Source organism: Tiliqua scincoides, chromosome 8 (genome assembly GCF_035046505.1).
Source record: "Tiliqua scincoides isolate rTilSci1 chromosome 8, rTilSci1.hap2, whole genome shotgun sequence".
Taxonomy (NCBI): Eukaryota; Metazoa; Chordata; class Lepidosauria; order Squamata; family Scincidae; genus Tiliqua; species Tiliqua scincoides.
The window spans coordinates 59,481,635-59,761,074 of NC_089828.1; the positions used below are offsets into that span (position 1 = coordinate 59,481,635).

The window sequence follows — 279,440 nt, forward strand, 5'->3', positions numbered from 1 at the left end:
TCTTTGGAAGTCTCACCCAAAGCAGAAAACCCTCAGCAGGGACTCTCGGAGAGCCAGGCAACCAGCCTTCCTTGCCATTGCCGGCTGGTTGACAGGAGGGAAAATGAGGCAGGCAAAGCTTCGCTGTTGCTTCCTCTCCATGCCAGGAAAAAGGCACCCCTGCCAGATTCCTAAGATCTTTCACAACCTTGAAAGGCACAGGAGCCCCAAGAAGAATATCGAGGCATTTTAAGAGAGGTCTTTCCTCTTCTCCATTGTTATCAAACAGCAGGGCTTACTCACCTGCTGTACCACCCGATGTGGAGATACGGACTGTGGACCCGGGCCCTCTGGTGTCTCTGCGCAAGCAGGGGCCTCCTTCTGACCCACTCCCTGATGGTGCCCAGATTGCCACCACCACCTTTGCCACCCAGGAGGCCTTGAAGTGCTTCTCCTGCCATCGGTAGCTTCCCCAACTGCCTGCCCTCCCTGCAAATGGCCAGGAGGCAGAGTGGCCCTTCTCCTCACTCCCTCCCTCCCTCTTGCCAGGACAGCAGGCCGTGAGGAGAAGAGCAGCAATCTGCTCACCAAGATGTCCTCCTCCGCCCCACCCACCTGGCAGCTAAGCAGGGCACTGTCTGGAGGGAAAGGGGACCAAGGGGTGAGGCAAGACCAGAGCAGAGCCTCAGGCAGAGAACTGAGCTTTGGACAGCGACACCTGCATTTTGTGAAAATAGACTTTAATGTAATAAATTAGTTCTTTTAAAATAAAAACATAGTTTATCCAAACTCCAGCACACACCCCCCCCCCCCGTGGCCCAGAGTGAAAGGAACAGCTCCCCCTCCCCACAAACATGCAGAGGAACATGAGATGAAGGAATGGGGGTGGGTGGGCCTGGGGGCGGTGCAACCCAGAACGCTCCCCGCTGCCACCACTCACTCCGTGGGCAGTCTCTCCAGGGGCAGAAGTGCAGGACTTCCACACTCGACACGTAAAGGGGCCGTTTGGAGGAGCTCCTTCGGTCGGGCGATGCCTGTCAATCAAACTGACAGTTGAGGATGCCGTGTGAAGAGCCTGGAAAGGTGGCCAGCGATATGCTTTGTGCTCATTTTCAGTGAGCAGAAGGACCGGCGTGGGCTGCATCTGCGGCAGGCTGGAAGTGCTGGCGGCAGACTTGGGGGTGAGATTAAGCCCCTCCTGCAACCTGCCACTGATGCAGCCTGCGTCACCTGGCCTGATGGCCGCTCTGGGACAAGTCACAAAAGGCTCCTTGCCTGGAGACCAGGAGCAGTGCCTGGCGCTGTTTCCACTGAGGAGCCCTCAACAGCCAGAAAGGGCAAGTGAGGCAGGACTGAGCAGAGTCACGGGGGCTGCCAGAATGGTGTGCGACTTTGGCGCTGCGGTAGGGAGAGACGCAGGCCACCCTCCCCCAAAACGTGTCTCGGTCTTTAGCCAAATTATTTCTCTCGGCCCCTAAAAATCTCTCCAGATGTTCTTCTGGAGCAGACAGTTGATTCAAAATGGGACTTGGGAGAGATCTGAAAGCACCTCTAGGTTTCCCGTTGTCCAGCATATGGAGACCCTGCCCCAGCTGCTGACCCCCAAGAGAGCACCTGGTGCTGCTCTCAGGCAGATGACTCCCAAACACAGGGCCTGGCTGGCAACCTGCATTCCATGGGCCTCAAGTACGGACATGTGGGAACCCTCCCTGAAAACACAGGAGAAACTGGAGTACTTTTAGGCAAAGCTGGACAGCAAATCTGGCCAAAATTAGCAGGGAGCTTTGGGGACAGAAGGACGGCCAACCTGACTTCCTATCTCTGATCTGCGACTTCAGAATCCTTTCAGATTCCGAGGGCCAGTGGTTCTAGCCTTGGAACGCCACCCAACACCTGGATCGGCCCAGCACAGCTATCCCGTGTGGGTCAGAGTGCTGCAAGTCCAAGTGGGCAACTGTTGAACACACAGGAAGAAGATCACGACCAAAGTTTGGTTAATGCGACATTCAGAGGCAAATTTGGATTTGGGCAAAACGCTTGCAGCACTTCAAGGACAGAAGAAAGGGTTTCAAGAAGACGTGTCACATTCCCAGGGTGGTTTCCACAAATCCCTGCAGATGATCAATGACAAAGCAGCGGCTGGCTACGAGTATGCCTAGCCACGTGGTAAACTGAGACACCATCTGCAAAAGGAACGCCCGACCAAGTGGGGAAGAGAATCTGGTGGCTCTTCTCCATCTCCAGGTCTGATTGGGTGCAGAAGGGCGGCAAAAGGAGGAGGAAGGAAAGCCTTTGAGGCAGCCACTGAGAAATACCTAGATACCTCCAGATCACCAATCACCTGTCCAAAAAAACAAATGGATGAAGACAGGCTCCAGGTGAGTGCCCTACCGAAGGCCCTGGGCAAGATCTGTTTCTCCACCTTTCAGAAGAAGTGACACCCCCCCCCCCCGCAGCAGGATCCTTGCTCTTTCCCCTCTGGGGAGAATCACCCAGAGAGAGAGAAAGAGAGATCTGCAGCAGGCTGATTTGAGGCAGTCAATGAGGGAGATCCGGGTGCAAGAAGATGGAGGGGGGAGTGTGGATGGAGGGGCAGGAGTGCGCTTTTGACCCTGCCCCTCCCCACCATCCTTGGGTGCAGAAGAGACGCCTCAGGAAAGAACTCTGGTTTCCATTCAAGGGAACTTTTCGTGGGGGGGCGGGCAGAGTCTGGGAACATCCATTGAACTATATCACAGCCAAAACATGCCCTGGAGAGCATACAACACATCCTGAGCAGCATTTTCCTAGTGGGAAACTCAGGCTGCTCTCTGGAACTCCAGGGCTGACTCCCTTCACAGCACTATTCACACATCTTGCAGTCCTCGGGAGCAAAAGGCCAGCGAGTCTTAAGCTGCAGGTCATTTGAATCCATCTTTCCTCTGTGCCAGGCCCCTTCTGTAAAGGCTCTGCTCCCAGCTTGTCTGGCATCTCCCCTGCCTCCCTGGGGCCTGTCGACAAGGCCCAGCCAGAGAAAACCTTCCCCTTCTTCTTCCCCTATGAAGGGGACGTGTCCCAGGACTGAGAGATCCCAAAGGAGGTTTGCTTTCAGTGGTCCGAGGGGGTGCAGGAGACTATCAAAGTTTCTAGCTGCTGAACACAGGGGAAGTGTGTTCCTGTTGTTCTGCAGGTGATGCTGGAGAGGGAAAGGAAACAAAGGTGAGAGCATCAAGGAAGAGATAGTCTCTCATCAGACTTGCAGCCCAGCCCAGTTCTCGTAGGGCAGCAGAGCTACAAGTACGCTGCTGCAATGACTGTCCTACCCAAGCAGAAAGCTGGCTGCCTGCAGATGCACCCTGGACTCTGGGACAGCATCAGCAAAAACACTCACAACTGTTGTTCCTCACAACAGTTTGTTTATTCTGGCCTCTGCAGAATTCTTATTGCAGGGACTCTGCCCCAGGAGGGCTCCACAGACAGAGAGCCTGGTGTGACCAGCAAGGGAAGCAAGGTCAATGCACCCCACATAGGTAAGCAAAGGTGGGAGGGAATCTGATGCTGCACCTCTCTCGGTTCTCTACCCCCACACCCCAGGCCCAGCTTCCTGACCCTTCAGGATTATGAAATGTGTCTCTGCGGTTGACTGGGTTGCTCAACCACTCCTTCCTTCTGCAACACTGAAGAGCGGGGGTGTGGCTGCTCCCTTTCAAGGCATGCCAGGGGCAGCAGCTTTCAGATGGAACTGAAACTGGACTGCTGACCCCAGGGACCAAACGGGGGCCTTCCTGTGATCCAGTGAGGCTGTTGTCCCATCTGTCAAGAGCCAGCCTGACAGAGCAATCAGACTGCTAGACTAGGCTCTGGGGAGATCCGGGTTCAGGACCCTGTGGAGTGGGGGAATCTCACACTGGATGTCACCAGGCCAGCCACTCCCTCGACACCTTCAAGGACAAGAAGAAACAACAGGCTTGCCAAATTCCTGGTCCAGGCTTCGCCCATTTTAAGCTAATTAGTTCCCCTTTGCTCCCCAACAATGGCCCTAGTTTTGCATTGCAGGACTCCGCCACCTGGGTAGCTCGCCTGTTCAACCCACAGAGGTCCTCCTTCCCCCCCTCTCCTGCCAGCAACTTCTCCAGTCTCCACAGCAACACCTTCATCTTCAGCCAGTCTTGGGCGCCGCAGCCACACACCAGTCTCCAGTGTCTCCAATAGTCTCTGTTCCAGCAGTCCTCAGAAGTCCGTTCACCCATCTGTCCACTGGTCAGTCAACAGGTCCAGTAGTCCATTAGCCAGTCCATTAGTTCCTCAGTCCATTAATCCACCAGTTTAACTTTCGATTTTGCACACATGTTCACTCTCTCCCCCCCTCCTTCTCCAAGCTTTCCTCCTTTCACCCACATCCCTTTTCTTTCTTGCAGGTGCTACATTTAACCCTGAGGGCCTTTTTGCCTCCAAGTGGCTGCAGCTGTGCAGCACACTCACTGCCATCTAAGGCCCAGGTGTTAACCCCATGCTTGCCTGCCAGAGCAAGGGGCTGCTGTTGACACTACACCCTGTCTCCTCGAGGGATCTGCATTTGGAAGGGGGAGGGGGTGCTTTCTAGGCCTCAGCTCTGGTGGGCGAGGAGTCTGTGGGTGGCAATGACACTGGCAGCCCGCCTGCCCTTGTTCTGAGAGACCAGTGGCCAACCAAGGCTGCAAAACACCTGGGGAAGGCCCAGCATGGGACTTACCCAATTTCTCTCCATCATTCTTCTTCTTGCTCTTTCCCATCTCACGCCTGTCACTGGACCCTCCTCTCCCTCATTTTCTGAAAGAGGGTCACAGATTTGGTCAGGAATGTGCAATAAAAGGAGCCTACCAGAGGTCAGCAAGCACCACTCCCTAAACTGCACCCTGGAGTGGCTCTGTCTCCAAATGACTTCCTCTGCAGCTGCAGAGGAAGTGGAGATAGAGCCACTTCTTTCCATTGTTTGATGTTTTGAAAGTCCCCTTGAGGAGGGCAATGGATACACCCACATGCATCCTGCTAGTCCAGCGTTTTTTTCTTCACAAAAAACCCAACCTTCTAGTCCTTAAGGCTGTGGAGAAACTTTGGAAAATGGATGAGCAGTGATGGCAAAATGAGTGGCTTTGGTCCTGAGTTGGCACCCCATGTGGGTCATGAAACTCACAGGGTGATTCTGCTTCCCCACAAGGATGCCCACCCCCTGAAGCTCTGAGATCTTGCTCAAAAGCCCACACAGCTGGACACTGATCTAGCAAGCCAGGCACACCTCACCTGCCTCCCGAGGCTTGGCTCACCAGGTGGTGCTCCATCCAAGGGCACAGCTTCCAGGAAGTCGGATGGTGCAAGGCCCTTCTGTCCATTGGCCTCCCCCTGCAGGTGGAGAAGAGACAGACTTTATGGGCAGTGAGGAAGGAAGGAGCCGCACAGAGGTGTGCTCCGGAAAGGCTCCTCAGCACGTCACAATTGTGTGTGATGCGGAAATACAGCCACTTGTGCTTTTCCCTGGCAAAGAAGGATGGAGGTGGCAAAGGCTCTTCGCCTCTTGGAAGTCTGCCTGTGCCAGGCAGTTGTTACAGGAACCTTGCAGGGGAAAAGGGGACCATTGCATTTTCAAAATGGACCTGTTGTCTCCTTCTGCTTTGCTGAAAACAGAAACGTGGACATTTTTTATGCCAACATGAGACACGAGGTTCAGGGCAGATGAAAGAAAGTGCCACTTCACTCAACACATAATTAACTTGTGGAACTCAATGCTCCAGGATGGCTACTCCCTTACACAGCTTCAAAATAAGATCTGAGAGATTCAAGCTGCAGGCCTATGAACACTGACCTGCGAGTACATCTCTGGGATTCACCCCCCCCCCTTTTCCTTTTTTTGACACTTCACAAGTTCCTCTTCTGTGCTGGTTCAGCAGGACAAAAGCTGCAGGAACATCTTCCTGCAGCAGCCCTTTTCCTTTGCTTGAAATACCAGCTGAAGGTACATTTGGTCCCTTTCTTTGCCTGGACGAGCCAAGCCTTCTCCTGTCATTGGCATGCACCCACTGCCTGGGCAGCCAAGATTGCCTGTCTAGGTAAAGGAACAGGACGAAATGGCCAGGTGAGTGCCACTTGTCCAGTCAGGTTGTTGTTGGCAACCTTCAGGCTCGAAAGACTCTGGTATCGCGCTCTGAAAGGTGGTTCTGGCACAGCGTCTAGTGTGGCTGAAAAGGCCAATTCGGGAGTGACAATCCCTTCCACACCGGGAGCAAGTGCAGTCTGTTCCTGGTCTGTCTCCCTGGCTATGGGCCTTCCTTCTTTGCCTCTTTGCCTCAGACTGCTGGCCAAGTATCTCTTCAAACTGGGAAAGGCCATGCTGCACAGCCTGCCTCCAAGCGGGCTGCTCAGAGGCTAGGGTTTCCCACTTGTTGAGGTCCACTCCTAAGGCCTTCAGATCCCTCTTGCAGATGTTCTTGTATCGCAGCTGTGGTCTACTTGTAGGGTGCTTTCCTTGCACAAGTTCTCCATAGAGGAGATCCTTTGGGATCCGCCCATCATCCATTCTCACGACAAACACAGGCGTCTCTGTTTCAGTAGTGCTAACATGCTAGGGATTCCAGCACGTTCCAGGACTGTGTTGTTTGGAACTTTGTCCTGCCAGGTGATGCCGAGAATGCGTCGGAGGCAGCGCATGTGGAAAGCATTCAGTTTCCTCTCCTGTTGTGAGTGAAGACTCCATGACTCGCTGCAGTACAGAAGTGTACTCAGGACGCAAGCTCTGTAGACATGGATCTTGGTATGTTCCGTCAGCTTCTTGTTGGACCAGACTCTCTTTGTGAGTCTGGAAAATGTGGTAGCTGCTTTACCAATGCGTTTGTTTAGCTCGGTATCAAGAGAAAGAGTGTCGGAGATCGTTGAGCCAAGGTACACAAAGTCATGGACAACCTCCAGTTCATGTGCAGACTGTAATGCAGGGAGGTAAGTCCACATCCTGAACCATGACCTGTGTTTTCTTCAGGCTGATCGTCAGTCCAAAATCTTGGCAGGCCTTGCTAAAACGATCCATGAGGTGCTGGAGATCTTTGGCAGAGTGGGTAGTGACAGCTGCATTGTCGGCAAAGAGGAAGTCACGCAGACATTTCAGCTGGACTTTGGACTTTGCTCTCAGTCTGGAGAGGTTGAAGAGCTTTCCATCTGATCTGGTCCGGAGATAGATGCCTTCTGTTGCAGTTCCAAAGGCATGCTTCAGCAGTCAGTCAGGTAACCTGACAACATCATCAGCCTGAGATTTCTTAAGCATGGGGATGCTGTGGGGGGGGGGCGTGTTCTGTTGGGTCTGCTGCTGGGATCAGCTGCCAGTTTGCAGAAGGCTCACTCACTCACTGTCCAGGAACTGCAAGGACTAGAATCCTGGGGTGATGTAAGTAGCTAGCAGTAGGGACTGTGTTTCCAGCTGGATGTGTTTAGGGCAGTGGTTCTCAAATGTTTTAGCACCAGGACCCATGACAATCTGTTGGAACCTACTAGAAGTGATATCATTAACTTGGAAGTGATGTCATGGCAGGTGGTTACATCTTCAAGCAGGAAAAATTTTTAACACCCCCATATGACAAAATCAAATTTAAGTAAGTAAATTAAAAGTTTAAAATAAATATGTTTAAAAATTTATTTAAAATAAAGACCCCTCCGAACCCTCCAATCAGTTCCTGTTCTGTTTTAAAAAATTCCCCAAATATTTCAAAGGCTGCAATCCTATCCACACTTACCAGTGAGTAAGACCCTGCAACAACTGCCAATGCAGTCACATACCATGGCAGCATCAAGTCTAATGTATTAAAAATAAAATACACCTGAAATGAATGGGGACCCACCTGAAATTGGCTCACGACCCACCCAGTGGGTTCCGACCCACAATTTGAGAAACACTAAGGAATCAAGGCTGCAATCCTATACACACTGTCTGCCCTTTGGGGACAGGGAACCATTTTATTTGTTTTATATAGCTATAGAAACCGCTTTGTGAGCTACTCTGTTGAAAAGCAGCATATAAATATTCTTACTCTTAATAATAATAACAATTGAACACAGTGGGACTTACACCTGAGTAGACATGCCCAGGACGCTTGTTTCAGTTGCTCTTTCATTCCAAGTCAGCCTCCAACTTTGGGGTTTAGTGTTGGGGGTTTTGTGTTTTGATCTTGAGCAGCATCCTGGCTCCCCCTGCTGACCATTACCAGGTACTGCACCTCATTTGCCTGAGCGTCTTTTGTGTCCACCCAGCAAAATGCAGGCATTTTTCATCAGCCTCCATGTTAAACTTTTCTAGTCCCCCTTTCAATTCTACTGTGACTCGATTTTAAATAACCCACCCCCCGGATTCTGTGCTTTCCTGGGAGTGATGGTTTTTCCAGGTAGCCCCCTCTGCCTGGTCTATTTAGCAATGTTAGTGGGCTAGATCTCCTAGTCCTACCAGTTCAGTTGCTGACCCAGTAAAAAGGCACAGAGCAGGAAGGGGTACATAAGCACTAACCACTAGCTGCTACTCCTTTCAGTGCCTCCTCCAGCTCCTTCTCTGACAGCCCCACTGACTATGAGCACAAGCCTAACCGATTTTCTAGTGCTGGTGCAATTGCGCCAGTGGGGTGTGCACTGCATCCTGTGGGGGAGGGGCAGTCACTGGGGCCTTCTTAAGGTATGGGAATATTTGTTCCCTTTCCATGGGACTGTATTGTGCTACACCAGAGCTAGAAAGTTGGATAGGATTGGGCCCTATGACTACTACTTTAGAACTAAAGTGTTATGGAGATTGGCCTATCAATGGTTCTTAGACACTATTGCTAAGTGAAACCTCTGTATAAAGTGAAAGTAGCAGATCTTGGGGCCCACAATCAGTTTCATGCTCTTCATGTTAGCTTCTCTTGCTCCTCTGCCTGGTCTCTTGCTCCTCTGGCTGCTGGACTCAAAAGACCTTTGCTTGACCTGATATAGGTACCAAATTGCTCTGTTCCGTTTGTAAATTCTTTGTTTTTTCAACAGCTTGTCAAGGAGTTCACTTTGCAAAGTCTGGTTGCAGGTCTTAAGAGGCAGGCTTCTGCTCTGCTCAGTTGTCCTGCAAAGTGCATCGTTCCAACCTGGTCACCTCAGCTCTTGCAAAGCTTACTCTAATCACCAACAATTCTGTAGGAAAACTGCAATGAAGGTGAAAACCACCAGTTTCCAAAGTTGCGGAGGGGGGATCGGTTGTGGGTGTTGCCTGCTTAAAAATGGAATTGCCAGTGATCCCGCAGTCTGTACTGATGTGGATCCTGGACTCAGCCAGACTTTACCCCCCCTGAACAGTCTGGGGCAAAAGGGAGGTCTGTACTTACATAATAGAATGCATCGCTCTCCCTGGAACGCAGCACTGTCATGATATCCCCAGCACCAAGTTTTAGTTCCACCTGGGAAAAGACACAAAAGCCAAGGGACAGATCAGTTGAGAGTCCAGAGTCTCAGTTTTAATTTTGTGGTTGAAACTAACCATTTTGGTGTGATGCTGAACATTTCTCGCCTAAAGCAAGTTGACTCTGCCAATAGTCACCTATTTTGATACTATTTGAGCCCACTGTTTCTCCTCGCCTGCATTTCCCCCCCTTTCTTGGTCAGGTGGTCCCACACCATCACGGATCACGCAGTCTAGATAGGGCAATGTCTGGATGCTATGCAGCCTACTATGTTTGATGTCACTGAGGGCAAGTGCAAGTCACTTAAGCCGGGAGCGTTTCAGCTCAGGGCCTCCAAACATCAAGGTGGAGTGACAGGGAGAAGGCAGGTTCTGGAGTGCCTGGGGTCCTGGAGGTCGCTGTTGAGGTCAAGATCCAGCAGAACCCCCTGATGGTCACAAGCAAGCTCTTGTGCCTTCTGAGTGCAGCAAGGGGACGAGGAGCCTCACTCACCTCTGGGTTGAGCGTGGGGCTGTAGTCAAAGATGGCCAGCACCGTCCTAGGCACGTCCTCCTCAGAGCTCAGATCCTGGCCTTCACACTCCCCTGGCAAAGAAGAGAAATGAGCAGCCACATCAGGAAGGGCTGCCCTCCACGGTCAGCGCATGCCAGGCAGAACAGACCCCTGGCAGCTGCGGTTCCCACAGAGTCAATTGCATGTCCCTCCAAGTTCATTAGATGAAACAGGAGCATGCAGGATCCAGCCCAGCGCTTCCCAAATTACCCTTCTACTTGGCAATGTGCAGGACTACAGTGCCCTCAATTCACAGTAGTGCCAAAGGACAGGTCCTGGCCCCAAGGGGCTTACAATCTACAGTTTGACACATGGGAGATCACAGAGGAGGGGGGAGGGAAAGAACATGCACAAGTTTCAGCGACATATTTGGCAGCCCAGTAAGAGTGGGAGATGAGAACAAAGCAGCTGTGCCAAGGGCTGAGTGGCAAGGCGTCCTAGTGGCACATGGTTACAAGCAGAGATTGTGTCTCTCTTTCCAACTGTCTTGCAAAAGAGAGAACAGGCCTCCTTCCTCAAGCTGCACACTGGCTCCGTCCACCCTGCCTGCCAACTCACATCTCTGCTCAGCGCTTTCTGGGGAAGGAGGATGTTTCTTGGGTGTCTCCTTACTCTCAACACCACTGCCTGTTCATTGGTAGGGCAGAGGGGTGGGGGTGGATCATTCCCTACCCTGAGAGCACTGGATGCATCAAGCCTGCCCTTTCTGCAGCACACTGATGTACCCCCCACACACATACGGTGGGAATCGCTAGTGTAGCCAATATCAAAACCAGAAAGAATTCTCACCAAAATGGGAATTCTCATCTTCCTCTTTGTCCCGCTGCTCCACTGTGAAAGAAAAGACGCTCGATGTGTATCAAGTTTGTCTGTTGGGTAAGAAGACCAGCCTCCCACTTTCAGGTGCCCAGAAAAGGGCAGGACTGAGTAAGAGGGATCTGCGCAGAATAAGCAGCTGGAGGCAGACCCTTGGTTCAGTGAGCTGAGGACTGCCTACAGAGCTCTCCAGGGTCCAGCCAGGAGTCTCTGGGGGATGAGCCAGCACACAGGGTGTGCGCAATCCCTCCTCCTTCATGTGTCTTGGCAACTGCTCTTGGATCTGCTGCTCTTTGAGGGCGGGGAGGGTGAGGAAACTGTAGGGTGTGGTAAAAGACTGCAAGGAGTCACCAGTCTGGAAATATCACAGACCTTTCTTGGACCGCTGGGGCTTTGGAGGATGAGCTGTGGGGCGTTGCGGAGGTGGAGAAAATGCACCGTTGCCTTCAGAGGAAAAACCCAAAGAAAAGAACAAATCAACCAGCAGTCTAAAGTCACAGACTGGTTATCAAGCAGGTCTAAAGGCCTTTTCTTAAAGCCTGGAATTTCTCCCCAGCCTTTGGAAGTGTTGCCCCCAGCAAGCCAGAGGCAGAGGAACTGTTGGGATCAAGCCTGAACTGGGAATGCTGACATTGCGTTTGGTTAGACTGGGGGTGACCTGAGGGGCACATGAGGATCCCCACTGCCACACGGGAGCTGAAGGCAGGACCAGCCATTTCTCGACCTGCTGGGGGTCTGACTGTTTCTGCCCTGCTCTGCCGGGGCATTTGTCAAGAAAACACCCCACGTGTCCCCAGGAAATGGAAACACAGAATGCTGCCTTAGGCCTTCCCACCTACAGCTGGTGAAGCGGAATGCACTAAACAAGGCCGACTCCATGACCTTTGAGGTCAGAACCAAGAGGCATTGTCAAGGGCCTTCCAAGCAAGACCCAGACAGGAAAAGGAACTGTTGGCAGAGCACCTAGACTTTCCGCCAGCATCTCGGGGGGAATGTGGCCGTCTTGCAAGAGCTGCTGCCTCGCACAGGAACTGTCCACCTGGACCTCGGAGACCATGTTGCAGGGGATGAAACCCGTCCGCCCTGCACATTCTCCCCTGTAGAAGCCATCTGCATCCTTGTGGCCGTAGACCTGAGGAAGGAGACAGAAAATGGAGGTGGCCAGGGGGGGTTCTCGTCCCAGTGGCTCTGGTCAAATAGGTTCAGCAGGTTTGGGGAACAACCATAAGGTTTTGGAGAGGTGAAGGTCAATCGACCACACTCACACTAGCAGCAGCTGTTCTTGTTTCAAACAAGATGTAGCAAGATGAGAAAAGGTCAAAGATCTACAGAATCCAGCATTTTGCTTCCTGCAGTGGCCAGCCTCTGAGAAGCTCACAGGCAGAGCATCAAGGCAAGAGCCCGCCATACTGTTGCTCCCCAGCAACAGAGGTAGGCTGCCTCTGAACCTGGAGGTTCCATTTAGCCACCGTTACTAGTTGCTCTCTTCTTCCATGAACGGTCTACCCCCCTTAAAAGCTGTCTAACAGCCCAATCCTATCCACACTTTCCTGGGAGTAAGCCCCATTGACTCTAATGGGGATTACTTCTGAGTAGACATGCATAGGATTGGGCTGTGTGTCAGTAGCCATCAGCGCAGTTTCCGGCAAGGAAGAGCTCCAGCTTCTGATAGAGGGATCTTGGTGGGCAGCCCAATGAAAGTATCTCCTCAGTGTGCTGTGGCTGTGACAGTGGAAACACCATTTTATTTAAGATTACTTACTTAAATTGTAGGCTGTTTTTCAAGAGACCAACACAGCTCACAAAAAATGGGTGATTTTATCAGGAAGGGGATGCAAAATCAAGCGTCCCTAAAATAAGGCCTTCCTTTAAATCTGTGGTGTGGCCATGTGGGGAATCCCATGTGCAGCTCTTGTTGCCTTATCTCAAAAAAGATATTGTGGAGCCAAAGCAAGTGCCAAAGAGAGCCAGAAAAACCACAAGAGGACTGGAAGATCTTCCCTAAAAGGGAAGAGTGACAATATTGGGTCTTGAGTTTAGGATGTTATGCAAAATTTTGTTTATAATTGTGAATATCATTCTGAGTTTACAACAGAGAGGAGTGAAGGTGGGGCTGTGAGGGACAGAGAAGGCAGGAACATGATGCACCAGCCGAGAGGACCAGAGAGTGGCCCAGCCTGGCTTCTCGCCAGCGCTGCACCTACCTTTAGAATCTGGCCTTCTTGAAAGGGGAGTTCTTCCTCTGCAGCGTCTGGGTTGGGAGACATTGAAACTGGGTCGTAGTCAAAGAGGGCTACAAAAAGCCGCACCGAGTCCCCGTCATCCACACTTTGGGAGGGTGGGCTTCCCCAAGGACCTGTCAGAGATGCAAAAGAGACTATCCCAGTCGCCCCAAATTCATTTTCAGCCTGTCCTAAAAGCATCAGCTGGAGGCAACATGTCAGTGTGGAATCAGATTGATCCTTTCATCCTCTCTGCTCCCCCCCCCCCCAAAATAGGACATTCCGGAATCAGCGCCACCCCAGGACATTTTGGTGACGCAGCAAAAACTCCAAATGACATGCCACATCTGAGGGAGTGCTCCAGCCCACAGTCATCCTACAGCCATTTCAAGTTTGAGGACGGGTAAGGCAGAGGAGTGCCTGCAGTATTCGCAAGGTGCTTGGGCGATCAGCTCCCTGGAATTCTCACCACCATCCTCTGAAGTGTTATTTCATATGAACATACGAACAGCCCCACTGGATCAGGCCATAGGCCCATCTAGTCCAGCTTTCTGTATCTCACAGTGGCCCACCAAATGCCCCAGGGAGCACACCTGAAAAGAAGAGACCTCCAAGGCATTCTGGGAATTGTAGTTAAGAACATAAGAACAGCCCCACTGGATCAGGCCATAGGCCCATCTAGTCCAGCTTCCTGTATCTCACAGTGGCCCACCAAATGCCCCAGGGAGCACACAAGACAACCAGAGACCTGCATCCTGGTGCCCTCCCTTGCATCTGGCATTCTGACATAAATTTCCATTTTGCAGACAGGGAAACGGTGGGTCAGTGGGGCTTGAACCCCTATTACAGAAAATGCTTGAGGTTGGGGTCGGCTCCCTTCACTTGGCAGCCTTTGCCAGAAACTCTAACTCACCAGAATTTGCCCGGGCAGCTGCCACTTCTGGACTGCTCCGCAGGGACTGCCGGCCTCTTCGGCCTGGGGCCTGCCAATCCAACAGCTGAGGATCTCTGCTGCCCGCCACCTGAAGCAGAAACAGCGACAGGGTTAGTCTCAAGGTCTTCCTCAGAGGTTCGCCCACTGAAATAACTGCAGCCCACAGCAAGAACACAGAAAGCAAAGCATTCCAATGCAGAATTCCTCTTCGGGAAACTTCTAGAATCAGACTTCCAGGAGACTGTGGGGAGCCAGGTTTGCCCAGAGGAAGGGGACAAAGATGGATCTGCCCTGCTGGACCCCCCCCCCCCAGTGAGCCCTCAAAGCACTGCGACACACGCCAGGGCGGGGCGGGGATTTTGTGCAGGAACTGTGGTTGCTCTCCCTCAGATTTCCTGCACATGCAGCCTTGTTCAGACCCTCCAAATCCAGCTCAGATTTCACTTTGGTGGGAATCCAACTGCCAGACTGCCACAGCCTCTCCAGAGGGAGTTTCCCCACCTGGCTGAAGTGCTTCCCTCACAAACAGGATTTGGGAATTCTGATATTTTTGTCTTTCGAAATCCCTCATGAATGGGGGGATTGGGTGAGTTGCTGTTCTTCTGGGCTGGCCTCCCCACCCCATGAATTTCTAGAGCTGGAGAATGAATGCATCTTGCCTTGAGCACACACACTGTATGCGCCAGAAAAGCAGGCACACAACTGCTGCGGAGGCACACGGGCTCCCTGAGCATGGACTGAATGCAAAGAACCAGCACTTCCTTGGCTTCTCAAACTGCACAGTGGAGGTGATTGCAGAGCAGGGCTGTGCTGCGGGAAGCAGAGCCCCCTACTGGAGTCCTTAAAAAGCACTGCCGCCTCAAGCGGGGAGGCCTTTGGAAGGACTCAGGGGAGGGGGCTCTGCCTCATCTGGCTCCTCACTGAGCCTCATGTGCGGAGCCCAAGCAGAGCACGTGGGTTGCGAGTGCTTGTGCAGCGGGGGAGGCCCTGCCTCCCCCACCAGCAGGGAGACTGGAATGCCGGGCAGACCTGCGGGGGGCGCCCTGGCAGGCAGAAGACGGGGTGGCGGGGTCCCGATTCTGCCTGTGGCGAGCGCACCGCGGAGGTCTCCCTGCGGGGGCGGCGGGGAAGAGGAATCCTGCAGGAGGCCCGGCCGGAGCCGGGCACAGCCAAGCCAAGCCAAGCCAGCAGCAGCAGCAGCAGCAGCACAGACGCGGCACGGCTCACGGACCCAGGCGGGCGCAGGGGCTGGCGCGGGCGGCGGCGTCCCGCCCCGGGGGGCGCTGCAGAGCGCGGGGCTGCGCTCGAGGCTCCTGCTGCGCTCCTCGCCGCTGCGGCTGCGGGCACGGCCCGGGGAGGCGCTCCGCTCGGCGCCCTCGTCCTCCCAGCTGCTGCAGCGCCGCAGCGCCCGCGCCGCGCCCGAGCCCGAGGCCTCCTCCTCGCCGTCGGAGCTGGAGGCGGAGGCGGAGGGCGAGGTCCAGCCCGGCTCCGAGTCGTACTCCACGTCGATCTCCAGCAGCGCCTCGCCCAGGCTGCTGATCACGTCCAGGTCCTCCTGCAGGCTGTGCGCGCGGTACAGGCCCCCGCAGGCCTCCTTCCCCGGCCAGCTCCCGGCCGGCGCCGCGCCTCTGCTGCGCCCCCGAGGGCGCGGGCGGCGCCGGGGACGCGCCTCCGCCCGGCGCCGCGCCCAGCCTTCCTCCTCCTCCTCCTCCTCCTCGGCCTCCTCCGGGATGCTGAAGAGGGCCTGGCCGCAGGGGCGCTGCAGGGGCGCCTCCAGGATCCGCTCCAGGAGCTCCTCGTCGCTGTCGCTGTCGCCGCCCGCGTCCTGCTGCTGTCCGGCCGGCCCGGCCCGCCGGGAGGGAGGGAGCGGGAGAGAGAGGAGAGAGGCGTTAAGGGGGCCGCGGGCGCTGCCCTCCACCCTGCTGGTGGGCACCGGCAGGACTGCCCCGAGACCCGCCTCGGCCTGCTGAGGTCTGAACCACCGCGCAGCCCTTGGCAACGGCCCAGGGAGAGGAGCGCTGCAGCCCCCAGTCCGGACTCAGCAGCATTCCAGGGCCCCTTTCCGCATGACCCCCGCCTGCCCCACTTTGGGATCGCCAGGGTTGGCAGCACCCAGTTTCGTGGCCCCCAAGCCAATGGCAGCTCTCCTGTTTGCCCTGCCTCGACAGGGCCGCCCTCACCAGTTCAAAGCAGAGGGGCAGGTTCCTGCATCTTTCACTTGACACACAAAGAACTCCAGGCAAAGTCCCACCTGTGTGGAAGCCTGGCGCTTTCACTGGCCCCCTGGGTCCCTGCCTGACGCAGGTTAATGAAATGTGTTTGATGAATCAGGGTCCTCTGTGGGTGGTAGTGTTGGAAAACACAACCAGTCCTTCACTAGTGACTGGAACACGGACAGAAGAAGGGGCTCCCTACAGTCTTGGGACTGGCATCACCAGGAATGATGATAGCGGCTGATGGGGTTGAAAGGCGATGCGGCACTTGTTTCTTTTGGGTTGAGATGCAGAGCGGCCCTGCTCCTTCCAGAGGCCTTGCAAAACTCTCTACTACAACCTGGACAGATCCTGCAGAAATGCTTTTTTCTGGTTGCACAGCACAATAACTCGCGGTGGGAATCATTGCTCAAGGCCCAGGTCAAACTCTGGAAAGTAGGATTTCAAGCTCAAGAAAGGAGAGTATTTTCTGGACATGTGCAGAGTGCCTTTCTCCTTCAACACAGAGCACCCATGATCAGTCCCAGAAGCAATTCCCTGACACCTGTGATTATTAGAATGACTCTCCAGCAGCACCCTGGACAAGGAAAGTGGGAAGTGGACCACAGCATCTTGCAACCTGTTGCAGAAGAGGAAACTGAGGCGCGCAAGGCACCATGTAACTGCGCAGGTGGTGGCCCAGCGCCCACTCTGCATGCAGAAGGCTCCAGGCTCAGTCCCTGGAAAGACCCTTCCTTGCTTGAAATCTGGGTGAGCTGCTGCCAGTCTGTGTAGACAAGACTGACCTGGGGGACCAGTGGTCTGACTTGCTAGGGGGCAGCTTCCTATGTTGGCACTGCTGCTTTGAGAAGATGGCATACCGTTCCAGAGGCTGTGTCTTTTCCAGAAGGATATCCTAGAGTGTGGGAAGTGCAGACAGAATTCAGATGACTGGGAGGGTAGAGCACCTTCCCACTGGTGAAAGGCAAATGAGGGGGCTGGGTTGGTGTCCTTGCTTTTGTTTTAAAGAAAAAAGGTGAACAGCCAAGAAAGGAGGGGGTGCCGGAGGTCTGGAGTGGAGAGATGGCAGGGATGGTGGTGACGCAGTGATGCAGCTGCCAGGCTGAAGCCAAGCAGGGCCAGGGCACAGTCAGTGCCTGGATGGGAAGAAACCAGTCCATGGCCTCTGGAACTCTGTCAGGGCTCACAGTGTCATTCTTTCCTAAGCTGGAAGGTTCGAGGACCTGGTCGGACCATTGAATTGGCAACCTGGCCCTAACTGCATCTTCTGCCCCTTTGCCTCAGCATCCATTTCCCACCCCCTTCTGTAGCTTCTTTGTGGCAAGTTGCCACAGCTTCCATTGACAAGTGCGCTTCCTGCACACTGACGGCACTGCATTAATAAACAGGCCTGAGTCATCATTAAGCACCCCATTAAGGCAGCCTCCCCAGACGTACCTTCTCTCCATTTTCTCTGCTGTGGTACTCCCGTGGATTCCACTTGGAGTCCCCCTGCCTGCCAGAATGCTGGCTGTCTCCTTCTTCATCTTCCTCCTCCTCCTCTTCCTCCTCCATAATGTCGGAGAGGTCGGACCCACGACTGTGGTCAGCGAGGAGAGTCAAAGGGCGGTTTCCGGGGTCAGACCTTTTCTCTCCCTTCTGGAGGAAAGATAGAAAAGGTGAAGAACGCAGCCCCCTACAGCAGGACCAGAGCCAGAAGGAACACTTGCAAATTTAACACTTGCCCAGATTTTGCTGTTCAAACCTTTAATACAATATTTCTAATGCTAATTTTCATTTTTGACCATGAAGTGATGCCTTAAAAACAGGAAATTCAAAAGCCTTTTAGCATCTGACTGTTTTGGTTTGGGGCAGATGTTAAATATGAAACCTCACAAGCTGTCAGTGGTCAGATTCTGCCATTGCATGCCATCTGTTAAATGTAGTCAAAGACTGACCAGCACTGCATGTCCTTTATCAAGACAATTGCCTGTCCAACACTGACATAAAACTATCAGATGTCAGACGCAGGGACAACCCAGATGGACTACTCTGGGAGCACATTTGTTCCAGCTCAACTGTGTTGTGTGGTTGCAGTTTGTGTGAACCAACCCTCAGGTTTACCCAGTTGGCAGAGAACAAGAAAGACCAACCTCTCTCCGGACCCTCGGGACTGGGATGGCAGAGTCGTCTCTCGAGGTCTCTTTCAGCAGCTTCCTCCCCGAAGTCCCAGCCAAAGGTCCTGGGGCTCCCTTCTCACTCCTGCCCGAGTTGCCCTGCACCGCCAGGGGGCCGAAGTCCGGGGTCTTTGCTCCCAGGCAGACCTGATCACTGTGGCCCCCTCCTTCAGGCTGCAACCCTTCCAGCCCCGGTTCCGCGGAGCTGGCTTCACATGTCTTCGGTTTGCCAGCTCTGCTACCTGCGCTCTCCAGCTCTGGCTCTTTGGCTGCCTGGAGCGGCTCCTGGGAAATGGAACCCACACTCTAGTTCAGGGCAAGTGTTATGGGCAGCCCTCACTCAAAACACCTCCCGTTTCCAAAACAACTGATCATGCAAGCGATGACTTTTGCAATCACTGACAGATTGCAGTCTCTCACTGAATGTGCTTTTGGGAGATCCTGAATGAAGGCTGCGACAATGGTGATTATTAAAAGGGAGTGACTTTTGCGTATACTGTACATTCGTCAGAATCAAAAGGTGCCTTTCCACCTTCCATGGATCACTAGGGAGAGGCCGAGAGGGTCTGCCAGTAGTCACCCTCTGAGCTTCCTGGCTCTTTGAAGGCAGGTCTGCCCCCATCTAAGTTCAGCCTTCTGCTTCTCTTGGCCACTCCACCACACTGTCACCATGAATACATTTCAGCCTTTAATTTCTGACTTTTCCCCTCACCAGGTTTCCCCAAAAGGAAAGCCAGAGTGCCCAAATACATCGTCGTCGTCATCATGCATACCTGGGGGTCTTCTTTGGACTCTTCCAGGGCTGCCGTCCTGGTTGTATCCAGATACGTGGTTGCCGGACAACCAGGGGGTGGCACAAAGGACTCCCGTTCCTCTCTTGTTACAGTCCCCAATTCCGGTGGCGGCAGTGCCTGTGGTGGGTCTGTCAACAGCGCCCTGGTAGGAGAGGAGCACCCACTTGGGGATGCCTCCTCAGGCAGAGTCTTTGGGGAGTTTTCAGAGGTGATCTTGGCAACTGCTTTGTCCGGGGCAGAAGAGAGCGCTGAGCCCCGTTCCTCTCCACATGAAGGCCCAGTTGAAGAGGAATGACCCGCATCTCCAAGGAAGGCTGGGGGGACCTGAGCCGGCACCGAATCCACCGACTCGCCATAAAGAGACACGGTCCGCACGGACACCTCCTGACAAACCTGGAGGATCTGCAGCTGAGAAACCTCAACAAGGACACTGCCTGCAGTTGGGGAGGTCACTTCCATCACCTGCAGCAAAGAAGCAGGGAATGAGTATGACGTGGAGCCTGGAGCGCCCATGCGTAGACTCACAGGCTGTGGCACAGGGGATTCCCTTGGATCCAGGGGGTGAGCAACGAAAGACTCAAACTGCAGAACATCCCACCACCTAAAGATGTTGTCAGTCTGGGTCCTTGCATGCAAAACTTTGACCCCGTCTCTGACCTGTGGCTCCTCCCCCCAAAGGATGGTGCCACTCGAGTAAGGGGAAGACCACAGCACCCAGAGATACCCTGCCCTGCAGCACTGCCCTTCTGCCACGGGGGCGACACTGCCCACAGACGGTGCCCCGCAAGAGCACTGTACCTTTTGTCCATCAGCATACACCGCATAGCCAGTGACCCGCACCCCGTTGGAGGAGCCCTCTGCATCGATGGTGACCGGCAGCCAGCTGATGACCAGGATGCCTGCAGAAGGGCCGTGCTCCACTCGGACGTCCAGAGGGGCGTCTGGAGAGCCTGATAAAAGAGTCAGACCAGCCCCCCTTCGTTGGTCCCTTCAAGATCACTGCTCAAGTGCTTTCTCGGAGGAAGAGCTCTAGAAAGCCTGGTGTCATATGGAGGGAGAGACTGCTTGGACCTGCCCCCTGCCTGTCCCCAGTGAGCCGGGCAACGGGGCTCCTGGAGCAAAGAATTCTCTAGCAGGTGACACGGGTGAAAAGGCCCCACATCCCTTCCTCTTTGAACTTCAGCAGGCAGAGCAGTGTGGAGTGTAGTCTGCCCCAGTGATCCTGGACGCACCCCTCACCCTCCCACACACAAACCATTACAGACACTGCAGCAGGATCCAGAACCCCTTGGGTTTTTGGCCGTGTGTCTGGCTCACCGCTTAGCACTGAGCAACAGCTTGGGAGCAATAACTGGTCTCAGCCATTATTAATAATAGTCTCCTGTCAAGCAGAGCCGTGCAAGGACCCTCCTGAGCACAGACAGAGCCCGCCGTCTTCTGGAGTGAAGACTCTGCCCCTCCCCACTGACAGCAATCGGAAAGCCGGCCAAATGCCCCTGGGCACTCACCTGCGGACGCCGTCAGGAAGTGGGTCTCGGCCAGCAACAGTGCCTGTTCTCGCCTGTCCTGGGATGGGTCCCAGACTGCCTGTGAAGGCTGGGCTTCCACGGTTGCCACGTAGGAGGTGTTTGGACTCAGGTTGCAGAAGGTGTACCAGTAGACCCCAGCCTTGGTCGTGTCACGCGCCTCCCTGTTGAGGTACAGGGTGTGTGGGAAGTTGCTGTTACTGGGGAGCCAGGAGATCCCTGCGGACGTGGCTGTGATGCTGTGCACCCTGAGCTGGGTGGGAGCCAAGGCTGCCTCGTGCCCCACCAGGAAGGTGCACCGCAGCCTGTCTGAGCTGCCCCTCTCCAGCACTGCTTGCACAGAAATGCGGTAGGCCTTGGCCTTCAAGTCTAGCTTCTCGATCACGGCCTTTGTTGGGGAGCCGGCCTTCACTGTTTGCCGAAGTTCCGTCTCCACATAGACGTTGTAGCTCTGGACCTCGGAGTGACCAGTGGGCAGGAGAGGGGGCTCCCACCCCACCAGGACGCTGCTGCCAAACTGTTTGAGAAGTGCCACCTTCCTGGGGTAAGGCACTGCTGTGGGATCCCCAGCCGCTTCCTGGTCCCCTCCCACCCTAGATGGTGCTGTGCTGGTGCTGAGTTCCTCCGCTGAGTAATCACTTCTTTCTGCGCTGCTGGGGCTGGAGCTCAGGAAGCTCCTCTCCAGGGGAGAGCTCTGGGAGAGCTCAAGGAGCTCCTGAGGCAAGAAAGTCACAAGATCGTCATCTGAAACCCGCTCCACGAAGTTGGAGGGGACCAGGCCTCTGCGGCCGTCCATCAGCTCCCCTGCAGAGGAAGACAAGAGCAGGCTCAATCTGCACCTGTTCCCCACCAACAGGCCTCCCTCCCCTCTCCTGCAGGAACTTGTTTCAGCCTCCTTCAAGGTGACCTGGGCCAGTGGCTATCACCGCCCACACCCACCAGTTGTGAGAGTATTCCGTGCACAGATTCTGCCCCGAGTGAGGAAATCCTTCCTCGGGCTTGTCCTGTATCCCTTATCAGCCACCTTCATTGTATATCGTGTTCCAGTATTATGAGAAGGGGTAAAGCAGCTTCCTCTGTCTGGTCTCTCCAGGCCGTCTCTTTAGCAGGCATTCAACCCTCCAGAAACCCAGAGGCCCCAACTTTGCAGGGGGGCAACCCACACATGATGTGTATGACACATCTGGCTTGTGGCCATTTCCTGTGTTTGGGCTCAAGGAAATCATTGTGTGTCCCAGAACGTCCCATCAGCAGCACCCAGTTTCTCTGAAGATCCCTCATAGACCAGACTGGGGGAGGGGGGGGGCTGTTCCTTTTTCAAACCAAGCGGTTTCTTCTGATGCGTGGCCCATCAGTACCTTCAAAGAAGCCGTCGTCGTCCATTTCTCCGTAAATGTAGATGTACTCGCCAGCCGTCAGTGGGAGTTCAGCTTCGGGATTCTCATTGGGACCATCAAACGGGTTATAACTGAAAGGGCAGCGATGGTCAAAAGAGCCATTTTTGACACCAAGATGTCAGAGGATTCGGGGGGGGGGGAATCTCCTGCAGGCTCTGGAACCTGCTTCTGAAGCCAGGGGAAGCTGGATGGGGTGGCAGCAGAGACAGGGAGAGCCCACGGTCTCTGCACAGCTGCCAATGCAACCAACCTCCCAAGAAAATCAGGGCAGTTCACGCATGATCAGTTCACACATGATCTGTGCACCTTTCACAGGTGCACAGGTGTTTCATTCCTTGATTGCCAATGCACATATGTGCACTGCCCCCCCCCCCGACAATGGCCACTGTGCTTTTACCTGTATCGAGCTAAGAAGACCCGGAGCTTCACTGGGCTTTGGCTCTCTGGCTCTGGGATCAAGGAGAAACTGTCAGCATCCAATTCCTCCATCTCGCTGGCCGTGTCCACCTAAGGAAAGGCAAAAGAAGATGACAGAATGGTGGAAGGAACCAGGGAACCCTCCCAAGTGCCCTGGCCGGCCAGCACAGATCTTCTCAGGCCTTCTCTGGGCGCCTCCCACTTCAGAGTGGTTCTGTTGTCGCATCCTGACCCACACTTTGAAAACTGATCAGAATATGTTTATTCAGTTAGTGGCCACATCCTGTTTGGATGCCAGCGCAACATCCATCCATCCTGGCAATGCAACCCGACAACACAACAAGAGCCAAATGCTGGCCAAGCAACAGCCCTCCCCAGTAACACACCCTCAGCACCAGCAGGAACATCCTTTTCGCGACTGTGGACTTTAAAACAGTGGTTCTTCTGGGATCTCTGACTCACATCCATTGCTTTGAAACAGAAACTGGTATCTTTGACTAAGAAAAACCCTGCACGTGTGCTCTGCATCAATGTATCTGAAGTCCTTTTCTCCGGAAGTCCTGTATTTTGTTCCCCTCGGCACTCTGCTCACGTCTGGAGGCAGCCCACGTTTTTGAAATCGAGGCCACTTGGCCATCCCACCCCACATCCCCAGGCCTCACCTCCGGGGTGGGGCAGCATTTGGGGCTGTTGTGCAGGGACTCGGATCGCGACGAGCTGGACTGCGACTCCAGTCTCCTAAGCGCTTTCTTGCAGGCAAGCGGAGGAGTGCTGGTCTCCAAACCGATGTCCATGGCAGGCACCGCGGGGTCCAGGAGGCCAGGCGTGGCAGGCGGGAGGCCTTCCCCTCCTCCATCTTTTCCACTCAACCAAGGAGACACAGGCACAATGGCTGAACCTGCAACCAAACACGAGGTGTTACTGCTGGCAGGGTGGCAGCAGGGCTGGCTGGAACTAGGAGGTGCCCTCTCACCTTCCCCCATCCACCGAAACTGGCCAAGGCAGCGGACCGGCAGGAAGAGTCAGCCTCTGCTGTGGCTGCGGCTCCCCCCCTCCCTGCATGTTCCAGCCCACCCCTTCCCCTCTTCGACACTTCCTCTTCCTCCTCTAGCACCGGGTGCATCGCAAGGCAAGGGGAGGCAGCTCTGGGCCAGTCCTGGCTTTGGGCCACAACTCGGAAGCGCCACTGAAGGATTTCGGTTGATCTGCTACTTCATTTCTTATGAATGGCCCAGTCCTCCCTGGGACTTGTGCTGGCAGAACTCGCATTCGAGGCCCAGGCTGCTGGCACAGCAACCTCAGCAACAGCACACAGCTCAGGGTCACCCATGCCAAGGTCTGGCAGCCCCAGGCATACACCAAGGGGGGCATTCCACAGGAGGATCAGGGTAGGGATCGGGGTCTGCTGGGGGTGGGCATATTCAGGGCAGGCTTGGGGCAGCTTTAGAAGCAGCAGCACTGCCAATATCCTCTGCCCCCAGCCTGGCCCGCTGGGATTTACACCAGCCAAAGAACTGGCACCGGTGCGAGTAGCCCACTGGGAACCATGGTGTGGAGGAGTAGGTAAGAAAAAACTTTTTTGCCTACTTCTCCATGGCTGCCTGGCCCCAGCGGCCCATAGCATGCACTGGAGGCTGTGCCCGCCGCTGCACATTCTGGGCTGGACCAGGAGAGGACCAGGCTGTAAAGCAAATACACTGGATTTTTTAACTGCGGGGGGGGGGGGACGAAAGGGCAGATTTTTATTTCCAGCCCCTAGAATAGGATGCTATGCTCCAAATAACACTGCAGAGTCCCAAATGCCGTTGCCCGGAAGGCCTGATGGCAGAGAAGCACAGAGTCTGCACCCAGGAGCACAGAGCGGGCTCCAAGGCCCCGGCCCCCACTCACCTTTCTCCTTGGGGACGTCCAGGAGCTGCAGGGAAGGCTGGCAGGGAGTGACGGTAGCCTCAGACGTCCCCAGGGAGGAGGGCAACGGAGGACCCCTCTTCCCAGCTTGCAGGCGAAACCACTGGAGCTCTTGCTCCAGGAAGCGGAACTGCTCAGTGTGGCTACGGCACTGATCCTCCAGCTCTTGAACATGCGCCTGCATGGGGGGGGGAAGGGGGTTGCAGGTGAAGGAGGTTTTGAGAACAGGCAGGAGAACACTGCTGGGCCAGGCCAAGCTGGCTCTATGGGGCCCCTCCTGCTGCATCTCACAGTGGCCAGCCAGATACCATCAGGAAGCCCACAAGCCACAGGGCATCAAAGCCCCACCTGCCAGCTCTACTCAGCAGCGGTCTGCCTCTGAAAACAAAGGTCCCACCTCGCTTTCCTAGCAAAAGGCCCTCAGTTGACCTCTTCTCCTCCATCTAATGGTCTCATCTTGTTTTATAGCCATCTGAAGCAGTGGCCACCACCTTATCTTGTGGCAGTGAGTTCCATAGATTGATAGTATTGTCCAGGGTGGTGCTGCTGCCCCCACCCTGAAACCCAGCAAAGTGATCCTGGGAGTTACATGGGAGAGGAGCCCACCCCCAGCCTTGATCAGGGGCACCGGACCCCCACAGCAACATCTGGAAACAAAGGGCTGGATGCACCTTTAAAGGGGGGCAGGAAATGGGGGCTGCAACATTATGACCGCCAAGTTGCAAAGAAGTCTTGGAGACTGCTGAGTAGGTAGACCTGTAGGCCGGCAGGCTGACAGTCTACAAGCCGCGGTAAAGTGAAAGGATTGCGACAAGGCATGAACGAAGATGGGGGAATGTACATTTGTCAGCAAAAATGGTCGATACAGTGAAAGGATGTGGAAGGAAGGGGAATGCCTCTCTTCTGTGAAGGACTGCTTTGTCTTCTTGGAAGTGCAGCACAGACACAGAAGACACAGGCTACTAGTGGTAAAGGAAGGGTCATGCTATCACAACACAAATCCTTCCTATCCTATCTTATCACAAATCTTTCCATGTATCATCACATCCACAACACATCCTACAGAACAACAAACACACAAGTCATCTGTGTTTCTGCATGCCACAAACAGCAAGAGCAAGGAAGACTCCCTTCGGCAGAGGTGCTTGGTCAATTTAAGGACACATACAGTGATATGGGCAACTCAAGAAAGTAAGCCAATTCACATGTTGGAATATATTTTAATTGTTTTTTCCATTTTCTAGTTGTTTTGAAAGCTTTCTTTCTGTGAGCTGCTAAGGTATGGAATCGAGAGTCAAATAAACCCACAATACATTTCCATTTCGCTCCAATTCTTTCTCTCCCTCTCCACCTTCAATATTTCTGGAAACTTGACATTTCTCTATTCCAAACCCTCCTTCTGAAGAATGCCAGGATTTGGATGAATGGGAAAAGCGGCCACACTCCCCGCATAATGAGATGGCAATACCTGCATGCAGTCCAACGTATTCTGTCAGAGAAGAACCAAGCAGAGACAAGATGGTTAAGTAGGCACAGACATGGGTATGAATCCCAAATCCCAACACCTGCTCTGTGGACAGGAAGTAACAGAGACAAAGACATTCCCAAGCAGGATTCTAAGAACATAAGAACAGCCCCGCTGGATCAGGCCATAGGCCCATCTAGTCCAGCTTCCTGTAAGAACATAAGAACAGCCCCACTGGATCAGGCCATAGGCCCACCTAGTCCAGCTTCCTGTATCTCACAGCGGCCCACCAAATGCCCCGGGGAGCACACCAGATAACAAGAGACCTCATCCTGGTGCCCTATATCTCGCAGCGGTGAGGTGCATTTTTTCAGGGTTTGTTGTGAGCCTGTTCAATGTGCAAGAGAGATGGACTCCCCCCCCCCTGCCCATTGTCTTGCTTTGTTGTTTCTCTGGTCCTCCCTGTCCTGTGATCCAGGGTTCTGGAATTTCAGGTAAACTAAGATGATGTCTCAAATCAGTCTCAGAACCGGAGTACGTGCAGTTGATGCAACTTTCAGTTACTTCACAGTCAGATTTTCCCTTCTTGTTACCGATGCATATGTGCGTACTGATAAAACACTGCAAAAAAGCAATGTAGGTATACATATAATTTCATCCAGATTCTTTTGGTGCACTGTTTTACTGATGAGCACATGCACTCCTGAGCATTGGTGAAACACCACCCAAAAAGAACCCTGCTACAGTACAATCGCATCCACATTGATTTTATTGCAGTGTTTTAATGATGAGCACATGTTCGTTGTTTATGAGGAAAGACACAAATGAACTGAAGCAACACATCTGCAGACAAATTGCATGCACGCACACAGAGGGATCTGTGCAATATTTGGAAAACAGAATGACAGATTCCTAGTGCACCAGTTCCACTTTGGAAATAAGCCCCAGTCATTTGGAAGTCCGAAATCTGGGGAGGAATCTAGCTCAGAAGAATTCCAGGATCACCCCTCCTCCTGCAGCCGGTTAATTAATTTAGCTCTTGGTCCGCTGGTTGGCAGGCCTTCCCACCTCACCTCTAATAGCTGCACTGCTCCTTCATGTTCCTTCCTTGCTTCCGCCTGGGCCTGCATCCAAGAGAAAAGCACCAGCTCAGAGCAGGCCACTTCCACCTGTCTTCATTTCAGGTCATTCTATTTGTCTTCCATTGTGCTTATTTGAGGCAGCTCAGAGTGGCTGTGCCTGGTGCTGTATGGAGCATGTATGCAGTGATGCACATGTAGGCAATGAGCGGTCATCACAGGGCTGCTGCCTTTCCCCCAGTGGAGTCACACATGTGGCTGTGGGTCTCTAGATGATGGAAGAATCAGGTCTGTGTGAAGAACCCCCAAAGGAGGCCAGCTCCTGCCCCTGCTTTCTCACCTTCTGGAGTTGTCTGACTTCGTCTTGTTTCTTCTGCAGGGCCTGCAGGGCTTTCTCGTGCTCCAACTCCAGCTGCTGCCTTCGTCCTGCAACATCTTTCATGTGCTGGAAGTTAAGAAACATGCCCTCACATGTGTACCATGCCCCAACACGAGTGTCTGAACTGGGAGCGAGAGCCAGCCTGGTCCCAGAGTCTTTTGTTCTCCATCCCCACTCTCTAGGACCAGCCACCCAGGTGGAGGCTCCTTGGAATGATGCCTTTCCAAACATGCTGGATATCGGTACCCACCTTCAGTGCCTGCCCAAGACTCTCCAGCCTGGTTTGGAGTTCCTGGCTTTTCTGGAGAGCAGAATCCCGTTCCTTGGTCACCACAGCCACCTGCAGCCTCAAGTCAGTATTTTCAGATTCGACCTGTGGAGGCAGGGGGGGTCACTCCACAGTCCAGGGCTGCCATTCTCCTTCCCTCCATCACTGAGGCTCCAACTCTGGTTCCTGTCCCCGTCCCCCCCCCGTGACTGCTGCAGCCTTTGTCTCTTCCCATCTCTTCCCCAGACTCTGCTACCAACATTTAAGGTGAGAGAACTCCCCTCCAGCTCCTCTTCCACTTGCTCTGCTGTGCATTCCACTGCTCTTGAGTTCTAGTTGCGCTAGGAAAGCATGTACAACTCATTCCAAAGCTTGATCTGTTTGCCCCTGCCTCAAGCTCCGCCCATTTGTTTCTCCCCAGGCATTACCGATACATGCACACTGATAAAACACTGCAAAAAAAAAAAAAAAAGATTCCAATGGGATGGTGTGTGATGAGATGTTGCTGATATGCAAGTGCCATGCGCACTGGTGCAAAACCACACTAAACAAATTAGATACAATTGTACATATGATCACATCATATCTGGGTTCCAGCAGTGTTTGTGTGATCCATACAGAAGTTCTGGAGTTGGACTTAGACCTGGAAGATTCAGGTTCAAATCCCCACTCAACCATGAAGCTTCCTGGTGACCTGGGGCCAGTTTCTTCCCAGGATTGTTGTGAGGATAAAAAGAGGGAAAGAGCCACGTACATCACACTGAGCTCCTTGGGGAGGGGAGGTATGCGAATGTGGAAAACAGAAAGTCTTTGTGTGGGCAGAGCTGTATTAACCCATGGGCGGGCCCCTAAGCTTTCAGGCCCCTAGGCTGGCGCTGCAGGGAGCACTGGTTGGCCAGGGAGGAAGGGGTGTGCCTGCGGGCAGCTCGTGCCACGGGTCTAGCAGGTGCTGTGGGGTGCCCCGGTCAACTGGGAAGTTGCATCACCTGTTTCCGGAGCTGGGCTGGTGGGTAGCTGAGTGTGCAGGTGCCACTCAGTTCCAGCACGCTGGACCCTGCGACGACCGCTCTGCCTGTCCCCAGAGGCAGTGCTAGGCATCTGGCCATGCAGGGGCTGCTTGCAACTGCCCCTGATGCTGCAGGCTGGGCCCTCGCTGGTGCTTCGCATCACCATGGCTTGGTTACCTGCAGCTGGGGTGGACTGCTCATGGCTGTCTGCCTGAGCAACAGGACCTGGCTCAGGTCTTGTGCCCCAACACTGGGGTGGGTAAATTGATGGGCCTTGTCCCCGGGGGGCCCCTAGGCTTCAGTCTAGTCCAGGGGTGTCCAAAGTTTTTGGCAGGAGGGCCACATCAGCTCTCTGAAACTATGTCGGGGGCCAGGGAAAAAAAGAATTAATTTACATTTAAAATTTGAATAAACTTACATAAATGAATATATTAAAGATGAACATATGCATGAATGAAGGTCTTGCAATAGCTCAAGGCCTATAAAAGGCCTTGCACAAAGCAAGGCTGGCCTTTTCTTTGCTGCCGCTGCTGCATCACAGACATGAAAAAGCAAGCAACGGAGGGAGCCATCATCCCACAGCTCACGCGAGAGGTCAAACAGTCGCCCTCACACTGAGAGCAGTTGCGTCGGGCCAGTGCGGGCTCCAACAAATTTCCAGAGGGCCAGAGGCTCATTGGGGTTCCCTGAGGGCTGCATTGAGAGGCCTCGAGGGCCGTAAGTGGCCCCAGGGCCGGGGTTTGGGCACCCCTGGTCTAGTCAGCCGAATGGATAATATACTCCTGAATAAGGGAGGTGAAAGCTGGGGTAAGCCAAGCAGTGTCCAGCACCCTGTCCAAGGGGCAGTGGAAGATTCCTAACGCAACAGTTCCACAGCAGTTCAAGAACAAGACCACAGAAATGGTGAAACGAAAATTTGAGGAAAAGTTGGAACAAGGAGAATTTCAGCAGCATCCTTAGAACAAAGACACTCACTACTCGTGTGACTCCGTGCTATCTGCATGTGTCCTCAAATCTCGACACAGACTTGCAACATACTACAAAATGAAGTCCTTTTTCACGCACCAGATGTTTTCAGGGCCGTTACATGACTGGTCTTCTTCACACAGCTCTGTGTACACGCTTTGTTGATGGAAGAGAGAGGAAAGAAGGCTGCTACCCACCTTTTCTGTCCATGCCACTTGCCCTTGAAGCAAAGTGTTCTCCTCCAAGAGACGGTCATGGTCACTCTGTATCTCCTGGAGCTGAATTTCCTGCACAGAGACAAAAAAATCACTGGGAGGCATGCTGGAATAAAGAGTTCCTCCCTTTGACGGAGGGATTGGGTCTTTATGGGGGAGGACAGAGGGGAGGGAAAGGTTCAAAAGGCTTCAGTTCCATATGCTGTGCTCTCGTGTTCACAAGAGATGACCAGCTCAGCTCCACTCTGCATGGCTGTTGTGACCAGCTTCCTCTCAACTTGTGGACAGGAAATGGGTGAGGTCAGAAGCAGCCTGTCCAGTGGGGAGGGAGGGGGGAGACACACCACTGTTCAGTGGTAGAGCTCTGCTTTGCATGCAAATGTCTCAGCTTCAGTCTCTGGCCTCCTATCATTAAATAACGGGATGTCTTATATTAAATACAGACTTGGGAAGTTGCAGTCTAGGAATACATATGAAACTGTTTCTCAAACTGTGGGTCAGGACCCACTAAGTGGGTCACAAGCCAATTTCAGGTGGGTCCCCATTCATTTCAATATTTTATTTTAATATATTAGGCTTGATGCTACCGTGGTATGTGGCTGCATTTGGGGAAATGTTACAGACCTGCACCTTGAACAAGCTACTCAGTATGTTCTTTTAACAATGATAGTAAATGGGACTTACTCCTGAGTAAGTGGGTAGGATTTCAGCCTAGGATTGTAAAAAATTTTCCTGCTTGATAATGTCACTTCTGGTCATTACATCACTTCCGGTGGGTCCCGACAGATTCTCATTCTAAAAAGTGGTTCCCAGTGCGAAATGTGTGAGAACCACTGCTCTAGAAATCAGGGGGTTGGAGCAGGGAGCCCCAGGGGACAGCTCCAAAGGGCTGTGCAAGAGAATCACTCACGAGCTCCGTGTATCTTTTGTGTTTCTTTCTCACTTCATGTTCAAGGTTCTCACATTGCTTCCTCTTCTTTCTGAGCTCAGATTCCTATCAACAAGGAAAAGAAGCCAGCGGTCAGAGGAGGCTAGGACAGCAATAGACCTCCACCTCTTCCTGCCACAGGATGGGCTTTGATGACTTTAAAGGGGGATAAAAAAAGATCCATGGAGGTGGACACATGACGGCAACATGGAACCTCCATGTTCAGAGACGGTCTACATCAGAGGACCAGCTGTTGGGAACAAACAATACGGGAGGCCTGTTGCTTTCCTGCTCTGCTTGGAGGCTTCCTAGAGGCAGCTGCTGGCCACAATGAGGAAGAGGAAGGAAGCAAGATACTGCGCTAGATGGATCCCCTTGGCCAGGGCTCTTCCTATATGAGAGATTCAGGCTGTGAATTCCAGAGTGAGGGAGCTTCAGTCCCTATTTCCAATTCCCAGGGCCCTTTCACACCACTGTGTTCGCTCAGCACATGAGAGGCTCAGCCACATCTTTCCTCTGAGGCCTTGGAATGCTGAGGATGCTCAGGAACCCCAATTAGTTCAAGGCAGTGCACCTGCCGAGTAGCAGGAGTGAGCCAACAACCATTTGGGGGCTAAAACAGCAGGTCTGCTTTGAGAAGGAACACCCCAAAAGTGAGGTTAAAATGTGTGTTAATCTAAAAACACAAAACACCTCACCAGCTGCTGGATTTGCTGCTTGATCTCCGGGGTCACTGCTTCGGCCTTCTTGGCGGGGAGGGCAGTGTCTTCATCACGGCTGTGTACCAGAGGAGGTGCTTGTGGGCCTGTCTGGAAATGAGAGAAATCTCAGCCAGGCACAAGGGAGAGGAAGAGCAGTCAGCACCGTCCCCATGCCTGCTGGAAGTTTGCCCCTTTGCCTGCCATTCCTGTGAGGCACAGCGGGACCAGCACCTGGGTGGGTGAGCTTCTCCTGTGAGCACCTGCCAGTTCTCTAGAACACAGTCTGAGGGTCTGCTCTGGCCGGAAGTTGGTGAGGAGAGTGCCCACTGTGGCAGCCCACTTGCCTCCATTACTCCTCCTCCCACTCCCTAGACCAGAAGGTAAGTGCACTTTCCAGCCCACCCCTCTTCACTCCACCCCTCTCTTCCTTTCCCAGTCCTGGGACTGGGAAGAGCAGAGGGTGGGGCATCACCAGGAAAAGGGTGGGAGTGGGCAGCATGCGGCCTTAATCCAGGGTGCCCCCACCCTCTGAAGTCAGGCAAGTTGTGACTGAGATCAGGAACCTCTCTGTGATGACACCTAATTAACAAAAATTATTATTATTTTTTATTATTATTTTATTAATTTATACCCTGCCTTTTTGCCCAACAGGCACACACTTGCACCTACGGACAAAACTTCCACCTACAGGGTCCATCTGGTTGAGGGCTGCCTCCCCCTGACTGGCAGCAGTTCTGCTCCAGCCTTCCCATCCACTGGAGACCTGAAACTGGGATCTCCCACACAGTGGCCCTGCCTCAGCCGCTCTGTCCACGTCGGCAGGCAGAAATTCCAGGGTTTTCAGTCCGCGTCTTCCTCACCATCTCTGCTGCGGAGAAGCGACTGACACACTTGTGCAGGCAAAGCTCTGCTCCACCCCCCGGGCCCCTTCCGCTCTCAGGTGTGCAACGCTGCACATGAGGCTGCCGTGGGTCAGCCCATCCGTCCACTGCACTCTGATTGGTTGCTGCTCTCCGGTTAGCACTCACTCCCCCCTCCCTCCCAAAATGGAGACGGGGCCTGGGACACCTTCGACAAGCGAAGCGCCTTCCCTGGTATCCGCGAAGGACTGGCTCCCTTCCTGTCTGAACGCACAAAGCTGCTCCAGCCGGCCCGCCACTGGCCCCTCTCGCCCCCAGCCGGAGGTCCTTTCAAGCCGAAATGCCCGCAGCAGGGACTGGCCCTGGTCTCGTCCACACGCAAAGCGGGCTCGGCCCCTGCGCTGGTTTTCCCACCAAGGCCACACGCCCTCCTTTGCTGGACAGCTGGCATCCCCCCCTCCCCAGCAGGAGGCTGCGTGCAGGCTGTGGGGGGCCTGGGTTGGGCTGGGGGGAAGGTTCGGCCCTTCCTGGCTGTGGGGAAGGAAACTGGAGGCCGGGCGCCTGGGCAGGGCCCCGCCGGAGGCACGGCTGCCAGGGGCCCGGCCCGCGCTCTCGCCTGCCTGCCTGCCTGCCCCCTACCTGCTGGCCGGCGGCGCCTCCGCTTCAGCACCAAGGACAGCTCCGGGGCGGATTGACGAGCAGGAGGCGGGACCGGGGAGGTGGGCCGGGCTCGTCCCCTCCGCTGCAGCGCCTGGGACCTGCCGGGCCCTCCAGCCCGCCCCAGAGGCGCCTCGTCCCCCGGACGAGAGAAGGCGCCCCGCCCACGACCTGCGCCGCTCTGCGGGTCCCGCAGTTCTGCAGGGAAAAGGCTCCTGGCACGTAGCTAGAGGGGCAGAGCACGAAGTTTCGCAGGGAGCTCCCCCGCGGCGTGCAAGCGCCCCCTCCCCTCTGGGGCCATGCTGGGAGGGGCAGCCAAAGCCAGAATGGCTCCGAAGGACGGGGGAGGGGCTCTTTGCACGCTGGGGAAGGCTCCCTGCAAAACTTCGTGCTTTGCACCCCCTCTAGCTATGCCACTGTTTCCCATTAGTCAATAAGATCAGGATTAGTCCTGTGATTGTTCCTTGAAGTAATAATCACATCCGTATTATAATGTCACACACAGTAGTGTCTGTAATGAGAAACTCCCCCCCCCCCCCGTCTCTCCTGGCTTTTAGATTGTGAGCCCCTCAGAGCAAGGACTGGCGCCCTGCAAAGTGCCAGGCGCAGGGATGGGGGAATCACAGCTGCAATTCTGGGGAGAAGTCACACTGCAGCCTCAACATCCATGCACCCATGAGCGAGTCTTGGTGCCCCCCGGCAGTCTGCGCCCGAGCCTTGCGCAGGAACGGTGCAGACTTGAAGGCCTTTGCTGCCAGTTTCGCAGGCCACGCATTCCTGCAGAGAGGTGCCAGCTGAGGCCTCCTGACAAAGCAGGCTTTTGTCCTCAGAAGCTTTTGCCAGCCTTTGCGGTGCCCAAAGTCTTTTTGTTCTTTTCACCTTAACACAGGACGTGCAACACCACTCCTGCAGAACGGGCCTGTGTGGTGGATAAGAGGCAAAGGGCGAGAGCCACTGAGAGGCAGGCAGGCCTGATCCACCAAGGCAGGGAGTGCGCAAGGCAGAACACAGAAAGAAGAGAATGTGCTTAATGGCAGCAAATGGGAAGGCCCCGGAACCTGAGAGCAAGCAGTTACCTGGCTGGTGGCCTCCCTGGTCGAGGACAGCTCTTCTTGCTGCCTTGGGGCCCTTGATGGAGGAAGGCCATTGGAGTAGGTGGGTCTGGTTGGCACAGGTGACCCCAAGCTTGTGGAAGCCGAGGCAGCACCTGCAGGCCCTTGGCCGCCCAGGGACGCCTTGAAATTCTTCAGTGCAATCTGCCTCTGGAGACGCAGCACCTCCTTCTGGGACTCTCGCAGCAGGTGACGGAAGTCCATGAGAGGCAGGCAAGGAGGACCTTCCTGAGAAGAGGCACCTGGTGGTTGTTATTGTTGTTAATAATAATGACTCTTTCAAATAATTCAGTTAGTCAGGTAATTGAATCAATGAATAAAATCTGCATAAAATTACACACGAGAAAAGCAGTTGCCAAGGAAGAAAGCAGACCGTCTTTGTCAGCATTTCCTCTGCAGCCCAAAGCAGTTGGAGAGTTTGCGAACATTCTGTAACATCACATAAGCACAGCCAATGGTTGGCAGGCTCTCAGGTGGCAACCTTCAAAGCAACAGGAGTCCTGGACCACCTTGAAGACAAACCAATTTTTTTCCAGCAGACACTTTCAAGGACTGCAGTCTTCTCCATCAGATGCTTGACATGAAATCCTCAGTGGGCAGCAGGTGTGTATATGTGCATAACGGGGAGAGAAAGGAGAAAAACACTCTAAAGGGGGGTCAGCCGCCCTGGGAGACCAAAGGTGCAGCCAGCGATCAGGACTACGTACTGGACAGGCATGATTTGCAACAGCAGGAAGAGTTCAAGCAGATGCTGCAGCAAAAGGATGATGGTCTGTTAGGCCCCCGCCTAGGAACGAAAAGACCGAACGGCCCCAGGATGTGGGAAATGTGGCGAGTGACTGTTCTTGTGTGAAGACAGGCAAGGAGATCCAGTGCACTTGGCTATTCTGCCTTGTAGGGAGACAGCAAAGCTTCATCATGCCAAATGGAATAGCACCAAATTACTTGGCACAGTAAATTCTAATTCGGCAGCTTCTTGCTGGAGTCTCCCTTGGTTGTAAAACGGTGACTTGGGTTAGCAACAGAATGTCCTGGGAGGCCCAAATTTTCTCCTGCTGGTTGCTGGGTGTTGCCCTGTTTTAAGTCCAATCTGGGGCATTGATCCTTTTGCACAGTGAGTGACCCATTTGTCCCACGTGGGCAGCAGAAGGACATCGTGTGCCAGTGACCGCATGTCACTCACTGGTGGATGAGCCCCTGCTGGGACGGCTGTGATCATGTGGTCAGACTAGGGATGGAGACAGAGCTGACTTCAGCTGAAAGTCTGGTCCCTCTGCCCAAGTCTCTGTCATGCAGCCTGCTGTAGGCTGAGAGTCTGCATGAATGCAAGAACAGGTCGCCCAGGAGGAAGCCCCACGGCCATTGGCCTGAGGACACACTGCAGAGCTGTCGGTGACAAGCAGTGGGGCACTGTTGCTTCCATCTTGGATCTGTCTGACAGAAAGGCTGTGCTTGACCTTGTCAATCTGCCACCTCACTGCTCTGGTGAGTGTTGTCATTGTGGGAAATCCCCTTGTAAAGTCTGCAGGTAGGAATCCCTGTCGGAGCAAATGAAGTTGCATTGTAAAACTTGGCTGTAGAACATGACAGATGGTATGCCATGTTCTGGGTGGAAGCTGGAAGCCTGAAGGTGCAGGCCACCGTTGGTGGGGTTCTGGTGTAAAGTGGGGCTTAGAAGTCCCTCCTAGAGTTGCACTGCGGCATCCAGAATGTAAGCCTGCCCACTGGCTCATCCAGGCTCAGACTGATGACGGGTGGGGGGAGTTGTGGAAGGGCCTGGTGGAATTTCTCAGGGGTCTGCTGTCCACAGGCACCAACGACACTGCTCCAAATCATCACTGCACATTTCACTGCACTGCACTGCACTGCACTGGGTAACTGGCCTCTTCCACCCCATGGCTCCTTGATTCCACCTCGCACCACAGGAGGTGTGTCTAGATCTCGTATTTGCGCACTGAGGATTCCACTTCATGCACCTGATGAAGTAAACTGCACCCCATGCAACCTTCTGCCGAATGCACTGATTAGTCTTGAAGGTGCTGCAAAGTTTTCTGTTGCATCTGCTGCTACAGAATCCCATGGCTGCTCCTCTCTGGAAGTGGGAACCATTCAAAAATGGAGCTTTTCATTTTCCCTGAGATAAAAGGATGGGGGGGAGTCCACATGCTACTTTTTGTTCCATTCTCAGAAGTGCAGGATGAAGGCCAGGGAAAAAAATATGAGAACTAGGATGGATACGCTTAGATTCAAAGTCAGAAACAGTAGGAGATCTGTGTCTGGACTACACCACTTCAGGTGGCAGGTGATGGCTTGTATTATGAAATGCCCCGCTCACCAAAAAGACCCCCGACGTTCCCCACACAAAGAAAATGAGGGTGTCAGAAAGAAGACTCTGTGCTGGAGCCCTTTCCCCCCTAAGGTGCTTGCTTTGTGTGCAGAAAGAATGTGCCTGTATGGTGGAGCTGCCAGCCTGGAGTGGTGCAGCCCAGACAAGAGTCTGCAACTTTGCCTACTGTGTATGAGAATGCGGCTCCAAGGCCCACCTTCCCAGCCATGACTTTGGCTTGCAGCTCATGGCACTCCTGCTGCAGGCTGCTGATCTGCTTGTCCTTCTCCAGGAGCACGCTGGCCTGCTCCTGCAAGTCTGTTGCCCGTTGGCGAGCCAATGCCTTCTTGCAGAGTCCTGCACAGGAGCCCTTCACTGCGACTGGTGCATTGACCTGCATTGGAGAGAGAACAACCCATGAGCCACATCCCACGTCTGGCTGTCAAGACAGTCAGACCACCTGCATGAGATTCCTGGCAGGGAGGGTGGAAGAGGCCAGGCCACACCCCTCTCTCCCTTGCTAGTGCCACACTCACCACTTTCAGGTTGGCCTCCTGGAGTTTCCGGGCTCTCTCCTCCAGGCGCTTGGCAATGACAGCCAGTTCCGCATTTTTCCTTTTCAAATGCCTGACCTTCTCTTGGGTCTCTGGGAAGCAGCTTTTGCGCTGAGGAACCAAAAAAAGGGGAAGAGGTTTGTGTTCCTCTTAAGGACATTTTTTGCTTTGGAGACTGATTGTGAGAACCACAAAGGTAGACAGGCAGAAAGCTCCTTTGTCTTTCCTTGGGCAGGGGGAGCAAGGCGGTGTTGGCAGAAGGATCAGGATTGTTGGCAGACAAGTGTCACTAGCAGACAGGAGCCACCAGAGCTCTGCAACCTGTTCAGACGTCAGCTCCCCCAAACACGGCTGGCATGGCTGAGCACCAGCTGAAACAGCTTTTTGAAAGGGAGTCAGGCAGTCATGGCAGAGGTGAGCTCTGTCAGCGGCTTGGGCTCAGAGACAGACTGGGCACCTCCTGGCCCTGAAGGAAGAAATCAATGTTTTCATGGGCATGTTCCAGCCCATATTTGGGTCAAAACCAAGGCCTGGAGTCGATCCAATGGCTACTAACCAGAATGATTGGAAGGAACCTCCACGTTCAGAGGCAGTCTACCCCAGGTATCAGTTGCTGGGGAACAGCCACAGGCAAGGGCTACTCCTGCCTGTGGACTACCTGCAAACATATGGCTGGCCACTGTTGGAGTCAGCATGCTGGAGTAGAGGGACCTTCGTTCTGATCCAGCACGGCCCTTGTTATGGTATTTCCTTACAATGATGTTTGCTTACAGAGTGGCAACATTCACCCACCCAGGGGTGGCTTTACAATGAAAAGCAGGCCCTGTTGCTGCTTAGGGGGCAATAGCTTGAGGGTGGCAGAGCACCAGACAACCCTGAGCCATGGGGCACTAACCATTGGAAAGTTCTCCCACAAAAAAGAACAGGAGAAGTGAGAAAACAAAGCAGAGAGGCGATACAGTGGCTGTGAAGTGGAAGAAAAAGAGCTGTTTGGATTATCTACCAAAAGACTTGAGGTCAGCAGTCCCCCGTCCCCCCAACGCCTTGGCATTTAAAGCCTCCATCAGCCTCTGTGGGGGCTCAGAGCTTGGACAGGTTCTGTTTGGTTTCTCCTACACTCTGAGCCAGCTCAGGAAAATTCACGAACCCCAAACTGCAGCCCAGCGTTCCTTGTGACACTGCAAATCACCTCATGGCCCCCTTTCTGACTATGCGCTGCTTTGTTGGAATCCAGTGCACCACTTGGTGACTGGGGAGTGTGTGCAGCCAGTGCAGTTCCCCCCATAGCTCCTCACCAGCAGGCTGTTCTCCTTCTTGAGGCCAGCACAGCGTGACTGCAGCTCCTCCAGGGCCGTGAGCAGGACTTGGTTCTGCCGCAGGAGACACTGGTAGCTCACGTTGTACTGAAATGCATATGACGTCATACAGCAGCAAAAAACATAATCTAAACAGGAAAGCCTAATCCACCAAGACTGGAGCTAACAGCACAATCCCAGGCAGGCCTACTTGAAAGTAAGTCCTATTGAGTTCAATGGAACACACACTCAGAGAAGCAACCTCAGGCTTCAATCTTCTACACACTGGCCTGGAAATAAGTTCTACTGAACTCAGTGGGGCTTACTTTGGAGTAATCATGCTGTCTGTCAAGGGGACAGTTCAGCTGAAGGTCTGTCAAAACAAGAAGGTCTTGACTTGTTTCTTAAAACTTGAAAGGGATCAGGAGCCAGGCAGCCCTCCCGAAAAAGGAAGGTCCAGATCTTAGGCCCTGCAGAAGAGGAGACCTGATCAAATTAAAGTGCTGTTGGGGAGGGGCAATGGGGGACATGATGTAAGTTTGCAAAGTTTGCAGTGAAAACTGTGGGCCATTCAGCGGCTCTGAGGCAGAAAAAAGAAGGGCCTCTGCTCCTTTCAGCAGGTATGATTGATGTATGGAATTTGCTGCCACAGGAACGGCTTTTGAAAGAAAGGAGATCAGTTCGTGGAGGGGTCCAGGAGCCGGCTCTGCTGTGATGGAGACTAAATGGAGTAAATGGACCTCTAGCGCCAGGGATGGTGTGCCACAACACCAGTTGCTGGGGAAGCAGCAGCATCACACCCCATGTGTGGGTGCCCAGAAGCCCCAGGCCAGTTTGTGGGCTGCACAAACCCAGCAGGGCGACTGCTGGGCTCCAGCAGTACGTGAGAAATAGCCAATAGGGCTCCCATCACAGACGGGGATCTCACACACCCACCCCTTCCCAGCTGCAGCAAAAGCCTCCGGCAACCTCACAAAGGGAGGGACCCGCCACAGCGTTCCTGGAGAGGATGTTGCGATGCCATTTGCACCTTCACTGCCTGTCTCTGATCTGCCTGCTTGAGTTTTAGTCAAAAGCAGCCAGAGTCGGCCTCTTGGAAGTGACAAGCACTTTAAATGCTCCTCCAAGGTCACGGCTCATAGAAGAAGAGCTAATTGAGGCCGGCTGCTCTGACAGGGTGGGCCATTCATTGCCGGAAAGCGGTGACGGAAAGAAGCATTAGGAGGACACTGACTCAACGCGACACGTTCAGACTACAGATCTGGGACAAGCATCTAGCAAGGAGGGCACTGTGCCCTTCAGAGGTGGGAGCGTCGCTGTCGTCACAAGGGCGGGAGCAACAAGCCACAGCACAACCCACAACCTATGGAACTCGTGGTCACAAAGCATTGAAATGACCACTGGCACTGATGGTGTTAAAAAGATGATTTGCAGATAAATTACTGGAGAGGCCTGTTCGGTGTTAGGTACCATCTCTTCAACAGACAAGCCCAGAAGGCCTCAGGCCACGGGAAAGAATGGGGGGGGGTCTAGAAAAACAGAACGAAAGTCAGTTGGGCTACTGCCGGTGACCATGTCCTATGGCAGAGAATTCCATGCCTTCATTTTGACCAGGAGATGCAAGTGACTGGAACTGAGAGCACATGTGGCTTTTTTGGGCTCTGGAGGCCACAGAACATCAACACAGCTTAATCAATGAGGAACCGGAGACTAGACTTGAGGGACACACTCAGCTCCATTCTAAACTGCAGGGGTCTTTTTTACTTGTTGCTCTGAACGGCCTGGAGCTCACCAGAGAAGCTGAGCCGCCACATCACCCCCACCTGGCGGAAACAAGGCTAAGAGCCAAATCCTATGCAGAACTGGGCTGCCACGCAGAAGAAGGTAGCTGTTCCAAAATGGCCATTGACAGCTGGCAAAGCACTGTCCCGTAGGAGGCCATGTTGGGGGCACAGCAGCAGCCCTTCACTGAAGCATTTAAGGCAGTGGCAGAGGTGGGGAGGGAGCAAAACTGGGCGGGAAGTGGGGGGAGGAACGGGGGTGGGGGGAGACTGCAAGAGGAGGTGGATCTGGATCTGAAGGTGATTGTGCATGCCGGATCCTATCCCCTCTGGCAGCAGCCTCCCTGCCCCCTTTCTCTCCTCGGACTTGCACCAGCTAAACAGCAGGCACAGGTCTGAGGAGACCTATTACAGAGTGGGAGGCTTATGGAGAGGTAAGGGGTTTTAAACCTCAGCCACTCCCCCACCTCTTGTTGGGTACGGCACACTCTTTTTTGTTGTGGCTGCACCAGCGGGGGGGAGGGTAAGATTGGGCTCTCAATCAAGTGTTATGGGGCTGGATGAGCAGAAGAAATCCTGGGAACTGTTATTTAGTGGGGATGTTAAGGCTCCCATAGTAGGGATCCCTGTCAAGGAAGCCAGTCTTCAGGGGAGGCAGTTTAAGACCTCGGTCCCAAGTCTGACGCTGATGCTGTAGAAGTGCACCCTTGCAGGGCTAGCAGCAGTAGCTCTTTGCGAGGGAAAAGGATTGGGGTGGTTCCATGCATTCCAAAACCTGAGGCAAGGACTGGGGATGTCATAAGACAGCCACCCATGGGATGGGGGGAACTGTCGCTCCCCCCCAAACAGCCTGAGATTCAACTTTGCTGCTGCCTGCCTGAGCAAGCTGGAGAAGAGGGTCGCTGTGGGGGCAGCGGGCCCCACAGATCATGGCCTGCCTCTGAACACAAAGGCAAACAAACTGGGCCGGGGGTGGGCCTTGCAGTCCCTCTGGAGACACCAGAAAGGCTCCTCTCTTCCTGTCCTGCCATCTCTCTCCTTCCGTGGCCAAATTGTCCCTCCTCCCCTCCCTCTGCACTTCGCCTCTCAGAGCTGGAAGCGCACAGGAAATCAGCTGCTCCTCATCTCCTTGAGGTGAGCTCCCCCTTCCTCCTGCCATTGAGGTCTGCATTATATAAGAGAGGCTCAGAACCTTCAGAGGCTGCTGGCTGCAAGATGCACCCTGAGATTATGCAAGTTAATAGTAAATGAACAGGGGAGACCTCCCCTGATTTAACCCCCTCAGAACATGGCCTGCCACAAGCAGAGGTCTCTGGCAAAACACAGCTGCGGGTAGAGGACTCCAAAGACACACCCCAGGGGAGGGCTCTTGCCTTCCTGCCTTGCTTGTGGGTTTCTCAGCAGTCCACTGTTGGGAATAGGACGCTGGGTTAGATGACCCTCTGGTCTGATCCAAAAGGGCTCCTTAGTGATGATCATTAGGAATGGAACCTCCATGTTCAAGGGCAACATACCCGAAAGGACTAGATGCCTGGGAGCAAACCATGGGGGAGGGCTGTTGCCTTCCTGCCTTGCTTGTGGGCCTCCCACTGGGACAGCTGCTTGACTACTGTCTGAAATGTAAAGAGGCTGGACTGTGCAGTCTCTTGGCTCACCCAGCAAAGCTCTGATGCTGTCACATGGAATCTATTGTCTCCAGGTGTGGCAACGGTCCCTGCCCACTTCAGCAGTTGAGTCGGCCTTTGGCCAAACCACTGCACTCGTGGTCACTGCTGCTGGACAGAAGCAGCTGTAGCCAGGGTTGGCCCATTCATGTGACCAACTGAGGAGGCTGCCTCAGGCAGCTGACTGGTATAGGGCACCCTCCTCCCTCCCCCGTGTGGAAAAGTAAGCGGGTGGGGGAACAACTGAAGTGTGGAAGAGAGGGAGCGCTGGCTGAGCCACAGTGTCAGGGTTGCATCATTAGGTAAGGGGGTCGGCTTTGGCACACCGTCTCAGGCACTGGATGTCTCGGGTTAGCTCTAGCAGCATCTGTGGGCCACAATCAAATGTTCTATGTGAACCCCCCCCTCCAATGTCCTTCAGAAGCAGGGGTGTGAGAATCCCAGCAGCCAAGTGCTATGAACACCTAAAAACACCCGGTCCCTGGCTCTGGGGCTGCTGAGAAGGGCAGGAAGCAGGAGGCTCCCCCCTCCATTGCTGCTACGGTGGAGGGGAAGTCCAGCCCCCAGTCCTTATCCCTAACCCCAACCACAAGCCACACAGGAAGGAATAGCCCCTGCCCCAAGGAGCAGGCAGGCTCTTCTCCTGCAGGCACTCCACGGAAGGCATGAAAAGTGGGTGGTAGGTGGAAAGAGACAGGCTAGGAGGGCCTGAGGGGCATCAAGATCAGCCAGGTCAAGCACTGGTTGAGGGTCTGTGCCCGTCAGAGGGCCCCCTGGACTGGGACAGCCTCACAGCCTCGTAGCACCCAATGCACCACAGGGGCTCAGCAGGTGGTCCAATGGGAGCCAGCAGCAGCCTGGCGCCAGGCACGTGGGGCTGTCATCTTCCTTCCTGGCCAGCTGTTGTCTGGACATGGCACCCCAAGGTGAGGAAAAGCCTTCCCCCCAGTGCCTGCTGGGTCTGGGAGAGCTGGCTGCATGCTGTGGGGAGGGGAGTCTCTGCAGCCGATCTGTGGCTTCCATTCCTTTCAAAGATCTTCACTCCCCTGTTCAAAGCCTGGTCCCCGAGACTGGCAACAGATTCGGTGTTAAACACTGGAGAGGAAGCCCAGCGGCACCAAGTCTTTTCCAAGATGGGTGATGCTCTCATTGGGGAGGGGCTGTTTTTCATGCAGTTGAAAAATAATTCTTTTCCTTGGATTTTCTTAACGGAATGAGAATTGCATCTTGGGGGGGGGGCACCCTCCAAGACGAGGGACTTTGATGCAGTGCAGTTTATAACACCCACTCCCCTTGGAAGATGAGCTCCCTTCTCTTGTCCTCACCCCAACCCCAGGTTTGGGGGCACCCTCCACTCTGGACAATCCTGCCCAGGCCCTGCCTCTGCTGGTTGCAATGGCAAGGAGGGGCCAGCAGCACAGGTGTCCGCCCCTCCCCCCACCTACCAGAGAGCCCCCAGCTGGCAGGGCCGGAGCAGACAGCGGTGCCCCAGCTCTGAGAAGGGTGCGAGGGCTTTGCGGAACAGGCAGCCCCTGGCAAGAAGGGAGGGCGCAGAAGACCCCCATCTTGAATGGAGGCCCCGGCGTTGCCTGAGAAGCTCCCGGGTGCAGGGCGGAGTGGGGGCCTTCCTCAGCTGGGATCCCGGGGAGCCCCGCAGGCTCGGGCTCAGCAGGAAGGTTCCCTCTCCAGCGCAAAGGGGAAGGGCCCCGGAGAGCCACTGCCAGCCTGAGCTGCTCGCGCAGACCCAGACCCCGGCCAAGGGCCTCCGCCCGCCCGCCCCCGAGCCGGGCACGGAGGCAAGAGCCGGCACTGCCCCAGCCTGTCGGCCCGGAGCCCTCGCCACCAGCCTGGGAGCCCAGCCGCCCGGGCAGCCCACCAGCAGGACCCCTCTGAGCCGGGAGCCCCGCCAGCCCCCGGCCCCTTCTCCGCAGCGGGGGGGGGGCGCGCCGGTGCCTCCCCGGGCAGACGTGCCGCAGCGCTGCTCTCCCGGCCAGCCAGCAGGGTGCTCGGAGCGGACCCCGCAGGGGCAGGACTGCGCCCCCTCGCCCGGCTTGGCGTTCCCGACGGCAGGGGCTTACCTGGGGCGCGCGGTCCAGCTGGCCGCGGGCGGCGCCCTCCATGCCGCTCTCGGCAGAGGCTCCCCCGCGGGGCGCGGGCTCAGCCTCCGGGCCGTCCCGCCTCCTCATGCCTGGCCGAGGGCTCGGGGCGCTCCTCTCGCCGGCGCGGCCGCATCACCGCCCGGGCTGCGGCATCCCCGCTTCGCTGCGGGGCGCGCCGGCACTTCCCCGCCGCCGATCCGCGGCTGCCTGCCTGGCTGGCTGGCTGGCTGGCTGCTGGGGCGGTCCTCCTCCTCCTCCCCCCTCCCCCGCGCCACAAAAGGCTCCGCGCCCCCGCTCTGCTCTGCGGCTCCCCCAGCGCGGAGCTGCCCGGGCGCCTCGGGGGCTCCCTGCCCTGGGCCTGGCCGCGCAGCCCGCCCAGCCGGCGCAGAGCAGCAGCAGCAGCAGCAGCAGCCCGGCGTTTCCATGGAAATGGACCAGGGACGGCGCGCGGGCTGCAGCCGCGAGGCTGGGCGCTGCAGCACCCCGGCGCCCCCCCCGCCCCGCCCCGCCAGCACCCGAGAGCCCCGGGGCACCTCCCTGGCTGGGGGCGCGAGGAAGTGGCCCGCGGCAGCCGGAGCACCACGTGCAGTGCCTGGGCTGCCGCCCCCGGGCTCCTGCCTCCGGGGAAAGGGGTGCGATGCTCAGCCCCTGCTGAAGCCAAGGCCCGGGACTCCAGCCTGCTTCAGGGCACTCGAGGAGGAGGCGACGCCCCGCGACCCAGCTCAGCACAGAAGCTGGGGCTGGAGGGGGTGGGCCGGTGTCTTTTGTGCAACTCCAGCTCCACACACCTTTTTCTAGAATGCACCAGCCCCTGACAGCTCTGCTGCTGAGCCCCAGTCTCTGCCGGAAGCACAGCATCCATGTTGGCCTTCTCCTTCATCAACTGTACCATCATTTGCCCTTAGAGCACATAATCTTCTCCTTCATCCTTCATGGAGGGGTAGGCTGCCGCTGCTGCAACACCAGGGGCGTGAAAATGCATTCTGCACATGCTCAGGAACATATTCATTATTTCAAAACTGCACTGGCACCCGTCCCTACTTGGCACATTGTTCTGCCAAATCTCCCAACTCCCTTCTAATGCCCACTTTTTGGCTAATTAACACCCCCCTTTTCCAAGAAGCACTGCTGTGGTGTGCAAAGGAATAAACACAAAACTTCTTATCTATAGCAATTAACAAGAATTTATTGCTACAAACACATACACTCCCTGCAAGTCCTCTTGTCCAGAGGCTTTCCCTCCCCCAAACTCCACTTAACTTAGTGGATAGAGGTCTGAAGCCTTCAGTCGAAGTCCAATCCATTCTCCAAAGCACAGTCCAGTCTTCCCAGTCCAGTATTCCCAGTCCAATCTTCTGCAGTAGAGTTCCTCCTCTTCAGCAGTGTTCTCTCCAGCAGAGTGTCTCCTCCAGCAGGGTCCTGGCAGTCCTCTCTTCTGTGTCCTCCAGCAGAGTTCTGGCAGTCCCCTTCTCCCAGTGTGGGTCCATCCGGGTTTCCCTCTGGGTCAGCGTCCTGCTTCCTCTCTCTGGGTCAGGGTCAGGGTCCAGCTTCCGGCTGGGTCAGCGTCCCGCTCTTGGTCCTGGGTCAGGGTAGCTCTGTCTCCTTCCAAAGCTGCCTTTTATCCTTGGATGTCTCATGATCCAAATGCAGCTCAGCTGTGAGCTACCTCATTAGCTCCAAATTAGGCTCAGGTGAGCCATCCCTTCAGTCCATGTCCATTCAAAGTCCCATCAAGGTCAAATGAAGCTCAGGTGTCCATCCAGGTCTCCACTGGCCTTGATTGATTACAGCTGTGGAGCCAGTCCTGCCCTTCCCAGAGCTGTCAAAACAGGGAATTGCTGTCAACACCACATCATCCACCTGATGATCTTCTGATCTTCCATTACACACATATTCAGGGATAGTCTACTACTGAACAGGATACGACACAAGAGACAACTGCCCTACTATCTGAGGTCTCACTAGCATGTGCAAAGGCAAGTTTCGTGGCCCTGTCATGTTCATGCATTGGACTGCATCCATTTCCCACTTGGACGCCACCTCTGGAGGTTGTCCAAAGAAGGCCCAGATCCTGAAGAACTAGGATACAAGCAAAAGTGCTGATGGTGATGGCCAGTTTCCCTGGGCTAGAGGCCACAGCCGCTGCCCCCCCCCCTAAACTTGCTCAGTGAGCTCATACCCAGCCTTCTCATAATTAGGGTGGCTACTTTCTTTTTCCATCTATGCTCTTGTGCCTTTAAGAGCTGCCTGACACACTGAAATTCAACAGGGGAAGCTTTCCCCCCTGTTTCTCACCCGCCATGAAAAGCTTCTCCTGCACCTAATGGCCAGGCTGAAGATAGTGGAAGAACAGTTGTAAACTCTCCCCATAAAGGGGGGGGCATGTGCGCATGTATGCACAGTGACAATGTCTCCTCCCACATGCATTGAAATTGGTTGTGGTTTGTTGGCCAGGGAGAAGCAGCTGCACATGCTCAGAGACAGTTGAATTGAGCCCCAAGGACAGCTCCGCAGTTCTCCCACCTCAGGAAACTCACAAGACAGAAGGCATGAAGACAACCAGGCAGAGGGAGGGAGGGAGGGAAGGAACCTGCAGTTCTACACCGCAGTAAAATAGGTCATAGCTCTGCTTCAAGTGCCAAGCACACGGGGTGCACATTTGCTTGTCTTTCCCCTCCCTCGCTCTTGTTCAACACTGCAAAACAAAGAAATACATCTTCATTTCATTCCACACCCAACATTCAAAGGAGCAAATATCACCACATAATGCAATTAATGGCAAGGGGACATCTTGGGTCGTGCCAAAGAATAACTCTCTTAAAACGCATCATCACAGCTTGGACACAATATTTTGACCAGAGAGGAACCTGAGTGACAGAACACAAGCAGCCGTCTGGAACACCCTCTTTTTAAAAAGAGGGTCTGTTGACCTGCAAAGAGCCAAGAGCTTCTTAGCCATGCTAGAGTCAAAAATTCAAGGTTTGCATCAGACAGTCCAGGTACTATGGCTTAAAAGGAGGAGAGCCCTGCTGGGTCATGCCAAAATGGGACCCTCTAGTTCAGCACCCCATGCCTAGCAGAGGCCAGCCCCCCCCCCCACCAGAAGTCTACAAGCAGGGCATGACAACATCAGCCATTTCCTGCACTATTTTGTCTATAGTGACTGGTATTCAAGATATACTTCCCCTAAACTGTTCCCAACTATCATGGTTAATCAGGGAATCAGATGAGCCCTGCAGGATCAAGCCAAAGTGGGTCCAGGAAGCTCACAAGTGGAGTACATGATAGCAATGCCCTTCCCCCTCCATTTATCTCCAGAAAGTAGTATTCAGTTGATAGAGTCTCATTGAGCTGTCAAAGCTAATAGTCCTTGGAGCAGCACATAGTGAACAGAAAAAGAATACAGTAGTCATGTTCTAAAGCAAGAAAGGCACAGGGCCCTTATTTTGCACGCTCTCTCTCTCACACACACACACACCCCTCTCTCATTAAGAGGGAATGATTTTTCCAGGTCAAGTTAGTACCCGAAGGGCCTCTGAGAATTCAGATCTGCTTGAAAGACAGGAAAATTGGAAGTGACACGAGTGAAGCTCAAACTGGTACAGCGTGAAAATGCTGACATGACAACCCCCCCAGGCAGGCCTCAGCAGAGAGACAGGAGTTCAACCCACGGCAGCTTATACAGAGCCAGACCCCTCATTCAGGTGTATGAAGCACATGATAAGCACACAGAGCCAGGCCTGGGCAGAGAGTGCATCCAGTCATTACCATTTTCCGTCTCAACTTGAAGGCAAAGTCATCCCTGGGAGTCAGGAAGGAACAGCAAGGCCCATTGTGAGCAAATGAGAATAGAGTAGCAGTTACACACAGGGCAGACACCCCCACTTTGAGGAAATGGCTGGGGTCAGAGTCTTTTTAGTGGGAGCAGTGCAAGAAAATGGAAGCAGAGAACATTTGTGGAGATCACTGATCAGGACTAAGGACTAGCATGAATTCCTGGGCACACATCTGACGAGGCCTGCCTCAGGTTGCAGACAGTGTCACTGGAGATGCAAGCCAGTGGCAGACGCACCCAGCAGGATGGGAAGGAAAGTTCATGGACTGCCCCAGGAAGACACGGAAGGGGCAATACAGAACAGGCCTTCCACACAGGCAACAGAGAGTGGCAAATGAACCCAAGTGTCTGTTGGTACACGTGCTTTGTCTTTCAACATCTTTCTCAAGAGGGTCTATTGCAGGGGTGCTCAATAGGTGGATAGTGATCTACCGGTAGATCGTGAGGCAAAATGAGTAGATCGCGGAGTGCAGACCCCCCCCCCTTTCAGGTGCCTCTGGGAGGAAACGCCGGGAGTAAGGCCCATTGTACTCAATGGGGCATACTCCCAGGTAAGTGTGGCTAGGATTGCAGCCTCACAGCCTAATCCTAGGCATGTCTACTCAGGAGTAAGTCCTGTTATACTCAGTGGGGCTCAAGGTACACCAACATACATTGTACACATAAATGTTATATGTTATGATGGCGCGAACATTGTAAAAAAAACTCTGGTAGATCTCTGGGCCTTGCTGGGTTTCAAAGTAGCTCTCGAGCCAAAAAAGTGTGAGCACCCCTGGTCTATTGGGAACAATTCAGCCCCAATGCCCTTTCTCACATGTCTTCTTTTTAAACCAGAGCTCCGTATCTTAACCTATTTCAATGACAGCTGACCAGTCCAGTTAATAAAATACAATGGGGCAGAGAAGGACTTTGGGGGTTGAATGTGTGTGGGAACAGAATACACAGACCGGTACTGCAAGACTGGGTTGGTCAGGATGCGGCTACCGCAGTCTGCTAGGGTTTTGGCCGAGTCACTTGCAAATCAGAAATTATGTATAAATAGCTGTAAGTGAATGGTGCCCATTGCCTTAGTGAGAACTGATCCCTGGGGGAAGGCCGACAGGAGCCGAGGGGCATCCGGTTCGGGACTCCTCATCCCTATGGGATGAGGATGGGGAGGTTAGAGAACAAGACAAAGGCAGAGTAGGAGAAGAAATTGGGAAAGGTAGGGAGATGGGATGTGATAGACGGTTTGGCACAATGAGAGGATGTGGGGACAAAGGAGTAAATAAGCAGCCCATCCTAGGGCATTCCGTGTATAAATGCTTTTATGCGAATGCCCGAAGTCTACGAGCAAAGGTGGGAGAACTGGAATGTCTGGTGACAAGGGAGAATATTGACATAGTGGGCATAACGGAAACCTGGTGGAATGCAGAGAATCAGTGGGATACCGCAATCCCGGGCTATAAACTCTACAGGAGGGACAGGCAGGGGCGTGTTGGAGGTGGGGTAGCCGTTTATGTTAAGGAAGGGATAGAATCCAGCAAAGTAGAGATTGAAGGTGGGTCCGACTCCACCGTAGAATCTGTGGGTTAAATTACCAGGCTTGTGCAGCGATGTAATACTGGGGGCGTGCTATCGTCCTCCAGACCAGAAATCGGATGGGGACCTTGAAATGAGGAAACAGATCAGGGAGGTGACAAGGAGGGACAGGGTTGTAATCATGGGGGACTTCAATTATCCTCATATTGACTGGGTCAATTTGTGTTCTGGTCACGATAAGGAAACCGGATTTCTTGACGTGCTAAATGACTGTGGCTTAGATCAGCTAGTCACGGAGCCCACCAGAGGACAGGTGACTCTGGATTTAATATTGTGCGGTACGCAGGACCTGGTTAGAGATGTAAACATTACTGAGCCATTGGGGAACAGTGATCATGCTGCGATCCGTTTTGACGTGTACGTTGGGGGAAGAATACCAGGCAAATCTCTAACAAAAACCCTTGACTTCCGACGGGGGGACTTCCCTCAAATGAGGAGGCTGGTTAGAAGGAGGTTGAAAGGGAGGGTAAAAAGAGTCCAATCTCTCCAGAGTGCATGGAGGCTGCTTAAAACAACAGTAATAGAGGCCCAGCAGAGGTGTATACCGCAAAGAAAGAAGGTGTTCCACTAAATCCAGGAGGGTGCCCGCATGGCTAACCAGCCAAGTTAGAGAGGCTGTGAAGGGCAAGGAAGCTTCCTTCCGTAAATGGAAGTCTTGCCCTAATGAGGAGAATAAAAAGGAACATAAACTGTGGCAAAAGAAATGTAAGAAGGTGATACTGGAGGCCAAGCGAGACTATGAGGAACGCATGGCCGGCAACATTAAGGGGAATAATAAAAGCTTCTTCAAATATGTTAGAAGCAGGAAACCCGCCAGAGAAGCGGTTGGCCCTCTGGGTGGTGAGGGAGGGAAAGGGGAGATAAAAGGAGACTTAGAGATGGCAGAGAAATTAAATGAGTTCTTTGCATCTGTCTTCACGGCAGAAGACCTCGGGCAGATACCGCTGCCCGAACGGCCCCTCCTGACCGAGGAGTTAAGTCAGATAGAGGTTAAAAGAGAAGATGTTTCAGACCTCATTGATCAATTAAAGATCAATAAGTCACTGGGCCCTGATGGCATCCACCCAAGGGTTATTAAGGAATTGAAGAATGAAGTTGCAGATCTCTTGACTAAGGTATGCAACTTGTCCCTCAAAACGGCCATGGTGCCAGAAGATTGGAGGATAGCAAATGTCACGCCTATTTTTAAAAAGGGAAAGAGGGGGGACCCGGGAAACTATAGGCCGGTCAGCCTAACATCCATACCGGGTAAGATGGTGGAATGCCTCATCAAAGATAGGATCTCAAAACACATAGACGAACAGGCCTTGCTGAGGGAGAGTCAGCATGGCTTCTGTAAGGGTAAGTCTTGCCTCATGAACCTTATAGACCTTTTCTTTGAAAAGGTCAACAGGCATGTGGATGCGGGAGAACCCGTGGACATTATATATCTGGACTTTCAGAAGGCGTTTGACACGGTCCCTCACCAAAGACTACTGAAAAAAATCCACAGTCAGGGAATTAGAGGTCCTCTTGTGGATTGAGAACTGGTTGGAGGCCAGGAAGCAGAGAGTGGGTGTCAATGGGCAATTTTCACAATGAACAGAAGTGAAAAGCGGTGTGCCCCAAGGATCTGTTCTGGGACCAGTGCTTTTCAACCTCTTCATAAATGACCACGTTTTCCAGACTCACAAAGAGAGTCTGGTCCAACAAGAAGCTGACGGAACATACCAAGATCCAGGTCTACAGAGCTTGCGTCCTGAGTACACTTCTGCACTGCAGCGAGTCATGGACTCTTCGCTCACAACAGGAGAGGAAACTGAGCGCTTTCCACATGCGCTGCCTCCGACGCATCCTCGGCATCACCTGGCAGGACAAAGTTCCAAACAACACAGTCCTGGAACGTGCTGGAATCCCTAGCATGTATTCACTGCTGAAACAGAGACGCCTGCGTTGGCTTGGTCATGTCGTGAGAATGGATGATGGCCGGATCCCAAAGGATCTCCTCTATGGAGAACTCATGCAAGGAAAGCGCCCTACAGGTAGACCACAGCTGCGATACAAGGACATCTGCAAGAAGGATCTGAAGGCCTTAGGGATGGACCTCAACAAGTGGGAAACCCTGGCCTCTGAGCGGCCCGCTTGGAGGCAGGCTGTGCAGCATGGCCTTTCCCAGTTTGAAGAGACACTTTGCCAACAGTCTGAGGCTAAGAGGCAAAGAAGGAAGGCCCATAGCCAGGGAGACAGACCAGGGACAGACTGCACTTGCTCCCGGTGTGGAAGGGATTGTCACTCCCGGATTGGCCTTTTCAGCCACACTAGACGCTGTGCCAGAACCACCTTTCAGAGCGTGATACCATAGTCTTTCGAGACTGAAGGTTGCCAATACATAAATGACCTGGAGACAGGGTTGAGCAGTGAAGTGGCAAAGTTTGCAGACGACATCAAACTTTTCCGAGTGGTGAAGACCAGAAGTGATTGTGAGGAGCTCCAGAAGGATCTCTCCAGACTGGCAGAATGGGCAGCAAAATGGCAGATGCGCTTCAATGTCGGTAAGTGTAAAGTCATGCACATTGGGGCAAAAAATCAAAACTTTAGATATAGGCTGATGGGTTTTGAGCTGTCTGTGACAGATCAGGAGAGAGATCTTGGGGTGGTGGTGGACAGGTCGATGAAAGTGTCGACCCAATGTGCAGCAGCAGTGAAGAAGGCCAATTCTATGCTTGGGATCATTAGGAAGGGTATTGAGAACAAAACAGCTAGTATTATAATGCCGTTGTACAAATCGATGGTAAGGCCACACCTGGAGTATTGTGTCCAGTTCTGGTCGCCGCATCTCAAAAAAGACATAGTGGAAATGGAAAAGGTGCAAAAGAGAGCGACTAAGATGATTACGGGGCAGGGGCACCTTCCTTATGAGGAAAGGCTACGGCGTTTGGGCCTCTTCAGCCTAGAAAAGAGACGCTTGAGGGGGGACATGATTGAGACATACAAAATTATGCAGGGAATGGACAAAGTGGATAGGGAGATGCTCTTTACACTCTCACATAATACCAGAACCAGGGGACATCCACTAAAATTGAGTGTTGGGTGGGTTAGGACAGACAAAAGAAAATATTTCTTTACTCAGCATGTGGTCAGTCTGTGGAACTCCTTGCCACAGGATATGGTGCTGGCGTCTACCCTAGACGCCTTTAAAAGGGGATTGGACAAGTTTCTGGAGGAAAAATCCATTATGGGGTACAAGCCATGATGTGTATGCGCAACCTCCTGATTTTAGGAATGGGTTAAGTCAGAATGCCAGATGTAGGGGAGAGCACCAGGACGAGGTCTCTTGTTATCTGGTGTGCTCCCTGGGGCATTTGGTGGGCCGCTGTGAGATACAGGAAGCTGGACTAGATGGGCCTATGGCCTGATCCAGTGGGGCTGTTCTTATGTTCTAACTGGAACAAATCTCCAGAGTTCTGGCACATGCTGAAAGGTAAACAGGACTTCCGCCTCCTGCCAGAACAGAAGAACCATGCTGCAGGATGGCACACTGAGAAACAGGCCTGCAGTGCCCCCATGTGGCAGTTCGGAATAAGCCCCCAAAGTCCCTCATTTCAATGGGTTCTCGTTGTTGATCTACCTCTCTTGCTGTCTAACCTGAGGAGCCCCGAAAATTCTGAGCAGCCTCTACTCTCACAGCAGGGCAGCCTCCTCCTACGGGTATCTATCACATGAAGAAATCAAGACCACAGAACAGGCAGACTGTCAGGGATCCCCTGGCTGTGGAATGCCCATCCTCAGGAAGTCTGACATCACTTCAAGCCCCGAACAACTTTAGGCTGCAATCCTAAACACTTACCTGGGTATTAAGCACCATTGAACAAAATGGGGCTTACACCTGAGTAAACACGTATAGGGTTGTACCATTCATGTGCAAGGAAAAGCAGGGAAGTCTTATCATTTTGCTATCCTTTGCACAGAAGATAAGGAAACTCATAACAGCAAGAGCCAGAGTGCAAGATTCTGATCCCATAACACAATTTATTAAAAATATTTACAGAAACCACAAACCCCTCCCCCTCAGGTTGCCGACACTCCTGCTTACAGCCTCCAAAAGGCTGCCAATCTGCTCGGTTCTCATGGCTAGGATGTAGGGACCTGTTTATGAGCAGCCTCCCCTTAAGATTCAGTCAAAGCCCCCACCCCCATGTCCCTTACTCCCAGCCGTTTAGGGGAGTCTCTGCACAAGAAGGGCCTGTGGGGTGGAGGACTTGGGGGCGAAGAGCTCCTCATGTCTTTATGGCTGTGTCACGAGACTTGTAGGCCACTCCGCGGCTCTTCAGCTCTCGCACAATCCCTGCAGCAAAGAGAAGGATGTGTTGGGAATGGGAGGCGGGGCACCTGCAGCTCTGACAGCCAGACAAGCCGGAATTGTTTTCTGATGTTCGCTAGACAGACCTTCCACCTTTCATCACCCTGGCCTGTGGTACCAACCCACGACAGAAGAGTTCTGCAGGGCCCATCAAGTTCAGAAGGCAGTTCTGCTAGTGGGTAGCCAGGTGCTGCCAGCAGACCCATGAGAAGCACCAGAGCAGCGGCCTCCCTGATCCATCTCCCAGGAAATGGTACACAGAAGCCCAATCAAGGAGGTTCTGCTGAGTGGTCATGGTTGACAGGCACTAACTGCAAATGTACCTAATCCCCTTACAAAGCCACCCCAGCCAGTGGCCAGTACAGCACCTGGTAGCCACTTCTGCAGACAGATGTAAAGTTGCTCACTGCTGCCTCGGACCCATGTTCCTGCTCCTCCCCAACTCCAGCATGCACAAGCTCTTCCTCCAGACATGCATCAACCCAGCAGCCAGCAGCACACCAATGCCAGAGGCTGCAGCTGCCCCTCGCGGGCAAGGAAGTTTCCAGCGGATTACCTTGGGGGAGACGGCCAGTCACGGATACCGCATACACGCCTGGCTTGAAGTTACCTGAGCAAAGATAAGGGGTCAGGTTGAGTGAGCCCTGGAGAAGATTGTGCTTCTGCAGGAAAACAGGAGACCCAGACCACCCTGCAATCCCATGGGGGGACCTGGACAAGATGTAGCCCCCAGACGGAGCTGCCTCCCAGGACCATTGGGAGGTCACCACAGAATCAGCAGCATTACAAGAGTTAGTCCACCCACCCCCAAGCTGCTGTAACAACAGAGGAAGGCACAAAAAGTCTGCTCCAACACCCAGGTTGAGATAAAGAAGAGGTCAGCAGGACTAAGATGGGGGGAGGCTTTGGGGTGGTCCCAATATAGGTGTCAGAAGTCAGAATGTGACTTCTTATAGTCCACCACAGCTGCCTAGAATTTTCATAGAGAGTCTCTAGTAAGACAGTAACTCACCTGTCTTAAGTGATGTACAGAACACCACACATGCACGCATTCTTTTCTTATAAAGGATCTACACCTGACTTTTCTGACCAAAATCACATCAGGATGGTGTATTTATAGCTGAAGAGTTGAAAGAGGCTGGCTTACCGACATCCAAACTGTCCAGAGTAGCTAGAGTTGCTAGGTTAACCTTTCAGGTTAACAAACCTCTCCTGATTTATAGGAGATTTACCACTTCTGCTGATTTATAGGCTAGCTCCTTTTAAAAAAAACACTAGTGCAGTTTTTGTGATTTTGTATGTTTTCAGTATTGCCGTTGAGACATTTAGCTGAAATGGAGTGTCATAAGCAACAACCCTTCCCCTGAGAAAACTCTCCTTTCCCCCCCTCAAAGACAACCTTCTACATCCACTGAGGCTGGCTTGGGCTCCAATCTGACCAAAGCTCTCAAGTCACCATCACACACAACCTCCCTCATTCAGATGTCACCTGGAGTCCCATCACTACCTGGTGACAGCAGAGGCCTGAACCCAAGCTCCAGTCATTTACCTACCTTAGGAGCAGGAAATGTGAGTGTTGAGTGAATTTAAAGCTAGCCTATCAGAACATTTTAGGGAGGGGAAAGGTGCCTTAACATGGGAGGAAAGAGAACAGCCCAGTGGGGTTGAAAGATGGAGCAAGATGAGAGCTGGGCTTGGCAAGAAGCCCGCAACCCAAAGGTACAAGTCATGATGCTGTCCAACAAGGAGGGAATTAACTCCCAGGAAGACCTTTCCCTCAGGGGCGGAAGTGCTGACTTGTAAGCTGATTCTTTAAGGTAGGGAAGTCTTAGTTACATATTTAAATGATAAAATAAGCCCCACCCCTCCAACTCCCCACAGTAAGAGGCACTTATTGGCTGAGGCCTTGGAAGTCTCAGAAGCAAGGTTTTCTGACTAGACAGATTCCCAATGGAAAGAGACAGCAACGCGGAACATAATTAAGTGGGGGGAGGGAAAATGGAAGAAAAGACTTACTGATGCGCTGCCACTTGGAGACCCAGCTGTCCTCAGGGCTCATCATTGCAATGATGCTGGACAAAGAGAATGTGTGTCAGTGGGGAGTGGTTGTGCGCAAATCAGTGCGCCTTTACGCTTCCACCTGAGTGGGTGCTCGCTTACACATCTTATGGAGACAATAGCAGAATCACCTTCAGTACTATACTGGCCCCTGTGATAGACCCATTTGATTTATGTATCTAAATTATTTATATCCTGCCTTTCCATCCAAATAAACTGATGGTGCCTTGAGCATTCGAACACAGGGGAAAAAACAGCCACATGCACACACAGGAATGAAATACAGATTGCAGCAGTTATAAATCATAAATAACACTGCAATAAAACACATTAAAAAGCAACTAGTTTAAAAGGGAAGGTTGGGTAGAAAAGGAAATCGGCCTTCACTAGAAGGCTAACAGGGAGAGGACAGTTTTCAATCTCACTTCGAGGGAGTTCCATAATAAAGGCGTCACCACAGACAAGCCCCTGCTCTTCACTGCCATTGAACTGGTCTCTTCCAGAGGTGGCATATGCAGCAGGGTCCCTTCTGCTGACCAGAAGGGTCATATGGGAGAAGGCAGTTCCTCAAATATCCTGGTCCTAAGCACAGAGGGCTTTCAAGCAGAAAACCTGACCTAGCCTGGAAAGAGATAGGCAGCGTTGGCAACCCATCACAGCTGGTACACCAGCCAAAGCTGGACAAAGCCCCCCTACCCCCAGCCACTGTCTGGGCATCCAGGACCAGTGGAGAGTCAAGGATGACCCAGAAGCTGCAGACCTGTTCCTGCAGAGGGAGCGCAACCCCATTCAAAACAGGCCAACATTCCAACACCTGCACTGTAAATTTCCAAACCAAGAAGATCCTTTTGGTCTGGATTTAATCTTGCTTTGTTAGCCCATATCCAGATCACTGCCATCTCAGACAGCGCTGCAGGATTTCAACCACTTTCCCAGCATTCGATGACAAAGAAAGGTAGAGCTGAGTATTAGTAGCATACTGATAACACCCAACTCGGAGAACTCTCCCAGGCATTTCATGTAGATACTGAACATGGAGGGTAAGGTGGAACCCTGCAGGAAATATTTCTTTATCCAGCATACTATTAATCTATAGCACATCCTCCTTGCTACAGGATGTGATTAAAGCGTCTGGCCTAGATACCTTTTCAAAGGGGCCTGGACAGATTTATGGAGGAAAAGACCATCACAGGTTACAAGCTGTGATGGGTATGTGCAACCTCCTGGTTTTAGGAGTAGGCTACCTCAGAATGCCAGATGCAAGGGAGTGGCAACAGGATGCACCTGTCTTGTTGTCTCCTGGGGCCACCAGAACAGTCCTGCAACCAGACTGCAAAGGATTCAGATAATCTGTTTCACCCATAGCCCTCAGGAGCAGAGCTACTGTCACCCACTAAACTGCCTTGCCCAAAAACAGGGACTGGCCTATAATTCTCCACACAGTGAGATCCAGGAAGGGCTTCTTTAGGAAGGAGCCTGTCACAGCCTATTTAATGCCACTGGCAACACCTTTTCCATCTGAGATGCATTAAGAACTCTCCCTGTCCAATACCTGCCACCCCCAGTAGATCCAATGCACCATGCTGGGCAAGGGTCAAGCAGGCTGGTGAACTGCCTTCACACTCTAGGATCCTGTCCACACCCTCATGCTGTATGAGCTAAAAATTATACAAAAAAAATCCAAAGCAACAAGACCAGGGCACTACAGGGATATCAATGAACACAGTCAGTGTGAAGTCCTGGCAGACATGAACAATTTTATCTGCACAGGTTATCAGCAAACTGATCACAACCAAGCTGTTGTCCTCTCTTCCCCAGAGAACTAGGTGGGAATCAGAGACCTGTGGTTAGGAGAGGCATGTGAGGCTGAGCCCCACCTGAGCTCCTGGATGTGACCAGAGATGTTCTCCAATCATGTCTGGGAGCCTTTCTGAGACCTGCAGAGGCAGAACACAGCCTCTACCGGCCTAAGACAGCCCCCCCAAAGGTGTTTAACGAGTACGTTCAGTTTTCATCGAAAACTGGAAGTGCTCATTAAACACCTGAGGACAGAAAGACTCCGGACACAGAAGAGGTTCGGGGACGAGGTTCAGATCACATTCTGATCGTGGGGTTCTGAAGGGTTGTCACTCAGGACCACTAGGTTTCGTGTCATCCTGTGCTTCACCAGCACAGAACGTCACAGCATGTTCCCAATGGGAATTCTGGACAGCCTGAAACTGCTCCTCAGGGAATTCTCTGTAGAAAGCAGAGAAAACGCTCTTCCACTACCCTTGGGTCACAAAAAGGCACGAACTTCAGCCTGCGTTCAGACATCACAACAGTTTGGCCACTGTTGGGGTGTGGGTGAGTAGCAGGCAGGCGAGGCAGAGCCTCCCCAACAAGGCTTTTGGAAGGCACCCTCAACCATGTGCAGAGCCCCCAGGAAGTGGCCCGCCCGTGACAGAGGGTGACCTCAACCCTCCACGCCCAGATCACCACCCGGGTCCAGGCGCTGCAGGGAGAGCAGAGGATTGCCTCCTGCACAGGTGACGGAGGGCCGCAGCACGCCCAGGCGCTCCGGCGTGCGAACCGCACTGGCAGGTCCGCAGCTGCCATGAGGCTGTGTTGGGGTCCTGGGCGAGGCCCCCAGGCCACCAGGGAGCCCGCCACGCTCACCCGTCGAAGGAGGAGCTGGTGCAGTCGTAGACCATCTCACGGTTCCCCTTCATCTGCAGGTAGGAGTCACAGTTGTCGCAGCCATCAAACTCGAACTGGTCGATGGTCTGAGGAGGAAAGAGGCTCAGGAGGGGGCTGGACACCCCCCGGGGACTGCGGAAAGTCCTCTGGACTGCCAGGCAGTGGCGTAGCTGGAGGGGGGCGGAGCACTCGGCCTGGCAGGGAGCCTCAGTGCAGAGGAAAGCGGTCCCTCCCTTCGGAGCCATTTCCGGCGGGGGGGAAACGGAGCCGTTCGGCTGGTCGATGGTCTCCGTTGGGCTCCGTTTTGCTCCCCCCGCCGGGAATGGTTCCGAAGGGAGGGGCCGCTTGCCCGCCGCGCTGAGGCTCCCTGCCAGGCTCAGTGCTCCGCCCCCCAAGCTACGCCACCACTGCCAGGCCAGGCCAGGCCAGGCCAGGCCAGGCCAGTCCTCCCCCCCCCCGCGGGACCCTCTCCCAGGGCCCTCCACCGAAGGCGCGCCGCACCTTGACGAGAGAGCAGAGCAGGCACGCCCGCAGGTGCCGCAGGTCCTTCGGCACCGTCTCCAGCGCCATGGCAACCTCCGACCGGAAGGTGCCGCAGGAAGTGGCAGTAGGGAAGCGCTTCCGGCCACGCCCGCCGCGACGTGACGGCGCTTCCGGAAACTCCGCGGAAGCTGGGGGGGTCCGCTCTGTCCGGGGCGAGCTCTATGGTTTCCCACAGCCGCCCACTTCTGGCGCATGCGCTCTCGCCCGCCCCTGAGGCCGCCCGAACCCGCCTTTTTTTTGAAACGGGCGGCCGTTGGGGTGGCAGGGGGATGGGGTGGCACTGAGGCGCTTCGCCTCCGCTCTGGCTCTGAGGGAAGACGAAGCTCCAGCAGGCCTTGGCCCAGTGGCGTAGCCAGAGGGGTGCGCAGCAGTGAGCGTGGCACCAAGCCTCCCACAGTGCCTACCGTGGTGCACCCCAAGTTTTGCACGACGCCTCACTACGCTGTGCACCAAGTGTCGCACAGAGCCTCACAAGAGCGTGCACTAAGTTTCGCACAACACCACTGCAGTGTGCACTGTTGCAGGGTGCCTCACAATGGCACGCGCTAAGTTTTCCGCGGTGCCTCACAGTGGTGTTCAATAAGTTTTGTGCAACATCTCACCAGTGGTGTAGCTGGAGGGGGGCGGCGTGCTCAGGGTGGCAGGGAGCGGGTGAGCGGCCCCTCCCCCTCAGAGCCATTCCTGGCGGGGGGAGCAAAACGGAGCCATGCGGATGAACTGCAGGGCTACAAAGTGTTAAGAGGTTTCTTGATCCACCATTACCCACTCGTGAGCCGCTGAGATAACGGAGCGGTTCTGCATTCAGCAGGATGAGGGAGCCTCAGCTTCCTTCCAGGCCAAACAGTCTGTGCTTCTGGTCAAGGAAATAATATATTTCCCTTCTGACCTGCCGACTCAGGGCCCAATCCTATTCCACTTTTCAGCACCGGTGCAGCTGCAAATGCAACAAATGTTCCCATACCTTGAGGAGGACTCTGTGACTGCCTCCCCACTACAGGATGCAGTGCGCATCCCATTGGCATGGCTACACCGGCACTAGAAAATTGGATAGGATTGGGCCCTCAGCCTCTGCCACCTAAGAGCAGCACCGGTGCCAGGCTGCTGGGGGCTCCCCATGGCATTGCAAGCTATGCATGGGGCTTCCCGTGGCGCTCACCTGCCCCCCCATGGCACTCTGGGAACTCCCACTGTCACCAGGACTCAGAAGTCCGCCTGGTCAGGTGATCCCTCTGCTGGGTGTGGGTCAGACCTTGCTCAGCGTTGCCCTTAATTTCTTTTAAATCCCTCACACTCTTCTGTTTTCAAGATGGGGTGAGTTTACCTATCAGTGAGTCCTTCCAGGAACTCCAGACTCCACCAAGAAAAAGAGGATTTGGGGCATCCGTGGCATCAGGCGTGAGAAAAACAGACCTGGCCCAGACAGGTAATGCACCACAAAGTTCTCCTGCATGACCCCCCTGCACAACATGCCCTGGGATGTGCAGTGGCTTCAATCTCATGCATCCTCCCTCATTGTCTCTGAGCTTTAAGAGCCTGAGACTGACTGAGGTTGGGGCTGTCCACAGCTGCCCTCATCTCTCCTTTCTTGCACTCTTTCTCATGCCCGTTACAAGCCAACGCACAGAGATGAAAAATAATTTATTTCTGCGGAATGAGGAAGAGGCATCTCTTAAACATGGGGATCCAATGACTTTATACAGGATAAACACATGGATAAATATATTATCAAAATAAATAGGTCTGAGCATGTCTCCATATTCAAAAAAAACCTCTGTCTCTTAGACATAAATATAGTTTTGCATCTGTACAAACATAAACATAATTTTCTTTCTTTTTGGTTTACAAAAGTACCCAAGTGCCTGTAAAGTAGACTTAGAAAATTAAGAAGTACAAAAATAAAATCCTCATTCACATTTCCAAGGGTCTGAGGTTGCCAGGAGGAGGAGCAGAGACAGACAGACGGACAGAGGCAGATCACTGTAGGGTCTCAGCCGATCTCTGGCCACTGACACGGCAGCTGAAGGAGATGGAGCAAAAGGCAGAAGAGCCACATGTGCTGTCATGAATGTCCAGTCCCTCTGGCAATTAACGTCTCCTCTGGGAATAACTTTGACTTGAGTTCCAAAATGAAGATGGGGTTTGCAGACGTTTCCCTTTATAAGATTCTGCATTTTGGCACCAGCTGAAATGACATGACAGCAGCCAAACTCCTCTCACCCAGGCCTTAAATGTTCTTTGGGAGAATATATCAAAACATCTAAATGAGCATTTTTATAGTGCTGCATTTGTGACCTGAAATATTGTCCAACATCAGAAAACACTAAAACAGAGGAAGGAAACTTCACCATTTTCCCTCTTGCCTCAGGCTGCCCTGTGTCTACAACTCCATTGGCCAGATCCTCCCAGTAGAGCAGAAAAAGAAGACACCCCACAGACGACCCCACTAAGAAGGCAATGGTTGTTCTGCAGGACATGCGCTCCATAGCTTTAGAGTGTCCTTTGTTTTGAAATGTTGATCTGACCACTGTAGCCAAGAGGGTTGAAAGCCTCTGTCAAAAACCATCCAAGGCCTTAGCCCAAGATGCAGTGCTTCAAGGCACATCTCAAGACAATATCTGAAAAGGGTTGGAAGACATTTCTCCTGAAACTGGCCAAAGGCGCGTTGACCTTATGTTTGCATCTTCCAAAGCAAGACGTCGCCTGCACATACCACAGACAGTCAACCATTGTGAGCCAGTTGACACCATTTCCTCCAAGCACTCGTGGCTATAGAGGCACTTCCTTGCTTAGGAGCGTGTTGGTGATCTTATGGGACAAATAAGTGGGCTGTGCACAGACAAAGCCAGCAGCAGCTTTCACAGCCACACTTTTGCCAGCTGCTATATCTGTGTCCAGCCCAGCTCACACCATTTCCCCATGTTTCTTTGTAACACTTGAAAGACATGAATGCAAAAGGCAAACATTCCAGAGGCCCTACACCTGACATTTTAATGCACCTTTGGACAGAAAATATTTTTGCCCTTTCTGGAAGGGCTGAACGATGTCGCTAGATCCTCCCCTGTGCATCGAGACCAAGAAGAGCAAGGACACTCCTTCCCCGTGCAAGCAACCACCTTCAAGAGGACAACTCCTGAAAACAGGCAGGCAACCACTTCAGCGTTGGTTTGGCACACAAATGAGAAGTTGGATGCAGAGGGGGTTGCACAATGCTGCAGCCCAGTGAGGATGAGGGTAGGGTTGTCTGGGCAAGGACTGGCTGCCACCTGCATGAAACAAGACACACTGAGAGTGGGCAAGGAAGGCTGCTCTCCTTGGCTTGCTGAGTGTCAAGCTGTACTCTGCCTGTCCACGCAGACAAGCTCATCTCCGGTCAAACCGAATGTTCATAGATGTCTGGGATGTTTTCTTTCGCTCCTGCAATTAGAGAAGGCAAATTCAGCAGGCATTCTTTTTTATGTAGAGAAGCAGCTCCTTTGTATTCTATGCTGCTAGATGCTGCTATTCATCTCTGGTGAGTCGCTTTTTAAGGGGCAATGTGATTAGACTGATTTAATTGAATTTGCCCTCATACAAACCCACAAGGTCAGGCTGCTGTTGTGCACTGATGGCAACAGATTTTGACTCATAATATTGTTCCCATTTTATAGATGGAGAACTGGGGCTGTTGTGAATTGCCAGAGGACAGACTACAGGTTCATGGCATAGGCATGATTTCAAATCAGGTGTCTCAGATCCAAAACCAGCTTTCTATCCATTGGACCACACTGCCTCCTCCCAAATCATATTTGCATGGAAGCCCCAGGAGTTGGACAGAGCAACTCTATGCTCAGAAGCATGAGATTCTAGGACCTTCTCTGCAGTTGATGAATCTGCTCACTTTAGTCTGTGGGAAAACTGTTGGAAGTGACCTCAATTCATCAGGACCAGTTTATGTTTACAGCAGCAACAGTGTGTTCCTCCTGCAGACTGATCATATATTTTTGAATGGCATTTCCCTGTTTGAAAATACCCAGTGAACCTGCTCCCTGGGTTCTGCTTTCCAACACGTGAAGGGCTTTGCACACACTCTCACAGTTTCCACACTCACAGTGGAAATGCAGGGAGCTGGCTTCAGTGTGCCAACATGACCCAAGCGTTAGATCGAGCACAAGGGGCAAAACTCAGCAACCAAAATACAGTTTTCCACATTCCAGAGGGGAAGCCAGGAATATAAAACTGCTAGAAGTTTGCATTGTAGATATGCCTTAAGTCTCCCTAAAAGGACATTTAACAGCACAATCTTACACATGTCTGCTCTGAAGTAAGTTTTATTGCATTCAATAGGACTTACTTTCAGCTAAGTATGAATTGGAGTGTAGCCTTACAGCCCAATCCAGCCTAAATCCCCCCTACTAATGCAGGCATGCCAAGGAGGCATGCGCTGCATCCTGGGGTGGGGAGACAGTTGGAGACGTCACCTCAGGGTAGGTTCAAATGCCCTGGGGAAAGCTCCCATACTATTTCTGGGACCCCTTATTCCTGTGCCAGCTATTTTGCTGGTGCAGGACTGTGGTGTGTTAAGGTGTGCGGGGGGGGGGTATATTCAGCTGCGTGCTTGTACCACCAAACCCAACTTCTCCTTCCTTTGTTCCACCCCCTTCCTGCCCCCCTCCCCATCCAGAAGCTCCCCCATTTCTCCTACTACCTTCCCTCTGAACCATCTTACCTTTTGCCTATGGCCTGGCCGCCTGTGTATGTGGCCACCAGTAGCTGCACTGACCAGCAGCTCTGAAGTGTGACACCATTGTGTGACTTCCAGCAGGATCCGGGCACTGCTACCTGGATCCTGCTGGCTCTGCTGGTGGGGCATGTGCTCCGCCAGTGGAGAATTTAAGTAGGACTGGGTTTCTCACCTACTTTACCCTGACATCTAGCAGGAGACGGCCACAAAGATTGTTTAAATTCCAGTTCTGTGAATATGGTTGGAAAATGAATGTTCTATTTGCAGATGGTCAAAGAAGGGGCGTACCCTGAAGGTGTTGCAGAATTTGGCAGTTGAGGTAAACGCTGCTGTGGCTTCCCAAGGGGTCCTTCCCAGAATGCTGCCCTGGAAACACAGGCCTGTCACAGTCCAGTTCCCCTCGCGTGTCCACCTGCTCCTGAAGTTCCATCATGCCAGGCTGCAGAGCTGAGTGTTGTGGAGCACAAACAAAATGATGTGCGGAGGGACCAGTGGGCACCAGAAGAGGCTGCGTCTCTGGGAAGCAGCAGTTTCCAGAGGTAGGATCAGAGTGGGCAGGGGTATGGCAGCTGGGGGCTGCGTGGGTGTCTTCTGGGAGAGGGGACTGGGATGCACCCAGGGTGCCTTTCCATTTCCCCCTACTGGGATGGATTTGCAAATAGTGTTTCTGAGGAGTCCGTGGCCCAATGCCTCCTGTTTGCGCCCTGGCTGTCAAAGTGAGGTCCGATGTAGCTGCCAAAAATGGCTCGAGTCCCTGAGGCAGGCAAGAGGGTGGCCTGACCAGAGAGGTGTCCTGGGAGGAATAGCTGCCTCCCTGTGCATGCACCTTTTCCGCCCTTTTCTGCACCAGGGCGCTCTGCGATCCTGCCTTGGCTCGGGCATATTTGGCCTTGAGCTGACCAGGCTCCTGGCTTGACCTCTCACTTGGGCAGTCCGGAGGGCTCCGCCCATAATGGTGGTGCCGGTGGTGGTGGTGATGGTAGTGGACATGGCTGCTGGCCAGCTGGGCTCTGCCTGGCATCACCGCGTCCAGCACAGGAGGCCGCAGATCCCTCTGAGACGCAGGTGGGTTTGGGTGGCTTTCCGTGGCCACCTTCTCGGAGCCGCAGAAGGCAAACGGGTCGTAGTCACTGCTCAGGGAGCTGTGGAAAGTGGAGCAGCTCCCATGGAGGGCCTGGAGGCTGACGTCAGTGCAATTCAACACGGAGTCACTGGAGGAGCCGTGGCAGGGCCCTGAACTGGAGTCACTGCCGGGGCCATCGGGAAGGTACCCGCTTGGTTCAGTGAAGTAGCTCTCCCCAGAGCCGCTGCTGTGGTGGGGATGCCTTCCATGACGGAAGCCTCGCTGGAGGGGAACAGCACGACTCAGCTTGGCAGTCAAGGGAACCCCGAGTCCTCGGCAGGAAGGCTGGTGCCGAAGCAGGCAGGGCCTGCGAGGGGCCCAGGCCTGCTCACCCCGTGGAGATTCCTGGCGCTGGGTAGCCAACAGGTTGCGGGTGGGAGGCGGCTGGTGGCCATGCGGAGGATCTAAACCTGCTGACCTAGAGGGCAAGTACCGCATGGTTCCAAAATCCAGCTGGGTGAGCTCTGGGGAGTGGAAGAAGGGGTGGCTGTGGGGGAGCATGGAAGGGCAGTTCCTTGGGAGCCTCTGAGGGAGAGTCCGTGGGAAGTGGTACAAGGTGCGCCCAGGATGCTGTCGGAAGAAATGCCTCTGCCTCCGCCCAGGTCCCAGGCTGTGGGGGTCCTCACGGGAGCGAGCAGGTACTGCAGAGCGGTTTTGGTCTGGAAGGAAAAAGAGGCACTCAGAGCAGCAGAGACTGTCCCATGAGCCACCTGAAGCCCTCTGTGGGGGATACAGCAAAAATAAAATCCTAAAAATAAAAGAGGTGCCAGCAACTAGCCAGACCTGAGGTTTAGGTGGTGCTGCCTGTGCTCTTGGGGTCAAATCTTGGGGCTGGGTGGAGCGCTGTGCAGCTGCGCTAGTGGCTCTGGCAGGCTGTGGCTTTGGCTGATCCATCCCCACTCCCGCCACTCCCCTGGGCAGGAGACCCTCCTCCACCGGCAGAGAGAGTCTGCCCTGGACACGGGCTGCTTCCTGCGGAGCGAGAGCAGGACAGGGCTTGCTGCTCCTCGTGAGCTTGCTGTGGGGAACAGCAAGCCAGAATTCATGCTCCCCTGGCCTGACCGGGGCTCTTGCACACTGAGATGCCAGCCCCAGAAACGGCCCTCTCATCTGCTTACTCTTACCGACGATGTTGAACATGCACAGGGGGCAGGTCTGGTGCTGCTGCAGCCAGGGGTCCACACACTGCCGGTGGAATTCATGGAAGCAGGTGATGATGCGTAGCTCCTGTCAAGGAGAGGAAGGAGGTGAGGCCAACCCAAAAGGCAGAGGGGCCCAAGCTGGGCAGATGCTTCCTTTCCAGTGTGTTAGTTCCATCACAGGACAGTAAGTGTGGGACTTCCAGTTTCATGTAAAAGGAGCTCCTCTGTTCCCACGGTCCCTTTAAATTACACGGGAAACCCCCCCCCCCACATCCTGGCTTGTTAAAACCATGCAACCAAACACAGTAAGCTGCACAACACACCACTGAAGAGGCTACAGTGGCAAACCCAGGGTGGGGTGGTGCTGGGCGGCGCCCCTGGTCCCTGGTGTGCCATCCCTTAGCTGAGGCACACCAGGGCTCCTTCCCCTGGGCACGTGCAGAAATCATAGAGAGTCAATGGCTTGCCTTCTGGTTGCCCCCACATTATCCTGGTGCTGTTGGAGCTGCTGTGACAGCCGCTCTTCCCACCTTGTCAGGGTAATTTGAGAAGAAGAATAATAAACTTTAATAATAAACTTTATTTATATCCCGCCCTTCTCCCTAAAGGGACCCATAGGTAAGTGAAACATAGGTAAGTGGGTAGATAAACATGTGAAGCATGTGGCGGTATGTGTGACGCTCCACATTTTGCTCATATGAATTGCTGTGATTTAACTTATGGAAAAATTGACCAGTCCACTTGATGTCAAAACCTGGGAAGAAGCTGAAGCAAGTCATTAAGCAGGTTGTCTGTTAGACTTTAAAAAGGAGAGTGGTGATTGCCAAGAGCCAGCATGGTTTTCTCAAGGCCAAGCTTTGCCAGACAAATCTGACCTCCTTCTAGGACAGAGTGACCAGTTTGGAAGATTGGGGGGACAGGGGAATGCAGTGGACATAATATATCTGGATTTCAGCAAGGCTTTTGACCAGGTTCCCCACAACATCTCAGTAGACGAGTTGGTGGGATGTGGGCTAGATGATGCCACTGTTGAGGGCATCCACCGCTGGCTGGCACACAGTACTCAGTACTTGTCAATGGCTCCTTGTTGGCCTGGAGGAAAGTGACAAGTGGGGAGACTCAGGGCTACATCTTGCGCCTGGTGTGTTCAGTATCTCGGAGGAGGGACTGCTCATCACAATGGGAGGGGTCACTAATACCTAGAAGACCAGAACAAGATCTGGCATCATTATCATGGCAGGATGGAAACAAAATGCACTTCATTGGGGATAAATGTAAAGTATTTGGGAAGGGAAAACCAGAAACACCTACATAAGATTTTGAATACTTGCCCAAGCAGAACACATAAAAAAGACCTGGGCATTTTCAAGGACGATAAGCTAAACATGAGCTGCAGCAAAGGCGGCACAAGCGATTTAAGGTTGCATCAACAGATATAGTACTGAGACTGAGAGACGTAATGGCATCACTGTACCCTGCCCTACTCAGACCCCACCTGGGAATACCATGCCCAGTTCTGCATGCCGCAGATTGAGAGGGATGTTGACAAACTGGGGCAGGTCCAGAGGAGGGTGACTAGGAGGGTGAAGGGGCTGGAGACTGTTATGTGAGGACCGGTTGAAGGAGCTGGGAGTGTTCCGTTTGGAGAAGAGACAGTTAAGGGGGCGTGATCAGGATGCGATGATATCCGAGGGGCTGTCATGGTTTGGATTTGTTCTCAGTTGCAACCCAGGACAAGTGGGTTTAAATTATATTGAGGGAGATTGCGATTAAATGCTCAGAAGAACTATGTGACACTACCAGCCGTCTGGCTGCCTCAGATCTCTCCATCGTGGGAGGTCTTTAAGCAGAGGCCAGGTTGCTACCTGTCAGGAATGCTGTAACTGTGGACAGCCTCGGTGGAGGGGTGGATCTGATGATCTTGTAGGCCCCTCCCAACTCTATGATTCTGTAATGTTATGACTGCGCCTGTGCCCGGCAGAGCCAAAGGAGGCCACTAGGTGGTGTTTATCTGTCCACAGAATTGCTGGCATCCGTTTTGTCACTGAATGAGACCTTTGGGGCCTCCCCTTTTGTCCCCTGCTGTGCACTGCAATAGGACGGTGCCACAGGCAGTGTGCCTAAGGGGGCCCATGCCAGACCAGCCAGGGGTCCTGCCTGGTCATTCCAGAGGCACTGCTCTCACCTGGCCCTCATTGAATTCCTCCAGGCAGATTGCACAGACGGGAGCAGAACTGCATGTGCTCACGGCATCTCCTGGGGGGGCTTGACGGCAGTGGGCCTGGTACCTCCGTGTGGCCAGTTGGCTGATGGCTTGTAGGGTCTCCTCCTGCACATTCGTCTGGGTGAAGAGGAGAAAGTCACCAGGTGAGGAATGGAGGCAGATTCTCCAGGGCTGCACCTCTGACACCTGTCAAGTCTACATTTCTTACCAGTTTGGATTCCCTGAGTTGGAAGCAGCAAGTGCAGCCCCAGTGTCTAGTTTGGCCCCAAAAATGTGACACATGTGTCTGGCAGCGTGCAGGTCTGGTCAGACAGTTGACAATACAGCTCTGTGCCCAATCCCAAAGAAATTCCATTTATTGTGGGAGACAGAGAGCCATAAACAGAGGGCACAATACAAAAGGTGGAGACAACAACAGATCCCTACACAGAAGGAAAACCTGCAACTGTCAGTTGGCTCCCTCCTCCCCAGAACTATCTCCACCAGCAACCCTTCCACCTGGCTGCATCCCAGGACCGAGACCAAGGTCATTTGCCCCCCTCCCCCAGAATGACCTTCATCAGTGGCTTTTCTACTTGGTCATTAAGGAACTTCATTATGTAACAGCATGAAAGAGTCAGAACCAATGCTGTTTTAGCATTCCTAATTGCACCTTAACTTAATTAAAAGTTGAGACATCACTGTGTCAACAAAGATCCATATAGTCAAAGCTATGGATTTCCCAGTTTTCATGTATGGCTGTGAGAGCTGGACCATAAGGAGGGCTGAGTGCCAAAGAATAAACGCTTTTGAATTATGGTGTTGGAGAAGAATTTTGAAAGTCCCCTGGACTGCAAGGAGATCAAATCAGTCAATCCTACGAGAAATCAACCCTGACCGTTCATTGGAAGGACGGATGCTGAAGCTGAAAACTCTGATAATCTCACGAGAAGGGAGGACTCTAGAAAAGACCCTGATGCTGGGAAAAACTGAAGACAAAATTTTTGCCTTCTGCCAAATTTGAGATGGCAGAGGATGAGATGGTTAGATAGTGTCATAGAGGCAATGAACATGAATTTGGACAAACTCTGGAAGTTAGTGGTAGGCAGGGGGGCCTGGCGTGCTATGGTCAATGGGGTCACAAAGAGTCGGACATGACTTAATGACTGAACAACAACAATTGCACCTTGGAGGCCTCTGTGAGCCTTAGAACATCTCCAGATGCAACTTCCAGTTGCATCCAGAGGTCCTCTGAGGGCCCTCCCACAAATCTCAATATCCATAGGTTTGGAGGGGGGTCTGGAAACAGATCCCCTGTGACTACCAAGGTCCAACCTTTATTATATTTTATTATATTTTATATTGTAAACTGCTTTGAGGATTTATACTGCTACCGAAAAAGCTGTATAGAAATCTTTTAAGTTAATAAATAAACAAACAAACAAACCTGAATGTACTTATTTTCATCTTCCCACCCTGTTCTTTAGCTTTGTGCCATGTCTCTAAGATTAGTAATTATCAATGTCTTCTCCTTATGGCATAGACCTCTTTGCCTCTTGTGATGTCAGTTCCGGCTTCCAAGAGATTCTTCCAGGATCTGTGGCTCTATTTCTAGAGCAACTGTCTGCAGTAACAAATTGTCTCTGCCCTAGAAACAGAGCCACAGACCTCCAAGGGGATTTGCAGTGATTTCCTACCACTGTGCTGCAGACCAGCACACCTGCAGACTGTTTGCAGCACCCCATGTGCCAAGGCACAGCAGTTGAAAATGGCTTCCTTAGATTGGGCACCACTCTTTTGAACTGCCAGCTCCCTTGAATGCTTTAAAAGAGAGAATATAAATGCAGTAAAGAAAAATGCAAGGATCTTAACAAAAAAAGCAGGCTCTGGAGCCAAGTGCTCTCCACCAAAGTGTTCTTACCTGAGTTCTGCTGCTGTGACACCGTGTGCGGATCACAAAAATTGTGATAATGACTAGCACGGTGCTCATCACAGTGAGGAGAATCCAAAGATCATAGTCCGGCTGTCAGAGAGAGGCAATAGGTTAGAAGGCACCCCTTACTGTTCCAGACTCCTGAGAACATTCTTGGAAGAGGGGTTTAAAACCACCTATTTATTTATTTCTACTCTTTCTGTCCTGCCTTTCTGCCACTACTGAGGGCACCTCATACATATATACACTTATCTACATAGTAGATAAATTAAAACCACTGTACATAATGATTGAATGCCCTGTAACTCCACAATGATATTATTCCAATATATTAGGCATGTCCGCATGCTAACATTTGTATTCATAGTTATTCATTAGATTTAGCAATATAATTTATCTGAGCAGAAATCAAATAATCAAGTATCAAGGAGTATGAAATAATACCACGTCTAAATACAGAAGACGAGGAAGAAAGAAAGAAAGAAAGAAAGAAAGAAAGAAAGAAAGAAAGAAAGAAAGAAAGAAAGAAAGAAAGAAAGAAGTTAAGTTAACTTAAGTTAAGTTAAGTTAACTTAAGTTAAGTTAAGTTAAGTTAAGTTAAGTTAAGTTGAACAGCTTGAAATTTCACCATAGATTATTCAGTTACAGGTGACAACTAGGCAGCCATGTGTGAAAATAGATGAAAGAGCATCAGGAATGTGTGCAAATACTTCATAAAAATAGGTAACAGAAGGTAGAACTAGCTATAACTAGCATAAAAATGATAGCTGAAATTAAAGGGTTGAATAAAACTACCAAGAGAAGAAGAAACACAGGAAGACTCAGAGTGGAACCATGAGAGATACCAGCAGAGCATGGAAAGAAGGAAAACCATGGACAGAAACCCCAAAATCAGTGCAATCAGGAGGAAATAAGGAGTAGTGTAAGTGCCCCTGCCTCAGCCGGCATGAGAAACAAGCTCTGTGCGAGTACTTGAAAGATGTTATGAATCCTGACCCTTTTTGAGAAAAGATTCTTCCTCTGAGCACTGCCCTGTCATTTTGCCACCCCAAATGCAAAGCACAGGGCCCTGCAAGAGGCATTTCTTGAAACACATCAGGCCTGTCCATATTTCTAGTGCCCCAGTGTAATTTCAGCACAAGGGCCTTCCCACCTGCTTTCCTCCCAGAACCCCAAACTAGGAAGAGATTCAGTAAGAAAAGAACAACTGGCAGCATCACCACTTGAGACAAATGAAGAAAAACTAGAACAGGGTAGTGGCCTCTCTTTTTTAGCAAAGAAAAGCTCATGAGAGACGAGTTAGAATAGTTTTTGTAGAGCAATAAGGATGAATGGATAAGAATCTGGAAGGAAATGAGACAAAGCAAGAGTAGATAGCACAGCCAAAAAGCTTCCAGCAAAAGGGAAGGAGAGAAATAAGGCAATAACTGGTGGAATCGGGATCAAGGTCTGATTTTTTCCCCCCCTGGAATAGATGTCATAGTCACCTGTTTGAAAGAAGGAGGAAAAGAACCAGTGGAAAGGGAAAGGTTAACAATGCAAGAGCCGGGGAAGTACGAATGCAAGAGAAGGAAAGAGCCTGGTGGAAACGGCCCAGAGCACAAGTCACAGGGTGAGAGGACAGCACAAAGAGCACAGGAAGGCTGAGCATTAGATGACTTGCATGGTTTAGGTGAACCATGAATCAAGAGCATTCCAGAGGGAAAAAGCCTGCATGGCAGCGATCTAGGAGACAAAAGGCCCAATCCTATTCAACTTTCTAGTGCAGGTGCAGCCACAATGCAACCTTGAAGAAAGGGAACAAACATTGTCTTACTTGGAGGAGGCCTCCATGATTGCCCCCTCACTGCAGGATGCAGTCCCTGCCCCATTGGCAAGGCTTCACTGGTGCTGGAAAATTGGATAGGATTTGGCCCAAAGGCATCAGGAGAGAGTGAAGATGGACCAGGAGAGGAATATGTCCAAACCAGAGAATGGAGGACAGTCCGTGCATGCTTTGGAGAATCAGCATCACAGGAGAGAAAGGAGACTGTGTAGCTGGGAGCAAGTGCAGAAGAACGGGAGGGAGGCAGCAAATGTATAACGAAGATAATCCAGGCAGGAACAAGACCTGCACTTTTGTCTCTCAGTGGCCTGGAGCAAGAGCAAGGATGCTTTTCATGGGGGGTAAACTCAGGTTGCAGATGCCAAGAGAGGCCAAAAGATGACATTGGATGTAGCACTGAACACCTGGACCGAGCAGATGCAGCCAGACCCAGCCATAGGGAAGAACTGAAGCGTGCCTGTCAAGATCCACAGAACGAAATAAGGAACAGGCCTGAGCAGAGGGGAAGGAAAACCAGCGGTGGAAGGCTGGACAAAGTCACCACCAACGGATGTGAGTAGCTTTGGGTCCAACATGACAGACCAGGGAACAAGTATCTAGAATCTATTTCGCGTGTCGCAGGCCTGATCCCAGCAACTAGCCTTTGCACTGAAGAAATTCCAAGCAGTGCCAAGTGAGGGACAGCAACGCATCAGTCACAGTCACACAAGCTGGACTCTGGCTTGCCACGATGGTCCAGGAGAGGGGACGGGCTCCGGCGCTGCACTCACCCACTCCGGCGCTTCTTTCACCTCGATCTTCACGTGGGCCTCCCGGTTGTTGTTCACCACCCCCATGAGACGCTCGGCATCCTGACCCCAGATCAGAATGACTGGGTGGCTCAGTCCCCGGGGTGTCTTCAGCTGTGGAGAGACGGCCTCGGAAGTGAGATTAGCTCAGCAATGGGGCAAGGCTGGGGGCCTCAGGGGTCTTGCTGGGCTGCAACTTCCACTCTAGGAGGACAGGACCTGAGCGCCGTCCAGGGGACCCTGAGTTTAAGTTCCGTATCTGCAAGACATCCTTAGGTGAGCACCTTGCTGGGAAGCAAACAAGGGTCGGAAGTCCAACACCGAAGAGGGGAAGGGAATGAATTGAATGCATCCTTTAAAATGCTAAAGGAAGATCGACCTCAGGAAAAAAAGGGGTCTCCTCACCTGGTCAGCCGCCGCCTGGTCATCTGTGATGTCAAAGAGCACAGCCCGGGCTCCCCTCTCCCCAGCCAGCTTGGCCTGTCCAACAAGAGGAAGAGGAAGGCATCAAAAGGTGTGGGGTGTGTTTGTGTGTCCGTCCCCCTGGGACTGATTCTGCCCATCAGGCGAGGGTGTCTTGACCTCGGCAGGCTCTGGTCCTTCTTGCTCTTTGCACCAACTGAAGCTGCTAGTCCTGCGGTGCAAGTGTCTTCACTTCTCCCCTTCCCCTGGAAGTGGGAGGAGGAAGGAGAAGGCCTTCATTCTCTCCTTGTAAGGTTCCCTGATTGCACCCTGTGGGTCAGGGCTGTGCCACACTCGGTTTGGCCACACTCAAGGCCCACTGCAGTGGGACTAGATTTGCTTAACAGACACCTCCTGCTGGAGAAGAAGGGGCCGCAGCTTTGTGGGACTGGGCGCCTGCTTAGCATATGGGAAGGTCCCACCTGCAGCCTCTGGCAGCATCTCCCATGTGGAGGACCTCCGGGGGCCAGACTGGGAGCAGCTGCTGTTCCCTTTTCATGCAATAGGAGGGGGCACCCTGAGTCTGCTTGGGGAGGGCACGTGTGTAGCAGGCCCCCAGGTTTAGTGGCCAACCTCTGCACCCAACTGGACTTGGGTGGCCAGGCTGGAAGAGACTGAGGCTGTGGCGAGCTATTGGACAGTTCTGACCCGGATGGACTCAGGATCTGACTATGAGCGGACCAGAGCATTGCCGCCACCAGCTCCCCTGGCCTGGGGCGAGTGGCTAACTGGCATGTTGCAAGAGAAGCAGGGGAAAAGCCTAATTCCTCTGCCGCCGTCCCTGTGAAGTCCTTGGCCCGAAGAAAAGGGATTTTCTGTTTCCTCACACCCCTGCTTTGGGGGTTTTGGCTCTGGCTGGGCCATTGTAGTCAGAAAGGTGCAGTTCTGCCTCTCTCTCTCTCGCAGAAGGCCCAGACGGAGCCAGCCAGCCAGCACTGGGGCCTTGCATCGCCCTCCAATCCAGGCAGGAGAGCCCAGCCCAGCCCTGCCCTGCCCTGCCTTCTGGAACAAAGCCCTGCTCTGTGCTCCCTCCGCAGTCCTGTCACCACAGTGCCCTCGCGCAGGCCTGCTGGTCCCGGCTCCTGGGTCCACCTTCAGCTCCCCCCCAGCCTGCTGGCTCACCTGCCTCCCTCTTCCACATCCTATTGGCACTGGAGCACTGCCAGGGCCAGGCCCCAAAACCACCCGCTGCTGGCTCCCCTTCAAAGCCCTGGCTGGGAGCTGCAGCCCAACCCGCCACTGCCTGGGGCGGCCTGAGCTGCTGAGCTGGAGCCTCTCGCCAGCTCGGAGGAGCCATTGCAGCCTGGATGGGTCTGGGCAGCCTCCAGACAGGGGCGCGGGCTCAAGCCAGGAGGCCGTGGCCAGCGGGGGGCCCAGCTGAGATCCCAATACGCTCCAGGGCCACACATGTGTCTGGAGGCTGCCCAGCTCCACTGAGGCTGCTGCTGAGACCTGCTGAGACCTATTCTTGTCGTGGTTACAGGGACTCAGCAGAATGCCAGAGATGCTCTCTGTATGTTCAGAGGCACTGTGTTCTATTACCCACCTTCAGATCCAAGGCCAAGCCTTCAGACTGAAAGAAGGTTCTGGGGCCAAGCAAAGCAAGACTGTGATCAGGGCACCTTTTGCACATGCTCAGAGGCATAAAAATAAGACACATGCTTGAGGCCTAAAGGGCATGCTTTTGAAGGAGGCTGCATGTGCGTCGCTGCATATAGGGAAAGGCACACACCTATCCTGCTTGGGGGCATTAAGGAGATTAACACACTCTGCACATGCTTCAAGGAGGCAGGCACATACATGCTCAGATGCATAAACAGAGAGGTATACTCTGCTCCTGCTCAGGGACATAAGTGGGGCTCCCTGTTATGTGGTGAGTGCTACTTCTTCATCACTGAGGAACTATTTGACATCCAGGTGCCCACTGGGGGATTAGAGAGCAGGGATTGCCAGTCAGGAGTGTCACTTCCAGCCTGGACCATTGATGGTTGGAAGGAGTCCTTCTTCCTTGGACATGGGGTGGCAGTTCCTCCCCCCCCCATTCCCCTCTTTCTACCCTGACAGGGACATTTAAGGCAAGGGCAGTCCACAATTGACATTCTTCTTTGGACCATGGTCGGGGGGGGGGGTAGGAAGAGGGGCCTGAACAGTCCATTCAGCTTCTCTGCTGAGCAATGTTGGCAGGAGTGCCAGCCTCACTTGTGCCACCCCCCCTTGGCCCAAACCTTGCTCACTGGCGTTGCTTGCTTTCACCTCTTCCTGATCTACAAATCTGCACCTCCCCCCTTCACAGCCACCCACACTGACTGTGAGACTGGCTTCTTCCAGGCTCTCTGGAGTCTGGACAGGTCTTGAGCATTGCCAGACATGCACTCCCTCCATCAGCCCTCAGCCTTGGTTCTTCTCCCTCTGTTCCCCCGACCGACACTCCTCTGCTATGTCTGATGGATTCTTCAAGCTGGAAAGCCAACATTTTAGGGGTGCTACAGATGTGGCATGGAATCACAGGAGCAGGGTGACCAGATGTCGTCACCACAAAAGAGGACCAGGCATCCAAAATGTAGAACATGACAAAATAAAAGCCAAAAACACCCATATATTGCTTTAATGTGGTTAATTTAAACATTATATTACTTATTATTAAATTTAAAACTATATTATGTGTATTTTGTTACATATAATTTATTAATTACAAGAAGGCTCTGTGCTGCCTGTTCACAGGATAAAGGAGGACGCTTAAGCTCTTTTCCAGGACATAAGGCTAAAAAGAGGGCTTGTCCTAGAAAAAGAGGACATCTGGTCATCCTGCACAAGTGTGTCCCAGAACCCTTTGCAAAGTTGCAGAGTACTCCGGGCTCAGCCCTTGGACTCCCAAGTGGTGAAACATCCCTGGAGTCCCTAACAACCCCTTACACTCCTTCCCTGAAACCCGTTTCTCCTGCAAGCCCACAACTGAGCCATGCCTGGAAGAACCTTTCCATCTCCTCCTCTGAGACTTTTCATCTTCCCCTTCCCTCTAGGGTGGCCTGCTGGTGAACTTCCTCGGAAACTGAAGGCTGGGCTTGATGGCACCCTCCCTAAATGCCTCGGCTAAAAGGTCCCAAGAAAAGCCTTGCAGGACCAGGCCAAAGGCCCAGCTGGCTGCTTCCAGCACTAGCAAACCTGATGTTCTGTGGAGCCCACCAAAAGTTTGGGGTTGGGGTCCTAGCTCTGCCTAGCTCTGGATACAGGAGGCCCCAGCCAGGTCCAGTCCTTGGTGTCTTCAGGGAGGAGTGGGGGAAATCCCTGCCTGCAAAGCTGTTGCCAGTTGGCACAGCACACAGGGGCTTCCCAAGCAGGGGCCAGGATCCGAATGCAAGTCCCAGGAAATGGAATGCTCTGCAAGCTCTGCGTCCAGAATTGAAGCCCCCTGGCAGTTTCCCTCTCTGCATATACCCTCTTTATGGCATTTTTATTATACAGGCTGAATATCCCTGTATTCAGTCCCTGTATTATCCGGACTGCTTGGGATGGAAGGTACCTGGATTTCGGATTTGTCTGGATTTTGGAATAATTGCAGCAAAGATCATGAGAAAAGGCTCTTCTCGCTCTTTTCACTATTACCCAGGAGGGTGCCTGCTGGCCTCCTTGACAGGTTTCAACAATGTCTGTACACCACAGAACAGAACACACAGCTTGTACGTATACATGGGAATGAGCACAAGACCTTCTAGTATCACACTACAGAAGCAAGTTGGGACAAAAATGGCTGGATTTCAGAATAGTCTGGGTTCTGGATGTTCGAATAAGGGATATCCTACCTGTAATTAATATTCTCATCATGGACCAAGTCTATGGGTCGCCGGACTGAGAGAGAAACAGTGTTTGGCACTGTGATACAACAGGTGTGAAAAACTCTGGAGTCGGAGCTGACGTCCCCCAAGTGAGTCCCTCTCCCCTTTTCCACCCCCATTTCCCCTTCTAATGCAGGTTGTCTTCTGAGGGGCCACCCCCAAGTGCTCTCCGTCTGCCCAGCGCAAAGTGGCAGCCAACAAACACTGAAGATTTGCCCTGGTAGGCAATTCCGGCAGGGAAGCAGTTAACACCTGCCACTTGAGGGAGGGAGGAAGGAAGGAAAAGAGGAAGTCTGATGAGCCAAGTGCTGCTGGACGGTCTTACTCATGCCTGCCGCTGCCTTTGATCTGGGCGTCCTTGGGGAGCGTGTGCAAGCAGGTATCTGCTAGGAGTGCTCCAGCAGGCTGGCTCCGCAATTACAGAGGCTGCCTCGAGCAGAGGGTTCAGAGGTCAGTGGCAGAGTTTCCCAGCTGGGAGATCAAAGGCAGTGGTGCTCTCAGGCTCCAGGGCTGCCCTGAGAGAAGCGTCACTGCAGGCAGGAGGTGGCCATAGAGCAGCCCTTGGTCGGCCCAGCAGACCGGCCATTTCTCTCTGCCAGCACTCCTCTCTGGACCCCTCTTCCCCACATGGATCAAACACTGCAACAAAGCAATCTTGCAGTGATGGCATCCAGATTTTTTTCGTGTGGCATCCTTCTAATGCAGACCATGCTCCTTCCCTCTGGCAAAGCATCAGGCAACACATTCTTGAACCAATGCTAATATCAATTTTCTGCATTGTTTAATCAACATGTGCGCCGACTGACAGCACACCTTGAAAAAGCATTGTATATACATGCATTGCTTTTATGTGGTGTTTAGCCATGAGCAGGAGCACATGAGTGCATCAGCAAAACACCACATAAAAGAACAGCTGCAATCATACACACACTCACATGAAAACAGCTTCTATGTCTCATTTGCCAGTTCACAGGGAGGCTTGTTAGTCAATGCAGGGGAGGAAATTGTGCAAATGCACAAAAGTGGCTGGAAGACTTTGCATGTTTCAGTCTCAGAATGAATGAATTCATGTGTTTTTTTCCAAACGCTTCTATTCAGCCCCTTATATCTTCTTAAAAAGTATTATGCCCACGTGGCTTAGAATCTTGGAGTTTTAGAAATCCTCCTAGTTCAACTGGAATTTGGGAGGCGTGGAACACTGGAAAGGGCGAAGTTTTTGGTTCGCCTCCTATGGGCTGCGCTTGCAAGGCCGACAATCTGAGCGATGGAGCCGCAACTCTGCTTTACCAGAATTCAACCACTTGGGTTTCACAAGACTTATTCTGATCTGAGAGACGAGCTGACTAAAGAAGGCACAGAATTGCTGCTTGCCTCTTCTCAAGCATGATGGTGTCTGTTAGTGAGCAAAACGGATTGTTCGCAGCTTCCTTTCCTGAACACAATGTCTAAACAGTGGTATAGCTAGAGGGGGTGCAAAACACTATGTTTTGCAGGGAGCCTCCCCATGGCGTGCAAGTGGCCCCCTCCCCCTTTCGGAGCCATTCTGGGCAGTGGGTGCAAAACCGAGGCGTAAGCAGGGAATCATGGTGAGGGTCTAAAGAAGAGGCTACTGGATCTAAAGGTTTCCAAGTGTATGTGCATATTCGCTATCACAGAAGGTGTATCCGCCTGCTAGTTTGGGCAAGGGGAGGAGGCTGGACAAACTGCTGAGGCTAAGTGGCAATGTCCTTTGATCTGCCAAGCTCAGCTTTTGGTTCTAGTCTTCTGAGTCAATTCTGGTCTGGTTTGGGGACTGAGGGCCCAATCCTGCCCAACTTTCCAGCTCCGGTATAACCACAATGCAGTCCCATGGTAAGGGAACAAATGCTCCCATACCTTAAGAAGGCCCCAGTGACTGACTGCCCCTCCACCACAGGGTGCAGCGCACACCCCACTTGCACAACTGCACCAGCACTGGAAAACTGGCTAGGACTGGGCCTTCTACCTGGGTCATTCTGGTGGGTGATCTATGCTGGGAGCTGGAGAGGGGGACTGGGTTCCTGCTGGTTCTGCTGGGCTGCCTGGCTGGGCTGAACAACCTTTGGCCCAGGTGGTCCTCAGAGCACAATCTGGCCTCTGATGCTGTTCAAGAGCTACGTGAAATTGCTGAGAGAGACTGTCTGATTTTGGACTAAGATGGCATCCATGTGCTGATGACACCCAACTCTGCCTCCCTTCTTCATCCGAATGAGTGGCTGAGCTCAGTGATGGACTGAATGTGGAGCAATCAGCTAAGTCTGAATCTAGACAAGACAGAAGGGCGGGAGACCAACCTGGACTGAGGTGTTCTGAAAGTGTTCCGTCTGAAAGGCCACGTTCACAGTTTGAGGAAGGCTCCTGGCAAGGCCTTCCTCCTGGTTCACAGTGGCCAAGGGCACCTTTGCAAAGTTTCAGCTGGTGCTCCAAGTGCTCCTCATTTAGAGGGGTGCTGATTCTGGCAGAGTGACACCTGCCCCAGTTGCAGCTGGATTAGATTTTTGCAATGCAGTTTGCCTGTACAGTGGCTACCCTTGAAGAACCCTCGGAAACTTCGGCTGCTACAAAATGAGACAGCTCAAGTTCTGGTGGGGACTCCAGCTTAGGTGCACAGAACGCCCACTCTGTGCCACCCCTGCATGTCTGAGCTCAGTGTGCATTTTTAAAGCCCTGGATTGCAGTTTACATAGTAAAATAAACAAAATGATTCCCTGTCTAAAAAGAAATACTTACAGAAACCTGAATGTCACAGTCTAAACAGTTACCTACAGAACCCTGTGTGAATCTACCTGCCCGCTTGGCACCGCAGCAGAGGCCTTGCTCCATGTTCACCTCCTTCAGAATGGGGAAGGGGGAATGTGTGGCAGGGCCTTCTTAGTCTCAGCCCCCAGGTTATGAAATTCCCTCCACACCCCCATGGACTGGGCCCATTTGTCCCTCTTGGTGTCACTCTTCTTTTGCTTGGTCAATGCATTCAAGCAGGCACTTTTTTTAAGCTGAAGGCCCCCACCACATATTGCTTTTTCCTGTTGTTGTTCTCAGTTGATTTCTTTGTGGTTTATTGCTAGGGTTTCTGTTTTTTTAATTGTTCAGATTTTTATTATTGTATACTGTATACTTTTAAAAGATTTCATTGATTTTTATATTTTTTATGTGATGTATGTATGCCACCTTGAGGGCCCCTTCTAGGACAGAAAGGTGGGTGAAAATTTCTGGATAAAATAAATTTTGGGTGCAAAGTGTGCAAAAAGCAACAGAAGAGCAGCCCAGATTTATGCTTAGGTAGACCTGTAGGCCTTTGAGCATGATTTTGGACAAACTCTGGAAGTTAGTGGTAGGCAGGGGGCCTGGCTGCTGCGGTCCAAGGGGTCACGAAGAGTCAGGCACAACTTAACAACAACAAGACCTGTGGGCAGCGAGCCCTTCTCGTCAAGCAGATTCAACATCCCTTCAAATCTGCTCAGACATTATGCAGAACATCTTGGAGATCTGAGTGCCATGGCAGGAAGGGAAACCACTTTTCCGCCCCCGAACCTTGAAGTGGAGCCTGAATCAGGGATTCCACCAGGGATTTGGCACAGGCTTTGCCACCTTTCCCTGGGGCAAATCCTAGAGAAATCAAAGGGTATGAGCTTGCAGAGCTTAACTGCCAATCTAATTGTTAGAAAAATTGACCAGGCGGTTCTCCAGAGTGGAAGGAAAGGACTGTGAGTTTGCCCGCAGAGGCTGCACACGTACCTTGTTGGCCAGCGAGAGGCAAGGGTGGAGGTTCCGCTCAGGCCGTTCCAGTTTGACGATGGAGACAAATCCAGGGACTGTGTGTTCGTCCTCGCTGGTGTTGCACAGAGACAGAGGGTGGAACTGCAGAGAGGAAGGAAGAGAAGTTGGTTCAGAGATGCACGGGCTTATTGTGCTAAGGCCGAGAACACTGCCACATTTGGGGGGCAACCAGACTTGCAGCGTATAGGGATTATGCTGGAGCTTTGTCAGCTTCAGGCCTCACTATACAACTCAATGGGCTCTGTGCTCAGTGAGGCAAGGACTGAACCTCTGGCCTCCCCTTCAGCACAAGTTTAAGAAACACACCAGACTGTCCTGCCGAACCAACCCACAAAGTCCACCTAGCTCAGCCTTCAGACGACCTAGAGGAAGGCTCAAAAAGTGGGGCAGCCCCAGCTTTCGGAAGAGCTTTCGGAAGGAACAGCAAGGAAGACATTCTGTTCCCTGGCTCTTCACGGGATAGGTGGTAAGCAGCGCTTGGGACTCTCCAAGCTCAGTTATGCCCACTGTCAGTTAGATTCTGGGCTCAACACAAGGGGTCACTTGGAAAAGATCTTATCAATCAATCAATCAGTCACTTCTTCATTGAGGGAACTGGGTGATGAAAGAAGAAAAAACTGTAGGTTTCAGAGCGGGGGAGGGGAGAGGAGCCATGCCGTTCTGTCTCAATAAAATGCCCCAACCACCTGCCTGCCAGACACCTGCACTCCCCTGTGCAGCCTCGGGCTTGTCAGCCGCCGTGCCCGTTAGACCAAAGGTGAGCTCGCACACCTGCCATGAAGGACCATGCCAGATCATCTCAGGAAGCTCAGCAGCATCTCCCCCAAGCCTCCCTCACACCCTCAATGCAGATTAAGAGAACAAGGGCAGCTCCTTGTAGATGTGGGAGAGGCAGCACTCTGGAGTGGCCTGGAAGACCCCTTCCAGCTCAGGAACTCTACGACACACACACACAGCAGTGTGGAGCTTCCAACCCCCAGTCACTCATGGGCAAGGCTTCGCTTTCTTTTCCACTCTCTGCTCAGAACTAACAAGAATGCAGGCTACAATATGGAGACCCGCAAGCAGACATGTTCCTGTCTAGCACCCCAGAACTCCTACCTCTTCAGCACTGATGTTCTCTTCTAGCGATCCTGGAACCAGGTTCACCCAGTGAAGCCGAATGGCAAGCGATTCAGGACAGACATAAGGAGAGACTACGCAGTGCATCCTTATGCTATAGAACCGGCTGCCGCAAGGCTTAGGGCACAATCTGACCCTCCTTCAGTCCAGAGCATGCGGCATACCTGACGGAGCTTGTGCTGCATGCTGTGGATGGGTCGGTTAGAGCACCAGACAGCCCAGGAGAGGCAAATAAAGAATCATTTTATTTACCTCTCTGTAGGCCACCAAATCTTCAATGGGCCTCCTTGGACCTGCACCAGCTCTTTTGCTGGCATAAGGAGACTCCTGAGGGCAGGTCTGGGCCAGGAACATGGTGTAGGATATTTGGTATGGACAGCTACTGCTGAGATTCTCCCCCTCCCAGCCCCAAACTGCACCTGGTCTGACCCACTCCCTGCCCTGAGCTGCCCACAATCCTCCCCTTATCCTCCCTCACTGCTGATTTGCTGGTGATGACTGGGGATGGAGGAACTTCAGAGAGCTGCCACCACCCATGCAGGGCCTCCAGCCACTTGCCTTGGTGGCTGCAGCCTTCCAAAGGGTAGAGCAGCTTTCCTGCCATCAGCCTGGGATTTGTGTTGGTGGATCACAAGTTCTGTCCGCATAAGGCTCTGAGAGGACTCGGCTGTGAAACATGCAATTCCTAACCATCAGGGAGTAAGCGGGCAGGCCTTCCTGTGGATTAGGAACTGGTTCAAGAACAATAAACAGAGAACAAGAGGAATTATAAAGCAGAATTTGCACAATGGAGAGCAGTGACAATTGGTGTGGCCCAAGGCTCTGTCCTGGGACTGGTGCTCTTCAGCATGTTCATAGATGGTCGGGAGTTGGAGATGAGCAGCGAGGTGATGCAGTTGAGCATCTGTTCCACTGCAGTGAGGAAAAGGCTCCTCCAGATGGCTGCAGGTCTGTGCAGGTCTTCCCCATCACTCTTCCCTGTTGAAACTCTTTGCATTGGCCATGGTGGGTACTGAAGCTGAGACCTCCCTGTTGAGCTCCAGCCCTTTTCTTGTCATCTGAAGCTGCTGCCAACTCAGTCAGACCCTTGGTCTTCTGGACAGTGACAGGCAAGAGCCTGACTTAGTTCTACCTGAAGAGGCTGGCAGGGTTGGACCTGGAACTTTCTGGGACTGAGCCACAATCCTGGAAACGATGCCCAACTTGACTCTCAGCTGTTCTGATCCAGCCCTGCACCTGGAAAGGCCGAGGTGGCCACCATCCCTGCTGGCTGCTCTCGCCAACTTTCCTGGGGCTCAACCAGGTGCAGAACAAAAGGGCCCTCATGACTGAGTTTCCCGTTCCGGCGCTGCAAGTTTGAAGGTCAGCCATTCACCCAGCTGAGCTCCTTTGTCTGCCCAGCCTGCAGGCCCTCCGCACCAATCCTTGCCGCTGCCACAGCAGCAGGGCGCAAGGACTGGGAAGGCAGCCCTGGAAGCGGGGAGATGAAACGCAGGCAGCGCATGTAATAACTGATGGCCTCCCCAGTGCCGTTTGAACTGTTTACAGACCAAGTTAACGATTACAGGCGCTGTGTGTCTTGGCCGCCTGCCCGGAATTCCTCCCCGCCCGTCAGATATTATCAAAGGGCCCTTCGTTGCTTGCCTGGAGTCCTTCCAGCACACCTCAGAGAGATGCCGACATGGAGGAGGAGCTGGCCTGGCAGCTGCCACTCTGGCTGCGGAGGCCCAGCGAGAGTCTGGGAAGAGAGACCCAGCAGGGGCTGGGGGCTGAGGCTGGAGGGGCGCCAGCGGCCACAAAGGGCCTCTGGGGGACTCTCAAGATGGAGGCACTGGTGAGAGTGTCGAGACCCTTGGGACTGGGGGGCGGAGAACCAGGCCTCTTTCCAGCTCCAGTCCTTGTCACTGCAACAGGACTGACCTCTCCTGCCTTCAGACCCCAACATGTCCCTGGGCAGCTGAGTGCCAGGATTGACTCCCTGGGCCAGGCCATTGTGCTGGAATGGCTGAGACAAACACAGCTGACTGCTGACCGAGGCAGTGGCAGCTTGAGGTGAACATGGATAGCAACACGGTGGGCCATGTGCAGAAGAACCAGACAGGCTGTGTCTTGGCCGTTCAGAAAGGACCAGTGCATGCCCAGCGCCCTCCTCTGTCACCTGTGGTGATGTGTCCTGATGACAGGTTTGCCCCACTCTCCAGCACACCCCGGCGTGTTCCCACTCAGCAGAGCTCACCCGGGCAGGTCTGGAGGGGTGCTCTCTGCTGTCCTGCCAGGCAGAAAAGAGAACCGGGGAAGACATGATCAGGATATGGGCCCAATCCTGTCCAGGTCTTATTTTGTGGTGAATCTTGCAACCTGCCACTGTAAGGCCGGTGCAGGAAGCTCTCGGCCGTTCTGCTGGCTGCTGCAGCCAGCATGAAGTCCCTGGAGTCCAAATGCAGACAACACCAGCCCTCTGCTGTTGCCACTAAGTCTGCAGTGGATGGAGGGAGGATCAGGGCAGGGAATGGGCTGGACCGGGGCGGGAGGAGTGGATCTTGGAGGCAGCCACGCACACCAGATCCTGTCCCCCCTCCTGGCCCAGACTCACCCCTGAGTCTGCTCAGACATTAAAGAGCTGGTGTAGGGCTGAGGAGACCCATTGGAGACCAGGTAGCCTACAGAAAGGGGAGTAGAAATGTTCTTTGCTTGCCTGTCCTGGGTTGTCTGGATTCCTGCTGGTGCGCAGCATGCAACATGCACAAGCCCAGTGATGCTGCACACCCTGGGCCAGAGGGGAACGGGACTCGGCCGCAAGTGGACCCAGGGCTGGATTCACTCCCAGAAATAATACTGGGTGCTTGTTGCTGGAGTGAAAGAGGAGCCGGCTCACAGCTCCCCCGTCCATGGCTATAAAATGCCAGTTCTGGGGCCTGTTTCTGGCCCAGCTGCTGAACCTGCTTCAGAACCACTCCACGCCTGAACTCCAGAAGACGCAAAGTAAAAATACGCCAACTTTGAGAGTGCGCAACCTGCGTTCTCAAGGTTGGTGTCTTTCTCAAAGCAGCCCTTCCCACTCGGGGGAGGAAAACATCCAGGGCAAACAGGGCACCTTCCCACCAATACTTTATATTTTAAAACTAGATGGAATCAGTTCAAGCCTCCCTGCACTTAGTACAGGAGCTGGTTGCAATTATTGCTCAGGTGTGAAGGAAAGGCTCTCTGCATATCCTCAGAGGCACTCTTTTTGTTTTGTCTCACCAGTCCCAGGACCTGAGCCTTGGGACAGGACACAGCTGACAGGTTGGCCCAAATGAAGTCCTGCTGGTGCATTTTGGCTGTCAACTGATGTGCAAGCGTAGAACTGCGTGTGCATCACCACACAGTCTGCAACCTCTTCTTCAGATGAAAAGTTGCCCTTGATGTGGCCCCCAGGGTGCGATCCGCACACAAGAGTGCCCCTGTCGGCACAAGTGAAAGGGTGGTGGGTTTGCAGATGTGTCCAACCTCACAGAGGGTGCTGCTGGGTGCCATGCAACAGCTGCATCCACTGTCCTCCTTAGCTTAGCAAAGCCAGCATGGTGCACTGGTTAGAGGGTTGGACCCGGGTTCAAATCCACATGCCCATAGAAGTTTCCCTGGGTCAGTCAACATCTCAGCCTCACCTGACTAAAGGGTTGTGGAGAGGAGGAGGCAGCCCATGTAAACTGCCCTGCACTCTTTGAAGGAAGAGTGAGACCGGAAAGAGAGCGGCGAGGTTGAGAGTGTGCACCCTCTGCTTTCTGGGTGACTTGGAGCGTTCTTTGCTTTCCCCCTCACACAACTGAAGTAAACATCTCCCATTCACAGCCAGCTAAGCCTGGATGGTGGTCGACAAAGGCCCAGCCCAGGCAGGCTGGGAGAGGGGGTCTCTCCCCACCGGACTGTGAGCTTGGCCCTGGCAAGTGCTGCACCCCCAGGCATACACGCCATACGGAGCTGGCAGCGCACTCTCGCTGGAAAACCCTGGGAGCCTGCTCCTGGCAGCCAGCACCTCCTGCGCGGTGTCCCTGTGGGCCCATGCGCAGTTCCTCCAGCTTCCCAGCTTGTACAGACAGGCCTGCCCAGCTCAGAGGGAGGAATCCGATTCTCACCCCCAGGGGCTTGCTAAGTAACTCACCCGCACTTCAAAGGAGCTCTTTATTTTGCTTTGGTGATCACACCCTGCAAAAATTTCCCACCAACAAAAGAAATCGTTTTATAGGCAACTGGGGGATTGGAATGTCTCTCCTGAACTCGGATGAAGGAAGAAGGGGCCAACACACACCCAGGAGGAGCTGGGGAATGCGAAGTCCTTGGCCTCGACAGACAGCACCAGGTCCTGGGGCACAAGGCGACCGCGGAATAAAAGAGCCAGGCTAGATCAGGCTCAACAGCCAGATGCCCCAATGGGAAGTCCACAAGCAAGGCATGGATGCAATAACTCCCTCCATGGTTTGCCCCCAGAATCCGGTTCTCTGGTAGAGTGCTTCAGGACAGGGAGGTTCCATTCCTAATTATTGTGGTTAAGAAGAACATAAGAAGAACCTTGATGGATCAAACAAATAGCACATGAAGATAACAATCCCTACGTAACTATTGACATCCCAGCACAGCGGTTTCCAAACTGTGGGTCTGTGGCCCACCTGTGGGGTCACTACCCAATTGCTGGTGGTTCATGAAACTGGCAAGGCGGGTTAGGCTCTATGCATCAAGGGTTAAACAACCGGCTACTGGGGGGAGCCCTGCTACCCAATCCCCACGTTAGCCACAGAGGCTGAGTAGCTGATAAGTAAAACTTTTTTTTAGGAGGGTCCCAATGCTCAAAAGTATGGGAACCACTGCAGGCCCAGCATATTGTACTTGGAGGCCATATTCAGCTTTCAGGGCTGGCAGCTGCTGATAGGCCCACCTGAGAACGCACCTTGCAGGCTCTAGCCAAAGATCCATCTAGTTTAGCATCTTGTTTCCAAGAGTGGCCCATCCAATGCCCCAGTAGGGTGAGCGCAACGGACCCCTGTCCCCAGCACACCCCACCTTCCTGGCTCTGATGAAGCAGGCTCTGGCCCTACAACATGAGGTTCTCTCTTCACCAAAGCGCCACTTGCATAAGCCTCAGGAAATGCCATGGAGTTGTCTTCCGTCTAAACATACATGGTCCCAAAAGGCTGGCAACGGACCCCCATAACTTCTTAAACCTGATCGTGTTTACTTCCTTGCTGATCTTGGGATCTCCTGAACACGTTCCTAGGCTGGGGGCATTTTTCCTTCCTTCAGAAAGAACTGGAAATCTGACTGTGAGCCCCACTGCTTACAGAAATAATTGTTAGGGGGAGAAGAAAAAATGTGAGAAATATTTGTGCAGGCCGGGTCATGTTCCCGCAGCAGCAGCGCCAGCAACGGTGTCCTTTTAAAACTGGCTGGAACGTTCTGTCACTCAGGATGCCTCGAAAACTCTTCCTCCGAATGTCTGACTGCATTCTGGAGTTCTGAATTGCTGGGCCTGATTTCCAAAGCGGAACCAGCGCCTTAGGAATCCTCCCTGGTTCTAGCTAGAATTTCCAATACTGCTCATGCATATTTTGCTACAGACAGTGGCATAGCTAGAGGGGTGCAAAGCACTAAGTTTTGCAGGGAGCCTCACCGGGGCGAGCAAGCAGCTCCTCCCCCTCCCCCTTGGAGCCATTGGCAGGTGCCTCTGTTTTGTGCCCACCACCCAGAATGGCTCCAAAGGGGAGGGGGAGGCTCCCTGCAAAACTTAGTATGGCACCCCCTCTAGCTATGCCACTGGCTACAAGTCTCAGTCCCACCACATCTTTTCCTCCCTCTTCATTCCCAGTGCACGTGCACATACTGCTAAAACACTGGGGGGGTGGGGAAACAACCACCAGGATGAGTCCTGCAAGATGCTTTTTTGCATCTGGTGGTGTTTTAATGCACCAGAGCCAAAAATTGCGAGTTACAGCCCAATCCTACGCACTCAGAAGTAAACTCCATCATGTTCACTGGGACTTACTTTCCGGGAAGTGTGTAGTCTAGGACTGCAGCTGCAATCGGACATAATCATCAGGGTTGTTTTCTGGCAGTGCTTTATGTGCGCCCATTGGCAGCTCACGGGGGGGGGAACATTGCAAAGCCCAAAGAACTGAGAGTTGTGGCAGCCTGCGCATGGCTTGATTCCTGGAGTAATGCAAGAATTGCTCCCGGTTGCAGAAGTGGAGTGCAGAATCAAGCTGCAAAAGTGGGACGTGGAAGTGACAGGGCAGGGAAATCCTCACTGCCCCAGCAATGGCAGCTGCCAGCAGCGATTCACTCAGTGCCTCTTCTGCCTGGCTGTTTTTTTATGGCAGGCAGCATAAAGGCCAAGTGTTCCTGCAGGTTTGTTTAGGATGTTTTTGTGTGTGCGAATGGAACTGAGGCCGAGGGCGGAAGCAGCCCAGGCACCAGGCAGCCGCTCCAGCAGCACGAGGAAGGCAAGCCCTTGAGCAGAGCTCCGTGTTGACCCTCTTGGTATTGTTTGGAAAACCAAGATAAGAGCCCTTTTTGCAGGGGTGTATCACTCACCTGCAGCATGTGTGTGTGTGTGTGTGTGTGTGTGTGGTTTTTATAATGTGGGTGGGGGGAGGAAGGCATTCAGTGCTGGCCCAGGAACATGTGGTGGGAGAATCTGCATGGCCCCCCACTCTACTAATTAGGACGGAGTACAATCCAGCAGGAAGTTCTCCTGTACAAGCCCCACTGAAATGAACAGAAGCTGTGAAAGAGCAGGATAGTCACGGATGCTGCCACAGGTGCTCCCAGGATGGTGATCTTGTACATGGCCCCAGTCACGTTGGAGCCGTCAGAAACCCATAACTGCATTAATGGACTGATGTCCCTTTGGCCAAGGCATTCTGATTGCACCCCCTGTGATGAGAAGTTCCTCTTTCCCCTCATAAGAACATCAGAAGAGCCCCGCTGGATCAGGCCCAAGGCCCATCTAGTTCAACTTCCTGGATCTCAGTGGCCCACCAGATGCCTCAGGGAGCACAGAAGACAACAAGAGACCTGCATCCTGATGCCCTCCCTTGCATCTGGCATTCTGAGGTAGCCTACTTCGAAAACCAGGAGGATGCACATATCCATCATAGCTTGTAACCCATGAGGAACTTCCCTCCAGAAAACTGTCCAATCCCCTTTTAAAGGCATCCAGGCCAAGTGCTATCACCACATCCTGTGGCAAGAAGTTCCACAGAATGATTATCCTCTGAGTAAAGAGATATTTCCTTTGGTCTATTCTAACTCTCCTGCCACTTTATTTTAGTGGATATCCCCTGGTTCTGGTGTTGCATGAGAGGGAAAAGAGCATCCTGCTGTCCACTCTAACTATTCCCGGCATGATTTTTTCTAACCAGTATCAGAAGCTGGTTTGTCGGCATCAGTCAGTGTTACCAGTGACAAAAGACCACCTGCCCAAGGGTTCTGAATGAGATGCCTCTACCACTATTAAGAAGAACAGAGAGGCCAGACCTGTGCCCACACACAGGTTGTTTCCCCAAATCAACAGGCCAGTGAACTGTGCAGTGGGAATTCTTGCCATTGAAAGCAGCCCAAATGGCTGCATCATGAACCCTCCATTTGATGGACCTCATGTTGACGGACAGGTTCTGCATCACTCAAAACGAGTCATAGACATTTTGCACACATGTATCGCCACTAATTTAAATGCAGATTTAACGGACTCTCAGCATTAACAGACACCCCCCCCCCCATTAAATTAAAGGTTACCTGTAAAGAATTGAGACAGTATCTTTAAGCTGGATGAGGCTGGGCTCAAATGCACACCCAACACCAAAGCTCATTAAGTGGTAGGGGTGTGTGTCAATCATCACCCCGCAGTCTCAGCTACATCATAGGGTTGTTGTGGGGATAAAGGAGGAGAGGAAAAGCACCAAGCATGGCGTGAAAGGAGGCACAGGAGGAAAGTGTCATGCAAAACTACACGAAGGCCTTGAATCTGCAGCTGTGTTCATGAGCACCTCTGCTTTCATTTCAAACCGGGTCGGATGATGGTCTCACCTGATGCCAGGTCTGAGCAAAAGCGCGGGAGGAGGTGTGGTGTGCGTATGACCCCCCCGCCCCCCCAAGAAGTGGGCGTGTGGGATGGATTCAGAACAGAGCCAAATTCCACCTCCTCCCGCTTTTTAATTTAGCCAGTGCTGATGCCCTTGTGATCAGACGTGGCTGCGGATGAAGAGCACTTTGCACCTCACAGGCCGACAGAGGTGGACACTAGAGCAGCCACAGGGGCCCCCTGTATATTTTTATTCATTTACAAGCACCGTGTGGCTTCTCTGAGTGCAGCAAAGGGGCTGCATCACATCTGCAGACCAACATTTTCCTGCCGACTTCTAGTCCTCACATTCCACCTGCACCCCCTGCTTCCCATCCCCCTGGAAGACGGTGGGCCTGTCTGGTCTCCCATCTCTCTGTCCTCTCCCCTGAGATGCTTGCCCAGGGCCTCTGGACTGCTGCAGGTCTGGGCTCCCAGTCACCCCTTTTCCTTCCGGTCTGCTCCACTTCCGGAGTCTCCTCTTCCCTCTCTCGGACTTTTGCTCGTCCAGCAATTCACACACTTGAGGCACGAGGCCTGGGAAGCAAAGGGGGCTTGCTAAGCTTCCCAAAGGGCTGGGAAAACCGACTCTGTGTCGTGCATCTGGGGAGAGAACCCCCAGCGCTTCCCCAATCCGATCCCAACCTGTGAGGCCGCAGTTGTTTTCACGAGGAAGAGGGCTGGACCAGCACGTGTAGAAATGCTCTCAGAGGGATTATAAGCGAGGCAGTGGGCTGCGTTCACTACGGACCTGCACAGCTCATGTTGTGCAAGCCTGATATAGTCAAACGGCTCTATCTTTAGGATATTTGTTCCAAACTAACCACCATTTTGTTTTCTAATGAAGAAAGATGTAAAGCCTCACCAGGACTCATATTCTTTCAAAACCACTGGGTAGAGGCACGAGGAAGCCAGAGCAGGCTCAGTGTCCTTGAATTCCTTGCTAAACAGTTTCTCACTTTGAAAATGGCAAACTTACGTGATTGGATAGCGCCAAGTTTGATTAGGTGGTACAATCTCCATGTGGGGACTGTACCACCTCAAATGTTTCCCCCACATTTCAACTTCTTCTCTTTCGGACACGGTAGTTATTTTGAAACCGCTGTCTAGAGACATTTACATCAAGAATGACTGTGAATGTGTGTATACATTGTTAGGTGTTTCTGAGGGCATGGTCTCTGTGGGAGGCCCACAGTGAGGTCCACAAGACCCAAACAGCCTTCTCCCTGAGTCAAGCTACTACCTCTGAACATGAAGGTTCCACACAGCCATCATGACTAATAACCAGTGATAGACATCTCCTTCTCCATGAAGGTGTGGAGAGATACAGAACACCAACCTACATCCCCTGATTTTATTGCATCCTCCAGTTGATCACTGTCTGAGATGAGACAATGAGGAGTCTGCATTTTATCACCTCTCTCTCTCTCTCTCTCTCTCTCTCTCTCTTTGTATAGCATCTGGAGAATTATTACCTTGGATACTCTGTGTTGGGAGCACTGAAGTTCACCCTGCCTGATAAGATCATCCCTGGTTGGCTGTTCATTTCTTAACTTGTAAGCAGATGGGCTAAGCAGTAAGCATTTAGCAGGAAAAACTGCCATTCGAGGTGCTGAATTCCAGTAAAGAGTCCTGCCAGAAGCAGGCCCTTGTCAATCAAAGGCTCTCCAGGAGTGAGGATGTCACACTCCCGACAAATGATGAGAGCTTCCCAGAGGCTGAAAACAGACATTAACATGGGGGAGGCGTTATCCAGGAGAATCTCCAGGGGCACAGCGTAGCCCCCTGATAACACCTCCTACAAGCAACAGCCTGATAGGTGGTCATGCAGCTGGTTCAAGATGGAGCTGAAGGTCCCTTGAGTGCACCCAGGAACACCTGCTTGTCATGAGTACCAAACCAGCATTGCTGTGCACCTGAGAGTTGAAGGGAAGGTGCAGAGGTGCACTCTACTTGGGCAACCACCAGGCAAGATCACTGAACAGGCTCATCAAATCAGGTCCATGCAAGTCTTAAATCCCCCCAAGAAGGTTCAATCACCACGTACTAGAGATGCTGCCAGGAACTGAACCCAGGCTGTCCATAGGCAAAGCAGGTGCTCCAGCCACTGGGACGTGAGGTAATAATAATAATAATAAAACTTTATTTTTATCCCGCCCTTCTCCCAAAAAGGGACCCAGGGCGGCTAACAACATATAAAACAAATTAAAACATAATTTCACAGATAAAAACATATTAAAAAACACATTAGCAGAACCCATAAAAACAGTAGTCAGAAGAGTCAGAATAAAAGAGCATAAAACAGCAGTTCTTAGAGGAATCGGGCCTGTAAAAAAGCAACTAAAAGATATATAAAAGATGTTAAAAAGGCCAGAACGTCAGAAGGCTTGGTTAAACAACAAGGTCTTCAGGCCTCGCCGAAAGGACTCAAGAGAGGGAGCCATTCTCAAGTCAAGGGGAAGGGAGTTCCACAACGTTGGTGCCACTACTGAGAAGGCCCTATTTCTTGCCGCCGCCCCACGTACCTCCTTAGGCGGCAGCACTTGTAAAAAGGCCTTCTCTGATGACCTGAGAGGACGAGCCGGATTGTACGGGAGTAGGCGATCTCTAAGATAACCTGGCCCAGAGCAGTATAGGGCTTTAAAGGTCAAAACCAGCACCTTGAATTGGGCCCGGAAACGAATGGGCAGCCAATGTAGCCCCCGGAGAAGCGGGCTGACAGAGTCAAACCGCCTAGCTCCAGTGACCACACGGGCCGCCGCATTCTGCACTAATTGCAGTTTCCGAACCGTCTTCAGAGGCAGCCCCACGTAAAGCGCGTTACAATAATCTAACCTCGATGTCACCATAGCTAAAGGCAAAAGAGCATCACTGTCGATTGTTGCTCATCAACATACAAAGCTGGCTGTTTTGCTGCTGAGTCAGAACTTTGGTCCACCTAGGCTGGTACCGTCTATTCAGACTGGCTCCTCAGAGCTCTTGGTCAGAGGCTTTTTCAGCACTGCTACCTGTATACAGAGCAGGTGCTTTACCACTGCTCTGTGGTTCCTTCTGATGCTGCAGAGGCCTTCTGGGCATCCCAGGCGACACAGAAGCATATCTCCTTCCCTGGGGACCAACCATCATTGATGACCCCACAACATGACTACAGCTTATGGTGACACCAGAAATAAGCACTGCGGTTTGCTGGTGAATGCAAGACCTGCCCTGTTCCAGGTCTGGGCCTTATCCACACTCACAGGGATGCCTGATAACAGGTAGTTATCACAGGTACCACCATCGAAGGAGGATGTGGTGGATATTCTCCATGCAGCTTTAGCCACCCTTGGGAAAGTCAGATGGTTTGGGTAAGAATACTGTACGCCCATCCATTTCTTTAAGAAAACTACAGAGTCCATGACTCAGAAGAACCTCTTCTTTTTGCTTTTGCTTTTGAGTTTTGATCTGACCACTGTGGTGGAGGTCCTGCCATTCTGCTGGTTTTCAGAATGTTGCCTTTCAAGATGCTGCTATTGAGATTCTTTGGCAAAGGAGCCCAGATATCCACAAGACCACTGATGCTCCAGGCCACTTCTTTCTACATTCATCATAGCAGCCACATCCCGTGGAGAAGCTGACCTCTGCATCGGTGGAAATTTCACTTGACCTGAATCTCTCCTGATTGTCCTGAACCGAACATGGGTCATGAATTTTTTAATGGGTATCTTTTAACTTCCCTTGTCCATTGTCTGCATTTCCTTGCTGCTGATTTGTATAATTATTAACCAATAAGTGGGCTTTGCTGGCACAAAGTACAATTGGCCCACAGAAACCCTTTGAAATGGATACGGTGAAGGCCGACTCTCTGGTCTCAGACTTGCTTCCAGATACAGATGTATACATCCATCAGAGGCGTCAAACTGGCAAAAACCAGTTGTGCAAAGACCAGAACACAGGAAACAGCGTCTAGAGACTGACTGCTACATTCACACGGGAATGCAGAAAAATGTTTTTCAATAGTAAAGGTGTGAGTAATGGCCTCTTTGAATGGGAGTCATGGGAGGAAAGGACCTCCTTGGTTTCATGAAGGATACATTTATGAAAAGACATGTAATTTTGCTGCTGCTACAGGAAATCACACTATTGTACTTTGCCGTGCCCCTATCAGAGTCAGCTCCCCAACCCCATTTTAGCATCTCCCCCCCCCCAGGACAAGGGACTCTTAGAAGTAGTTGCACCCCAGTAAAATGACCATGGAGACAGTTCAGTGCATGGAATCAGGGTCTGGAAGGAGGTGGGAATCCTCCTTCCTTCCAACCCTGCCCACGCAGATTGGTTGGCTTGTGAGAGCTGGACATCTCCAAGGTCTGCGAAGATGCCTGCAGCTTCTTGCCTGAAAGACGGCCTTCCCTCTCTGCCAGTGGCCTGGATCGTGTTGACAGGCCTGCGGTTAGCTCCTGGTCTCACAGCAAAGCTGAGAGCAAGGGAGACTTCTACCCTTTTCTGATGGAAAAAGAAATGGGACCAGCTCCCACTACTGTGGCTAATTCAAAAGTGGCCTAGGGGAAGGAATGTTCTGTTCCATGGAGGTGGCCTGTCATCCTTCTGACTGCACAGACCAAGGCTTACAGAAGTCCCAGCTCCTCTGTAACAGATCAAATGCTGATCAGTGCCCGGTCAGGTGGCCACCCTGCCAAGCCCTCTCAAAATGGATGTTGACCATCTTACTGGAATACTAAGAACATAAGAACAACCCCACTGGATCAGGCCCAAGGCCCATCTAGTCCAGCTTCCTGTATCTCACAGCGGCCCACCAAATGCCCCAGGGAGCACACCAGATAACAAGAGACCTGCATCCTGGTGCCCTCCCTTTCATCTGTCATAGCCCATTTCTAAAATCAGGAGGTTGCACATACACATCATGGCTTGTACCCCGTAATGGATTTTTCCTCCAGAAACTTGTCCAATCCCCTTTTAAAGGCGTCCAGGCCAGATGCCATCACCACATCCTGTGGCAAGGAGCTCCACAGACAATACTCACTGGCTGTACCCCAAATCCACTGCAGGTGACAGGGAAATGTCTGTTGATCCCAATGGGGGGATTGGACCACAACCACTATTGACCACGAAGCTAAGGCAGCCCCCTGCTACAGACCAATCCTGTGCTTGGCTACTCAGAAGTCAGTCCCATTGAGTGTGCGCTGAGGATGTTCTACCCTAGAAACATCTTATTCAGCTCTGTCAGGTAAGACCAGATTTAAAGACCCATTTTGCATTTTGGGAAGAGAATGAAAGTGGTTTTCCCAAAGCTACTTGGATTTTCTGAACAAGAATTTGAACTGAGGGTCATCACTATAGAGCAGGGAGGTCAAACATAAGGCTCACAGGCCAAATGAACCCCCCCCCAAGCAATTATTCACTCCTGTTATAATTGGGTTCTCCCAGCTTGTTAATTGGGCTTCCTCATCATTTTCTGTGCTTGTGTACCCTTTTGTCACAGATCATGCAACATATGAAGCAGTATTCTATGAGAGGGTCCTTATAGTTCCAGATAGTTCTCCCTGGCTGGAGGTGGCTCTCCAGGGCCTTACACAGGGGTTACTCCCAATTTTGCTACTCACATTCCATTCAAGTGGAGATGCCAGAAAACAGAAACTGGGACTTCTTGCAGAATTGCTGCTGAGCTGTGGTTGCCCACAACAGATGAAGCTGTCTGAGGTGGAGTTCCTGGCCCATCTAATCCACAACTGCTTGCAGCTGTCTAAGTCCTCAGGCAGAGACATTCTCGTGACCTGAGACCCTTTCAACTGGAAGTGCTGAGGATGGAAACTGGGATCTTCTACTCTGTCCCTGAGCTAGGGCCCTTCTGGAAAGGGAAAGCTCTCAAACACATTGTCTGTGATGCCATGTCCAACTCATGATCCAAGCTAAGGCTTCATGAGGATTCCAACAGAAGACACCCACTTTTCCATGTCCCTGGCTAGCTGCATTCGCAAACTCATAGTTCAGAATATAGACCCACTAGGTCAGGTTGGCAAGTCACATCTCAATAAGACTGGCAAATCATTCTCTCTCTCTCTCTCTCTCTCTCTCTCTCTCTCTCTCTCTCTCTCTCTCTCTCAAACACTTGCTCTCCAAAGGAACTCTAAACCTAGTTCTGTTCAGCCAAAAGCTCCTGCTCAGTTCCTAGTTCCATTTCAGTCCAGCTGGCACAGCCCTTGTTGGTCATTTGCAATGTGGTCAGGGTTTCAAGCAGATCTGTGAAATGCAGCATTGGTTGGCTTTCTATTACTCAGCTGGAGAACAATGAACTCCAGTCAGGTGAGGACCCTTCGGGGTGAGTCACAGGTTGCAAGGCAAGATGGCACTTGAAATCAAACCAGCAGCTGTGCATCATCACAATAGATTGATCTCCACATCAGAGGAGGAGGGCTCCTGACTGCCTGCATGGCCTGTGGGCAACTCCTTGGAGCAACTTTCTCCCTCTGTGATCCAAATAAGAGCATCTGTGACTGAAGTTTCTGTGTCATCAGGGCTAGCAGGTGCTTGACTCTCTCCTAGGAATGTGGCTGTCTGTTGGGTGTAGAAGGGGGAGAGCACCAACATTTGCAAAGGAGAATTTGGATTCAAAGAGGAAGGAGGAGACCAAGATGGAGTGTCCCAGAGGATTGGGGGGCTTTGGGGACTGTGATGCTTTTGTACTTCATTCACAAGAGCAATGGAAGCTCTTTGCAATGGGAGCAACTTAACTTCCCTGCCCCCACCCTAAATTTATGCTCACTTAGCTGATTAGAAGCCATAAGAGGAGTAATTTAAAACGTAAATGCGTATATGTTTAAAATGCACTTTGGAAAGCTTCCAGGTGCCACCTCTATGAGGAAGAACATTTCTGTGACTTGAGTTATACTAAAGAAGGCAAGAGCATAGCAGGCAGCAGGTCAGGGGGGGTGTGTGTGGATGGAGGTCCTCTTACCTGCAGCAGCTTCCCTTCTGCTGGAGTGACTTCTGCCACGCTTGCAAAAACGCCTTCCAGCATGAGGGGCTCCATCTTCAAGGGGACCACCCGGATGACTGCCTTCTGGGCTGAGGCTCGCTCGGCTGCCACCAGCGCCAGTCCCGAGTAGCCCAGTCGGATCTGCAGTGTAGCCATCAGCAGCCAAGGCCAGAGGACTGCCAGCTGTAGCTGGGGGCCAACACTCATGCTCCCAGCTGCAGCTGTGCGCTCTGGCCACACATACTGCGCTGGAACGTGTCCTCCTGGCCAGCAGGTTCCAACAACAGGCAAAAATGGCCGAGGATGAAAAGCCCTCCTCGCAACTGCTGGGAACCGAGCCGCTGAGAAGCCAGGGAGAGGTCCCTGGAGCTGGTCCTCCTCCAGATGGGTGCTCCTCGCTTCTCCTCCCTGTGCGGGTTTCTTGGTGCCACGTGTGTAAAGGCCTCAACCTTCACGAGACTGCAAACACCCCAGATCAGGTCCTTCTCCGCCTCCACCTCCAGATGAATTCAGGCATTGTGAGCAGGACGCGGCAGGCAGGCACCACGCAGGGCACAAACAACTCCTCGATCCTTTGGGGAAGAGTGTCAAAGCTGATCCAAGGGAGACAGTCCCCCATGGGAGACGCTTCACGCACACATATGTGTGTGTGTGTTGTATGTCTATTATGCTAATAAAGGGAGACACTTCCTCCCAAAGCTTTATGGGCTGCAAGATCCTTGGATGGACAAGAGGGCCAATATCCGATGGCCTCAGCAACCCTGGTTGATGTCTGACCTGTGAGTGGCTTTTCCCAGATATTCTGCTCCCCAAAGTACAAGCTTTTCTGATAATGTGAACTACGGTGGTCTTTTTTGATGCCACAGGACTGTGAAGAGACTCACATTTAGAAATTATGAACAGAAGGCCAGTTATGGAAGTGAGATCATTATCTTCTGTTTCTATTTTTAAAAATTATCTTGGCCTCTAACAACAACACCTCACTCACCTGCTTATTGAGATTAAAATTAATTTCCTATGTTGGAATTTTCCATTGGCTTGTCAGTTTCAGTGCAGATGGTGCAGTCTGCAGCTCCCAGAATTCATGAAAGAAAGAAGACATCTCCCAAAGGTTTTTTTTTTTTTTTGGTCCTCAGAAGTTAAAAAGGCCCCAAACAGGAAAAACAACTACAGCCAGACACCTGTGTGTTTTATTCCATTCTTGTGCAAACTTCGGAATTAATATATCCGCTTTTAGAGGTGCTTTGTTGAAACATAAGTGAAGGCATCCTGAACAGCAGCAAGAAATATGCTTCATAAAAAGTCTTCACAACTGTAGAAAAACCAGACTTCTTGCTTGTAAAGTGTTGTTCACTCAAGGAAAAAAAACAATTTACAGTGGAATGCAAACCTGTAGGTCTTCGCGGCGCTAAGTAACAGCTGGAAGTTTTGACTACCAATCCTGGACAAAAAAAGTCACACAGTGAAAACGTGCACTAAACCTTACCTACAGATTTCGGGGGGGGGGGGAGTAGACTCACAGAACTGCTCTGTACAGGTAAATGTGAAATTCCACAGTCTGAATCAGATGGAAAAATTTACTCCAGGCTGAAGGCTTGTGAGTCAGGCATGGCTGAAATCTGTTTCCCAAAAGCAACCTAAAAATAAGCTTGCCAAGACTCCAGGCGCAGTCCTGAAACCCCCTTTTGAGCTGGAGCAGGACAGTCTCCCCTTCTTTCAGCAGATACAAGAAGCAAACCTGAGCAGGGAAAGGGAAGGCAGTTGGTCGAAACAGCCCATTCTCAGTAGCAAACCCCAGAAGACTGCTGGAGGAGAGGATGCAATCATTCTTCAGGGACCAGGATGGTGGAGGGCACTTGGAAAGTTCTGCAGATGCCGTGAGATGGCTTCTCTCCAGGAAAAGCACTTCTGGATCAGCTCTCTGGAGGCAATCCGCCACAGTAGCTTGTGCTCTCTGCCTCCCTCCCCCGGGACTGCCAGCCCTTTCTACCTGCTGACACAAAGTAAGGGTGGAGCAGCCAAAGGCAACAACCCCACCCCCTGAATCTGGTTCTCAGAGCTCCTGGACTCCCTCTCCTGATCCACTGCTAAACTGCATTCAAGCCAGCCTCACACCCAGCACATCTCGGTCAGGGTCACTCTCTGCTCCTCCCAAGCAATTGGGTACAGCCCAGCAAAGATGGGAATGAAAAGTAAAATGAGTTCAGTCAAATGAAAGTGCGAGGATGTCTGTGATTGCAAACTTGGACCTCTTCCCAGCTCCACTGTGGCACTTCAGTGGCTCTGAGCCAGGAGCTAAAAGTGTCTTCCCCTACCGAGCAGGGCTTGAGTCAGGACGTGCTCTGTCTCTGGCCCTTGAAAGGACTGGACTCGGCATGTGTCTGTGGGTCTCTGCGTGCACACGCAGCTTCAGCTTCTGCTAATCGAGACTTAGCAGGTGGTTTATTTTATTTTATTTTGGTGGTTGACATGCAAGGCAAATTTCAGGTCAGGCTGATGTCAGAGACCTGGAATTCCACTGTTATTCTCTCTGACATCACTGGGAAGTGAGCAATTTCATAGGCCAGACAGACAACATCCAACTGTGGCTGCAATCCTATGCACATGTTCCCGAGAGTCTGTCCCATTGAAGACAATGGGACTTACTTCTGAGTAGACAAGCATAGGCTTGTGCCCTAAGTTTGTGTTGGATCTGTGCTGGGAAAGCCCTTTCCTGAGATCAAAGCCAATTTCTAAATCAATTCATGCACAGAAAGGAACTGCTTCATCTTGGATAAGGGTAGGAAACAGCACTCAAACTAATGCTCCTCCAATCATGAAGGGTAATTTCACCCCGTGGGCACAATTCTGGGTATTTGTACCACAGTTTTTGCTAAGTTCTTTTGTAAATTCTTTCATGAGACAGATTGCAAATGAAACTATAATATATATTGTGAGATTTTTTTTTATTCCTATTTTGAACATTGCTTTGTGCTCTTCTTGCTGGAGCAGAAAAGCAACTGATAAATAAATAAAATAAATCAAGTTAGACCCATTCTTTCATTCAGAGCAGATGATTCTGTAATTCACTACTCAACTGAAACCAAACTCTTGAGTCAAGTCTTGCAATTAACAAACCAGCAAAACAGGGGGAGGAGGGCTTAGCTGGAGCAGTCACTTTATTGTTTATTGACTTACGTACATTTAGGCTAAAAACTGTGAAAACACTGAGAAAGCTGTTCAAGAGAATCCCTCCCCAGCAAGAATTTTTTTTTTCATGCCATACTGTGCAGATTTCTCCAGCCAGTGTGACTGTCTGGTGAATGTCCTTTCTCCTTTGTCATCTTACAAATGCCTGAGAGTCAGAAAAATCAAACAACTTAGGCCATAAATATGGCAAGAGATCCAGCTCCTTGGCCTCTCTCTCTCTTATCCCCCCCTCCCAGATTTGTTTAGAGACAGGTGGAAGGATAATAAATACTGCCACATCCTAATTAAGCTTGAAAACTGCAGGGCCATGTCAAAGTTCGTGCTTCACTGACCGCAGTAGAAAGGACTATGGATCCAATTTTTTGGTGCAATTCTGTTTAGAGGTGACAAAGGACAAGCTTTGATTGCATTTCAGTTAGCAAAGTCTAGAATCTAAACTTTGAAGTCTAGAATTTTAGTCTGCACCAGTCTAGAATCAAAGCCAGTTGCTAACTGATTTGAAGTCACTTCTCTTACCACTCAATGTGAGACTCCACAGACCTTGCCAGATTCCACTGTCCCTAATTCGGGCAACATTTTTTCCTGTATATGACTACTTTTCTTAAAAACAATACTGAATTTCTGGATGGACAAACAGGGCCTGGAAGACTGATTGAGGGTCATCCCAAAATATTCACAATACTGGGTAATCTACCTACACAATGGTAACTCTGAAGGAAATTGTACAATATTAGAGTTCTGAGATCTCTCCCTGACACAAGGCTTGGGCAAGGTTTGAACTTCTGACCTTAGTTCATCTTACCATTCACAAGGCTACTGGAGAATTGTGACTTCAGTATAGCTGTTGACTGGGGTAACTGATCAGTCTGTTCTCTTTGCCTTTTCAGTATTCTCTTATGCATTTTTCACAGTTGCAGAAATCTGACTCTAAAAATATGAGTGAACAAGCCTGAAGCACATTCTCACATGTGCTTTGTCATTCACACGTATTCTAGTGCAATATATATCCTTACCACAGAAATAAATAGGAGCATGAAGGTGTGGCTCTGTAAAATCATTTGTCAATAAATAGTTACATTGAACGAGTTAAATTAGTTGTGAAGACATATTTAAACTAAGCTATAGAGAAAAACAACAGACGTCTTAACAATTTGTTATAAAGTGCCTCTAGAATGAGGAAATTATTAAAAACACAAGAATGCTCCATAAACATAAATATCCAGCAGCTGTTCTAATAAATGGGCTATATGGGCCTTTGAAGGAAACTCATACAAGAAAGAAAAACATTTTCATTGTAATCACCTAGAAATTAGCTCATTTTTCCCAGGTTGTCTTTCTTAGGATGAATGATCCATTCAGACCTGAGAGCTTGTGGGTCTCCAAATGCCTTTGGTGTTGCTGCTGTTTTTTAAAAAAACTTCCTGCTTAAATGGTCCCAAAATGAACTGCAAACGATCCTTTTGGGTGGATTGATCACTGCTAGTGCAGACAGTTCCACGCCATGCAAGAAATACTCCACATCAGGGGCATCATCTAGAGGGGTGTTAAGCTTTCTTGTTTACTACAGGATCAATTTCCCCACTTTTAAGTAATTTGGGCAAATAAATTATTACATACTGTGAAACTGACCAGAGAAATAATTTAAATATAAAGCAGTAAAATAATTTAAATATACAGCAAAAACAATGGTGAGCCTATTTACCTGTCAAACAAAAATGAGCAGAGAAGAAGAGAGTTTTGTTAATAGCACAGGGAAAGTGCCCCCCCCCAAAAGTCCTCCTGAAGGAAAGGCACTGCTCTTCCCCAGCTGGCCACAGCTCAGCCTTTGCAGACTTTCCACCAAGTTCTCACTCCCTTAATTCTTCTTCCTTTGGAAAATGCTCTTGTTTGCAAGCCACGTCTACTAGCAGATGTAGATCTGGGGAGAACAGAAAAAGGGCAATCAGCATTTGCCTTTTTCAGGGATACTAAAGATGCAAACGGCTTCATCAGAAGCAAGAAGGAAGGAGTGCTTAGCCAGTCACTTTCCCTGCATGCACTCCTGTCATGGGGACCAACCCATCTTTGCTAGTTAAACTCTGGCAGCTTGGATGCAGGGAAAGGTTAAGCACTTAGAGCCCAATCCTATCCACACTTTCCTGGGAGTAAGACTAATTGACCATAAAGGGATTTACTACTGAATAGACATGCATAGGATTGGGCTATTACTTCCCACCCATCTCTCATCCAATGCAAACCACTCCTCCAAGGAGCGCTTTACAATTTACCAGAATATAAGAAGAGACCGACTGGATCAGCCCAATGGCCCATTAAGTCCAGCTTCCAGTATCTCACAGTGGTCCACCAGATGCCCCTGGGAGCATTCCGCTCAATAAGATATCTGTATCCTATTGCCACTCCATTGAATGTGGCATTCAGAGACAGGCTACCTCTAAAACCTGGAAGCTGCACACAGTCATCTTGACTCATCTGTGATGGACATTTGCTCCATAAACCTGCTCAATCCCCTTTTCAAGGCATCCAGGCCAGACGCCATCACCGCATCCTGTGACAAAGAGTTCCACAGATTAATTACAGGTGGGCTAAGAAAGATTTTCTTTTGTCTGTTCTTGACTCTCCCACCACTCAGTTTTAGTGCATGTCTCTGGTTCTGGTGCTGTTTGAGAAGAAAAGAACTTCTTTCTATCCATCCTATGCATAATTTTCTGTGTCTCAGGGCCCAATCCTAACCATGTGCTATGCCAGTGGAACACTTTGCTGCTGTCACAAACCTGACTCTGCTAGAGAATGCAGTCTGGCCACTGCCAGAATTGGTGAACAGCTGGGTCTGTGCGGTGCTGGATGCTGCCCCCTCAGGTAAGGTTGTGTAAGGACTGGAAGAGAGGCAGGGAGGTGGCCAAACGGGATGGTGATGGAGGCAGGGAGGAGGGTGGATTGGGACCAGGAACGGGTTGGGTTCATCGGCAGTGGTGTCCACACCTTCCTGGACCTGATCTGCCTTCATAGGTCAATGTGGATTTGCGTCAGCGACATTGTGGGTGCAGGTCCAAGCTGACCCACTGGGTCTGCAGGCTTACCCCGAGGAAGCCTTCCGATGCTAAAACCCCCTTGCAGGAGTCAACGGATGCTATGGTGGTACTGCTGCATCACCGCGTGGGCAGCTGTGCTGGATTGGACTGTCACTTGTGCCCCCCAGGCACCTTCTTTCTAGACTGAAGAGCCCCAACCATAGCAGTCATAAGGGTGGTGCCCCAGCCCACTAGTCATTTTGGTTGCTCTCTTCTGCACCTTTTCCAGTTCTGCTATATTCTTTTTGAGATTCGGTCACCAGAACTGGATGCAGTACTGCAAATGTGACCTTAACATTGATTTGTACAATAGCACAAAAATATTGGCAATATTGTCATAATTATACATTATACTGCAGGGTAATGCATAGTTTGCTTCTTACCCAAGGAATGCCTTAAGTTTATTTTCATTATGACTGACAGGGTCACCACGGATGCAATGCTGTCTGTCTCTCCCTTGATTTTGGTCAAGAGATCAGCAGTGGATCATGGGATCCTGTACTTCTTGCAGCCCCTTGTGCTCAAATCATACTTAAGGGTTATATTAGAACCAAGGTTAACCATGGTTCATTTCAATTTGTACCCAGCTTCAAACTCTGCTTTTCAAACCTTGAGAGGAGTAAACTCTGGTTAATTTTAACCAGTATTAACCTTGGCGCCTGACAAGCCAATAACTCCAGCCAATTTATGGAAGTGAGGAAAGCTCACAGTGTGTCCAGTATCAATAAATTGGCATACGCAGGGTCAATTTGATAGCAAATTGACCCTGCGTTTGCCTGATCTTGTCTGATCTTGGAAGCTAAGCAGGGTTAGGCCTGGCTAGTACTTGGATGGGAGACCACCAAGGAATACCAGGTGCTATAGGCTTATACCATAGTCTTTCGAGACTGAAGGTTGCCAACCAACCAGTCTTTGCAGGCTCCAAAACCTGCCACTCTTACCAGGAGATTTGCCCTTCTGCGAACTGCTCCTTCTTTCTCTGCATTTGGTTTGAATGGATGAAATCGAATCCTTGGCACATTTGCTGAGGGGACCCACCTCCGAAAGGAGGAATCCAAGCTGCTCTGAAGCTGCAACCGCATCTGATGAATTCGTTGGACACTTGATGTTGGAGTCCTCCTTGAAAAGAAAGAAAACCAAAACTTCATTTTAATGCAGTACAGAATTTTTATTTCACACACTCTTCACAGATGGTCCTTCCAACATTCCCTGGAAGACTTGGCTACCCAAGTAGGAATGGATCTCAGCTGAACCCAGACAGGGATCTAATATTCTTCTGATGTATGACATGTGCTGTGAAGAAGAGTATTTGCAGTAGTGTGAGTACTATTGGAAATGGTGGAAAGTGCTCAAGTGTAAGTTATTTTTTTATTCTAATTTGAATATTGGCTCACTGCAAAATAACATCTAGGTGAGGTTACTGTTGCCCACACCTGCTGCTGGCTGAATGGAAGTTCCTCCTGCACAAACACCATAGACGGCTGTGCTGAAGAGGAGTTCATCTGGTCTTTCAGCTTGGCTTGTGTTTGCTGTATGGCCGCAGGTTGTGGTGCTATCTGTGCTGTAGTAGTCTCCAAAGGTTCAGTGGTGTGGATAGTGTAAATAAACTCTGGAGACTGGGGCAGAGAGCATGCAATTGCTTGATCTGATTCAACCACGAATGATGTAATATCTGAGCCTACAGGTGTCAGAGGTTCTAGATGGCTGGCTTGACTTGAAGGTGCATCACAGTTCCCTGGATTCACTAGTAACTGTTGGCTTCGATTGGGCTGTGAGGTTGGACACTGGTTCTCCACTGGTTCCACCTTAACCATTTCCAGCTTGGGGGATGAATGCATCTCATCTACAATCTGGAAGACTGCCTCCAAGTTGACTTCTGTTTTCTTGTTTTCATCGGAAGTGTTGCACGACCAATTGGATGGCAAAAATTCAACTGGGTATGAAGACTGCATTGGTGGATTCTGGGGAGGCAAAGACATGGGGGGGGGTGAGGAAGAAGAAAACTAGTTCAGTTCTTTGAAATATTAAGCCTTCTGCTTATTTTTCTGTTCAGCAGGTAAGTTATTTCTAATGTATTGTAATGAGGTTGAAATAGTTCATTAGAATTTGCTTGGGTGAATTTAAGTGGGATTGTGGAGGAGAAGAGGTCTATCCCTGGTTATTAGTCATGAAGGATATGTGCTGCCCTCCAGTTCAGTGCAGCTGAATGCCTACTGCAGGGGGGCAATGGCAGGAGAAGGACTCATGCCTTCATCTTCTGCTGGTGGGCTTTGGTGGGCCACAGTGGGAAACAGGACACTGGAGTGGGTGGGCTCTTCTGATGTTCTTATGTTAACAAAGCTTAAGCTGCTTGATGTATGAATCACAATCAGAAGAAATTTCATGTGACCTGGGAGATTTTAGTCTTGTGTTTCTTAAAATGTACTCCCCTCCGCCCCGCAACGGCATAGGTAAATTACTTTTAAAACTGAGGGGAGTGGTGTGACTTGCCAGAAGACTCAGAGGTCACACTGGGCATTCCTTAGAGTGGTTTTTTGGATCTGGTCTCTTATTGCACTTACTTCCTAGACTCACCTGAAAATAGCTGCAGTGGGTATAAGTTGAGGCTGTAGAACTAGCACAGCCAATTAGGGGATCCATATGGGTAGGTGGAGAGCAACACTGTAATACAGCTGGAAAGAAAAGCAAAAAGTAAAATCTTCCCAGAGAGTAACAAACCTCTAGATTTTATCTCTAGCACATATTATCACATTGTACACAGTCCAGGTCAATATTCTATCTGCACATCATGGAATAGAGGCATCCTGCAAAGACCTAAACGAAGGGCAAAGACATAAACATTCCCACAGTACTTGCTGATTGATACCTGATTTTGATGCTTAAAAACACTTAAGGCCAAACTAGACATGACGCCGTTCACATTGCTTAGCCCTGCATGTTCGTCTGTCTAATGTAAACAGTAGGAGGAAGAACCCCTCAATCTGAACTGGAACCACAGGGTGGGGGAAGGGGGCCCTGCTTCATTGTCCCTCCCATGGTCCCAATCCAGATCCAGCCTTCCTAGGGCTGCTGTTCCTGCTTCACTACTGGGTAAATAGCTATGGGTCGGAAGACCCACTCTGAGGGAGTGCAAATGCTTTATTTTGTATTGCTATATTTTAAAACATGTTTGATAGTAATATATGCAAATAATTTTGAAAAATTCACATGACAGCATCCTCGTTGAACTAAAAACATTTCACTGCCAGCCCTGACTGATGCAATATGCACAAAAGAAAAAACAACAAGCTCTGTGCCTGCGGTGCCTACAAGACAAGGAACAGGTCTCATAAATCTAACCTCGGTAGCCCAAGAGCAAGCCAGATGCTATGGTTCTGGTTACTAGCCAATCTGACCTGAGGGAAATTTCTGCCCAATCCCAAACAGGGTGATCCACTAAACTCCAGGCACTACAAAATTCCTACAAGGTTTGATTTGCAACTCAGTAACCATAGTTGCACCCGAGGCTCACCGCCTGAGGTGGACGCCTCATGTGGCCTGTTGGGAAGCTTGCTGAGCAGGGGAAGCACAAGAGCAGAAGGCTGGGTGTCCACCAGCGGCTGGCTGAGCGGCTGGCTGAGCTAAGGTTTGAAATCAGGCCTGACTCCAGGGGCCAAAACATATTTTTCAACTACAAAGGGAGGGGTACAGAACCAGGCCTGTTCCTCCATGGGAGGAGGGCTTCCTTGAGAATTGCTCAGTGTTTCCATCCCTGGCCTGGAAGTGGTTTCTTTTCTCAGGCTCACACATGTTTTCACTGCCCAGTTAAATGTAAAGTATCCTACTGAATATGCACTACATTATCCATGCAGTGCCCTCTGTATACATTAGACAAGCTTCACTGTACTCTGCATATTTGTTCTTTTGAATCTGGCTCCATTCTGTTCCGGTGTGATCTGAAAATATATCCAGGAGTATTTCTCATCTAAAGCTCTGCCCCTGGGAAGTAACACCAGCACAAAAATGGCATAACTGCATTGTGGAGTGAGCTGAACATACAGTACATTGCCTTCTGACAGCTACTCACTCCTCCAGTGTCTGAGATCATTTAGCACATTTAGCACATGTTACCTGTTGGGTAGTAAGCTTGGGAGTATGGTGCTGAAGCTGCATAGCTGCCATATTTCTGAGAAGATGTGGCCATTGTCTGTGGGCCTTGCTGAATATGCACAGATGTGGCGCTGGGCTGCAGGGTGTACGTCACCTCTGTCGGAAACCGCTGGAGGACAGGAAATGGAACCCCTTTCTCTGAAAAAGTTGACGTCTCCACCTGCCCTGGGAGCATTCCAAGGGAGTTCTGCCATGTTCTGGGAGGAAGAGGAGTCCGATCTGAACTTTTCAGTGGGAAGGTGTTTTGGTTGTGAGATGACGGTGACAGGTAGGAATATGGAGATAAAGTATCACGCCGGAAAGATCGGTGAAACTGTCCTAAAGTCAGTGGAACTGCAGAGGGGAAGAAGGGCGAAGAGAGAGTCATCAGGTTATGAAACGCAAAGTAAGGGCAACAAAACCTGCCATGTCTCAAATCTTTGACACACACTTAAGACTCAGATTTTATAGTAAGTAACCTTCAAAAATTTATTACTCAAAATACAATTAGCTGTGGACAGTGAATGGAAAGTACCCCTGAATCTTAATCTCTGGTCCAGAATGTCCTTCACTGCCAGCTGCTTGTGCTTTTGGCCATAAGCTATGCCCCTGACATCATCCCAAACCTAAGAAAAGTCTTGCCTAGAATGACCATTGCCTGTGTGTACAGTTCAGGATGACTCCAAGATGCTTTGGGGACAGCAGGACCATGATGCAAATATGGAGACTCATGCACAATCTGTGTCTCTGAACTGGTGGAGCAAGTGCTCTGCCAGCACAGGCTGTCACAAACGTGCTGGAAAGCATGCTGTGATAGTGCAAAAGAGTGGCGCCAGCAGGAAGGTCGGTGCTGTCCCACCGGTGGCAGATCCAGATGGAACGCATGCCAGAGCAGGAAAGGGCTGCTCTGATCAGCACAGGGTTGTGGGAAGGGTGGAGAGGGGGTGTAATGGGACAGGGAAGAGTGGCAATGGGGCAGGGGTTGGCAGATTGGGCCCAAGAGGGGGTGGGATTGGCAGCAGCAGTGCGTGCTCTATCCTAACCCCCTTCCCAGGCCAAATACACAGACATGAGGCTATGTGGACTTGCACCAGCTATTTAACAGGTGCAGGTCTGCGTTGCCACATTGAAGCAGCTGGGGGTTACCCTGGGGCAAGGGGACAAATGTCTCCTTACTCCGAGGAGACCTCTAGCATTGCAACTTCTCCCGTCAGAGGCAGTGTGGCCTCCACTGGCACTGCTGCAAAGGTGTGGGGAGGTTGGATAGGACTGGGCAGTCACTCAGTTACCAGTCTCTAAGGCTCAAGCCTTCCTAAGTGTCAATGTTCAAATGGACACTGCAACAGCCCAAACAGATGACACTGTATGTTGTGGGCAGAGAGCCTAAAAGACTGCTAGAGAGAATTCCCAAGAGGCTAGGAAGATGGAAGAGAAAAAATGACTTTCTCATTTCATTTCTTGACCATTTGATTCACTTTGTCTTCACTCATGTTTTACATTCCACACTATCTTCTGATGGTTATAACGTTGCCATTTGCCAACCAAATTGTACAACGTTTTCAGGGTTTGTACCACTCTCTTAGGACATCATATGTGTGGAATTTCAGAAAGATGGGTAAAACGAACCCATTTTGCACACTCATTTTTGGTTTACGTTGAGTTCAAAGGCGACCTGTCCTGTGTTTTGATGCTTGTGACTTTGGTGCTTTCTGCTCGCATTGCATGAATTTTTCAGATACTGCGCCACTCCATTGAGGCATTATACCAGAAGAAATCTCATAGGAATTTGATACAACGCATAAATTTTATCAGCAGTTTAAAAAGGCATAGAGGGTGCATTGATTTGACAGACAGAAACCGAGCAGCTCCTCCGGCTGCTTCCAACTTCTGTGTTTCCCATTCAGCTGGGATGAAATGTTCAGCATCGTCTATCACTCTCTTCTGGCGTCACATATGTGGGCAACATCAAATGGGAGGCACACAACTAATGCAAGCATGACACTGCTTTTGGAGGCAAAGACTCCATCAGCAAGAGAGATCAAGGGAATATATACTGCCAGATTAAGAAGGACCATAATACAAAAGTAGCTAGAGAAATACAGTCGTTAAGGCTCAATCCTATGCAACTTTCCAGGGTGCCTTGCCCAGGGGTAAGGGGAAAAGTTTCTGAGCCGATTCTGGCCCCTATCCTGCATGGGGTACAGCACAAGCCTCTTGGCTTGCCTGTTCCAGTGCAGGACAGAATTGCGCCCTAAGGTGTGTAGGCTCAGTTTAGGCTAGGCTTAAAGGATATGCAGTTAGCTGAAACTGTAGGCTTAGATCTCCATTCAGTAAAAAAAAAAGGCACAGGTTTCCACAAGATGATAATTTCAGACAGGTTAAACGTAAGCCGGGCCATGGCAAGCTTTGGGGACTGGGACTGCCTAATCTTCCTTTAATTACCTAGTCCACTCTTCCTTTAATCCACTGTCACTTCCCACCAGAAACTCCCTGATCTCTGTTAAATTACCACTCTTTGTGTCACTCTGGTGCAGCCTGCCCAGTCAATCTCCCTCCTTTAAACAAGGATCACTGAATCCTTGTGGTTGTGTGCCCCTAAACTGAAACAGTTTTATTGGTTTGAAATGCCTGTTGCCTTCCCCCCACAAACCCAGTCTACCTCTAAATATAAGGAACTCAGGGTAGGGCAGGGCAGTCGAGTCAATCTGTACCCCTTTGCAAAGATGGAGAAATGTTCTGTGTTTTTAAGAGTGGCTATTTTATTCTGCTCCTTGCTTATAGCATCTGACAAACAAACCTTCCACATATGATATGTTCTTATATGCTTTTGGTAAAATAAAATGCCTACCAACTCTTAAGACTTGCAGCAAAACCGCAAGAATAACTGACTTGGGGCGCAATCCTAATCAACTTTCCAGCACTGACATAGCTGTGCCATAGCTGTTCCCTTTCCTTGAAGTTGCATTGCTCTTACCTCGCTGCTGGAAAGTTGGTTAGGATTGCGCCCATAAGAGCCTAAGAGGAGCCCTGCTATATCAGACCAAGGGCCCATCTAGTCCAGCTTCCTGTACTTCACAGTGACCCACCAGATGCCTCTGGAAGCACAAGACAACAAGATCCCTGCACCCTGTTGCTGTTCCCTTGCATCTGGTATTCAGGGACAGGCTACTTCTCAAACCTGGAGGCTGCATACATTTATCATGGTCTGTAAACTGTGGTGGACTTTTGCTCTGTTCAATCCCCTTTTAAAGTCATCCAAGCCAGGTGCCATCACAACATCCTGGGCAAGGAGCTCCATAAATTAATTACATGCAGGGTACAGAATACTTCCTTTTGTCTGTTCTGAGTTGCACGCCAGTCAATGTTAGTGGATGTCCCCTGATTCTGGTGTTGAGTGAGTGGGAAAAGAACATTCTTCTATTCATACCATGCATAATTTTATGACACACAACCCAATCCTATTACCAGACCTTCTTCCTCTGCCTCCTCCATGGAGATGTTGTTGTTGTTGTTGTTGTTGTTGTGCTAGGTAAAGCAGAAGAGAAACAGTGGGACACTGGCTGGACTGAGAAATGCTCCCATTTGTGTATCCAGAAATGGTTGTCATTGGGCTGTTGTGGGACAGTTGGGGCTTCTCTAAGAAAGCATTAAACTTTCTCTTTAAAAATTACAACGCTGTGCAGATCAGAGAAAATTGGTGATAGGAGACAGTAGAAATGGCCTCAACTGTTTGTTGAGGAGAAGGCATATTCTGAAAGATGGAGCAGGCTACGTGTTTGTGGACAGCCAATTTTAGCTGGTTAACCACTTATGTCTCTTCAGGGAACTTTGTGAACAGTCAGCCTGGATGGATGTTCAGATTCTTCACAAAACTTCTTTCTAGTGTTCTTTGAAGAAGATAAGACAGGTATATTGGAGTAAATATACTAGGTAGAAATATTTGAAGTAATTAGGAGAGGTCAATTGAGATGGAGGGGAAGGAAGTTGGAAATTGAGAGAAATGAATCTTGCCCCTCATTTCCAGTGCAATGATGGTAACAGCGGCTTAGATAAATGGACTGAGGCATCTGTCAACAAAATCTCTGCAGAACTCATACCAGGTGAGTAGGAATTGAGGGAATCTTGTCACCCTAATTTTCTGATGTTTTAGGAGTACATCAGTACTAAAAGAATTTGCTAATGTATTCTCAAAACTTCTGACAATTATCTTCAAGAAATCCTGGAACAGGGGAGGTGCCACAAGCCTGGAAATGGGCAAATGTCTTAATCCTCAAAAAGAGGGGGAAAGGAAAACCCAAGAAATTACAGATCCATCAGTCTGACTTAAATACCAGGAACGTTGCTATAATAAATGATAAAACTGTCAGTCTGTACACATCTGGATAGTGACAACTGATTACTAGAAACCAACATGGATTGTCAGAAATAAAGCTTGCCAGACAAATTGCATCTCCTTTTTGATTGGGTGCTTAGCGGACGGTGGGAATGCTGAGGATGCAATTTAGTTGGATTTCAGGAAGGCATTCCCCACGACATCTTGATTAGCAAGCTAATAAAATGTGGGCCGACCGTTAGATGGATTCCCCATTGGTTGGACAACCGAGCACAAAGAGTACTCCCCAATGGCTCCTCGTCAACCAGGAGGACAAATTTCAAATGGAGCACCCAGGGCTCTGTCTTGGGTCCAGCTTCTCTTCAAACCTTTATCAATGACTTGGATGAGAGGATAAAGGGAAGCCTTATCAAATCTGCAGATGACACTAAGCTGGGAGGGATACCATCACAGCAGAAGGCAGCAGAAGCATTCAGGAGAACTTGACAGAAGAGAATTCTGGGCTGGAACAAGCAACATGATGCTCGCCAGGGACAAAGGCCAGGTCTGCCCTTTGGCAGAAAAGATTGTCAGAGGCACAGGAACAGAACAGGCACTCTGTGGCTTGGCAGTGCAGCCTGTGAAAGGGATCCTGGTTTGCAGGCAATCACAAGCTGAGCAGGAGTCAGCAGGTGTGCAGCCACAAAGACCAATGTGGCTCAGGAGAAGCATGGCTTCCAAGTTGCCAGAAGCAGGGGATCTGCGTAACTCCAGGCTGAGCAGACCCCACCGGGAGTGCTGCGTCCCGTTCTGGGAGCCATGTGTTGAGGGGGAGGCGGCCAAACTGGAACAGGTTCTGAAAAGGGCAGCAAGGCTGCTCAGGGGCCTGAAAGGCCAGCCCTACCAGGAACAGTGGAGGGAATGATGTGTGTTTTGCTTGGAGAAGGCTGAGGGGGACACGGTGGTGCTCCTCAAACACCCGAAGGGTGCAACATGGAAGAGGGCACAGAATTGCACAGGAGTTAGTGGAACGGGAAAAGGTGCAGAAGAAGGTTCAAAATGATCCATGCACTGAGGCACCTCCCTTTCAAGGAAAGCATACAATGTTTGGGGCTTTTCAGTCTAGAACAGGGATGTCAAACATAAGGCCCGCAGGCCAGATAGGGCCCAGGGAAGCTCTTTGCTCAGCCCCTGAGCTAACTGGGCTCTCCCAGCACCACCGTCATCTGCTGTCAGCCCTGAGCTGCAAACTGATGCCTCAGCAGAAGAGGCACTGTTGATAGGGTGGGGCTGGAAGAGCCCACATCAGGTGGCCACCCTTACAGCAGCCCCGCTTCTGCTGAGGTGTCACTTTGCAGAGCACCCCCTCAGCTGCTGAGCTGCAAAATGATGCCCTGGCAGAAGTGGCAGTGTTGAAAGAGTGGCCTGCTTGATAAGGGGGCTCTCTCACAATTTTTTCTTTCGTCATTTGTAGCTAATGATTTCCTAGAGAAGAAGAAATGTCATATTTCTGGTCATCATTTGCATAATAATGTCAGTTCCTGCTTAATGACAGGAATCATTTCTGACCCTCTGCAGGTGCCACGAATGCTATTTGGCCTGCTCTATAAAACATGTTTGACACCCATGCTCTAGAACGGGGGGGGGGGGGGGGAGGCCAAACCCTGGCCATTGGGCCACATGTGGCCCTCAAGGCCTCTCAATGCAGCCCTCAAGGATACCCCAGTCTCCAATGAGTCTCTGCACGCTGGAGATTTGCTGGAGCCCGCATTGGCCCGACACAACTGCTCTCAGCGTGAGGGCGACTGTTTGACCTCTCACAAGAGCTGTGGGATGAAGGCTTCCTCCACTGCTTGCTGTTTCATGTCTGTGATGCAGTAGCAGCAGCAAAGGAAAGGCCAGCCTTGCTTTGTGCAAGGCCTTTTATAGGCCTTGAGCTACTGCAAGACCTTCATTCATTCATATAAGTTCATCTTTAATATATTCATTTATGTATACTTATGTAAATATATTCAAATTTTAAATGTAAATTAATTCTTTTTCCCCGGCCCAGTGTCAGTGAGACAGTGTCAAAGAGATGATGTGGCCCTCCTGTCAAAAACTTTGGACACCCCTGGTCTAGGAGGTACTGGGGGGGGGCATGATTGAGGGCCCAACCCTAATGGGATGCCACACTGCCAGAACTTGCATTCCAGTGGTGCAACATGCTTTACGGTTGTCGCAAAAAGCAACAAGCTATTCAATGTGGGCAGCAGGCTGCCACCACACGCCAATGGTCAAGCAGCCCTAGTGCTGGTCAGTCAGCACAGCATAGGGTAGGAGGTGACAGGTGGACAGGAATGGGGGAAGAGGGTGGATCAATGCCAGGAAGGGGCAGTATCAGTGGCAGTGGTGCAACTGCTATCTTCCTCTTCCCAGCCTTGATTAGCCTTCTTGGGTGCACTCCAAGTTGCACCAGCAAAATCACTTGCACAGGTCTGAGTAGACCCGTTTGGGCACTGAAGGCTTACCCCTAGGTAAGAGAATAAATACAATCTTACCCAGAAACCTCAGGGGCTCCCTCCCACTGCAGGATGTAGCATGTGCTCCCTTGGCACAGCTGCATTGGTGGAAAGGGATTTAGTTGTTTGGGTTGCTTGACGCAAAATAATGCATAGGATGGAGAAGAGACTTTTCCCCCCTCTCACACAACACCAGGACCAGGGGACAGCCGCTAATGTTGCCTGAAGAGCAAGTTAGAAAAGCCAAAGGAAATATTCTGTACCCAGCCTGTGGTTGTCTGTGTGCTCCCAGAGGCATCTGGTAGGCCACTACGAGATACAGGAAACTGAACTAGATGGGCCATTGGCCTGATTCAGCAGAGCTCTTATATTCCTGTGATCAGATTACCCAGGCAGGTGCTCCCTGGCTGGAGTGCTTCAAGCATAGGTTAAGAGGCACCTTCTGGAGATTTTCTAGGGAGGATTTTCTTTCTTCAAGGAGGAGTTGGACACGATGGCCTTAAAGACCCCTTCCAACTGTAGGATTCTATGATTTCAGCAAGCTTGTCTGAAATATATCTTTGCAAACATATTGTGAGATCTGCTTTTTTTTAAGGTGCATGCTTAGGATTTCTTAACATGAATTAGATCCCCTTGGAGATGCTTGAACTCTCCTGTGTACTCATGCGCAGGTTGGCTCAAGGATGAGCAAGGACTGAGTTTCCTTCTACCCTTTAGGTACTTGCTGATGGATGCCATGGAAATTCAGACTTGTGTTATGGTGGCAACAAGATTGAGTGGTTATTTTGGGTTAATTCAGAGAAAAACTGGGACTGTGGAAATGGTCAGGAATGCCTCAGTTCTGTACCTGAAAAGAAGTGAAGTGCCTGCTTTCAAACTGCAGCTAGCAAACAGGGGAGAGAAGGGAAGTGCGTGAGCAGGTTGTGTTCACATAGTACCAGGTGCTTAAGACTTTCTCCAAAATCACACCAAAAGGGGTCTTGCGTGTGGCAGTGGAAGGACTCAGTCTGAATGCCAGATCGTGGCATGTACCTTTTACATCAGCACCTGAGTAACCGCAGCCTGTGTGCGGCGCATGCTTGGAGGCCCCTTATCTGGGATGGGAGGGCAAGGCTCGTTCCGACCCCCTGCTAACACCGCCCTTTGCCTGACTCCCAAAGCGTGTGCGTGTTTGTGGCACGTGAGGAGGGTCCCAGGCTCGCGGCACCAACTGGGCAGGTTTGCCAAGGAGCCGCTGCCCCTTGTGCATGCAGGAGGCTGCCTGGGGCGCAGCAAGGGCCGAAGCCGCTGTCGGGGCTGAGCGCCCAAGGCGCCTGGCCCGGGGCCCTTGGGTGCTGGCGCCACACAGGCTGCGGTTGCTCAGGTTCCTCAGGGCGGCCTGCTGTGCCCTGCTGCGCTCACCAGGCTTGCCGTCGCTGCTCTTGGGGGCCGGGGCGGAGGCGGCCTGTGCGGGGGCGCCCTGCGGGGGCTGCTGCTGGGCCAGGAGGGCCTCCCCGCCGTGCAGCGAGGTGCTGAGCAGGCGCTGGAAGCGGTTGGGCGGGCGGCTGGTGACCTCCAGGCCGGCGGCCAGCTTGGCCTTGTTGGCGCTGGTGAGGCGCTTGAGGTGCACCAGCAGGTCGGGCCGGTCGCGGCGGAAGTGGGGGCTGTGGAAGTGGTGCAGGGCGCCGCCGGGGGCGCAGGCGGGGGCCGGGCCGGGGCCGGGGCCGGGGGGCGGCCCCGCGGAGCCCCCGGCCGGCCCCAGCACCACCTTGCGGAAGCCGTAGAGGTTGAGCTGGCGGATGAAGCTGGTGAAGTTGGTGGTCTTGAAGAGCTCGGGCGGCGCGCCGGGGGGCGGCGGGGCGGGCGCGGCGCCGTCGCCCGCGGGGCCCGCGGCGCCCCCCGCCGGCCCGGGCGCGCCCAGCAGCTCGGCCTCGAAGAGCGGCTGGTCGATGAGCAGCCCCTCGCCGCGCGCGTCCCAGCGGATGGAGCGGAAGCGCGGGCTGTTCACCAGGCGCCACAGCTTCGCCGGGAAGTTGTTCGGGTTGATGGGCGCGGCCGCCAGCAGCGGCTCCTCCATCGCGCCGCCGCCGCCGCCGCCAACGGGCGCTCCGCGCGCCCAACCGCCGCCGCTGTCACTCACCCGCGGCAGCCCGGCCTGCGCCCCCGCCCCCCGCGCCGGGACCCACTGCCCGGGGCGGGACCCACCGGGAGCGGCGTCCCCGGGCAGGGAAGCTTCTCGCACCCCCAGGCTCAGCCCCAGCCCTGGCCAGTGGAAGCGAGAGGCTGACCCGAGCGGGGACCCACCGGAACTGGCTCACCACCCGCCTAGCGGGTCCCGACCCAGCCTGAGCATCGCTTCCGCATTAAAACCGCATCTTACAGTTCTGAATTTCCGGCGTGTCTCTTGCAGCGCAAAATCCTCCCGCTGCACCACTTTCCGTGGGCGGCCGAGCCGGGAGGGCAGACTCCCCGCCAGGCGGCTCCCTGGGTGAAGGGGTCAGGCCGGCTCGAAAGCCAACTCGGCACCACTCGGCTCTGGGAGACACTCCTGTTCGCCCACCAGAGCAGTGCTTTTCAGCCTTTTCTGTCTCAGGGCACACTGAAAAGGCACTAACCTTGTCCAGGCACACCGCCAGTCCTTGGAAAACTGATAGGGCACACCGTGCTGTTGGGGGGAGGCTCATATCCCCAAGGTCCTAGTAAAAATGACCTTCCACCACACTCCCGCGGTACACCTGGCAGCACACCAGTGTGCCACGGCCCAATGGTTGAAAATGGCTGCACCAGAGGAATGGAGGGAGGAGGAGATGTGGCCTCTTCAGAAGAAGGTTAAGACTGAGATTTGAGGCCCAAAAACCACCCTGGGCAGGAAGACACAAACACCATCATACTAGGCCCCACTTGAATGTAGAGGAAACAAGACAATGTCCAGAACCAGTGTTTACAACATAGCATGTGTGCATGTACATGTGTGTGCCTATGAGTTGCTTACACTCCCCTGGAGAGGCAGGATAAGGACACCAGTCAAAACAAAGTAATATGGTCCAACAAAGCAGCACTAATATAGAGATTTTATTCAACTGTATTGAAGTTTGTACAGCACATGGTTTGTCACAAAGCTGTTGAACTGATTTTGGAGGTTATTTTCATGTTTTATTTTTGCCTGAAGACAGTGACACAGGCTGATGAGAGCTAAAAGCAGTTTTGATTAATGGTGGCTGACTTGAAGAAGGGCCTTGTTCTCTTCATTTTTGGATTTCTTTTGTTTTACATCTGTGCAAATGAGCTGAAAATGAAACCACCAAATCTGAACTCTCCCCTATGACTTGCACCACTTTGTACAGACAAAGTTCAGAGCATGGCAAAAATCAGATCTCAGCTTTCACCAATATGTGGTGATCTGCTTCCCTGAAAGGGGCTGCAGGGCAACTTGGAGAGATTCCGTGTCGGAGGAGGAGGATGGCTTTTAGGCTTATGACCAAAAGCTGTCTGAGATGTGGCAAGTCACAAGTGCTAGACAGGAACACTGAATCCATGGGAAATTTAAAAACCAGCCCAGAGGTGCTTGCTGGCGAGCACTGAGCCTGGTATGCAGAGAACAGCACTTCCAAAGTCTTCTTGAGATGAGGTCCTGGCATGTTCTTCCTAGTGGGGAGTTCAAGGCCCAAGATTGGCTGAAAAAGTCCCTTACCGTTTTCTTTGTTGCACAACCCTCTCTCTCTATTTCAGGACAAAGCAGTCGTGAACACTGCTCCCAAAGCTCTGTGAAAAACATAAGCAGCAGCAGCAGCAGCAGCACCTCGCTCCCCCCTTCTAAAACTTAGTGCTTGTTGGGATGGAAGTGAAAACACTGGAGAAAGGTTGCACAGTGGGGCAACCATAAGTCATGAGTCCAAAGGGGGATTTCATGGTGCTGAATGGAGAGAGTTTGCGCAAAGATGAGGGTGATTGTGGTTGTTTGCTAAATGCCCCTTGCACCTTCTTGAACAGCAGAAGGAAAAGAGCCCATTAACCAGTGTTCGCTGTGCAACTAGCATGCCCTCTTTTTTTGTTCTCCAGACTACAGTTCTTAAGTGCAGAGAAATAACATTAGCAGCATTTTGGACTGAAACCCTCAAGCACACTAAAACAGCACATTCCAGGAGGTCAAGAAAACCCATACCGTCGGCCCTCCAGGCATCGGGTTTTCAGATACAGAGCAACCATAATAGAGAGACACAAGTGCATGAGGGAGAAGGTAATTCACACTGGCATGGACTGGGGAGGCTCAAAGTGTCTCTCCTGGAAATACACCAGGCTGGGACTGGCTGCCCAACACCCACAGGGGGGCTGGAAAGGCAGCAAGCAAAGCAAAACTTGGGTCTGCTTTCCACATACAACAGCCCAGCTGCTGGGACAAGAGTCTGTTTCCTGAAAGGACACAGGGAGGGTGCGGAGCTGGGTTTGGATCCATAAGGGAGCCCCCCACCCCCGCTCTTGGTACCAGAGCCAGCCTCACACCACCCAAAGAAGGGGCTGGCCAGCCAAATACGGTGACCAACAGGCGACTCCTGCAGCCAGAGCAAGCTCCTGCAGAGACCCCACCACTCTGGCTGGGGGTTGCAGCCTCCTTCCTTCCTTGCATAAGTCAACCTGCCTGTCTTTGTGAGGTGGGGAGGAGGGGATCTGACTCTTGCCCTTCCATGGCCTCCCATTGCTTTGGGGCACAAAACAACGGTCTGCGCTGCCTCGCTCGCCAGCCATCCTTGGAAGAAAAGAGACTCCAGCGGAGCTGCAGGTCTTTGGACCACAAACAGCACCACGACGTGGGCCATAGTCACACTCTTTAATCCAATTTCCTCATCTCCAATACATGGGGCACCAAGTGGGGGAAATTGTTGCCAGCAGCGCACACAAGGCTCGGTGGTCAAGCACTGCCTACGAAGGCAGCCCTTCCCTTCCAGGCTGCAGGTTAAAAAGACCAGGCTCAGACAGGTCTCCTCCACTGATGCTCAGCTCGAAGCGGTGGCAATGGGCTTCTTCAGGTGCTGGCTCATGAGTTCCCGGGCACGGGAGACCTGGATGTGGTCGTAGCAGGAGTTGCAAACGAGAACTGGGTCGTAGAGCTGCTGGTCAGGAATGGGCAGCTTCAGGTGGCAGCAGCCAGCACAGAACACATTCCCACAGTTTCTGGGCAGAGAGAAAAGAACAAAGAGGATGGCAGTGCCACCGGAGCCAAAGTGGGCTGGTGTGAGGAGGCCTGACCTGCAGAGAGGGGCTGGCCTGGCTCCCTGATCAATGCCACCCACGGACCCTGCTGTGCTGCAGGTCCCCAGGCCTTTAAACATGGGGAGCACAGCACAAACTGACACTTCGCACTGCAATGCCCTGCCTTTGCTTGTGATGGGAATGGAAGGACAACGTCTTCCACGGGGCCCATGACTCAATGGCAGTGCTCTGCATGCAAAATGGACAGGCCCAGCCCCAGCTGCAGAGCTGGGTAAGAGTCTGCCTGGGACTCTACAGAGAAGACAGTGCAGGAGAAGCGGGCTGGTGGCTTGGCAGCACTGCGTGCCCAGTGGCAGGGCCTGCACAACTTAGCTAGCTCCCACTCAAGGCCTTCCTTCCACTCTACCCCACAGCTCCTGTCTTGTCTCCCCAACCATTCATTGCAACCCCACAATTCCTTCCTCCCAGAAATAAGACGATAAAATCCTATGCACACCTGCCAGCAACTAACAGCCCAATCCTAACTAAATCCTTCCAAGGCGATGCAATGGAGCTGGCACGGGCTACGCCACATCCCACAGGGGATTTCCGCCTGCAGGGGATTACCTTGGGCTAAGGGGACATTTGTCCCCTTGCCCTGGGATAAGCCGCAGCAGCTGCCCCAATATTGTTGGGGCAAGTCCAAGCTGATCCATTAGGGAGACTGGGCCAGGGAAGGAGGTTAAGATTCAGCTGCAGAACTTGCCTTCCCTAGGCCTCGTTCGCCCACCTCAGCCCTGTTCCACGCCCCCCCCCCACATCCATCAGGTTTATCTGCTCCAGCAGACTTCCGTCACTCCACCAGCACATGTTGAAAGGCTCTGGCCTTCCTGCTGGCTCTCTGCAGTGCTGCAAACTGCTTTATGGTGCTTTTACAGCAGTCTGCACTGGTGGAATGTGTGTTCTGTCTGCACAGGTTGGACAAAATTGGGCCGTAAGTCCCACTGAAGTTAAAGGGATTTATTTCTTCGTAGACATGCATAGGATTGAGCTGTAACATTACTTGCTACCCACAAGGCCATTCTCCCTCCCCACACAAGGTGTACTCTCATTGGCTTCTCTTGAACAGAGGTTGTCATTTTGTTCCCCATCTTTAAAAGTCATGCTTCCTACCCTGTGGGCCACCAAGCACAGTCAGGTAAGTTGCATGTTCCACAGAAAACAAGCAAATAGTGGCTTGTTAAGCAGTGAAGTTTAAGTACTGCTCTTCCAGGGATCTTCATTGCCCCTTCCCCCCATGAGAAACCCACAATTCCTTTGTCAATGAATAGCATCAGGACAGCTGTATTTGTATACTATTTCTAAGCGCAAAGGATAAGACCTTCATGTCTTTGAATGTCTTTGCCTGTCTTCCAAGAGAGAAACCAGACACTTGCACCAAGCACCCAAGCAAATGCCGGGCAATCATATCAGCTATGGCTGTGGAATGAACCTGGGCCAATGTCATTGCGATTAATGATCCCCTCCTATCTCTAGAGGAAACACCCGTCTCTCCCTCTGACTGTGGCAGCCTCACCCATTCTTTTTGGCCTCCCAGATATTTTATTTGGCCTAAATCCTTAGGCCATGGTTATCGAGTGCACACGCATGTGTAAGAGTACATTGGGGACAACTTATAGCAGTTGGCCAGTGTTACCTGCAGTGGTGCCTGCGTTTGGCGAGCCAAAATTCACAATCACAGTTAAAGCAGTGCGAGGCCATATGGTCTGGAACCCAGCGTGTGACCTGCAGATAAATCACAGTGTGTTACGGCTGGTCCTGCCACTCACAGGGAGCCTCAGATTCCACCCTTGGGGAGCAACGTCTACAAGCTAGGACACTGGTGCTCTGGGTTCTGAGCCCTTCCTTTTCAGAAAGATGACTGACAAGCAGAGAGAATGTAGAGGGGAACTACGGGGACAGGGAGAGGTGAAAGAATGCAAGAGATGCTTCGCCTGGAGAAAGGGAGGATCTGGGGAAAGGGTTCAATGACCGGTCTTTGGACTGGCGGGGAAAAGGGCTTCTTAGTGCACGGTGGTCTTAATGAAACCCTTGATGTATCCACACTGGACTACTGTTAGCGATCACGGGGGCTGGGCAGGGGTGAGGTGCAGAAGAAATACAAGAAAACAAAGAAACTGAAAGATGGAGTTGGGTCTCATCCTACTGCCAGATACTGCAACCCAGCCCAGCTGACTGGCCCCAGCTGCTCCCCAACCAAGAAGCTGCAACATACCTCTGTTTCCCTTTTATCCACAGGCTCCCAGCTTGCTTCTGACAGGCAGTCCTCACTGTGATCAGAGTAGAAGTCCTCGTTTTCACTGCCATCAGATTCCTTGAGGCAGGTCTGCAAGGGAGGCGAAGACAGCCATGAACCCCGTCCCATTCCACATGCACTTCCACTACTCTGAAGCCTCCACTTCCCTGACCCCAAACAGGGGGTGGGGGGGATGCTGGGGTGCCTCTGTGGGAAAATGGGGACGCAGCAGAAAGAGGGACAGGGTCTACAAAGCACAGGAGGGGGCGGGTCTGGCAAAGCCAGAACACTAGAGCCTATCCACATGCCTGTCTCTGTGGCCAGTTCCCTGTGCTGCTGCTGTACCCTGCCTCAAACCCAGCGCCTTCTGATCTGCAAGGGTGAAAGGCTGGCAGCTGGCACACAGACTTTGGGACACGTGTGCCTTTCCCGGGGGCGGGCTGGGAAAACCACTGGCGGGGGCCTCCACGGACTGCCACTTACAAAGTCATCCTCGTAGTCCATTGGTGGCTCAGCCGGAGGAGCGTAACAATGGCGGATGTCCAGCCTCAGCTGCAACTCGCGCACCTGCCTGCGCAGCTGCTCCACCTCCTGCTTGTAGGTAGCTTCGATCTGCCGCAACCTGTGCTGGATCACGTCTGTGGGGAAAGGTAGGCCGTCGTCGTCCAGATAGGGAGGAGGCACTGGGGAAGGGCTGCTTGCTGACACGTGTTTGGGGCCAAGTGCCTGCTTCAAGTGGCAGGGGAGCCACAGCCTGCTGGTCTTCCCGGCAAGGCCTGCAAAGTGCGCGCCGGAGTGGCCAGAGCAGCCTGGGAGCCTCGCACCTTCTTTCAAAGGCCACTGGCTGCTGAGGCACAGTCCAGAGGCCCAGAAGGGCCGGCAGCTCAGCCGCTTGTTGCAACAACCATAGGACAGGAGTCGCCGTGGACCCACATCACCCCCCGGAAGTGACGTCCCCATTCCCTGAAAGCTGTCCCAGTTGGCTCCCAGGAGAGAGAATTCGCTTGTCTGGCTCTGAGAAACTCCTTTGCGGCACAGTTCCTGCGGAGCTCTCCCCATCGGGCTGCCCTCCTCTCTGGGCCTGGCACTGCCACCCCTCCTGCTGTCCTCCTCATCCTGCCTTGGGACCCTGGGAGCGGGTGGGTTCCAGATGGGAGGGCCTGCTGGAGGCTGGAGGGAGGAGTCTGGCCCACAGGTGGTGCCAAGGTCCCAGGCACCACTGGATTCCAGGCCAGCCTTCACATGGTCAAGGGGAAATTTTTCGAGCAGCTCCTCTGCTCTGGTCGAGTCCATGGGTTGCTTCTTTTGCCCAGGAGCCGGAGAAGTGCCTGCTGCTGTCTCCGGACAAGCTCCACTCGCCAGCTCCACCTCAGAAGAGAGACCGTTCAACTGCAGAGATGCCCCGACGTCCTGCAGTGGCGGTTGCCAATCCACGTTCGGTGTCCTGCTGCTGGCAGCTTGTAGGGGAGGGCGTTCCTGCTGCTGCTGCTCAGGCACCTGAGGCGAGTCCTTGGTGGTGCTCTCGCTGCCTGCCGTTGCCTCCTCAGCACTGGGGTGCCGGGGCTCCAGGCCCACCCTGACATCTGGACAGTGGTTGTTCAGATTCGGGTCGCTGGACGTGCGAGTCAGCAGGCTGCCAGGATCACAGCCCGAGAGCAAGTCATCCATGGACCGGGTCTTTGGTAACCTGAAATCACAAGGGGCCATTTTGGAGTTGAAGAACACATTTGCTGCTGAGGAACGGCCTCTGGGAGCCGAACTGGGCAACAGCTCGCTCCTCACCTGCACACCGAAGGAGTCAGAGCGAGTCCTCTCCACTCCGAGGCCCCTCAGTTGACCCCCAGCCTCACACTGCACCTTTCTTGTCAGCAGAGCAAAACCAGCTACTCTTTCAGGACTGCACCTGCTTACTGCTTCTAGTGACCTCTTTCCCAGAGGCAGATATCTGCCATCCTCATTATGCACAGCAACAAACCCTGTTTCCTGGGGCCACGGGATAAGAGGCACTCAGTCCATATACTGCACTTGGCATTTCCAAATCTACTTTACAAGACCATTCACTCCTGGCTTTTAAGAAGCCCATAAGGAATTATTGGCATGTTAAGAGTAAAATGCTAGGTCTTCAGTAAGTGATCCATTTGCTGATAATTCTTTTCAGAGCAACAGGACATGTCAGAACAGTCAACAGTGGATACACTAATAAATACAATTTATGTACTGGCCCAACCCACTAAAATCTGTCTTGCACAATCTACACTGAAGCAGTCCGAAAAGCACGGAAAGAGTGGGGTGCGCATAAGCACAAGTCCTTAGGGAACCCTGCCATCAAGCAGGCGGAGAGGCTCTGGCTTCCAGGTCTTGAGACTCCTACCTGTCAAGAGACCTGCTGCTGAACTCCTGGCTTTGCGACCCAGAAGGCAGGTACAGGTCCAGGCCTTCTTCTCCTAGCGGGCACGGGGATGATGCTGGGAGATACACAGCCGTCCAGAGGTGCAGCGCTCGCACATGGCACACTGGGTGCAGCACCTGCCGTGGAAGGGGGAGGAAAGCAGACTTCAGAGGAGGGCCGAGAACCCCTTGTTCATCCAGATCCGGCACTGGAACGGGAGCTGCACCCACCTGCTCGCTCCCCGGCATATAGAGCAGGTTGTGGAAGTGCTTGTTGCCCGCTCTCAGGAGAGACCACACTGAGCAGGTACGCTTGGCAATGTTGTGCATTTCTCGCTCACAAGGGCTGTTTCCGAGGAAGGTTCCATAAAGGCAGGAGTACGTGTGCTGCACCAACTTCACCTGTGACACCAGGAAAACACATCAGGCCAGGCTTTGGGTCAACTCTCACAGGAGCCTGACTCGCAAAAGGCTTCTTTTTAGGCTTCTGGCAGCAATTAAGTCTCTGGATGTGGCTGCCAGAAACCCAAAATAAAAGCAAGCAAAAGAGCAACTAAAACTTCTCTCTGATTTTCTGTGGTCTTATCTGTTGCTCCTCCACCATTTATCTCACACCCAGCTTTGATCACCTAATGCTGCTCCTTGAATCTCTACCACGGTTTCCTGTCCACTTCCAGTTTCAGCACCAGAGCTTCACCCTTCTTCAACGTCTCCATGGCTTTGTTCTCCTCCCCCTCTACTCTCACTGTCCAACACGACCCTTGATGGTCCAGCATCACCTTTCTCAGCCACCTGAGGATCTCCCACTCTCTAGAAGGGTCCTGTCACTCTGGGTGCCCCTCACTGCCCAAAATGGTGCCCCAGAATGTCTGTGACGCAACTTTCTCACTTCCTCCAAGCCCTCCTTGGAGTAAAGCCCCACTTTCCTCCTGAAGGCTGTAGCCCAAGCCCTGGAAAACCTTTAGCACAGGCTCCACAGCCAACTATCACAGAGCATAAAGAGATGTGGCTGAAGGAGACATACTTCGGAACACAACTTCTGTGGTCCACTAACTGCTTGCAAGTGTGGACCATATCCACTGTTCTTGATGCTGCGCTGCTCCATATTTGCCACTGGTGAACAAGAGATGTGCACACTGTACTGCCCAGCTCTCTCGCTCTTCAGCCTGAGGCAGTTTTCTTGCAGGAAGATTCTGCCCCTGATGCTTCTCTCAGACCAAATCATTTTGCTGCAAACATCTTTCACAGAGAGTGGAATGTGTGCCTCTAAAAATAAGGCCATCAAGGGTATCTTGCTCAACGAACAAACCCACCAGAGAGCCTCAGGCACAGGCTGCAAGGAGAGTAAAAGCTGGGCTCAGCTGAAGCAGCCCAATCAAAAGCAAACAGCAACGCAGTATGAGCCAAAAACAGGACTCGTTCTTCCAACACAGCCAGAACACGCCACCCACGTCCTCTGCCAGAACAAAACCATCTGTGTGGAATGGGGTCTCTCCTGCTTCTGCCCAGCCACCTCTCTTCGCTGGCTCTTACCAAGAACGCTTCGTTGAACTCAAACAGGCAGGGGAACTGTTGGAGCAGCTGGTGGACAGAATCCAGCCACTGCAGGAACACCGGGCACTGCTCGTTCTGGTCCTCCGCCTTCTCCTGATGGCCACAGCGGTCTCCAAACTTATGGCCAAAATCCAGCCAGTCCGATTCCACCAACACCTGGAAGCCCTGCCAAAAGAGAAGCAAGTCAGATGCAGCATACCACCTCCCGAGCCAAGACCACTCGCCCCTCCCAGCGCCTCAGGGCACAAGACCTGAGTGCCCCTTTAGCGCCCCCTCTGGGTCCTTCCCTGCTACACTCTCCACAGATGGACCTCCCAGGTGGCTGTTGTTGCCTAGGAGGCTTCTTCTTCTTTGGTAGGAATTCCTCCTCTCCAACCTCCCTGCCTGGACACACCTGTGGTGCCACCTCTCTGTCTCTCACAGCCCTCCTCCAAACTCCAGCTTTTCTGCAAAACCTGCCACTTAACCCCCTTTGTCTCTTTTTCAGACAAGCTGAAGTGCAAGGGGCTGCATTTGTATCTCCATCCCTTCGAATCCTTGCCTCTTTCTTTGCTCTTTCAAGCCTATAACATCCTTAAAGGGGGGGGGGTTACTTTTGCTTAAGAAACTCTAGAAGGTGCTGCTGCCTAAATCAGCGCTTAGTCAGTCAACCAAGCGTGGCAACATCGTTTAGCGCTAAATTTGATGCAAAAGATGTTTGCTCATTTTAAAGACACTGAAGGACATTTCCTATGGAAATCTGTTCACTCAGCCAGCACAAGGGCCAAGACAGCCAGAGGAATCACTGTAGTCTGAGTGTTTTGGGCAGCTCTGCCAAGCTCTGCCACCCCAACCCCAGGCTGGATTCTCTGGAAATGGCCCTTTATCCTAAAGGCTACACTCAAAGGGGTGTAGAGATACAGAGGCCCAATACCTCCATGGTCCGGTAGTAGGGGTCCAGCAGAATCTTTGCCAGAGCCACAATCTGCGGGGTTCTGTCCCAGCCATCCGAGCAGTGCACAAGCACAGGGCGCCCCTCCCGGTCCACAGCATTGGAGACCAGCACAGCTGCCTTCAGCATGACCGAGAGGTGCTGCAGCCACTTGGTGCTCTCCAGAGCCGACAACCAGCTGGAAGGGACACACACAGGGGGAAGTGTTACATGAGGACTCCTTCCAGGCCTCTGAGTTGCAAGTAAAGGATCCAACTCCAGCTCCTGGGGGAACAGAAAACACTGGCAAGGGCTCCTTCCAAGAACCCAAGAAGATGCTGCCCTCCTCCTTTGCCAAAGGCAGGCAAGGGAGCGTCTTGCCAGAAAACAAGCCAAGGAGACACAGGAGCCCCAGTGCAACAGGAACAGCTCTCTTCTGTGCTTTGTTCTACTAGCCCTCAATGAGAAAAAAGAAACACTTCCATGGCAACAGACAAAAATGGGAGAAGCCTGACCTAGAACAGCATGGCAGAAAGAGACAAAAGCAGAGAGGACATGATCACTACTTGAGCCACCTCCCTGGGGGATGAAAAGGCAGACCCATGGGCAAAGCACCCATGGAAAGAGTGGCCTGGTCAGCACACGCACCCCTTCTCCATTTGAGAAGCATTTTGATGGAGAGGACGGGAGTCAGGCTCAAGCGGGGACTACCTGGGCTCTCACTTCTGCTCATCGCAAAGCTCAACAGGGGACCTCAAGGGTCAGAGAACAAAAGGGAGCCAAGGTAACATCCCGCATGCTACCTTGAGCGCTATCATGGTAAAAAGGGGAAGATCCACCCCAGGGGTCTAATATGCAGGACCTGTTGCAGGGGCCGTGCTGAAAGAAGAGCAAGTGGACAAGTGTGCGTCATGCCTAGTGGTTAGTGATGCTCCCTTGTCTCTCACAGTTTTCACTGGTGAGACTACATAACCATCTGCCCAAGCCTGGGAAGCCCACACAAGGGAAACTACCCAGGGACATGATGCAAGGAATAATAATAATAATAATAATAATAATAATAATAATAATAATAATAATAATAATAATAATAAAATTAAAAAAACAACACTAACAACAACAACAATAGGCAAGGAGAAATGCTCTGGCCCACTATACTGGGCGAGCGCTGATTGGCACTCACTTGCTGGGGTCTGGCATCTGACTGCAGACTGCCCGCAGGTACTGGAAGCTGTTTCGGATGGAGTGGATGTTGGCCATTCCCATGAACACCACTTCACAGTTTGGATAATACTCTGAAACACAATGAGGAAGACTGGGAGCGTCAGTTCAGGTGCTGAGGCTGGCTGTCAGAGACAACGGCACGGCAGAATTCTAGCAACACGAATGGACAAAACTTCACCCTAACCACATTAACACAGACCCAGACCTGAGAAACAATACGGGGCGTGATGCGTGAATGTGGGGGAAAGAGATGCAGAGCTCCATGCAGGGAGTGGCACACAAGTTTCTGCAAAGAATGCTTTGTGACTGTTTTTAGTCCAACAATTCAATATGGCCTCCTGGAATGGCATCTCCCCTGAACCAGGATTCCCCTCCCCCAGTGAGACCCTGTGTGGGCTGTCACCTTCTCCATCAGCCACCTTCTGGAGAGGAGAGCCCTGAATCTGGACCAGTCACCCACTGTCGGGGGGGGGGGGGGGCAGGCATACAGCATGTAACCCGAGTGCCTCCTAATCTATTGTGTCTTTTTGATGGGCTGTAATTGTTGTGAGTCAATCTCGGTTGAAAAGTAGTGTGTAGATACAATAGCATAAAGATCTTCCTTGGGAGAACTCAAAGGACAGGCTCTCTGTGCACCTGAGGGGCTTAATGGGGGCAATGGTGGTCAAGAAAGAACTCAGCCTGGACCTTCACACTCGCAGCCTCCTCCTTTGGCTCTGTTGGCAACGGCTGCCGTGTAGGAACGGGCATCCAAGATCAGCAGCTTCTGAGGGGTTGCTGAATTCTCCACACTCGAACATGCGGTCAGGGAGGAATCTGCAAAGAGAACAGTTGGAATTCTGCTGCCCCTTGAGCAAGTACTTACACTAGCGACATGGAAAGGGGAAGGAAGTAGAAGCAAACCAATGTGCTGCGTGGCCAGCCTGAGCCCTCACATTTACTGAATCAGGAAAGCAGCACCCATTGTCACAGTCCTAGGGAATGAAACAACAGTGCTGCTGCTGACTGGGTCTCAGCAGCTGGACCAAAGAGAGACCTCTCTCCCTTCTGCTGCTGCATTCCAGATGTGGTCTCATGAATGCACAGGGTGCCCTCAGTACCCACAGGAGATCTGTTCTAGGACCAGTGGCATCACTAGGATTTGCGTCACCTGCTGCGGAAGGCCTGCACATCACCCCACGCAGTGGGTGTGGTGATGTGCCATTGCCCCCCCCCACTGGTTTTTAGTCTGTACCTTTTGTTAGAACACAGATATTTCAATGTGGTTTGTTTCGTTGCATTCTGCATGAAATTACGCGCTAATTGATATATAACATGATGGGATTATTCCTCCAAACTCTGATTTTAGTGATTTTGAAAATTTGCAGTGTCTGACACACACACTAGTGTCACCAACACCTTATTGCAGCAGTTCTCAAACTTTTAGCACTGGGACCCACTTTTTAGAATGACAATCTGTCCAGGACCCACTGGAAGTGATGTCATGGCCAGAAGTGACATCATCAAGCAAATTAAAATAAATAATTATAAATAATTAAATTAAAATAAAAGAAATAATAAGGGGGAGCCAGTCCTGTTCCACTAAGTGAACCTACTCTGAAGTAAGTCCCATAGTGGTTAATGGGGCTTACTCTCAGAAAAGTGTGGGCAGGATTGCAGCCTGTGAGCCCAATCCTATGCATGTCTACTCAGAAGTAAGCCCCATAGTGGTCAATGGAGCTTACTCTGTAGTCTGCCTGCAATAACAACCACCCAAAAAACGAATCAGTGAGATTTCCAGACCTCCCCAGTGCCCAGTTTAAAGTTCTTCTACTTCAAGCATATCATTACAAAGACCCACCTGGCTTTGCAAGTGCAAAATAGAAAACTTCCCCTTACCAGTTGAAGCCTCTTTTTGGTCCTTTTTAGGGGTGGGGGGGTGGGGAGGCTGCCTTCTGGAGCAGTTCCATCGGATTGGGACCATTCAGGTAAACTCACATTCCCCTTTGCCTGGCCTGACTACCAGCCAAGGCTCGTCTGCCTACTCATGAGTAAACGCGACCGTGAGGCTGCTTTGCTTCCATAGAGCTCAATAGGGCAGCTGGGAGGCATGGACCTTCTTCTCGGGTGTTTTTGGGGGCTGCATTCATTGGATCAGGACCATTCTGACATTGTTAGAGTCCTCTCAGCCTGCCCTTTCCAATGGACTAAGGCAAGTTCGCCTACTCGCGAGTAAACGCGCGATACGGCTCACTTTCACTTTCCATAGGGATCCATTCATTTTTTCTTTCCGGTTTTTTGGCCGTAACTTTTGAACAAAAGGAGCTATTTCAATTCTGTTTTTTACATTGCACTCCACTGGGAATTCCACATCCAATGATGTATGGCATGACACAGTAGCTCCTAAAGCCATGATTTTAGCATGTCACCCCCCCGGGGCGCGTCACCTCCCTGGTGCATCACCTGGTGCGGCCCGCACCCCCCTAGCGACGCCACTGCCTAGGAGCCCCCATGGATACCTAATTCTGAGGATAATGGAATCCACAGGAGGGGGGAGGGGGACATGGGACCAGAAGTGCCTTTCAGAAGGCCTCTTGGATGCGACTGGAACGCACTTCCAGTCACGTCTGGGAGGTCTCTGAGGCCTTACAGCTACTGGCCTCTATTGCCCCTGCCCACTTCAACTTCTCCTTGAATATCTGTTCACAAGGCCAAAATGTGAAAGTGATTATTTTATGCATAGCAGTCATCCAAGTCCTGTGGGCACCTGCGTAGAGTCAAATCTGCGGGTGCCAGGCCCACAGATAAGCAGGGCCCACAGAACCCGGATGACTGCTACGCATAAAATAATCAGTGTTACATTTTGGCCTGGTGAACAGATATTCAAGGAGAAGTCGAAGTGGCCAGAGGCAATAGAGGACAACAATGGGAAAGACAACAGGAGCGATGCAGGGGGTCAGGCTGCAGATAATCAGAGGAGCAACACCAGGTGAACGGCTTCGTTAAACCATAATGGCCAGAATCAAACGACTAGCAATTTCCTTCAGGAAAGCAGTGGCTGTCCTGTCCTGGCTTTCATACAACTGTTCTCATTTCAGTGGGAACACAGAGGGTTTCTCACAATCTTGCCATGATTTTCAGCAGATTCCAAAAGTTTTCCACTCTAGTACAATGAAGGCCTGCCTTTCCTTTCCTTGGGGGCATCTGGAACCTTTGGGCAGTGCACCAGTACCACCCTGCTTGTGTAACACGGTGGTCTGGAACAGACATGTTGACCCTGAGGGATGGAGCGAAGGATTCTGCAGTCTTTCAGTTTGACAATTTGAGCCACATCCCCCACCCCACTGCTCTGGGGAAGGGACCAAAATACTGCCAAGGGCCATGTCGCATGTAAGCAGTGAGAGAAATAAGGGACAGGAGGAAGCAGGCGCTGCTCACTCACCAAATCCTGCATCGCAAGCCTCATTTCCATCGCCGAGACCAGAATGCAGAGTCCCCCCAGCCGTCCTCTGACCAGGGTTCAAGGCACAGGCTTTGGCAATGGAAGTCACGAGGTACTCATCGTCCGCATTGCGCCAGCCCCACCAGCTGATCTCAGGCTGACTGCAGCGTGCAATCACGGCCCCATTGCGCAAGTGTCTGAAAGAGAAGGCCAGGCCCTGTTTCAAAAAGCCAGGGGCCAGGAAGACCGCCTCGAATGGGCACACGCAGTTGGCAGGGGCTTCACAACTATTTGGTCCACCTCAGATCAGCAAGGGAAGGGTTTCAATGTGATGTCAGTCTTACAATCCCCTGGATATAAACTGGAAGAAGGGAAAATGGCTTGGGGCTGGATGGGGGAGGAGGAGCAGGAAACAGCCCCGTGTGTCCGAGGATCTTGTGGCAGGAGGTGGAATCTTTCGTGGCAATGTCTTCCTGGCGAGGACCGTACCACGAACACGGAAAATGCAAAGTGGCCTGATAAGAACAATTCTCTGGAAGGCTCAACTCCGAGCGGCAGGTGATGGAACACACTACTGACCATTGCCTCCCTTTCCACAACAGCTCTGCACATCTGGGGCTACATCTACGTGTGGCAGGAAAAGGCAACTCAAGAGCAAAATCTAGAGCTGGCCATGGCCAGTGAATTCTCTACATATAGAGCAGCACTGCCTTGAGGGTCTGATTTGGCTCAAAATGTAGATGAATATGGAAAAATAAAACCTCAGAGAGATACCTACTTAAATCTTACCTAAGAAAGAAGAGCCCTAATCTCACTTGAAGCCATTGTTTCTTGAACTACCTATGGTGTGCACAGGGACCTCACTCCTGAACACCTCCAAAGCACTTGGCTGTATTCTTTAAAAAGCCAAGAAAAACTGGAAGGACGAGTGCACGAAGACCAGACAGTAGTGTCCCAACCTTCCACTGACAGGCACATGCGGGGCCTGGCCTGCAACTTTCAACACCTGAAGTCCCCATCATGAGCTGACACAAGACAAGGGCTTCTCTGGTACCTGTACACAACGACCGGAATCCTCTTCCAAGATCGAAAGGAAGCCACGTTCTCCAGTTCCTTGTCAGTGATCCAAACTGGAACCAGAAGTTTCTGGGGGTAGCTGGTGCACAACCTAGAAGGGAGAGACAAGGGAAGGTGTTGTGACAACCTGGCCTCAGGACAGGCACCAGCCAACGCCACCAAACCCCAGGCCTGGCATATGGGAAAACTACTGATAAGCTCTGAACTATGTGTAGCTGGGAACAGCAGGAGGAGAGTCTGGTATCCTGGCCTCATCCATCACTGGGGACCACAAGGAAGCAACGGAACACTGCATCTAAAAAAATGGAAAGCCACTGCACACAGATGGCTCTGTCATAGCAATGGTGTCAGGTGCTGCCGCATGCCAAAGGCTGCAGTGGTCCTGCAGTTCTAGGCTGCACCGCGTTGCTTGTCCTTTGCTGCCCCTGGTGCCCTAGACGCTGGCTCTAGCCAGAGCTACGGAGCTTGGTCCCCCTTCTCCCAGGATGGTCAGGCAAATGGATGACTCACTTGTAGTTGCTGTTGATGTCGGAAACCCTCCACACGTTCTGCAGGTCAAAGCCCATCCGGGCCAGCTCCATCTCGCACCGATACTTCACGTGGTCTCCTGCAAAGGCACCAGCAGTCAGTGCAGCCGTTCCGATGGCACTCCTCACACACCCTGGTGCTAGAGCCAGTAGCAAGGCTCAGCAACATGAGCCCTGCCAAGCGGCTGCCAAACACCTGGGAACATACCTGGGCGGCACAGATGGGCATGCTGGTCCTCCTCGTCAGCACACACTCCCAGACACCAGGCATGGTAAGCAAATGCAAACAGGTCCTCAGGCTTGGTAGGGCGAGCAATGGCGCGGTTCAGCCGCTTCAGCCACTCCTGGCATTGCTTGAACGTAGAGAAATGGCACCTGCGAGACACAGGCACGTCCGTAAGTGCAGGCCCCACACGCGGTTAAGGCCTAGGAAGGGAAGACCAGCGGGGAGCCTTCCACTGGCCCCGGGACAGGAAGGGGGGATTTAAACATCCACAGAAAATGGCAGGTGCAAGCAGGGAAGGGGTGTCTGATGTACAGTTGCTCTTAGAGTCACTTAAAAAAACTGCAAGTAGACAAACTCATGGCTTGCTGTCAGCTCTGGGGCCACGGCAGCACTGCCTAAGCAAGGGACACTTCTGGGGGGGGGGGTGTCGAAATGCGTGTCACAGGCAAGGGGGACAAGCTTCCCGGTCCTCAGTGGGCCATTCCAGTCTCCTACCCGCCTGTCTTCTCCCTTCCTTGGCCTCTCAGTACCACGCACACACTGCTGCCGGGCTGCTCTCTGCCCCTCCTCAGCCTTCATTTCCAGGCCAACAGAGAGGGCCAAATGACCCAGCAACCATGCATGCCGATGGGCCACCACTGGGCAAGGAGTGAAGAGGAGCCAGGCCACTTGCTTGCCACAGGGCCCTTGCAGGTAGGTTCTGTGTGGTGTGCTGTGTGTTGAGAGACAGAGCCCAGAAGATCCATGGTCTACTCCACTGGCCTGCCAGGGTCCAAGTGCCATTTGCCCCCCACCAAGTGCCACTTAACCCCAGAATGGCTTCCCTCAGTGGCCACTCCTCTGGCCATGTTAACAACTGTGTAACAGTTGGCAACTAACTGTGCTAACTGTGTCCTTTTGCAGCAAGTCTCCTGGGCTGCGCCATTCTTTTTAACAGCAGGGCATGAGTGCACTGGCAGAACATATAAACATGACACGCAAACAAACCACAACAGTTCAAGTGGGCCTTCCTGTACCAAGGCAGTCTACCTTCAAGCACCAGGTCCTGGGTGGGTGAACAGAGATAGCCACACTCCTCTTAGCTTCCCAGGACACCTGGCCAGGCACTGCTATAAGCAGGAAGGTGGGCCTGAGATCCCTGTTTGGATCCCCTCGGCCAATCCTAGGTTCTGATAAGTGGGTCAAGCGCCACAGTGTTAAGAGGGGTGGGGCACAGCAGGATCCCCCAGTGCACCCAGGATGCCACCAGGTAGCCACTACCTGACTACTTTGGAGTCCTTGCAGACAATGTGAAGCTGGAACATGTCCCGGCTCTCCACGCTTTCCATCATCCTCAAAGGCACCTGAAACCAGAGACAGGACAGAAGTGAAGAGGCAGACACTGCACTGGACTCCTGGTCTGCCGGACCTCTTGCAACCTGGCTCTGAAGCACAACCTAGACACCTAAAGACTGCCTGGTAACAACTGTCCCTGCAGGGTATTGGCTGTGTGAGTCAAAGCTCCACCGAGTTGCATTCAGCACCAGCTCAGCAACCCACAAAAGCCTGGAAGTTCAGGAAGGAGGTCCGGCAACCACAAACGCCACAAGATGTGAAGGGTCTGACTTTACTGGGCCAGGCCTGCTGCTCAAAGCTCTCCTCTTGGCCACTCATGTGTGAGGCAGGAGAAAGGTGGAGGCAGCAAGGGGCTTCCCCCTCCCCCTCGGAGGAGAGGCTGCTGAAGCCAAAGACAAGTCCGTTGGAGGGGATCCCCTGGCCTGCACTCTCAGACAGCCTAAAGATCTGCTCCACACCTGAAACGCACCAGTCAGTGCACAGCCAAGATAGAAGTGAGTTTGAATGTGTGCAAACTGACCCAGGAAACGGGGGGCGCAGCAGTGTCAGGCTCTGTGGCTCAGTACGCTGATCCTGGCTTTGCAGCGTCAACTACTGCACAAGGCGTGAGGGAGTCACACAGCAAGCAGCTGAGCAGACAGAGAGTCCTGGCTTCACAGGGGCAACTCAAGCCTTTTAGAGGGACAGCTCAGGGATGATCTTGGGAACAGGGGGGGGGGGCTTTTTTGTCTCCCCAACTCTGGAGCTATCTGTTCTGCAAACAGCCTGGGTTGAGCGGGGTGAGGGTGGGCAAGGGAGTGGCAAGTGCCCAGAGGGGTCTCATTTGCAGCAAAGGTGGAAAGGCAGAGTTAAGTGACCTGCTGGCCCTTTCACGTCCGTTCTAAGCACAACCTGAGAACACCACAGATCTTGGCCAAAACAAACTGCAACAGACACGGAGCCAAAGCTTACATTGATCACAGAGTCCTTAAACTTGATATGGAGACGATAGTTAGAGATGGCAATGATGGCATCGCTGGCAAGGCCCAGATATTCCACCCCTTCTCCCTGCAGCACAGTGAACGGAACCTAGAGGGAAGAAACCAGCACAGTTCAAGCTGTTGCCGCTTGGTCAGTCAAACTCCAAGGGGGGGTGTCACACAGTGCAAACCACAGGGTCACCAGCACCCCCTCATTCTCCCCACCCTCATTCTGCAGCAGAAGGGCGATGCAAGAGACAGAGAAGCATGAAAAGCTGCTACTGCACAGCGCTGGCACTTGGGCTTCACCTGCAGAGAACTGAGAGCAACCCAAGTCTAATTCCAGAACCTGACGCAGTGAAAACAACAATGTCCAGGCTCTGTAGAGGTCACTGAACCTGCCCTCTGCCCAGTTGACATCCAGCACGACGCCTGGTGCCTACGGGGTGAACAACAGCCACCTAGGCCCAGGAGCAACAGCCCAAGTGACACCTGCTTCCCAGAGGGCAGCCTGCTCCTTCCACTGCCCCACTCACAGTGGCCAACGTGACTTCCACAACGAGGGTCTCCCATCTGCCAACAGGGAGAGGCTGCCCTCTTTTTCTGCTCTCACAAGTGACGCCCGAGTCCCTGACTGGGAGTTTTCCTCCACGCCTGCCACAGTCTTGCAGAGACACACAGCAGAGCCAAGCAGGAGCAGAGGCCTGAGAGTCTGGGAGGTTCCAGAGCCCGACAACCTGCTCTCAGACAAGCAGCCAATGAGCATGGTCAAATCCAAGTACTAGAGTGCTTTTGTTGGTCATCTCCCAGCTGCCCGTTTCTTGAAGATGTGAACACACATTCACGTGCGCGTCACCTTTTCAGCTGCTGCACTTAACTGTGAAGCAGGAACTACAATATCAGCTGCTGCCAAACTTGGCATCACCACTTGAAAAACAATTATTCACCCTTTGCCAAGTGGTGTTTCTGCAACTTTAAATCCATACCTGCAAAGCCTTAGAGCGAGGGGAAGGGACTCCAAGGGGATCGACAGCTGGTCCTCTGAAAGGACAAAACCATCACTTGGTCCTACATGGAGGCTGACATGCAAATGCCTGAGCTTTCTCCCTGCTGAAACGTGGGGCATCTCCCCTTGCAGGGTAAAAATAGATCTAATTTCTTGCTGGTAACTGCAAAGTGCAACATTTTCCAGCTCTGTGTGAAATTCCAACAGGGCTGCGAAATCAGGTGTGTGGAGGACGGTGTCACTGCTGGTGCCAGGAGGAATGCCTGGCAGCACCGCGGTGAGCCTTAATGTTCGGGGGACTGCAGAAGCTTCAGAACTGGCTGCTCACATCTTTGAAACAGAACAGATAATTTGGAAAATGTAGTTTTATTCCCTCAGGGAATAGAGGAGAAGACAGAAGTTGTGCAGCAGGAAGCCCAAGAGGGCTTATTGCAGGTCTTTGTGGTGACAGCGACACAGCAAGACTGAAGGCAGCTCAGAGGCACGTCTCAAGAGGAAGAAAGGGCACAGACCTGTGAGCCAGCGCACACACATGTCCACCCAAGGGAGGGAGGGAGGGAACCAACTGGCCGGACAGTCAGCTAGCCCCAGATCAGAGGCAAGTCACTACTAGACTAGTTTGTTTCAGCTTCATGTTGTGAGAAACAGAGTGATTTTACAAGGTCTAATCACACACACACACACACACACACACACACACACACACTTTGGTGTGCCATTTTTAAGAGTGAAAAATCAAGCCCAACAAACGAGTGGCTAAGAAGTCATTCTCCAAGCCAAAGCGAGCTCTAGTATGGTGCTCTTATACACCTTCTGAGAGATAATTTGGTGAGCTCTGGAGGAATGAAGGCCCAAAGGCACTCCATATAAATTTATAATGCCTCCCATCTCTTTCTCTGAGTCTTGCTTCCCTAGGGCTCTTAGCAGGGTTTGTAGGATCTTAAAAATAGCACACCAAAGCATTTTTGTATCCTGCCGTTCTTCCCATAGCAATCTCCCAACCAGGCACTGACCAGATACAGAAGTGCTTCATGCCAGCAAGGTGGCTGCACTAGATGCCTTCCAAATGTGCTCTGGGGTGATCACTGGAGGATTGTGTTTAAGAGAGAGAACTCATAACTCTGTGCTTGGCCAGCGCAAGTCTCTTATGCCAGCCTGGGAGTGTCACAAATGTGCTGTAAAGCACGTTCATGAATACTCTGAAGTCGAGGAGGCTGCTGCAAGGACACATGCTGGTCTCCCCGCACCAGATTCAGGCCCTGGGTTGATAAATTTGCACCAGCCAAGAACAGCTGTCACTGGGGTTGCAGAGGTAGCAGGAAAGTGGAATTTTCTGGAGGTGCAGGAGGTGTGGAGGTGGGTGGGCCAGGCCCAGAAGGAAGGAAGGACCTCCTTCCGGCACTTAGGTAGGATCATACCCCTCTCCCAGCCAGTCCAGCATTACACCAGGCTGTGATTTTGTTGGTGCAGATCCGAGTAGACCTGCACGAATGGCTGCCGCACAACATGTGGTAAGGGGAAATATATCCTTATACTCTGAATTGCACAGCAGCCACTTCCTAACCTGCATTGGATTTGGCACAGGCCAACTGGCCTACGTATTCCAGCGCAGGTTAGGATTGAACTGCAAGTCTGCATGGAGTGCAGCAGATGAAATGTTCTGCTGACATTCCAGTCCTTAAGGGTCCTTGCTTAAACATGGGGTGGGTATGGGGGGGGGGAGTTAATTTGGTCCTGAAGCAGTCTCTCTACCCACTTGCTTCTGCTCAGATGACACAGTCAGAGTTCTCTCTTCCAAGGTGCTCAACTTCCTAGCTTCTAAAAGTTCAATAAATGAATTAATGTGGGTCAGTGTGAGAATTTCAAAAATATATTGAAGAACACAGGAAATCAGGATACACTGACTGTGAAAACTGAACCGTTGCTTTAAGAAAGGGCTAATTAAAGTTCTGAAGCAAGAAACCAGTCTCATCTGAATATTATTATTACATTTTTGCTCAGTCGGGTAGGGTTATTGACTGATTTGTTTTATCCAGACATCCTTCCTAAGGACCTGAGATCCTAAAAATACCATCGCAAAATGCAAGCTGTACTCACTGACAGCCTTTTGCAATTGATTGATGGTAATTTCTGTGGTCCCTACGCTGTTCAGGTGCTCTTCAAACACCTTAAATACCATCAGTCAATTGCAAAAAAGCAGCATTACTGGGAATACATTACATTTTGAAAAGTGGTATTATTATTATTATTATTATTATTATTAAACTTCATCATCATCACCAGCTGCAGCCTGCTGACTGCATAATTTAAAAGGCTTCTTCTCCTGCCTGTTCATTGTCCCAGTTCATTGCCCCAACTGACTCAGAAAGGCACAGAGAAATAAAACCCCTGGGATCCAAAAGAACCCTCTGACTTTTCAGTTCCTGCTTCTGTACTTGAAGTCTTTTTTCCTTCACTCTCAGAGCAACAGTGAAGTCAGCACTGTTGCAGGAGATCCAGGTTCCTCCAGGTGGGAGAGCCACGGTGCAACAGTTTAAGAGAGGCACCACTCAGATCTGAAGAGTCAAAATGGCCCCTGAATGACAACACCATGTCCTTGGGACTGCTGTTGGAGAAGCACAGGCTGGAATTCGCAGCTTTCCAGTGCCTGGAAGGAGATGCACTTTACAGCTGTGGTCCACCCACTTCCAAGGAGGCCCTTTGTGACTTACCTGTAAAGACTCTTCTTCCTTGACCAGCTCTTTGTGGGGGAACAAGTCCTTTGCCTGGATGTACTCCAGACTGGGTGGGCCTTCCTCACCCTGCACACCAAACACAAGAACACACACTCAGAAAGACATCAACCAACATGGCTCCTCATATAGAGTCAGTTCACTGGTTTAATGAGACCCTCAAAAAATTATTTATAATTTACCTATACCTGACTTTCTATACATTTATAATCATCTATACAGCAGCGATTTTGTAGTGCACAAAGCACTTTACGTGTACCATGTTACAACTCTGTAAAGCAAGCAACAGAACTATCCTACGTATGTCTGCTCAAAAGCAAGTCCGGCTGGATTGAATGGGACTTACTCCCAGGTAAATTTGTGCAGCTCTCCAGTCTTTGATATCATCCTCTCCACACTGTAGACAGGAAAGACTGAGAGGAAGCAGCTTGCCTGGGCCACCTTCAGAGTTCAGGGCAGATGCGAAATTGGAAGGGAGGAAGTTGCAGCTCATTCTCTAGGCCATTCCACTACTCTTGGGTTAGGTGTACCAGTACAACTCTCCTGCAACTCCCCAGGGAGGCCTCTGCTTTCAGGTTTACCATCCTGAGACTGGGGAAGGCCCTTCTCTGCCTAGGGCACGGCAGAGCTGCTGCCCCCCAGTGTTGTGGACCCAGTGCTGAACCCAAATGGATTCAGCATGAAAATCCGAGGTTTGGCTCAATCCGAGGTGGTTTCTTATGCTCCTGTAGCATAAGGATGGCTTCACGCATACATATAATATAATCAGTTTTAAAAGATAAATGCAAGATTGAGCAAAATCATTTTTATTAAGAACAGTGGATGCTCACTGCTCACTGGGTAAGGGGCACTTTTTCTCGTGGGTGCTCCTCTTTTATTTAGCAGGGGGAAAGTAACTGGCCCACCTCACCCCAGCAGTCTTTTCTAGTGGCTGTCTGCTGGTGTTCTTTTGCATCTTTTTAGATTGTGAGCCCTTTTGGGACAGGGAGCCATTTGTTGTTTGATTTTTCTTTGTAAACAGTATATAAATACTGTTGTTGTTGTGTTGTTGTTGTTGATAACAATAACAATAACAATAATAATAATGCTTCTTAGATTAGACTGGGAAGACCAAATGCTAATTAGGCAAAGAGGCCCCTTTTCAAGTGGTGTCCTCTTCTATTTAGCAGGGAAAGAGCAACTGTCCCTCTTCACCCCAGCATGGCATTTTTTCCAATGGCTGCTGCTGGTGTCTTTTCTGCATTTTCATTTTTTTTGGATTGTGAGTCCTTTGGGCACTGGTTCCAAAAATTTTTCAACTGGCAGCTCGCTTGACCTACTGGGTCCCGTGGCCATGGCTCCCCAACTGGTTGGCAACCTTCAGTCTGGAAAGACTCTGGCATCGCGCTCTGAATGGTGGTTCTGGAACAGGGTCTAGTGTGGCTGAAAAGGCCGATTCGGGAGTGACAATCCCTTCTACATCAGGGCTACAATTCTATACGCTGCATAAGATGGTGGGTTTTTTGCAAGGTTTCTGCAGCTCCCCTGGCTGGTTTGGGAACGGGGAACCATTTATTGATTTTACTATGTAATCCACTTTGTGAACTACTCTTGTTGAAAACTGCTATATAAATCTTCTTCTTCTTCTTCTTCTTCATCGTTCTCATCTTATTAATGCATCTTGTTCAGCTGCCCTATTCAGGTTTTTTTTACCCAGATCCCCAAACTGTTCTCACCACACAACCAAAGTAAAAGTGCCCATTTTAAGCCAAGATAAAAATCAATTTCTGATGCCTGACATCTGACTCAAGTAGGGGAACAGCCTACCCTACTTTGCGCCTAGTGAGAACTGTGATCTATCTTCAGGTGCTGACAAAAACCTGAATTTTTAGTATGCATGAAAATTCCCTTTTTCCCATGAAAAATGACATCATCTCTCACTGGAAATTTAACAGTGAGACACCCAAGTTCACTAGTCGCTTCTAAATATACCATACTAGGTTTTCACTCCCTCTTAAACTTCACAATCTGAACAATTTCATCTTTTATTAAACACTCATGTTCTCTTTCCCAGGGAAGGAAAAAAAAAAGGAACAGGCACTGCATAAGACAATACAGGAAATAGGGAGACTTGAGATTTTAGGAACACTTCTTTCCACAAGAACCTGTTCTAACAACAACTGTTGTTGGACTCCTGGAGAAGAATGCCCAGGGTTTAATGGCTGCCAGAGAAAGCCTCTTCTTCCCAAACATGGAGACCAGAAGAACAGTACTAATGTTTTCCAAAAAGAAAACTGCCTTTGTGAGGAGCTGCGTGCCCACAGTCAAACTGGGAGTGCCATTTTGCTGGTTGTGGTGGGGTGATCTGGAACCCGTCTTCCAGAGCTTTGAAAAAGTGCTCACCAGACAAGGTCATGGAAGAGGATAGATTGAACAAAGGCTATTGGTTATGATGACTAAATGGAAACTCCAACCTCAGTGCAAATCTACCTCTGAATGCGGATCTCTGGGGGAAGCAACAGCAGGGGCGGAACTGCCTTCATGTCCTGCCTGTGGACCTATCAATACAAAACATTGAACAGTGACACTTTCACTTGATAAGCTCCAGGTGCAGTTGCTGTGAAGCGTGCTGGAACTTCTGGCTGTTGCGCGCCAGGGACTGACTTGGGCACTGCCAGCACTTCATTTCCATGGCAAGCCTGGCACAGAGAGCCGTGTGGCACATGGGTGCCCTCTAAGTTGCAGTACCCACCTGCTTGCACACCTCATCAGCCAAGGACCAATCCTTGCTTAGCAGGCCCTCACCAAACCCCAGCCTCCAAGCTGGCTGTTCAGTCTGAGTCAACCTGGTCCGTGTTGGCTGTTCTGGAACTCAGCTTCTGCGGGGTGTGAAGGACACGCCTGCCTCTGGTCCAGCTGCATTCACAGATAGCTCCTGCCTATCCCTGGTCCTGGACTCCCACTATCTGTAGCCTGACACTCGCTGAGGACTGTCAGCACAACAGGAAATGCCCGGCATTCAGAAAAATGGGGCCAAATGCCTGGTCCAACTTTGGAGCGCAACAGCAACCTTTGGCTCACTTACTAGCTAAGAGAAACAAAGAAGAAGCACTAGGCTAGTCCTGCTACATGTGCACAAGAACACATGCTTTGTGCCTGAAGCCCTCCCTACCAGAGGCTAGAGATCGCCAGGCTGCTCCTGTCCTTCGACACTACGCACACCCACACATACACACACCTTGCCACAGGGGGTTGGGCACAAAGATTGTCCTCTTCATCAGTAGGGCAAAGGCAGTGGACAAAACTCAATGCACACACCCTCACAGAGACGCGGCACCACCACTCTTCACTCCTTCTCTGACCCCACAGAAAGGCCAAGAATGATTGTGAGGAGTGTGGTCAGCAACATTAAGGGAAATAAAAACCTCTTTTCCCACATATGCCTGAAGCAGGAAACCTGCTTCAGAAGCAGTTGGCCAGCTGGGGAGAGGGAGAGGAGATAAAAGGGGATGGGCAAATTGTAAAGAAATCAAACAAGTTCTTTGCATTTGTCTTCATAGCAGCAGACCGGGGATGATGCCGCTGCCTGAACAGCCTCCCCCTCCAAGGCTGACCAAAGAATTAAGTCCAATGGAAGTTGAGAGAGTGAGGGCGCAATCCTCACCCACTTTCCAGCACCGACAAAAGGGCAATGCAGCTCCGAGGCAAGGGAACAAACATTCCCTTACCTTGAGGAGGCTTCCGTGAGTGCCCCCCAACTGCAGGATGCAGCACACGTCCCACTGGCACCACTATGCCAGTGCTGGAAAGTGGGTTAGGATTGGGGCCTAAGAGAGAGAATGTGTCAGAACTTACTGACCAAGTAAAGACTAACAAGCCACTGGGCCGAGATGGCATCAACCCAGGAGTTCTTGAGGAACTCAAGCGTGACTAAAACATGCAACTTCTCACTTGTAACGGCCACTGTGCCAGAGGACTGAAGAACAGCTAATATCGCATCACTCTTCAGAAAAGGAGGGAGGAGGACCCAGGAAAGTACAGGACGATTGGCCCACAAACTGTTCCAGGTAACACTGAGGAAAGCTCCTAAAAAAAACTCCTCAGTTAAGGAATAAGAGTGCAGGTCCTCGTATGGTTCGGGAACCGGCTCCAAAACAGGAAACAGAGGGTGGGTATAATGGAGTTTTCATAATGGAGAGAGGTGAAAAGTGGCATGCCCAAAGGATTGGTGCTTTTCAACTTGTTCATAAATAACCTGAACTGGGGAACAGCTGTTAGAGACCAGCAGTGAGGTGGCCAAGTTTGCAGAAGACACTAAATATCTCTGGCCGGTGAAAGAATGCCAGAAGAATATCTCTAAACTGGGGGAACGGGTGGACAAATGGCAGACACACACACTGGTGCAAGAAATCAACATTTCACATATACCCTGAAGGGTTCTGAGAAACTGTCTGTGACGGATCAGGAGAGAGATCTTGGGGAGCAGGCGGACAGCTCAATAGAAACATCAACTCCGTGTGCAGCGGTTATGAGGAATCATGCTCGGGATCATTAAAAAAGGGTTAAAATAGCCAATATTATGTCACTGTATACAGTAAGACCACATCCGGAGTAGCGTGTCCAGTTCTGGTTGCTACATCTCAAAAAAGATATAGCAGAACTTGAAAAAGTGCAGAAGAGACGGGCCAGGATGATTACTGGACTGGGGCACCTCCCTTACAAGGAAAGGCTGCAGCATTTGGGCCTCTTCGGTCTAGGAAGGTGCCTGAGGAGGCACATGTCTGAGACATATCCAATTATACAAGAGATGGATAAAATGGATAAAATTCTTTTCTCTCTCGCACAACAACAGAGCCAAAGGACATCCACTAAAATTGAGCTGTGGGAATCTTAGAACAGACAAAAGGAAATTTTTTTTTTACCTAGCGAATAATCAATCTGTAGAACTCCATGCCACACAAAGTTGTGATGGCAGCTGACCTACATGCCCTTAAAAGGGAATTGGACAGATTTCTGGATGAAAAGTCCACCACAGGTTACAAGCCGTGACGACTATTTGCAACCTCCCGATTTTAGAGCTTAGCCTATCTCTGAATGCCAGGATACAGGCATCTTTTGTATCTCAGAGGCATCTGGTAGGCACTGTGAGATACAGGGAACTGGACTGGATGGGCTCTGGGCCTGATCCAGCAAGGCTCTTCCCATGTTCCTTGACAACATTTGCTCAGAGTCTTCCTGTTATCCCTGTTACCCCTGCTAATTGGGTAAGAGGCACTTTTTCAAGTGGGTGCTCCTCTTTTTAACAGGGGGAGAGTAACTGGCCCACCTCACCCCAGCAGTGTCTGTTCTGCTGGTATTCATTTGCATCTTTTTAGACTGTGAGCCCTTTTGGGACAGGGAGCCATTGAGTTATTTGATTTTTCTTGTAAACCGCTTTGTGAACTTTTAGTTGAAAAGCGGTATATAAATACTGTTATTAAATAAATACTGTTATTATCATTTCCTCTGTCCGTCTTCACACCCTCTTTTGAAATTTAGACTGCAAGCTCCTTGGGTCAGGGTCACCCTTTTCCTCTCAAGCGATCCGATATGAGACCCTGAAATAAAAATGACGGTGCCAAGGTGTACAGAGCGATTAGCCCAACACTCCTCACGAACCCAACCGACCACGCTTTCGTACCACACAGCACTGAGTGGCTTGTGCGACTACGACAAACAAGCCATAAAGATGCAGCACACCAGACTGGCACCACAGAACACTGTATGGGGCTAAGTGGCTCTCGGTGAGACACACAGACCCTTCTGCACATCCCTCCGTCTGCCTCCAGGGCTAGGCCAGCAACCTGGCTCAAATGAAGCTTCTGCTTAAGGGTTGCTGACCAGACCTCCACAAGGCCTTTTCTTTGTAGAATCAGCAGGCCCAAGACAGACCTTCTCCTTGGTTCAGCAGCCAGGAGCCAGAGGCCACTAGATAGATCTCTATGCTGAGTAATGGCACACAGGACTGCAGCCAATTGCTGCCCACCTTCGGCATGGAGGAAGACGCCTCTCTCAGCTGAGGCCAGCTCACGCCTGGCCTACAGCAGGGCCCCTTCCCACACTGACCATCATCCTCACCTGGCACCAAGCAGGGCTTTGCCCACCTCTCCTGGTCTCAGCAAGATGCCAGCAAGCATGAAGGGAGAAGGGAATTCTGATGGGGAGGCATATCCCTGAGCAAGTCTGACCTCTTCTCAGCAGCCATGTGGCCCTGATTCAAAGAAGCACAAAGCAGAGGCAGCAAAGCTGCCGAAAAAGAGGACCCCCACCCACTTGCAGGGCAACCCCTGGATCACAGTGAGGGGAGCAGCACTCCATCCCAGCGCCAGAGACCAAACTGCTGTCTTGCCCACCCAGGTTCACTCAAGGGGGCCTGGACAACAACTCAGCACTCCCAGTCAAGTGGAGATGGAGCCAGGAGAAAAGCCGCAGGGCAAGAGGAAAGCCAGCAAGATCAAGGTGAGGGACGGGAGGGGGGAGGAGAGCCACTCCCCAAGAGCCAAACAAAACGGCCAGCCAGGCGCTCTCCATTCAGCAGGCAGCCCAAGAATGCCAGTCTCCAGCCTCTCTTCCCCGCCCCATCAGGCATGGATGGAAATGCAGACAAGCCAACATGCAGGCAGGCGGGGTGGGGAGGCAGATAGCCCACTTACAAAGCAGTTCAGCATGGAGCAGGAGACACGGCCCGGCAAAGTCATGGTCGCTTCCAGAGGCGGATGCCAGGCCGGAGCCAAGCCAGGGGCATCGCTTCCCTCTGGCTCCTTTGGCGCGAAGGGCTCAGGCAGGCGGGTGCCGAGAAGCGCAACCTTCCATGGAGGGCTCGAGCATCTCTGTCTCTGCTGGAGACGGGAGCAGGTGCGCTGGCTGCTTCAGCGGCTGTCGACAATGGAGGGGAGGGGAAGCTGGGGGGAGGAGCAGGCGGAGGAAGGGAGACTCCACCTCCCTCCAGTGGAAGCAAGATGAGGCTCTGCCATGCCAGGGACTTCCCAAAAGCCAGCAAAGAAAATGGAGTCTCTGGCTCAGTCTGCCAGGAGGAGTCGCGGCTCCACCGCTCCCACCTGCCGGTATGGCTGGGTTACGAGGGGCTGTCGGGGGCCTGCCTGAGCGACTCCCTCTGAGGCAGGCGGCATGTGCGGGAATGCACAGGAACAATAGCTGCTGCTGCTGCTGCCTGGCTTTGTAGGTTCCGGCAGGAGGAAGACCCGGCCAGGATTCAGCCCAGAGGACTGCACGTTCACAGGGGGCTTACTGGCAGGGCCATCGCTCACAGAGGCAGGCCAGCGGGGGAGCGAGAGGGACACAGTGAGTCCTGCCAGCTCTGCTGCACAGCTAGCAGGCCTGCAGTTTCCTCTGGCTAAAAGCCAAAGAACATACGGCTGACATCTCAGAAATGCTGCCTGCCCACCCCCACGATCCGGCAGGACACCGCGAGGCTGGAAAGACACACGGCGAGACGTCGGTCTGGCCCCGAGCTGGCCTTCCAAGGGGGTCCTACGCCACTGGCACCCACAGAGAAGAGGTTCTGGTTGCTTCCAGTGGGGCTTCTCTCAAGCTATGAGGGCAGCTGTACAAGCCCCCCCTCCGTTCCACACACAAGACCAAGAGGTGGCTCTGCCTGGCACACTTTCTCTCGTCACAAGCTTGGGGCAAGAAGACCAGAAAAAGGGAGAGGGGACATTACACCAGGACACAGTCCAGGGAGCTCAAGACCACCTGGAGCACAAATGAACACCCCAACTCTTGGACCCAGGCAAACACGTCACAGAATCATTTTGACTGCGAGGATATACCTCCAAAGACAAGACGAGTCTTCTATAGTCACTTATAAACGTTGTGGTTCTTGAAAGACAGAACCTTCTTCAATTGTAAAAATCCCTACTGGGATTCAGTACTGCCTGCCTATGTAAGCCGCCTTGAATTAAAGTCTGAGGAGAAATCTGACGACCAAGAAAGGCGGTATAGAAATACCTGTATTATTATTATTATCATCATCATCACTTATTGTCAGCAAGATCAATAAACGCCAATGATTTAAAATATACAAAAATATGACTTTTTAAACATTTAAACCGAACTGCACTTAACAAGCTCTTCCTAAGCTGAGCCTTTCAGAGCCAGACTCCAAGGCAAATTGCATAACAAGAACACAGGAAAATCTGCAACAGAAGGACAATCCTGCTGGAAAAGGAGTGTGCAGTGAAAACGCAAGAGCCCGACACAGCCTCCTCAGCCATGGAGAGGTTCTGTCTTTTCGTATTCAGACAGCAGCATCAGCCAGGCTCCATGTGCTCTGGCAAGCGGCTGCCGGGGACAGTTCCCACTGTGGGCACTGCACGTCCCCGTTGCCAGACGGCTACTGCAGAGACTGCCTGTGATTCACACCCAGTTCCGACACAATGTCTTCCAGCCAGGGACAGATACAGGGAACGAGCAGCACTCCTGAGACAGAACAAGGAGAACAAACCTCCTATCTCCATGACGGCTGCCTGCCTGCTCCTGGGCCCTGCAAAAACTCCTCCCCCATCCTTGCCTTCAAAGTACCGGGTACTCCACAGGATTCCTCTCTCACATCTGGACTTTCCCCTGCCCAGCGCTCTCAGCCACCACAGGTCGGCTATTCCCTTGAGCAGCTCCGCTTTCTCTCTCTTGCTGCTCCTCATGCCTGGATCAAAGGGCAGACTCAAGTAGTCTCCATGGAGGTGTGCAACCCCCACCAAAACAGCCTGGGCACCCATGCTCAGATTAGGCAATCTACACTCCACCCAATCAATACCACCTCTGTTTAGTCTGACCCAATTAAATAACTGCAACTCCCACCACCTCTTTTCACTTGCCATTTCTCCACAACAAGTGTGCCCCCCTGGCAAACAGGTTTGGAACTCACCACTGCAGAGATTAACGTGCAGTTCTGCCCAGAGGCAGACTCCATCATGCCCAGTGTTTTCAGGCACTCTTAGCATTCCACAAGGAGTTTCTCTAAATAAAGTTATCAATTCAGCTTCATCAAAGTGGAAGCCGTGTCAAGCTGAAACACAAGACTTCCAGCACACACCAAAGGCCTTCCTCAAGCTGGTGCCCTGTGACTGTATCTGTCCAGGTTTGTGAAAAGATTCACTTTCCAGCCAAGCCCTGAGAAAGAAGGCGCTTTCCCCAAAACACTGTATCAAAAGTTCTGACAAACCACATCACCGTGGCAGGTCAACAGCAGGCCTGCGTTCTCACAGAGAACCCCCATGTGCCCCAATTTCCTCTCTCCTATGCCTGTGGCGGGTGCTCTTGTACTTATGGAGAAAATCCCCCTCTGGCGGCATTTCCGGCAAACGCAAAGCGGCCTTCTGAGAGGCCAGACCCTTGACTCACAGGGGGCTCACCAAGGCCTTAAAGTGGGGGTCTTCCCCACCTACAGGCCTTTAGCCTGAGACCTGAGGCCCTCCCTGCAGGCAGTACAGGCTCTTCTCCTTCAGCCTCTAAACTCAGCCAGGCTAATTCAGCATCCTTTGAGCAGCACACTGGTTTGACCACCTCCTTCCACCTGAGCCTCTCAGAATCCAAGAGGAACAGCCTGCCAAGCAAAGGTGACAAGAAGGTGCTGTTCAACTATACAAACGGAGCCTAGCACACAGCCTTACAACGCAAGGCACTCTCTTTTACCTGCACCCCATGACTTGCTGTCAGTCCCTGGCCTTTCCCTGCATCATGGAAGCAGCCTGTAAGACTCGCAAACTAAGATAGTGTCCCTCCTCTGATCTGTACCGCTACATCCACGATGGCGGCAACAACAACTAGTGAGGAAAACCCTGCTGCCCAGTCAGAACCATGTGGCAGCTGCTTCAGTGTGGCAATGTTTGGACCAGCCTCTCCCCAGCAGCCTTTTCCACAGCACTCAGTTGCTACTGCAGAAGCCGGGCACCGAACAGCCGCTGCCGCCAAGTTCAGAGCAAACATCCACAGCAGGAGACGAAGGCAGAGCAGAAAGCACACTCACCATTGCCAGTTCCTCAGGGTTGCCCCGTACGTTCTCTCTGGAGCTGCTCAAGACCCACCTGGAAAGGAAAGGAAAGGACGTCTGTGCAGGAACCAGATGCAGGCCAATGAGGCAACCCTGGCTTGGGCAAGGTCTCCTTGGAGCGGTTTTCTCCACCACCCCCATAGGAAGTGCCAACTGTGGGAGTGTCAAGGGATGACTGCGCAACACTGTGCCCAGATACAAGGCCCGGGAGGCACACAGGAGCGGCAGCTGGTTAAACACCTCCCTCTTTTACAACCTGCTGAGGTGAAGGAGCAAAGTACACAGACGGACACCCTCCCAAGTGTACTTGTAAATTCGTGCAGGAGAAAAATCTATTCATGGGTAACAGATGTGATAACAAAAGAAACCTCCAGCTTCAGGGGCAGGATACCACTGAATACAGCAACAGCAGGGGAGACCTACTGCTTGACACCTCGCCTCTGGGCTTCCTGGAGGTATCTGGTTGGCCACTGTGGGAAGCAGGATACTGGAGTAGATGGGCCTACCCCAGATCCACTCTTCAGATCAGATTCTTATATTCTTAACGTTCCAGATCAAGTGAAGGGGAGCTCTCCCGCCCTGAATGGCAGGCTGGCTGCTCCAAAAACTATGTCACGCAAGAAAACGCAACTTCTGGCAGTGCCCGCACAGACCTCTAGCTGTCTTCAACAGAGGCACCGAAGGCCGCACCAACTGCAACACAGCACCACCTGCAATAACTTCACTGATACAGACACACACACTATGGTTAGTTCACCTGCAGCACACACTCTCAGGAAGTTGCCTGGGAAGCAGAAATTTACTGCTCTGTGACTGCAGGTAACCATCCAATTGCTCTAGTGCTCTGTGGCATGCTTTCCACCTCCCCCAAGGGGGAAGATCCACATCCTACGGGTTGAGGAATGAGCTTGTGGAGTCTCAGCTCTACAGTCAGTCCAATAACACTGTAGAATTTACTGTGGAGATAACGGAAAATGGGTAGGAGAGAGGAAAAGCTTTTCAGAGAGCAGGACGTGCTTCAGTATCAGTCTCTGCTTGCGTCTTGCTGGTTGTTGCCTCAACACCAGCAAGAGCAGGGGGAGTTGTTGGAGGGAAGTGATCAGTATCTCAGTCCTGCTCCTGTCTTTTGAGGCAGCAAAAAGGAGTCCCGAGTGTGCTGTGCCACCCTTTGCTTAGGGACTGGGGCTTAAGCAGAGAAAGGGGGTTTCTCCTTCCTACTTTTCTTTCCCTTTAACCTCACCACCACACCTGTGCCTGCCCTTCAGTATTGCTTGCCAGCTGCACGACTGATGCCGTTTCAGTGCCCTGAGTTGCTTGACGAGGATGTCATCACCATGCACCAAACCGGGGAGCCATGGTCACAGCAAGCCTTGCGCAGCCTGGATGGCTGCTGGCAGTAACACTGTCCCAAGGTATGCTCTGGAGATCCATGGGGCACTACCTTGCTGAAGCTAAGCAGGTCTAGATCTGGATGAGAGACTGCCTGGGAGCCCTACACATGCACCTTTCATCACCATCGTGGAGGAATGGCTGTACGCAGGTGTTGTTAATAGAAGAGTAATAGTGTAATCCTTGTAAAATAAAGGAGTTATTCTGGACTAAGCGGACTGTGAATTATACCTTCTGCATAGAGTGTTTTATCAGTGTTATTCTCTTAGTGCTGCTTGTGGTCAGATACGACAGTGCATCATATGAAGTCAAAATATGAAGCCATGAGGACAAGGGGTGTGTGTTAGATAACAAGACGTGAGAATTGACAGCGACCCCAGGATGGGTCTCAAAGAACACACTGGTCTTTGGTCAATGGCAATGCAGAAGGGGGGTGAAAAGCGCTGAACAAATAAGCCGTTCAAAATACCTGGTGTCGTCTCAGTCTTCCTCTATTTGCAGGGGCCTCAGCTGACTGGAAATGAGCATTTTCCTGAGGGGACAATGAAAGAACGCTGAATGGAAATCCAAAAGTTGGGAGGGGGAGAAGAACACCCCAAATGACAGCCCTGTCCTGGTACTTTCCTGACAAATGGGGGCAGGCCTTACCCCAGCTGGGCCCACTGTCCACCAGCTCCCACTCGACCAGCCCAGGCTCACTTGTGTGGAGACCTCTGGGCAAAAAGACAGCATATACATTTTTTAAATGCATGAACAGAAACAGCTGGGAACCCTGCATTACCCCCAACCCACCCAGCTGCGCACATACACTGCTGCACTCTGCCAACGCATCAGGTGGTCAGAAACCTCTTGACTGATTTAAAAGGTGCCCTAATTAATCCGGCAGAAAACTTTACATTTTTCCAGCCATTTTTAATACAAAGGCATGCACAAATCGGAGATGGCACATGCTCTCTTGGAAGAGGTACTCCTTCCTGCAACGAGGAAAAGGAAATGTCTCTTCCAAGATGATGAAGGCTTTCCTAGGAGGCACACGTGCATCCTCCCAACCACTAAACATGCTTCTGTCTTCAGATTTGCTGCTTCCCTTCTGTGCAAATAGATGCAGGTTTAATCAATTCATGATTAAAGATACAACCCCACTGAAAATGCTGCAGTCTAAAGAACTAAAGATCACAGTCCCAGTGAACACAACGGGACACTTCTGAGTAGACTAGCAGAGGCCCTCGACTAATTTGTTTCCCCCAATGATTTCACAATGTGCCTTTTGCTCTGTTTTGCTTGGATTTTATGTTTTAGTGTTTAATGTTTTAGAGATCTGTTCTGATGTCTTTACCTATTGTTGTGATATGCTGTACATTTATTATGAACTTGTAAACCACCTTGGGCATTTGTTTCAGCATGAGAAAAGCAGGACATAAATGGACATTTCTTTCCAGAGGTAACAAGCCTGCAGCAAGATATAGCTAGTCAGGCAGCGATGAGTTGAACGGCGATGACTGATGCTGCTGAAGTGTCACCCTCCTCACAACTGGCAAAGGCAGAAGAGCCCTCTTCTCCTCACATTGGGTTGCCCTACACATGGGCCCTCAACTCTGACTGGCAGGAGAAAGAGGCATATTTTGTCAGCAACAGTGCCTGTAGACAAGTTATTCCTACAGAACACCTTGCAACAGCAGCTACAGACGCAAAACTCCAACCTGTGTCTTTGTGGCTTGCTGTTCATGGTTGGTCATGAAGGAGCCCCAAGAAAGAGGAATCTTGGACACAGTGCAGACAACATTCAGAGTTAAAGCCTTCCTTTTTCTCACTATCCTGTGTTTGGAGGACTCTGTTGACAACTAACGTCTGGATTCCTCACCTCAAGCATTTGAATTTCCACAGAGTTTATCTCAACCAATCCTTAACTTTGCAATCCTTAACAAACCATAAACAAAACAGGAGCCAGTTGGAATGAGAATCTGCAGAACCAGAAACTATTCAGCAATCTTGACACTAGTTTTATATTGCAGCAATATGGATCCACATGCCACAGATGGTACCCAGCAGCCATCTGGGGCCACAGCCCTCCTTTCACACCTTATGCACCAGCAAACATGAAGGTGAGGCTCCATCCTAAAACTCAAAACTTTCACCACTGGGTTAAATCTTTTAGCCACCGGGCTTAATTAATTGATAGGTGATGTTCCTGATCTCTCATCTTCTTCACAAAACTTAATGCAGCTCCACCGCTGCGTGAGGGCAACATGTGAAGTCCTTTGACTGTTCAGGGATGTTTGTGTGTGGTGGTCCTGCGACAGTCTGGACATGCCCATAGAATCAGGTTACAGGACAGGGCTAGTTTCTGCTGCCTGTTTTTGCCCTAGTTCACTCCTCAGCCTACTGCAGGGGTTTTCAAATTCTCTGGGAGAGTTTGAGAGTCACTAAGTTCTTGCGTGGGCGGGAGGGGGGAAGGCAGCAGGGGTGGCAGAAGGCAGCGGCGCAATCCCCAGGATCACATACCCAAGCCCCTGCAGCCTCCCGGGGTGCAGAGAGCCCGACACGACCTGCAGCAGGGCTCCCCGCAGCAGTGAAAGTAGATGCGGAGCGATCACGTTCCACTTCCGCTTTAGCAGAGATGAGGATTAGTTGAGGCGGGGATTTAGAGGAGGCGATCCTGGGGAACGCGCTGCTGCCTCCTCCCTGCCTCCAGGCCGCCCCCACCCCTTAAGGGGGCAGGGGCCAGGGCCTGCAGACTGAGGCGTTGTGACGCCCCAGCTTGAAAAGCCCTGGCCTACTGGATGGAGCAAGATCCCTGGATTGCCACACAGCAGATGACCGGGGGGGGGGGGGGAGAGACAATAACAGGTACAGGTACTCCATATCCAAAACCAGCAGGAGAAGTGCAGGAAGAACCTCTCAATTGTGTCCTAAATTCCTGCATCTGAAGGGACATGCTCTGTCTGGCCTACAAAAGCCAGACTGCAATGAACCATGTAGGAGTTGCACTCCATCCCAGCCTATTCTAATGCTCCAGAGAGCCTTCCCCTCACCCGGCAATAAACACAATCAAACTCTACTCACATCTACATTGAGAGGAAAGAGTGTTGCTGGGACATAATTTCAAATTACTCCTCATTTTAGATATTTGGCTTTTATGTGGCACTCCCACAGATCAGACCCTGCCCTAGAACTCATTTTGACTGTCATGAAATCAGACCTGAAATAAACGAAGTAACAGCTGTCAAAAAGAAAACAAAACTGCCTCTAAGAATAGGAAGTAATTTCCCTGATCTCCTCCAAGTAACAAACTGTTAAAGAAACCTCCCTCTAGTGCAACAGGGAACATGAAATGTCTGGCACTTCCAGTTACCTCTGAGTTCAGGAATTAAGCACCCTGTACATAAACACTTGTTCAGAAGGGGTTTGGATGTTCCAGCTCAGTCAGAGGCTACATTTAATAGTAGAGATGAAAGTGGAAGTACACCGTGTACAGGCTCCTCTCACGTAACTGTTTCTGGGCTCGAGGGAAGGAGGACAGCAGCAGTGTGTTCAGGTTCACTCATCCTAGAGGAAGCATCACAGGTAGTTCATTGGTGAACCAGGGATCAGCAGGTGTTCAAAGCTGAAGGCATCCAAAGAGGAGTTTCTGAACACGTGCAGAACACAGGCACTGGGCAATTTCTGACACCAAGCCGACAGCAAGCACACCTCTGTGTACATTGTGTCAGCTCTTGCCCCTTGAAAATCCTGGCAACAGCTGGGAAGAGACTGAGCCCTGCTCATCTGCACCTCAGAAGAACATGCAGGTGCCTGCCACGCATCTCAAGGTTCACTGTCCTTTGGCCAACTACCCTCTTGCCTCTTGCATTCTACCCCAGCATTACTGACTGGGCAGGGTGTCCACCTGAGAAGGAGCGAAGGGGCTCACAAAGCACACCTTCGCCTCGCAATGAAGCGCGTCAGGCGTTCCGACACCCGGCTGCTTGAACTTCCCTCTGGACGTGCAAAGAGCACTTTTTGACACGCTGTCCTCTGGGGATCTGCCCTCAGAATTCCCTGGAGCCAAGTGCAGAGCCTGCACACCTGGACTCGGCTGGTCCTCGCAGGACGGGGACTGCCTTCCGGGCTCCACTTCGGCAGGCGCGTTGGGCAGGAAGGGCTCCCAGGCCGGGACAGAACCTCCCTGGGCAGCAAACCACAGAGGCTGCCTCTTGCTGCTGAAGACCAGGGGCTGCCCTTCCACTCTGGACCTGCCATGGGGCCCGGGTCGGCCAGGTCCCTACAGGGCGCTGGGGGGCGGCAGTGGCGTCGCCGGGAGCCTCGCCGTGGCGTGCAAGCGGCCCCCCTCCGGGGCGGTTCCGGGGCAAGAGCAAAGCGCCTGGAAGGGCCCCGAAGGGGAGGGGCCGCCGGCACTCCGCAACGAGGCTCCCTGCGTGGCTCCGCGCTCAGCGCCCCGGGCCGGCCACGGCGAGGCTCCTGCAAACTGGGGGCCCTGCCACTGCCGCCGCCACAGCGCCCTGCAGGGCTCGGCGCTCTGCGCCCCCAGACGCGCCACGGCGAGGCCCTGCAGGCGCTGTGCCCTCCCGGAGACCGCAGGCCGGGCAGGACCCGGGGCCGCCACAGGGCAAGGAGCGCTCTGCACGTGCTCAGAGGAACCAGAGGCGCGCGGCACCTGCGGGCGGGGCGGGGCCTCGCGTGGCCCCGCCCCAGGCTCGTTGGGGCGGGGCGGGGCTGCCGAGGGGAGGCCCCGCCCCGCGCCCGCTCAGGCGACGGCGCGGGGCAGGAGGGGAGAGGGCGCGAGGGTCGCCTCACCTGCTGCTGCTGCTGCTGCTGCTGCTGGGGCGCGACGCGGCTCCTCCCTCCTCTTCCTGCCGCGGCTGCTCCCACCTCGGCCGCCGCGTGCCGCTCTCGCCCCCTCGGCCCCCGCAGCCAATCCGCCACCGCCACCACCCCGCCGACCAATCTCGAGGCGGCTGCCGCCCCCGACTAAGAGAAGGCGGCGCCCGATTGGACGCCGCGCCCGTCCGTCCGCCCCGTCGCCCCGCGACCAGAACGGGGGTGGGCGGGAAGCACGGCCAATGAGAAATCACAGCGCGTCCTTCGACGCCCGGGCCAATCAGCGAGCGCGAAAGTCCGGTTCTTTTTTTCTTTTCTTTTTTGCGAGGGCTGATGTCAGAGGCGACTCCTGATTGGCTGCGAAGGGAGGCGCGCCCGGCGCCTTCAGTCCCTTGACCCCGCCTCCCCTCTCGTCCAATCAAGAGCCAGAAGGAGGGAGGGGGCGCGGCATTGCAGTCCCTTCTTGGTTGGTGCGGGTGTGGCTGCTGGTGCACGCTCAGGGGGCGGGGCGTGGGGAGTCACGCCCCTGCATGCCCCGCCCATCCCGCATGCGCGCCATAGCAGCCACTCAGCTGGAGGGGGCGGAGCCCCAGCTGCTTCCCTTCGGGGCCACTCCAGGCTCTTGAGTGGGTGGAAGATACAGTCGTAGGCGGTGGCGTAGCCGGAGGGGGAGCGGCCCCTCCCCTTCGGAGCCATTCCCAGTGGGGGGAGCAAAACGGAGCCTCAAGTTTCTAGTTCTCACCGAGACAGAGCTGAAGGTGGCTGCTGAGCAGGGTCCAGAGAGGTTAATTTCACCTAGTGGCGTAGCCGGAGGGGTGCGGGGGGCTTAGTTGGCAGGGAGCGTGCAAGAGGCCCCTCTTCTCCGGAGCCATGGGGGGGGGGGAGAAAGGCTCCACCCTCAGGAAATAGCTGAGGGGAGCAGACCTGGTGGTTAGTGCTCAGCACATGCCCAGAGTAACCGCAAGCAGCTCTTATTTATTCATCCAGTGCTTGGTGACAGGCAGATGTCTGTCTGCTGGGCCTCTGTGGTAGCCTTTTGGTTCTGCTGCCTCTTTCTGGACTAAATACTTTCCTCCCCTCCCCCAAAATTGTTTTTTTTAACTTAAGATTCTACACACTGTATACAGTTACTCTGGCGGTTTCTAAGCCCCCCCCCCGTGGCATTTGCGGGCACGGGAAAGGTGGGATATGTGCTCTTGAGTAAGTAATACATAGTCCCTGTGAGCGGTCATGCGCAACAACCACCACATTACCTGTGAATGTGCATGAGGCAGTTTATTAAAAATCCAACAGAAAAGTGAATGGAACAAAATGGGAAAGAGGGAGGTAGAAAAGTACAAGAAGCAGGTTGACAGCAGGTGCCTGCCCTTGGCTGGCTGGACACAAAGGAACAGCTTGATCAAATTGGATTCGGTAACTAGTAACACCCAGCAGGGGGAGCCAGGATGCTACTCAAGAGCAGAGCAAACAAAACCCCAAGATGCTACATGGGTGAAGGTTGCAGGTTGCTCTGGTTTGGAGTGGAAGTAAGAGGTGAAATGAACTTGTTTTCCTAAATGCCTCTATCTGAAATACAGTCCCACCTGCTCGCTACTTGGGTTGTCTAGGAATTCCAGCTCCTGCCTCTCCCAGGGAGAGAGTGAACCTTCTGCAACCCAGCAGATGGTCCCAGCAGCAGACTTAGAATGTCCCCCCACCCCAGCTTCCCCGTGCTGGACCTTAAGAAACCTCAGACTGATGATGCCATCAGGTTACCTGACTGGAAGAGTGGAATCCCACCCTTGATGCAGTTACTCAGAAGCAGGGCCTGCTGTGGCCAGTGGGGATTATTTCGCTGTTTAATGGCAAAGGCACTCCAGGTGGTTTCCAATGTTAGAGCCAACCGGGAATAGAAGATTGAAAAAGCAAACTTGTCCCAGGCCCTGGGCATTTTCCCAGAACTGGCAACAAGAGTTCAAAGGCCTGGATTTCTCCATCCCCAATTAAGCAGGCAGTGAAAAGTTGTTGCACCATTGCAGTAACTTTACACTGGTGCAAGCACTGCACCAAAGAGTGCCAGCTTTGTGAGGACAGAAATGCAGCCTTGTGGGGAAGCCAACACACTTTCCGTGGTCACCATGTCCCACAGCCTCATCGGAGTCCATGCACAGCTCAAGAACACCAAAAAGAGAAGGGCACTGTGGATTTTGCTGCTGTGGCCACACTGGTTTGGCCTTTGAGTCATTCGTGCCAATTGCTTTTTGAATTGCTTAGCAAGGAGGGTCCTTGAGCCAGAAATACCGTACATGACTCAGGTCTGACTTGCCTCAACTCTGGACCCTCACCCCAGCCATGCTGGAAGGGGGGGTCCTAACAGCCATGCAATCCTTCCCCCAAATCTTAGAAAAAGCATTGCTGGTGTGGAGAGCTGATCCAGGGCGCAGCCTCTTCTTCTGACAAAGTACAAGCGGGGGGGGGGTGCACTTTGCCCTCCACAGGGCTCAGAGGAACATCTGGGCTGACCTGGGCCCCCCCGCCATTCCTGGTCCAAGGACTGTAAGCAGAGGCAGGGACACCAATGTGGCTTTAGTGTCCAGGGAAGAGATAGAACTTCCGGCTCAGGGTGGTTCTGTCCTTGGAAGGCATCTGAAGTGGGTTCTTTTCGAAGGACAGCAGGACCTGCGAGGCAGAGGGCTAGTTGAGAAGAGAGCTCCGGGCAAACCCCAAAGAGGCAACGCAGCCCCACTAGGTGGAGGGGGGTTGCCAGGCACAAAGGAAAATTGGGGGAGGGTGCTCCTGCCCTGGCAAAAGTTAATTGCCTCCAGCATCCGTTTGGGACAGATACCAGGCAGCACAAGCTGCTCTCTGAGCCCTGCCCCAGGAGAAGTACCCGACTGGTGCCTTCCCAGGACCAGGGCCCCACAGGCAGGCTGAGCAGGACATGGGCTCCCAGGCAGACCCTCTCCCTTGCTGGTGCTGCTGTGGCCACCAGCCCTGCTCTCTCAGCAAAACTGTGCCCTTGGCATCCGGACAGTGCAGGATCCCAGGCCAAGAAGCACAAGGCCATGGCCAGCCTCTGGCACAAAAACCCCTTTGCTGCAGCAGATGCCCAGGAGCCTACCTTCCGGAAAACCTCCTCCAAGTGGCACTCCCAGGCATGCTCCTGGAGCTGCTCTCTCAGCTCAGTGAGGAAGACAGAGCCAGTTTTGGGGCGTCTCCAGGACTTAGTATCTACAGAGGCAACATGGACATATCTGCTGTTTGTGTGATTCTCCAGAGCCCTCAAAGAGGCCCTCCCTGTCTCAGGGACAGGCTGCTCAGCTGGAGATGGACCCCGAGGCCCTTGCAGATTTCTGTGGCTCAAAGCACAGGACAGATTTCTCTCCTCTGATCTGTGGCTGCCCCAGACACTTCCTGAGTAGAGCTAAGCTGCTGGGGCCATTTTCCTATTGGCCAATAAATGGGCCAGGCTGCTCAGCACCTGCTTGTGACCATGCAACCCCACCACAGGTTTCCCTGCTAAATGTCAGGTAGCTCTTAAAGGTAGAAGAGCAAGGCTAGGGGGAAAAGATGGCAATCCTTTTGATCAGTCCACCCTCCGTCCGAAAGGTACACCCCAGCTCAGCCTTTCAAGGGCCGCTCACCTGGTGTTGTGGATTGCAGGCATATGAAGTCAGACTCCAAGTGTACTATCTGGACGGCATCATGTTCAAATTCTCTGGGAGGCCACAAGGCAGGGCTAAGGGAAGCAGTAGAAGGCGCCCCCGAGTCACTCATGTAGACAACCCCTCGGTTCTCTGGGAAAACAATATGGGGGGGTCAAACGACCAAGGACAACTCTTCCTTCACGACCATGCCCACAACCACTGGCTGCATGTACAGTTGGGCACTCAGTTCTCTTGGTCAAATGGTTGGCAACGGGACAAGGTTGCCAACTGCCCCCAAGAAATGTGCTGCCTGCTCCTTTGCCCTGAACAACAGCTTAAACTGCAGCAATCGACAGGTTAAATCAGCAGTATGGATAGAATCCCTATCCCTGGCAAATGTTTGCAGATTAAGCTGCTCAAAGGCAGAGGAGCAGATGTTGGTATAAAAGTTGGCCACCTCACTGCAAAAACAACTACCTCCAAGAGAATATTGTCTGACATGCAGCACCACCAAAGGCCCAGCTCTCTTTTCTCCTTGAGTTTTAAACTGCATCATTTTCCAACCATACAGCCTGCCCCCAAATGCTAAAGAGTCTGCTGTCCAAAATGTACCCCCACGACAAGCCTGGATGATGATCACTTTGGGCTTCCCCCGCAGAGCCTGGCAGTTCCTGTTGTTGAAGGTGGAGAAGATGGTGTCGATGGAGAGGAGGTCCGAGTCCCCGCCCTGGCTGTCAACTCCACACAGGCCGTCCCGCAGACCATGGGTCATCAGCACCACGAAGGTGCTGTCTGAGGTCTTGTGCTCCTTCCGGGCAGCGAAGCGCTGCAAGCAGTCCACCATGCCCTGCAAGCAACCAGCCCAGAGAACCGGTTGGCAAGGTAGCCCACCGAGGCAGACTTCCTCGGGAGGAAGCCTTGTCCAGCTCAGGAGCATTGTGTGGGCAGGAAACCTCTTAGGGTGGCATCATAACTGTGCGCCAGGGACAGAGGGGCCCTTCTTTTCCTGGTGCCTCCTTCCCCACAGCTGCTGCACATTGCAGTCACCTTCCCTTTGCTGGTTTCTGAAGCAGGGGTCTTGGGAAACCAAGGATTGCACACTCAGGACCCAATCCCATTCAACATTCCCGCGCCAATGCAGCCATGCCAATGCACACCACTGCATCCTTTGGCGGAGGGGGCAGTCACGGGGCTGCCTTGCAGCTGCATCAGTATTGGAAAGTTGGATAAGGTGGGTCCAAAGTCCCCAACATACATACTGGTGCCCTTTGGGAAATCTGTCTGGAAGTCGCACTTGGGTGAAAACAGCCAGCTCCTGCGAGCCCAGTGCTGTTGCGCCTGCACAAAAGCTCCTTGATGGACGGACTGTGCCTCACAGAAGCACCTCTGCAGCCATCTGGAACTCAGGGAGCCAGTGGACAGCTGTTCTCTCTGGTGAAAGGCAATGGTGGCTTCAGAACTCACTGAGATCAGGTAGAACTTACTGCAGTGTCACTAGCCGGGGGAGGGGAGCAGTGACTTTGGCTGGCCTCCTTAACCAACCCCAAGTGTGTGCTTACCTGCCCTTCCCTCCTGGGGTAGGGCCATGCTCTCATTAACCCTTTCACATCCAAGACCTGATTCAGGCATTCCAGACTAAGCAGGAGGGAGTCACGTGGGGATAAAAAAAAACTCCTTTGCCGTTCTACAAGGAGTGCCTATGGAAGCTTATCCTGGGTGAATTTCTGGCCTCCTGATCTGACACAGCATCTCCAAAAGGTTTCCAGCCTGCTCCAGGAAGGTCTCCGCATCCCCCCTCCCACGGCACACTACCTGCGAGCACAAATCCTTCTCCTCATCCACCGTGTAGCCCAGGCCCTCCAAGAGACGCCTCATCTCTGCTAGGTCCACCTCGGCCCCCTTCCTCTCGGACAAGTGGGCAAAATTGATGTTGCAGATGATCAAGGCCAGACGGCTGCGCTCCTTGGGGTCCAGGATGGGGTAGATCTGTGAGGAAATCAAATTTGCCATCAGCCAGTCTCATGCATGCCTTTGTGGGTGAAGAATGGGAGGAAGTTCCTTTGGTGATCAGGCTAGAGGAGGTCCTTCTCATCCAGGAAAGACCAGAGAAGGCCACTGAGATTGTTGCCATCCCGTATTGTTTGTTCCCTGCAAATGGTAAACTGCTCTTGGACACAGAGGTTCCATGTAGTAGTCCTGGGTAACAGCCACATGAATGTGTCTACAGAAGGCCGTCTAAGCCAGTAGCCATCAGCACATCTCATGGCAGAGAGTTACGTACAGTTCACTGAGTGTTGTGCAAAGGAAGACTTCCTTCTGCCTGCCCTGCCCATCCCCCACCCGCTGGGATTTTTTGGAGCCACCTTGCATTCTGACTCGTCCCACACTGCAGAATTTTGGGTTGGAGCAGAGGGAAAAGCTACAGAAGTAAAACTTGCCACTTGACCTTAAAACAGGCTGCCCCACTTGTGTGGCTGGCAAAGCAGCCCAGTGAGCAGAAATCAACAGCTGGAGCTTTGTGTGGCACGGCGATAGACACAACCATCTGGTAATGCACGCAGGCATTACCTGCTGCAAGGAACAACTGAAAAAGATGGAAACCCTGCTGCTTCCATGTCACTGATTTTGATCCCATCCCACGCTGTGATTTTTGACAGTAAGATAGCATTACCAAAGTCGGGAGGAAGAGGAGGAGATGTGCCATTCAATGTCCCCTCCCACACAGGGACAGGCTCTGTTTCCATGCCACACCTGTCATCTGTGCAAGCAACGGCACCTGTCATCCGAGCAGAATTGCCCTGGGGAAGCCAGGTTGACTGAAAGCAGGCAGGCCACAGAAGGCCGGCAGAGCCCCTTACGTCATTGCCTTCCTGAGCCTGTATCTTCCGAAAGAGATCTGGGGGGCACAGCTTGATCCCCTGGCTGGACTCCAGTGGCTGAGCATCTTCTCTGGAGCGACTGCCTCTGGGGGCAGGTTGTGGGAGGACAGCCATCCTGAGGTCGAGACAGATTTGTGCACCTGGTGGAGATTTTGGAGAACGGGTATTAAAAACAGGATTAGCCACTCAAAAGGCTGAGTCTGGACTGGGGTTCAGCAACTGGGGCCCCTCCTGAGTCAAGTGTGGCCACAATGCCATCAGGCTGCCCACACCAGGCATGCTGTGGCGTCAAGGGCTTGCTGTCTCCAAGCAGTTCTCCAGCAAGAATTCTGGGCAGGGACAGACCCCCCCCCCCTGCTGAAAACTCCCCATGACTCAGGGAGCAGTTCCCACTGTGACTCATCTGTATATCCAAGGCTCCTGCCTCCCTTTGGCTCTGGCTTCGCCCCTCAAATCCATCTAACAGAGGGAGGAAGAGGGGACAGCACCACTGCTTCACCCCCCCCCCATCATTCCCCTTCCATGGCCAAAGTAAATGGGGAAGAATAATACCTAGCAGATCAGGAGGTGAGCTGCAGCTGGGGAGAACTGGGCCAGTGGCCAAGTGCTGCAGCACTAAACCTCGATGTTTTAGCGCAGGCTGGTGGGTTCATAGCAAGGGACACCTACAAGGAGAACAAAATCAGCGGGGGGGGGTGTCCCTTTCAAATTGGGCCCTCCCCACGCCCTGCAAGCAGCAGTCCCAGCCAGGCCAGGGGCACCACTGCTCAGTTGCACCTGACAGGGAGGGGCCCATCTCCAAGGAGGCAGCGCCTACCAGGGCAATATTCCTTCAGGCCCAGCTGCTCTGTCAGGCAGGGATCTCGGCACTGGAGGCTCTCAATGAAGACCTGGCTGGCCCGCACGCCCTTCCTCCGCGCGTGGTCAATCAGGGTCCGGGCTTGCTGCTGCCTCCGCGGCGCCTGCTTCACCTCCTCCGCCTCCTCCTCGTTCAGGACCTTCTTTTCCAGCAGGTCATCCAGCAGCTGGCTGATGACTGCGTTGTTTGCACCCTCCACGAAGCGGCAGCGCAGCTCCTCTAGCTTCTTATCTGTTAGGGTGGAAGATCACACAATGACCCCCTCACTCAAGCCTGGCTCCGCATCTTTCACAACAGACGTTTCACACCCAGCCTCCTTCCTGGGCCACCTGTAGCACCGGGCGTCAGTGAAGCTGGCGGAGGAGGAGGGGCGCTCTGTGATGCAAAGGGTGCTGCCAGGGCCCATGAGAGGTATTTGTACCCAGTTCCAGGATCAAAAAGGGGGCCTAGGAGCCAAAGGAGGGATCTCACATTTTCCTATCACCCAAACTCACTGCACAGACTCACTCACTGCAATACAAGGACATCTGCAAGAGGGATCTGAAGGCCTTAGGAGTGGACCTCAACAGGTGGGAAACCCTGGCCTCTGAGCGGCCCGCTTGGAGGCAGGCTGTGCAGCATGGCCTTTCCCAGTTTGAAGAGACACTTGGCCAACAGTCTGAGGCAAAGAGGCAAAGAAGGAAGGCCCATAGCCAGGGTGACAGACCAGGGACAGGCTACATTTGCTCCCAGTGTGGAAGGGATTGTCACTCCCGAATTGGCCTTTTCAGCCACACTAGACGCTGTGCCAGAACCACCTTTCAGAGCGCGATACCAGAGTCTTTCGAGACTTAAGGTTGCCTACTACTAGACCCTCTGCCCGCACGGGATGCTCAGGGTACGACAGTGGGCACATGATGGCAAGTACTGCCACAAGCCATACACACCAGGCCAAGGAATGCATCCACTCCTTAACAGCATCACGTCTGGACGGCAACTGGCCTGCAGTAGCTCTTTAGCTTGTGGATTCGCTTGCCATGAAGTGGATGGGAGCTCAGGGGCAAAGCTGCGGGACTGCAGCTGCTGCAGAAGCCGGTTTTGATACTCAGGACACTCCCCACTCTAAAGCAAGCCTAAATATGATGATGCTCATTTTCCGCAATGATTTTCTCTGTTTCAAAGATTTGAGACTTAAGAATGCGCTTGGTTTTCTGTGTTATTGTATCCAGCTGCTGACACTGCACGGGCAGGTAGACCTGAGCTCCAAAGACCATACGAGGTGTTGCCATTCTCCCCCTGCCCTGTTTTGCCCCCATTTTGCCTGCTCCCATTGCCACCCTTCTTCCACTGTTTCACCTCTCCCTTTGCCTTTAGGAAGGGGCCCAAAGGTAGCTTTGTACCCCCTGATAAATTTCATCTCAGAGGCCCTGGGTGAAACATATGCTCACCCAGTCCTCATATGCTGAGCATGTGCAACAAACTGGGAATCTAAGGTGGCACTGGCGTTCGGGGGGGGGGGCAAAATGCTTTTTTTCAGCAGCCATGACTGGCTCTGAAGGCAAGGGGGAGGGGTAACATAGAAAAAGAAAACGTAACATTTTGCTCACCCCTCCAGGAACACTAGTGTAGAGGGGGAGGTTGCAACCTGAAAGGGTGGGAGGCAATTTGGGTCTGGGGACATCCCTACCTCTCCTCCACACACCCCCCCCCACAGAGCTGAATGGGGCCTCCAGGAATGTCCCACGTGAGATCACAATGGGGGGAATACTCCAGGAACTGCTTCAGCCAGAAGTGTCACCCCCCCTGCTTTCTGGCAAATGGGTTTCTGTAGACTGCTGCAGGTAGGCATCGCGAGTCACCTCCCTGCTTCAGCCACCTGCTCGCCCACCTGGCAGGAGGGAAAAGGCTCCCCTCATTGGGGCTCCAGTTTGCATGGCAGGCAGCTGGAAGGAGCAACAGAGAATGGCTGGTTGGCACCAGGGAGATACGTGGGGGGGCAGGGGCAGTAAGACCCCCCTCCACCCAAGATGGCTGCAGAGCTCAAGGAGAGGGGAAGGAGGAGATGAAATGGGGGACAGGCACCACCTCTGGCCCCACTCCCCCTTTGCATGCCAGCTCCCATGTGGGATTGGAGTGCCAGCAGGGAAGGCTCCAGCAAGTGCACCATAGGTGAGGCAGGGTGGCCAACTTGACTAGACAAGAGGCGCGGCCAGGGAGAGTGTCCACCACAGGTGCAAAATTTCAGGGAAGAACCTGGATTCCAGCATGTGGTGCATTTGCTGGAGGTTAAGGAAGCTCTACCCGTTGCAAGGAAGAGGAAGTTGCTTTGTAAGGGCTGCCAAGGGCCTCCGGTCAAACTGCCTGCAGCTCCCTGGGAGGTTCACCCTCCCTTCCCCATCAAGCCCTGGCCAGCCAGCCTGAGAGTTGAGCCTTCCTTGTACTCTTAAGGGCCCAGATTTGGTGGAGAAATGGGGGGGGGGGGCTTGCTAGTGAGTCTCTCTGCAGGGGGAGGAGTGAAAGAGGAACCGGAGGCAGGGTGGTTCTTGCAGCTCCTATCCCCAGCCAGACAGGGAGGCCAGCTGCCTGCTGTGACCTTACCTGCCATCGCCCCTCAAGGTCCCGTTCACATCTGTCCTGAGGCCCAGCACAGAAGACGTGGCGCATGCGAGAGAAAGAAGCTGCCGAGTTTGAGCTCTTGCAAAAGTCAGCCAAAAGTAACTGAAAGCGAAAGTTTTCACCCTTCCCTTCCGGCCTTCCTGCTACTGAAAAAGGGACCAGCCCAGTTGTGCTGCTGCTGAGCGCTGCAGGGACTGGAGCAGAGGCCTGGAGTCGCTGCAGCCAAGCCACACGGAGCCCCCTCTCCTTCCCTGCAGGGGCCAGGCAGTTTCTGGGGTGCCCGACTAGCCTGATCTCCGCTTGTGCTTCCAACAGCAGCAGGTATGGCAACGCCTTTGGCAAACAGCAGGTGAAGCCTGGCATAGCAGGGCGAGGGCAAGAGGCTGCTGCATCGCCCAGTACAAAGGCTGGTACCTGAACCAGTTTCACAGTTCTGTTGAAAAAGACATTCTGTGTAGTTTTCTCACAAGAAGTGGGGAACTGAGTTCCAAAACCCCCTAAATTGCCAGCTGCAGCTGAGCATCACACCCCTGCTGCAAACTGACATCTGGTTTTATCCCAGTTTAACTATCTTGGCTTCCCCCACAGAATCCGGGGGTTGTCCCCTTTCTCTCGGAAGTCCCCCGAGCCTCACAGCACAACAGTCGCTAAGGAAGAGGCAGCAGAAGTCTTGCAACCTTTCACAAGGTTGTGAAAGAAGTGTCAAGCAGGAGGCCAGTGAGGGGCACCACCACGCCTAGGCCAGGATTCCCAGCCGCTCTGCTGCCAGGTCCAGGCCTCTCAATCTTACTCTTGGGGTGCAGAGGCGGGTGTTGTACACTCACATATACAGCAGTGCTTCTCTACGTTTGTCCTCCCTCGTACTTCACATGGTCCACCCATCTGAAGTATCACTGGAAGTAACTGGTGATGACATCACTGCCAGCCATTTCTGGGTTGGGAGGCCGGATGCAGCACAACCACCACCTGTAAGGAGCTCAGGGTGAAGGGGAGGGCCTTCCCGAGCATGGGGAAGCAAGCTTTGGAGCTCTGTCTGCTAGCCGAGCCTCCTACTGCTTTTTGCTGGGTAGCATTCCTGGTCTCATGGCAGTGGGGCAGGGTCCAGCGAGTACCACCAGACGCCACCTCAAGTACTGCTGGTACTGGTGGCACCCATACCACAAGCTCCAACCAATTGGAGCTTGTACAGAATTCTATACATGCCTGATCTTAGAAGCTAAGCAGAGTCAGGCCTGGTTAGTACTTGGATGGGAGACCGCCTGGGAATACCAGGTGCTGTAGGCTTCTACCATAGTCTTTCGAGACTGAAGGTTGCCAGCCAGACCAGACAGAATTCTAAGAGGGTTTGCAATAGGAGAAAAATACTTGCAAATTGTGCAGCCCCAGGCTCTCAGCAAGAGCAAACCAATGTAGCAGAGTATCTGCAGTAAGAATGCTGAGAAGACCAGACCTCACCACCTTTCTGGCTGTAGGTGTTGCGAGGGACAGAGGGTTGCTTGTGCCAAGTGCCCACTGGCTCCCACTGCCAATGTTCCCTGTTGGGAGACCAGAGGCCTAGCCCTGTGCTGCCTATCTGATTACCTGAGCTGCAGTTTCCCTGGAGGGGCTGCAGTCCTGGGGCTGGTATGCTGTGACTGACTTCCAGGAGTTATACGCATCCTACTCTCCACCGTAGGAATGTAGGTGAGGCAGAAAGGGTGGTGGGAGGGGCCATTTCCAGCTGTTTTTCCCTTCCCCCTTGTTCCTCAAGGAGTGACACCTACCTATGCCAGCTGTTGTTGGTGCTGCATTCTGGCATCAGGGCCACATCCATCATCTGAAGGGGGTCTGGGATCTGGCACACATTGACTCCTCCTCACTTCTCCCTCAGCAGAGCTCTATGGTGGTGTGGCACTTTCCCAGCACTGGGCCGGAGCCACTTCTCTCTGTTTCAACAAATTTATTCAGAGTTGGCTATACAGCAGCAAAGAGCTAAAGCTAGAGAGGCGCTGGTGGACTCCTTAAAGCACTGGGGATGACTCTTGGCCTTATGCACCTGCCAACCTCTTGGGTCCAACTGGTAGCCAAGTGGCAGCCTCGTTTAAGGCAGACCTCACTGGTCTGGTCACTCTTCTCCTTATCTGGACCTACCAAGGTCCTGCCTTGTTTCTGCTCTGTACCACTTTTCTCTCTCCCCATCTCTTCCAATCCTATGTGTATTTTTGCAGCAGATCATCCCGGAGCTGGTTTGTGACAGCTCAGCTACCTTTCTCCACCCACTGCAGCTGGCCTTCTAAGAATCCTTCCACTGTAAGGAAAGGAGCATTTTTTCTTTATTCACACTTTGTCCAAGGTGTTGGCGGGATTGGGACTTGAGTCAACACACAGGCCTTAGATCACACCTCAGAACAACTTACAGCAGTATCGGGGAGGCCTTGTAGCGCAGGTCAGCACCTGCATTGAGTCAAATCCACAGGTACCAAACCTGCAGACGAGAAGAGCCCACTGTACATCGTATCAACTTGGTTGTGCTTAGAACAGGCACTGGGGAACCGGCATGTAGATCCTTCAGCATCAACACCTGGGCAACTGAAGGTAACCACTCTCCAGAGGGAACCACAAAGGTCTGTCATTTGGGGAGGGAGACACACGGAGTCCTTCCACTTTCTGCCCGTTTCCACAACAGTCAGAAACCACCAATTAAAAACAACAGAAACACAACCAAACACAAATTGCCGCTTCATTGTGCCATTAAGTGCCATATCCAGAGAGACACATGGTGCAAGAGGCATTCCTGCCACCACAGAGTTCTGTTCTCAGATGTGAAACAGGCAGCCAGCTCCAGCCAGACACTTGCTGGAAGGGTTGCAAGCTCCATACGGGTTGCAAGCACCAGTCTGAGCAGGGGATAATAGATGCGGAGGCAAAAGTGGCCCCCAGAAAGCAGCCTGCCCAGGAAGGGGACACTCCCCTCGCCTTCTCTGTCTGTCACGGAAGGCCAGTTTGTGTGCGAGGATTCTTCTGAAGGCTCACGCTGGAGGATGTTCCAAGAAGTTGCAAATGGCAGCAACAAACTGCTGGGGCTGATCTGCATGAACCCAGTGTCCAGCATCGGGAACATACTGGATCTCTGCCTCAGGGAAGAGCCGTTCAATCTCAGGGTAGTCATCGGAGCTGCGGTGGGGCAGGAGGGAGGAAGGATAACAGTGTTGAGTTGGAGGACCAAGTCAGCAGCAGTCAGGGACCGATTTCCAAAAAAAGGCAGTTCCAGTCTGCCCTCCAGCTCTGAAGGCCCATGCCAGAACACAGATACCTGCAAGTGGCTGAAATGAGGACTGAGTGAAGCAGAAAACACAGTCTTCACACACTAAGAGGCACTCTTGAGTCTCAGGGGAAAAAAATATACCCCAGTCCCAAATAATATACAATACAAGAGACTGAGAGCCCCTCTACATCAGCTCTCACTCGCATACCACAAACCATGATGGCTGCACCTTCTGCACTGAGGACACCTACACCTCCCAGATTTTGTCCTGGAGAAAGTTAGTACCTCATGGAACAGGCAGACTAAATAGCCAGCACCTGAGAGACATCACACCAGAAACTCCATCCTCAAGTTGCTGGTGGTGCCTGCCTGGATTGCAGATACACAACACACAGTGGGGGGGGGGGAAACAACTTATTTCATAAGCTGTCCCTCAGATAGGGCCAAAAGGCTCAGCATATGCATGAAAAAAGGCCATAAGCACATTTACCACATTGACATGTACCAATTCTTGCCAATGCACTCCAGGGGGACTACAGGTCTGATGGACCTGATAGAGAAGGGAAAAGGGACAGGGAAAGAAGATGGAAATTATTATCATTATTATTAACTTTATTTCTACCCCGCCTTTCTCCCCGGACAGACTCAAGGCGGCTTACAACAAGGTTAAAACAAATTAAAAACATAATTTAAAAACAGAGAAAAGCATATTAACAACATATCATAAAAACAGTAGTCAGATAAAAAGTAGTCAGGTAAAAAGAGCATAGAGCAGCAAATCATAAAAGAATAAGGCCTGTAACCAGGTATTTAAAAAGATATTAAAAGATTTTGAAAAGATGTTAAAAAAGGCCAAGAACTCAGAAGGCTTGTCTAAACAGAAGGGTCTTCAGGCCTCGCTGAAAAGTCTCAAGAGAGGGAGCCATTCTTAAGTTAAGGGGAAGGGAATTCCATAGCGTTGGTGCCACTACTGAGAATCAGCAAAGTCAAGGACTTTTGCACCCTCAGTGAAATGACTGGATGGAACAACCAGGAGAGGGACAGTTCTGGGAGAGGAGGTGGCCTGCGAGTGACAACAAGTTGCAGCTTGGCATCACCTGTTAAGCTCTCGGGAGGGGGCTGAACATCACTCACCTGATGTAGGCAGACTTTGAGCCCCCAAGGAAGAGTGTGGGCCCTGTGTATGGTGCCTGGAAGTGTGGGAAGCCCAAGAGTTCATGGAGATGCTGGGAAACGGCCTCCAGGTTCACCCGCCACACAAACTGGTCCTCGATGTTGACCAAATTAGTGAGCAGAAAGTTGCGGATGCCAGGGTCCTGCAGTGAGAGAAGACAGAGGCCAGGTAGGGTCTGAGAGCAGCAAGTGTTCTGGGCAAGGAGGGGCTGTATGATCAAGCTATGCAAGCAAGAATTCTGGCAACTGGTTCTGCAAGCATGTCCTCTCTCCCTCCAGCTAAGCCACATCCTTCACTCCTCTGCCCCAGAGGCCAGGGCAACGCAGCTCCAGCTCTGAACAGCCAGCCTAGTGTCCTGTTCTGCCCAGGTGCCATTGTCACCTCCATCAGCACCCACTGTGAGAGCTGGTGGGGAGGTTAGGAGATTGCGCTGCCTGCTTTGCCTCTCACCCCATTATCAATTCTCACTTGGTGGGACCTCAACAAGCCACTCCCTCTTAGTCTCAGTCTTTCCCTCTGCAAGATGGAGGCAACAACAGTCATTGGCCTTGCAGGGCTGCTGCAAAGTCTACAGTGCATACAAAAGCAAATTGCTATCTTTCACCTGTCCAAGGAAGGTGGATGCTGGGTCCTGATGGGACCTGACTTGTATAACTTGGAACCTTGAAGGGGCCGCATTACCTTAACGGCCGGGCGCAGCTGCTCTTCAGCCAACCTGCGAGCAGTGGAACGAGGAATGCCCCGAGGGATGTCCACTGCCCTCATGGCAGCAATGAAGGACTGGAAGCCGGTGACAGTTGTTGTCTCACTAGGGCTGATGTCGACACACACCAGGCGCTCCACCACCTCTGGCTGGGAGAGTGGGGTGGGTGGTGGGGAGGGGAAACAAGCAAGCAGAGAGGTCAGAAGTGGTCTTGGCTGCAAGGAGGAACGAATGGGCAGCTGTGAAGTTGGGTGGGAGGTTGAGGTACTGAGTAGCTCAGTACCCCAACCCCTCCCCCCCAGCACAGCTGAAGAATCTTCTGCAAAGCACTGCTGGACTGTATCAGGTGGCCAAGTTCTTCACGTGTACAACTGAAGGGGTTAACCTCTAAAAGGAGACGTACCGAGGTTCTTATCTCCCATAAGGAGGCTTGTTTCCCTTCAGACTGCTATGATACCACTCTAGCCCACTCTCAAACTGGGGGTCAGGACCCACTAGGTGGGTTGCGAGTCAATTTCAGGTGGGTCCCCATTCATTTCAATATTTTATTTTTAACATAATAGACTTGATGCTACCTGGTATGTGACTGCATTTGGGGAAATGTTACAGATCTGTACTTTTAACAAGCTACTATGTATATTCTTTTAAAAATTATAGTAAATGGACTTACTCTTAAGTAAGTGTGGCAAGGATTGCAGCCTAGGATTGTTAAATATTTTCCTGCTCAATGATGTCACTTCTGGTCATGATATTACTTCTGGTGGGTCCTGAGATTCTTATGCTAAGAAGTGGGTCCCAGTGCTAATTGTCTGAGAACAACAGCTCTACCCAACTCAACTGTAGATCCTCCAAACAGCAGGGCCAAATCTGAACAATTCCCAAACTGCCTGCAAGGCTATTGCTGGCTCACTCACGTTTTGATTTTGGAGTAATTTCATGACTTAAAAAGGTGATGCTGGAAAAATAAAAAAATTATAAATGGTATTAGGATTGCACCACAACTGTGAACTCTGGCATACAATACAGAACACAGCATCAGTGGTGTCTCCATTTTCAGGCCCATTTCTAGCACTATAAACTGTAGAAAGAAGGGCAGATCATGTATGAATGAAGCTTGTTACAAGCTCCAGAGGAAACGTTGGGGCTTGCCCCTTCCCCGAGGCCATCATGCTCTGGGTTCTCCCCTACAAGCTCCCATCTTCACTGCTACACTCTTTTAACTCCTTTCTGCATTGCAAAAAGGAAGTCCAGACTCACTAGGAACTAAGGAGGGGAATAGCTCATGCTCAAGGAGCCATGAATGCAGGTACGCATCACGGACATTTCGCCTGCTGACAGGATGCAGTGCTGGTGTACCACCTTCACTGTCTGTGCATTCCCCTCCTCATGGTCTGCCAAAGCCTCCAGGGTCTCCACGGTGCCAAAGCCACAGTCAGCTCCATTATCTTCTTGTTCTCAGGTATTCCAAACTCCTGGCAATAAGAAGTTCAGAAAACCAGGCACTGGTCTCCCCCACCCCCATGCCAGGATTTCTGCAAAAGTAGCAATGGGGTGGCAACCTGGGCAAGAGTGCACCTACCCGTTGCAGCGTGAACACCATGGCTGTCTTCCCACCCATGCTGTGCCCGATCAAGACACACCTGTGGAGTCGTAGCTGCTGGAGGAGGAGCTGGATGTCAGCACTCATGGCTTCATAGGTCATGAGTGGGCTGTGGGGGCTGTTACCGTGGTTACGGGCATCCACCATCAGCACCTAGCTGGGCAGGAGAAGAGAAACGGCATCAGGATGGCAGAACTCAGGCTTTGCTTAGACCCTGGTGGGTCCTGAAGTTCCTCCCCAAGCTACCAGGCTCTTTATACGTATACTTTAGAAACTCAAACACCATTAGGGCACCTCAGAAAAAGCCACAGGCTCATGTTTCTCTGAAGTATAAAATTTAGGATTATGTAATAAAACACAGTGGCCTGAAAAACAGCCTGGAATGTCTTTCTTGGGTAGGCAGAATTTGTTGCCCCACAGTAACAACTTCCACACGAAATACCTCCATTGTTTAAATGTGTCCTTGGGTCAACAGCTGCTGATCCCCACCTAGCAGTACCCTCCCACCAAGCAGGTACACTGTCACCCACCTTGCGCTGAGTCTGCAGCACCAGCTGCTTGGCCAGAGACTGGAAATTGGACTTGCTTCCAAAAAGCCCATGAAGGAAAACGAGAGGAGGCCAAGGAGAGGGACCATCCAACAATGCATAGGACAGGGGCACCGGCCTGCAAACGGAACAGCAGGGTCTGAACACCAGGCAATTCAGGCAAGCAAAACTGGCATTGTGCCACGCTGGAAACCGCCACAGGTCAGCACGATTAAAGCAGCACTGAGATTCACCTGCCGAATAACCAGGCCTCGTCTGGAAACATGCAAGGATATGTAGAGAATATAATGGATTAAATGTATTTTGCGGCACCTGCGAATCTCAGTACAGATCGTGTCTAGTTATTCCCTGGGATTCCTTTCTGGAACCTCCAGTGGATTAAAAAAAAACAACCAGCAGTTACCAAAGCAGTGGAAAAACAGCTTTGAAGACCCACTTCCATGTTTCTTGCTCCTCTATTGTCACCCCAGAATGCACTGTGCAGGTGTAAAGCTGCATTCAGCCACTAGATGGAGTGAATCCGATGGAGTGGAATTATAACTTAACAGTGCAAAGGCAGGAAATAGGATTCTGGTGCTTTTTTTCCTTGTTACGGGCATCGGAAGGAGAACCTCATATCAGTGGAGAGTCAAATCAACGACTATCAAGTTCCCCCCCTGTATTTCCTTTTTCACATGTAAACTTCAAGTTTCTAGTCCTCACTGAGACAGAGCAGAAGATGGTTCTGAGTAGGGTCCAGAGGGGTTAATTTTCACATGGTGGCATAGCCGGGGTAGGGGCGGAACGCTCAGTGGGGCAGGGAGCTTGTGAGCGGCTCCTCCCCTTCGGAGGCATTTGCCTCCGTTTTGCTCTCCCCACCAGGAATGGCTCCGAAGGGGAGGGGCCACTCACATGCTCCCTGCCTCCTGAGCGACCTGCCCCCCCTCCGGCTATGCAACCGTCCACACTCAAGCTTACCACAGCGAGGAGGTCTGACCAGCAGGTGTGTGCTGGAAGCCACCAGGCCTGCGCGGGAGAGCGAGTGTGCCGGGCATGGCCCTTGTCTGCCTGCCTGTCTAACAGGCTCACCGGCAGGCCCTCCTCGACCCCTCGCGCCCCAGGAACAGGAGCTGCGCCCTGCATGACGCCCAGCCTCCCCCCATCCTGGCCATGGGCAGGAGAGGCTGCCACGGTCAGCAGTGGCGCAGCTGAGGGAGCGCCAAGACCTGCAGGGGCGCCTTCCCCCTCCGTTGTGCCCCCTGCCCAGAGTGGCTCCGAGGTGGGAGGCGCCCTGCAGGCCTTAGAGCTCCCCCCTGCTGGGCACTCCAGCCCGAGGCCGGGCAGCCTTCGCTGCGCCCCGGCCAGCAGGCCCCACATCCGGGCACCTGCCCTCTGGGGGGGCGCCTCGCTGGTGGGACCCGCCTAGGCCTCCCAGGGGCACAGGGGGAGGCCCCCCTGCCGAGGGCGCCGTGCTGCGGCCGGAGCGTGTGAGTGGCCGCCCCCCGCCTTCCAGCGCCGCCCACGAGGGCTGAACTGGGGCCGCCACGCCTCGCAGGTTGCGGCTCCGTCTGGAAAAGTGCCACTGCCACTTCCGGCGCTTCTGAAGCTGCTTCCGGCGCTTCTGAGGAGGACTTCCGGTCAGCGCAGGCCGCGGCTGCGCCCCGCGGGGGCTTGTGGGGGAGGCAAAGTTGCCCCTCTCGCTTGACCCCCCCCCCGTCGCCCGAGAGCTTACGCCGCGGCATGGCCGGCCACCCTCCTGCTCTCCCAGGCCGGGCGGCGTCGGAGAGGCGGAGGCCGGAACCAGCGGCGCGCGCACAGCATCCCCAGCGGGACCGGCTGTCACCAAGGAGACCGGAGGCTGGGAAGGGCGAAGGCGCGTGGCCACGCGTCAACTTCCGGTTCTGTTACCAAGGAGCGAGAGGTGGCGCTAGAATCCCGCCCCTTCCGGCTTCGGTTGCCAAGGGTGCAGGAGGCTGGCACGCGCCGGGCAGCAATAAAAGCGGGGACGGTGTGCGCATGCGCGAGCTGGAGGAGGCGGACCTCAGTGCTCGTTGACGCGTGTTTTGAAGGGGCCGCCACCTCGCAGGCTTCTGGGCCGCACGGGGCCCTTCAGGGGTCGTCTGAGGGGGGGCGTCTCAGGGCCACGCTGCAGTCCTCGCACGCTTTCCTGAGAGTGCCCTATTGACCATCATGGGACTTACTTCTGAGTAGACGGGCATCGGATGAGCTCCCCGCCCCCAACTTCCCCTTTGGGCAGAACCCTGTGTGGTAAAAAGGGGTGCCTCTGAGCATGTGCAGAGCGCCCACACACTCCGCTGCACAGTGGCTGCCCTCATCTGGGCACAGCAGGGGGAGGCGGGCATCAGAAGCAGGCATGAGCTCTGCCAGGGCCTGTGGGGGTGGGGAGGCCGAGCCTCCCACCAGGGCATTTTGGAAAGCGCCACTGCACCACCTGTGGGATGCTCAGGCACACTCAGCTCGTGCGCGGTGTGGAGAATGCAGGTGCAGGTGGGTTGAATGTGCTTGAGTGGTGGTGGGCTCCGCTGCAGAAGCTCTGCCTCACTCACCTCCCCACCCGTCGCACCTCCCTGGTGCCTGCGCTTCTCCTGTGGTGGGAAAGCAGAGCAGAAGTCTTGCCCCCCCAGTCCAGCAGAAGCACTGGCAGACAGTTGTTCTCGTGTCAACGGAGATCAGGCTGACCCTTCGTTAATTCAGGGGTAGAGTTATGGATAAAGCGGCCACTAAGGCTACAGTCCTGGGCCAAGCCCCTGGAACACAATGGGACAGTTCTGAGCAGCCATGCATAGGATGGTGCTGCAAGTCGTCCTTCCCCTCACAGACCAGGGCTGAAAGTGACAGGTCAGAAGAGCTGGAAAAGTGGCACCTACCAGGCTCTCTCAGGCAGGCTGCGGCTTTCTTTGGAAGTTGGGAAGTCCTGAAAAAGAACCAGGCCGGCTGAGCCACACTCAGATTTATTGCACCCGTAAAGCAAGGCACTGCATAAGTGTACTATTAACAGTGTTAAGGCCCAGCCTGCAGACTTACAATCCAGCGTAGAGTTCAGCCTGCCTAAACCTACAAGGGAGTCCAGTGGATTTGGGGCCCTGTTTATCTTCTGTTTATTTAGTTATCTTTCCAAAAAGGATTAGACCCATCCATGGAGGATTAGTAGGTCAACCACTCTGTGCTTGGAGAGGCAGTATACCCCAGGTATCGGAGGGTGGGGGAAAACAACAGGGGCAGCTGTCCTTTGTGAGCTTCCCAGAGGCATCCTGCTGGCCATCACTGGAAACAGGATCCTCAGCTAGAGGTTCCTTCATCCTGATCTTGCAAGATAGTTGTCATCTCCTCTGCCAGGCGCGATTTGGCTAAGTGACTTAAGCAACCTGGTGCCATTTTGCAGTGTATCTACTTCTGGTTCTCTGTGGCAGCCAAAATTGACACTGTTGATGGGAGGGGTGAGAACAGAGTGGTGGTGGGTATTCTGACTTTGCACAAGGCTGGAGTGGGTTCCCTTTTGGTCCCGCAGACTGTAAAATGCTTCCTCTCTCCTATGCAAAACTGTGAAACACCACCCTCTCCATAGTACTGAATTAGTGTGAGAGCCTACTCCGACATTGCCTCTCTGGGCCCATGTGGTTTTCCTTCCCTTCCCATTGTCTGTGAGTAACCTTGATTATTATTATTATTATTATTATTTATTAATATGGTGTAATGATTATACCTTCTAAGTAAGTGGTGTTCTACCAGGTCACAAATTTGGCCTAGTGAGTGAAGGGCTGTGCAGACCTGGGTCTGAGAGTCTCTCTTCCCAAGGGCCTGGATTGCAGCCTCTATGTTGCTAGACAAAAAGCTGGGGGAAAAGCCCAGGAAAAATGAGCAGACAGCAGGTGAGTCATCTGTGCACCTTCCTTCTCCCTGCCAGGTATATGGCAGATCCTGCATTTATTTCTCACCCTCAGCCAACAGCACCAAGCCCTACCAGAAGTCTTGAGGCTCTTACCTTTGCTGGCCAAGGAAGAATAAAACTGTAGCCTGGTATGTGTGTTGGCCACAGGCCAAGTATCTTGCACCTGTCCCAGTATCGGTCATGTGCTGCAAGGTGTGGTGGCTAAACAAACCTGTTCTTTGTTCTAGGCAGAGGTGCACAGAGCAGTCCTTATGTCCTCCTGGGACAAGAAACTCAGTCCCTGCTGCTGTTAGTGAGTCTAGGCTGCCTCCTCTCATTCCCAGTGAAGGCAGCAGTGAAATAGGGGAACATGCCGTGTGGACACAGTGCCAGTGAGTGTGGGGGTCGTGTGACCCCCTTGCTGTCTGCCCCACACAGTATCACTCGCATTGTGCTTGATGGCAAGCAGCCTTCAGCACAGTTTTTGCGTGGATTTTCTTGGTGGGGAGGTAAGTTAAGTGTACACTGCCCCCCCTTCCTTCCTGGAACTCGCTGTCCTTGGGAACTGAGCGGGTTCCAGCCAGATCATCTTCTGAGAGGGCTGCTTAGTCCTCTTGGTTAGTGATGCCTTGCCTGCTGAGAGATCCTGAGCTGACACACTTGCATTGTGACCTTAAAAAACGGGTGAAGCATAGCGATTCCTGGGGCGGGGGGAGGAACAAACACCATCATAAACCATGCAAGGGGGAAGCCAGCTCAGCCCTACACCACGTGATATTTGCTTTCCAATCAAACAGTGCCTGATATATCTCCAAATATTCCACCCTCATCATAAAAGATGCAGATTACAGTCAAAACCGTGCCCCACAGCTGGAGAGCAAAGAGGAGAGTGACCCTTTGATCACTGGTCCCACATCTGCCCTCTTTTCACTGCTACGCACATCAGAAGCACCTTGCAGCTTGGGGAGCTACTGGAAATTGACCAATTGACTGCTGATGGGCTTCAGCCTGCCTCCCGCCTGCTCCTGCACAGCAACTGGGAAGCTGAGCCATGAACTGGAATGTTTGTGGCTCATGTGTTGTTCTGACCTTGATAAGAAAGATAGGCCTGCTTCATAGGGTTGTTGTACACACATGCACACACTAGTGCATAAACACATAAGTCTTTTGGTTGTGTTGCGCTTCCAGTGGTGCTTGCCCTCCTCTGGGGGGGGGTGCACCCATCAGAAAGGCCACAGTGAGCAAGGAGTGCAGAGAAGATGGGTGTCCCTGGGCAGAGTGAACAGCTGCCTTTGACCCCAGAGCAGTGCACCTCCAGTGCCCAGGTGCTCACATCAGTTTCATGGATGCTGAAGAAGAATCGCAATATATACAACTTTTCAGCAGAACAAGTTTCCCAAAGTGGGTTGTTCAGCAGAAGGAACAAGAAGATTAATCCACATGCTGAAGGGTTTCACAGTCTGAAGAGAAGCTCTAAGGGAAAACGCAAGAGGGATGCTGTGCTGGGCGAGAGGGCACTTGGCTCTCCCCTGCTGAGAATCCATGGAAAAGGTGCCTCTGGTTTCAGCTGCCAGGGTGGGTCTTCTCCTTCAAGTCATATTCAGCCTGGTCTGACTTTTGGCGATCCTATGGACTAGGTTTTTGGTCTTGGACCATTTCTTTCAGTTGCTCTATGTTCTGATTAATGTCAGCCTTGATGGTGACCAGCCATCTTGTCCTTTGACAACCTGGCCTTTTTCTGCCAACCATTCCAAGCATAGTTGCTTTTTCCATTGAATTTGATTGCATGGCATGGCCAAAATAGGCGAGCCGAGCTGTTGTTTGGTGATTCTTCCTTCCACTGACCTGTCCGGATTAATGTGCTCTAGTACTCACTTGAGGATGACCTTCGCTGTCCATGGAATGCGCAAGACTCTTCTCCAGCACCATGGCTCAAATGAGTCAATTTTCCTTCCATCTGCATTTTTCATTGTCCGACTTTCACAGCTATTAGTGACGATGGTGTACACAAGAGTTCTGACTGATCTGCATTTGGTATTTAAGCTTATGTCCTTGCTTTTCCGTATCCGGTTCATGCTCATCATTGCTGTTTGACCTAGTGCAATTTGGCATTTTATTTTTGGGCTTCACTCACAACTTTGATGAATCTGTGACCCAAGGATTGAAAGGTTGAGGGAACTGGGCATGTTCAGCCTGGAGAAGAGAAGGCTGAGAGGGGATATGAGATCTGTCTTCAAATACCTAAAGGGCTGTCATATGGAAAAAGGGAATAATTTATTCTCAGCTGTTTCTGAAAGCAGAACTAGAACCAAAGGGTGCAAACTGCAAGAGAGGAGATTTCGATTATTATTAGTTATTATTATTAACTTTATTTTTACCCCGCCTTTCTCCCCGGAGGGACTCAAGGCGGCTTACAAACAAGGTTAAAACAAATTAAAAAACATAATTTAAAAATAGATAAAAACATAACAACTTATCATAAAAACAGTAGTCAGATAAAAAGTAGTCAGGTAAAAGAGCATTGTGCAGCAAATTATAAAAGGATCAGGCCTGTAACCAGATGTTAAAAAAGATATTAAAAGATGTTAAAAAGGCCAGGAACTCAGAAGGCTTGTCTAAACAGAACAGTCTTCAGGCCTTGCCGAAAAGTTTCAAGAGAGGGAGCAGTTATTAAGTCAAGGGGAAGGGAATTCCATAGTATTGGTGCCACTACTAAGAAGGCCCTATTTCTTGTCGCCGCCCCACGTACCTCCCTAGGTGGCAGCACTTGTAAAAAGGCCTTCTCTGATGACCTAAGAGGACAAGCCGGATTGTATGGGAGTAGGCAATCTCTAAGATACCCTGGCCCAGAGCAGTGTAGGGCTTTAAAAGTCAAAACCAGCACCTTGAATTGGGCCCGGAAATGAATGGGCAGCCAGTGCAGTCGCTGGAGAAGCGGACTGACAGAGTCAAACCGCCTGCCTCCAATAACTACATGGGCTGCCGCATTTTGCACTAGTTGCAGTTTCTGAGCCATCTTCAAGGGCAGCCTCACATAGAGCGTGTTACAGTAATCTAGCCTCGATGTCACCGTGGCCAGGTATGCACAATCCAGGTATGCACGGCTGCAGCTGGCGAACCAGCCGAAGCTGAGCGAAGGCCCCCCTAACCACAGCCGCCACCTGGGAATCCAGGAGCAGCTGCGAGTCCAGGTGGACCCTCAAGCTGCAGACCTGCTCCTTCAGGGGGAGTGCAACCCCATTCAGTGCAAGCCGATACTCCAGCACCTGCATTGAGGATTTCTGAACCAGGAGAGCCTCTGTCTTATCCGGATTTAATTTCAGCTTGTTAGCCCCCATCCAGTTCCTCACTGCCTCCAGACAGCGCTCCAGGACCTCATCCTGGAGTCTGGAGGAAAGGAGAGATAGAGCTGGGTGTTATCAGCATATTGATGGCACCCCACTTCAAACCCCCTGATGACCTCTCCCAGTGGTTTCATGTAGATGTTAAATAGCATGGGGGACAGAATTGAACCCTGTGGCACCCGCACCTCAAGGGCCAGGGTGTCGAACAGGCATCCCCCAGTACCACCATCTGGGACCGATCCTCCAAGTAAGAGCGGAACCACTGCAAAACAGTGCTTCCAACTCCCAACTCGGCCAGTCAGCCCAGAAGGATACCATGGTCGATGGTATCGAAAGCCGCTGAGAGGTCCAGCAGGACCAACAGGGATGCACTCCCCCATCCAGTCCCCGGTGTAGGTCATCCACCAAGGTGGTTTCTGTCCCAAAGCCCAGCCTGAAACCAGATTGAAAAAGATCCAGATAATCCGCTTCATCCAAGACCCTCTGGGGTTGAGACGCCACCACCCGCTCAATTACCTTGCCCAGAAATGGGATGTTGGAGACTGGCCAGTAGTTGTCTAATACAGTGGACTCCAGGGAGGGCCTCTTCAGGAAGGGGTGAACCACCGCCCGTTTCAAAGCACATGGTAACATCCCCTCCATCAAGGAAGAGTTGACCACCCTCCCCGTCCACTCAGCCAGTCCACCCCGGGCAGCTCTTATCAGCCAAGCTGGGCAAGGTCAAGCAAGCAGGCAGATGACCTCACACTCCAAAGGAGTCTGTCCACATCCTCAGGCTGTACAAGCTGAAAAGAATCCCACAACACCGGACAAGCAGTTGCCAAGGGGACATCGTCAGACATTGTCAATGTGGCATCCAAATTGTGACAAATACAATCAATTTTATCTGCGAAATGTTGTGCAAATGTGTCACAGCAGCTGACCGTGTATTCTTCCTGGTCTACTGGAGGGGCCTGATGGAGGAGGCCCCGTACCACACGGAACAGCTCTGCCGGACGGTTCACAGCAGACACAGTGGTAGCAGAGAAGAACGATCTCTTTGCTGCTACCACCGCCACGGAATAGGCTCTGTAATGAGCTCTACTGCTTGTCCGATCGGATTCATCCCAAGTTTTCTCCACCGTCGCTCTAGATGCCTGCCCTGCCACTTCATCATTCATAGCTCCTCAGTGAACCAAGGAGCCGCTCTGAGTCTGCGACTTGGCAGAGGTCGCTCCGGAGCAATCTTATCCACTGCCCTGGTCATTAGACGTCAGGAACAAATTCGTGACGGTCAGGGCGGTTCAGCAGTGGAACAGATTGCCAAAAGAGGTGGTGGACTCTCCCTGGAGATATTCAAGCCAAGGCTTGACAAGCACCTGTTGGAGATGGATCTGAATCTGAGAGGATTCCTGCCTGAGGCAGGGGGTTGGACTAGATGATCTATTAGGTCCCTTTCAGCTCTGTGATTCTATGAATTCTTGCACGCATTCAAGTTCAATACCATCAACTGTTTTCTTAACATTTGCATTCCTCACATTGGGTGTGATTTTCGTCTTTTGGATGTTTAGAGTAAGACCAAAGTTCTCATCTTTTCACCTGTTGATGAGGTCTTTCTTGGTTTCTGTAAGTGAGGGAGTGTCATCCGTGTATCGAATGTTTCTGCCTCCAATTATTATTTGATGTTTGATTCACCCAGATGTCGCTTTGTGAGGATCGCTTCGGCCCGCAGATTGAACAGAAGTGAAAGGAGGCGTCCTTGCCGTACTCCTTTTCCAGTTCGAACCAGGCAGAATCTCTGCCTGTTGTTTTCACTGTGGCTTCTTGATTAGGGTGGGTCTAGTGGCAGTGAATGGCTGTGGTGCAGAAGCGGCATTTCCATGTTCAGGGGCTTTTATTGTATTTTATTGTGATTTTGCATATTAAGCCACCTGGGGCTCCCTATTGTGGGGGAAAAGGTGGGGGGGGGGAAATTGCTGAAATATATACCTGTCACTGACCTCTGAGTGCCAGAGAGCAATGAGAGGTGAACGTCACTATCACACTCTGTTGCTTTATTTCCTGGGGGCACCTGACCAGACACTCTTGGAGATCAAATGCTGGATGTGGCTAGATGGTCAGATCCAGTGGGCTCTTCTGACATCATGCACATGGTGGGAAAAGCCTGTCATGCCTGCAGTTGGGTGAGAGCAGTCAAAGGAGGAGATCTCCCCTCTTTTTCGTAGCTGGATTACACGGGCTACATGGATACTCAACAGGCCAGATCCTTTTCTGTGATGGAAGAATTGTGCAGAGAAGAGGATGCTGTCCTCACAGCTTCTCATGCAGAGAAATGTTGCAGCAGCTGCCACTCCATTTGAAAGAGCCATTTTGGTCACCCTACCATGGTGAGGCGTACCCAAAGCCCCTCACTCAGCTCCTGTCTCTACAGGGGGACCCTCCCCAGTCCCAAACCCTCCTGCCTGTGATGCTCTTGCAGTTTGTCTACAGCAGATGAGCCAAGGCAAGTGGGAAGGCGTGGGCTTGCTGCCCACCCCATTCTCTGAAGCTTGGCACAGCCAAAGACAAACAGAAGCTTGCTCAACCCAGCCTCAACTCGGAGTGCACAGAATGAGGAAGCCCAGAGATCTCTTCCTCCTGTGACGCAAATGGGAAGAAAAGGAACAAGAGGAGCCCAAATTCCATCTCAGCTCAAACTCTGGGCCCTGCCGAGGCTCAGTTTGGAGGAGACATTTCCTCCAAAACCAGTTTTTAATGCTTGGGATGGAATGTGCAAAGTCATAACATAGAGAAGGAGGCCTCTGGGCATGTGGAGAGTGTACTATCCACTCAGACTGTTGAGTAAGCACAAGCTGTTCTTAGTGTTTGGTGGGTGATTGGAATTTGAACTGCGTTTGACGCCAACCCTCAGCCCCAGAATTGTAGACTCTTAGAGTTGGAAAGAACTTGGGAGGTCATCTAGTCGAGTCTCCTACCCAGTGCAGGCAACTGCTACTGCATCCCCAGCAGGGGCCCATCCAGCTTCTGACTGGGAACCTACAAAGAGGGAGAGCCCACAAACACTTAAGGCAGCAGACCTTTCCAGTTCTGGGCAGCTCTTATAGCCAGGAAATACTTCCTCAGGTCTAGCCCAATTCTCCTTCCCTTTAGTTTCAACCGGCTGGTTCTGGTCCTGCTCTCAGGAGCGACAGAGAGTGGCAGCCCAGTTCCAGCCTTACCCCTTGTTTTATTTATTCCACATTTTCCCTGACCTCTCTAAGCCCCTTCATAGCCAATGGGTCTCCTTGGCACAAATCCAAAGAGATAAAAGGAGCATGTCAGGAGGCTCTGGAGGGGGTGGCACCCTGTGCAAGTTACTTGTGCCAGGTGCCACCCCTCCCGCCTCCAACATGCCCCTGCCCTCCCCCAGTCCACCCCATTTTACTCTTCCTTGCCACTGCTATGCCTCCAGGCCGGCCCAATCCTTGCCCCGAATTGCCCACAATCCTTCCCACCCCCCATTGATTACTGGTGGCAGCACAGGATGGAGGAGCTTCAGGGAGCCACCCTTGCCCCAGCGCAGCCTCTGGCCATTTGCCCATGGCCCCCCAAACAGTGGCATGACTTGGTTTCTAGTGGGGTCTGAAGGCCCATCCATTTTGCCTGACCTTTGGGGAGGAAGGCACCCCCAAGGGACCCCTTCTTAGCTTTGATACTGCTATACAGTCTTTGACATTTTAATCTGCTCTTTTTTTGTTATCTTTTAAATTGTTTTAATGGTCTTATTTTAATATTTGATTCTAATGTTTTATCTTTACGTGTTTGTCCATACACTGCTTTGGGTTTTTAGAATAGCGGTATAGAAAGATGGTGATGATGACGATGACAACAACTTCTGCACTATCATGAGATCCATCCGTGAATGTTCCCTGTAAGGGGGCTGCTCCGCTGCACAGACACTGGGGCTGTCAACTGACGCAGTCAATGTGGAGTCTGCAATCCTAAGCATGCTTACCTGGGAGTAAGCACCATTGACTATCATGGCACTTACATCTGAGTAGACAGGCATAGGATTAGGCTCTAAGTCCTGGCAGATGTGAACAGTTTCACCCACACAAGTAATGAGCAAATAGATAACAACTGAGTTGGCCTCTTTTCTCCCCTGGGGAACTAGACGGAGATTCTTGGAGCAGCTCTGCAGCGTACTTCTTGGCAGGGAAGCAAAAAGCCTTCTCTGCTGTCCTTACAGCCACAAAATAGCATAAATTGTAGCCTGTGTTCAGTCAGACTTATCACAAGGGTTTTGCTCAAGACGTCTGCCAAGCCACCTCGCTGCCTGCAGCTCCACAGAAAACCAGGGAGCTGCTTCACTCTGGAACAAGGCAGAGGTTGCTCGGGAGTGAGTCAATTCACCACCCTCGTAATTCCAGGGTTTGACCAGGGTTTTGGATGAGTAAGTCTAAGGGAGAATACCATATCAGTGGTGGACCTGTTGGCTCGGAATCCACACTGTGATTCTGGATAAACGCTCTCTGCAAGTACCTGGAGCCTCTTTAGTGCAACTCTTTGTGCAACTCAGGAGAGGAAACTGAACGCTTTCCACATGCGCTGCCTCCAACGCATCCTCGGCATCACCTGGCAGGACAAAGTTCCAAACAACACAGTCCTGGAACGTGCTGGAATCCCTAGCATGTATGCACTGCTGAAACAGAGACGCCTGCGTTGGCTTGGTCATGTCGTGAGAATGGATGATGGCCGCATCCCAAGGGATCTCCTCTATGGAGAACTCGTGCAAGGAAAGCGCCCTACAGGTAGACCACAGCTGCGATACAAGGACATCTGCAAGAGGGATCTGAAGGCCTTAGGAGTGGACCTCAACAGGTGGGAAACCCTGGCCTCTGAGCGACCCGCTTGGAGGCAGGCCGTGCAGCATGGCCTTTCGCAGTGTGAAGAGACACTTGGCCAACAGACTAAGAGGCAAAGAAGGAAGGCCCATAGCCAGGGGGACAGACTGCACTTGCTCCCAGTGTGGAAGGGATTGTCACTCCTGAATCAGCCTTTTCAGCCACACTAGACGCTGCTCCAGAACCACCTTTCAGAGCGCGATACCAGAGTCTTTCGAGACTGAAGGCTGCCAACATGATGGATGAGTAAGTGATCCTAGTAGCAGGCAAGCCCCACAGAGCCCTCAGGAAACCCTATGGCTCTGTCAGCTTCTGGGGTGGGCCAGCTGAATCAGTCCTCTGCCCTTGCAGGTGTTAAGAGGCTGTGATCAACCTAAATGCCACTCGGAAGTGACCCATTTGTGACGAAGGAGTGACCTTAATCCCTGCACATTCATATCACTGTCCATCTGTCCAGCAGTGAACACCAGGTCCAACAAGCATCCTGCCACACACATTGGCACTGAAATGTTGAGTCCTGACTGCTTCCCTTTCCTTTGGAAAGTAAGGAATGCCCAGCTTAATTCCAGACAGGCCAGGGTCTGTTTTTTTAAAATGCTGTATCTCAGTCTCAGGCTGCCTTACAGGCAAACCAGTGATGAGAGTGCCTCTTTGCCCTACACATGTGGGGTTAGGGCTTCCATGTGAGGAGGGGACCCAACACCCAAGCTGTGAAAATTGGCACACATTTCAACAAGGGCTCATGTGGGTCTCCATACCATTTATTGAGCTTTCAATGGTGCTCTATAGCCATCTCTACCCACTTCCCATCCCAGAGGTAAAGGCTACCCTGCAGTTGCTCTCATTGACTCAATGGACTTGAGTTCCTCAAGCAATGGACGTGAGTTCCTGCATTTCCAGTTCATTAACTCCCCCCAGGCACAACAGGTCTGCATAGCACCCTTGAATTGTGACCGTGTCCACTTCTGTTCCAGAGGTCAGCCTGAGGCAGAAAGAAGGATTCAAATGGGGGGGGGGGAGAGATACTGAAATCAGAGCGAGGTGACTCTCCAAGGAATGGTGGCTGGTGGAGCAGGACCCTGGACTGGCCTGTGGCATTTCAGAGGACAGCCAGTACCAGCCTATCCATGCAGTCACCTGAAGAAGTGGGTTGCATTGGTGGCAGGTTGCAAGAGGGGTCTGAGTGGGCAGTGGATTTGGGGTGCTTTTCACCCCAAGTCTGCTTCCGCCACCTCCCTCCAACCTGCCACCATTGAAGCCAACACAATCCGCTTTGAGAAACAGTTCATTCCCCTCCTCACCACACTCCTCACACACTGCTGTGTATCCCAGAAGGGTGGGACACCCAGGTCTCATGGCAGCCACATGGAGTATAGGGAGGGATTTGGCTTTTCTCTTTGCAGTGCAAAAGCAGCGAACCCAAGATGACGTCAAGTGGTGGTCTGGGGACCACCTGCACCTTCTCCACAGATATGCAGTGACGAACATGAAATGCCCGAGTCCCAGTGAGCAAACTCTCTTGCAGTGCCACTACTGCTGGTCTGGATCGGACCAATCTAGGCCAGCTTCCTCCTTTCTGTGGGAGGGAAGACCAAAGTAGGGCAAGGAGGCCACCACTCCTGTAGCTGGCTGGCGTTCAGAGGCAGGCAGCCTCTCCAGGTGGGTTTATTTAGCTGCCGAGGGAATAGCAGTTTGTAGACAAGTTCTCTGTGAACTTGTCTGCTCCTTCCCAAGAATGTTGAAATCCCCTGGTTGGGTCCCTCTACACAAGTGCTTGGTTCTGGTTCCAGCCTGATGCCCTGAGAGGGCATCTCACAAGTGAGAACAGGAGTGCAGTCTCACTTCCTGTTTGTATTTGAAGGCCTCTGGACATTTAGATATTATGGCCAATGGCCAAGTGGATAGGAGAGATCCATTTAATTGCCATTGATAGACCTCTCCCCTGTCATGGATTTGTCTAATTTCTTGTTAAAGCCATTTAAGAGAGCGACCACTGCCACATCTCATGAAAGCGAGTTCCATAAGTTACTTCCTGCTGCAAGTCTTGAAACTGCTACCACTCGAATCCATGGAAAGGGCAACCTTTCCCTCCATCTGTGGCCTCTCTCTTGTTAACTCTTGTTCATCTCAGAGGGATCAGGTAGGAGTGGGTGGTACCTGTGGGCCAGATCCATTGAGCTCCCCCTCTCTCTGCACTTTCAATGAGATCCAACTGGTAGGATAGGGCCCCTCTGGTGCTGCATCACTCACTACTGGCATAAGCCTAGCACTGATGTTTTAAGGCTGCAATCCTATCCACACTTACCTAGGAGTAAGCCCCATTGACTATAATGGAACTTGCTTCTGAGTAGGCATGCATAGGAGCAGACTAAATTTCCTGCCTGAGTCTGCATGGAAACCTCCCCTGCTTCCCCGGGGCCAGAATAATCATGACACCCCCAAGAGGGCCATCGCTGGGAAACTTCTATCCAGGGGAGACCCTTTATGACTGTCTGTGCATAAGAAGAACGAAGCAGCACACGCATGGGCATGTGCTATGGAAAGTCACGGAAGAGAAACTGGGAGCAAAAGAACGACGCCTTTTCTGGCGCAGCCTTGGGGCTTGCTGGGACAGCCCACCATTCGTGCAAGGTGGGAGTGTGCTCGACTCTCCAGCCGGAGCAAAGTGTCAAGAAGGCTGCAGGCAGCTGAGTGACAAACGCAGTTTTATTGGGGGGAGGGGGGAGGAAACACCATGTAACTTACAGAGACAGAGCATGAGCGGTGGGGGAGTCGTAGTTGCCACCGTGCTGTGTGTAACAAGGACGCCTCTCCGTCCACCTCCTGGCAGCACTTGGGAACTTGACCTGGAGAGAAGGGCTGAGGAAGGCGCGAGAGGGCCACTGCCAGCAGGCAAGTGACCTGGTTCCTTGGGACCCGGCAGCTCCGTCATGTTCCTTACACAGAGCCAGGCCTGGCAAGACAAAGAATGTCAGCCACCTTTATCCTTCCGCCTGACAACCCGCTGGGAGCTTCTCCTCCACAGAAATGCGTGTCTGTTTGCCCCAGTGTGGCCTCTGATGTGCCCCACAGCTGCTTCCTGACCTCAACTTCCCCCAATTTTGTTCTGTCCATTATGAGCGGGGGGGGGGGGGGGCAATCAGTAGGGCTTGTTGCCCTGTCAAAAGGGCAGAGAAGGAGAGGCGGAAGAGACACTTCTCTTTTGCATCTCTCCCAGGAGGCTTGCCTACAGCCTCTTCTTGCCCCCAGACTTCAGGTGGGGCCTGTTAATCTTCCCAGAGGTTGGGGCCCACCTCCTACCCATTGCCTAGTTGTCTCTGACAGACAGCAGCCCGTTTCAGCCAAGCGTGGCCAGCCTCTCTCTCCTGGGTATGTTTCTGGCCTCCCCCGCCCCAGCCCCTCAATTCCTCCATTTTCAAGCAATCCCCTTAGAAAGGAAGGTTCCAGGGAAGGAGAGTGAATGCCTGGCTGGGGCTGCGTAGTGCAGGCTCCACATCGAAGACGCAGCCCACTAGGAGCTCTCCAGGCTCTCACAAATGGTGGCGAACTCTCTGAACCTTGTGAAGCGGCAGCTGGGGAAATCAGGGTCGGAGCTGCCAGGTGCCGGATGAAAGTCCAAGGAGGGTGTGGAGGGAAACGTCTGAGGTTAGAGCCAGGAAACAAGGTCCACCAACAAGGAGGGAATGATGGAACCAGTCCTTTGGCAGGGACCGGGAGAGTCGCAGCCCAGCATTGCACACGAGTCACTGTCCCCAAAGCAGATGCAGCCTATGCGCCCATCCAGCTGCCCTGGTGGATAAAGTCGGGTGAGGGCTTCTCCCTGGAGCCCGCGAAGGCAAAGTGCATATGGCGAGTGGTGGTTGGATTTCACACACACGCAATCCCAGTGCTTCACACGTAGTTCTTCTTGTCGTAACTGGCAATCGTGGACTTGGGGGCGGAGTAGACGATGTTCGTGGGCCTGTACCGGTCCTGCTTGGGGGGGCAGGAGCAGCAGAGCAAAGCTCCCCCAAAGAACAAGAGGGCGGCGCCCGCCCAGCCAATGTAGAGTGAGGCCCCCAGCTCCCACTTCCTTGACTCGGGCACGATCGGGTTATAGAAGTTGCGGATGATGGTGTTGGCGGTCCAGGAGACAGGGATGAGGATCATGAAGCCGGCCAGCAGGAAGATGACACCAGATACAATGGTGATCTTGGACTTGGTGACCTCGTCCTCCATGCAGCGGGTGCACTGCGCCCCCATCAGGAAGATGAGGATCCCCAGCACCCCAAGGACGATGGAGATGACGACCATGGCCCGGGCAGCCTGGATGTCCTGGCTCAAGAGCAACATGGAGTCGTAGACCTTGCACTGCATCTGCCCAGTGCTCTGGACCACACAGTCCATCCACAGCCCCTCCCAGGTGAACTGTGCAGTGACAATGTTGTAACCGATGAAGGCTGTCGTCTTCCATATGGGCAGCCCACAGGACAGGATGCAGCCCACCCAGCCCAGGGTGGCGAGGGACACACCGCCAATCTCCAGGCCCATCGACATGTTGTTGTCGCACGGTCGGGCGCTGCCTTCTGAGCCGCAGGACAGTCGGTCGCGCTCCGCTTGTGGCTTCCAGCAGGGCTGAGAAGGAACCTGTGCTGGGTGCTGATTTATAGCTGTTTCTGCAGCCAGGGCGGGCTGTGCGAACTCAGGCAGGGGTGGGGCTTCACCAACGGACTCTCAGCCTGCCCTTCCCTGGTGCTGTCCTCACTGTTTGTTTGTGGAGATGGCATTCGCCAGAGATGGAGGGCTGGCTGGAAGCAGGCCTGAATTCCAGCCTGCTGTTTGCCGTGACGTTTGGTTTCAGCTGCCGGCTGGCAAGAAAGGACAAGGTGGCTGGCGGCAGAAGGCCTCCAGTCAGCGGGGGGGGGGGCACACCTTCTTAGCCGAAAGCCAGTGTTTGCCCAGCCTCATTCTCACCAGGCCCTCCCTGCCGCACGTGCGATCTGGTGCTCTCAATAACCTGTACGTGAAACGACTGGCAGAGGTGCTTGGGGTGCCAGCTTGTGACTTCTTCGGAGCCTGAAACCTCATGACCCAAGACTGGGGCACCCTGGCGGACTCCCCATGCTCGGGGCCACCTGCAGGCATCACAGGGTGTGCAGCTTTGGCCCTTGCCCTTCACGCAGATGCCAGAGATGCGGCTTTGACCTTTGCCCGGGCATCAAGAGTGGGACTGAGGAGCCAAAGCACACCTGGACCCGCATCCAGAAATGGCTTCAAAGAGGAGTTTGGTTTTCTACTGAAGTGGAACCAAACCCACACCTAAAAGCTCTTGGTGGTGCTGGCCCGGGACTGACCCTGCGAGGCAAGTGACTCACTAGTCAGGCACTGGGCTTCCAGCTGGAGGATCAAGAACCAGCTGCCAGGATTCTTTTTTAATCCAGTTCGATGCAGTTTTTAAGAATTAACAAACACAAATCACAAGAAGTGTTTTTTCCCCCACACTAACAGTTCCGTCTCGCCAGGGCTGCGCTGCCTGTAACAACCGCAAACGCAGTTCCACTGTTGTAAAATGGCTGATGGTGGCAAGCCCGTTGCCCCACGGGCAGCCATTTTGGGAGCGCTACCACAAAATGGAGGTAGCGCCACCAACCCAGCTCCCTCCCTCATAGAAGGGAAGCTAGCGGCAGTGGACGGGCGGACTGGGGTGGGGATCAGGACCACTGGGGGTGGGGTGGGGTGGAGGTAGGCAGCAAGGGCCCCACAGATACCCCCTGCTCCTGCTTGGTGTAACAGGCCCCCTTGGCTCCGCTTGGACTTGCATCAGCCAAAGAGCTGGCACAGATCCAAGTTGATCCGCAGGGGAGCCTGGCACAGCAAAGCCCTTGGATGCAGCAGAGCCTGGGCTGGTGCCACTGCGCCCTGCAGGCAGCCACCAGTTGGGATTGGGCTGGGAATGCTTCTCGTTGCACTCCGTTTGCAGAGCTGCCCTGTGGGCAAAAGTGTTTGATGCGTTTCTGCACGAAATGTGCCTCTAAACCAGTTCAACGCGTTAGAAGTGGTTCCCAAAGCATTCTTGGAAACCAGTGTCTGACCGGAGAGTTCAGGAATCCTGATTTTAGAAACGGGCTATGTCAGAATGCCAGATGCAGGGGAAGGCACCGGGACGCAGGTTGTGTCTGTTATCAGGTGTGCTCCCTGGGGCATTTGGTGGGCCGCTGTGAGATGCAGGAAGCTGGGCTAGATGGGCCTCTGGCCCGATTCAGTGAGGCTGTTCTTATGTCCTTATGTTCAGCTGACAAAGGAGGGCACCAGGATGCAGGTCTCTTGTTGACTGGTGTGCTCCCTGGGGCATTTGGTGGGCCGCTGTCAGATTCAGGAAGCTGGACTAGATAGGCCTATGCCCTGATCCAGTGGGGCTGTTCTGATGTTCTTAAACTACAATTCCCAGGAGGCCTTGCAGGTCTCTTGTTATCTGGTGTGCTCCCTGGGGCATTTGGTGGGCCGCTGTGAGATTCAGGAAGCTGGACTAGATGGGCCTATGGCCTGATCCAGCGGGGCTCTTCTTATGTTCTTATAACCTTCTGCTGCACGAGGTCCCTTAGCCAGTGCCCAATGTGGCCAGCCTCAGGTGCCGCCCCAAAACCTCCTGTGACGCAGCTGAGGCCTGGAGGGTGCCAAGGGAACCTGCTGCAATTCCACTCCGCCCCCAGCCCATGAAGGTGGTTCAGCTCCTTGATTGGGGACGCTGGGTGGGGGCTCCTGGAGAAAACCACTGAGCTTGACCTCCAGGGATTGCCCCACCCTGAGGTGGTCGAGGGCATTGCCCCCGGAGGCAGATTTTTTTCCTAGGGAGCATCAAAAGAGGATTTCAGGGTGGCCTGGGCAGGGCGGGGCGCTTCACCATTTGGCGACTGTGGCATGGTAGCTGTTGTTCACTGTGCTGGTTGTCAGGCATTGGGGGCAGAGTCCTGCATGGGCCCCCAGCCCCCCTCCCCCCAGCTGGCTCCCTGCTAGTGTGTTGCGTGCAATGGATGCAGCATTCCATTCCTTATCTGGCCTACAGGAAGAGGAGGGGGAAAGCCCACCAGTGTAAAGCCCCCTCAGTGGTCGGCGCCCTCTCGGTTATTCCCCTTCTGTGGTTTCCCCTTCTTCTGACAGCATGTCTAGTGCTGCCTGCGAGGGCCATGATGACGGCCTCCCTGCGTGCCTGGCAAAAAGGCTCTCCAAGCGGTCACAGCCTCTGCTGCCAGGCAGGGAGTTCACGGTCGGTCCAGCCAGGAGGGTCCTGTGCGGAGTGGGGACCCTCAGCTAACCCCTCCTGCCACCCCTGGATGGGCACCTCTCCTCCTGCAGGAGTGGCTTCATCACGGGCTGATGCTGATGTCACAGAAATTGTGTAATAAAAATGCACCACTTATTTAAAAAAAAATTAAAAATGCCAATGGCAAGCAAAAGGTGGGAAATGGGAGGCAGAGAAGCCGGAGTTGTTGCCCCCTCAGGCTTTTCCAGGAAGACTAGCAGGGTGGGGACACGGGGCCCTTGGCAGTTACTGGAGAAGCTGCTGGGCACCCTGAGCAAAGGGGGCTCGTCCTGGGAGCCTCCCGGGGCACCTGACCGCCCACCACTGGGGTCACGGTGGGCCCTTCCTCTGCCTGCGAAGACGGTTCTTGCTGAAGAGCCGCTGCTCTCTGCCCTTCCCACGGGTTTATGTAAACTGTGCTTCCCGGCCATGTTTAACAAGCCATCCTGAGCAAAGCCGGTTTGTTTGCCACTGCATTCATTCTGCCCTTGGGTACACATTCCCAGGCGGGCCCTTATCAACGGTGTCCTGGCAGCACAAGCCCCGTCCTGCCTGGCGGAAGCAGAGACGCCTCTGAGGACGGGAGCAGTCCTGTGTCAAGGATGAAACCCCCTCTTGGCCACAGGGGCTATCCAGGAAACAGGCAGTTCTCGCCCTGGTTGTGAAGGGTGTGTGGTGGGCCAGCCTCTGTTGAAAGGCCGGTTGGCAGGGCTGTCGTTACAGAAGCATCCCCAAGGCTGCTCGGGGACTTTTCGGGCCCTTTGGCTTCATTTTGGATTTGTTTGGGGTGCAAACCAGAGGTGGGCAGGACAAAGCCTCTGGCCTGGGCAGGCCTGTTGCTGCTACTGGAGGCTTGGCCACTACCAGGTCGGCAGTGCTGCCATGTTCTGCTGCCCACACTCCAACCTCCCACTTTACCTTCCCCAGGCCAAGTCAAGACCCAGACCAGAGTAGGCAGTCAAAGCATCAGTTCATTCTGCTCTCTGCTGTTGACGCTGACTGCTGAGGCTCTCCAGGAGCCCAGACCTGGCCAGGCCGGGCCTGGCCTGCAGCTGTTACCAGGGACTGAGACTGGACCTTCTGACCTGCCACCACTGAGGACCAGCTCTCCTGACCTGCCGGCAGCCCTGGACAGGCTGGACCACAGAATGGCAGTCGGCCACTCAGATGTCGAGGAACTGCTCTTGGGCGGAAGGGGTCACAGCAGACAGAGCAAGTTAGGCCAGCTGGTGAAGAGTCTCCTCCTGGAGCCCATCCATGCCTGCGCCTCACCCCACCCTCCCAGGACGAGGTTTCGTGCTGACGTCTCCCAGCAAGAGTTGCTGTTTCTCCCTCCCACTTCCTCCTCTTGGGAAGCGAGAGGAGTGTTGTGCTCAGTCTGCAGTGGCCGCCTTTGGAGTTTCAGGGCTCTTCCTGCTGGCGCTCCTGACTGACACTGGCATCAGGCCAGGGCTCTCTGGCACTGGGTCATCAGCACTGGTTCGCAAGAGCTCTTGTGTCACCCCAGAACAGCCCAGCTCAGAGCACCAGTGGGGAAAGCAGTGGGGGGAAGGACTTTTTTCTCGGGGGGGGGGGCGGGCTGTGGTGCCAACCCCTGGGTTCCTGGTTTCGTTGTTACTGGGGTTTTCTGCCTATTTCCCCCAGTTTGGATCTTTATAGCACCTCAGAGGTTTTGGCAACACCTCAGCACTGTGAAGGTGCCACCAAGTCCTTCAGAGGCGGGAGCCATTGTGGTCCATTGTGGTCTATCTAATAGACCACAACAGGGTCTATTGTGTTGTTGATCCTTTGAGCCTCTTCTTCCTTCTTCCCCAGCTGGGCAGTCAACAAGGGCCCCGGCTTGGAGCCAGCTCCTTGGCCTGCACAGGAGTGGGAAATTCTGAGAGCTGGTGACCCTGACCAGCAGCCAATTCCACAGGTGCAGCCTGGCTGACACCCGCTGGTTAAAAAAAGTGGGGTCAAGCAGACCCCCCTTTCACCACTTGCCCAGATCTGATGTTGGAGGCATCTGGTGCTGTCACAAGTCACTTCTTGGTTTAAGAGCGGTTAGACAACTACATGGCACATGCGTGAGTGTGCATGCGACCTTCAGAACAGCGGAGAAATTCCAACATTGTTGAAGTTAATTTGAGATTCTCCAGCTAACGGAGAGGCTGAAGCCTGGAAGACAGCCCCCTCCCCAAGCTCCAAAGCCCCTTTGGATTGCCAGGAAGTCTCCCAGTATTATGAACACCAGTGGATGCTAAATATTATTGGTGGCTTAAACAAACAGTTGTTGAGGGATAAGGGGGAGACAAGAGAAGGACATGGCTGGTCAAGAGGCACCACCTGTCAGATCCCCCGGTGATGCCAGGAGGCTGGAAGGGGCAACTCTGAACTGGCAGAGAGAGATGGTAAGGAGGGGAAGGGAGTGATTCCAGCTGGCAGGGTTAGGAGCAGGGCCAGGAAAAGCCCACTGGAGTGGGCAACCAAAAGAGGAAGGCCGGCCTGGGTTGCAGTGCAGTTGGCCACTGCCCAAGTGCTTGCGTGCCGGTGTGAATCGGGCTCGGTGAGGCTTCAACAGACAATCAGAGGAATGAGCCTTGCCCCTGTCACCCAAATGAAAACATGGTCATGATAGCAGACTCTCTGCTTCCAGACTCCAGTGATGCACAGTGAGGTCCTCATCGGTCCCCTGAGGAGTTTGAGGAGAAGCAGGTTTGCGTCTTCTCGGCACTGGCTGTTGCCCACACTCCTCGGTGCGCTCCCCCGACTCTTGGGAGGAGAGGATGCCCGGCAGTGCAGGGTCTCTGCCACACTGGGCTATTGTGTGTCTCTCCCCGGTGACTGCTGCCTTCGCCACACGCTCCGTTGAGGCCCTGCTCCTGCCCTGCCTGAGCCACTGCTCCCCGCCTCCCCTGGCCACCTGCCTGGCCCAGCCCTCCCTCTCAAGGAGCTTGTCCTGCAGCTCCACCCAATGCCCAGGGACCCCTGGCAGCCAGCCCCTTCTGGCTGCCACCCACCTCCCAGGATCGCTCACTCGCCTGCTGGCAGTTGCAGAGGCCTCCGCAGGTAAGTGGACCTCCCACCTTGCTTGCCCCTGCAACCCGAGCTGGGGCTGTATGTCCCGGTTGACTGTGGGCTCTGCCGCTGCTCTCAGAAGGTGCATCTGGGTCTGCGTGCCAAGGAAGTGGGAGCGGGGGAGCCCCCTGCCATGGGATTTCCAGCCCCCAGCTGGCCAGCTGGTGCGCCTCTCCCTAAGTTTGCATGGCAGAGCTGAGGTCTGGTGTTCGCTGCTTAGCTGCTTGATCCGGGAAAAGGGCACAAAGCACTTGGGGAGTCCTGCACTCACCTCAAACTTGGGGGCTGGCAAGGGGTTGCCGGGTCTCCTGCACTGCCAGGCCCAGCTCACAATGCGTTCGGCAGCCTCCTCCACTCACCAGCGCAGGGAGCAGGGCATTGGTGCCAGAGCCGTGAGGATCCTGCACACTCCAACTGAATCCGTCCTTCTTTGGCAGCTGCTGGGGTTCCCCAGCCAGGCACTGCACTGACACCTGTCAGGCCCCCTTTCAAAAAGTTCTGCCCCCTCCAGCAATGCCTGAGTGCTGCCAGGCCTCTACCACAGGACCCTGCCTAACCATTCTTTCCCATGGGGTGACGCAACATCAGGACATTGGGAGAAACGAACAGAGCGACTTCCCATTGCCTGCCGTTGCTGCTGCCTCATAGGAGGGTCCCCCTGGGGGGTCACTTTGCCTGGAAGCCTGGAGCTCTATTGCTGACCTCTGTGCGCTTGGGGAAGAGCAGGACCCGCTCCCTCCCCAGAGAGCCTTGATCGTTGAAAGGCAGGGGGCAGGGAGGCAGCTGCACCTTCTGGTCCAGGCCCCAGCCTGAAGGCGCCATGCAGGGCACGCTGCAGCTGCTGCCCCTGGGCCAAAGACTCTTCCCCGTGTGCCACCTCCCCAGCTGCAGGCATTTGCCTTGCCCTGTGCATTCCTGTGCCCCGGGAAGAGGACACTGGAGAGGTTGGCTGGCAGTGGATACCGGCACAGTTCCTCTTCCAAAGCAAACGCTGCCTGCTTGCGGAGGCGGAGAAGTGTCCCCAACAAGGAACTGGTTCTGGGATGGCTTTGTGGTGGTTCAGCAAATTATTATTCTTAACAACAACAATTTGAGATTCACACGATGTTGCAAAACTCCAGCCCGCCACACTTTGCGAGGCATCCAGAGTCCTGTGCTTGGCTTTCAATGAAGGACGGGGGCAGTTCGGCTCTAGCGCAGATTCACGCGCACCAGAACAGTGCAGGCAGCGCAGCCTCCGGCCCCCTCTCTAGATGAACTATGGAGTCAAATGTGCAGATTCCGGGGTGGCAGCTGGTCTGCAGCCAGGAGGTCTGAGGATGTGCCAGCTCTCCCCCCCCCCCCGTAAAATGACCTAAGAAGGCAGGTAGGTGGTGACCTGAGACCACCTGGTGCCTGCTTCCCACTCCCTGCATTTGAACAAGGGGAACAGGAGAGGCACCTGGCAGGCTAGAGTGTGGGTGGGGTGCTCTGGGGCTGCTCTCCTTCCTGCTTTCTCCTTTGCTGTGTCCCCCTCTACCTCTCTGAATCCAGGAACTTGGAGGGGGACTGGTAGAGGCTTTGGGGCAACAGCCCTCAGCTCCAGAGCCAGAGAAGATGCATTCAGTCCCTCCGAGGCCATTGGCTGGGGGGGGGGTCCTTCCTCTGCTTCTGCAAAGAACCACAGAACACTGTGTGATGCGCTCCCAGCCTGACAACAGCAGGTGTGGGGATGGTTCGAGTCCAGGCCGGCGCTGTGCTGCTTCAGGCTGCAGGTGGGAACTCACACCCAGGAATGCTCAGGGAAACCTCACAGTCCAGGGGCAATGCCTTTTCCCTTGGCTGTTCTGCTGAATGTGTTGTCTGCTTGGAGAATTCATGTGAGCTGAGGAGGAGGTGAGTCGAAGCCTCCAATGAATCCGTTACACTGGCATGTCCCAGAGCTGAGACCCCTTTCCCCAGTTGGCCATGGCTGCCAAGGTGAGGGGCCACTCCCAAGACATGGGGTGCCCAGGTCTCAGGCTAAGGGGGGAGCTGAGGTTTGTGTGGGAGACAGAACACAGGCTGGGAAGTGGGGAGTTCAACCAGGGAGGTCCTGGTCAAGGCTGGAGGGGAGATGGAGGAGGATACGTGGTCTTCAGTTGCGGGGGGGGGCAAGGTGCTGATGGAGGGGGCAGGAAGTCCCAGCTCTTCTTGGCTCTGGCCGGGTCCTGAACAGAGGCCAGCCTCTACCTCCTGAGAAGTCCCACTGGCGCCAGACAAGTACTTTGCTCTTGCTGCCCTCTGGACCCCACTAGGAGATCACTGTTGCTCCTGGGGCCCTCAGCTTGATGCAATGGGGCCTGGGCTCCAGGCAGGCAGGCGGGCATCACTGGGAAGCTCCCAAACCAGGCAGGAAGGGTCGGTCCCCCTTGTTGTTAGACTGGGTTCCTGACACTGATGACGAGCTTTCTATATGCAGGGAATTTAAACATGGGCAGAGCTGCATTTCACCACCCGTGGGATGGGAGGACTGTCGTGGCCAGAAGGTGGTTTCCTCTGCTTCAGTGCAGGGCAGGTCTGGCTGGTGTATGTTAGGCAAGCGGGGTCAGCCCTCAGGCTGTGGGTGAAAGAGCAGAGCGGTGGTGAGCTCACCAGCCTCCTCCTTGACTGAAGGTGGTTGGGGGGTGGGCAGGAGGAGGAGGCTGATCTGCGGCCTTTTTAGAAAACTCCGGCTGCTACTGCAGGCTTTTGTGGAATTCCTCGAGAGTGAGAAAGATTCTCTGAGGGGGGACAGGAGCCAGCCTGGCTCTGCTGCCCCGACCAGTTGGGCGCTCTCGGCGCCCCGGGTGCGGCCGGCACGTCCACAGGCATCATCGCCAGGCATTTGTGGGCATCCATGCAGATCCCGGGCAGGAAGTGGGGAGGGAAGCACGAGACTGGGCGGGGGGATGCTGTGCCGGTGGCACTCACTGCCACTGGATGCATTGCTCTGCCAGCCCAGGAGTGGCCGCGCTGGCTCAGCACTAGTGGCTCAGTGGAGCCTCGTGCTCGCCCGCCCTGCCAGAGGAACCCGGGCCTAGCAACAAGGGGGCGACCCTGCCTGCCTGGTTTGGGAGCTTCCCACTGATGCCTGCCTGCCTGCCTGGCACTCTTGGAAACAGGAGGCCAAACTCAGTGGACCTTCCCTGGTCCAGACACTCAGTGGAACCTCCAGCTCCAGAGGCAGTGGACCTCCCCCTGGGACTGCAGCACCACTGATGACTTGGTTCCAGGGCAGAAAGAGCGGCCTCTCCTCTCCCAGCCCTCCTTGCCTTGGCCCCGGCTTCCCAGTGAGGGGAGCAAAAGCCTGGAAAAGCGGGATGCAGGCTGCGGCGAGGAGCAGTGTTGGCGGAGGAATCCTGGGGAACTGGTTTGAACCCCGCTGGCTCTTCAGACTGGAGGGAGTCGGGAAAACTCCACCCTCGGCTGCCGAGGCGTATAATTTTCCCAGATTTGCCACCTGCTCCTCAAACGCCGGCACCTCCAGCCGTCGCCACCTGCCCTGCGCTTGGCTGGGCTGCAGGTGCAGAGAGGGAGCGTTCCGCACGCGCAGGAGGGCAGGAGGCCAGCGCCATGGGCTCTATGGGGATGCAGATCCTGGGCATGGCCCTCGCGGCAATGGGCTGGCTGGGCACCATCGTGTGCTGCGCACTGCCCATGTGGAAGGTGTCGGCCTTCATGGGCAACAACATTTTGGTGTCCCACAGGAACTGGGAGGGCCTGTGGATGAACTGCGTGCTGCAGAGCACCGGGCAGATGCAGTGCCAGGTCTACGAGGTCATGCTGGCCCTGCCCCAGGACATCCAGGCCGCCCGCGCCCTGGTGGTCATTGCCATCCTGCTGGCTGTGCTGGGCCTCTTCCTCTCCATCCTGGGCGGGAAGTGCACGCACTGCCTGGACGAGGAGACCTCCAAGGCCAGGGTGGTGGTGGCCGCCGGCGTCATCTTCCTCCTCTCCAGCATCCTGCTGCTCATCCCGCTCTGCTGGACGGCCCACGACATCATCCGGAACTTCTACAGCCCCATGATCGTGGACAGCCAGAAGCGGGAGTTTGGGCCCTCCCTCTATATTGGCTGGGCCTCCTGCGGCCTGCTCCTCTTTGGGGGGACCCTGCTGTGCTGCAACTGCCCTCGCAGGAAGGAGAAGTCCTACTCGGCCAAGTACACCGCCACCCGATCCGTGCCCACCAGCAACTACGTCTGAGCGTCACCCCCTTCCCAGCCTCGGAATCTTCCTGTGCCTCCCCTGACAGGCGGACCTGAATGCCTGCGCTGGACCTCCTGCCTCGGACAGAGCCTGCCCTGCCCGCTGACAGACCTTCTGGGGCCTCATGGTGTCCCCTCCCTGCCCGCTTATCTTGCCTCCAAAGCTGGCCAGCCGTATCCACCCCTTCAAGAAGAGGTCTCCGAAACAGAACCGACCAACAGGGTGCCGAGACCTGAATTCCACTTGTTCTCCTTCTAGCTCTGGAAGAGAACTGAGGCCGTCAGCCAAAGACCACCCATTCTGGAGAGTTAGATGGAGACTCCCTTGTGTGGTTGCGTCAACACAACAGGGCAGGCAGCTAAGGGGTGGTGTTTGTATGTGTGCATGTCTGTGTGTGTGTTCCTGTGTGTGGCTTCCAGGGGCTCATCTGAAGATGGATTCGTACTATGCAGTCATGGCAGAATGACTTCCCTGTGGGAGCTGGGATTGGAAGCCCAAGACCCTTAAGTATCTTGACCAACAAACACCTCTGAGTGTTTGGGGCCCTGGGATGTCAGCCAGAAATGCCCAGAACTCCTTAAGACCTCTATGGCTAGTTGCCTCCCAGCCTGCTTCGGTGTCTCATTGTATTTGCAGGATTCCGTTTTGAGGGTGTTTAAACAGAGACAGGCAGCTGCGCACCAGGTGCTCAGCTCTCTCCACCACCTCTTGTCAAAGCTTGTGAAGCAATGGATGGGTATTTAATGGGCCAGTCCCAGTAGTCCAAGTGTGGGTTTCCTTTGGTGAAAGGGGTCACAGCAGTAAGCTAGAATTCCACCCTGGCTGACTGGCTCTCCTGATCTTGGAAGTCCAGGCTGGCAGACCCAGACATCTCTGGGAGCACAGACCATTGAGCAGGGTGTCCAGAAAGGACAGGGGGCTGTTTGTTTCAGAGCCCTGGCCAGGAATTCAAAGTGTGCAAGGGTGGGGACTCTAGAATGCCACAAGAGCTTGCTATTCATCTCTCTCTAGCAGAGCTTAATTTGAACCCCGATTTTGGCATGGAGATTTTTCCAAAACTAGGACTCCCACGTGATGCAGTAGGAAAGAAACATTCCTGATCCTTGCAGGCTGCTGGCAGTCTGGGGTGGTGTCATCAAATCAGCACTGCCAGACTGGGGATTAGAAGGGCAGTTCCCCCCCCCCCCAGGCTGGTGCTGTTGGCCACAATCTCCTGTTCTCTGAATCTTTACAGTATTTCCACTCTGCTCTCTCTCGGTTTGTTGAGGAGACCACATCCCTCAGAGCTCAATCAGCAACAGGTTTCTTGAGGGCTCACTCTATTTTGAAAATCAGAGCTCGTCCTGAAAGTCTGGCGGTAGTAAGGAAAGTGCCTCTGTGCATGGACAGAGTGTCAAAACACTGAATGACCCTAGAGGTGTGTCAGGTTTCAGAGGGAAACATTTCCAGCAGGCGTGTGAACCCTGCAGCCCCCACTGGACAAGCACGTTGGTCTCTAGGCGGCCGTCTTCAGTGCGCACAGCCACAGCGACCCTCTGAGAATGCCCCCCTCTTCTGTGTGCCTGTACCTGCCAGCATCCAGTCCGAGAGCAGTGCGAGGGAGCAATGGTCTCTTCTGTCTTGTGCTTGGTCTACTTGTCAGCTGCCTTCTGCTTAGGGAAAAGCAGCAATCAGTCAATCAATAAATGTAGACGCTGTGCTAGGAATCTGTGGAAGCTTCTCTCTTCCCTGCTCTGGGTCTGCACCAAGTATCTGTCTGGTGCTGGCTCCTGGTATCATTTTGGCAGCAATGCTGTTGTTGTCGTGCTTTAGGTCACTGGTGTGTCTGTTGTCATCTCTTGGCTGCCAGGAAGTTGCATCTGTCCGTTGTGGGTTTTCTTTTTCATATCGGGTCTTTTAGATGGTCTGATCCCCCTTTAGAGCTACCTAAGCCAGTGGCCATTGCCACATCTTGTGGCAGTGAGTTCCGAACGTTAATTGGGTGGTGTGTGAAGAACTTTTCCCTGGCAGTCCTGAAACTACTGCCAATCAATTTCACTGGGTTCCAGTACTGGGGCAAACAGAACTGTATGCACCACCTTCTCAGCTCAGCCTCTGGACATCTCCCTCTTTGCCCTTGATTTTTTTATTTCATTGGGGGGCTCTAAGTTCCAGTATTCTAAGAGAGGGAAAAAACCTCTGCTCTGCTTCCTCCATCCCATGCACCACTCAGGTCCTCAAATGTCCTTTTGGAGGTGGGGGCAACTGGAACAGTACATGGTTCTCCAACCACCATCTCAGCACTGGCTGGGGGTAAGGGGGTCCTCCAGACACCTCCCTCTTTGCCCTCACAAGTTTTTGGCACACAGACAGCTGCAGTTGTTTTGTTGTGAGCAAGAGGAAGATGCTCTGAAGCCGACTGGGGAGGGAAACCCATCCTGGGTGGGGGAACAGGTTTGGGAGGCTGCAGCAGGGTGGGGGGGGGTGTTGAGCAAGAAGGAGGGTGTTCGTTGTTATATAAGGCATGGCTGGTTGGGTCTGTCTAAGCAGTACACCACTTCCCATGGTGTTGCAAGCAGGGCATGAGAGCAACCACTCCCCGCTGTGCTTGTCTTCAGCACCCAGAGTTCAGAGATGCGGTGCCTTATGTTCAGGGAGGCTCTGTTTCAAAGAACAGGCCTCAGAACTGCCTTGTGGAGTCAGACCAAAAGTCCCTCTAGCCCAGGACCCTGTTCCAGACAGTTGCCAGCTGAGGACCCATGAGAAGACCACACACAGCATCTGAGTAATCCGGGGGGGGGGGGTGCCATTCTGGTGGCCAGTCAGAGCCTTCCATCCCTGGGGCTCTGCACTGCCACTGAGTTGTGGGTCTCCTGCAACCAGCTAGAAGTGGAATGAAAGCGGAGGTCTGATGCAGCTCTTTGCCTCTTCTGTTCCCACCACCGGGAGGGGGTGTCCTTGCCCATTCACTGCAAACCCCAGCAAACCACCTCTTCTCACAGTATCTTTTCAGAAACCTCGAGTGTTGCAAAGAATTCTCCTGGGCATGGCATAGAGAAGCAGCAGCCCTGCCCTGCCCTGACCTAGCAGGACAAACCAGCCTGGCAAATTACCTGCCTGAGCCTACGGCCTTCCGGAAGACCTTTCCGGTTGGAAGCTGCACCCTGCAGCTGGCCCACTCTCCCCCACCTCATGCTTGCACCCTGCAAACGACCCAGCTCAGCTGCTGCAACTCCAAGCTCCAGCCAAGCAAGGAGAAGCAGCTGGGAAGGGGAGCCGTGATGAGGAATGCCTGAAGATGGCCAAGGCCTGTCCTGCTTGGTGCTCTGGACCATGCTGTCAATGCCGCCTGCCCGCCTTGACTCATGCCTTCCCTGGATGACAGCATGTCCTTTGTGGGTGAGAGGCAAAGCATCCGAGTTGGCAGCAGGTTGCAGAATCCAGCTGGGCTGCATCAGCACCACCGCCCAGCTGAAGGGAGAGGCTGCGGCCCAGGCACCTGCTTTGCGTGCAGAAGGTCCGAGCATCTCAGTGAAAGAGGGAGCGGCCTGAGAAAGAAGCTCTGCAGGAGTCCCACTGCCAGGCAGAGTTAGCAGCAGGTGACAAGGCAGGCAAGCCGCCTGTCTCTGGGCATGGCAGCTTTAGAGGCTCCTGTGTTATCCCCTGTTGTAGCACTGCCTGGAAAGAGCAGAGGAGCCCCCAGTTCTGGGGGGAGGGGGGATCCCTGTCTCTTCCTAAAGCAGGTGACTGGCACAGAAGGTGTCTTAAGGTTTGCAAGCCGGGGGGGAGGGGGGGCTGGGAGATCCAAGTCAACAGTGTCTCAGCTCCCAGCCAAGTTTCCAGCAAGGACACAGCCGGATTGTGTGTCTGCCGCAGGCTGCTAGGCTCGGAAGTGGACTGCCAGCCGGTGGCAATTCGCTCCATGGCAAAAGGGCTCTCAACCACTTTTTGCCCAGTTCCAGATCACAGTGCGATGGCAAGAGACCTGGCTCGTTAACACAGCAGGACTTGCCCCAATCAGTGGAAGGAGGTTCCTTTTGACTGTGTGCACCTTCTGGGTCATACTGTCAGGCAAGCGAGTCTTTGACTGCTGTGGTTCATCATGGGCAGCCCTGACTTGCTGGCAGTGGCATAGCTAAAGGGGGTGCAAAGCACTAAGTTTTGCAGGGAGCTTCACCACAGCTTGCAAGCGGGCCCTTCCCCTCCCCTTTGGAGCCATTCTGGGTGGGGGGAGCAATACTGGAGGCAAATGTGATGCAGCCTGATGTTTCTATTTGTATCCATCTCCGGCTACATTGGGACTTTTCCCACCAGGAAGCTTAAGGTAGCACCCACGGGTGCCACCCATCCAAGTGCTGATAAGGCCTAGACCTGCTCACTTTGGGCCAAGTGGCTGCTTTCAGACAGTAGCATAGCTAGAGGGGGTGCAATGCACTAACATTTGCATGGCGCTGTGCAAGCGGCCCATCCCCCTCCTCTTTGGAGTCATTCCAGGCTACTGGAATGTATGCCTCTGTTTTGCTTCCACTGCCTGGAATGGCCCTGAAGAGGGGGGGGCTTCTTGCACGGCGCATTCAGGCACCTGCAAATCTTAGTGCTTTGCACCCCTTCTAACTACACCACTGCTTGCTGGCTCTGCTTGCTGGTAACCCCCCCCCCCAATGCTTGCTGACTTTGGGTGTCAGGTGTTCACAAGGGTTTTACCCAGAGTGCAATGCTTCTGGACTCTGGTGCAAAAGGGGATACAGGAAGAGAATTTTATCTCATCTTTCCATTTGCAAAAACAAACAGCTCATTCCTACCAAAATCCTTGCGCAGCAATGCAGTGGTGCCGGCACAACTTCTGCTACATCCACCAGGGGATTTTCAGCCTCTGGAAAGGTCATTTGTCCCCTTGCCCTGGGGTAAACCCCAGCAGCTGCTTTGGGGCAACTTGGACCTGTGCCAGCTCAATCGCTGGTGCGAGTCCACATTGCTCTGTGCAAGCGGATCGGGCCTGGGAAGGGAGTCGGGATTTGGCATGTCCTGCTGCTGATACCGGCACAAAGCTCGTGATGCTGGAGGGGGAGGATTGGGCCAGAAATGAAGCTGCAGCAAGAACAGGAGCCACCAAGAGGCCACTGCAGTTCGGCCGGAGGCACTGCCAGAATGACAGGCTCTGGAGACTGTGCTGAGGTAGGGCCCAGATGGGTCTTCCTGGCTGGGCAATGTCACGGCTGAGAGACACGCACGGAGCAGAGCCTGCCGGCACCCCCACCAAGCACACTTCAAGACACAGCAGGACTTGAGTGCGAGGGAGCCTCCCTCGTGGCCTGTCAGAACACGGGACCCTTTCCAGCTGCAGCTGCTTGGGGTTTGGACAGCAGTCATCCCAATGTGGTGGTGGGCCAAGAGATGACCCAGAAGCCAGTGACGTTGCTTTAAAAAGGAGGCAACATGCTCCCCGAGTCCAGCAAGTGCCCCCACACAGTGCGCAGCTTCTTTTCACTTTTTTTTTTTTTTTTTTTGCTGGGGGGGATGTATGTGCCTTTACCTGCAGCAGCCTATATACAGCCTACGTAAAGAAATCCAGACCTTGCCCCTGCTTTCCGCTCCACCAGAAGTGCCCCTGCCCTAATCTGTCACTGTGTTTTCTTTCCTGGCAGGAGGGTGAGTCATGGTGGCCTTGGCCTTGCAGCTGGGGGGGCTGGCCCTGTCCACCTTGGGCTGCCTGGGCGCCATCCTGTCGTGTGCCCTGCCTATGTGGAAGGTGACAGCCTTCATTGGTTCCAACATCATCGTGGCCCAGGTCTTCTGGGAGGGCCTGTGGATGACCTGCGTCTACGAGAGCACTGGCCAGATGCAGTGCAAGGCTTACGACTCACTGCTGGACCTCCCGGCTGACTTGCAGGTGGCCCGTGCCCTGGTCACGGTCTCCATAGCCGCTTCCCTTTTGGCCCTGCTGGTAGCCGTCTTTGGGGCCAAGTGCACACGCTGCGTGGATGACCCGGGCACCAAGGGCAGAGTCTTGGCAGTGGCTGGGGCGGTCTCCATCTTGGCTGGGCTGGCGCTCCTCATCCCTGTCTCCTGGTCAGCCCAGACCATCATCAGCAACTTCTACAACCCGCTGGTGCCTGAGGCCCTGAAGCGAGAGCTGGGCACGTCACTCTACATGGGTTGGGTGGCAAGTGCCCTCTTGGGCTTGGGTGGGGCTCTGCTCTGCTGCTTCTGCCCTCCGCAGGAGGGCAGCAAGAAGGACCACCCAGTGTGGTACTGGGCAGGCAAGCGCTCCAGCCCCAGCAGCTATGCCCGGAAGGACTACGTGTGATCGCCCTCGGTGGCCCATCTCAAGGCAGAGGAGTGCGAAGGAGGCTGAGTGCGACAACAGAGGCTACCTGTGAGGCGGTCAGCCTGCTCTTCCCATCTCACCGCCCTTCTGACAGGTCTGCAGAGCAGGAAGGACTACAGTTGGAAGGGACCTTGCAGGCCAACCAGTCCACCTGCTACTCAGTGCAGGTAAATGCCACAATACCCGACAGGTGGTGGTCCAACCTGTGCTCAAAGGCCTTCAGTGACGGGGAGCCCACAACCGCAGGAGGCTCAGGAAGTAGTTTCTTTTGTCGGTCTGTCCACCCACCCTGGAGTCCATTTATGATGTTTGGTCAGGGCCAAGCCCTCCATGAGGCCACTGCATCCAGTAGCATTTGGCAACGGGGGGGGGGGCTGTCCAGCTCAGCCTGTCATTCACTGCCACCACTCCTCCCGCTCCATGGATTGAAAAAGGAGAGCAAGAGGTGGAGGAGGGCCGATGGGAGGGGTGGGCTCCAAGGGCTGCAAGGCTCAGGCCGATCCATCTGCTCTCCTCTCCACTCTCCTCTTCCTGGGACACAAGAAGTGAGAACAGAAGACCACTCTTGCTTCAGAATTGAGGTCCATTCATTTTATTTTATTTTAAGAGTAAACCCCACTTTCGACTTCAGATGAACTTCTCTTTTGCAGTGGAAAGTGGGGTTTACTTCTAAACTTTTAAAGAACTTCTCTTTTGAAGAGCAGCTCACAAATAAGGATTAAAACAACCACCTGACAAAGTGACATAAATTAGTTCATCATCAAAGCAATGAAAATAAAATGCAGCAGAGAAAACAGGACGTCCTGGGGAGAGGAAAGGAAGAGAGCGGCTGGGGCCTAACGAAAGGAGGGCATCTGCAATGGGTGGCAGGATTTGAACTCCTGTCAGGGCAGGGAATTCCTCCTCCTGAGCACTGTCACAGAGAAGGCCTCCAGTCCACCCACCCCCGTGTCACTCACTGACCTCCAGATGGAGAAGCTCAGACCCTGGGCGGAGGTGGGTGGGCGGAACAGCCCTTCTTCATGGCTTGCCTCACAGGCAGCAAGGGGTTTTGAGAGGCAGACTGCTGTCCTGCATGGAAGCCTGTATGCATGTCAGACCTCACCACTCCCTCCTCCAGGGACGCGTGCAGCCCCATGTGTGAAGCCATCCAGGGGTCAGCGTGGCAGGAAACTTCCTGTTTTGTTGAGTTGGTGGCGTGTAGAGAGGTAACAAAACAGACCAAAACCACAACAGGGGGGCATTGGTAGTTCCAATCCCCCCCCTCCGTTCCAATCCTGATCCCACCCCTTGGCGTACCATTTTTAATGGGAAAGAAACTTCCAGTGGCTTTGAAGTTGAACATTCCCACCCCACAGTATAGATTGAAATCATGGTGGGAGGCAAGTACTAAAGCCCCCTACCTGGCCCCACAATGGTTTCAAGCCTTTTCTAAATCCTCTGCAACTGCTTGCCAAACAAAACCCAGAAGGTTTACTTGTACTGTTAGGTTTTGCCATCTGAAGCAAGTGGCCATCATGACTCCAGATCAGCTCAAGTCTGCAATGTTGACATGCAGCTACATTATATAGCGACCCCCTATAGCTCACCAGCTAGCTATACAGTGACAGGCAGCCACATCCATGGATATGGTGCAAGTCATTTTCCTTCCATCTGTAAAGTGGGACTCGTGATGACCTGCCTCACAAGGCTTTTGTGAGAGCACAAGTAATAAAACAAGAAGCTCCACTCTTCCTTCCATCCCACCTCTTTGCGCCTCTTCTGTCTAAAACCCTGTTATGCGTATAGAATTATAGAATGCGTATAGAATCCAGAAAAAAATCTGTGCAAATCAGTCTTTCCAAAGCAAAACCTCTTTCTCAGGCACAGATCATCTGTGGGGTTGTTTTGTCTATTTCTCCACCACCTCCTTCGCAATTCACAGTGGCTTGTAAAAACCTATTCTGATGTCCTCCCTGGGCTTCTGCACACGCCCTTGTTGGCAATGTGAGGAGTAGCACGTCTTTCAGCTGTGTAAACACTGATGTACTAAACAAGTACACCATCAAGCCTAAGAACAGGAGGAAACTAAACTGGGTGCAGACGCCAACTGCGTGAAACTGGTGTGATTTTTATGAAGCTGTGCTGGGGCAGGCACAGCCCCGCCTCCCAGGAGCAAGATGTATCCTGTCAGCCTGGTTTCAAGGGCTTGATTCCACCAAGGAGCCTTCCTGGCTGGGGTCTTCCTCCAAGTCACTTGCACCCAACTGCTCAAACAACCCAGTGACAGTGTTGGGAGTCAGGCTACAACCCTATCCACACTTCCCTAGGAGTAAGCCCCAATGGGATTTACTTCTGAGTAGACATGCATAGACTTAGGCTCTCAGCCTCTTTGGGGCCTTGATCTGGTTCTGGATCTGGAAGAGGTTCCGCTCTCTTTTCTTTCCTGGTGGATTATCTCACCACCATCGTTTGTGTGCTTTATCTTGGACCTTCCAAGTCCTGTGCTTGTGGGCCTGTTTCCTGCAGCAGCCTAATCCAGCAGGGTTTAAGCCCTTTGTTGAGGGAAGCCTTCCTCCCTGATCCCTCTTCCTGACCTACATACCCGCAGGCAGATTGTAGAGAAAGGAGTGTGGCAGCTCAAGCTTGGCTGCCTCCCTCCCTCCATGCAAGTGAGGGGCGTGTGGTGGTTCAGCAAGGGAGCTCAGCTGGCAGGTGAGGAGCACAAGCAGTCAGTCCACCACCATTTCAGATTCTGAGTCTTGCATCATTGGTGCACATGGCCCTTCCCCTTGCTAGCAGCAGCCAGAGCCATTGAGCTGCTGCTCCTGTTGGAAGCTGGAGGAGCTCTCAGGGCTTAGGGTTTGTGTGAGGACAGCCCTTTTTGATCAGAGAGTATTCTGGCCACTGCCTGAAATGCACTTAAGGAAACAGAGCCCAGGTTGTAGGGGACGGGCCAGCCTGCATTTCATGGCCAAATCCTGAGACGGAGCTGCAGTGATCTAGGGAGCTGGAGGGGGAGGGAAAGGCGATTTTGAAGGTGAGAGAAGCTGGATGCCAGAGGTGGCCTAAGAGGACGCTCCAGGCACGAGGGGCAGCAGCAGGGGCTGGAGTTGCTCGATGAAAGAAGAGGCCTTCTGGCAGCCTCTAGTAGGAGAGCTGGAGGAGCAAAGGCCACAAGTGAGGGTGTGGGGTGAGCATGATAGCAGGGCAGTGAGGAGGGGCCAGGCCACTGTGCCCTGAATCAGGTGCAGGGCACACTAAAGGGGAATCAGAGGCACACTGGGGAAAGGGGGGGCCATGCCTGCTTCTCCCAGGTAAGAGGTGCTGCTTGCTGGAGAGCTGGTAGGGAGGCAGGAGTCAGTGGGGCAGAGAAGGCCTGGAACCCTCCTCCCCCCTTCCCCCAAACAAGCCATTATTCCTTTGCAAAGGTTCATGGGCCTTACTTAGTGTCAATTCAGGGCTTGCAACTATCACGCAACCACATCCCTCAACAAATGCACCCTCCAGGGAACATAGCAGCATTTTCCTGGGACAAAATGTTGCAACTTGGATTGCCAGGAAAAAACAAACAGCAGCCCATGTGCAGCCTTGAGGAACTCTGTGAATGGGATGAGTTGCAAATGAAAGGTAGGAGAGGGAAACTCCACACGTTTATTGCATGAAAAACCAATTTTGTTTTTGACACACACTAAGGAAAGCTGCCGGAGTTCATATTTGCTGAGTTGAGTCACAGAGGTACAAGTCAGGCTGCTTGGTGACGAAGAAAAGGCACTCTGCACGTGCTCCACTCAGCTTTATTGTGATTTCACGTTGCAAGTCATGACAAAGAAGCTGCAAAGCTAAGCCAAGTAGAGCCCCAGTCAATGAGCAATGACTATTGGACAGCATAGTGTGCTCAAAGGTGCCCCATCAGGCCTCCCTAGAAGCAGAAGGTGCCTCCTTATTCGCCAGGGCGAAGCTTTTTCCGGTAGAGGTAGACCACACCAGAGATGTAGCCGGGACCCTGCGAGGTCTCCTGTTCAGACGTGGACTTCTCCCATTGTTCAACCTCCTGCACTAACACCTTTTCCCACAAGCCCTGCTGCTCCAGGTCAACCAGCAGCTGCTCCAGCTGGGCCTTGTACAGCAAATTGCTCTGATTGCTCCGAGTGGTCAGGCACACGTAGCCCCCTATGGCACAAGGAAGCCGGGAATGAGACTGACAAAGTGGGAGGGAACATTCTGGCCTATTAAAAAAGTGGTAATGCAAGCACCAATACAAAAAGCAGAAAGGTGTGGACAGCTGAAGCTTCCCCATCACAGGCGAAACTGATAAAAGTTCAGTTTCACTGGAGAGAGGGGAGGGGCACACACAGGGAGTAGTGAAACCGACCAGGCTTCCCCTCCCTTGTCAGTTGTGTAAGCTTGCAGAGAAGGGGGTTTTCCCATCACAGGGAGGATGGCTTAAATTGTAGGAAGGACGCATGGTCTTGCACAGCAGCAAATATACCTCCCTGTATGGCCCCTGATAAGTTTTTTTTAAAAACTTGCTGCAAAGGCGTTTTGAATGACAGCTCTGCCTAGACAGAGTTTTAGGTAACATGGTGAGGAAGCCAAGGGAGACTTAGAAATGACCAAATGCAGCTGATTTGTTCCCATCACAAGCCAGCCAGTGTCCATGGAGAGGAGCACCATCTAGTGATCACTGCCAGAGATTCATGGAGGCTGCTCTGCTGGAGCAAACCAAAGTGCCTGGCCAAATGCCTCAGGGGAGCAGGCTGGAAGGATATCAACCTGCCCCCTGGTCCTTGGACCCCAGTCTCTGGGTTTGGCCCTCTGCACACAGATGTTCAGGAGCAGATCTAAGCTCCTCCACAAATGGGCCTGGTCACTTTCTAAAGCTGTCTATGAATACGACCTCCCCCCAGCTCACGTTCCTCATGTGTCATAAGATCAGAAGAGCCCCGCTGGATCAGGCCAAAGGCCCTGCATCACACAGTGACCAACCAGATGCCTCAGAGTGCACGCAGGATGACAAGACTCTTGCATCGTGTTGCCACTCCCTTGCAGCTGACATCCAGAGACAGCCCACTTCTAGAACCAGGAGGTTGCTTGTACCCATCATGGCTTATAACCTGTGATGGGATTTTTCTTCTAGAAATCTTTCAATCCCCTTTTAAAGGCATCTAGGTCAGATGCCATCACCGTGTCCTGTGGCAAGGAGTTCCATAGACTAATCACACACTGGGTAAATAAATATTTTCTTTTCTCGTCATGTTGGGTAAGGAAGTGGTTCCCTTTTGCTGGACGTGAGCCAACGTCCAGTGTATCCGCTAGATCCAGTGAGCTAGATCCAGCGCAAGTAGTGTGTCTTTCCACGGAGGACACGCTACTTCAGTGGGGGACCTGAGCTGGGTACCATGGAGAATACACTTCAACAGAGGTGTTCAGGACTTGATCGAAGATCACACAGCCCAGTCATGAGGCAGTCATGATGGACCACCCAGTCATGAGGCTGGCTGAGGAGCTGCAGAGGGTATCCATCTTCAGCCAGCCATTCACTTTCACCACTGCTCTCCCCATTCCTTGGATGGGAAGAGGGGACAGAGTGGAAGGAGGAAAAGAGTACTGGCCTAGAGCAGCTCTGAGACTCCAGCCCACCACTCCTCCGCTCCACACTGCCTCTCCTACCCCATCCCTCTCTTCTTTTTCCAGTCTAGGAAATAGGAGGATAGAGGCTGGTACATCACCAGGCCAAGGGGGGCAGCATTTGGGAGGCTGTCTGAGGCGACAGGAGGTATTGCACCAACACTGTATGCAAAGTTGCAAGAGAGATTTCGATTAGACATCAGGAAAAAATTCCAGATGGTCAGGGCAGTTCCAGGGCAGTGGAACAGATTGCTGAGAGAGGTGGTGGACTCTCCCCCACTAGAGATATTCAAGTAGAGGCTCGACAAACACCTGTTGGAGATGCTCTAAGAGGATTTCCTGCCTAAGGCAGGGGGTTGGACTAGATGACTTATGAGGTCCCTTCCAACTCTATGATTTTATGAAAGTCGGTTCTCCCCCGACTATGAAGGCCAGCGTCACCTTCAGTTAACTGGATTTAACCACTGATGTACATTAACCTGTGTGTGTGGACACACACCCATTTTCTTAGTCTGCTTTTTGCACCCAAGGAAGCAGGCTCTTGTTGGCAAAAGAGCTAGTCTCTGAGGTACCCCTCCTCATTTTTTTCTTCAGTCTAAGGCTGTGAGAACTCGGGACAATGGGAATATGAGTGCATTCTTATTGCTGGAACAATGCATACGCCACCAACTTCCCAAGGTGAGTGCATTTACTCACTGCAGGTACAGGAACACCCCTGCCCTGTCCCAGCCCTGAGAAACACAATCAGAGTGGTTAATGAATTCCAAGCCTCTGGCCTCCCACAGCCATTGTTTCTCAGAGTTGCTCTGATGAAGCGTGGCAGCCTGAAGGGCAGACATCCTGCACAAGAAAGCCAGAGAGAATGGAATGTTCCCCCCATTGTGTTCCTAAGTGCCCCTTTCCTTTGGGGTGGGCGCCAGAGAGCTGTTACAATTCAGTAGCAACAGAAAAAGAATGCACCATCCAGACCACAGTAATGGAGCCAGTAGCCACGCTAATGATTGTGTAGCCTGGTGCCAAGCTCAAAATGTTGCCCCAGAAGTGATGTCACAACCGGAAGTGACATCACACCCAGGATTTTTAAAAAGCAAAAATTGGGTGGAACCTTCCTCCTCCCTCCAGCAGCTCACCACCCACTTGGTCTGCTGCCTCCCCACAGTCAGTGGCATAGCTAAGGCATCCATCTACAACCTGGGGTCAAAGAATATTTTGTAGCCCCCCCGCATGACAAAATCAAATTTAATTAAGTAAATAATTAGCTATTGGTTCCATGCTGTATCATAACATCTCATTGGCACTCATAGGTCATAGGTCAGTTTCATAGGTCTCATGAGTTTTCAACAGACTCATAGGTCAGTTTGAAGTTAAGCAAATCCACTTTTTGTTTCACAAGGCAGTTGTTTTCATTTTCTGGTTAATTGGCCATAACTTTTGATAGAAAATAAATATTCTAGTGCAGTTTGTTTCATTGCATTCTGCATTAAATTATCTTTCCGATGATATATAACATGGTGGTATTATTCATACATACCAAGATTTTCACAATTTTGGTCACTAGTGTCAAGCTCAGCTTGTTGCCCCCCTAAAGCTTGATGCCCGGTGCAACTGCTACCCCCTGCACCCCCTTAGCTACGCCACTGAATGGAGCTTCCCTAGTCAGAGACGTCTTCCTTGAATTGGCAGGTGCTGGACACAGAACAAGGGAAGACAATGCCCTCTGTGCCTCACCACACCTGGCCCAACCCAGGTGATTGGTTTCGATGAGGCCCTGCTGCTATCCTGCAAAATCCTCACCTGGTTTGGTGACACGAAGCAACTCTGGGACCACAGTAATGGGCACTTGTCCTCCACTGAGTGCACCCACAATCAGAACAGCATCGTAGCAGCCTGGGCAGAAGAAGAGTATCAGGGAGGGGAAGAAAGACAGATTCCCCTTGAAGTCTTGGTGTGTGTCTGCAGCCCAACTCACCCCATCCGGCCCGTTCCTGGTACCAAACTGTGTTCTGTTACCTGTGGGTGCTGGCAAGGCTCCCTGGCCCAGTATGCATTCCTTCAGATCCTGATACAGCCCCTTTCGGCAGGCATGTTCCAGCATTCCTGGGCTGCCATCCAGACCGTGGAAGTGGCAGAAACCTTGTGCCTGCAGCTGAGAAGGGAGCAGAAGTCACATGACTCTGGCTGGCCCAGTGTTACACCTCCTCTCAGCTGCCACTCAAATGAGGCCGTGCTGGTCCCGGCCATATTGCTATATGCAGAGCAATAGCAGCATGTTCTTTTGTGAAATTCCTGTTTAAGCTTTACTGAGAGAACTTATGGCCAAATTTCAGCCAATAAATCCAGCTCTGATTATCTTGCCTTATTTGTGAGGTCGCTCAGGACCATACAAGCAAGTTGTGGAACAGGGAGACACAAGAGGACAATGCAGAGATAATTAGAGGGCTATTAGTTTCCAGGCAACCCCTCCAGGGCAAAGCTGCAGCCAAAGTTAACCTTTTATTCTCTTCCTGAGGGGAAGAAAAAAAAAAAGGGAAGCCAGGGCTCAAGGCTGCCACTGAAATGAAGCAAGCCTCTTCTGCCTTTAGCAGACCCTTCTGCATCCCACTCCATTTTGCAAATGTTTGACAGAGGTTTAGTTTTTTAAACACCAGGACATAATCCTCGTTTCCATTTGAAACAAAGTCCAAGGTTACAATTCAGTGAGGGTGACCAGATGCAGTGGAGGACAGAGTGCCTATAACCATGGCATAGATTAGAAGAAGGAATTTTGGCAGGTGCAGCTTTTTAAATCCTTCCATCTTGAGCTGCATCTGCCAAAATTCCCTTTCTATGTGATGGTTAAAGGTATAGGCACAGTGTCTGAATTCAGTGCACCATTACTAAAAAATAACACCCATGGAAAGCAGCGGAGCCTACCTCTGAGTAAACAGGGTTGCAACTATGTGTGGCTGCACTTAAGAACATAAGAACAGCCCCGCTGGATCAGGCCATAGGCCCATCTAGTCCAGCCTCCTGTATCTCACAGCAGCCCACCAAATGCCCCAGGGAGCACACCAGATAACAAGAGACCTGAACGCTTAACAAGATAACAAGAATGAACACTTATTCATGTTCATTCCTTGTTGCTTGTCTCTCTTCTGTGAATTGAACTGCACACTCCCAGTTATGTGTTTGTTATATGTTGTATGTTATATGTAGAGCCTCTGGCTTAACACACCAGGCACCTTAAAGAAGGATTTGATTCATGCTTCTACTGGTATGTTGTTTACACTGCACTTACTCTGTTTACAAAAAGGTTGCAAAAAGCAGAACTTAAGAAGTTAATGAATTAAAATGCAGCTTATGTTCTTTTACTGTATTTTTAATAAATTAGAGACTGTACAGTTCTTAGGTAACAATTACTAGCAGGTTATTTTTCAGGATCTGGCCTTGAGTAAAATCAGACAAAACTATAGTCAGACACCCCCCTAAGTTTAAAATCCCCCCACTTATCTGAGGATCATAGAAAATTCCATGACTTTTGGCTCAAACACCCTTGACTTATCTGTGAGATAGACTTATACTCCGGTGTCTGCGGAAGCTCCCCTGGCTTGCTACAGCAGTATACAAAACTACTATTGTACCCTCAGTGATAACAGGAAGGTGACCAGCTTGCCTGTGGGGCTGCAGGGTCAGTCCCTCCTCCTGGTTCTCAAAGCAACAGCTCTTCTAGGTACAGCAGCAGTCTCCCTTCTACTACCCACACCCTCTCCTTCCTCCAGGTGCTGCGTTTATCCGGAGGGCCCTGTTGCCTTCAAGTGGCTGCAGCTGTGCAGCACATGCACTGCATTCTAAGGCCCCTGTGTTAACCCGGTTCTTCCCAGACCTGTCAGAGTAAGGGGCCCCTCTTGACACCACACCCTATCTCTTCGAGGGACCTTGCATGTTTCCACTACACAAAGCCAGAAAGGGACAGTGCCAGTCCTACGATGGGATGGGGATGGGAGGGTCCCAACAGCCCTGTCAAGCTGACCCCTGCTACAGGGTGGTTGAATAGACTTGTTGGCTGCACTGAGAAGGAAACCTCTTCATGGCTCCGGAGCGCCCTTAATTAAATTGGACACAGGCTTTTAAGCCTTTCCCCTTTATTTTCAGCGCAAGTCCTTCTCTGGAGCGGGTGTCCGTGCTCAGCAGTGGGCTGACCTCTCCTTCAGCAGACACCTCCGATGCCCATTCAGTAACAGAGGCTTTGCTTTCCTTGAGGACAGGAGTTGGTGCCTATGTTGGTGTGAACAGACGGCCGCGGTTCATGAACTGATTTAAACCCAGACAGTTCATGGCCGGACAGGCCTGGGATGGGGAGACAGCCTTGGAGGAGGTCCCTCCGCTCTTCCCAGCTGTGCTGAACAGACGCGAGCCCAGCCTGAGACAGCCTCCTGCCTGCCTGCCTGCCGCCCAAGGCGAGGCTCAGCCCGTTACCTCCTGGGCCAGGAGCCCCGTGCCACAGGCCACGTCCAGCACCAGCGCATCCTCCGGCGGTCCCTGGAACACGGAGGCGAGGCAGGCTGCGGCCAGCCGGGGGGCCTGGTACTGCAGAGCCGCCACGTCCTGCGGGAAAGGCGGCGGGTCAGCAGTCCTTAGGCGCCCCGCCCCGCCCCGCCCCTCCGCTCCCGCTGGCGCAGCCACACCACTGGGGCAGGCCCCGCGCCGCCCTGCGCTCTCCCTCCCCGCGCCGCACCTGCTCGTAGTCGGGCGCCCAGCCGTCGTAGCGGCGCAGCTGGCGCGCCAGGTCCGCCTCGCGGTGCACGCGGGCCACGCGGCGCTGCGCCTCGGCCATGCGGCGGCCGCGCTGCTCCGGCTCTGCTCGCGGGGCGCAGGGGAGCCGCCCGGCGGCGCGTCCTGCGCGGGCTGCGCTTCGCTCCTCCTCCCGCATGCGGCCTTGGCGCAGCCCGCGGCGCCTGCCAAGGCCCGCCCGGCGCTGAGCGCAGGGCGACTCCTGAGTAAGCAGGTCCAGGGCGCTGCCAGTGTTGCTCGAAAAGCACCTGTTGTCCGGGGTGCAGAGCGCTAAGTTTTGCAGGAGCCCCTCCCTTTCGGAGCCAGGCGCGCCCCGAATGGCTCTTGCACGCTGCGGTGGGGCTCCCTGCAAAACATGGCGCTTTGCACCCCCCGCAGCTACGCCACCACTGGTGACACTCCTGGCCCCAAAGTCTGCTTGGGCAGTTGGAGGGATAAGGAGGCCGGCTGGGACATCATCACACTGACATGACCTTTGCAGTGACATCACAGAGTGACAGGGCGACGTCACAGTCCAGAGCAAGACCCTGGAGTTTGTTAGTCCATGAGGCCCCCTGCTGGAGGGAAGCGGCAAGCACACCTCCGAGTGGAGACGGTCAAGCGGCTTCAGCCACTCTTCCACATTTCCAGGGGCTCTGGGGATTGGGCCCTCCGGGACCTTCCTTTGTAAGCTGCCTTGGGTCTTGTCAGGGGGAGAGAGGTGGGAAAGAAAGAAAGAAAGAGAGAAAGAAAGAAAGAAAGAAAGGGTGGTAGACATTTACAGCTCAATCCTATCCACACTTTCCTGGGAGTAAGTCCCACTGACTCTAATGGAACTTACTTCTGCTTATACATGCATACGATTGGGCTGTTAGAAACATTCTAGCCCCCCCCCCCCCGTTTGTTCTTCCTCTCTGTTCCTTTCTAACAGCACAATCCTATGCATATCTACTCAGAAGTAAGCCTCATTTTCAATGGAGCTTATTCCCAGGAAAGTGCATATAGAATTGTAGCCTTAAATTGCAATCCTGTCCACATTTACCTGGGAGTAAGCCCCATTGACTATAGTGGGACTTATCTCTGAGTAGACATGCATAGGACTGGGCTGTCCTTGAATCTAGACAGCAGGAGAAAGAGTGGGGGAGGTCAAACCTTGTTCATCTCCAGGAAAGGGAAGGTGCTGTTTTGTGGCCCCCTCCCCCCCACCAAGAGGTCTTGAGCTGGTTGTGAAGGCCAAGAGTGTTTCCATTTCAGTGCCTGTTTGGCTCTGCGTGTCAGGAGGGGGAATGTTCTGCCTTCTGAAAAAAACATGGAGTTTCCCCCTTTTTCAGATGAGGAAGATTCTAGATAAGGTGGAGGGACAGACAACAGGTTTCCTGTGGGAGAATGTTTGGAAGCCTGCCTTACAAGGTTGTTCTGAGGAAGGGGTCACAAGGGAGGTGCTTCCCCCCATATGCAGTCCTGTGCCTGCAGTACTCCAGGCTGCAGATCAAGAAGGGCTGGGAAATGTACCCTGGGAAGCCCCTTCCTCTTTGGGGTCAGCCATGACCCACACTTCTTTCTTGCCCCCCATAAAGTAGGTTCTGCTCCTTGCTGCACTGCTTTGGGGTGGTGGGGGCTGCATGTTTCAGGGTCCCCCTGAGCAACCTCCTCTTCTTCTGAGAGTTCCTTTGGGGGCTGAAAGTTGGAACCTCCAGGCTCAGGAATAAATATTCAGTTTTCCCCCCAAAAAGTGCATGGCTGAAGGCCTGATGGCTCCGTGTCTCTTGATCCGCAGGCCTCAGCCAAGCTGTCACCCATCACCCTCCAGCCTCCCTCTCCAATGGAACCCAATGTCCTCCTGGGCCGGTCAGGTGCACCATTGCCTCCCAAGGAAGGCTCTTTGTCTCTGCCCCGGCCTCCAGCAGCTGCAGACCTGAGCTTGAGGGGGGCTGCCCAGGGTGGCCCAAGCACTGTCTCCCCGCAGGTGGGTCTGCTGGACTGGTACTTTAGCCTGAAGCGGGTGCCACCGGACCTCTTTTGGTGGATCCATGCCTCCTTGGAACTGCTTGTTGACTTCTGCTGCTGCTGGGTGCAGAATGCCGTCCTGGCTGGCATGCTGTTCTTGCTGCTGATCTGGAAGCTCCTTGCCGGGACCAGGAAACAGGGCCAGAGGACGTCCCTTCATGGCTTGGTGAGGAGTCCCTCCTGGAGCAGGGACAGGCTGGGAGGCTGAAACTCAGGCTGGGTTCTGGTGCACAGGTCAAGTGAGGAAAGGGGGGCCTTTTCCTCTGCAGTACACTCGAGCGAGAAGTTCTCACTGAAGGACCACAGAATCTCTTGGCTGGTCCAGGCCACCCCCCTCCAGCCTCTTGTTGTCCAGGTGCCTTCAGGGAAGCCCACTTGCAGGTCCCAAAGGGAAGAGCCCTCCCCTGCTGTGCCCCAGCAACTTGTTCCCAGAGGTGGACTGCCCCAGACGCAGGGGGGCCCTTGGGACTCTTGTCAGTGCTTGACCTCTGCTGCTTTATGAGTTGGTCTTGTCCACCTTTAAAACTGGCCTCTCCAGCCAGGACCTGCTGCTGGTGTCAGCTTTCATCCTTGTGCCTCTGGGCTCCCCTTAGCCTGAACCGGGTGATATGCTGTACTACTCTGTTCATGTTGACTCAGAAGCAAGTCCAACCAAGTTCAGTGGGGCTTAATTCCAAGTAGGGCTGCTGCCTAGCTACACACAGAGGCTTGTAACAGAATTGGGGCCTACAGTTTCTTTCCTCAAATGAGAAGCAGTTTCAGACTTGGAGTGGTTGGGGTGGTGTAGTGGCTCAGAGTGAACAGAGAACCAGGACCTGCCCAGTTCCAGTCTCGCCTTTACCATGGACTTACTTGGTGACCTGAGGCAAGCTCTCCCTGTCAGCTTCAGTCCTTCCCATTAGCAATATGGACAGAATAACATGGACCTGACAGGATTGCTGATGCTCAAATGCTGCACTCCAGTGCTTCCTTGTAGGGCACGGAGGTGTGCGCTTTGTGGGGGAAGCAAGTGGTGCCTCAGCCTGCACCTTCCCCCCTCCACCCCACTTGACCTCTGGACTCCACTCAGCTTATGTGTAAAGTGTCCTGCAGTGTGGACCCCTCTAAGCCCGGGGTCTGCTTTTGCTTTCCAGGCGCTGCAGGCCCAGCTCACCCAGGGGCTCTCGCTGCTGCGGAGCTGTGGCTGCTACCTGGAGACCCTCTTGGCTTGGATGGCCTGGTGGCCAGCGCGCTGCTTCATTGGGGTCATTGGTCGTGTCGCCCAGGCCTTGGAAGTCATCTATGAGCAAGCGGTCAGGATAGCTGGAGAGGAGGACGGGATGGCGGCAGGTGCTGCAGTCCCACCTGCTTCCTGAACAGATCTAATAGGTGTGCAGTAAACGTCCCTGGGAGGCACTTGGACCATGGACTTTGTGCTTATGTCTCAGTGGCAGGAGGTACCCCTGCATGCATGTGGAGAGGCCAGGTGCTGTTCCTGGCAGCGTGACTGAGAACAAAGGGATGGGGGGGCAGGCTGCCTGGATCGGGGTCTGACTTGGTACTCTAGGAAAGGCAGTAGCGGCTCAGTGACAGAGGAGGTACTTTGGGTGCAGAAGGGCCTAGGTTGGACCCCTGATAAAAAGCAGACTGGGCAAGGCCTCTCTCTCCCTGGAGAGCTGCTACTGCCTGTCAGAGCCAACAAGACTGGGCTGGATGGGCCACAAGCCTGACTCTGTAGATGGCAGCTTCCCAGCAGACCTCCCTGGAAGTCTGAAAATCTGAAACTTTGGCTCTAGATTGTGCAAATCTGTGTGTCTGTCTGTGTAAATGTCTGCCTGAAGCTCTCAGTCAGACAAGCAGCCACCAAAGGAGGGCTTACAAGCGATGACGTGTATGTGCAACCTCCTGATTTTAGAAATGGGCTATGTCAGATGCAAGGGAGGGCACCAGGATGCAGGTCGCTTGTTATCTGGTGTGCTCCCTGGGGCATTTGGTGGGCCGCTGTGAGATACAGGAAGCTGGACTAGATGGGCCTATGGCCTGATCCAGTGGGGCTGTTCTTATGTTCTTATGGCTTACAGAGAGCAGCAACAATCTGCCTGTCGAACAGCAGGGGGCACTCTCAACCCACAAGCTGAATTGGTTTTCTGCTGCTTGTTCCTTCCAGTGGCCCCTTGCCAGGGCAGCTGCCTGCCCATCTTCCCATCTGGTCCATCTAACATGAATCCTTAACAAGACCAGCAGTCCACCAAGTTCAGCAAAAGCATTAAAGAGAGGCACCCTCAGTGGTCAGCGTCCCCTACCAGGGCCTCTGGTCTGGAGTCAAGGAAGCACACAGAGACGGGTAAGACAAAAGCAGTTTCTGCAACTGTCCCTGCAGAAAACTAGAACTCAGACTCATCCAGTGAAACTACCTTGATGGTAGGTTACGGGCAGGCAAAAGAAGATATTTCTTCACACCAGCCTATGGAACTCACTGCCACAAGATGTCGGAGCAGCCACTGGCTTTGGTGGCTTTAAACAAGGATGAGATGAATTCATGAGGAGGAGAAGTCTGTCAAGGGCCATAAGCCATGATGGCTAAATGGAACCTCCATGTTCAGAGGCAGTCCACCACTGACTGGGTTTGTGTGCAGAAGCTGTAGATTCAGGAGTGGGGTTGAGGCAGGGTTGGGGCCATTCCTGCTTGTGGTCTTCCTGGAGGCATCTGGCTGGCCACAGGGGAAGGGGGCTGGTGAAACGGATTCCTTGAACAGGTTTGGGCTGGTCCAGCAGGGTTTGTATAAGAATTTATTCTTCTAAAAAACACATTGCAGGCAAAGATAACGGAATGGCCGGTTCTGCTGAAGCGTGCTGGGGCCTGACAATCCAAAGCATCCATTTTCAACCACTGTGTCGTGGCACACTGGTGTGCCGTGAATGGTCCAAAGGTGTGCCGTGGGAATTTGGGAGAGGGTCACTGATCAATAGGACCACTGGGAGATGTGAGCCCCCATGGACAGCACAGTGCACCTTGTCGGTTGCCAGAGAGCTGCTGGTGTGCCTGGACCATTCCGGTGCCTTGCCAGTGTGCCAAGGGATGGAAAAGGTGGGAAATCACGGATCCACAAACGCGAATGAGTCCAAACCTCCCTGTCTGGGTTGGCAAATGAACGGAAGGGACTGACCTCCAAGGCTGCGGTGGGGGAGGCTCTGCTCAGGGCCTGATCCTGAGGAACAGCCAGGACTTGAACACAGGTGGCGAATATGCGCTCTCACCCCACACGCTGGGCGGAGGCTTTGGGAAGCGCGCCCCCTGGTGGCCCGCGGGGCAGACCGAAGAGCCCGATGCAGGGCACGGCAGGGCGGGGCGCCGTCGAAGAGGGGCAGGCCCCGCAGTGTAGGGCACCCGAGGGGAAGGAGAGCGCCGGGCACTGGTGGGCGCGCTTCCCGCGCTTAATGGGACACTGCGCTGCTGGGGCTGAGCACCGCCCCCTCCAGGGCACGAGGGCAGCTCCTGGAGGAGGGGCGCCCGGTCAGCCTGCCTGCCTCCCTCCGAGGAAAGCCTGCCCGGCACCGAGCCGCCCCGGAGGCGGAGTTCGGGGGCGCGGAGGGTGCGGAGGGCCAGCCCCCCACCGCGGGCCGCCCTTCGACGAGCGTCCTCCGCTCGCACGGCTGCGAAGGGGGGCTCCGGTTCGCTTGCAAGCACCGCCCCTCCACCCCCAGCGGGCGGCGGACATTCCAGGCTCGGCCCGCGCGCCTCCGGACGGGGCTGGCGCTCGTCGGCGGGGCTGGCGCGGGCAGCCGCAGCTGCGCAAACCGCGCGCTTGGCGGCGGGGCGGGGCGGCTGGCTCGCAGCTGCTGCCCCCCGGCGGGCCCCTCGCTCCGCCCGCAGCACCTGCGCCGCCTGGCCCTTCCCCAGGCAGCCACCCGACGGCCGACCCGCCAGGGAGGACTTTGCGGCAGGCAGGCAGGCAGGCGGGCACCCCCAGCCGCGCTCTCGCTCCCTCCGGCAGCGCCGCTCTCGCAGGGCTCCGGCTTCCCACCCACCGGCTGCCCGAGCAGCAGCAGACCCAGCCAGCCAGCCAGAGGCCCGGGGAGGACCGCAGCAGAAGGCGAGGGCTGCCCGGCCCTCCCTTGTCTGAGGCGGGCTGCTGGGGAACACGGGGGCTCCATTCTTGTTGCCGGAGAGCGCAGGAGCCCTGCTGGATCGGAGCAGAAGCCCAGCGTCCTGTTTCCAGCAGTGGCCAGCCAGAAAGCTGATGAGCCTGCCCTGCCCCGCCCCGCTCCCTGGCCTCTGATAGAGTGCACCTGAATGTGGAGGCTCCGTTGAGCCACCATGGTCAGCAGAAACCACTGAGCCAGGGGTGGTGGAGCTCAGCGGGTTAGGAGGAGAAGGCCTTGTGCCAGGGGACATGGAGGCCTCACCAAAGTCAATAGGCTTTAAGAGTTGTCAGCCTGAAAGCCCTCAGCCAGACCTTTAGCAGGGCCCAAGGCTCATCCTTGGATTGTGCAAAGCAGAAGCAGTGTGCCTTGAGCATGCACAAAGTGCATTTTCTGGGCACATAAGAGAGTTTGGCTGGCATGTCAGACCAAAGTGGGTCTGTCTAGTTCAACCTCATGCTTTCCACAGCGGCCCACAAGGGATCTCACTAGCAGGGCGTGAGGCAACATCTCTCCAGGTTTCCGGCACAGGACAATCTCCTCCCTGTGAACATGGAGGCTGTATGCTGTCATCCTGCCCCCTCCTCTGCAGAGCCCATCCAACCCCAACCTGCACGTGCAGAAAGCCAGTTTGCTCCCAGCCTTGCTCAGTTCCTGGGCACTGAGGGGCTGGTGCACTCACTCCCAGACAACAACCAACCTTTATTAGGCATATAGTTTTACAACTAATATCTTCAGACAGTCATGTATGAAAGTATATGTTAAAAGAGAGATAAAAATAAGGGTTAAAACACAACAATTTACTTACAGAGTTGCTCCAGGTTGCTTAGGACCAGCAGCTTAGCCCGCTTCAAGTTGCTCAAATATAAAAATTTAGCAACTGGAAGGGTCACTAATTCAAATTCACCTGCCAGCAGAAGTTGCAAAAAGGTGTTCTCAGAGAGAGAGACCTTTTTTGATTCTTTACAATGAAGGGAGATACTGGTCTCTGAGCACTTGATTGAAAGCACAACGCAGAACAATGTGTGGAAGGGAGTCTGCCTCTCTGAGGCCACAATTGCAAAATCGTTCTTCCTTTGGGGCATTTCTAAACCTACCAAGTAGGTCTTTAGAAGGCAACAGGTTGCAAGGGGCTAATGGAAAAGCCCTCCTTGCAAAGGGGCACTCTAAGGTCAGGTACTTTGGTTGTTGACCAAAGGTATTGTTAAGATGGAAATTTAGGGGCGAACATTTTTTTTGTGCTGCAGTAAAAATCTCTTGCCTTTCTATATCGGTTAGTCTTGTTGTCAGGAGCCTAATAGAAACCTCAAGTTTAGCAGCTCCTTGTAGATCTTCCTCGAGACCCATTTGTCTGATTTTCTTATTGAAAAGAGCTAAGCAAGGAGATAACAGCGAGTCAGTCAATAAGCCCTTTAACAATGGGTTTGGTCAGCCCTGAAGCACACTTTGGCCCAGTATTTTAAAAAACTGGACCAAGCTAGGAACTCCAGCCTATATTGGCCTGTCTCCAGGCAAAGTGCTGTGAAAGGAACGCAATGCGGTACACCTAAGATCTTGTATAGAAAATTTGAATGGATCTTTTCAATCGAGTCATTTAATGCTGGCATCTGAACAGGAATGCCATACAAAATTTGAGGTGTAACTTTGGCATTAAAAGCCTGGAGAGCAGCTGGAATGAATGAGTTACCCCAGGAGAAGAAAAAACGGGTTATAACCTGAACAGCTAGTTTGGATGAGTTGATTACTATAAGACGATGGGAAGACCAGAAATGCCGGTAATGAAACCAGAGACCGAGATACTGAAATTCCTTGACTTGTTGTATTGATTTACCATTGAAAAACCAAGACTGTGGTTTCCAAGAGTGCCCAAACACCACAATCTTGGACTTTTCATAGTTTAGTTGCAGGGCGTTATTGGTAAGATATTCTGTGCAGGCGTTAACCAGTCTCCTTAATCCTATTTTAGTTCGAGATATCAGGGCCATGTCATCAGCATACAAAAGTAGGGGGATATCCACTGAACCTAACTTGGGGGGATGCGTATCGAAGTTTGCTAGATAGGGAGCCAGATCGTTGATGAAGAGATTGAACAGGGTGGGAGCAAGAACGCACCCCTGCTTGACCCCCTTATTGATTGGAATTGGGGCCGAGAGGCCACCTCTCGGAGATAATTTCACTTGGCGTTGAGTGTTTAAATGAAGGGGACTCGGCTACCTTTGCACTTCAGTTGCTCCCTGGCTGGAAAGTGCCTAATAATCCTGCTGCTGCCTCTGCCAGCCATCCCAGCTGCTGGCCATCACTGCCTCTTGTGGCAGAGGAGGGGACAAGCTAAGGGAAGCAGCCTGGAGTGGCTGGAGGGGGCAGCAGCTTCAGGTCCAGGGATATGACCTACTGCAGGAAGGCTTGAGACCCGGCACTGCTCAGCTCAGCAAAGGCAGCCCTGGTCTCAGCCAGTCTGGAGGCTCTTCATCCCAGCAGATGTCTTCCAGGTGACAATGGCTGCTTTGGAACTGGGCAGTTTCTGGGCTGGTCCAGCTACGAGACCACCCTGGCCACTCAGGCTGGAGAAGCTGAAGTGACATGACAGTTTGCAGGAAGGCGTGGGGCTTGTGGCGCAAGTCAGCTCATTTTTGCCTCTGGTTTACAGGTTTTGGCAAGATGTTTTAAACCTGATTAAAGTGACAATGGAAACAAATAAAAAATGCTTGTTTACACCGTGGAAAGTGAGGCCCCCTCAAGCCACTCTCAACTCTCGCTTTGCACTCTCCTGGGCTCTCTCCAGCCCGTGTTCAGTTGGGGACACTCCGGTCTCACTCACACCACCAACAGTCTTTGCTCAGCCTGCTTGGATGGGGCTTTGGGACAATGAACAGGGGGTCTCGGGAGACCCGTTATTCCAAATGAGCCTGGGTGTTTATTGCCCCACAGAGACTTTTAAAGGGCAGAAATACCATAAGATCTGGCTCCGGAGCACTGTGGAAGGGGGATGACCTCATGCTGTTCCAGTCCCAGAAATAACTCACAGCAGCATTCCGAGAGCATTATCGGGAATCATCGCATGCCCAAGAGGAGGAGGGAGAGGGAGTTTGCATGATGACATGAACCACAGGGAAGCGCTCTCAGGCAAGCCTTATGGAACTCTGTGGGACCTGTGCAAGAATGCAACTGTGGAGGGCACCAGGTGGCCAGCTCCTGTGGCATCACCACCAACTCTGGTACGATTGCTGAGCTTCCATGAAATTTCAGCAGAGCTGACACAGTGGACCTTCCTGGTGGATCCTGTTCACAAGGCTTATCCCTTTTGACAGCAAAATCTCCCCCTCCCCATGACTAAGCTGGTCCCCCTGAGGCAAACAAAGGCGCAAAAGAGCCATCTTTTCATGTTTGCTTTTATTTCCTTCCTGTTCCAAAATATAAGCCAGAAGAACTTTGAAAAACGAAGGTCTCACCAGTGTCCAGCTCTGCAGCTGGCTTTACTATGCAGTGGCTGCATCCGAGGTTGGACACCCTGAACAGTGACCTGATAGTTAATTGACTTACCACCAAACAGTAAGCAGAATCCCCACCAAATTGGGGGTGGGGAATGGACAGAATGGCATGCAGTCAGGCAAGTGCGCTGTGAGTGAGTGGCAGTCTGAACGCTAGCCTCAATTTTTCTTCCCCACATGCTTTGCACGGTACTTGCTGCCCTCTCACCCCCTTTGTTTCTTCAGGATCCTCATCTCTGGCCCTGGGCTCCATTGTATTTCAAGGTAGGATCAGTGCTGGGTCTTGCCCAGAATCGCTCTTGACTCTTTGCTTCCAGGCTTGTTACACGTTGTGACCTTTGCACCTTCCTGCAGTGTGAGATGTGTGGGTTGCTGCTAGGCATGCAGATGGGGGCAGAGGGGAGAGTAGAGATTGGCACAATGGCTACAGGAGGTCTGATTTCAAAGCGAGCTTGCAGGCAGCTTGTGGACAAACAGCAACTGGCTTTCTCTGGCTCAAAGTAAAACCACTGTGAGGTTTGGAGCCTGGGGGAGGCACCTAGCTGGGGTGGTCTGAACTAATCAGGCTAACTGTACACGGGCAACTGAATAAAGTTGGAAGAGGGCATGACTGGAGCAGCCGGCATCTCTCATCTGTTGGTAACTCTCAGACCAAAAAGTCTGAGATTTCAGGGAACAGGCTGTGTCAAGAACACAGAGAGGTAGACTGAGGTCTCCAGGACCGAGGAGAGCTCCCAGGAAAAGCAGACATTGCTCTCATTATGCTCAAAGGTGGTCAGGAGTCTAAGAGAGAGGAACTCTGCCTGGGAGCTGCTGTACACTGAGGTGCCACAGGGTTCAGAAGGATTTGGCACTCACCCATGCTGTGCTTGAAACAGCCACACACCCCCATTTTAGGAGTTAGGTAGCCATCCGATTCTAATATGCAACATTGCCACTGTTACATCCAGTTTGTTCTGCAGGGTTCCTGAACATACATTTACCTGTGTATATGTGCCTACCTCCAGCTCCTCTGATCCTTGTTGGCGGTTCTGCACCTTGACCCTGCCTGTTTGGGCCGCTGGGACTGACAGCGAGCTCCCCTGCCCTCCAATCCTAGACGTGAACCCTAGCTGAGGACACCCTCTCTATGCAGTCCTTGATTGGCTGAGACCCTGAGGATGGAGAGATTGGGGTAGGAAAGGCACTGAATGAGCAGGAAGGCAAAACGGGCCGTGAATGAGGAGGAGGTTTGCAGGCATGTCCCCAAATACCCCTGGTGATCATCCGAGTGTGCAGACAGCCTGCCCTGCAAGCGACTGATAGGGACCGACGTGTGGCCTGAAGCCCCTGACAAAAGGCAGGTGCCATGCGACGAAGGGCCTTCTGAGGACACTGGCTGCTGTGGCCAGCCAGGGAGGAGGAGAGTGTTCTCAGGAATACTCCCCCCGAGCGCCTGGTCTCAGAGCACAGAGCTGCTCATCCCATTGGCTGCCAGCTTCGCTCCACTCAGATTTATGGCCCAGCCCCACTTGCTCGCTCACTACCTGGGCGAGAGCCATGTGGGTGTGTGGGGCCAGTGTGGATGCCTTCGTGACAGCTGAACTGGCTGCAAGAATGGGCAGGAATGTCTGGATTTATGAGCTGGGAAAGTGGGCAGCCGCCCAGGCCTCTCCAGGGGTTTGCAGTATGAGCAGAGCTCCAGGGCACCAAAGCACCAGGGTCGGCTTCCCAGGCCGAGCAGTCCCCTGGCCCGTATGCTGCAGCCTTAGGGCTCAGGTGACTGCCTCCAGAGCAGCAAGCCCCTTCAGCCTGGCCAACTCTGCCCATGACCAGGAGTCCCCCCAGTCCTGAAGTGCTGAAAGGAAATCTGGAGTGTTAATCGGCCGGCATAAAATTATTATTGCTTCAAAGCGCTCTGGCCCTTTGGAGTCCATTTTCTTGTTCATGAAATCCGGACAGGGCCAAAATCTGTCGAGAAAGATTTACCCACAGGATTAGGAGCACAGAGCTGATGACTTGTCAAACTGGCACATCACACACTCAATGAGGCATGCCTGACCTCATGCGCAGAGCAAGGGAGTGTCCGATGGATGCTGTCTCTATTTCCAACGAGCACTGCAAGAAGTCTGGGAAGAGCCCCCAATGCTTCTTAGCACCTCTTGACCTGGTGCCCCACACTGCCCCCTTCCCAGTAAAGGGATGTGCCGTTTTGCGTCTGGAAATAAGATTCTGAGGTGCATCAGCCTCAAGCAGGGCTGCAGTTCTCAAGGGACTTGTCCTCATTTTAATGTACTTGCAAACTAAGGTCGAATTAATGCAAATTCCCCACATTTTAGACCAGAACATTGCCACAATCACAGGTGTGGCCATTTTGGGATTCAGGGCTTCAGTACCAAACTTCCTCTTTCTTGGGCCTATGAAGCTACCTGAGAGCAATTCGGGTGATTGTTCTTTTCAGTCCCAAGACACTCAGGGTTCAGTCCTATCCAACTCCCAGCCACAATGCATCCCCGAGGTAAGGGAAGAAATGTTCCCATGCCTTGAGGAGACCTCTGTGACTGCCCCCCACTACAGGATACAGAGTACGCCCCATTGGCATGGCTGTAAATTGGATAGGACTGGGCCCACAGTCCCCAAACTTCCCCACAACATGTGCTGGAGGGTCCTGTCCATGCAGTGCATCCATCCCTAGAGGGGGATGTGGATGCGTCTCTGTAAGAGTCGCTGTTCTGGAACTTGCCTCCTTCCAGACCAGCCTCTGATACGAAAAGAAGGAATTCTGTTGTTTCCATGCCTTTAGCCCACGTAAAGGAGAGATAGGGCTGGATGAACCCTTCCTGGAAGAAGTGGACTGCTGTGCCTCTTCTGGGCTGGCCTCCTCCCCGGCAGGCCTCGGGTAGAAGCTCAGGGAATGGGATTGCTGTGGCAGTCGATGTTCTCATTCTCTGGTGAAGGAATCTTTTCTGGCTCAGATCTTTTGCATCACCTACTGCCTGGAAACCTGTGACGTGGCGGTGCAAGTTCTGAAGTTGGGATTTCTGAAGGTAAAGTGGGTGCTCTGCTGATAGAGCTCCGGGTGCTGCCCCTGAACCACTTGTGCTGAATCAGGGCCTTTGTTCACCTTGCCCAGGCAGCTGCTCTCCAAGCTGGCAGGGGAGAGGGCTTTTCCCATCACCTTTGGGTGTGTAGGAAGGGTGCTCTAAGACAGAGCTGCCTGCAAGGGGGTCTGCTCCTGGGGCCACCTTGCCCAGAGCCGCTTGCTGCTTCTCCAAGTGCCAGGCAGGGGCCTCTCCCCTTCCTTGGTGCTAGCACTCGAGGCCCCTGCAATTGGAGGTACTGGGCTGGAGCCCAAGACTTCTCATGTGGGAGGCAGCTCTGGGTCCTCTGCTGCCTCCTCCGGATGAGCTGGGGATCCCACAAGCCCAGCACAAGCTGCTCTTCAAGCTGGATTTTCAGAAGGCGTTTGACAAAGTTCCTCACTGCTGAAGACACTCCACAGTCAGGGAATTAGAAGGCAGGTCTTTTCCTGGACTAGGAACTGGTTGAGGACCAGGAAGCAGAGAGTGGGTGTCAACGGGCAATTTTCACAGTGGAGAGAGCTGAAAAGCAGAGTGCCCCAAGGATCTGTCCTGGGACAGGTTGAATTGTTCATAAATGATCTGGTGACAGGGCCAAGCAGTGAGGTGGCCAAGTTTGCGGATGACACCAAACTTTTCCGAGTGTTAAAGACTATAAGAGATTGTGAAGAGCTCCAAAAGGATATCTCCAAACTGGGAGACAGGGCAGAAAAATGGTAGATGTGTTTCCATGTAAGTAAATGTAAAGTAACGCACATGGGGGCAAAAAATAAAAACTTCTCATATAGGGTAATGGGTTCTGAGCTGTCTGTGACAGATCAGGAGAGAGATCTTGGGGTGGTGGTGGACAGCTCGATGAAAGTGTCAACTCAATGTGCGGCACCAGTGAAGAGGGCCAATTTTATGCTTGGGATCATTAGAAAAGGTATTGAGTACAAAACAGCTAATATTATAATGCTGTTGTACAAATCGATGGTAAGGCCACACCTGGAGTATTGTGTCCAGTTCTGGTCACCACATCTGAAAAAGGACGTCGTGGAAATGGAAAAGGTGCAGAAGAGAGCGACTGAAATGATTCCTGGGCTGGGGCACCTTCCTTATGAGGAAAGGCTACGGCGTTTGGGCTTCTTCAGCCTAGAAAAGAGGCGCCTGGGGGGGAACATGATTGAGACATACAAAATTATACACAGAAAGGATAAAGTGGATAGAGAGATGCTCTTTACACTCTCACACAACACCAGAACCAGACACCACTAACAATGAGTGTTGGGAGAGTTAGGACAGACAAAAGAAAATATTTCTTTACACAGCATGTAGTTAGTCTCTGGAATTCCTTCCCAATGGATGTGGTGAAGATGTCTGGGCTAGATGCCTTTAAAAGGGGATTGGACAAAATTCTGGAGGAAAAGTCCATCACAGTTTACAAGCGAGGATGTTACAAACCTCCTGATTTTACAAGTGGGTTACCAGAATGCTAGATGCAAGGGATGGCACCAGGATGCAGATCTCTTGTTGTCTTGTGTGCTCCCTGAGTCATTTGGTGAGTGACTGTGACATGCAGGAAGCTGGACTAGATAGGTCTATGGCCTGATCCAGCAGGGCTGTTCTTATGTTCTTACCTGGCAGCAAGTCTCCAGGACCTTCTGCACTTAAGTTGGTGCTGGTGGACTGGAGGGGACAGGAAAGGATGTATCCCAGTTGCAGCATGCCTGGCTTCAAGGCTCAGTCCCTGGCACCATCTCTGGGAGGGCTGGGGAAAGCCCTCTGACCCCCTCAGTCCTGGAGAGTTGCTGCCTGCAGTGCTGAGCTAGACTGATATCTGGTCTAACTCAGGGTAAGCAGCTTCCTCTGTAGCCCAAGAACCTGCACTAAGAGCCCAGGATGTGCCCTCTTTTTGCTGGAGGGAGGACCTGGCACTCCGGCAAAGGAGTTGTGGAGGGGTGTAGCGAGGGCCTTTAAGTGGCCCAAACTGACCCAACAGCCTGGGAGACTATAGTCTCTGGGAAGGAGCCGGTGGCAGGTATGAGGGGACCCAAGAGGACAAGTCACGCAGGACAACGGAGGGGAGGAGACGATAGGTGGGAGGTGCCGTGGTCTACGGTAAGACTGATAAATCTGTACGTCCTTTTTGCTCTGGGCATCCAAAGGGGCAAAGAAATAAAGGAGAAAAAGTCCACCAACACGCAGGGGTGGGTCCACTTTGTGGTCTCCAGAGTATACGGCGTCGCGGCTTATGAAAGGGTGAGAACCGGTAGAGACAGGTGGAAAAAATGGTGGGAGTGGTTGGATGGGGTGAATCCACCTCTAACGTGGTGTCTCTGTGTTCTAGTTAAACAGCGGATGTAATGTGACTGTAGTTGAAAATGTCAAATGTGATTTCTTTCCTTTGTATTATTTATTGTAGTATGAAACTTTTAAAATAAAAATCTGTATTTCCCCCTGCCAAAAAAATCTATATTTCCCAGGACAGCTTCTCCATGTCCTCTCCAGACCCCCCCCCCACTCAGGCCGCAGTGTCCCCCAACCCACCCCAGGAAGCCTCCTTGCACGTTGTGCCCTGGGCTGCTCAGGCCACGTATATCAGCACAGACTCCAGCAGCGTAACTCTGGGTGCTGCCTTTCTTATTCTTGGAAGAGGCTTGAGCTGGATGTCACGCCCAGGCTGAGTGTGGATGGACACAGGAGAGTCACACCTGTGTCCGGGGCTGATGATGCTGATGAGGCACAGGGACACCTGGCCGAACCCTGAGGACCCAGCAGTGGGAGGGGAGGGCAGGTGGCAGGACTCTGGGGAGACCTGCACCGTGAAGGGCTGTTGTTGGCTGAACCCTGGGGCTGCCTGTTGGCCCAGCCAGCTGCTCCGCTCTCCTGCCAGGCATGTAAGCATTCCAGCCATTTCCTTTGGCACTGTGGAGAGAAGAAGGGGCTGGTTATAAATATCCCCTCCAGTCGCGAGAGCTGCATTGCAGACTGATTGCATCCGTGGCAGCCCCGGCCAGACCCCCGCTTCTTCCCCCTTCTGGCAGCCAAGGTGGCCGGTGGTGCCACGGCAGCAGCCCAAAGGCCAAATCCTGGCTGGCTGGCTGGCTGGCTGGCTCTGTGCCCACATCTGCTGGCGACACACTGACAGGTTCCCTCTCCCACCCAGCCTCAGTCCCAGCACCGTGGGCCAAGTCTGCTGGTCACGTGCTTGGAGGGCCTGGGCTGGGTCCTGCCGCTAGTTTTCATGGTGGGAGCCAGATCTTTGCCCCCTGGCTTGGGCTGGGACTGGCAGGACTTCCCGGGGCCCTTCCTGGGTCCTTTAAGGGGAGAAGGTGAGGGCTGCAAAGCACGTGTTCTGCTGCCTCCAGTGTAGGGCATTCTCCCCCCACAGCCAGGGCCCTGCAGCTGTCCAGCCTCAGTCCATTGCACCCGGAGTCCCAGGAGAGGCAGCCGTCATCCCCTCCCTCAGTCAGATCTGCATCTCCACGTTTGAGACTGAGAGCTCAGAAGGGACAAAATCCCAGGCTCGAGGCGTTGAATTGCACATCATTTCCCATTCAAACTCCCCGGCCTGGTTTGGCTGCACATCAATGGCTCCTGGTTCAAACTCTGCACTGGGCTTGCTGCACAGTGGACAGGTCCAGCGTGCTCAAGCCAAGCCACCTGCTGCAAGGGAGCCACACCTGCTGGGGGTGGTTGCAGTGGATTCCTTCCCAACCAGAAGCGTGATGAGCCATCAGGTGAGCTCTGGAGTGTGCAGCGGAATCGCACCCTCCCCTTGTGGGGAATTGTGGGAGGGCATCCATGCAGCTCAGGATCACCCCCAGGGCAGCCCATCACAGCCCTGCTCCATCATTCTCAGTTACTCAGCTGCGGGGTGGGGGTGGCTGTTGCCTTAGTGGCCCTTGGCTCTGCCTGCAGTTCATGCCAGCATTTGGCCCTCTTGCCCATTATGCCAAGCAGGTGTTCCAAGGTCACAGACTGGACTCCCAGCAGGGGTGTGATGCACTCAGCTCATGCACAGGGTGGCGGGGCCTGGCCTGTGTGGCTGAGGACCTGTGGCAGAGGAAGGGGGCAGGCTTCTGCTTGCACCTCCCCGAATACAGGCACCCCGTCTTTCCTGGCACCTCCCTCCAGCAGCAGGTGGGTGATTATCCCCATTTCTGAACATAAGCAAAGGGCCCCCTGGCTGTTGGATCCAGCAAAAGGCAGCCCAGCTAGCTCAATCTCCTCTTTCCCACAGAAAACAACCAGGCACCCCATGGGAAGTGGGCACAAACTGGGCAACAGCTCCCCCCAGACTGCTTCAGAATGTGCAGGGTTCACCCAGCCATTGTGGCTCAGATTTCTTTTATCTATCTATCTATTTATTTATTTATTTTTAATTAACACACACAGACATACAAACATATGATGCACATTTAGGAGTGCTAAATACCATATTGTTGGCAACCTTCAGTCTCGAAAGACTCTGGTATCGCGCTCTGAAAGGTGGTTCTGGAACAGCGTCTATCGGGAGTGACAATCCCTTCCACACTGGGAGCAAGTGCAGTCTGTCCCTGGTCTGTCTCCCTGGCTATGGGCCTTCTTTCTTTGCCTCTTAGCCTCAGACTGCTGGCCAAGTGTCTCTTCAAACTGGGAAAGGCCATGCTGCACAGCCTGCCTCCAAGCGGGCCGCTCAGAGGCCAGGGTTTCCCACCTGTTGAGGTCCACTCCTAAGGCCTTCAGATCCCTCTTGCAGATGTCCTTGTATCGCAGCTGTGGTCTACCTGTAGGGCGCTTTCCTTGCACGAGTTCTCCATAGAGGAGATCCTTTGGGATCCGGCCATCATCCATTCTCACAACATGACCGAGCCAACGCAGACGTCTCTGTTTCAGCAGTGCATACATGCTAGGGATTCCAGCATGTTCCAGGACTGTGTTGTTTGGAACTTTGTCCTGCCAGGTGATGCTGAGAATGCGTCGGAGGCAGCGCATGTGGAAAGCATTCAGTTTCCTCTCTTGTTGTGAGCGAAATACCATATACCATTACTCATTAATCATACTATATCTCCTAATCTACTACTCATCTACTTCTGCCTCTTATTAGTTTATTCATTTATTTGTAAAATTTTCCCTAATGCCCTGTACTATATTTTCTAAATTTTCACTTCCTATCAAACATAAACTTACTTCAATTACTTGTTAATTTTAAAACAAAATAATCTGATTATCAAAGTATAACAACATATAAAACAATTCTTCCATCTACTTCTAACTCTTCTACTCATTTATATATTTCTTATATCAAATATAATAGATTTTTCCTAATTCCCTATAATATCTTTTCTAAATATTCACTTTTTATGATCTCAACTAGTTCAATTACTCATTAATATCAAATAATAATAATAATCTAATTTCCAAATTATAATAAAACCAACAATCTCTTATAATATGCTCTTTACCATTCTCCAATCTAATTCTCCAATCTGATTACTTATTTTCTCTTTAACATAATAACCACCTATAAAACAGTTCATCCACACGCTAACATTTACAGCTATTTTTTCTAATTCATTCTAATTCATATATATAAATTTCGTATATATTTATTTTTTAAGTAAATTTAAACCAGTTATTAACTAAATAAAATCCTCCAATTTTCTTGTTTCTTTTTCTTTCTTTCCATTTTTTCTCCTGTAATATCTTTAATAATTTATCTCCATAACAGAATCCAACAAGCCCACACTTTCTTGTATAAGGTATGTTCATTCTTCCAATTAACTGAGATATGTTTTCTTCTTGTTCCAACAAATTTTGTATTTTGTGCACCCATGTTACTCTGTTCATCTTCTCTATTTCAATCTCCATCAGCATCCTCTCTAGATCCTGTTGATTTTCCACTCTTCTAATTTCTGTATCCACTCTTCTGATGATGATTTCATCCCACACCATCACCTTTTCCGCTTTCTTCTTCTGTTTATCTTCTGTTTTCTTCACATCTTCCAATTGCTCCTTGCACACATCTATCTGCTGAGAGAGAGTCTTTAAACTGGCTTGAATCTGCAAGGACCAACTCAACTGCTGTCTTCTCATTGTGAATAATTTTTTCAAATTTTTGAGGATCATTTGCACCCAAATATCTGGAACAGGCTCCATCTTGCAATTTCTCTCTAATCCACAAGATGTCCACTGCGTATTATTCTCCTTACTTCCACCACATGTTTTTTCAGTCAGGCATTTTTTGAATTTTTCTTATGGATAACAGTGTGATTAATGGAGAAAAACAAAATGAAAGAAACAGTCTCAAGGAGACAAAACTCTTTCAAGTCTAATAAAAATTATGTCCAGAAGTAATTCTGGATTTTAGTCCACACACCAAATTATATTTATAATCATAATCCACAATCGACTTATTCCACTACAAAGATAAAGAGCACTTTCAATATCCTTAAAAAGTTTCTCATCAACGCCTTCAGTGTATCCAGGGCTTTTAGCCAAATTAGTCAATCAATATTAACACATACATCTTAAATTTCCAACTTAAACTTTATGCTTCATGCTTTTTCTTCCATGTGGTATCTTAGCACTTGAAGCACTTAGCAGCTTGATTGCAGACACTGCACCTCCCCAATACTGTCCATGATGATTAGGTTTCTGAGAAGAAAGCCCCCCCCCCATCGGTACCTCTGGTACCTGCACCGTGGAAAGATCTTATCTCTCCTGAAAAAGATCTTCAGATCTTCTTCAGACCTGCAGATTTTTGAGGGGAAAACAGACTGTCTCTCAGGAGCCCCTGGAGACATGTCTGTTCATCCACTGTTGGCTCCTCCTCCTCATGGCACAGAGTTCTCACCTGCCTCTCCCCCCTCTGTGCACTTGGCCGACTCCTTTGGACAGTTGTCTCAGCTTGTGGCTCTCCATACAACCAGTGGCAGCTAATTCCACCTGCTGGGAGAAGTCCTCCCTTCTTTTGCACGTCCTGGATTTATGCCGAGCACTTTGATTGGGTGTCCCCCAGACCAGGAATTATGGGAAAGCGAAAGGCATGCCTCTTTCTCCTACTTCACCACACCAGCCATCATTCGACAGACCTTGTCTCATTCATACGCCCCCACCCCACGGCATATTTCCTGCACACAGAAACCTCCAGGTTCCACCTCTCCTGGGAAGGCACCTGCTCGGCTTCGATGGAGCCAAGCCGAGACCCTATGGCCGGGTAGGGTGACCATCCAGGACTAGTCCAAGAATTCTGCACTGCCACCCTCCCCAGCATTCACTTTGCATGCCCCGAGAGGTGCCCCACCACAGGGCCTTCTGGGCTATTGCAAGAGGCCCTGAGGGTCTGTGCCTCTGAGACTGCATGTTGCTTCCGTGGTGTCCATTGAGATTTTGCAGCCCAGCATCATGAAGGGAAGGTCTGTCAGTCAGTGGACATTAGTGAGGGTGGTCATATGGAATCTCCATGCTCAGAGGCAATCTACCACTGATTGCAAAGGGGCAGCTGAGAGGAGGGCGGTTGTCTTCCTGCCCTGCTGTCAGAGCATCTGGCCAGCCGCTGCGTGAACCAGACGAGATGGACACATCGGGGTTGAATCCGGCAGTCAGGCTCTTCTTAGTTGGTTCTTGTGCCACTGTGACTGGACCGGCTTTGGCTGCCCCACTTGATGTGGGGTCACCCCGTCCTTGGCCCAGAAGCCCTCTTGTCTTGCTTTCCATCCAAGCAGTCTCTCCCTGGTTTGGCCTAGCTGCGTGGGCAAGAACCCAGCCTGGCGCAGAGCCTGCGCCTAGCACAGAAGCAGGCGACAAGCCACAGTAGCTGCCATTTTTATGGTTATGGAGTGCCGGGGAAATGGTTGCTCATCACTATCACACCCGGAGTGGCTGGAGAAAGGAGCTGCGGGGGGGGGGGGGGGTTGGCCTTGGCCGGAGCTTGACTCCAGCCCTGGAAATGAGTCCCCATTGATGCTGCAGCCATTTGCTGGACAAATGAGGCCCTGGGCGCCTCTCCTGGCAGGCTGCGGGCGAGCACATGAATCTTCCTGGAAGCTGACATCACCTGCCCTCCAAGCCGCTCAGGGCGCCAGCAGTTCCAGTGTCTCCAGGAGCTGTTCCATGCACCTGGCTGCTAACAAGGCTCCAATGACCAGAGGGGAGGGTTTCAAGAAACCTCATCTCTTGGCCACTGGCTGGAACCCAGGCAGAGAACTGGGGAGGCCAGCCTGGTTGCTGCTGATACCAGCCCAGGGCTGCGTGTGTTGATGGTGCACATGGCAAGGAAACCAGTGGGCAGCAGATTTTGGAACAGACTGAAGGAGAGCTTCATACGTAGGAATAATTAAACCATGGAATTCGCTGCCACAAGATGGATCAAATGGGGACTGAATCAATTCGTGGAAGAGTGACTAGGAGCCATCCTGGCTCATGTGTTCAGAGGCACTCTAGCTCTGAATTTAAAGCCCTGGTGGGCCACAGTGGGGGAGGGTGGCTGCTTCAGGCCCTGCTTGGGGGCTTCTTGTCAGGGCATCCAACCAGCTGCTGAGGGAAGCAGGATGTTGGGCTGGGTAGCCCTGGCAGGCTGGTCCATCAGCGTGGCCTTTCCTAGATGGCAAATGGCTTATCACTCTCCAGGCTGCCTCTTCCAAACTTCTGACGTACTCCAGGGAACCCTTCACACCACCTCTTGTGCCTTCTGAATCAGGCCTGGATAGCCCTGGCCGGTGATCTCCTCTGATCACCTGCAGCAGCACCTTCCCGGGGTCTGGGGGCAGAGAGAGCCTTTCCCATCACCAGCTGCCCGAGCCTTGAAACTGGTAATCCCAAGAACTGAGCCTGGGCTTCCCACATGCAGAGCAGGTGCCCTGTCAGGAATAACACCCCCTGCTTAGCACATGATTGCGCCTCCAGGCCTGCCTGACCATTTGGTACACGGCTGCGTCCCTTCCCCGTGATGCCTCCTAAAGCAGCAGAGACTCTGGGCCCAGTTGGGGCAGCTCTAGGCAGACCAGCTGCAGCCCCCACTGCTTCTCCCCCCAGCTGCTGGGAGTCTTCCTCCCAGCAGTGTCCTGAGGCGACCCCCCCCCCCACCTCTTCCCTCTCTCAGGGGTTATTTCCGTCCTTCCCATTCTGCAGGTCCTAATGCGGAGCCAAGGCATGGATGGAGGGGGGGCGGCGCTGGCTGGTCTCTCAAGTGGCACTGCAACTGCTTGCCAACCATTGCAGTGGTGCTGGAGACAGCCAGGAGGAGGCCAGGCACAACCTTCCCCTTCCCAGAGCTCTGAGGGGCCAAGTATGACCTAAGTCTGCCCAGGCTGCAGGCCTGCCAAGCAAAGCAGCAGGCCGGAGCCAAGCCAAGAGTGGCAGGAAGGGTCTTGGTGCTCGGCTTGCTGGGTGCCAGGGGAGCCTTGGCAGGCACCAGCCACAGACAGTGAGGATGGGCACGCCAGAGGAATGGAGTGCTGGAGTGCAGAATGGTGGCCCTGGGCGGAGAAGGGAGACTGGGTTGGGATAGGGGGGGTACAAATGTGACCATGGGAAAGAGGCCTGCTGGGGATTCTCCACCACACCAGGAGCAGCTTCCATCAGGAGCCTGGTGTAGCAGAAATGGGCAGCCAGTGTAGCCGTCGGAGCAGATTCTGCACTCCAGGCCCCAGCAACCAACTGAGCTGCTGCATTCTGCACTAATTGCAACTTCCAAGCTGTTTTCAGGTGGAGCCCCATGTAGGGCGCATTACAGTAATCTAACTGAGATGTCACTACAGCGTGGACCACAGTTGCCAGATCGGACTGACACAGCCACAGCTGCAGCCAGCACACGAAACTGGGCACGCCCCCCGGCCGCAGAAGCCAGGCCATTTGCCTACTGAAGTTGGTACTGTCCACACTGACTGGCAGCAGCCCTCCCAGGCTGAAGTCTTCCCCAGTTTGACGCAAAGCCTTTGGCTGGAGGAATCAGGGACTTACCCAGGACCACCAGCGCACAAGGGAAAAGTCCTGCCACCAGCGACGACCAAGCCCCAACTGCCCCAGTCAGACGTTGAGGCAGGAGGACGCAATGAGTCCGAAAAGCGCCTGGAGAGGAGGGACTGGTGGAGAGAAGTGACGCCCGTTGCTTAATTTGATTTGTGTGTCTCCTTCGCACTGATTACTCAGCAGCCCAAAGACGATGCCCGGGCAGGCCTCATCCTGGCTCATTCCTGGCAACTTCCCATCTCAGGCTTGCAGAGCAAAACCAGTGGCCTGATGAGCCTGCGTGGAGGCCCGTTTGTGCAGTTGCTTTTCACAGGGAGCAGGCAGAGCAGGCAGGTGGCTGCAAGATCAAGGGCCACGTCTGAGAAAGAGAGGTGTGCCAGCAGCATGGCAGCCCTCCCACCTGGCCGGGCGGAGCCTGTGGACGAGACAGGGCAATTCCTCTGCTGCCATCACCCACGGCACACCAAGCCAGTTCCTCCTGGAGAAGGACAGGGTGCATCTTCCCAGAGGCTGGACCGAGCTGGGCACTGGCAGAGGAGGGAGTTGTCCCCAGGGAGGGGGTGCCTGGGATTCAAGCCGGAGTAAGTGCAGTTTCTTTGGGGAAGGCTGGGACATCCACCACACACAGCAGGTGCTCACGAGGACTTGTGCGCTCCCCCTGCAAGCCCCTCAAGCAGTGCTCCTGGTGACCCCTTCATTTTGTCCCCGCAAGAACCCTGTGAGGCAAGCTGGCTGAGAATGAGGGACCGAGCTAAGGTCTCGCAGTGTGGCTGGGTTTTGAACCTGAGTCTCCTGATCCCACACAACACTCCAGTGGCCCTTTTGAAGCTGGTGGGGATGACGATGGTGGTAGTCGTGGCACTCAGAATGCCTGTGGCAGAGGCAAGAGTGCCAGTGTGATGTCATGTGTCACCCAGAACTGCCCCCCTCACCTTCCCTGATCCCAAAGCTTGGCTACCTCTTCCCTCTACTCTTTAATGTGCAGCTCACTCATGGAACGACCCCATCTCTGGAAAACAATGGAGAGAGGAAAAGGAAATGCCCTCTTAGCGATGAGCACATTTCCCAAACTCCAAACAGCCACGTCTTCCAATGGCCGGAGACAGGACGTGCCCCGTTCCACTGCCTGCCCCCTCAGAATCGCTGGCTAGAATCACGCCGGTACACGGTCACTGACCCCGGAAGCATTTGTCGGGCTCTCTCTCGCCTGCAGCCTGGCTTGGCCACTGGACTCCAACCCAGCCAAGGTGTGGCCGCACAGTTTCCATGACTCACAGCGATGCTTTCTCTTGGGAAAGTCTGTTTTGCAAAACTCAGGACATGGAGGGCAGGCCGCAGGGACCCTGAAAGTGCTGACTCCCCAAGAGGGGTACAAGCCCTTCGGAAGTGTGGTGACGGGCTACCATTTGCGGTCTAAAGCTGCAAAGGAGATGACAGGAAAACAGAACATTTAGGGAAACAGAAGGGGTTTTTTGGGGGGGGGGGTTCCTCCCTCCACACCATCATGACAAGAAAAATGAGATTTGTGGAACACTCGAACATGTGCTGTTTTGAGGAGCATGTGCTCTGGAATCAGAGACCTCTGGCTGTATTGCTTTGCGCTTCCGGCAGGGGGCAGAAGTTCCAGGGGCACAGCCTTATAGAAAGCTTGTGCAGGAAGAGGACTAGGAACTTACGGTGTCTTTTGCAATGAACGGTTTGCATGTGTCCTGGCTGAGCTTGCTGTTGGGTACCTCCTAGTCCCCAAGGAGCATCAGCCCCACTCCTCACTCTTATCCAGGCGTGGCTTGTGCCCTGCTAGCTAGGAACCTCATGCCAACCTTCCCAAGCCCCAAGATGTTCCCAACCCCTCTCACCCAAGCTGCAACAGGCAGCCAGGCAGGCAGGCAGACAGGCCGCAGCTTCAGGTAGTGTCTTGGAGCAGCCCACCAGGGGCTTCAGGTCACCATCCGCTATCAAGCTGCACAAAACCAGAGAGAGCAGGGCGGACATTCTGCACAACAAGGAACATTTTCACAGCAACACTGCAGGGGGGAACCGAGTGTGCATGTCTGTGGAAAACAGAACACACAGTTCCCCTCCCCATCTGCACAAACCCTTGGAAGTTTTGTATCCTGGTTTGAGAAGCAGAGAAATTACTTCTGGCACAACTTCTCCATGTCCCAGATTTTCCTGTTGAATCAGTCTTGGCTGCACACCAACATTTCCAGCTATTCTGGTGCAATGGGCTCCACAGACCTCACCCGCTCTGAAACAATCCTTGTCCCAAGCCAAGGCAGATCCACACTGGTGTGAAGATGGTTGATGTGGAAGGACATGCAGAAAGTGGGAGCAAAAAAGAGGGTGCCCATGTGAAGCTGGCAGAGTGGAGGGCCCTCTCTGCACATGCTCTCACGTGGCCCTGGACCTGCTTACGACCTCTTCATGTGCGTTTTGGCCATGAATTCTTGAGCTGGCAGTCAACTGTATTTTTTCTTTGATTAATCATCTGCCTTGTACTTGATTGCCTAGAACTGATTGCATCTACACCACTTTGCACGTTCATAAGCCTGCAGAAAAGGTGCCCTTTTGCAACATGGGAGAGAACTGGCATTACAGTTTATCCACACAAGCGCCCTCTCGTCGTTGGATGAAACAGCTGCCTTACCTATTTTCCTTTCCTCATTGCAGCAGCCAGAACCAAAAAGGCTTCCAAAAGTAAGTGTCATGTCCTCAAAACTAGCAGCTCCTTGAATTAAAAATTCTCTGCTCAAACAAATCAGCTGATTGATCACACTGATTAAACTGGCTGCCCTAACCGATTTCAGGAGTGTTGAGATTTTTCTTATCTCAGATGGCGTTGAAGAGGCTGAGGATTCACTGCTGGCTCCCCGAGCCTCTCTTCTCACGCTTCAGGTCTCAGCTCCCTCCCCAGGATCTCTCCAAGTCAGGTCTCTGAACATTACAGTGCTTTGGTCTCTGGTGCACGTTCGTGCAAATGGTGGCCTGGCGCAATCACTGATTTCTTGAGTGCACCTTGAGCCAAAAGAGCAGACACAGCAGCCTCTCGGCAATAGGGGGGTGACTGCAGGATCAATGGCTGCAGCAGAGCAGAACAGACAGGGCTCCTGCAGTGATCCTTTGAGTGAGGACAGGGAGTGAGCCAAGTGTTGGAGGGAGTGGTTTGGGGGAGCAGAGGAGCCAACTGGCCCCCCAAGTCCTGGAGTCGTCCCCTCCTGGCTGCCGGCCTTCCAGGAGAGCGACACCCTTGTGGGCAGAGTGCGTTCAAAGCAGCAGCAGCAGCAGGTGTCTGCCTGTCCACTTCCTTCTTGGCCGGGCGGCTCCGGCTGCGTCATGTGTTTGCTTTGGCCGACTGCCGCCCCACACAGGCTCTCGGCCGGCTGAGGCCTCCTGCTAAATGAGGTCTGACACCAGCGACGTGGAGCGGCTCAGGCCCCTGTCAACAGGCATCAGGAACCGGGGCCCTCCCAGGCCTCTCCACACCACGGAGGTTTGGGAGCCGACAGGGCAGGGGGAACGTGGGGATCCTGGTCTGGGCAGCGGTGCGGCTGATCAGGAACTGAGGGTTGTGGCCGCTGGTCCCTTGGAGCTGCTTCCCTGATGCGGGTACGGCACACAGACCCAATTCTTGCTGGTAATCTGGGATGACGGCAACCACAGCCAAGGATGGTTGGAAAAACCAGGCTGCCCAAACTTCCAGACAAATATTGCATTTTTGTAGTTGAAATGATGTGTTGCTGTCACTACACAAGAAATCCCACTTTTGCTTCCATGCCATGTGCTGAGCAAGCTATTCCACAGGCAGGATAAGGCATGCCCGGTGCCCACCGTGGTCTCCTCCGGCCAGGAAAACCTCTGCAGCCCCAGCCCACTGGGGCCAAATGGCAGCAGTGGAGAGACCGGAAGTCCCGGCCCCTTCCTTGCTTGGTCGGAGCAGAGAGCAGTAGAAAGAGATGTCAGTCACCCCAGGACTCGTGGCCAGAATGTTCAAAAGTTGACTCTGTTCCAGCTAGTTGGAGAGCACCTGAGAGTGTCCTGAGGAGGAGGCCGACTCACATCTCGACAACGGAAGTTGAACCCTGCAGGGAAGGAGCTCAGAAGCTCGCTGGGCAGCCGCTGTCACTGTCGCCAGTTCCCTGGCCTTCGGCCCTGCCAGCGGTGAGATGTTATTATGCCCCTTCTGACGAGTGCACCTGCTCGGTCTTTGTGAGGCTAGACCAGCACAGGTGGATCGGTGTGCATGTCGGGGGGGGAGGGTCTGGGGGGGTCCCTCCCTCTCCTCGCCTGCAGCAAGTTGGTCTGATTGGTGAACTGCTCTCCTGCTGCCAGCCCTACCCCCTGTGCCAACGTGGGCTCCTGGCTGCCTGCAGCAGTCCAGCAAGGCCCAGCTGGTTGATGGAGCGCAGAGGCATCTGGAAAAGTTACAGCCCACATCCTGCAGGTCTGTGGGAAGTGGGAGGGCAGGCCGAAGTCAGAGCAGCCCCCTGGGCAGGGAGAGACTGAGTGTCTGGTGTTTTGGGTCACACAGGCAGCTGGCTATGTCCAGGGGCTCACTGCAGGGCGGGTGCCCCCTAAGTCCCAGAGACCAGCCACCCAAACTCCATCTTGGCTGCCCTCCTCCATCCCCCCAGCAACGGGAAAGACTTTCTCTCTAGGACTAAGCATAACCCACAGCTCCAGGTGTGAGTTCTGCCTCAAAGGAAGGTCAGGCCCACCTGACCATCAAGGGACGAGGGCCAGCCATTGGTCCCCCTCCCCCCTCTTGTCACTCAGAGAGTGGGGGGGGGCTCCTTCTTTACCTTTCTGATTCAGAAATAATTGATTGCCTTCAATGATGACATTCATTCGGGTTCATGGCTGCTGGCGAGACAGAGGTTGCCTCCCTCCCCACCCCGTGCCTGGCCTCCGCCCAAGCCTTGAAGTGCGCCCAGTCTGGCCAAGAGCTCTCTGCCTGACACGCCTTGTGGCTCACACAGTCAGATAGAGTTGCAGGAGCCTCTTGCTCCAGCACTCGCTGTGGTCAAGGGTAATGGTGCAGCCCCACACCCACTCGCCACAGATCATTGTTTCTCAATCAGGGTTCTTGGCAAGCGCCTGAAGCCTGATTACTCTCCAGGCAGGCAGGGCAGACAATGACTCCGGGGAGGGGAGAGCGATGGATGTGGAAGGAAACCACCCTCTCCGTCCTCGGCAATTAGGGGGCCCAAGAGAAGACTGGAGCCATTTTCCACTGCCTGTGTCAGGGTGTTGCTTCCACACCTCGCTGACAGCGAAGACAGGTCAGGGCCGTCAGAGTCGGGGCCTTGGCCCTCGTTCCCTCACCGTGCAGCTGCTGCAGATGGTCATGGTTGCTTGGGAAACCACTTTCCAGAGGATTTTCGTTTAGGGGAAAGAGGCAACGAGGGCCAGGCATGCTAGAGGTGGCTACAGCGAGGTGCACCGAGTGGGGCACGTCTTCTTCTTCCGAGTCACCCAGTGCAGGTTGTTTGTGGCAAATCCAATGCAGACGAAAAGAAGAGTTTCTTTGCGCAGTGCCAAATGAGTGTGTGGAACTCATTGCCACAAGATGAGGGGATGGTTCACCAGACAGCTTTGAAAAAAAGGGCCAGACCAATTCATGGAGAAAATGTCTGTCCGTGGCTATTCATGAGACCGCTAAACAGACCTTTTGTGTTCTGAGATTAGAGACACGTGAGGAACAGGGACAGGGATTTCTCGGAAAATGACTGCTGAGACTCACAGGCTCTGGAATTCTGTGTATTGCCAGTCGGTGCTCGTGTGGAAGCTCCAAATGTCCCTCATGTTCTTGAAAATCCGCCCCACTCCTCCTCTTGACTTTGTGTCCATTCAGTTCCACTTCTAGAAAGACTTTTCTCCTTCCAGCCATCAGGTGGCAGATCCTTTGCCAGCCTGCTTCCTGGGCACTGTGTAGCAGACAGGACACTGATTCATTGTCCTCCTCACTGTTCTGCTGTTTCCCCAGAGGTCCTGTGGGCACAACGCAATGTCATCAGGTGTTCATTCACCTACATTTTGGCTGGTTGTTTAGCTTTTCTTTCAACTTTCCTTGATTAGATCCCATCGGTGGCCCACTGTACGCTGATCTAAATGCAACAACAACAACAACAACAGTATTTATATACTGATTTTCAACAAAAGTTCACAAAGCGGTTTACAGAGAAAATCAAATATCTAATGGCTCCCTGTCCCAAAAGGGCTCACAATCTAAAAAGATGCAACACCAGCAGACAGCCACTAGAAAAGACACTGCTGGGGTGAGGTGGGCCAGTTACTCTCCCCCTGCTAAATAAAAGAGGAGCACCCACCCAAATGCAAATGTTGGGTCAAGACTTGTGACCTGACAGACTCCCTTCAGGAGTATTGTGGCGTTACTTCTACACTGCCTGGGAACCAGAAATCTGGCTCACCACAACCTGAGACAGTCTAATTGCAACAGCCGTTTTGAAACTAGGAGGCTTCTCCATCTTTCCTACACAAAATGGGCCTGAACAATTTTGGGAGTTCGGATTTCAAAAGCCAGAGGAGGGAGAAGATTACCCTTGAAACCACCAGCCACTTCCTGCACTGTTGGAAACTTGGCAGGTGCCCGCAGCAGTGAACCTCCGTAGGGCCCAGCTTTCCCTCTCTCCTCCCTGTGATAGCCTCACTCTGAGCTCATGTGGCCAAGTCAGGGCGTGGCGCAATCTGCTTTGCAGTGGTAAGAACAGGCCGTACTGAAGCTCCCGCAGGTAATGCTGTGACAGACCCCCCAAGAATTCTGGGGTGACTTCTGCCACCAGTGCAGAATGACCCCCAGCCTCCCCAGTATGTGTTTGTCCTCAAAGGGAAAATCAAATGGGCGCTTGTCCCTGGCCCTTTGAGGGGAATCTGAGCTCCTGAAGCAGAACTCAGGGCAAAATGCAACCAAGCTGCTTTCCTTTCTCGGAAGGTCTAATTTAACATGTGTGACATGACAAATTATGCATGGAACTCACTGCCACAAGATTGGAGTTGACCACCAGGTTAGATGGCTCCAAAAAGGGGATTAGGAAGATTCGTGAAGAAGGACAAACCTATGGGAGGTTCTTACCCATGCTGGCTATATAGAGCCTCCAGATTGGAGGCAGTTTACCTCTGAATACCAGGTGCTGGTGAGCATACATTATTTTTGACTGTAAATGTGCATAGCAGGCACTGTCTCAAAAGAGGTATTCCCTCCCACAGGAGAGAAAGGGCAAGAATGATGTTCTAAGATGGCCCTTGCCATCTGCCATTTTTATATACATATGCAGGAAAAGAATGTTTTTGGTTGTTCTTGTCATCCCCCCCCCAAAAAAATCTTCTGACTAACTTGTTGTGGTATCTTTTTAGACAGTCACATTTTTTTAAAGCCGTTTCTGCCCAACGTTGCATATACGCAACAGGGACCAAATATGCACCCCTCTGGGCCAGGCACAAATGGGTTAAAGCAATTAAGGGCGCAAACCTGGGCTTGCGCCCTTCATTGCGTCAGCCCAGGAGGGTCGCAAATGTGCTTTACAGGAGGAAGCCGCGCCAGTGCCCGAAGGTGTGCTGGAGCACGGAGGCTGCGTCCAGCCGCCACGGTAGCTTCCCTCAGGTAAGTTGCATCGGCCAAGCTCAGCCAACACAGGGGTCTGGAGAGGGTGGGAGGGAGGCGTTCTGGGACGGGGGGGCGCAGAGTGGGAGGCGAGGCTGGGATCCGGTTGTTATGCTGGATCCTAGCCCCCATACCAGAGCAACTCGGAGCAGCTTCAACTTGCTCTGCTCTCCTCTGATTTATGCTACTTCAGGAGGTGGCGCAAATCCAAGGAGACCCATTGGGGCTGCAGTGACTTACCTAGGGGTAAGGGGAAAGAGTTTCTCCTTACCTCTGGCTGAGCCATTTTGGGGCCCTGTCTTGCACTGGATACAGCGCAGGCCTCCTGGCCTGCCTGTTCCAGCGCAAGATAGGATTGCGCTGTAACTTGATTAATAGTAGTGGCCGCCCTGGTCATAATGCTCTTTCGACAATCAGGTTGAGCTGTGATGTCACAGAGAGCAAAGAAGGGCAACTGAGAGTGGGGACAAAGAGAGCTGACTGCGAGTGAAGGCACTGCTTCCTGAATTGGTAGAACCCTAACCCTCAGCAACCCCCCCCCCCCAAAAAAAATCAGCAACGTTGGGTTGGGCAAGGAGGAGGTGGAGGGATTTTTGCTGTAGTGCCAGAAATGTTTAGGAAGTACAGATGTGCTCCTCCTTTGATGGATACGCTGTCAAGAGCACCTCTGCAGACCTTCAAGGGCAGACAGGGTGTGTGCCACAGAGTGGCAAGTTGTGTGTGCAGAATTTGAGGAGGCCAAGGGGGATATCCAAGTGTCAGGGAGATAAACGCTTGCACTGAGAGCTGTTCTCCTCTTTCTGCCTCTTGTGGGCAGGGCTGGAGCGCTGAGTGGCCACTATTGTGCCTGCATCAGTGGTGGGGGGCCGAGAGGATGTGTGTGGATTTAGAAGATGTGTGTGTGGATTTATGGGGTGTGTCTGGCAGCCAACCTGAGGCGTCTGGCTCCCACCCAGAGGGAGTGTAGATGCCTCTGGCCCGCATCGGGGAGTGTGCACGTTTGAGGCACAGCATGCAATGCAAGCCTCAGAGGGCATTCAGACAGGCTGTGTGTGTGTGTGGGGGGGGGGGGAATGACGCATCTGCACCTTCTCCCCATCTCACTGACCTATATACCCATCATCATCAGTGGTTGGAGGGGGACGAATGGGCACATTCTGTCCAAACTGTTTAAAATTCTTCCATTCCAGCTGCTCTGATTTGCCAGAGACTCTTTGCACTTTTTGGTGCCCCAGCAAATTGGTCTCTTTCTATCTTTGGCTTATTTTTGACTTGGGAGGATTTTGGAACATCTGTCAGTGTGGGTTGCCAAGGCTGTTCACCTTCAGGGTTTGGTTTCCTCTCCTGGCCCTTGAGGTGGCAGATCGCTTGGTGGGCAGGTGCCCTTTTGACTCCAGCGTGCATGCCATCCCAATGCAGGCACACGAACACTCAAGTCCATGGAGGCGGTGTGGCCTGCCATTTCACACCCTGCAGCAGACGTTGGTCATGTTGAGCCGTTACAAATCCCAGGACAGCTGTGTTTTCCTAGAATGTTTTGCGCTCACAAAGCACACGCCCTCCTGGCTTTGCAGTGCGTGTGGGGCAGGCAGTTACAAAGGCAGTGAGTGTGGCAAGTTGCAGCTGGTGGAAGAGAAATGTTCGATGTGTGCAATAGCGGAGGGAGGCTCGAGCAGTGATCCCTGGCACTAGGAAGTGCACGAGAGCATCCCTCTTTCCTTCTGCAAAGTGTCTGATACTCTGAAGACTGTGTTAAATGGTTCACAGACCTGCCCAGTCCTGGAATGCTGGACACTTGAACTCCCTTGCTTTTGTTGGCACTCCCCAAAGGAAGTAGGAAAAGACTTCTGGCAGGGGGGGTCACAACATTTCTTGGCTTCTGCCTGCTTCGAACCACATTTGCTTCTTCTCTCTGCTCTACAGACCCCTCCCTCAAACCTGTCAGTCTTGCAGATCTCATGATCTGAAATTGATCAGAAACCTGCAAGGGAGAACTGTGTCATGAACACATTCACCAACATACATCCTAAAATTTCAGATTGGGATCACACGATCGCATGTCAGGTTGTACTGCTATTTAAACGTATCCCAAACGTGTACCAGGTTCCAGTTTGATTTCTGATATCTCCGTTTTTGTAGTGTGAGACCAAATTAACAAAGAAATAAAGAACAGCCAGCATGTCAGGAAAGGCCACCCGGTGATGTAGACTTTTAAACTGGTATTTGGGAAGGGGGAATGCAATATCAGCTCGATGACTGCAGTGTGTCATATTCAAACGGGGCTCCAAATAGGCACACACACAGGCTCAAAGCTCCTCGGTACTGTGAAAAATTCCAATGTAAAAAACGCTGTCAGGCTGATTTAAGCTGACCAGTGCCAGCTTCAGCCTCACATCCTGGAGGGGTCCTGATGCCCCCCCCCCGATGCCTCAGGGAGAGTTCTGGAGGATCTGGCATTCTACAGGGCTGGGCCATTTTCAGCAAAGAGGCTGGGCCAAGGCATTTCTCTGAGAGGGCAGCTGGAGCCAGTTCTTGTGGTGTGCTTCATGTTCCCAGTGCGAAGGGTGCTGGCGTACACTCAAGGAGACATGTTTGGCAGGAGTGGACCTGCTTTGGAACTCTCAGCTTCCAGCGGTCCAACTGACCACGAATATTTCCTGGAGGCCATGGATGGCCTTTCAGATTGGACCAGCATTCGTGGCTGGGATTAGCAGGGGATGCATTTAATAGTCCTTCTCTATGCATTTATTTATTAGATTTATAGGCAGAGATTTCCAAGGCAGAGAACAACCTTATAAACACCAAGACAGAGCCACAGAAGATGGAGGGAGGGAGAGAAAAGAAACATTTCAGACATGCAGGTTGAAGGAAGCCCAGTCCTGTGTAGGGCTGCCCTTTGCACTGGTGCTCCGTCCATGCCTCTGCCAGCTGCATGGGTCGCCCTGGTTATGATGGTGAAGAAGGTGGCAGTGCCATTCCTCCAAGATGCTTAATCTCACATTCCACGGATCCAAAGGGCTTGCAGTGCACATACGTGGTTGTGGGGGGAGACGGGCATGATCTGTGCAAACCTGCTGGATGAGACCACCAAGTCTGGCAGCCTGTTTCACAGAGTGGCCAAGCAGATGTCCCCGAGCAGGGCATGAAGGCAAGAGCCGCCCCCTCTAGTTGCCCCACCCCCATTCCGCAACTGCCTCTGAACGTGCTGGTTCCCTAGAGTCATCAGGACTAATAGCCAGAGACGGATCTCTGCTCCACCAGGATTTTTTTCTAAGCCTGGCAAAGCGTCCTGTACATCGATTCTGAAGAAGGCCGTTGTCCTGCATCTTCTGCCATTCCATGTCTTATGGGAGATGGACGAACACCCCTCCTCCCCCCAGTTTCTGCACACTACACAGAATGCACACCTGGTCCAGTCCCTTCCCTGGGCAGTTTATTCCCAAGGAGCTGGCCTGAGATGCTGCCCAGACCATGCGCCAGGAAGGGACTCCCAGAAGTATAACTCTCTGCTTTGCTGTCCCCACGCAGCCTGTGGGGCTGATCCCCTCTTGAGCCCCACTGCACTCCTCCTGGGGTCCTGCATACGGAGCGCACATAGTCGCACATGACTGCCAGGGCACAGGCCCGTGCTGGACCCAGCTCCGCAGCTATCCTCTGTGTCCTGCGCATGGAAACAGACTACTGGCTTCCTTCCCATCTCATTGTGTCTGCAGGAAAACAAGGAGTGGGCAGTGCCTCTGCTGCATAAACAACTGCGCTGGTTGGGCTGCTTTGCACACACACCCCAACCAAGACTCCGCTCCTTTTCCAAGACCGTGGCTGGTCTTCAGCCCCACAGAGCAAGCAGGGCTTCTGCAGCTCGAGACGAAGCCTGCAGGCATCACAAAAGCCCTTGCCATGAACAGGCCTAGAGAAGGGTGAAGAAGCAAACAAAGAGACACACAGCACTGCCTCTGAATGGGGCCCACTGGGAAGTGTTGGCTTTAATGGGGGAGCCAAGGCTGAACGGGGCTGACAGACGCCACACGTGCGGTGGACCCACCTGGCCCTTTCTGTGGGCTGCTTTGCTGGTTTCGGGCCCAGACCAACCTCCCCGTCTCTGAGGTGGAAGGCACTGGCAGGGTGGTGCAGCAGATAATGCCTGGTCCTTGGAGCAGGGAAGCCTCCATCCCTCCGTGACCTTCCCTGGATGCCCTTGGCTTCCTCGGAAACTCACCTGCCTCACAAGATTCTTGGGAGGGCAAAGTGAGAGCGGGAGAGGCCACCTCACCTGGTGCCGTGAGCTCTTTGGAGGAAGCAGGATGCCTGCGAAGGTGGTGACAGCTCTCGCTTGCTGCTGCCCCTCCCAGCACTCAGAGACACTCACTCTGAACCTGGAGGCTCCACAGCCACTGGGCAGAGTTTTCTTCCTCCTCCAGTCGCTTTGGAAAAGCCACCTGAGCCAGCGACCATCACTCCCCGCACCCTGCAGCAGTGAGTTCCACACCTGAACTCTGCAGGCTACTAAGGGGCCTTTGTTGCCCCACACCTCCCTCCACCCGGCCCCAGGGCCCGGTTCTTTGACGATACATGCCTGATGTGGATTGCCAGGCCCTCTGTTTGCTATTCTTTCCCTCCTTCCAGGGTTTCTAGGGTGATTTCACACAAGAATGTCTCCGCCGCTTCTTTTGAACGAGGCCCAAAAAGTGTCCAACTGGTGCGTTCCTAACAGGCTCAGAAGAGCAAGAGGAACATCGTGTTCCTTCTGGATGTTTAATCAAAGGAGGCCGAGATCCTCCTTCAGCGCCCTGCTCTGGCAGGACAGTCTCCTCCGCTGCAGGCAGCAGGTTTCGGTTTACTTCTCCTGACTCTGAGGGACCCGGACCTTCCCGCGGGACCTCGGGTGGGGGCGGCCACAGCAGCCCAGGTAAAGTGCAGCCAGAAGAAGCTGCCCCAGAAGAGGCTGCTGCAGAGCACATTCCAGCCACCCAGGGGAGCACCTGGACCTGCCAGTCTCCTTGACCCCACTCTGTCCAGCCAGCCATCAAGGACTTCACAGCATTGCCGGAAGAGCCAAGGGGTGGGTGAGCCTCCCCAGCAAGGGAGCGCCTTGAGGGGAAAAGGGGATTTGCTGTCAGGGCCGGTTCACGCCTGCCCTCCCGGATCAGTCGTTCTGCGGGATTCCGTTGCTGAGTGACCACCATGGCTGTGTGCTTCTGCCCCCTCCACTTCTTTCAGCACGAGTCAGTCTGGGGCGGAGCACGACACGGGCTGCTTTCCCTTGGGGAGAGACTCCATGCCGTAGAAATAGTTGCACTTGGAGGGAGCCACGCAGGACCCTCCTGCAGGCAGCATCAAGATGGCTCTGGGGCCAGCAGCACTGGGCCCCCAAAAGGTGCCAGGGTCCTTGGCTAGCCTCCCTTCCCCCAGCCCCATTCCATCCCCTCCCAGGTGAAATCCTCTGTCTGTCTTCCCAGCACCTGCCAGCACAGGCTGCCTTCAGGTGCTTGCTAGTTCAGAAAGGGGGAGGAAGGAGTGACCTCCCCCAGACCCACCTTGGCCCCTTCTCTCAGGCAGACACACCTGAGAGCCCTTTGGAGGCTCCCAATCAAAGGGCCTCGTGGGCCATCACCACTGGACAACCCTCCTGTGTCCACTCCCCACACGCTGGCCAAGCATCGCCTCCTTTGGGGCCTGGCTCTCGAGCCTCGCTCGCTTGCTCACCATCACAACACACCTCTGCCCCGGTGCTTTGCAAAGAATAAGAGGGCAGGTCCCTGCCCCAAGAGGATTACACTCCAGGAAACAGACACAAGGGAGGTGATGGGGTGGGGGAAGAGAAGGAATATGGAGTTGGGGTCAATGGAGGAAGAGCGAACTCAGTTTTTGAGGGAAAGGTGGCTCTGTCCTGAGTGAGGAACTGGAGTAAGGAGAATGACAGCGGAATGTGTGTTGCCGCATGGGGAGGAACTGGAACTCTGCACATGCTTTGAGGCAAACACTTTGTGGCTGGCCACACATTCCTTGACTGAGCCACAGTTCTCAGAAGAGGCTCTGGGGTGGGGTCCTGGAGATCCCTGGCAGTGAAGGGGGCAAAGGGCAAAGTAGGCAAAAACTGCCAGGGGGGCTGCATCCCAGGGGACAGCCAGCAAAAGTCACTCAAGGCCTGCTGGAACAGAGTGGACGTTTGGCCAACTCTCAAAGGCGGAGGGAATGAGGCCAGACACACCTTGCTGCTCTCATGGCCCAGTCCTGTCCCCCTGCAGCGGTGCTGTGGCAGCCATGCCAACAGAGTACATACATGTTGCATTCAGAGTTGGGGGTGGGGGGGTGGAATCAGACAGCCAGCAGGAGATAGATAAACATTTTTTTTTTACTTACCCGCCCCCAACAGACTTTCTGTCTGGTGCCTCTGGGTCTCCTCTGACCTACACCGGCCATTTTGCTGGCATGGGTCTGAAAGGGGCTAAGACCTGGCACATTCAGGTGCCACCCTTCATCTCCCTCCCCTCCCCCATCTGCCCTGAAACTCCCCCTCCACCCATGACACGCCTCCACCACCTTCTTTTGAGACAGTCAAGGTGGACTGCAAGGGAGCCTGCAGGGAGGCAGGTCAGTTCTTCCAGGCACGTGTCCATTTGTCTCCTGTGATCCTCGGTGAGTGGTGCAGCTACAACAGAGAGTTGTCGCTCTTCCTCAATTTGCCTCTTCCTTGGAGAAGGAGGTATTGCAAAGAGGAACAGAAACTTGGTCCCTGATCCCGAAGCTGTTTGAGTGAGCCCTGGAGTTGGGAAAAAGTGTTGGGGGAGGAACACCCCCAGATTTCTTCTGTGCCTGTCAGAGTCGCTTGACATACAGAAATCAAGCATTGCTGCAGGCCAGGACAAATTGCGCTCATGTCTAAGCCTGGCTCTTGTGTGCTCCCAGCCCAGCTTGAGGTCAAGGCAGGAAGGGGCTTTCAAGCACTGCTCTGTCACAGTTCTGATCTGGCTCAGCCCCCCCCCCCTCCAGCCACGGCTCCTATTTCTGACCCCCCCCCCCCCCAGGCATGCAAAGGCCAGACGATACTTTTCACATAAGCGGCAGTTCTGTCCTGCTGGGTCCTGTGTTCTTCTTTGGCTATGAACAGCTCCTTGCTGGGTGCGGGTGAGGGACTGTTGGCTGTCCCAAAACCTCGAATGCACATCCTGCCTTCCCACTGAGCTGAGCTTTGCTTGGCGAGGAGGCTGATCACAGCCATTTGGATCTGGTCTGAGTGAGACTGTTTTGAGGGTGCGGAGTGGTTCAGCAGGACGGATGTTGCACTGGGACTGACAGCCTCCCTGTGTGCTGCTTCTGTGCCCCGTGATGCCTGCTCCACCTGCATGCTTGCAGGTGCAGCAGTTGTGACTAAGAGCACTCAGGCTCTGCTTGCCAACAGAGGCATACCTTGGAAGAATTATCCATTGCTGGGGTAAGGGGAAGCTCAGGCGTAAGAAGCAATAGGCATATGTGAGCATGTGCAGAGTGCTTTCCCCTAATTGCTGAGTCATCACAGCCCAGTTTTGTTTGGTCACAGGGCCCCGCCAGGGGGAGGCCTTGCACCCCTCTTTTGAAGGTTCTTCTCCCAGCAAGAAATAAGGAACTGAGAGCAGCAGGGGCTGGGAACATTTGGGGGACGAGAGCTAATGGGGAACTTGCACTTGCAAGCAAAGGTATTGGAGTGTGGCCCCAGGGAAGGGCCAGGGTTTTCCTCTCCAGTTGGCCCACTTCCTAGCAGGCTTTGGCTGTCGACCACAGGAAACAAGATGCGCTGAGTGAGGTGAGCTGTGGCTTCATCCAGCCAGTGGGCTCTTCTGAGGCTTTAAGTAACCATGACTGCTAGAAGTGGAGCCTCCATGTTCCACAGCAGACTACCGCAAAGCACCAGATCGTATCAGCAACACACAGTGGGGGCGGTCCTGGCATTTGTCAAGCCCTGCCGGCTGGAAGCACCTGGTGGCCCCTGTTGGAAACAGGACACTGGGCTAGACAGACCTCCCGCCGGATCCGGCCACACAGTTTTTGTGCTCTTCTGAGCTTCTGGCCTTGCTGCTGGTGCTCATCATGCCAGAGCCATCAGCACTGACAGCTCAGAAGAGATGGCAGCGGCGGCAGCAAGCCCGGGGTGGTGCGTTTTCTTGTTTGGAAAGAGCCGTTTCTTCTTCCTCGGCCATCTGTCTCTCGAGCTGAGGGTTTAAGGCAGGCTCCAGGGAAGGCTGGGGGGGAGCCAACCCTGTTGGCCGGCTGCCTGCCGCAGCAACAACGGCTGACATCATGCTTTGTTTAAGCAAAACCTGCCTTGTAACATCGGAGGGAGCCAAAGTTTATTTTCCTTCACCTCCTCGCCATTTCTCTCTCTCGCGCGCTTGTTCTCGGCACTGGCTGCGGCTGACATTCCATTGAAGTGAGCGGCCAAAAGCACCTCTGATCCCCCCTCTGAAACAGGTTTCAAAGCAAGGTTGGTCCAGTCCTTCCTTCACACCACCCCTTCAGAGCAGGCTTCTTGCTTGCTTTGGGAGGGCTGAAGCTCGGGCGGAGAGGATGAGCCCCTGCGTGGCATGCACAAAGTCCCAGCTTCCAAATCCTCAGCTGCTGAGGCTGGGAGAGGCTCTGACTCTGGTCTCAAAGGTTGCCAGTCATTGCGGGCAACAGCGAGCTGGGTAGACTCAGTAGGCAGCAGCCAATGCTGCTCTCCAACTCTGAGCTGGGGCATCTTCCTGGTGAGGAAAGGCTGTGGCATTTGGGGCTCTTCAGTCAAGAAGAAAGGTGCAAAAAAGAGTGACTCAGGCCCAAATCCTAGCCAAGTTTCCAGCACTGGCAGAGCGGTGCCAGTGGGATGTGGGGGCACTCATGGAGGCCTCCTCAAAGTAAGGCAATGTTTGTTCCCTTACCTCGGAGCTGCATTGCCCTTAAGTGAGTGCTGGAAAGTGGGTTAGGATTGCACCCTAAAATGATTCCTGGGCTAGGGCACCTTCCTTACAAGGAAAGGCTACAGCGTTTGGGGCCCCTCAGTCTAAATAAAAGGCGCCTGAGGGGGGACATGATTGAGACATACAAAATTATGCAGGGGATAGATAGAGTGGATAGAGGGATGTTCTTTTCCCTCTCACAGCACACCAGAACCAGGGGACATCCACTAAAATAGAGTGTCGGGAGAGTTAGGACAGACAAAAGAAAATATTTCTTTACCCAGCATGTAGTTGGTCTGTGGAACTCTTTGCTACAAGATGTGGTGATGGTGTTTGGCCTAGATGCCTTTAAAGGGGGATTGGACAGATTTCCATCACAGACTGTTTTGCTTATTTTAGCTCAGTACGGCCTACGCTGAGTGGCAATCAGGTGTGCAGGAAGGGGTCTTTTCCAGCCCCTCCCCACAGAGGCCGCCAGGACTCGAACTCAGGTCCTTCTGCACGCAAGGTAGAGCTGAGCAAGCTCGAGTGGGGCCCGTTCCTTTCCACCCCCTCCTGGGGCAGCAGACGGAGCACTGGGACACCAAGGCAGGCAGCCTTGCTGCAGGGAGGCACTGGGGTGGGAAAGACTGGTCCACAGCTGCAGCCTTGGGAGGTGGTGCTGAATATGGGATCCATGAACAGCCCTGCCAGCCGCCGCGCATACATGTCCTGCCAGCTCGAGAGAGCTGCGCCTTTGGAGCTTGCCAGGGCTGGGTGAGCAGTGAGCAAGCGAGCGAGCGCATGGGCAGGCCACCTAATTGCTTCCAGCTGCCTTGATGAGGCGGCCCTTCCAGGCGCGTCCCAGAGACCAAGGATGTATGGTGGGTGGGGAGGCAGGTGAGGTAGTGCCTCCCCTCCGGAGTCCTTTGAAAAGCGTCACCGCCGTGAGAGGTGCTCAAGCACTCCCACCCCACGTGCAGAGCGCGCAGATTATAGAGAGTGCAGAGCATGGGTGTTGCGAGTGCTTGAGCACCTCCCATGGCGGTGATGCTTTTCAAAGGACTCCGGAGGGGAGGCACTGCCTCACCTGCCTCCAGTGGCATCACTAGGGTTTGAATCCCCCAGTGCTGGAGGCTAGTATGTCACCCCTATGATGGACATCCTCCCATGCAGTGGGTGGGGCAACATCCTGGATGGTGATGTACCATCGCCCCACCCTCCCAGTTTTTTGGCTGTACCTTCTGATAGAACACAGATACTTCAACATGGTTTGTTTCACTGCATTCTGCATGAAATTATACATCAATTGATATACAGGTGTGTGCCACTTAAAAACAGGGATACGTTCTCCAACCCCCGTTGTTATGCAAATAGGTCATTAAGTGAACATCCTGTCCAATCTATTGCTTTGTTGTGTAAACAGACACTCCCTGCCAGACACTAGCTGGCTGCACAGGCTACTGGAGATAGATTGCCTCTTCTTTGCATTAAGAGCCTCTCTGTTGTGAAAACACTCTGCTGCAGGCTATGAAAGACGCGAGTGCCTCATTCAGAGCATCTTTATTGTGCTTTAACCACCATCATATACAGGTCCAGCCTATTTATACACGCATTTTTTATACACAGATTTGACTCAACACGAATGGCCCCTGCAAATGAGAAAGAATGTGCTGATCCCTGGAGAAGGGGAAAAATGCATCCCTTTAAAATCAGTTTAAAAAACTGAACAGTCCTTTAACAACAGCCTCCATAATGAGAGACAGAGAGAGAGGGCAGCTGGCTGACAATCCATCAATCCTTCTCTCTGCAGCGGACCCCTCCCTTCCCCCTGAGCAAGTGAAAGAAAGGTGATCACTTTGCATTGGTGAAGGGAGGGACTGAGTGAATCAGAGGACTGATTGATGGATTGTCTTCTTAATGACTCTTATCTTACATCACAAAGGTCAGCAAGGCTGTTTTTAAATCACCAGAGCAAAGAAACTTTGTTTTTTAAATTGATTTGCCATAGTGCATTTTCTGCCATCCAGTGAGTGCTTGGAATGGAACTCACGCGAATAATGAGGCTCAACCTGTATGCAGTCTGTCATTAAGCAAACCGTTGTTAAGCGGTGGTCACCTTTCCTTTCTTTCTTTTCTTCCATGAAGACACCTGAGAGTCTCCAAGTGCTGGATTCTGTATCCAGGCCATGCACCTTTCTGCAGTGCCCCCGTGCAGACTTGTGAACACGCACAGTGCTGGCCTCAGGGCAAAAGCCTGCATTGCACCCCCTCCGCACCCTGATGCTGCCACCCAGCATTGCCTCTGCCACTGGGCCTGAGGATTCAGGGGGGTGTTGGCAGATGGGTTGCCTGCTGAGCAGAGGCCCTTGGCCGACCTGCATGGAGACTTGCTGGTAGAGAAGGACTCTTGCCGCCTGGATTCTCACCCTGTGAGTGACTTGGTTCCCCCCCCCAATTAAAAAGCACTCTCTGGAGGCAGGCAGGCAGCCCCTCCTGGCAGAGAGAGCTTTTCCAGGAGGCTTTTACAAGCAACTCATAGCCAGTGGGAAGAGCACTTCTCCCCATGTGCTGTGGAGGCTTTGTGGAGAGGCCGCCTTTCTCTCTCACTGCAGGTGCCTCTTTCAGCACCTCATCGACTCCCCCCAATGGCCCACTCCAGCAGTCCTTGGCTCCTCAGAGACTTCCCAGCCACACTCCACTCACAGTTGGATCAACAAACAAGAGCCATGGTTGCCGGGAGGAAAATTAAGAGCAGGTGGGAGCTCCCCCCAGAAGGCCGCGGAGGCTGGCTGGCCTGCGCCGGGAAGGGGCCCAAAGACGTTTCCCTCCTAGGCCTCCTGCTGCAGCCCTGCCCCTTTCTCTCAGTGTCTGGGGGGGGGGAAGTGGGGTCTGCGTGGAAAGGGGCCTGCCCGGGTTGGGCCACGGGTGAGAAGAGCCCAGGATGTGGGCCCAGAGCAGCAGCGCCAGTCCAATGGCTGGTTCTCCTTGGCTCAGACTTGGGGAATGACCCCTTCCCAACCAAGACTGCCAGGCTTGCGTCAAGCCAGTCCACGATGGGGGCAGTTGCATTCCTAGCTCTTCTGCTGCCCGGGGGTGGGGGTCAGGAATGCCACTGCCACTCCCTGCCCCTGGAAGTAATTGCGGTGATGTGATGACATCACCGCAATTACTTCCGGTATGTTTGGAGCAGCTGTGCACGGCTCTGAATGGCCGGCCATTTTTTCCACTTTGAAAATAGTGAAAAAATAGGGCTGGCAGGCAGGCTGCTCAGAGTGGCACGCAGCCATTCTCAGTGGCTCAAGGGTGGCAGTGCCCCCCAGACGTGCCACCCAGGGTCACTTGTCCCTGCTGCCTCCTGGTACTTTACTCTAGACATGAAGGAGAGTGGGAAACCCCCAGCCCCAGCACTTTGGGTTGGAAGAGCAGGAGCAGCAGGGAAGCTCCAGCCTCTGTGCCCAGCTCTTGCAGGCCTCCCACTGGAGCACTGTGGAAGAGGCAGGACGCTGGCACCTCAATCTGACCCAGCTGCAGTGCCTTCCTGCTCTCCTCAAGACTTGTGCACCTTCACATCCAGAGAAGCAGTTTCTGGGAACAAAAGCAGGTGGTGGGGGGTGCAGTCTTCTTGCCCCTGCTGTGGGCTGTCCGCAGTGCGTGTTGCTGGCAAGTTTTTGGTTTTATGGACAATCAGGGCTCTTCCTATGTTCTAAGGCAGGGGTCTCCAAACCTTTTGGCCAGAGGGCCGCATGAAATATCTGGCGCAGTGCTGAGGACCAGAACCAAATTTAAATATAAAATTTAAATAAATAAATAAATTAGAGATGGTACTTTGATGCATGAATAAATGAATGAGTGGGCTCGTTCACTCAGCCTCTCCGGCCCTCAGAACACCCTCCAGATGCAATCAGAGCACAGCTCTGGTCGTGTTCAGTCGAGTGGGACAGAGGCTTTCAGGGGACAAGAATCTGGCCCCTGGGCTGGGGTTTGGAGACCCCTGTTCTAAGGGGCCCTTAGGTTTGTGACTGGAGCTGGGGTCTCAGTCAGGCGCCAAATGTATCTGGACTGGTTAGGCGGGGAAGGAGCCAGGCTCTGTGCCTGTCCCCTGGCCAATTCAGAGGTTGCCTGCCAGTCACCGCGGCTGGTGTGCCACGTCCCACTCCCTTCCAGGCCCACATCCCCCACATCCGTGGCCACTTCTGAGTGCAAGCCCCTGCCCTGGGAGCCCAGCGTCAAGCACCCCCTGTGACCGGCAAAGTGGTGTGTGTGTTTGGCCAGCCAGGCTCAAGGACTGTTTGTACCCGAGTCCGGTGCGTGGAGCAGAACTTGGCCCTCCATATGGGTGTTTGTGCTGGGACTCTCTCTCTCTCTCTCTCTCTCTCTCTCTCTCTCTCTCTCTCTCTCTCTCGCTCGCTCGCTCGCTCTCGCTCTCTGGTAAGAAAAGAGGAGCCCAAATGTGTTGTTGCTCAATGTTCTGTTCCCTCAGCCGTCTCCACGCAACATGCTGCTCTGTGAGCTTATTGCATCCTGTTTACAGTCCAGGGCTGGGAAGGGGGGGACCAAAAGCAGGAGGCCACATCCCAGATCTCTGTGCTTCTCATCAATATTCTAGCTGGGGGGGGGGGTGTTAGGAGGGGCAGCTTGTGAGGGCATGGAGGACCTGGGGACCACCTGCCCCCTCACCAGCCTTGCCCTGAGGATTCAGCCCCTCCTGGCAGAAGATGGGGGCTGGGGGTCAAGGTGGTTGCCTCAAGCAATGGGAGGTGTGTGCGCCCACTCACCTCCCTGGTTCCCCTCCCTGGATTGGAGGAGGCTAGCCAGGCGGTCAGATTTCACTCTGTCCTTCACACTTCCTGTTCTGCTTCAGCCCCCCTTCCTTTTCCACTCCAGAGAGCTGGAGAAGCAGAGGCTGACACAGCATGAGGTCAGGGGAGAACAGGGCCATCCCTGAAGCCAACTGAGGCAGCAGATTGGTGGGGTTTGCCCATCTCCTAGTTACTCAGGGAGGAGAGGACCTGCCTGGCCTTCCAGTGGAAGGCTCCATCTCCAGGGGTTTGCAGACAGCAGGCAGTGGGAGAAGCCTCCCTCTACCTGAGACTTTGGAGTGCCCCTGTGAGACTCTGGCCAAGAGTGAGTGGGCCAGATGGTCCAAAGGGCTGCAGGCGGGTGAGAGGCTGCCGTGTCTGCTCATCCGTTTTTGCCACTTGTGTTTGTTACGTTATCCATGAAAAGGAGTGCAGGCTCTTTTCGCCTCAGCCTTCCTCTGAGGGCAAACAAGCACTCCCGGCCTTCTTCCTGCCTTCAGAACAACCCTGCAAGGCTGAGGGGAGTGAGTGAGCACCAGACTGGAGTTTACCCCACAGTCCAGTTTGGCTCTCGTGAGGCACAACAAAGCCCAGAAGCAGAGCTCCAAAGGTGCTTCAGCAGAAACTAGCAAGCTGCAGCGTTGTGCTGAACCTGGTGGGTGGAGGTGTGCTGTTGGCCCCTCTGCGAGCCAGGCCAAGGGCCAGGAGTGCTGGGCAGCAGAGGCTGGGGGGGGGGCATGTGATCTTGGCCCCCAGCAAGCCCCCTTCCTTCCCCACGTAGCCATTTAGCTCTAGATGCTGAGCAGGGCCCGAACCCACACTTGTTCTGGGCCAGGGATTCAGAGCAGGCAAGGTATCCTTGAAGGAAAAAGGGGTTCAGACTGTGGCACGGGCAGCCCAGGAACTTGGACTGAGAAGGAACAAATACCTCAAGACAGAAAACAATTACAGTGATTGAAGCAGAGGAGCGGAAACCTGCCAAGAAAATGTTGCAGACCATGAAGGTGTAAGAGGAACACCCCAAGCTAAGAAGAGAGGCTGTGAAGCGTCCCTTGAAGGCCCTCTGCAGGAGTCTTCACAGCTGGAGGCAGGGAGGAGGCAACCCCCCCCCCTTGGAGGCGATGAAATGGAGGCAATTAGCACAAAGGAAAAGGGCCCCAAGACCCAGCTCTTGGAGTCAGTGAGGAGCTGAACCTGTGAGTCGCAGCAGTGACTGTGAAATTCTAGCACCTCTGCATCTGATACTGCATGTGTCGGGAATGGCGTTGAGGAGAGTCGAGGCCTTCCTCTGCAGGGCTTCATTCATTGGTGGAGTCTGCTGCCTTCAGCATCGATTGGGGGCCTCCAGGAGGGACCTGGTGGACCACCATGGCTAGCAGGATACTGGTCTTGACAGACCTTGAGTCTCTTCCACCACGGATCTCCTTATGTGCTCAGCACGCATAGATTGCGCATGACATGTCAGCACATGGCTCCTCTCCCCCCCAGGCCTGACAGCCTGTCCAGAGGCTGCCTGGGTTGCAGACGTTCTGAAACAAGGACATTTGCTGGTGAGAGCGCATGTCCCGTGATGAGACGTCAAAGCAAAAAACTGCTCTCCTCTGATGATGGAACCTCCCCCACCACAGGGCAGATGCGTACCGTCTTGGTGTGTGCCCAGACCTTCCCTATGCACAGAAGGCTGTTGGCAGGGCCTCTGAGAGGAATTTTATCAGGGGGTACAAAGCTTCTTTTGGGCCCCTTTGCAAAGGGGGAGGGATGAAACAGAGTGGGGGAGGGTGGTGACAGGCGAGCAGAATGGGGGCAGGGTGGGGCAAAACAGGATGGGGGAGGGTGGAGACAGCTGGAAAAGTCTTGAGAGCCCAGCTCTACCCACCCTTGTGGCATCGGCAGTGAGATACAGTAATACAGAATGCAGAAAAGTAAACACACTCCTAAATCTCTCAAAAATCTTTTCGATATAGAAAATCGTGCAGAAAATGAGCGTCATCTTATTGAGGTTCACACTCGAATGGAAAGTATCCTGTCCTGTACCAAAACTTGCTTCTGCAGCAGCCGTAGTCTTGCAGTTGTGTCCCTGAGCTCCTATACAAGGAAAGCAGATCCTCAAGAGCTACTGTAGCAGGCCAGTTTCCTCCCAGATTTGACCCTGTGAAGGAGTGTCATGAACGCATTCCTTGGCCCAGCATATATGACTTGCCAGTAGCTTGTGGTCGTGTCCCCAGCATCCCGTGCGGGCAACAAGTTGAGTAGATAGGAAAATGTCAGATCCCAGGAAATTTCTGGGCCCTCCTTTGGCTCCTGGGCCGCCTTTTTGACCCTGGATCCGGGTACAAATTACCCCCTTTACGCCCCTCTCCTAGGCACTGGCTGTTGGGAGCAATGGTTTTGCCCCAATATGGGCTGGTCGAAGGCCGGACAACACCAAGCGAGCTCTTCCACTCCCTTTGGCCTGGGAAACAGGGCCATGAAACTCTGGGGCTGGGAGGAGTCAGTGGATGTTTTTGCCACAGACCCGCCTTGTCATGGGATTGCAGCTGGCCCTGAGGCAGGAAGCGGCAGGGTGGCCTTCAGTGGTCTGCAGAGTCACCTGTGGGGGAGAGTCACCCACAGCAGCAGCAGAACTCCAGGGGCCTCCTGCAGTTTTTGGCGGAGCCTGGCAAAGAGCTTGGCCAGAAGAGCCAGAGGTGTTTGGTGAGGAAGGTCTCAGGAGTGTGCAGGTGTTGCGAAGAGTGGCCCTTGCAGTGCATGATCACCTGTGGCTGCAGCAGAGCCGGACCTGCCGGGCATGCCAACGGCCAGGGCTCGGTCCTGTCAGCAGCTGCAGCAGGGCGCGTCCAGGCTTCTTGGCCTGAAGCCAACCCGGAAAGCTGCTGCCAGGCAGCGTGGAACAGTCTTGGCCGAGATGGTCTGACTGTGAAAAAGGCAGCATCAGACCTTGTCTGCAAAATCAAAACCAGTTTGGAATCATTCATTGTAGCCCAGAATTGTCCTGCACATCTAGGAGCGCAGGAAGCTGCTCTGTGCCGAGTCAGACCCCTGGGCCATCTAGCTCAGGACAGCCCCCTCTGACTGGCAGAGGCTCTCCCAAGTCTCACAAGGCCTGCTGCCCTTCAGCCAAGGGTGCTCCCAGGCCCGTCCAGCTCTGCTTCGTCTGCACTGAACAACAGCGGCTGGCACGCCTCCCCTTCCAGCCCTGCCTGCAGACTGTGCCAGAGGTTGGGCCTGGGACCTTCTGCATGCAAGGCCCTGAGCTATGGCCGCTTTCCCCAAAATTGCAGTTGACAGCACTTGAGTCTAGGGAGCCACCTGGCGTATTGGTAGGTTTGCATCCAGGACTTGCTCTTGCAGTTCTCAGGGCTGAGGAAATGTGTCTTCCCATTCTGTGCATTGAGATCCTGCCTTCTCTGCAGTTCAGAGCTGGGGAGGGGGGAAGAGAGAGAGAGAGAAGCAATCCTTGGACAAGTCGGTTTTGGAAGGAGGGAGGGAGGGAGAGATCCGGTTCCTTTTGTTCCCTGGAAATCTGCAAGTGGTTAAGGCAGACTCAGGGCCCTCCTGTCCTTGCCTTCAGTATGCAAGCAACAGCTGCGGCCTCTTCATTTTTTCCAACTGGAGCATGCCTCTGGCACCCCCTTCCAGCCTGAAGCCCCACCCACAAGGAGCTCTGGGGCAGGGTGGCCATGCCCGGGCACTGCACCGAAACTGGGGGAGGGAGCACCCCACCTATCCAGAAGTCTGTGGCAAAGGTGAATTTCTTCACAAAACACACAATTGGCTTACGGAATTCTTTGCCACTGGAAGTGGTGAAGGCCAGTAGTCTGAGTGGCATGAAAAGGGGATGAGCCGTGGGGGTGAATGGAACTTCCAGGCTAAGACGCAGTCTATCCCTGAGGAATCACAGCAGCAGGGGGCGGTCTCTGCTGTGCCCTGGCTGGCCACTGTGGAGAGCAAGTTGCTGGACTGGCAGGGCCTGTGGCCTGACCCAGCAGCAGGGCTGAGGGCGGGAGTGCTTGTGGTGCCCTGACAACTACTGCTCCTTGGCCTCACGCTCTCGCTGCTTTACCTCTTGTGCCCGCACTGCAGTATGATCCAGCGGCTGGCCGTTTTGCTTGAGAGCATCTGTGCTGACACACAGCATCCAAAGATCCACATGAGTTGCCAAAGCCACTCTGATCAAAGGGCAGCAGAGGAGGAGGGGGCCAGTGGGGGTGCACACTTTGGACACTTCTGAGAAGGAACACGCACGAGGACTGTCCCTGTGGTTCATTCTTGTCTCCAGGGAATCTGCCTCCCTCTCCTCTGGATGGCACTTGTGGGGGCACACACTGCTCTTCAAAAAGTGTGCCTAGGGACACCTCCCAGTCCTGTTCTGACACTTTGAGAGAGAACAAGCCCTCATTCCATGCTCGTGTTGCAGCTTAGACTGCGGCTCCCTTCCCCAGCTTCCTCCGAAGACTGCCACAGAAAAACGTTCATCCTGTCTTGGGCTGAGGCCCAAAGGACTCCTCTGTCAGTCGCCCCTCCTTGGTGGCTGGCCTTGTTTTCTATTTATACAACTCCACCGTGTGTGTCTGTGATTCACAATCACTGGCTGAGCAACCTCCAACTTGGCTCTCTCCACCTTGCAGTCCTGTCTTCACCACAAAGGACTTTCCAAGTGTGCAGTCCTTTTTCCACTCTGTACCGCGGGGCTCTTTCCCACCAGCCACTTGGGTGCTTCTTGGCGTACAGATTTGGGTGCTCCTGTAAGAGATGCTTAGGAGCGCACCCATCTCCCTGGCTCTGCAGGCTGGTGCTTCTGCCTGTTACAGGTGGCTCTGTGTCCTGTCCCACAGGAATCTCCTGCCTCCTGCATCGTGCCCAGTAACAAGACTGCATGAGAAGAATGTGGTGTGCCTTCTGCTATGGCTGTGACCAGAGCTGCTTTCCAGCTGGGGGTTCATCTCAGTGCAGGGCTTGGAACTGGACTGAAATGAAAGAGCAGCATGGGATGCCTCAAGAGTAGAGGCTCACATTGCATGTCCCCTCCTGCGTCTGTGCCAGTGAAAGCTGAACTTCTAGCCACTCGGACCTGTTTTTTGACCCAACTGGAAGTATCAGAATGAGAGGGAACGATGAGAGAGAGAGAGAGAGAGAGATGTATGGCTGGGCCAAAGTGCCATCTAAAATGGCATAAGCTGAGAAATAGGGAGTGGGTGGGTGTGATGTGCTTCTCTGAAAAGCTCCCAGGGCCCCTTGTGACTTTCTCCCATCATGGTTCCCAGCACCAGCTTTTGGGGCCCTTAGTGAAGTCCTGCAAGCCTCTTCCATGGGATGCTCCCCTCATGCTTTGATTGGTGTACACATGCACCAAGGACTCCCCCCCTGCATGACACCCAGGTGGCAAATGGTTCCCTCAGGTTGCCCCTTGCAGCCACAACCATGGGAGTGAAATGAGTCCTGTCGCTACAACCACCACAACTGTGAGGAAGGCTGGTCCGGCAGAGAGTGACCAGCGCAAAGCAACTCAGCTGGCTTCACAGCTGAGCAGGGACTGGAAGTGCTCCCCTCAGTTCTAGTCCTACACTCTAACCACTCTGCAATACTCTCTAACATTCTTGTAGGGCACTAGGAGCCTCGGAAACTCCTGGGAGTGCTTCAGTCCTCCGTGGACCCGCATTAAGAGTCTAGGCAGTTCACCCAAATTCCAACATGTATTTTAAAAAAGCAGCACTGTTCAAAGCTGGCAACGAGAAGTAGGAATTGCTGACCTGAATTGAGACTGTGCCTGTCCGGACATGGCGCAGAGGTTTGGCCCTGGCTCCAGCCCACCACAAGGAAGGAGGGGGTTCTCAGCGTCCCTGTGGGAGGTGTTTGTGGGGCCTGCCTTCCATGTGTTTTCCATCTTCTGCACGCAGGTGGTGGAGGCTGTGTGGCCCTCAAGAAGCCGTGCCAGAGGCTTTTTAGCCTTTTGGGTACAAGATAAGCTGCAGGAACAAGATCAGCTTGTCCTTCACGACAGCCAGACGACAGGCCCCACAATGCAGCCATTGATGCTGCCTGCAGGGTTGTCTGGTCTGCAGATGTCTCTACTTTGCTGGAGCTCACAGGGGTTCTTGGAGCAAGGTAGCCGGTGGGGGGGACGACATGTGCCAACATAGTCCAGACTGGAGAAGCACTGCGAAGACACTGGCCAGCAGAGGAGTCACGTGCGAGGGCAGCAGGGACTGTTGCCACGGTCCTGTCCATTCCAACACACGGAACCAGTTAGAACTAATTTCATGCTAACTCCTTTAATCAAGACCATCTTCGTTGCCGTCTGGGGAAAAGGAGGTTTTGTATGGGCTTAAAAAAGGAAAAATCAAATGCCCTGGAAACAATCCTGTCCCTGCAGAGCCTCCAGGCCACGGCAGGGCTCCTTCCTGTCAGGTGTGTGATGTCACTTCCTCCTCCAGCGCGCTATAATAAGAACATCTCGTTGTGCTCCTGGAACGACTGTGATGCACATTGGAACCTCAACAGCCCTTTGAAATGCTGGAGGTTGATTGGGGTGAGCGCAGGCAGGGATTGCTGGCAAGCGGGCGAGTCGTTAAGGCCTAATGAGTTCCAAATGTGCATGCTGATTAATTATTTCCAGAATGCATAATGAAGGGTGTCCAGAGAGATGCTGGGTGTCTGCAAACTCCCACTTGTGTCTGATCAGATAAAGACACCCGTGAACATCTGGAAGAGAAGGGAAACGTACTCTGCACATGATGCCCCCACCTGTGCAAGATGGTCTGCAGAGACATGGGGCTACCCAGCATCTGGGCTCTTCACTCCAGGTCTTGCTCATGCGAACGGCCCCTCACAGTTCAAGCGCCAGACCGAGCTTGGACTGGTTGCTGCTTCTCAGCTTCACCTGGGTTGCTGTGAGGCAAAAGAATTGTTGGGTCAGTAAATGCAGTTTCACTTTAAGTGAACTGACAAGACGATGAAGATGACACCGCACTCTTACCAGAAAGTAAGTTCTGTTGACCTCTGTGGGGTTTACTTCTAAGTAGACAGGCACAGGATAGGACTGTTCCCCACTGACCATACACAAAATAATGTTCCCCTGTTCAAAGAGGACGTACTTCTCAGACTGATCTGAAATCCTGGGACATGTCTGGCAACCGGTGATGGTCGTGCCCCAGGACGCCACCATTTGGCAGGAAAACAATTCTGTTACAACCAAAATCGCGAGCATGTTGCCCCGTTTGCTGACCTGGTTATTTTGGAGAGTAGGCTATTGCAGCCATTTGGAGCAGTTGACGGGGTCTGTTTCCCACTGCAGCCCATTTCCCGTGATGGAGGTGCAGGAGGAGGTTGACTCTTAAGAAGGGGTGGGAAATCTGAAGAGTGAATAGAATCAATTACAAAGTCAACACATCTGAAGGTTTTCCGCTGCCTTCCTTGAGAAATGGTTCCCCTTTTTTCACAAGACAGAATTTATTCCTACAAATCTGTATCTATACAACTGTTACCCTGCAGATACCTGATCTTGTCTGATCTGGGAAGCTAAGCAGGGTCAGGCCTGGTTAGTACTTGGATGGGAGACCGCCTGGGAATACCGGGTGCTGTAGGCTTACACCATAGTCTTTCGAGACTGAAGGTTGCCAACCATCTCCCTATACTGAACACTATCTCCCGATCTTGTCTGATCTCGGAAGCTAAGCAGGGTCAGGCCTGGTTAGTACTTGGATGGGAGACCGCCTGGGAATCCCCGGTGCTGTAGGCTTCTACCATAGTCTTTCGAGACTGAAGGTTGCCAACCATCTCCCTATACTGAACACTATCTCCCGATCTTGTCTGATCTGGGAAGCTAAGCAGAGTCAGGCCTGGTTAGTACTTGGATGGGAGACCGCCTGGGAATACCGGGTGCTGTAGGCTTCTACCATAGTCTTTCGTGACTGAAGGTTCCCAACCAAATATGTATCTGCCCTGTCAGGAGCTCACAGGACTGGTAACACACCATTCAATAGCAGGAGAAGAACACTGAGAGCAGAGAACAGCCAGCCAGACCACCGCCTGTGCCCAGAAGGGAGCTCCCGCAGGCAGGCAAGTGCCGCCAAACAGGCATGGCAGTCCAACACTTTGGCAGGGAATGGTCAAGGTGTTAGGAGAAGGCGGCACAAATCTCCTCCGGGAGGGAGTGTTATGGGGCTGGCGCCACAATGGAGAAGGCCCTTCCACACTCTGATGCTGACTGAACTTCCGTGAAGGGCAGCATGTGCAGGAGGGCCTCTCCCAGCGACTCCAGGCATGGTTGGGAAGACTGTCCTTCAAGCTTGTGGGCCTGAAGCCATGTAGGGATTTAGGAGTTGTAACCAACACCTTGAGGTGTGACTGGAAAGAGACCTGCAGCCAGCTCTGAATCCAGTGATGCAGAAAAGGAGGCTGACGAGGCCCCAGCCATGTTAGGCGCCAAGTCCTTGAGATGTTTTCATGATGGCTTAAGCAGCGCTGATTGTCAGACTGTTGAAAGGTTGCAGTTGTTCGCTGAGCCCAGCGTCCTCCATCCTGCCCCCACAGGCCCATCGCATGCCTTTCGCAGCGATGAATCTTTGGAGCAGTTGGTTGATTGTCACCTGCCTTCCCTGTTATTTTCCAGTTGTATTTGTTAAATTTTGAGGCAGTATCCCAAAAATAAAGAAAAAATGCACAGAGCGCAGGAGGGAAAGACATTGGAAGGTTTGGAAGGACGCAGAACGAGTGCGTTCCCTTTTCTGAGAAACCTGCCCTGCCGCAGCTGCTAGTGATTACCTTGGCGGGGAGAGTGGGGGAGGGGGTGTTGCTGAGTGTAATTTGAATGACAGGTTCATTTCCTGGCCACTGGCATGCGATTAACTCCTTCCACTTGGAAGGCCCCACCACTCCTCAGTGCAGCGTTCTCCAGGGTCCTCACCATCAGCTGCCGGTTATCTGTTGGAGTGAAGTGTGAGCATGTGCATGGCCCACAATGGCCATGCACAAGTGAAACTCATCTGTGGACCAAGAAAAGGATTCTGACAGCTGGCAGCTGAACATGATGGATCCATGGCCCACCCAGATGGTGGACTTTGCAGAGCCCCTTCCATGGTACAGAAAGGAAGGCAATACCAGGGGGCTCCAGGACACCCACCCCCTGGAAGGGTTGAGGCTGATTCCAGTCCTTGTCCATGGTCACCCACTGGAGATTTTCTTTCCCTTAGCCAAGCAGTGGCATCACCAAGGAGGTGTGGGGGTGTGGACCCTTAGAGGGGGGGTAATACAACTTGTGGCCAAAATATTGGAAACCTTTTGGAAAATGTGTAACTATGAATAATGTATCTTGTTGCACATCATTGGAAAAGTAATTTTATGCAGCATGTACTGAAACAACCTGCTGAATTATCTGTATTCTAACAAAGGCTATGGCCAATTAATCAAAAAAAGAAGCCACAACTGCCTCTTGCAGTTGCGAAAGTGGGTTGCCTTAACCCCAAACTGACCAATGAGGATGATTGTTCTGAGAGCCAATGAGGTGTTGTTATGACACTGCAGGGAACCAATCAGGTGTTCCTCTGAGTTGCTTGCATTTCCAAGTATCAGAGCAAATACTAGAACTCTGACTCAGTTGTGTGAATGTCACCAAGTTAGCTCTGCTTTTTGGTCAGTTACTGATTTGTTGGGCGACCTGCACTGATGTACTTAAATCAGTCAATAAATAAAGTTGATGGTGGTTAGACACCCCCCCCCCCCGATGCTGCCACTGCATTGGGGCTGTGCATATGATATTGTAATTTATTCTGTATGCTCTGGTACTGGAGGAGACCCATCATGGGAGTGCACAATGAGCTCTTGCACTGGGTGACACAAACTGTAGTGACGCCTCTGCACGGATTGAGCTTCTTCTCAGAAGCAGCTGCACTGCCTGACAGGCTGCCGGCCAGGAGATCCTCTGCCTCAGTTAAACTGTGGAATTGCAGATGGAGAAACATGTGAACAGGGGAGAGGTCTGGTGGCAGGTCTTTGGGTTGCCCGTCTTCTCTTCACTTGCAAGCAGAACCTGCTCTCGCCTGCCTGAGCTGCACACAGTCGTGCCCCCAAACAAGGGGGAGGAGCTCTCTGGAAGGCCTTCCCTGCTCCCCCTCCCCCCAGCAGTGGGTTACTTGGGGCCAAAGCACATGTGGCATTAAGCCCATGGGGGGGGGCAGACTGACAGGCATTGCTGCTGCTTTGGAAACACCAGAACCTCCATGGCGAGGAGGAGAGGGAGGGGGGTTTCACGCTTCCCTTGTCATGGTCCCAGCCAGGATCAGCCCCCCGCAGATGACCTTTGACAAGGTAATGCCCTTTGACAGCCATGGGTGCTCTAGTCACTGAGCACTGCAGCTGGGCACTGAGCTTGGCAAGCCGTGCAGAGAAGGGCCCCAGGAGCACCTACCTCGCAAGGGCAGCAGTTGGAGCCTTGAGTATGAGAAGGCAGCATTTCCCACTCCTCCCACTGGCAAGAGTTTCACAGCAGGCAAGAGAGAGGTCATCTTCACACTACCAATGATCAGTCCCTGGAACTCCCTGCCACAGGACGCACCGATGATGGCCACTGGCCAAAACTGGCCTAGTGATGAGGCTTGCTTCCTTCCAATTCTGCCCTGCAGTCTGGTGAGATGGGCTGGAACCTCCAAGACCAGTTTGGATCATCAGAGCCAGTGGCGGGGCTTTCGGGGCACAAGGAATCCGGCAGGAGCCTCCTTCCTGAGAAGGTGAGGACCGTCTGGCCACTTCTCAGAGTGGAGGCGGGAAGGCACCTCTCTCTTGTCATGCTTTTGGCTGTCAACATTTCTTTTCTGTGGCTGTTCGCTCTTGGCTGTTGCCACATTAAATATGATCTTGTGGGTGTGAAGATGATGCTTTTCTAAAAATGTCAACCCCTTTCATACTCTCAGGAGAAGGTCAAATCTGCTCTAGATCTGAATGGCCCTGCCAAGGCGTTAGTTGAGGCTGCAGCCCGACCTGGGCATGAGTGCCATTGAAGACAGTGGGAGGAGTGACTCATGAGTAACCACTCCAGGTTTGCACTTTTCAGCCAAAGGAGGCGCCTGATTGAGACATAAAAAATTATGCATGGGAAGGATAGAGTGGATAGAGAGATGCTCTTTTCCCTTTCACACAACACCAGCAGCAGAGGACATCCGCTAAAATTGAGTGTTGGGAGAGTTAGGACAGACAAAATAAAATATTTCGTTACACAGCATGTAGTTGTTCTGTGGAACTCCTTGCCACAGGATGTTGTGATAGCATCTGGCCTGGATGCCTTTAAAAAGGGAATTGGACAAGTTTCTGGAGGAAAAATCCATTACAAGTTACGAGTCATGATGTGTCTGTGCAACCTCCTGATTTTAGAAATAGGCTATGTCAGAAGCAAGGGAGGGCACCAGGATGCAGGTCTCTGGTTGTCTTGTGTGCTCCCTGGGGCATTTGGTGGGCCACTGAGAGATACAAGAAGCTGGACTAGATGGGCCTATGGCCTGATCCAGTGGGGCTGTTCTTATGTTCTTATTTCAAAGACTGCCTCATTTTTATCCATTTGCCATGAAAAGTCACTGGCAGAAGCCATCTTGGCCTTCCAGAGTTCCCCCCTCCTTAAAGGATGTTTGAGATGAGCCACATCCTGACTTCCAGAGGCTGGCAGGATGTTGGTCTGCTGCTGCTGGTAATTTGGGCAGCGCCCATCTTGAGGGGCACTTTTGTCCTGCCAGGTCAGGAAGCTCCGAGCCACAAATTTCAAAAAGTTCAACTCCCCACCCCCAACTTCACACACTAAGCGAAGCCCACCCTTCAGGCAGCACACGGGGAACAAAGTGAGGGGAAATGTGCACATCCACACACCGTGTCGCATCTCCTGCCCTCAGTGAGAGGGTTGCCGTCAGCCCGCCAGGTGTCGCAGCAGAGCCAAAGGGAGGAGGAGGAAGGACTGTCCCTCCAGGGAGGGAGCAGAGGCCTCACCCCCCCCCCCGTGGGACACAGTGAGGGTTTGCAAAGAGGGGGCTCAGGCTGGTCCAGTGAGGACCACTGAGGGCTCCATGGAGAGCGCTGGCCTGCACAGTCTCCACAGGCCCAGCAAAATCCTGCTGCAGCTTCCCACAATGCAGTTCACTGCCGCCCGTCCCATGACGGTGACAGGCACTGGCAGCTGTAAAAGGGGACAAGATGGATGCCAGTCCATGGCTGTCATCAGCCGTTCTAGCTGCTAATCAGAACTCCTGCATTGGCGGGGGGAACAGGTCTCTTGGAGGTGCAACCATGAACAGTGGGGGACGGGGACGGGCTGCTGTCCTGCCCTGCTTCTTGGGGGTCTCCCAGAGGCTTCAGGCCAAGTGCTCTGTGAAATGCAATGCAGGTCGAGGCAGGGCTAAGAATGGCACCTCCACCTCCGGAGGCAAAGAACAGGGGAGGGCTGTAGCCTTCCTGCCCTGCTGATTGCGGGCTTCCTGGAAGCACCTGGTGGGCGACACTGTGAAGCTGGAAGTTGGAGCTCAGGGACCCCCTGCGCAGTCCAGCCCAGCCCAGTCCAGCAGCCAGGATTTCCTCAGGCAAACTGGTGGCCTGAGTGGCCGTTCAGACAGAAACGGAACGTGCTTCTGGTGGAGGAACACTCCAGTTGCAGGGACTGAGCCGCTCTGCACTGCCCCGCCCAGGCACTGCTCTTTGGTTAGTTGGAGCAGGGATGTCCAACATGAGACCTGTGGGCCGGTCTCTTCTCCGGCTCCGGCTCCTTCTCCGGCTCTCAGGATCTCCCAGCATCGCCACCCGCTGTACTTGGCTGCTGAGCTGTGCTGAAGGGGGGCCTGTGTGATAACTGGGGTCTCTCACACCTTGGAAATGTTATCTGCACATTTCCTCTTCTGCCACTTGCAGCTAAGTTCTTAAGTGAGAACAAAGTGCTTAGTTCTGGTCATTATCTGCTTACTGACATCACGTCCTGCTTCATGACGTCACTTCTGGCGCTCAGCAGGCTTCAGGAATGCTCTCTGGCCCACTGTAGGAAACGAGTTTGACGCCCTGGTCTAGAGCGTGACGGGACGTTGGGAACAGGCTGATCGACAGGCGCACCCCTGCGGGTAACCGTCATGCCAGGAGGAATCTGTGCTCACTCTCCTCCCAGAACTTGACGGGCAGCCGAGGCCTGGGGGAGGGGACATTAGGTACACACCAAGTTGTGCTGCTCTCACTCTCTTTGTGGCTTCTCTGGGCAAGTTCCGAGGAGAAGGAATGGCTTCCAGGGACATTTTCCCCACATGGAAACGGTTATGTCTGTCTAAGGAGTATGTATGGACGCTGCCCAGCAAAATTTCCACACGTTCCTCTCCAAATTGGCCAGCTGGAGCTCTCCCAGCCCTGGATGATTCTGGCATCCTGGGGGAAGGAGTGTGAGGGGCTGACCGCAGCGTCAGGTGGCTGAACCTGCTGGGGCCGTCCAGGCCTTGTAGCATTCCAGGCACCTGTTGGTGCCACACTCTGTAGCTCTGGTCTTGCCGAGAGAGACTTTGGCCCTTCTCTGAGCTGCTCTCCATTACTGGCCAGAAGGCCCAGGAACCCTTCTGCGTGGGTGTCTGCACTTGCATTCTTCCAGGCGTCCGTACTGACAGAGTCGAGTTGAGCCCACACACTCTTTTTCACCAATGTTTCACAAAGAGAGTGATGTCATGGTGCCACACAGCCAATCAGAGTTGGCTGCATTGTGCCATCACTGAGGGCAAGTAAGGGCAAAACAAATGACCAGGAAAGTTCACAGACAGAGCAGCCAATGGGATTAAGTCTGACTCTTTGCATCGTCGTTTCACATGTACCAGAAGGTTGCTAAATAGTGCCATTTAAAGTGAGGATATCACTGTTTCTAGGGCTGAATTGCAGGTGGATACCCAACTCTCTTTCACTTTTCTCCCACCCTTCCCCTCCAAGGACCTCAGGGTGGCTCATGTGCTACCCCATTTGTCTTCACAGCAACCCTTTGAGGTAGGTTAGGATGAGAGCTCACAAATGGCTCAAGGCTACCCAGGTCTGCCATATCTTTTCCTGTGTGGGAGAAAAAGTAATGGAGTAAATAGAAAAACCACCACAGGTTGTTTTTCAGCAGCCCCTTCCCCATTTGCTCTTCTGCTCTGGGCCAGACCACCCATGAGGCTGACTGGGGCAGACATCTCATGCAGAAGGTTAGCAGGTTGGGCCCACCATGGTTTGCCATACACTGCCACTGCTGCTTGGGTGGGTAAGAACAGAAAAACAGCTCCACTGGATCAGGCCATAGGCCCATCTAGTCCAGCTTCCTGTATCTCACAGCGGCCCACCAAATGCCCCAGGGAGCACACCAGATAGCAAGAGACCTGCAAGGCTTCCTGGGAATTGTAGTTAAGAACATAAGAACAGCCCCACTGGATCAGGCCATAGGCCCATCTAGTCCAGCTTCCTGTATCTTACAGCGGCCCACCAAATGCCCCAGGGAGCACACCAGATAACAAGAGACCTGCAAGGCCTCCTGGGAATTGTAGTTTAAGAACATAAGAACAGCCCCACTGGGTCAGGCCATAGGCCCATCTAGTCCAGCTTCCTGTATCTCACAGCGGCCCACCAAATGCCCCAGGGAGCACACCAGATAACAAGAGACCTCATCCTGGTGCCCTCCCTTGCATCTGGCCTTTTGACATAGCCCATTTCTAAAATCAGGAGGTTGCGCATACACATCATGGCTTGCAGTTTTTAAACTGTCTGAACAAGACTTGACATGCAGTGTCGTGATGATTACTGTTGTGGTCAATGGGCAGCCCCTTATCCTGACCATTGCACTAGTGTGTCAAGCAGCTGTCGTGCTACAAGTTAATTAACTTGACTCTTGATGCCTACATCTGTTCTTCATTTGCTGCATTTATGACCCCATTTGCATAAAATTATAATTGAAAGCACAACACAGGCCTCCCCAGTCCCAGCAGGAAAAGAATTACTGAATGCATCACTTCAGTGCCCAATGTGGACCGCAGGGACCAGGCCAAACCTCTCTAGTGTCCACCTGCTGACACAGGCCTGCTGAGAGAAGGGCTTCTCCGACTTTTGGGGGACAGGGTGCTTCTGAAGGTACGCTCCTGCCCTGGGCTGCTGCATGATTGTAAGGTGAAGTCCAGTGCCTGAGCCTGGAGAAATATTGGCAGCCCACATGGCTGTCACAAGAGTGGAGGCCTCTACCCCAGTCCCCAGTGGGTCCAGCTTGGACAAGTTTGTGTTTCTGGGCAGCATCACAATAACCCACTCCAGGCAGGAGCCATGGAGCTGACTGGCTGCTTCCTCACAATGGTGTCTGATGACCAGCGTCATGATGGTGTCTGATCACTCTGGCCACCACCATTGGTGGCTCCTGCTCCCCAGGTACCCCCATTACATGTGTGTGTACGGGGATAACTTCTTCTTACTGGTGCCTGACTTTGGAACTCTCTCCCTGGCAATCTTGCCTGGCTTTGCTGTTGCATTTCAGGAGGCAGGTCAAGAGAGTTCTGTTTTTGTGGAGCTTTCGTGGGAGCAAAAGGGAGCTGGTCTTGACCTCATCTGCTTGTTTTCTCTTCTGTCTGTGGCCAAACTGTTTGTCCGCCTTTGCTCCCATTGCTGCGTTTGATGTTCTTAACCATGGTCTGCACAAGCAATTTGGTGGATTGTTTTGGAGGTGGAAAGATGGTATATAAATAAATACAGTGTTACTCGGTGGGTTTGTTAGTCCTCAGTGCCCCAACTGTGTATTTTTATTCTTTGTTAAGACAAAACAGCAGCGCAGCCTCCTGGAGGTGCAAACAAGGAAGAATAATATTGAGAGAGGAACACCTCTCACATTTCAAGTGCTGCCACAGCATCAACAGCACGACACTGCACATGAGTGGGAGAGGAGCCCTGCTCCTGGCTCAGTCCCAAGGCCCAGCGCACAGAGCATCAGGCTTCTCACAGTAGTCAATGAAAGCCTCCACATGGCTCCCTCCCCAGGATTTCGTTCTCCTGGGACAGGGTGCACCTTTCACAGCAGGTGCGGTGGGGTGGGGTGGGTGAACAGGTTCCAAGGTCAGGCTCTTTGCTTCCTTTCTTACCTACATGCTTCACTTGTGTACCTGTAAGCCCAAAGGTGCGGCAGGTACAAGATGAGTCTCCCTGTCCTCTCTCCGTGACCCTGTAAAAGCCCATCGCTAGAGCGTCCTGCCACTGAAAGGGGGAAACAACCTTCTGCTTCAAACCTGCAACAGCAGCTCAGGGGCAGCTCACCTTGTCTGTCAAGAGGACTGTCATGGGGTCCCTGGGCAAGGGGAGGCAGACCAGAATTGTGCCAAGAGCAGGCTGTCCATGGTGGTCAGGAACCCCTCAAATTCAGAACCTTCAGGATATGTGCATTGCTCGCTCATGCGATGGATGAATCCAAGTTCCCAAGAAGTTCCCAGGTGCTGGACCAGGCTCTGTTCAAGACCATGCTGTGCTTGATTGAGCTCTGGGATTACTCCACCAGCCTAGTTGTTCAGGCAGCCTAGTGACTTCCCCCAACTTCAGAAGATTCTGGAACAGTCGGTTGCTGTGCTTGGCCTGCAACCCTCTTCTCAGAGGTGATGACACTGCCTGTGTTCTCCCTGGTTTGGATCCTGCATGTTACATGTTACATGCTGCCTCTTTAGGAAACAACCCCAGAAGGCCTCAGGGTGAGAAAGACCACGTGAAAGAAGGATCGGACTCTTTGCAGTTTGGCAGCAGAATCCTCCTTTGTGAATTGTTGGGCCTGGATTACGAGTTCCTCAAGAGCCCAGCTGAGCACGAAACTAGAGACAGTTCACAGATCAGTGGTGCCGGAGGAGTGTGTCTCTACCTTTTCTGCATGGAACTTCTCCAATGAGGTGTTTGCAATAAACATAAGAACATCAGAACAGCCCCACTGGATCAGGCCATAGGCCCATCTAGTCCAGCTTCCTGTATCTCACAGCGGCCCACCAAATGCCCCAGGGAGCACACCAGACAACAAGAGACCTGCATCCTGGTGCCCTCCCTTGCATTGACATTCTGAGGTAACCCACTTCTAAAATCAGGAGGTTGCGCATACACATCATGGCTTGTACCCCGTAATGGATTATTCCTCCAGAAACTCGTCCAATCCCCTTTTAAAGGCATCCAGGCCAGATGCCATCACCACGTCCTGTGGCAAGGAGTTCCACAGACCAACCACACAGTTTTGTTGTGACATGAGGTGCCTATATCTGGCCCCTCCCACTTAGTTTGCTGCACCTTGTTTTGGCCCATTTGTGCAGATCCCCCCCCCCCTGCCAGCCCAGGGACCCCAGAGAGGGAGCCTGACTTTCGCCAAGGCCTGTCAGGGCTTGTGGCAGCTGCTCTTCACCCTGCCAGCTAGATAGCCAGCACTGTAATTGGGTTGGAAATGAAAGGGACAGGAACCCCGTGTTACCGCTGGAAGATGCCTGCACTGCCATGCTCACAGGAGGTCCACAGATCAGATGCTGACCTTGCGGAGCAGCACCTCCAACCCAGGGAACTGGACAGTGCAGCCTTCAGGGCTGCCTCTCATTCACATCTTCGGAAGTGTTGCCCGAATCCTCTCTGGTTTGGTGTCGCTTTTTTCTTTTTTTTAAAAGATGACTTTTGAAAAATGCACTCGGCCCAATTGCCGCTCTCCCACACATTCCTGTGATTGCATTCTTTCCTTCCTCCTCAGTCAGTTCTGCTTAAGGCTCTTTTTGGCCACAGGGGAATCTCAGGGCTTTTCCAAGTGTCAAGCCTCTACATGGCTGCGTGGAACCATCCTCTGTGTCCTCCTTCAGCTGAATTGCAGTCACAAGCTGCACTTCTCCCCCCCCCCCTTCTTGTGGCCTCAGATTCTTCTTTGCCCAGACAAAGATTGGAAAAATCATGCATTCATTTTTCAGTTGGCTGGGTGGGCAGCTGCAGGTGCATGTTTTTGCTTTGGGGGGGAACCGACAATACTTTGGGTCCTTGTTTCTACATTCGTCAGCTTCTCTGATTGCCATTCTTTGTTCTCTCACTTTTGTGAAGAAACCTGGCAGTATCATTGTCAGACTGGTGCGTTTTAGTCTCTAGAAACTCCTCCTGATCAGATTTGTTGCAAGTTTTAAAACAAAACCAAAAAAAAGCCCTTTTAGCACCAGCCTGTCCTATGTGGATTGGCAGAACAGGCTTTTAAAGGTGGATTGACTGGCACTGACTTTTGAAACATGAGAATTTCTGAGAGAAGCCAAATGGGTTTCTCTAAAAGTGGTGAAACTCTCAGAGGGGCCCTGCCCATCCCCACTTTTACGAACTACTGTGTCTTTAGTTAGAAGCTTCTGCCTTGCAACTTCTGGTCCTTCTATTGCAGGGAACAGGAATGGAGCAACTGAGGTGCAATTATGAGCTCATTTATCAGTTGCTGCTGTGCTGAATGCAAAGCAACAAAAGGGGCAGGAACAGCAGAGGAAGCTACTAAATAACAATGCAGGGGACCTTTGTGACTTCACTCTGAGCCCAGAGGACCTTGGCCTCGGAACGGGCATTACTGGATATTACACTGCTCAGCCCAGGGGCCTGTGGCTCCTCAGCCAGAAGCAGAACTGAACTGAAATGCGAGGCTCTGACAAGCCTAATGGGGAAGCAGCACATGCAGAAGGTTTACACCTGCCCTATTGGTTCTTATTACAAAGCACTCTTCCTTTGACTCTCCCCTCACTGAGAATCTGGTCCTGCAAAGCTGCGCCAGATGGTTCTGTGCTTCTTAGGGGAAATGGGAAGCCTCTTGCCAAAGACAAACACTCTCATACATGAGTGTTGATTAGGCATGCATGAGGAGTGCAATGTGGAAATTGGCCCAGAGGGGAAAGGGCTGTGCCAGCAAGTGGTGGCAGAGGTGGAGGACCCAGGGCAGCCTCTGGAGTGGCCCTTCCTGACAGGCAGGATCCTGGCTCGCTGGTCCCCCGCCAAATTCCCCACCTGCGTGGGACTACCTGCGTGAGACTCAAAAAAGACATAGTGGAAATGGAAAAGGTGCAAAAGAAAGCGACCAAGATGATTACGGGGCTGGGGCACCTTCCTTATGAGGAAAGGCTACGGCGTTTGGGCCTCTTCAGCCTAGAAAAGAGACGCTTGAGGGGGGACATGATTGAGACATACAAAATTATGCAGGGGATGGACAGAGTGGATAGAAAGATTATCTTTACACTCTCACGTAACACCAGAACCAGGGGACATGCACTAAAATTGAGTGTTGGGCGGGTTAGGACAGACAAAAGAAAATATTTCTTTACTCAGCGTGTGGTTGGTCTGTGGAACTCCTTGCCACAGGATGTGGTGCTGGCGTCTAGCCTAGACGCCTTTAAAAGGGGATTGGACGAGTTTCTGGAGGAAAAATCCATTATGGGGTACAAGCCATGATGTGTATGCGCAACCTCCTGATTTTAGAAATGGGCTATGTCAGAAGGCCAGATGCAAGGGAGGGCACCAGGATGAGGTCTCTTGTTATCTGGTGTGCTCCCTGGGGCATTTGGTGGGCCGCTGTGGGATACAGGAAGCTGGACTAGATGGGCCTGTGGCCTGATCCAGTGGGGCTGTTCTTATGTTCTTATGACTAGGAGCCGCTGTCCCAACGGCAGGACGGCCTGGTACTGGCTGTCCCTTCCTCCCCACCCCCGCCACACTTGGGCTCTGTGGTGAATGGAACTGTTTATGCCTGTCACGAAGGAGGAACAGCGTGAAACGTGAGCCCTCAGGAGCCGGCTGCAGGCTCAGACAAGGATCCTGGCTGGGACCTCAGTGGAGTCCACATGAGAAGAGCCCCACTGCCACTCGCTCGAGCCCACACCTGCCAGGACGTCCCTGCACATCCTCTTCTTCCCCTGGGAAGCACAGGGCCAGCACATCTCTGCGGCCAGCGAAGGCGGCTGCCTCAGGCAGCAGACTGGCGGGGCAGCACCCACCTCTGCCTGACTACTCACCTCCACTGCTCCTCTCCTCCCACTCCCTGGGTTGGAAAAGAAAGAGGGGGCTCTTGCT

The 279,440-nt window shown here is 52.9% G+C and overlaps 11 protein-coding genes and 1 pseudogene across 14 annotated transcripts; 3 read left to right on the top strand and 9 right to left on the bottom strand.

Annotated features, from left to right (window-relative positions):
• Positions 1–4,715: 4,715 nt before the first annotated feature.
• TSPOAP1 (TSPO associated protein 1) lies at positions 4,716–38,265 on the bottom strand. Its single transcript, XM_066636487.1, has 29 exons — positions 38,137–38,265; positions 36,824–36,952; positions 36,505–36,681; positions 33,926–34,189; positions 32,401–33,075; positions 31,330–31,440; positions 30,614–30,697; positions 29,686–29,775; positions 27,498–27,620; positions 27,209–27,313; positions 26,863–26,913; positions 24,307–24,502; positions 23,079–23,314; positions 22,397–22,506; positions 21,961–22,070; positions 20,585–21,406; positions 19,875–20,026; positions 19,056–19,538; positions 18,259–18,567; positions 17,564–17,761; positions 14,835–15,741; positions 13,893–14,066; positions 12,962–13,113; positions 11,721–11,889; positions 11,130–11,201; positions 9,882–9,973; positions 9,315–9,386; positions 5,239–5,337; positions 4,716–4,767 (listed from the first exon to the last, which is right to left on the bottom strand). Exons 1-29 carry the CDS (start codon positions 38,263–38,265, stop codon positions 4,741–4,743), a joined length of 6,318 nt encoding a protein of 2,105 aa, XP_066492584.1. The 3' UTR covers positions 4,716–4,740.
• A 14,819-nt stretch (positions 38,266–53,084) lies between these two features.
• On the bottom strand, positions 53,085–58,784 carry SUPT4H1 (SPT4 homolog, DSIF elongation factor subunit). The gene is made up of 5 exons (XM_066635986.1): positions 58,674–58,784; positions 58,152–58,258; positions 55,452–55,507; positions 53,992–54,045; positions 53,085–53,420 (listed from the first exon to the last, which is right to left on the bottom strand). Exons 1-5 carry the CDS (start codon positions 58,740–58,742, stop codon positions 53,353–53,355), a joined length of 354 nt encoding a protein of 117 aa, XP_066492083.1. The 5' UTR covers positions 58,743–58,784; the 3' UTR covers positions 53,085–53,352.
• Positions 58,785–62,085: 3,301 nt separating this feature from the next.
• Positions 62,086–96,933, bottom strand: RNF43 (ring finger protein 43). The gene is made up of 9 exons (XM_066636489.1): positions 96,706–96,933; positions 80,498–80,620; positions 72,855–72,929; positions 72,432–72,563; positions 69,825–69,926; positions 67,886–68,041; positions 65,683–65,785; positions 63,724–65,217; positions 62,086–62,129 (listed from the first exon to the last, which is right to left on the bottom strand). Exons 1-9 carry the CDS (start codon positions 96,931–96,933, stop codon positions 62,086–62,088), a joined length of 2,457 nt encoding a protein of 818 aa, XP_066492586.1.
• A 4,829-nt stretch (positions 96,934–101,762) lies between these two features.
• HSF5 (heat shock transcription factor 5) lies at positions 101,763–115,980 on the bottom strand. Its single transcript, XM_066636547.1, has 6 exons — positions 115,326–115,980; positions 107,094–107,465; positions 105,558–105,655; positions 104,417–104,944; positions 103,925–104,102; positions 101,763–101,833 (listed from the first exon to the last, which is right to left on the bottom strand). Exons 1-6 carry the CDS (start codon positions 115,978–115,980, stop codon positions 101,763–101,765), a joined length of 1,902 nt encoding a protein of 633 aa, XP_066492644.1.
• Positions 115,981–116,959: 979 nt separating this feature from the next.
• MTMR4 (myotubularin related protein 4) lies at positions 116,960–155,053 on the bottom strand. 2 transcript variants are annotated; one of them, XM_066635606.1, is made up of 20 exons: positions 154,956–155,053; positions 150,631–150,693; positions 148,749–148,806; positions 138,725–138,814; positions 135,000–135,116; positions 133,974–134,056; positions 132,696–132,862; positions 132,471–132,567; positions 131,938–132,051; positions 130,884–131,080; positions 128,150–128,278; positions 127,422–127,533; positions 126,242–126,437; positions 125,308–125,493; positions 124,006–124,176; positions 123,758–123,912; positions 121,870–123,073; positions 121,366–121,476; positions 120,787–120,875; positions 116,960–119,072 (listed from the first exon to the last, which is right to left on the bottom strand). In XM_066635606.1, the coding sequence occupies exons 3-20, from the start codon at positions 148,749–148,751 to the stop codon at positions 118,895–118,897; spliced, it is 3,399 nt and encodes a 1,132-aa protein (XP_066491703.1). In that variant the 5' UTR covers positions 148,752–148,806; positions 150,631–150,693; positions 154,956–155,053; the 3' UTR covers positions 116,960–118,894. The 2 variants fall into 2 exon arrangements, with proteins under 2 accessions (XP_066491703.1, XP_066491704.1); XM_066635607.1 differs by lacking the exon at positions 154,956–155,053 and adding an exon at positions 153,514–153,615.
• A 1,182-nt stretch (positions 155,054–156,235) lies between these two features.
• LOC136658534 (caspase-1-like) lies at positions 156,236–165,025 on the bottom strand. Its single transcript, XM_066635203.1, has 8 exons — positions 164,921–165,025; positions 162,302–162,574; positions 161,464–161,624; positions 160,418–160,591; positions 159,218–159,452; positions 158,603–158,755; positions 158,080–158,189; positions 156,236–157,637 (listed from the first exon to the last, which is right to left on the bottom strand). Exons 1-8 carry the CDS (start codon positions 164,925–164,927, stop codon positions 157,545–157,547), a joined length of 1,206 nt encoding a protein of 401 aa, XP_066491300.1. The 5' UTR covers positions 164,928–165,025; the 3' UTR covers positions 156,236–157,544.
• A 2,614-nt stretch (positions 165,026–167,639) lies between these two features.
• Positions 167,640–174,070, bottom strand: ABHD11 (abhydrolase domain containing 11). Of its 3 annotated transcripts, none has more exons than XM_066636367.1 (6): positions 173,919–174,070; positions 172,190–172,325; positions 171,639–171,812; positions 170,038–170,208; positions 169,317–169,498; positions 167,640–168,091 (listed from the first exon to the last, which is right to left on the bottom strand). In XM_066636367.1, exons 1-6 carry the CDS (start codon positions 174,005–174,007, stop codon positions 167,947–167,949), a joined length of 897 nt encoding a protein of 298 aa, XP_066492464.1. In that variant the 5' UTR covers positions 174,008–174,070; the 3' UTR covers positions 167,640–167,946. The 3 variants fall into 3 exon arrangements, with proteins under 3 accessions (XP_066492464.1, XP_066492465.1, XP_066492466.1); XM_066636368.1 differs by lacking the exon at positions 173,919–174,070 and adding an exon at positions 173,165–173,738; XM_066636369.1 differs by having other exon boundaries at positions 167,999–168,230.
• Positions 174,071–188,172: 14,102 nt separating this feature from the next.
• LOC136658889 (claudin-3-like) lies at positions 188,173–188,817 on the bottom strand. The gene has a single exon (XM_066635829.1). The coding sequence runs from the start codon at positions 188,815–188,817 to the stop codon at positions 188,173–188,175; it is 645 nt and encodes a 214-aa protein (XP_066491926.1).
• Positions 188,818–198,193: 9,376 nt separating this feature from the next.
• Positions 198,194–198,823, top strand: LOC136658489 (claudin-4-like). Its single transcript, XM_066635105.1, has one exon. The coding sequence runs from the start codon at positions 198,194–198,196 to the stop codon at positions 198,821–198,823; it is 630 nt and encodes a 209-aa protein (XP_066491202.1).
• A 5,638-nt stretch (positions 198,824–204,461) lies between these two features.
• Positions 204,462–205,112, top strand: LOC136658488 (claudin-9-like). The gene has a single exon (XM_066635104.1). It carries the CDS (start codon positions 204,462–204,464, stop codon positions 205,110–205,112), a length of 651 nt encoding a protein of 216 aa, XP_066491201.1.
• A 3,777-nt stretch (positions 205,113–208,889) lies between these two features.
• METTL27 (methyltransferase like 27) lies at positions 208,890–215,988 on the bottom strand. The gene is made up of 5 exons (XM_066636268.1): positions 215,458–215,988; positions 215,199–215,327; positions 212,754–212,889; positions 212,538–212,630; positions 208,890–209,285 (listed from the first exon to the last, which is right to left on the bottom strand). The coding sequence occupies exons 1-5, from the start codon at positions 215,650–215,652 to the stop codon at positions 209,056–209,058; spliced, it is 783 nt and encodes a 260-aa protein (XP_066492365.1). The 5' UTR covers positions 215,653–215,988; the 3' UTR covers positions 208,890–209,055.
• Positions 215,989–267,027: 51,039 nt separating this feature from the next.
• On the top strand, positions 267,028–267,150 carry LOC136659760 (5S ribosomal RNA; annotated as a pseudogene).
• Positions 267,151–279,440: the final 12,290 nt, after the last annotated feature.

Coding starts and splice junctions, on each gene's coding strand:
- TSPOAP1 (XM_066636487.1), bottom strand. CDS start 38,265: ATGACGTCATATGCATTTCAGTACAACGTGAGCTACCAGTGTCTCCTG. Junction 31,441..32,400: donor AGGCGCTTCGCTTGTCGAAG/GTGTCCCAGGCC, acceptor TCTCATTTCCAG/ACAGGCCCACAAGCACCTCC. Junction 22,507..23,078: donor AATGCTGCCCCACCCCGGAG/GTGAGGCCTGGG, acceptor GCCTTTCCTTAG/GTGGACACGGCCAGCGAGAT.
- SUPT4H1 (XM_066635986.1), bottom strand. CDS start 58,742: ATGGCGCTGGAGACGGTGCCGAAGGACCTGCGGCACCTGCGGGCGTGC. Junction 55,508..58,151: donor ACCAGCTCCTCCTTCGACGG/GTGAGCGTGGCG, acceptor CTCTTTGTCCAG/CATCATTGCAATGATGAGCC. Junction 53,421..53,991: donor GACTGGCCGTCTCCCCCAAG/GTAATCCGCTGG, acceptor TCTTTGCTGCAG/GGATTGTGCGAGAGCTGAAG.
- RNF43 (XM_066636489.1), bottom strand. CDS start 96,933: ATGAGTGTTGGCCCCCAGCTACAGCTGGCAGTCCTCTGGCCTTGGCTG. Junction 80,621..96,705: donor CAGAAGGGAAGCTGCTGCAG/GTAAGAGGACCT, acceptor TCCTCTCTGCAG/TTCCACCCTCTGTCTCTGTG. Junction 65,218..65,682: donor GTGCATGTTCAACATCGTCG/GTAAGAGTAAGC, acceptor TTTTCCTTCCAG/ACCAAAACCGCTCTGCAGTA.
- HSF5 (XM_066636547.1), bottom strand. CDS start 115,980: ATGGAGGAGCCGCTGCTGGCGGCCGCGCCCATCAACCCGAACAACTTC. Junction 105,656..107,093: donor CCAAGCTTACTACCCAACAG/GTAACATGTGCT, acceptor TTTTCTTTCCAG/CTGTATTACAGTGTTGCTCT. Junction 104,103..104,416: donor TTCCATTCAGCCAGCAGCAG/GTGTGGGCAACA, acceptor TTTCTTTTCAAG/GAGGACTCCAACATCAAGTG.
- MTMR4 (XM_066635606.1), bottom strand. Junction 128,279..130,883: donor GGCTTGCGATGCAGGATTTG/GTGAGTGAGCAG, acceptor TTCTCTTTGCAG/ATTCCTCCCTGACCGCATGT. Junction 121,477..121,869: donor TGGACTACGAGGATGACTTT/GTAAGTGGCAGT, acceptor CCTCCCTTGCAG/ACCTGCCTCAAGGAATCTGA.
- LOC136658534 (XM_066635203.1), bottom strand. Junction 161,625..162,301: donor CCTGAAGGAATATTGCCCTG/GTAGGCGCTGCC, acceptor AATCTCCACCAG/GTGCACAAATCTGTCTCGAC. Junction 160,592..161,463: donor AGGCTCAGGAAGGCAATGAC/GTAAGGGGCTCT, acceptor ATTTCCTCACAG/ATCTACCCCATCCTGGACCC.
- ABHD11 (XM_066636367.1), bottom strand. CDS start 174,007: ATGCTGTGCGCGCGCCGCTGGTTCCGGCCTCCGCCTCTCCGACGCCGC. Junction 172,326..173,918: donor GTGGCCGGCCATGCCGCGGC/GTAAGCTCTCGG, acceptor TTCCGTTTGCAG/GCCGGTGCCCCTGTCCTATG. Junction 171,813..172,189: donor TGCTGCAGACTCAGCGCAAG/GTGGGTGACAGT, acceptor CTGCCCAGCTAG/GTGCTGATGGTGGATGCCCG.
- LOC136658889 (XM_066635829.1), bottom strand. CDS start 188,817: ATGTCGATGGGCCTGGAGATTGGCGGTGTGTCCCTCGCCACCCTGGGC.
- LOC136658489 (XM_066635105.1), top strand. CDS start 198,194: ATGGGCTCTATGGGGATGCAGATCCTGGGCATGGCCCTCGCGGCAATG.
- LOC136658488 (XM_066635104.1), top strand. CDS start 204,462: ATGGTGGCCTTGGCCTTGCAGCTGGGGGGGCTGGCCCTGTCCACCTTG.
- METTL27 (XM_066636268.1), bottom strand. CDS start 215,652: ATGCGGGAGGAGGAGCGAAGCGCAGCCCGCGCAGGACGCGCCGCCGGG. Junction 212,631..212,753: donor AGCCTTGCCAGCACCCACAG/GTAACAGAACAC, acceptor TCTTCTGCCCAG/GCTGCTACGATGCTGTTCTG. Junction 209,286..212,537: donor GCTTCGTGTCACCAAACCAG/GTGAGGATTTTG, acceptor CTTGTGCCATAG/GGGGCTACGTGTGCCTGACC.